The sequence below is a fragment of the Sorex fumeus genome, unplaced genomic scaffold, assembly GCF_029834395.1.
Source record: "Sorex fumeus unplaced genomic scaffold, SorFum_2.1 ptg000128l, whole genome shotgun sequence".
Taxonomy (NCBI): Eukaryota; Metazoa; Chordata; class Mammalia; order Eulipotyphla; family Soricidae; genus Sorex; species Sorex fumeus.
The window spans coordinates 17718078-17980434 of record NW_026606185.1 but is presented as its reverse complement, the minus strand read 5'-3'; the positions used below and the strand labels follow the sequence as shown (position 1 = coordinate 17980434).

At 40.9% G+C, this 262357-nt stretch overlaps 1 protein-coding gene across 1 annotated transcript; it reads right to left on the bottom strand.

Annotated features, from left to right (window-relative positions):
• Positions 1–19301: 19301 nt before the first annotated feature.
• LAMA1 (laminin subunit alpha 1) lies at positions 19302–142480 on the bottom strand. Its single transcript, XM_056138436.1, has 63 exons — positions 142465–142480; positions 142227–142397; positions 141945–142057; positions 117670–117912; positions 116555–116734; positions 115390–115479; positions 114261–114378; positions 112090–112268; positions 111381–111486; positions 110398–110558; positions 109271–109411; positions 107082–107255; positions 105543–105644; positions 104442–104653; positions 103580–103691; positions 99324–99434; positions 96932–97059; positions 95161–95250; positions 94118–94329; positions 92278–92384; positions 91910–92090; positions 91063–91199; positions 90033–90269; positions 89114–89257; positions 87929–88108; positions 86503–86688; positions 85556–85683; positions 84905–85025; positions 83824–83961; positions 80993–81114; positions 78493–78579; positions 77788–77981; positions 76182–76324; positions 72185–72274; positions 70150–70261; positions 68315–68477; positions 65343–65553; positions 65040–65156; positions 64758–64921; positions 61539–61674; positions 60679–60772; positions 58195–58311; positions 55558–55740; positions 54229–54383; positions 52497–52640; positions 51044–51177; positions 50068–50218; positions 49216–49340; positions 44231–44381; positions 43484–43628; positions 42293–42434; positions 36585–36699; positions 36300–36458; positions 33395–33546; positions 30873–31058; positions 29198–29333; positions 28152–28264; positions 25682–25871; positions 24989–25147; positions 24334–24487; positions 22930–23063; positions 19676–19898; positions 19302–19523 (listed from the first exon to the last, which is right to left on the bottom strand). Exons 1-63 carry the CDS (start codon positions 142478–142480, stop codon positions 19363–19365), a joined length of 9180 nt encoding a protein of 3059 aa, XP_055994411.1. The 3' UTR covers positions 19302–19362.
• Between the last annotated feature and the right edge of the window lie 119877 nt (positions 142481–262357).

Below are 262357 nucleotides of genomic sequence, written 5' to 3'. Positions count from 1 at the left end.
GCCAGACCTTTCCATCCCAACGAGACCCCAAGTCGCTGCCCATAATGGCCTCTCTGGCTCCTGATCAAGCTGCTTAACGGCCATGTTTCCAGAGACTCAGAAACAAATCTCGGAACCCAGTGGCTTTTGACAGAAATGCATCCGGACCCACAGTATGTTACTGCCACCAGGCCACCCCAGGGGTGAAAGGGTACTGTCCCTCCACCCCTCCCCCTAGGTGGCTCAGTGGCCGCCATCCTCCAGAGGCCATTGGACAGTCAAGTTTGGGCCCTCAGTGACAAGACATGCTGGGCCTCACAGGAGCCGGCCCTTTCCTCCCCGTCCCAACGAGACCCTGAGTTGCTGCCCATGAATGGTCTTTCTGGCTCCTGATCAAGCTGCTTAACAGCCATGATCCCAGAGGCTCAGGAACAAATCTTGGAACCCAGCAGGTTTTGGCAGAAATCCCTCCAGATTTAATCGTTCAAACTTCGGAATTCCAAAATCTCACGGCCACTACTGCAGCCATGCCACACCATATGTTATCATAACCAGCAATAGAAAACAAATTGTCTACTGTTGACTTTTCAGCAGATCTAGTGCTGGAGTAAACTCCCAAATCATAATGGTGGGTCTGGTGTCAAAATATTGAATGTAATCAAAGTAGAGAGAGAGTAATGTGAAAATCATCTGCCCCACAGGTAGAGGGAGGGTGTGGGATGAGGGTATACTGGGGTTTTTGGTGGTAGAGAATGGGCACTGGTGAAGGTATGGGTGTTTCATTGTATGACCGAGACTTAAACCCAAAAGCTTTGTAACTGCCCTCACGGTGATTCAATAAATAAAATTATAAAAAATGAAAAGAAAAAGTAAGGTGGAGTTCATGCCCAATTCAATCAGCTAAGCTAGTGGCTGAATAAATAGCAGTACTCCTACAAAAAAAAATCACCAACAATTATCTTGTAGAAGGTGTGGTCTTCTTTGTAGAACTTCTCCAGCTCCATGTAGAACTTCCCAATTTCTCCTTCATCATAATTGGATGTTGATACGTAGACAACAAAGATAGAAACTGCCGGCAGTGAGCCACATCTATTCAAGTGTAATCGTCTGATTCGGGTTGTTAGGCATTCAAATGAATCAATACTCATGGCCAAGTTCATGTTGACAAGAACACTGACACTTCTGACACCTCTTTTGTCGCATGTTTCGAGGAACCGTTCATCTCCAGTGTCGAAAATGACGTGATGTGATTGATACCTTCTTGTCTTGGTCAGATCAAAGACGTCGTACTTGATCTTTCTTGCTTGTACCATCAGGTCCTCGATGGATGCATCCAATGCCAGAGTACATGCATTGAACGTACAGTCATTTTTGTCTTTCTTTGTTTTGGTAGCCTAGTTCAGCCTTGAGATTTTATCAGCCTCTCCTTCCTCATCCTTCTTAACGCTGCTGTATTGGTGGCTCTTTCAGGGTCAGGGGAATGAGACCCATTGTATTTACTGGTTTTGGCATATCAAACATGCCACGGATAGCTTGTCAGGCTCTGCCCTGTAGGCGGGATACTCTCAGTAGCTTGCCAGGCTCTTCAGGGATAGAGACTTAATTTAGGGCGGCCTCTAATTGCCCTTGCAGGTGTTCCCATATTTGAACCCTATCAGATATGGTGCAGCAATCCTGGAAGATGGTATTAAGTGTTTTACAATGTGTCAATGGACCTGAAACAGAGATCCTTTTCCTGCTCCCACCAACCATAGGTGACCAAGGGATTAAAACCAGGAGCCACACCCTACCCTGCCCTGTCTGCTTCCACCAACTGCCAGTGACCCAGGGATTACACATAGAAGTCCCACCCTACTGAAACCAGATAAAACCTCACTGGCAGATCTCTACTACCTCCACTACCTCCAGTACTCAGCCACCGACACACTCCAGGATGCTTTCCGGACACTCAGGCCGAGACTCACGCATGAATGAAGCACCACAGAACCAGGTAAGCAGAACTCTGAGACCTTGAACTCCAGGCTCAGCAGTACCTATAGTTCTTCATTTTCTTTTGTTTGTAAATGCTTCCTTTCTAGAGTGACCTTCTATACGTGTGGTCCCCAAAACATAACAGGAAACTGGATTCAGAGATCATGGCTGAGTAAACAGGTAGACCAGGCCCAAGACAACCAAATATTTTAGGAGATATTCTGTGCAAAGGAATCACACCAGGGAGGAGCAGAGACCAAGGCTGCTTCATTTGTTGAGTGTGGGCTACTTAGCATCTGTGCTGGAGAAGAGAAAGCACTCAGAAGAGCCACTAGTGCTTGCCATAGAATCCTGTAGACATGACCTTTGTGGAAAAGGGAGAGAATCTCTTAGGTAAACAACTGATTCTACTGAGTGGTATGACCATTAGACTCATGTCATGGCCTACTCTAATACCCTAGTACAATTTATTGGCTCTGAGGAGGTGGAAACTTATTGGATACAGGAAGGTGGGCAAGTGCAGGCAGCCACCAGAAAAGCCTTGTACTTTCATTACATGATATTTCATGCTTCTCTACCCCTCACCAGTGATAGAGCCATAAGGAGTTGTTAGGTTTGCTAGGCTGAAGAAGTACCTCAGGCCTCACCACATCCAACTGCCTATTACTCTCAATGGCCTTCATGTAACAATTCTCAAAGTTTTAATTCACATTGAAATAGTTACTGTGTTCACTAGAGAACACTTGAAAGTATCAGAACATATTTTAAATACATGATAAAAATTACCTATAATGTCACCAGCTCAGTAGTATCCAGCCCAGAAATATAACATTATATTTGTAATAGAAACCATTATAAATAATAGTAAACCATTACTTGCATTTTAATCTAAATTTTTAGATAACAAAATTGATTTTGACCCTGAAATAGACATGCCATATCCAATGAACACATGAAATTAACCATGATAAATGTTAAATTTTGTCAAAACTTTATCAACTGAGATATTTGTGTGTGTGTTTTCCTTCTCTATTCTATTATGTAATATGGTATATTGACTTACTTTTCATATTGAACCATCCTTATATTACATGCATAAACCTCTTTTGGTCATGTTGAATACACCTTTTAATATGCAAGCAAATTCAGTTTATTAGTATATTGTTAAGGAGTTTTACTTCAGTAGTATAAGTATTTTTGGACATTAGATTGCTGATAAGAGTTTTCAATCTAGATTTTATATTAAGGTAATGTTGGCCCCAGATAATGATTTAAGAAATGTTCTCTCATCTTCTATTTTTATTACTATGTGGATGGTTAAAGGAACAGCAGAAACACAAAGAACATAACAACCAGAGCTAATAAGTTCTCAGAGGAGTCATTTCAAAATTTTACAATCAGATAAATTGCATGGGCTCTTGTTAACTAAGACATTCTGCTTAAAACTTGGGAAATAAACACATTTAAAGATATATCATGTAATCTCTATGGAATACTTTGAAAACTAAGAGATGCTCAGTAGTAACCTACGATTAATTGTGATGTGTATGTGATAAAACTTCAGAAGTGGAGCAGATGATTGTTAGTAGATGATTATTAGCTGGGGAGATTTACAGAAGAGCGCTTTGGAATTTCACACATAGGAAGTTGAGAAGTAAAAATTACGGAGGTAAAATTAGAATAACCTAGAGTAATAGAGTAAAAATGGGTCAAGACATATTCACGGACAGCAATTGTCCATTTTGACTGGGAGATTGGGTAAAGTTGCCAAAAGGAGGTCCTTTACAGGCTCTTAGAAGCTAATACTCCAAGGGGTGAAATTTTGAGGATTTTGGAAGGTATGCATTTAGGAAGAATAATAAAATAAACTTGACTAATTATGTGGGCACTTTTCTAGAGGAAAATAAAATATAGTTCCTGATTCAGGTTATATATTTTCTCTCTTATCAGTTTGATCTTAAATCATCAAAAATTATTTAAAGGCCCTCGGGTTACTAGAGATACCCAGATACCTCCAAAGATTATTGTAGTTGTACAAGCTGGACACATTGACCTGACAACCTTCAAGCTGAAAGAGACAAAGTCCAAGGTTGCAAATAGACCAGAAGAAATTAGAAGGGCATGATTTGCTTGGTTTGTTCACTTCCCTGTCTCTAAGGAAAATAGTAGTATCTGTCTTATAAAATTTATATTTGGGTATGGAGGGGGAAACCTGGTGGGCTCAGGGTTTACTCCTGACTCTACTCTCATTAATTCCTCCTGGTAGGTTCGGGGGATCTTGTGGGATTCCTGGAATGGAACCCAAGTGGGCCACATGCAAGCCCCAGCTGCTACACTATCTCTCTGGCCCTATTTTTAATTTTTAGTGGAGCAAAACCATTTTCATTATACAAAAATTTTAATTTGAATGATGTAAAGTAAAAGAGAGGAATAACACATGCTCAAGAGAGAATATGAGCTTCCCCAGAGTGGAAATAAGTAGAAAGAGGGATACATGATCAAGAAGAATATTGGTTTGAAAGAGCAAGTTTAGGAAGGTATTGCTTGATTCAATGAGCTTATATTTATACTAGCAAATGGAAATAAGTTTGGGTATGCAAAAAAACCTCCACCATTCTTTAAGAACAAGGCATCATATTAACTGATTGATGGATGAGTATCAAGATTAATATTTCTAAAGGCAAATTTGTAGACCTGTTGAGAGAAAGATAATTCACCAATGAAAATAGGACAATCTAAAGGTAAACTCAATTGTGTGGCCCACAGAAAAAGGTACAGGATGTTTATATGGGGAGGTTTGATGGATGAACTACAGTTCCAAGTACAGTTCCTAATAATTAACAGGAATGAGGGATTGAAAGGCAGGAATATTTTAGTTTTGATTTTTAAAATTTATTTGTTATATCAGGATATTACTGAAGTAATCAGATAATGACTCTAGTAACATCCCAACACAAAAATTTTCATACATAGAATTTTTTATAATTCTATGATCCATTTTTTGTAACAAGGTATATAAAGTAAAAAAATAATTGTGCTTGCTCAGGGGGCAGGTTTGGAGTCTAGTTGAGAAACTGGGGACATTGGAGGGGAGGTCATACAGTTGGTGGGATTGGTGTTGGAACAGTAAATCCTGAAACAACTGTATTATGAATAACTTTTTGTAAATCAGAGTTTAAATAAAGTAAAAAATGTTTTAAAAAGTCATTTTAAAAAGTCAGTTATAGGTTGTTACTAAGTTACAATTTAAAACTTAGGCATAAATGGAATCTAAATTAAAGGCAAGAAAAATGAAAGCAAAAAATTCTGAAACTCTGGAAACACCCATATTAGAAATGAAATACACTGAAATACACCACGTTAGAAATGAAATACACTGAAATTTAGCACACATTGAACATCTTCAGAGTGTTGTCACAGTAAAGGCTGGATTTTAGAATTTGTAAACTATTCTATACATCATTAAAGGCATACTTTAATGATATGGATTGATAACTGGAAGCTGTGACAGGAAAATAGAGGAGGCCCCTGTTTGTTCTCAGTCCTTTGTCTTTGTAAGAGAAAGAATTCAAGGACATGATAATGTAAATACAAGTAGAAATATTTATTGAAGAGATAGTCACACCTGCTATATGGGCTTCCATGCTCTCAAAGGAAGAATGTAGAGTAGAATTGGACAAGAGGTTTTGACAAAGGTTCAGAGAGATAATGCAGCTTTCAGGGGTCTTGACTTGCAGGATGTGGCAGACATAGGTTCAATTTCCATCACCCTGTATGGTCGCCTGAAACCCATTAGGAGTGATCCCTAAGTGTAGAGCCATGAGTAAACCCAAACATCACCAGGATTGGCCCAAAACAAAATAAAACAAAAACAATTTAAAGAATAAGCTAAAGGAGAAGATCTTTCTAACATGTGACCACAGTTGAACAACTAAATGCCTGACTAAGTAGTACTGCACTACACTGTCCTCCCGTTGTTCATCGATTTGCTCGAGCAGGCCCAGTAATGTCTCCATTGTGAGACTTGTTACTGTGACTAAATATTTCACAAAAAGAATTTTGATTTTTATGGACAAAACCTGAGTGCCCGAGAACAGATGACTGGTTAAAGAAACTTTGGTACATCTACAAGTATCATGCTAAGCGAAATGAGTCAGAAAGAGAGGGACAGACATAGAAAGATTGCATTCATCTGGGGAACATAAAGTAACAAAATAGGAGACTAACCCCCAAGAATACCCGAGATAAATACCAGGAGGTTTGCTCCATGGCTTGGAGGCCAGCCGCACACTCTAGAGGTAAAGGCAGCTCAGATAGAGAAGGGAGCACCAAATAAAGGGTGTTGGGAAGATCTGCCCAGGGTAGGAGATGCATGCTGAAAGTAGACTATAGACCGAACATGATTGCCACTCAATGCCTCTTTTGCAAACCACAGCACCCAAAAGGAGAGAGAGAACAAAAGGGAATGCCCTACCACAGAGGCAGGGTGGGATGAGGGAATGAGGAGTTGGGAGGGATACTGGGATCAGTGGTGGTGGAGAATGGGCACTGGTGGAGGGATGAGCACTAGATCATTGTATAACTGAAACCCAAGCACAAAAATTTGTAAGTCTACAACTGTCACTTATGGTGTTTCACTAATAAAAATTAAAAAGAAAAGAATTTTGATTTTTTATACTTATTCTCTCTTCTCCTCTCACTCATTCTTCCTTTTTCTCCATGGCTCCCATCTAACTAACTGCCCATAACAAGGTGACTAAAATGATTTTTCAATGATTTAAGGTCAAACTTGTAAGAGAGAAATATATAAATAGAATTTAAAAAATATTACTTTTTGTGGATAGTTCCCATATAACTCTAAACCTTTGCTCACCAAGGCTTAGATGCAATTCCTTCCCCAAACCACAACTTCCAAAATTCTTGAGATCCTTTTTCTGGCATAATCTCCTGGTTTCAGCTGTGCCTGTTAGACAGGTCCAGGAAGAATTATTTATTTTTGAAAATTTTTTCAGACTGTTTTTAGTCAAATTGCACATAAGTTTTTTCTATGTGTCCTTACTTGCCAGTTTAATGGGCTTAAAATAACTATCCTAAGGCCTCTCCAAGTCCTCAAACAATTAAACCTTCATTTCTCATCACTTCATAGACAGTAAATTAATTGGAGAAATTTGAAACACACAGAAAGTTCAACTTAATACTGACATAAATAGAAATTTTAATTTTCTTAGCAATACCAGTCACAGAATATTCCAATTAATGGGAAACTACAAAGGTCGGTCATATCATGTGATAACAAAAACAATCCCTTCCCTGAAAGAAAACCCATACATTGCTCTGCACTGGTATTAACATGCTTTGAGGTAGCATATTCAAATGCCCTTGTGGGGTTTAAACTGCTTAATAGTTAAAAAGCAAAATACCAAGAACAAAGTAACTGGGATTCTCCTGACAGAGCTCAGGGCGCCATATGGGATATCAGAGATCAAATCAAATTTGGCCACGTGCACGGCCAGCACCCTATGCACTGTACCATTACTTCAGTACACTAATTCTGTAAGAAATTACCAAACTATTTTCTAAAGTCATTGTATCATTTTATCTTCTCACCAACAATGCAAAGAATTTCAGTTGCTTGGCAACCTGCCAATGCTTTAGTCATCGGAGAGGGTGTGTAGCTGGATCTCTTGTGGTTTTATTTTATTAATTTATTTTTTTAAATTTTATTTTATTTATTTTTTAGTTTTGGGGCCACACTTGATGATGCTCAAGGATTACTCCTGGCTCTGCATTCAGGAATCACTCCTGGAGGGCTTGGGGGACCATATGTGGTGCCAGGGATCAAACCTGGGTTGACTGCATGTAAGATAAGTGCCCTAACCAGCTGTGCTATCGTCCAGCCCCTCTCTTGTGATTTTAAATTGCATTCCCTAATGGTTAATGTCATTGAACAACTTTTATTTGATTTGATCACTTTTATTACTATTGGACATTTCTAAGACCCCAATATGCCTCCATGACTGTGTGTAGGATACTGCCTTTCCACTACCACTACTCTCACCCCTTAGTTCTCCATTCTGTAGTCAGAGTTCTAAAGTTTTTTCCCCACTGAACACTCTCTTCCCTTGCTTTGTACCATTGTAGACCCTCTATGGTGACACCACCCTGTGTCTGTCATTCACTTAGCATGAAACTCTTCAGTTCCTTATTGTAGCAAAAAGCAAAATTTCATGTTCTTTTTCATTTTGGGGTGGGGCACACCCAGCTGTGCTCAGTGCTTATTCCTGGCTCTGAGCTCAGGGATCATTCCTTGCAGGATTTATAGGATGCTGAGATTGAACCTGGGTAGGCCATATGCAAGTCTAGGGCCCTACCAGCTTGCTGTACTATCTCTCCAGCCTCCAGGATTTCATGTTTTCTTGTATGATCTAAGTAGTAATCCTATTTTGTGTGTGTATACTACAAGTCCTTTATCCACTCACTTGTCATTGACCACTGGGTTATTTTCATCATGTTATTGCAAAAATGACACAATTAACATAGATGTGTACACATTTTCTCAAGTTAGTGTTCTAATATTCTTCAAATAGATACCTAGAGGTGGTTCTGCTAGGTCACTATTTTTATTTCTTTGTGAAATTCCAAACTCTCTTCCATCAAGGCTAAACCAGTTTAGATTCCTACTAAGAGTGAATGAGGGTTCCTTTTCCCACAGTCTCACCATCACTTGTTTCTGAGAGTTTAATATTTACTATTGTTTAGTCTCACTGGTATGAGGTAATTCCTCCTTGTGGTTTGATTTGCATTTCTGTGATCAGTGATACCAAGAATTTTTTCCATGTATCTGTTGTCTATTTGTATATTTTCTTTGCGAAAGGGACTCTCCAGTCATTCTCACCAGTTTTTGTTTGTTTATTTTGGGGCACACGCAGCAGTGCTTAGAGGTAACTCCTGGATGGATGCTCTGGGCTGGCAGTGCCCAGAGATGGAGCCCAGGCCTTTTACATACAAAGCATGTGCTCTTGGGCAGGAGTGATATGACAGTGGGGAGGGTGTTTGTTTTTCACAGGCCAACCTGGATTTGATCCCTGGCATCCCATATGGTTCCCTGAGCACCTGCAGAAGTGACTTCTGAGTGCAGAGCCAGAAGTAATACTAAGCATCCCTGGGTGTGACCCAAAAAGTCAAAACAAAATAAAACAATGCCCCCAAAAAACAAAAACAAAAAAAGCATGTGTTCTAGCCCTTTGAACTGTCTCACCAGTCTCTCTTCCAAGTTTTTCGTTTGTTTTGGGGTCACACCCAGTGATCCTTGGGGGTAATTCCTGGCTCTGCACCCAGAAATCACTCTGTCAGTGCTCCAGAGACAGTATGGGATATCAGGGATCTAACTCAGAGTTGGCCATGTGCAAGGTAAACACTACTCACTGTACTATCACTCTGACCCTCATTTTCCCAAATTTTCATGATTTCGTTGTTTTATCTTGAAGAGATGTTTGATGTGTGAGTATTTTCTCCCATTCAATAGTACAAATAGTACACCTTTCTAGTCCTTTCTAGTCTGATTGCAGTTTCACATGCAGTGGACTCCGGTTCTTCACAAGCTTCCAACTACATCCTTAACCAAGATTTCCCCTCAGCTGTTCGTTTCTTATAAGGATATGTAAAACCATTCTTTAATTTTATCTAGCTTGTACTATTTTTTTCCTAACAATCATATTTGTATTTGAACTCATGCTAAAAAATTAAATGATTGTTGCAATGCTTGATGCACAGAATGGAAACTGCCATAAACGGTTCTGACTAAATCAAGCTACTATAGACTTTATTCATTCATGTTTATGGCATCTCACCCATTATATAAGCAGAGACCATAGTTTTTTTCAATAGTCATGCTGAAGTCTGTGATTTAATACCTATATAATAAAGTATGATGCACTACAAATCCCATGAAAAAATACTTTTAAGTTGGGTTACTCCAAGAGATGAAAAAAAAAATCCTAAAACTGACTCACAATTTCTATTATCTTTCATGCAAGTCCTTGCTTTAGACACCTGCTGCGGATCCCAATGTTAGACACCAGGATTGTGGGGGAAATATGTACTGTGTCTTTATCTCCCCATGAAAACATACTTGTAGTTTGTATGAATGTATCTGTGTGTGTATGTATGTGTGTGTGTATGTGAGAGAGAGAGCAAGAGAGAGAGAGATGGGGAGAAGGAGGGTGGGAGGGAGGGAGATTTGGGAGCAACATCCAGGGGTGCCCAGGGGTTACTCCTAGCTCTGTCCTCAAGGATCATTTTGGGTGGTTCTTAAGGGATCATAAGTGGTGCTTGGGATCAAACCTAGGTCAGCTGCATGCAAGATAAGTGCCCTATTAGCTGTGCTATGTCTTGGTACCATCCTTATAGTCTTAACATTTCTGAATGTATAAAGCTGAAAATTCCACTACATATTAAGAAAATCGTTTAACTTTTGGAACCTCTTTGAGAAATACCTTGCCAAAGAGGCTTATTCTGTCATTTTAAATGCTTATTGGTTGTTCCACTGACTTCCATTTGCAATGCAATTGGGCAATTTATAGGAATACCCTAATTGCTAAAGAATTTTAGAAAAAGTTATGATAACCTAATGTTCAACAGTTATTTACTAATAATCCTCCACAGATCCTAACTATATTAGCTCTGGGAGAAATATCCAAGAAAAATCCAACACAATATAGACCTGAAGGAGCTTTAAAGCAATTTGGGGCATCTCAAAGGAATAAATATGATCTGAGGGGTCATGCAAGCATAGCTAAAACTCGCCAAGTGTAGAGGCAACTCCTAAGGAGTGCTCTCAGTGCTCGGGTAAGTCTAAGGAGGTATATGAGTCTGGGCAGGCAGTCTAATTGCACACGACAGAATAGAGACACGACATGATCTACACAGGCTTAAAACTTTTGTGATTTTTTGGGTAACTTTCAAATGATGTGAGATATTAATCTGACAACAGTTATAACAAATGAATGGGTAACCTTAGGGCAAACTTTTATCTTCATTTAGACCAGGGGTGGGGATTCTTTTTCCTGCCAAGGGCCATGGAACATTTATAACATCATTCACGGGCCATATGATGCAGAAAGATGGTTGTGAGCAGTGGAAGAGATGCATGAGTGTCTACCCTGTGATGTGCTAGGGCCAGATCATGTGATTTTGCAGGACCTTCATGGATAGTGAGCCAGATGATCTCCATTTGTTTAAGATTTTTGTAACTGCCCTGGGGATACTGAGTCATTAGGACAAGTGATCCTAAGATTGATATACAAATAAAATCGTATGTTGTGAGGAGTCTTGAGTCAGTAGAAAGGCTGAATTGTCTCTAATCAGAGTTCAGACAAGAGAGAAAAGCAAGTAATGGTGTGGGGTTGAAGAGGAACCAGACAGGCTATCATGATATTTTAATATGTATAATTAGTCACCAGTTTCTGCTACTCATAAGATAAGTCAATTTTACTGCCACCAAGTAGTACTACAAATCATAAGAAATCTAGTGCATTTTCTTTACCACTCTACCACTAATTTCTTTGTCTTAAAAACTTACCACACTCAAAATTAAAACATACAGTAGTAAGAAAAATGATTCATAGACTCCAAAAGGCTCTGGAAATCCACTGGGATTTTGAAAAGCTACTTTATGGATAAACCCCATGAACACATCAGCAACAAATGAATGTATACACAAATTAATGTCCAAAAGAACTTTCTTGATTGGTTGTCCTTTGTTGACGTTTTAACATCCTCCTTGGTATTTCTTCAATCAGCAGTCACAGGTGATCTTGACAGGTTTGGGAAGCAGCAATGCCTAAAATCTCTGCCCATTAACCATTCACTTGCTTATCTGGTCCCCATTCCTCTCTACCCAAGTCAAAGTATTTCCCTTCAGATAATCTTATTCTCAGATTCATAGCATTCAAATTTAGCTAGCAATTTTCCTCCTGTGATCATAATACCTTGCTGCTTAAAGCTAACATATTATTGGAGCCTCTATTATTCCTATATATTTCTCGTCTGTTATCATTGCTGTGGTTTTCAATCAATTCTTAATTATTTGTTTAACCAGATGATACAGGCTATAAACTTCAACAAAGTTATAATTTCAAATGCATTTTCTTCACAATAGTGCCCTGGATGAAAATACTGATGCTTCACAAGCCATCACACTCAGTCTTCTTTTATCTCTTTGATTTGGGGACTGACTCTCCATGGTCAGTTCCATACATTTTTTCCCCTCTAACTGCACTCCCTAACACCCCATATCTCCCCAATGCATTACCTTTCCTTCAGCTGAGTGACTAAGACCCACATTTTTCTTCAACCAAACCACTTTGCACACCACCAGTAATATGATTGTGCTTTGCAGATTGTAGATTCACACCACAAGTGTGATTGCACAAGCTGCAAAATTTAGTTTCTAGGTTACTTAATAATACCTTTATAAGCCTGCCCAGAATTGCTTATCATGGTACCACAATTTATTATTATTATTTTTAAATGCCATGCCTCAATTTCCCTTTATTTTATTTTTTGGTTTTTGGTGACACTCAGGGGTTAATTCCAGCTCTGTACTCAGGGGTTACTCATGTTGGTGCTTGAGGGACCATTTGGGATGCCAAGTATCAAACTCAGATTATCCATGTGCAAGACAAACACATTACCTGCTGTACTATTGTTCCCACCCAGCACTACAATTTAATCCTTTATTTATCATGCCTGGCAAGCCACCGAGAGTATATGCCAAACACAGTAACAACAAGTCTCAAAATGGAGATGTTACTGGGCCCGCTTGAGCAAACTGATGAACAACGGGAGGACAGTGCTACATTTATCATGTTCTAAGGTGAAAATAAACATGTAAATGTTCTCCACAATTCTAGCAGAACATTTAACACTTTTTTAGCTCAGTATCTGGTCCAGACACTAAATTAGCACTTAATTTATAAACACAAGCTAATATATGGTTGTTCTATAATACATCACTATGTATCATCTCTAATTATGATGCATCATTTCAGAAATGATTGTATAGGCAATATAGAAAATCAATAATTATATAAATAGGGTTATATAATGGGTACACAGGAATCACTGTGTTGGTTAATTCTATTTTTCTTTCTGATATGCAATAAAGTTTGCATTAGTCTTTTATTTTTTTATGCATCTATGATGAGATTAAATTTACTAAGGTCAACATTGCTGACTTATTTAGCTGTTCTTTCTCTTTAAGTTTAATAATATTTCCTAAAACATACCTCTTTGACCCAATTTTAAAGATGATAAAATAAAGATTTAAAACAGATCTGTATACTATGGGAAAAGACTATGGGGGTTCCTCAAATATTAAAAATACATTTTCTAAACGATCTATTATTTTTCCCTCCTAGGTATGTGCTTAAAAGTATTGGTGTCAGGGACGAAAAGAAATACTTTTATACTCATGTTTATAGTACAATGATATTCTTCACACTAAACAAAAGGTGGAAACCACTCTCAAGTCTACCCATGAATGCAGGAGACATGCAAGGGGATGCAATTTAACTTTACATAAAAATAAGCCAGTCACAGAAGACCAAATGCTACATGATTCCATGTAAGTGAGGTATCTTTAACAGCACTCACATACTGTATATATAGATATTTGAGTAGTCAAACTTATACAAAGAAATTGTAGCACTGTAGCACTGTCCTCCAATTGTTCATTGATTTGCTTGAGCAGGCACCAGTTAATGTCTCCATTGTGAGACTTGTTACTGTTTTTGGCATATCAAATACGCTATGGGGAGATTACCAGGCTCTGCCATGTGGGTGGGATACTCTCTGTAACTTGCCGGGCTCTCCAAGAGGGATGAAGGAATCGAACCCAGGTCAGCCACATTCAAGACAAACGCCCTACCCACTGTGCTATCACTCCAGCCAGCAGAGAAATTAGAATGGTATTTTCCAGGGATTGAGCAGAAGGGGGAATGGAGAGTTAGTGTTTGAGTAACAGAGTTTTAATTTTTTTAAGATCAAAAAGAGTACAGGAGGATCCTCCCAATGCCCTGCTTAAAGTAGACTATAGACCAAACATGTTAGTCACCCATTGCCTCTTTTGCAAACCACAACACCCAATAAGAGAGAGAGAGAACAAAAGGAAATGCTCTGCCACAGAGGCAGGGTGAGATGCGGGGGAGGGGGGTGAGAGGGATACTGGGATCCGGGGTGTTGGGAAATGGGCACTGGTGAAGGGATGGGTATTTGATCATTGTATAATTGAGGCCGAAAAATAAATAAATAAATAGAGTACAGGAGCTGGATGAGGGTGGATATTGCTCATGGTATAAATGTATTTAATGTCACTAACTTCTCCCCCAGCTCTACTGTCCTTGGGTGTTAGTCTCATGTTATTTTATATTCCACAAATGAGTGCAGTCATTCTATGTCTGTCCCTCTCTTACTTGACTCCATTTCACTTAGCATGATATTCTCCATGTCCATTCAGTTATAAGCAAATTTTATGACTTCATCTTTTCTAACAGTTGCATAGCATTCCATTGTGTAGATATACCATGTTTTCTTTAACCAGTCATATGTTCTCGGGCACTTGGAAGGCAGCTGGGATAGGAAAGGGATCACTATGTCAATGATGGTTGGAGGGATTACTCAGGATGGGAGATGTGTGCTGAAAGTTGATAAAGGACAAAATATGATGACCTCTCAGTATCTGTATTGCAAACCATAATGCCCCAAAGTAGAGAGATAGTAAGAAGGAAATTGTCTGCCATTGAGGCAGAGGATGAGGTCCAGTGGGGGTGGCGAGAGGGATATTGGGGACACTGGTTGTAGAAAATGTTCACTGGTAGAAGGATGGATGTTCGATCATTTTATGACTGAAACTCAATCATGAAAGTTTTGTAACTGTATCTCATGGTGATTCAATTTAAAAAAATGTACTTAATGTCACAGAATTACATTTAAGGTGATTAAAATGGTAAATTTTCTCTCTTACCAGAAATAAAAGATTATATTAGTAAGTTCAAAAGTGCTGGATTAATAAACAGACTAATATTGGATCATACAAATTAGGTTTTGAAAAATAATATATCAATAACAATATCACAGGAAAAATATGATTTCAAAGCAAATTTTTGTGCATGATTTAAGATGCAACTGTTTAAAAGTTGGAATTGATGGGGGGTCATTGGGAAAGATGGTTGGGGCTCTTGGGTGAGGGAAGAGAATACTCTGGTGATGGTATGGTGTTGAAATTACGTGCATGAAAAACCATTATTAATAGTATTGTAAAATACAATATCAATCAGCGCATATGCTGCCCGATCCCATGTGCTGCTTGTGTCCACATGGCTGAGCACATGTGGTGCCCAAGTACATTGTCACCCGCATCTCCCCTCTTGAGATGTCTACTTTCATGCTTTTGTGTCTAATGCTAGGGTGTGTGTAGGAGCTCTCTCCACCTGTGGAGAAGCCCGTGTTCTCTCTTGAGTACGTGACTCTCTCTCTCACTCCTCTCACCCCTCCACACCTTAAAAACCCTCCAAATAAAAACAATTTAGTTTTTTAAAAAATATAATATCAATCAATAAAAAAATGATGGAATCATTTGGTAATTAGGAAAAGGAATCAAAAACTTTTTTAGGCCTGTGATACTTAGAGAGCGGGATTGTCAAGTTTGTTGAATAAGTGTAGGATATTTATGCAAATGAGAGCTATAACCTAACAATGTGTTCATTGTTTATCAGAAATTCAAATTTAGGGGCTGGAGCACAGCGGCAGGAGCAGGACATTTGCCTTGCACATGGCTGTCCAGGGTTCGATTCTCAGCATCCCATATGATTCCCTGAGCAGGAGGAGTAATTCCTGAGGACAGAGCCAGGAGTAACCCCTATGCATCAAATTTAGCTGTGTGTCTGTATTTTCTTTGCTCTGAAAGCTGAATCCATCCTGACTGAGAGTTTAAAACCAGCATTGGCCCTTGGGGTGTGTCGACTCAGGATGCGTGACCTGGAGCCCCGCTCTTGGCTTTCCTGGGGAGATGTCCATCCAGAGTTCTCCTCACTGTGAAAGGCCAAAGGGGAAGGACAAGGATGTTCCCTGAGGAGATTTTATGGAGTTTTCAGGAGTAGCTGGAAACATATTTCCACTCTGTCACAACATGGTGAGAGGGAATAGGAAGGAGAGAGGGGAGGGGCAGTGGGGGGAGGGATGGGGGCACCAAGTCTGCGACCATGACCATTTTGCAACCTGTGCTTGGCCTCACTGGGTCACTGCCTCACCCGAAGTTGGGGGACCAGGTCTAGAATGTTGTAGCCGTCATTTCCCTGTGTCTGTTTCCATAGGAACAGGAGTAGCAAGGCCGCCTCTGGCACACTGAGGGGTTTTTTGTGCGTTTTCTCTGCTGAGATGGCAAATGCTCCCACGCGACTCCCGCTGCCTTCAGACAGCAGGAGGCTGCCTTCCTGCAACTGCCTCATTCTGTGCACACTGTCAGCACTTCTGCCACGGCTGCCACCTCTGCCCACTGGCTTCATCAAGGTATTTTCTTGGGAAGGAACCAGACACTTCAGAGGCATCAGCACAAAGTTCGGGACATGAGAGGGACCAAGACCATTGCTTGCCTTGTTTAACCCGAGTCTTGCCACACACAAAGAAATGAAACCTGTCCCCTTCCATATTGGAAAAAGTAGGTCACTGCTAGAGAGAGACAGAGCCCTCTCTCTCAGGAAGCGCTGGAAAACGCAATTGTTTCTTTGAAGCTCATGAAATAGCAGTACTCTGCTTGTACACATTGGGAGGGACCAAAAAAGCCTTCAGACAGTTAAAACTGCTCAGTTCAGGAAAGCAATAGTTAGACAGAACTTTCCAGAAACAGAAATGTAACTGGTCAGGGAAAACTGTTTTTCAGGGTGGGGTGGGGATTTGGGTCTGCCTGGTGGGGTCCAGTGAGACCATAAGCAGTGGCATGGACTGACATGGGGTTAAACACTCTCAAGACAACTGCCTTACTTCCTGTATTTTCTCTCCTGTCTGCAAACTCTTGTTCAAGGTGAAAATAAAATTAACAATAAAAGAAGAGCTATCTAGTTGTGATGCTCCCTTTCTCTCCTTTTCCGTGCAAAATGCTCTGTTAGGTCAGGTCCTGGTGGAAAAGATTTCTTTAAAGGAGTTTTCACCCCCACTATATCTCCCCCTCTGCTCCTCTTATTCCTCAGATTCCTTGGAATATTTCTGAAGGCTAGTTTTGCAAAGAGTGGGTGCCCTCTGCTGGAATATAACCAAAAGCATTGTTTGCCTGTGAAGGACCTAGAATTTTTTAAAAAAATTTTGAATCACTGTGAGACAGACCCTTACAAAGCTGTTCATGATCAGATTGCAGGCACACATATTCCAACACCCATCCCTCCACCAGTGTACATTTCCCAGCACCAGTGTCCCCAGGTTCCCTCCCATCACTCCCCAAGCCCCAGCCTTCCTCTATGGCAGGGATTTTTCTTCTCTCTCTCTCTGTCTCTGTCTCTAGCTCTGTCTCTCCTTCTGCATATTGTGGCTTGCAATATTGACACTGAAAGGTTATCAAGAATATCCCTTTAGGGTTGATATCAAGGATATACAAAGTACTGGTTGAACTCCACAAGAAGAAAACATCCAACCCCATCAAAAAATGGGGCAATGAAATGAACAGAAATTTTCTCAAAGAAGAAATCCGAATGGCAAAAAAGCACATGAGAAAATGCTCTACATCATTAATCATCAGGGAGATGCAGATCAAAACCACAATGAGATACCATCTCACACCTCAGAGACTGGCCCACATTCAAAAGAACAAAAGCAACCAATGCTGGCGCGGATGTGGCGAGAAAGGAACACTCCTTCACTGTTGGTGGGAATGCAGACTGGTTCAGCCCTTCTGGAAAACAGTATGGACGATTCTCCAACAATTAGAATTTGACCCAGCTATAGCACTCCTGGGAATATATCCCAGAGAGGCAAAAATGTATAGTCAAAGTGACATCTGTACTTGTTTGTTCATTGCAGCACTCTTTACAATAGCCAGAAACTGGAAGAAACCTGAATGCCCAAGAACAGATGACTGATTAAAGAAACTTTGGTACATCTACACAATGGAGTACTATGTAGCTGTTAGAAAAGATGAAGTCATGAAATTTACATACAAGTGGTACAACATGGAAAGTATCATGCTAAGCGAAATGAGTCAGGAAGAGAGTGATAGACATAGAAAGATTACATTTATCTGGGAATATAAAGTAACAAAATATGAGATTAATACCCAAGAATAACTGAGATCAGCACCAGGAGGATTACTCCATAGCTTAGAGGCCAGCCGGGCATTCTAGGGGAAAGGGCAGCTCAGATAGAGAAGGGAGCACCAAATAAAGGGTGTTTGGAGGATCCTCCCAGGAGGGGAGATGTATGTCGAAAGTAGACTATGGACTGAACATGTTTGCCACTCAATGCCTCTTTTGCAGACCACAACACCCAAAAGGAGAGAGAGAACAAAAGGGAATGCCCCACCACAGAGTCAGGGTGGGATGGGGGGGTGGGGTTGGGAGGGATATTATCCATGGTGGTGGAAAGTGGGCACTGGCAGAGGGATGGGTATTTGATCATTGTATAATCGAAACCCAAGCACAAAAAATTGTAAATCTACAACTGTACTTCATGGTGTTTCACTAATAAAAAGGAAAAAAAAAGAATATCCCTTTACCTACTGTTAACTCTCAGATCTTGAAGGACTTAGAATTTTGGTAAAGAAAGCTACTCATACTCTGCTCTAATCTATAACCACCTGCAGAGATATTTTATTTCTTAGGAGCTCAAACAAAGTGCTATCAAATTATCAATACATAAAGTGATATGCATGGTAGGCTTTCAGTAACAGTATTGCAAACCACAGTGCCTTAAAAGAAAAAAGAAAAAGGGAAAGGTGTCTGCCAGACAAGCAGACCGGGGGAACAGTCTGCCATAGAGAAACTGGGGACATTGGTGAAGGGTAGGGACACTGGTGAAGTGACTGGAGTTGGAACATTGTACACTTGAAACACAATCATGTATAACTTTGTAACTTAGTAAGTCACTGTGATTTAATTTTTTAAAAACGTTACCAATAGAATATTCGATTAACAAAGGTTTATTTAAAAAAAACATTGAAAGGCAATGAACTCAATTTACCTTTTAAACTATTTAATAGAGGTATTTGTTGTACATAAGCTTTTTCTTTTTTAAGTCTATCATCAACACAAAATTTTCCCCTAGAAACAACCTGAGTTGGAAAGAAAATCTTGATTGAAGACATTTTAATTTACAAAAACAATTCTCAAAATATATGCAATGTTCCCCAACCAGAAGTTATCCAGAATTTCAGGGCTCTGTCCCAGGACAGGAATGAGGGAAAACTCCTTGGAGCTCGAAGGCTCTGCTGAAGTCATAGGATTGAACTTGTGGGCCTCTTGTCAGCGTGAGCTTCCTCAAACACCCACGGAAGGCAGTCCGGGTGCTCAGGCAGTTTTGCTTTACATCAGCTGTTTAGGAAACAGAAGAGAACTATTGCTTAAATAGGGAAAATTAAACAAGTAGCACAGGAACAAGAATAATCTCAAATTGTGTGCATTAAAAGTTGTCTGTGGATTCCCCACTAGTCACTGAAGCCAGAGTTGTGGACGTCCATACATACCAGGATAGCCACCGACATAGATGGGATTGTTGGTGTCTGCAGAGGTGGACTGGCTGTGTGGACTCTCAGCACGAACTGCAGTTCCATCCACGATCAGAGCCAAGCGGTGCTTGCGTTTGTGAGCCTGAAGTGTGTGCCATTTCCCATCGCAGAGAGTATGGGTAGCTGGGGGCTCATATGTGGCTGTTATCCTCCCAGCCCCATTGTTAACATGGAACAAGAGCTAGACAAACAGTAGACACAAGTAACTAGAGCTGTGATTTTATTTTTCCACTTTAAAGGAATGTGATATATTCATAGAGTGCTTTTTTGGATACCTAGACACCCATCATTCTGCTAAAAAGAAAAGCTAACAGTGTGTGTGTGTGTGTGTGTGTATGTGTGTATGAATAATGCTTTTGAAAGAAACCTCTTAAAAGACCCTATTCCAGAAATTTCAGAAAAGGCAAAAAGACCACCTTGGTGGGAAGAAACCTAGTGTTCTCTGCCCACACGGTGCCTTTATAGGGATTGATGAGTCTGTGGGTTGGGATCCCTTCCTAGACAGTGGGCTAGCTCCTCTGAATGAAGGTTTATCCACTCCTTTCTGATGAAATATAAATGTTCTATCACTATCCATGCAAAAGCCCCAAATCTAAAATTTGCCAAAGATGGGAGAAAAGAAGTCTGAATATATTGATGTAAAGCTCTTAGATTACATGAGCAGGTAAAGCTGCTTATATTATTTTATGGAAACTCTGATATTAAAATGCATAGTACAAACTCCTAGGCAACCACTAAAAAATGTTTAAGAGAACAGTAAATAATAAGCTTCCATTGGTAGTGGTGAAAATGCAGTAACTTTTGATATCAAAAACATAAATGTTAATACTATTATTATCATGTCATCTGAACTATAATAAAATAATATACTACTATAAAGGTATTTGTATGCTTAATATATGAAATCAACTAATAGCAATATAATTATAGTGAAGATAGTAACTATATGAAATAAATAAAAATAAGCCAATAGAGGTAAAATATACAGTACACTCGACATTTTTATCCACCCATTATACTTCTGATAAGATTTTTTAGAGTTATATAAGAATATAAATTAGATACAAAAGTTTTAAGAATTATTTTTAAGGACAGGTGAGGAAATACATTGGCTAAAAGGCCAGTATATTTATTGTTTAATATGCTAAAGAGGCAATTTTGCCACAACCTGAAGATGAAAAGAGGGGGGATTTAGGTGAAGGGAAAGAACAAGATGTCAGGTTAATTTCTTATGTTCTCAGCAGCCCCGATTCTAGTATTCTAGGAGAAATCTGGAGGGTAGGGATGTAGCAGGACCATCTGAGAAACAAACAAATCAACTCAGAACAATGTAGAGCATTCAAATTGCCCCTTGCCCTTCTAGAAGTCAGGAGGTCAGGGAGATGGAAGGTCTTTGTCACAACAAGAGAGGAAAGGGTGGGAGCCCAGCAGAAATGGTGGCTGAGTGCAGTAAGGTAGACAGAAGGATCAGAACACCACCCTGATTCCTCAGGACCTTTGAGTAGATCTCAAATGACTAGGAGATGAAGGAGCAGGAGCGTCCCTGACAGTTGCAGTGGGAAGGCTGATCTGCAGGGGACACCGGATCAAACCTGGAAATACTAAGGTCTCATTCCCACTGTACAGACTCCCTTTGCTGCCCACTATGAAAAAGACAGAACTTTGTCTGAAGACCAGGACTGAGAGTTTCCCAAAGTGCAGAAGGATGCTCCCTGAAATGATGGTGGAAGAAATAGTAGCCTCAGGTGCAACGGGGAGGAAAGCACTTTCTCTCTGCTTAGTAAAGTGGTTGAGAGATTTATTTTTCTGGAAAGGGGGAGTAGCCTAGGTACTGACGGGTGTGCCTCAAATCCCATCTCCACCCCACAAATAGCAGAGAGAGGGAGGCAGAGCTCTGGGGAAACTTGGAATATGTTTTAAAGCAGAAGAGACTAAGGCACCGTTAATTATTGAGTTCATTTTGTTCCAACATGAGAAGGACTGGAGGCTGAAAAGCAGGAGCAGAACAGTTCTGGAAAAAATTAATTCTTCTGTCAAATAGATTAGGCTGTGCTACATCAATCCCATGGACTCTTTGCAATAAAAAGAAGTGAACTGTTGCTACTCAGAACAACCCAGTTGAGCCGCCAGGAAATGAGGCTAAGTATAAAAAGCCACTCTCAAGAGGATTCATACTGCATCATTTCATTTATATAACACTCATGAAATAACAATTAGAGACCCGAAGAAGAGATTAGTGGCTGCCAGGAGGTAGAGATGTGGGTGAAGGAGATGAATGGGAAACTGGAGAGCCTGGGAGAAATGGTACAATTAAGTGACCTTGATTGTGTTGGTGAATACACAAAACTACACTTGATAAAACTATATACAAGTACACACACACGTACATGCAAAACTAGTACAATTAAATAAGGCACAGATTGTGCCCAAGTCAGTTTCATAGATTTGGTGATGTCCTATAGTCCTGTGAGAAGCTAACTTTCAGAAGGCTAGTGATGGGGACCCCCCCAACTCCAGTGCATTTCACAGCAAGTTCATTAGTCCATGATTATTTTCATACAACAAGTTAACAGGTATTATGAAAAGGGGCACCATCTCAGCAACTATCCAATGGTTCAGGAAACAAAGGTCTATATAAACAAAGGTCTATTTCATTCTGCTTTAAGTATCACCTTAAAGTTATAAAAGAAGAGATTAAAAAATCACTTTAGAATTATCTGGGTTGTTTTGTTTTAGGGCCACACCTTGTGGTACTCAGGGTCTATTCCTGGCTAAGTGCTCACATTGGCTCTTATCCTTGCTTAGAGGTCTCTGCTGGTGACCAACCCTGGGCCATATTGCAGGCAATGCTTATCCATTAGCCTGCTGAACTAGCTCCTTGGTCCCAGAACTACCTAATTTTCAAAAGTATTAGTTGAGGGCTGGAGAGATCACTCAATGAGTGGAGCACAGGCTTTGCTTGCAGAAGGCCTGGATTCAGTCCTGGATACGGCATGATTCCCCTGAGCTCTGATTGGACTGACCTCCAAGCACAGAGCTGGGAGTAGCCACTGAGCACTACTGGGTATGGTTCCCACCCCCACAATATGTATTCATCATTTTTCTCTAATTAAAATGAATAATCAAAAATGTCAATCTTGCTGTTCCTACTGTTTCTCAAGTGTTCTATCCCTGACCCTGGAGTGGGGCGCCCATTGCAGTTAAGCACCTACCTTGCCATTTACGATTTCTAGTCCAATGGCGTCCACTTTGGCGCTGCTGATGCCCAGGAGCACCCCGTTGTCAGAGGCGGTGCGGAACTCCAGAGTGATGCTGATATCTGAGCGCACTTTGTAACCCTCTTTCACTGAGAGACACAAGGATGTTTTGAGTGAGGGGTGAGCCCTGCTGGCCCTCCAGAAAGTTCAGGTCATAGAGGTCATGACCTGGGCTGGGGGCTGTGCTTCCAAACTCCTAAGTGAGGAGAACTGCTCTAGCTCATTCGTGTTTTTTTTTAATTTAATGTACAAGTACTGTTATTTATTCAGCCATTGATTAGGCTGATTGAATTGGACATGAACTCCAGTGCTCGAGATCATTCTGTGATACAGCAACATCCCAAGCTGTGAGTGAGCCCTGGAGCCTTACCTTATGCAGCTGTAGAAGGAAGGGACACAGGCTACACCAAACAAGGTTGGGAGTATTGGCTCGTCTAAATTCATGCAGGGAAAACTCAAAGTGGTGCTATCTAATATAATTCCTTCATTATCCACTCTCTACTGCAGGCTGGGTAGGTCATTATATAATGACCTAGATTTAATAGCCAAGAGCCCACACTTGTCTTTTTTTTAAAATATAAGTAGGCATTTAATTGAATGATTTTTTTTCAGGTGATAGAATAGGTGAGACACCAATTAGGGATATTAGCAAAAGCAGGTGTCACCATCCCACTGTTGAAGGGAAAATAGGAGTCAGTGTTCCTACCAGAACTTGGATACATAGAGTTCTACAGAGAAGCCAGCCCTTCCTTCCCTCTCAGAAGCCAAAGGAAGTGGAGAAGCGGAGTTCCCCTTGATGGTGAGCAGAAAGGAACTAGGGGGGTGGGTTCCCATAAAGGGGCCACTTAAAGATGGGAACGAATGTTGCATAGCTTACAAAAGCTAGTCTTAAGCTTTGAGGAATTTATATTCAAAAGCATTTTTAGAGATTTATATTCCTCTACCTATAATTGATTAATATTTTCACAACCTAAATGGAGTTAATCTCTTCATTAAATTTGAGTGGCATGTTAGACTAGGCTACTTTAGGCCACCAATTTGAAATTCAAAGATCATTATTAACTTGGATGATGAGAGCAGGGCTGAAAATCTGGGGAAGCTTCAGAGGAAACCAGCTGCCCTGGGCTAGAAGTTGTACCACTTTCTGGCCTGCATCACGCCAGGTGCTGAACACAGGTCATGAGAAAGCTTTAAAAGAACAAACACTGAGAAATCAGAACAAACTGGAAACTCAACCAAACCTGGTTCTCCTACAGCCTGCCTCAATGAGCTTACTCTGTCATATGATTTGGGGGTACAGGTGAATTAGGGTGCAGGTGAATCCCAAAGCTCTCTTCTGAGATTGCCAATGATACATACCAAGAGCAGCGTATCCACTTCCGTCAAAGAAGGTCCCTTCCTGGGCTGCTGCATAGCACCTGCTCACTGCAAACTCAGACACTGGCGTGCTCCTGTCAAGCTGTCTGCCATTCAGTGTCACCTCTCCAATACAAGCAGGAATGCTGTGAGTGATCTAACCAAATGATGGGAGAGGAGACAGTGTTGAGTATAATGAGAGGGACAAGAGAATATAACGTTTCCCCCATTTTCCAATAAAACACATTATAATGTGATGTTTCAATCTGAAAAATCTAACTGCCACTATACACTGTCTCATTCTAGTGAGCTCCCACTAGTATCCCTGATAATACTGCAGAAAGAGTGTTCTATTGATGAAATGTCATAGAAATCACAGTATTGCCAAGAAGGTGGAGCTGAGTAATTGGTGAATATAAATTCTTTGGACTTTTCTGAATTGTACTGGGCAAAGTGGCTTTGTTCAGGGAAATGTGTATTAACAAGGAGATGAGATCAGTGGGTCTTCACAGAAAAGCCCCCAAAGTATCTAGGGGAAATTTGAAAGGTTTACATCATACAGTCCAGCCCAAGGTAAGTAAAACAAATAACACTTCCTCTACAAAATAAACTCAATCACGTAACAGTAAGGCAGGCCCCTGCAGAAAATGCTGCTTACGTTGCCGATATTCCTGGCTCTGTACTCAGAAGGGAGCCCTCCAAGATACAACTTTCCTTCCACATCCAATGTGGTACCATCTCCAACTACGGTCACTGTGGCAGATTCCTGGTCGTCAACCGTCATAAAGCCCTTTCTCTTAAAGTACTCTGTTTTGACCTAAACAAAATGGAAACATGATTTTTTAAGGAATAAGGGAAAACTTTAACAGATGTTCGTTTGCAACATCTGTTCATGAGAGCTGTAACAGCCTGAGTGAAATGCTAAAGGATGCTGGTTTTTTTTTTTTTAACATCGTTGGTGTAGAAAAAATACTGGAAAAAGAACATGCATGCAGACAGAATGTGCCTCAGAGTTCCAGATAGAAGGAAGCAAAAACCATTGTATTAGGAGGCAAAAACCTTGGCATGAATACTGGACCCATTTATGCCATTATGGTCTTGGTTTATTTGTCACTGGGCCAGGATATTCCTGTTAGCTTTTATTCATCCCACCAAGATTTGTGAACAGGAACTGTGTTGGGCCCTGGGGATAGATAAGAAGCAGAAAAAGTCTCTTCCTACAGTTCTCATTCGTTGGGACAGATACCAGAGGTGAAGGAGGTGATTTTAACCACACTGAAATGAGGTGAACAAAGGAGAGACATGAAACCAGCAACCTGGAATGAGATAGCGCCACTTCCTGAGCACCTACCGTGTGCCACTTGCCATCACTGAGCAGGGCGGGGTGGGTGACCTTAGTTCTGCTCTTCCCCAGATCAAACATGAAGTGGAGGCGGCCCCCCTGCAGCTGCAGTGTGGCATAGTCAACCTGGTTCTGATGAGCCATATAGTAAATCAGACCACTGGAGGCAAAAGTTCGGATGTGGAGCTGAACTGACAGCCTGCAGGGAAGCAAGTTGACAAGAGTAAGACTTCACTTTCACTTTCACTCATGGAGAACCCCCGAATGGCTTCAATGTAGATGCTTAACATTTTCAGGGTATTTATTCCGTCATTCACTTTTCCATCCATTCATTCAACTGGTGCTTCCTGGATCTCGATATCCATCAGTGGTGAAGACAGCAGGGCACAGAAGGAAGTGCCTTTCTCCCAAAGAACCAATACTAGAAAACTTGAAATTAGGTCACATGGAGGCTCACTGGAGCTACTGGAGCGCCATTATGCTCAGGGCAGGAAACTCCAAAATGACAGAATGTCAGCTGGGAGGCAGCTGATGTGACTGAGATAGGAGTCAGCTCCACAAAGTAGAGAGGTGGGGTCTGTCTTGCATTCAGCCCTGTTTCTGTGGAACAAGGGACATGGTGATGATAGAAAATCAAGAATCCCTACCTGGAGACACCAGGAAAATGTAAGTACAGAGATGCTGGGGGCATTGTTCTGAGTCTCCTTCCACGAAAGGAAACTCTGTGTCACTGAAGCATGGTGGGGGTGAGAGGTTCTGTAGCTTTAACGTGTAGTGAATGTTTAAATACCACATGTGAGGGAGAAATCATTTTGTATCTATCCCTTTCCTACTGACTGGCTTCACTCAGCATATCCTCTAGGTCCAACCAATTCGCTGCAAATTGCATGATTTTGTCCTGAGCCTTTGACAGAAGAAGAGTCAGCGAAGGAGACAGAGCAAAAGTGTGTAGAAGGAACTGGAGCGACAGCACAGTGGGTAGGGCATTTGCCTTGCACGCGACCGAACTGGCTTAGATTCCCAGCATCCCCTATGGTCCCCTGAACACCGCCAAGGATAATTCCAGAGTGCAGAGCCAGGAGTAAGCCCTGTGGATTGCCAGCTGTGACACAAAAAGAAAAAAAATGTGGGTAGAACAGGAGCAAGAAATCAGCATCAGGAGGCTCCAATGATCAAAGAAGCCAAGTGGGCAAGTATGCAGAATGTGCTGAGAGCCCAGGAGTGAGGTTCGCAGGAGGAGGGCCCCTCCACCACCCACCCCCTGACCAACATGTTTTAATTACTCTGGCCAGAGCTGCTGTGGAGTGAGGGGTGCTGACTAGGTGCAGAGGTGGCGGGAGACGAGGCAGACTACTGTGAAAACCAAGGCTGGCTGCGAAGCTTAGCAGGGTGGTGTGTGCATTTGGGGGCCCTGAAGAGCTTTATAAGTTAGAAGCCACAAGAGAGAGTAAAGACTCTAGGACCAGGGGCTGAAGCGATAGCACAGCAGGTAGGGCATTTGCCTTGCACATGGCTGACCCAGGTTTGTTTCCCAGCAACCCATATGGTTCCCAGAGCACTGCCAGGGGTAATTCCTGAGTGCATGAGCCAGGAGTAAGCCCTGTGCATCGCTGGGTGTGACCTAAAAAGTAAAAAAAAAAAAAAAAAAAAAAAAAAAAAAGACTCCAGGACCAGAGTGCCTAGGGCGCTGGATCCCAATTGCTAGGGTGACTCAGGTGAAATCACTTCCCTGGGCCTCCACTTCCAAATGAAGACAAGGCCTCCCTCCAGAAACCATCAGAGCAATCACAGGGTCCCCATGAGGAAGACGGGGAGGGTGTCTGGCACTGCTATTTGCTGCTTTCTCCCTCACAGACAGCAATGTGGTGATGTTTCTGTGTTCTGTCAGATGGGAATAGTCTAAAAAGCGAGAGAAAAGAAAGTGCCAATGTCCTCGAGGGCAAAGTGATCAAAGTAAGAGGAAAGATGTGGTGTTTGGAGGAGCCTCAGTCAGCCTCAGGTCCTAACATCTAGGGAATGTGAGCAAAGGTCTCATCCAAAGGTCCTTGAGGAGTCAGGGGGTGTGAATGCCTGATGTGGCCCCAGGAATTTGGGGTGGGTGCAGTGAAACAACCTAAATAGGCATCAGTTTAGTAAATGCTGACAGGAGTATGGCATGTAAAGATGAGATGACTGAGACCAGGGAGTACAGAATTTGGAACAGAGGGTAACTTATTTACCTTTCCTATATCACACAGAGAAGTAGCAATGTGCTTCCAGAAGGGGTAGGGACAAATGACAGGAATGCCACTTTTCCATTCAGTTAAAGCATTCAGTTTGCACAAAAGATTCACACTCCTATTTTGTCACCTTCCCATGGCTACCACTTGGCTGCAAGTTGTTTCCAGAAATAAGAAGTTTCTGGAAAGAGCTCATCATTGAAAGTTCAATGAGAATCTTGTTGTGAGACCCTCCCCTAGGCTTTATGACAAGTACAGACCTCTTCCGGACAGATGACTGATTAAAAGGCAACACAAAATGGCTGTCTTGTGCAAGGCCAAACTGGTGAGCACCAAGGACGTACTCTGGGATGGTTTCCACAGCACACTGCTCCTGTCAGAGACACACAGGGACCTGCAGTCAGGAAGGATTTCAGGATCCCAAAAACGCAGGCAGGTTTTTCCATGAAGAAAACATTATGGAATTAATATTACCAGAACATCAACAACCCCAACTACATGTCTGCCCTGGTTTACTCTTCGTTGTTTCAAAGAATTTATTCATGAGTGTTTTAGCTCTCCAGAACAGGCATGGAGAGCTTTTGTCTTTCACATCAGAGTCATTAAAGTTCCCTTAATTCCCATGAACATAGTCAGGCCTAAGGAGCACAGGTTCCACTACTCTTCACTCCTCCTCCCCTGGCTGGGCACCTGTGGGCTCTGAAAAGTCCCCCCAGGAGACAGGCCACACACCTCCCCAGGCCTGAGACTTGGTCACCATCTTACGTTCACTCAGAGAATCATCCACACACTGTCTCTGCTCTAATTTGGCATCAGGGCGATGGACCAGCCCTGTGACCACTTTTTTCAGGCCCCCTTAATAAAGGGTTTCCAGAGAGCTCTGCCAATGGGGTCCCTGCAAGGCCACTGGAAAGCCTGCACAGAAGCAAGAATGCTTCTCTCCCCCTCCCCCCACCCCGCTCTGTCCTGCTCTTGTGGCCTCCCCCCAGGGCTGTCTTCTCTATGTTCCCCCACAGGGCCATCTTCTCTATGTTCCTCCCAGGGCTGTCTCCCCTATGGTTCCCCCTCAGGGCTGTCTCCCCTGTATTCCCCCCCACAGGGCCGTCTCTCCTATGGCCTCAGCATCCACAGGCGCTGCTCTCTGCTCAGACTCCTGGGCCAGAAGCACTTCCCCACCGGCATGTTGGCTCTAGTCTGTTCTGTCAGCTTTCCTGACAGCTCTGTAATGATTTCTCTAGTTCTTCGAGGCTGTTTTTCCTTTCTCTGAATAGACTTGACTGGTCCCAAGAGAGAAAGCCCCTGTTACCGGGCTTGGCAAAGGATGGGGCTCCTGCAGGAGCTGGCTGTCCTCTTCAGGAAACGCCACTTCAGACCTTGCTGAGAGCAAGCAGGTGTCCAACTCCACTTGCTCGTAGCCAACGGAACTGGTGAAATCCAACAGCCTAGATACAAACAGTGCATTTCCAATATTATTTAGCTGTCGCAAGTCCAAATATGAGCCCAGGCCATTTGAGTCTGACACCTTTAAAAGCCAGTAAAAATCATACTCCACATTATTCTTCAAACAGTCGAACTGACCATTGTTTACAGTGACTAGAAATCCATATATCCCAGTTAATTCTGTAGCCGTGAGTCATAGTCATTCCCAGTCACCTCGTCCAGCTGGCCATTGTCAAGCTTTCCTTAAGAACTGGCTCAAATACTGTCACCTGACATCTGCAGACTGCACTGAGCAGCCTCAGGGATGGATTCCCACAGTACAGTCCCCTATCTCACAGCAAGTTACAGTCAGTCAATGGCAAACTGGTTTGTGTTTTCCATGTTTTCCTTTGCCAGAGCCTGGCAAGCTACTTGTGACATATTCAATATGCCAAAAACAGTAACAATAACGGGTCTCCTTCCCCTGACCCTGAAAGAGCCTCCAATATGGCACCGTTGAGAAGGACGAGAAAGGAAAGGCTGCTAAAATCTCAGGGCTGGGATGAATGGAGACGTTACTGGCTCCCGCTCAAGTAAAACAATGGAAAGACAGTGAGACAGTGATACCTTTCTATGGCCCTTTATTCTGTAAGCCTTGTGACTTGTTCTTGCTGAAACTTTGAGCACATGGCTGTGAAAAGTCCAGAAATGTTTCTGCCCTAAGTAAGTTCCCAGATTAGTATTTGCAGAAGACTAATAAATCAATTAATGAAGAAACAGATATTTGAGTGAATGTATCTTTAAAATGAAACCAAGTCTCTGACACTATGTGTTGGAACGTAATGAAATAAATGTTTTTTACTTAAATGTCAATGACTTTTAAGAGTTTTTTTTTTGTGTTGGATACTGTAACCAAGAGAGATTCAAGTCCTTGTTCAAGGTCACCTGACCAGTCAGTAGCTCAGTTGTCAGAGCTGAGGTCTATTGACACTTGGTGTAGAATTAGTTTCTTTTATACAGAATCTCATCTTCCAGATCAGAGCAAAGCTCTGTTCCAGCAGCATGCTGAGGGGGTGTGAGGAGAAATGAAATGCCTTATGCACATGCTACTCCTTTCATACGGAACCTCTACATGGGACGAGGAGGTGACTTTTTAATAATTATTTTAGGAGATGCCATTAATTATCTCAAGTTGCAAGTAGCCAGGTTGTAAAGATTCTTTTAAGAATCACTTCAAGATAGGAAGGGACAGGCATCGCAAAATTTCTACACTGTCTTTAACTATATGCCAAAAATATATTTTTGACCTCTTTATCAATAGTACTGTGGATGTAATATTCAATATTTTTTTTAAAAAATACAATGAGTAGATTTATTAATCATCTAAATTCAGTAAAGCCCATTTGGGAAATTTTCATGATAGAATAATGGGGTTCACTGATTCAAGAACTTGCAGAACTTTAGGCCATTTTACAGAGCAAAATTAGATAGTAAATCAGTGTTGGCACTCAGTACTATCAATCAGGAGGGAATAAAACCACGTGAAGAGAAGTGACACTTACTCCATGTTGAAGATCAGGTTTTTGATACAACCACGGAATGATTGTCTCAACTTGAGCTGGGGTGTCCCCTCACCCTCAGGAATGCCACCTACATACAGGCTGGACACATTTATGCTTTTTCTTTCTACTGATGAACTCAGCTTCATCTCGACAGGATGTGTTTCATCCAACTGGACAGTGATAGTCCTAAAATGCCAAAGGAGAATTAGAGAAAATCTTTAAATATAATGAAACAACAGCTGTTATAATACAGACCTCCACAATTTCTTCATGATAAAGTCCCCTAAGCCAGAGAGATAATACAAAGGGCAGGGACTTGGCCGAGCTGGGTTTGATCCTCTGCTCCCCTTGTGGCCCCCTAGTAGTAAGCCCTTAGCATAGCCAGGCAAGACACCAAAACCAATAAATAAAATTAAAATTCCCTGTAGAAATATTTTATAATATTCCATGAAAATAAAAGTATCAATCTTAAAAAATAGAATTTATGCTAAATACTTTATTTTTATTTATTTATTTATTTATTAACCATGTATCTCAGTGATTCATATTTCATTTTTTTTCACCATGAAGTACATTTATAGACTTATAAATTTTTGTGCTTGGGTTTCAGTTATACAATGATCAAGTACCCATCCCTCCACCAGTGCCCATCCTCCCCCGCCACGGGTCCTAGCATCCCTCCCACCCCCTATCCCTCCCCCCACCCCCCCCACCCTGCCGCTGTGGCAGGGCATTCCTCCCTGTTCTCTCTCTCTTCTTTTGAGTACTGTGTTTTGTCAGAGAGGCATTGAGTGGCAATCATGTTTGGTCTATAGACTACTTTTAGCATGTCTCTCCCACCCTGGGAGGGTCTTCACAACACCCTTTATTTGGTGCTCTCTTCTCTATCTGAGCTTCCTTTTCACCTAGCACATGTGGCTGGCCTTCAAGTCATGGAGCAAAATTCCTGGTACTAATCTGAGCCATTCCTGGGTGTTAGTCTCCCGTTTTGTTGCGTTATGTTCCCCAGATGAATGCAATCTTTCTGTGTCTATCCCGCTCTTTCTGACTCATTTCGCTTAACATGATACTTTCCATGTAGTACCACTTGTATGTAAATTTCATAACTTCATCTTTTCTAACAGCTACATAGTACTCCATTTGTAAATACTTTAAAAAATAAATAGAATGTTATTAAATATTATTGAGTTAACTGCTTTTGGAAAAAATTCCTTTTCTCCTTTCTCTTTTCTTTTCCCTTCCTTCCTTTCTTCCCTCCTCTCCTCCCTCCTCTGCCTCCCTCCTCTTTCTCCTTCCATTCCTCCCTCCCTTCCTTTCCCCACAATGCAGTGCAATGAATAAAACAGGAGTTCACTGCATACAAGAAAACTACCTTAAGCACTATAACCTCTCTTCAGTCCCTGTAAAGTATTTTTCTTCTACTTCCATACCTCTAACAAAACATGCCATATTCTTTAAAGCACCTAGTCCTATGTTTGGAGGAAAACAAATAGGAATGTTGATATAACCCTATTTCTATTTTACTATTTTACTGTTTAGTATTGATGCATTACTGTATACTAATACTATATTATTTTTTGACAAAGCATTAATCCAATGTTAAACCAATTTCTGCTAGACCACAGGAAAGGTTCTCCTAAGTATTGCTTATTCTTTTTTTTTTTTTTAATTTTATTGAATCACCGTGAGATAGTTACAAGCTTTCATGTTTGGGTTACAATCACACAATGATCAAACACCCATCCCTCCACCAGTGCACATTCCCTGCCACCAATATCACCAAGTACCCCCCCACCCAATCTTCCCCCTACTTCCATGGCGGACATGATTCCCCATAATCTCTCTCTACTTTAGGGCATTATGGTTTGCAATACAGACCCTGAAAGGTTATGTTTGTTCCTTTATCTACTTTCTGCACACATCTCCCATCCGGACCGATTCCTCCAGCCATCTTTTTCTTAGTGATCCCTTCTCTATTCCAACGGCCTTCTCCCCTTTGCTCATGAGGCAGGCTTCCAGCTATGGAGCAATCTACCTCTCCCATGTATCTACTATCCTTAGGTATCAGCCTCATGTTATGTTGTTTTATCCTCCACAAATGAGTGCAGTTCTTCTATGTCTGTCCCTCTCTTTCTGACTCATATCACTTAGCATGATACTCTCCCTTCTATCCATAGTATCGCTTATTCTTAAGCACCTGAAATTACAGTATAGAAAAGGTCTACATTTTAAAACTATGAAAAAACATTGGTTAATCTTCCCAATGAAGTTAACTGCAAAGAGTACTATGACAAAGGCTTGAGAGATAGTTCAACAGGCTGCAGCACGTGCATTGCACGCAGAAGGCCTGGGTTTAATCCCCAGCTCCACATGATCACCACCAGCAATGACGGAATGACCCCAGAGCACCAACCTCAGCACCAATTAGTGAGCACCACCAAAAGAAAAGACAAATCTAAGAGTTATCAACACTACAGAAAGGTTCCCTTTGTGAAACCACCATGCCCTTGTTACCCAAATACCTTCCATTTCTTGTCAGAGAGATGGAATGTTCTTGTCCATCGCTGTACGTGCCCGTGGGAGAGTGCAGGAGAGCTTTTCTCAGGCTTGCTCCATCCCCAGAATCAATATGCACTTCCACATGACCATCAGTCAGCACAATGGCAAAGAAAGGCTGGGAGTGGACAGAGCATCACAGAAACATCATTCCATGGCATGAACATTACTACATGATTCCAAAAATACTGTATTATAAAGTTAATGTGGAAATATTACACCATGTAAGCAATTTCTTAGCAATATTACCAGCTAACAAAGTGCTTCCCAAAGTGGGCAATATTAGCCCCTAGGGCTTTAGACCCATGGTGGGAGTACAAGATAGTCTCAGTGTACCTGGGGGCACTACTTGGTTTGTGATTAAAGAAGAGGTGCTAGATATTTTTTGCTGTTATTTGTTTCAATAATGGGTCTCATTCCCCTGACCCTGAAAGAGCCTCCAATACAACAGCGTTGGGAAGGATGAGTAAGGAGAGGCTGCTAAAATCCCAGGGATGAATGGGACATTACTGGTGCCTGCTCAAGCAAATCGATGAACAACGGGACAACAGTGATACAGTGACACAGAGATTTGTTTCTCTGTTTTGTCTTTTTGTTTTCTTTGAAAAGGATATGGTAAGCCAAGTAAGCTTGGAAATCTCTGATATAACTCAATTATTTTAAATTTGGTAGGCTGCTTTCCAATATCTAGTCATATAATTAAGATTTTACATTATGTTATATTATGTTATTATTACTAAATATATCTAAGGTTTCCATTTCTACATAGATGTTATACTTTTTATTGCTGAAAATATCCCAACATAAATATATTGCAGGCCATGGATCTATCTGCTTGTTGTTTAAAAGTTAAGCCATTAGTAATATTCCATTACCACATGTAATAAACATTTTTTAGTCTATGAAATTTTTTAGTCTATAACATTTTTTAGTCTATGAAATTGTTTTCTAACATTTCCAAAAGTGGGATTAAAAGACAGTAGCTTGGGTTCAGAGAGATAGTACAAGGCTGGGTGCTTGCAGGCTACTAATCCAGTTTGATTCCTGGCACTGCACCATGGGCCCCTAAGAACTACCAGTGGTCAGACTTGAGCACAAATGCAGGTGTAGCCCAAGCACTACTGATGTGGTCCAACCCTTCCTGCTCCCCAAAGAGAATGAACACTTTGAAAGTGTTTAAAGCTCTTGTGCTATTTTACCACCCCAAAAGAGGCCCATGAGCAGAATATGATTGGTTTAAAACATTCTTTTTTTTCAATTAAAAAAATTTTTTTTATTGATTGAGATATCACAACTTACAGCAGCACAGAGGTGGTTATTACCATGTCCATCCCTCCCCCAATGTTTCAAGATTCTTCCACCACTATCCCATGGACTCTGTCCCCTCCATTCCCCCCGCCTACTCAGTTCACAACACTCTATGAGCATTGGGGCATTCCTTTTTTTTTTTTTTTTTTTTTTTGCTAACTTAAGTAGAACATTTTCAATTTTCAGTAGTCCTAATAAGATCAGTGGAGGAAAAGAGTTTGGTGGTGCCTCAAAAAATTTCCCCAGAGAGGTACTAAATGATAAATGAATGTTTATAATAACAGTATTTATAATAGCCAAAAGGCAGAAACAACCCAAATGCCCACCAATGAATTAAGAGATAAATCAATGATATTGTGAACTATTTATGACACATTATTCACTCACAGAAAAGGAGTAGTGTCACATGCCACAGTGTCGATAAACCCAGAAAACATGCTAAGTGAAAGATACAAGCAACTACATGCTGCAAGGATCCACTTATATAAAATATACAGATAAAAGGCATTTATATGTACAGAAAATAAATTGGTGGTTTCCAGGGAGGAGGGGAGGTGATGAGGGGCTGCTTAATGGCACAGGTTTTTTATTTTCACTGACATAAATGTTTTGAAGTAGAGAGAGGATGTGCCCTCCCAACATTGTAAAAACACTAAATTGTTCTGAATTTTTCACTTTAAATAGGTTAATTTTTACATTGTATAAATTCTACTCCAACTTAAGAAATAATTGATGAGGTCCACAAACCTATCTGTCATTGTAAAACCTTTATCAAGTGACTCTGGATCAGGGAATCTCTGGATTGCTTTAACATGTCACAGCTAAGTGACCTGGGGAAGGTTAACCAAAGCTCTCTGAATCCACTTCTCCCTCAGTGAAACACATGAAGCACCAATCGCAGAGTATGCAGTATGATTGTGACTATACAGCAATGACTGTAATGCATCCTGAATACTTTTAAAATATCCTGCACAGATTGCAGTTGCATAGCTTCTACCTTATTAGCAGTCTATAAAACCTCTTCAAAGTCCATGTTACAAACAAATTTGCACAGAGGAGAGGAAAAACAATCACCTATGCTACTGAAAAGGAATATAAAGATGGAAAACCATTAACTTTTCTCTCTTCTATGGGTCCACTGTCTTGGCACAAGCCACATTTCTCTTTCTGCTCCATTTAGTCCCTATAATGTATAAAGAAAATCTTTCTTTATGGAGCAGTATGCTAAGCAACTCAACAGAATTTAATGGTTTGCTGTCTTTCCTTTTATTACAAAAACAAAGGCCAGGGTATGTGGAAGAAAATTCAAAGAGCTTGAAAGCAATGAGAAGCAGTTAGCAGGTATCTTTCTCCTCTATAGCTACAAAAGAAAAATGGGATAGTCAATAGAAAATTACTTATTTACAAAGGAAAATATTCAGCAACACTAATTTTAGCTTATTAAAATGCATACCCATAAATAACAGGGCATGCATACAACTGCAATAACCACTCCTGGTTTAGTTGTTTTTATTGGAAGTGATATTCTTTCTGAACTGGCATGAAAGTGTTTGACCTACTCACCACATGATCTTGCTTCTTCCCACGCTTATCCAGGGCAGCCAGAATGATGCCACTACTGTTCTGAGTAACAAATGTTGCCAACAATTCCGATTCTGGTGTCAAAGACTTGGGTGGCAGTTCAACATAGCCACCTTTCAAGAAGCTAACACTTCGGATAGGCTAGTCACAGAGAGAAGAAAAAGCAATATCAAGTCCCCAGGGTGGTTTTGGATACCATTGCCTTACAGTGGTAAATCAGTGGGCATGTACAAAAACTTATCCCAGGACTGACAGAAAGCGTCTCACCTCCAGTACACAGCCTTTTCTCACTCCATAGGAATTTCTGAGTAAATCAAACGTTGATCTGGATATTTCCAGGTTTCTGATACAGCCCACATAATTCTTGCTGATAACACCACTTCTGTAGGGAAGACCATGAGGACAAAATTAAAAAAAAATAAATTTTGTCCTCATAAAAATTTTCTTTATTTTTGGGACAAAAAAGGACTAAGAAAATTAATTTTTCTTTTTTTGAAAAATAAAAAGGACTGGAAATAAAGAAGATTCATTTCCAAGTGTCATTCTACAAAATTCTCCATCTTCCAATAGGCTGGGGGCACACCCACCAACTGCCCCAGGAGCCAGGTAATCCCATCAAGACCAAGACCCAGAGACTATAAAACCCAGCTCCCGGGAAGAAAATAGTGCAAAGTGGAAAAGAATAGCGCAGAGTCTCCTGCCCCTGCGCCTGGCTGTCCTTGCCAGGGTCCCTTGCAGGGGGGCGGGTTGAGTTCCCTCCCCATCTAGAGCAGAGTCCCAGCAGCTGACGACCTCTAGAACCAGCCACAACCATGCCGAGACCACTCTCCACACGCATGAAGGAACCGGCAGAGGAACACAGGCATGCGGGTCCTGGGGCTGAGATCTCCAAGGCTGCTCGGATGGGGGCTGAGCATCCTCCACCCAGATCCTCCATCTTCTAATAGGCAGGGGTCACACCCACCAACTGCCCCCGGCCGCCAGGTAATCCCATCCAATGGCCAAGACCCAGAGACCATAAAACCCAGCTCCCGGAAGTGTGCGGCCGCATTTGCAGCTGTGCAACATCTTATTATATTGTTCTTACTTTGGACAACCTGGCAGGCTACCTAATGTAACCTGCCCACATGGCAGAGTCTGGCAAACTCCCCGTGGCATACCCAATATGCCAAATACCAGTAACAATGATGGGTCTCATTCTCCTAACCCTGAAAGAGCCTTGAATATGGCACTTTTTAAAATTTCAGGGCTAGGACAAAGGAGACGTTACTGGTGCCTGCTCGAGGCAATCGACAAACAACAGGATGATTGTGATCGTGATTCTACAGAAATATTAGACAGGATCTCTAGAGGACAGTGATGAGAACTTCCAGTCAAAGGCATAATCTTTGACAAAGGAAGGGACTGGAGAGATAATACAGGGGTCAAGGCGCTTGCCTTGCACATAGCTGAACCCTGTTTAATCCATAGTATGACATAAGTTTCCCTGAGCACCACCAAGTATTCTTGAGTACAAGGCTAGGAGTAAGCCCTGAGCACTGCCAGGTGGGTGTGACTACAATCCCCACCTCTGCCAAATAAAATAAAAGGCCTGAATTTAGTGACCTTAACTACTTACATGACCACCGAGACAATTGTTTACTGTTTTAAGAGAAATCTTAGTTATTACAATTTAAGTATACTCATTAAAACACAGGCCAATGATAGGTGAGATAATAGACAGATTAGGAGATTATTGGTGTAAGGAGAATTTAGATAGTAACCTAGACTCCTTGGAGAATAGAACATTTGGCTGGGGTGCGGGGAGGGAGCGGTAATGCTATTTCCTGGGATCACATATCCTAGAGAAAACAGTGGTTCTTGCTCCTGCTGCATTTTCATGAGCTCTGTCCTAAGGAAGTAATTGCATGTGGTAAAGGCTGGGATTTCCACAAATCCAATTTTCTTCTATTTATTTACATGGTCCTCTTCGTCCTTAACAAAATGCTCAGGAACCCCAGGGGTTACTCCTTGTGATCTCAGCCCTACAGTGCTCACATGGAACAGGGGACATGGAGCTCAGAACCAGAAATGGGGCCACCAGCATCACCCCTGCTCGTGCTCAGGGGATCCTAGAGAGTTAAAAATTGAACTGAGAGCTGGAGCAATAGCACAGCGGGTAGGGTGTTTGCCTTACACGCGGCTGACCCGGGTTCGATTCCCAGCATCCCATATGATCCCCTGAGCACTGCCGGGGGTAATTTCTGAGTGCATGAGCCAGAAATAACCCCTATGCATCACCAGGTGTGATCCCCCCAAAAAAACTGAACTCAAAGTCTCCTGCTTGTACTCAACACTTTTGAACAACCTCCCTGCCCCTCAAAACCCATTTTTTATATGGATCCAAGTGGATACCATATTTTTCTTTCTTTTTTGCCCAATATTGTCCCTCTATTCCCTCATCTCCTGGTTGCTGTGTTAAGGTGGGGGAAATGCACCAGGCATTGCATTATGTTGATGTGGGGACCCCCATGGCAGTGCTGAGGATAACATTCAGCAGTAAGGGGTAATGCTGAGGACTGAACTCATGGGCTCAAGCATCACTAAACCACAATCCTGAGCCCTAATATGATACTTTTGTTATTAAGAGTTGCCATACTGCTAGCCAGGATGAGGTGGTAAGATGGTCAGGCTCTCATTTCCAAAATGTAGAGACTATCAATGTCTCCAAGTTACGTTTTCAGGCATCATCCAGTTGATCAGCAGGAGAACTTGGCAGTGACATGAGCATCTATATGCTAAGAACAAGCTGTGCACCACTAAGTAACTATGGAATTTCCGTCAAATTTCAACCTTTCTAGTTCTCAGTTTCTTCCATTGTACGTGAAAAAGCTGATCTTGATGATAGCCAGGAATCTTCCAGCATGAAAGGAAGGTTTGGGTTGCCATCTTAGAATAGAGGTTCTCTTCTGTCTCCTATGCCCTACTATGTGTCATTTAGAAAAATGTACAGATGAACTAAAGATCATGCTCAAGAAAAATCTTGTGGCCACCACATCAAGGAATAATAAATAAAACTGGAAATTAGGAGACAGGTTTCGAGTCCTGGTTTTGCTTTGGTAATGGGTTAAATCCTGGGGTAAGTGATTAATTACAAGGATGTTTAAGTGTAATTTTTTCCTAACACCAAGTGGGGTTGGTAGGGAGGGCAGTGGCTATAAGCTATGTTCCTTGAAACATACAGAAACTTTTGGTTTAAAAAAAAAACAGGGCAAAGAGGAGAAATGCACTTTGGATTGCTCAACCCATAGTAATCAGGGTGGCAGAGAACAATGACTGACACCAATAGAATGTTTAAATAAATTATTAAAGCCACAATGATAAACATGAACCAATGTTATGTGTTTCACTACCTATCTCTTCTCTTCCATCCAACTTCCTGATACTGGCTTTTTAATGTTCACATACATTATTCATTCTATCATGCAAAAATGGGATCCATATACATATATTTCTGTATAAAGCATCCTCTCTCTTTTTTTTTTTTTGGCTCTAGAGACACTCTACTACATTAAAATGTCTAGAGAGGAAGATGAAGTATAATGAAAATATTTTGAGTAGAACCTCAAAATACTGCGCAATAATAATTTCTAGATGTTTTCTAAAGGCAATAGAAAATGAGAAATTTGATTCAGCCGAAGAGAAGGACAACATGGAGGGCAGGATCCACAGATCCCGAAGGGAAAAAAAAAAAAACAGGTTCCAAAAAGAGCCGAGATCATCGGGAAGCCCCAGATGGGGTAGGTACCGCATCCCGCCTCCCCCAGATGGAACCCCGGTGACCAGAAGCCTCTACAAACACAGCTCGAGTATGCGGGAACTAGGACTTTTCCTGAAAACCGCACGGCCGCTCATGCGGCCGCGCGACATCTCTCTATATACAAAGTGATCCATGGGAAGTAAACCACCCAACGTTTCTCTCTGAAAATCATAGTTAAGTTTGGAGCACAGCCACAGCCCCAGAAACACAAGGACTTAATGCATAACCCAGCAGCTTGGAGCAGAAAAGTGAACGGGCTATGCGTTAATCCAGGCCATCATGACTGTCCGGAGGGGAAAGGGTGTTGCCCCATTCACCCTCTCCTCTCTGGAAAGAAAGATGGCGGCCACATGGGAGCCTTGTGGACAGCAGGTATGAGCCGGGGGTGTGGGGCCGACTAAAACCTCATGGGAAAGGGGGCGTTCTGGTCCGTCCTTCACGCCCTACCGAGGTCACCAGTTGCCCCCCGCGAGCGGCTCTCCAGCACGGCCACAGCCCCAGAAGCACAAGGACTTAATGCAGAACCCGGCAGCTTGGAGCAGAAAAGTGAACGGACTATGCGTTAATCCAGGCCATCAGGTCTGTCCGGAGGGGAAAGGGTGTTGCCCCAGTCGCCTTCTCCTCTCTGGAAAGAAAGATGGCGGCCGCATGGGAGCCTTGTGGACAGCAGGTATGAGCCGGGGGACTGGGGGTGACTAAAACCTCATGGGAAGGGGGGCGTTTCGGTCCACCCTTCATGCCCTACCGAGACCACCAGTTGCCCCCCACTAGTGGCTCTCCAGCACGGCCACGACTCCAGAGCACAGAAACCAATTTCTTAACTATCTGACTTTCAGTAGAAATACTTCCAGGGTCAATAAGTAAAATAGCAGAAATCCAAAACCAACATATAATTCTTGAACCCAGCTGTAGAAAGCAAATCACTTCACAATGCTTTGTCAGCATGTCTGATTTGGGGGTGGGGGGGTAAACTCTAAATAATAGTGGTGAATCTTTTATTGAAACAATGAATCTAATCAAAGCAGATAGAGTGTTAACTAGAATTCATCTGCTCCACAGGGACTGGGAGGGGTGGGGGGTGGGGTTTTATTGGGGTTCTTCATGGTAAAAAATAAGTTTTGGTAAAGGGAAATGTGCTTGATATTTGCATGACTGAGACCTAAACCTGAAAGCTTTGTAACCTTTCCCATGGTGATTCAATAAATAAATAAATTTTTTAAAAAATGAGAAATTTTACTTAAGAAGGTTTTTTTCTCAGTAAATATGGAATATAGTGGCTATGGGTTAACCCCCAAAGATGCTGGAATCTCAAGTGCCTGTGAAAGTGACTTTAAATGGATATGAAGGCTTTTCAAACAAAATCAAGGTAAGATGAGGTTATTAGGCTAGGACCGAATTCAATATGACTGATGTCCTTGTTAAAGTGGCACTTTCGATCCAGAAATGTTCACAAAGGGAAGAATTGTAGGGGAGGATGACACCCACAAGATGGGGGATGTCTTAATCTAACAGACCCAAAGAGAGACATAAAACATTCTCACAACTCTCACAAGACGTGACTCTGTGGACACCCTAGTTTCTGAGGACACTCTGGTCTCTGACCTATAGTTGTAGCACTTTGACAGGACACAGTTCTACTGTGAAAGCTGACCAGTTTGGGAATTGGCTGTAGCTGCCCTAAGAAATTAATGATAGTGGTAATTAGGGATCTGAACATTTTTCAATGTGGTATCATATCTTAAATTTCATTTTTAAAAATGGAATCAGTGTGAGATACACAATTACAAAGTTATTCATGATAGAGTTTCAGTCATAAAATATTTCAACACCTGTCCTTTCACCAGTGCCTATTTCCCACCACCAATATCTCCAGTTTCCCTCCCGCCACTTCCACGACCAGCTTGCCACTAGAAAAGACACTTTTCTTCTCACTCTTTCTCTCTTTCCTTTTGGACATTATGTTTTGCAAGAGAGGTACCAGTAGAACTTTACAAGAAAAAAATCCAACCCCATCAAAAAAATGGGGAGAAGAAATGAATAGAAACTTCTTCAAAGAAGAAATACAAATAGCTAAAAGCACATGAAAAAATGCTTTACATCACTAATCATGAGGGAGATGCAATTCAAAACAACAATGAAATATCATGCCAAAGACTGGAACACACTGGAAACATACCTTAATATTTTTGATCTAGGTAATCCACCCACATAAATGGGATCCTTATCGAGACGATTGAGGTCAGAAGAGGCTCCGGGAGTTTCTCCTTGCTTTATCTCTTTGTGACTGGTGTTGTGGGGATCAACAACTGCGAGGTGACCTGAAAGTAATCAATAAGGAAATGAAAATCAGTTTCTACATTGACATAAAACACAAAGTTTATTTACAAAGATATGTTATTATTTATTTGTTGGTTTATTTGGGGGCCACATTCACACAGTACTCAGGGATTATTCCTGGCCTTACACTCAGGGATCACTCCTGATGGTGTTATGGAATTATATGGGGTGTCAGGGATTGGACCCAGTTTGTTTGCAAACAGTGCAAGCACCCTTTTTGCTGTACTATGTCTCCAGCCCTGAGATCTGTTCTTTTATATTCTGCAATTTTGAACAGTAAATGAGCTTGACTATTAAATGGCAAATGAAAATCCTTCATATGAAAGTCACTGCCTCCAGAATACATATTTCTAAATGACTGCAGTATGTTTATAGAAGAAAATATATTTTATTTCTTATTCCTATTTAGGGCTGAAGCGATAGCACAGTGGGTAGGGCGTTTGCCTTGCACGCAGCCGACCCAGGTTTGATTCCTTGGTCCCTCTCGGAGAGCCCAGCAAGCTACCGAGAGTATCCCACCTGCATGCCATAGCTGGCAAGCTCCCTGTGGCATATTCTATATGCAAAAAACAGTAACAAGTCTCACAATGGAGACATTACTGGTGCCTGCTGGAGCAAATCAATGAACAATGGGAGGACAGTACTACAGACAGTGCTATTTAGCATTTATTTATAAATAAATAATTTGGAGGCCACACCCAGCTGTGTTCAGGGCTTACTCTCTTATCTCTGTACTTAGGGACTACTCTTGGTGGTACTCAGAGGCCCATATATGGTGCTGGGGATTAAGCTTGAGTGGATTATGCAAGGCAAGCACCTTACCTACTGTACCATCTCCCCAGTTCCCCTAATTAGCATTTAATGGCAAAAACATACTTGGATATCTGAGACAAATGTAGCTATGCCTCCACAAAATATTACTCTTGGAGCTTATTTCAGAAAAAAACAATGGCTTTCAGTGCTAAACTTGAATACGATTTTGAAAAGATCTGAAAGATCTGAGAATCCCCAGCATCCTGTGCGCACTTACCTTGCTTTCGATTTCTCTGGAAAGCTATTTTGAACCAGGATCCATTATTGTATCGTCTGTCTGTGATAAGAGTAAGAGGCCCTGATCCCAAGTCAACTGTGACTTTAACTCTGCCATGGACCATCTCAACAGACAGAAAGTCTTTCTGTAGAGAAGAGAAAACAGTTACCCATGGGCTAATGGTTGTCACAAGGTCTCTTTCCTTCCAAGTCCAGGATGACATACATCTTCAAAATTCAAACTAAGATAATTAGGGCTGGATCAACAGCCAGAGACCCATACTAGGAATAGTGTGTCCACAAAGGCTTTCCAGAACACTACTTGGGTTACATAGGAGAGCTACTCACTACTGTCAAAATCTACAACACACAAGGAAAAAAGGAATCTCCATATCTCCTTTAACAAGACTGACAAACAGTCCAGTTCAAAAATAAAACCTGAAGTCCCCAAGTACAGTGACAGCATGAACACAGAGCAAGACACACTCCTTGTGTTCAAATAACAAATGTTTAATTGGTACCTATAGTGACCAAAAGGCTAATTTCTAATGGGCACTCTTCCATATTTTCCAAAGGACCTTCAGTGGAATTTCTACTAATAAGCTATTTTCAATAGGGAATTTTATACTCTGGAATTGACACATAAGATTAGTATATGCTCCTAAAACATCTATTGAATACCAATATCCACCCCCCTGCAATCTAATCATATAAATATACACATAGAAGTACTTATATAGATTCTTACAGTGTCATTTGAAGTGAGGTAGAGGAGAAGCCCATTAGGAGAATAGGTATTAAAAAGCATGATTATGTGAGTCATGGTAGTCCGAAGTGCCTTCTCCACAACAGAATATCCACTTCCATCAAAATAGAAGGAAGAGTCTTCATTCTGCGGACTGCAATGCAGAGTAGGTGAGATCACCCATTCTCAGGTAGGTGAACAGTGAGCAACAATACAGTCAGTACAGCACAAAAATGGTGGCAGCGCTATTATTGATTCAATTTTGTTGACTTGATAACAAGTGATTTTACCAAAGAATCATGACAAAAAATAAAATTTCAAAAATCTCAGGATGTGCTTACAACCGAATTATATAACATGGACCACACTTCTGTCAGACAAGGATTTTCTCTTGTTTTCTTCCCTTCATAACTCAAAAGTTTGACTTGATTCACTATTTAACTACAAAGTAAGTTGATCTAGAACATATCACTATAATATCTTTTAAAAGATGTCTCTGGAATATCAGAAGGGTTGAGAGTGAAGCTTGGATTGGGGTGTATGAGTTTTAGTACTTTTTTATTTGAAGGCATAACAATCAAATTTGGTGCCACATTTCTAAGCAATATAGAATCTCAGTAAAACAGTTTCCACAGTGCTTTGTGAAAATTGAGCTTTTGGAAAACATCCAACCCCATCCAAAAATGGGGCAATGAAATGAACAGAAACTTTCTCAAAGAAGAAATCCGAATGGCAAAAAAGCACATGAGAAAATGCTCTACATCATTAATCATCAGGGAGATGCAGATCAAAACCACAATGAGATACCATCTCACACCTCAGAGACTGGCCCACATTCAAAAGAACAAAAGCAACCAATGCTGGCGTGGATGTGGCGAGAAAGGGACACTCCTTCACTGTTGGTGGGAATGTCCACTGGTTCAGCCCTTCTGGAAAACAGTATGGACGATTCTCAAAAAATTAGAAATTGAGCTCCCATTTGACCCAGCAATACCACTCCTGGGAATATATCCCAGAGAGGCAAAAATGTATAGTCGAAGTGACATCTGCACTTGTTTGTTCATTGCAGCACTCTTTACAATAGCCAGAAACTGCAAGAAACCTGAATGCCCAAGAACAGATGACTGGTTAAAGAAACTTTGGTACATCTACACAATGGAGTACTATGTAGCTCTTAGAAAAGATGAAGTCATGAAATTTACATACAAGTGGTACAATATGGAAAGTATCATGCTAAGCGAAATGAATCAGAAAGAGAGGGATAGACATAGAAAGATTGCATTCATCTGGGGGATATAAAGTAACAAAGTATGAGATTAATACCCAAGAATAGCTGAGATCAGCACCAGGAGGATTACTCCATAACTTAGAGGCCAGCCGGGTATCCTAGAGGAAAGGGCAGTTCAGATAGAGAAGGGAGCACCAAATAAAGGATGTTTGGAGGATCCTCCCAGGAGGGGAGATGCATGTCGAAAGTAGACTATGGACTGAACATGTTTGCCACTCAATGCCTCTTTTGCAGACCACAACACCCAAAAGGAGAGAGAGAACACAGGGGATTGCCCTGCCACAGAGACAGGGGGGATGGGGGGATGGGGGTGGGAGGGATATTATCCATGGTGGTGGAAAATGGGCACTGGTGGAGGGATAGGTATCTGATCATTGTATAATTGAAACCAAAGTACAAAAAATTGTAAATCTACAACTTTAAAAAAATAAAATAAAATAAAGGGAAAAAAAAGAAAATTGAGCTTTTGAATTCATATCTTTGTATAATATACTTTTCCTAAAATCTTTCTTTGCAATATTTTTTTAGGCAGTTTAACTTAAAAGACATGAATGCTGGAAAAGTTCTGAAACTATTATTAACTCCTTCATTCTTAAAACAACGGCTTTTTGGAAGTATATTGTTCTGCTCTACCTCTTGGCTGACCACAGTTTCATGGGGCAAAGCACTCTAGAATAAATTGTAGTTTCCCAATTTACCAGCTGTGGAAAAGTTATATAACCTCTCTATTAGGTTTTATCTCTTCATCTATAAAATAGGGCTAACAGGAATCTGCCTGACGCAGATACAGTGCAACTGACAGGGTGCTTGTCTTGCACACGACAGACCTGGGTTTGATCCTTGACATCTGTCTGGTCACCTGAGGACTTCCAGGACTGATACCTGAGCATAGAGTCAGGAATAAGTCCTGAACACAACCAGGTTCAGGACTGGTTCAGGACTTATTCCTGACTCTATGCTCAAAAATCCGTTAAAAAATAGAGCTAATAATAGTATCTCTCTGGGAGTCAATCCATAATTTCATCCAAGAAAGTTCTTAGAACAGTAACTATCACACAGTAAGACTGTGCTCTACTTCTGTTTTAATATTATACTCAGTCCAGAGGTCCCTATTATCCCTATTAAAAGATAAACCTCGGGGCTGGAGTTATAGCACAGCGGGTAGGGCATTTGCCTTGCACGCGGCTGACCTGGGTTTGATTCCCAGCATCCTATATGGTCCCCTGAGCACCGCCAGGAGTAATTCCTGAGTGCAGAGCCAGGAGTAACCCCTGTGCATCGCCAGGTGTGACCCAAAAAGGAAAAAAAGAAAAAGATAAACCTCAAAGATTAAGAGCCTTACCCAAGAATACTTCAAGGGAATGGAAAAATGAGTTTCCAACAAAACTCAAGGAAGCTCTAATTTTTCACTGAGCATCCTCTCCCTCCCAGAATACATGTGCTCTCTGCTCCCTAGATGTGGGGTCTGGGACTTTGGGGTCCCTTTTCCAGTAGGGCCTAAGTGAGTTGACTATGAAGAAGGCTGGAGGCAAGAGAAATCTCGGTCAACACAATTCATCCCTGGGGTCAACACCGTGTTCTTCCTTTATGGGGCTTGTTTCTGTTCTGGAATCTCTGGTCAGTCCAAAAATCAGTTTTCTAGGTGGGCCCCAGAAAGAAGGCTCTGGGCGCCACCTGAGGCACCACAACACAGCCACAGGTGACCACCTTTTATGGACAGGTTTGTTTGAGCACCCAGATGTTATGGAGGTTCTCTAAGTGTATTTTTGTGTTATCTGGCTTATACCCATCGTTTATGGAGGAAAGATAAGTATAATTGCCATTTTCTTCCATGCACTGACGTGGCTTTAGTAGCCATGTCACCAAAAGCTATTTGGAGATAGGAGAACTATGTCAGGACCCGTGAGACACCTGCATTCAATACCCAAGTTTCTTGTCATGACCTCTTAAGCTAGCAGAGGGAGGGAAAGCTGCAAATAAAAGACTTAGAATTCCAGTACAGAGCCTGGGATAGAACAAACCCAACAATGACCAAATGGGAACTCATCCACAAGTTTCTAAATGTAATGGAGTTGCTCCCAACTGATCTTGTCACAGCTCACTGTTAATTATAGATATCTGTGCAGAGCAGCCTATTAAATGGAGAAATTATATTAGATGTTACAGCTCTCTAATGGAAAAGGCAATACTGTCTTAATTGCTAAAGTGCTAGAAAATGGGACTTAAATACTTGTGGGGTTGCAGATATTTTATTAGAAAATAATGCAAAAGGTGTTGAGCTTGGTGAAATTAAGTTCTTTTGGTAGTGAACTTAATGTAGGATGTCAGATGCTTATTTATAATAGTGCACACCTGAAATTAATGTAATGTGTTATATATATAACATTATTTCAATGAAACATTATTAAAAATTATAAAACTATAATTTAAAAATGTCTTCTACTATTTCAGTGTGCAAAATTTTACAAAAATGCTCTAAATACATTTTATTTCTATAATTATAGAATTTTGGGGGGAAAGTACCTATTTATAAAAATTGATAAGACAGGGGCTGGAGCAATAGTACAGCAGATGGGGCATTTGCCTTGCATGCAGTTGATCTGGGTTCGATTCCCAGCATCCCATATGGTCCCCTGAGCACTGCCAGGAGTAATCCCTGAGTGCATAGCCTGAGCATTTCCAGGTGTGACCCAAAAAGAAAAAAAATTGAGACAGGGCCTGGGAAATGGCTGATAGTGACGTGCACACCTCACATATGTGAAGCTCTGGTTTCAATTCCCAGTTCTGGAAAAATAAAATTGACAATTAAGACAAACAAAATTCTCATCTTTGGAGATATTTAAAAACAAAAACAAAAACAAAAAAAAAGTAACCTACCTAAGATTTGATTATAGCTCTTTGAGATAAAAGTTTGTTTGATGGCCTGTTCCCCCTGGAGGCTCGGGGTCTGCCATCTTCCAGAGGCCAATGGACAGCCTGGTGGGGGCCCACAGTGAGGAGATATGCGGGGCCTCACGGGATGGGGGCGGGGCCGGCCCTTTCCTCCCCTGCCCTAAGGAGACCCCAAGTCACTACCCACGAACGAGCCCTCTGCCTACTCAACAACGGCTTAAACCATGATCCCAGAGACTCAGAAACAAATCTCTGAACCTAGTGGCTTTTGGCAGAAATCCCTCCAGATTTAATTAAAAGATTTCAGAATATTCATTATCAGCAACAGAAAACAAATTGTCTAATGTTGCCTTTTCGGCAGATGTGAGTGTTGGGGTAAAATCCCAAATAATAATGGTGGATCTGGTGTCGAAATATTTAATGTAATCAAAGTAGAGAGAGAGTAATGTGGAAACCATCTGCCACAAAGGGAGGGGAGGTATACTGGGGTTTTTGGTTGTGGGAAATGTGCACAGGTGAAGGGGCAGGTGTTTCATCATGTATGACTGAGACTTAAACCCGAAAACTTTGTAACTGCTCTCACAGTGATTCAATAAATAAATTTATATATATAAAAGTTTATTTGAATATGTATATAATGCTTCTTGATTTTATTATACATGACTTTAGCCAATAGGTTCAGAAAAAAGAGCACTTCTATTTTAAGGGTTGAAATCTATGCAGAGGGCCAGAACAATAACTACTGTTTAGCACAGCTTCCAGATCTGAACAGAACGCATGTTATGTGTTAAACAGAGGCACATATTACCTTCCAAAACAGCCATGGCACTTCCCCTCTCTTTCCACATAGTTCCAGAGGCCGATTGGCTGTCCATTCAAGAAGGCCTCACTCATGCAGCCTTTAAAATGAGTAACCTTTATGGCAGGGGACTTCTAATGTAAACAAAGAAATGTTACACATATATACATGGCAAAGAGCAACAAACTCTGAGTGCATGAAATGTGTGGACTTGAAAGATCGAATTAATGGACTTGAATTTTGAAAAAACAACATCCAGGTAAGTGGTCCACTGGAAATGACTCGATTGCCTTCCAAGTATGAAGTGGGGTTCTAAAAGGAGTGATGATCAGAAATAATCTTAATGATCACCTCAGTTCTTAGAGCCACGACAAAAGAATCCCATTTTACAGAAGAAAGAAGACTGAGAATGTAGTGGATGCAGCCTTGTTGGTACTAAGACCCTTTCTCTCATTTTAGAGCATTGATCCATTCCAAGGGACTCAAATTCGTTTTGTGAGAGGAAACAGATATAATAAAATTAATGTGTTGGGCTCTTGTTTAAACATTACTCACTATTAGTCTAATATGAATCAGAACATTACAAAAATGAATGTGGAATAATTAATTATTATTTTATCACTATGAAAGAAACTCAAATTGAAAACAAATTATTATCTTTCTTTTTCAATGATACAGCTTAAGATTCCTTACTCTAAAAAAATGAATCCAATGCTGTAGATGAACTGTCATTAACTAAAATAATAAAAGCAAAAAAGTCTATATCTTCCTAGGATGTATTCAAGAATTTAAACATATTAATATTAGAGAGATAAAACCAGCCAATCACATGAACATGCAAATTAATATGCATGATGTTACCTTGATCTGTCCTCCAAGTCCTCCAATGAACATCAGTGTGGAGTTGTTTATGTCCAGAATATTAGATGCTCCTGGAGATTTGCTTATTTTTGCTGGTGGCTTTTGAGATGCACTTGTTTCCTTTACACTCAATGAACCAATATTTCCAAACCTAAAGGCCACAAAAAATTATTAAAAGGATACCTTCAGAGTTTCAGTTTGGTGCTAGTTAAACATATATGTCTCACACAAAGCTGCCATCTGCATGTCCCCTACCTGTCCACCTGGACAGTCTTATCTGATCTTCCCACTTCCAATGTTGCTCACCCCACTCTTAATTTACTCTCCCAAGTCTTAAAGAGTAGTTCTTAAGACATACATTTCATAATGTTATTTTCCTGCTTACAACAGTTAAGAATAATGGACTAAATTATATCCAAAACAGACTTGCTGTCAATATTGCCCCATTTTATAAGTAACAAAACATTCGGACTCCCAACATATCAACAACACAAACTACACAAATTATAGAAAAGTAAACAAGAAACATACTCAAATCTGCTTAAATCTCTTGGGAGAGGCTTTGAAAGGATGAACTTTGTATGTGAATATTCAGACCTGCTCCCTATTTATAGCTTTGTCTTCTTCACACTGGTCTGTGCTCTATTACTAGTCACATGGGTCTCTACCATGCTGTGTTCTACTCCCTCTTTTTGGGAACAAAACAGTTTATTGCATTGGTTGTCTCTGATTTAGATCTATGGATTTAAAAGTAACAAAATTTCACTTTTTTCTTCACTAATTTGTTAAATTTTGTTACAATGCTTATTCTTCTGAAGCAGGAGGCAAATACCTTATTTCTATAGTTGAACCATGGAATCATTCAATAAAATTTGACTTCCAAAATATTTCAAAGTTTGTTAGATTATATTACACACAGGTAATTATTAAACTAGTTCTAAGAAGAGAGATGCCAAGAGAGAACTTTCTCTGTTACCTGGTTACATAAATACTGTGCCATTGGTTGTCGTCTATCCGGAAGTCAGGAAATTCCACCCGTGCCGACCCTGAGCCCACATCCCAGAGGAAGGCCACGATTCCTCGTCGCATCTCCACTGCCAGGAAATCAGACTAGGACACAGGACAGGAGCTGGGATGAGTTTTCATGCGAGTTTGATGACTACCAACACTTTAAGGAATAAGCTCATTTGTGGGGGTGGGGAGGCGTTAGGGACTCCTACAGGCTGTAATTCTCAGCTGGCTGAGCCTTTGACTTGAGGCTGCAGTGCTGCTCAGGCACTGATGCATCGGGGATTGCCTAGGCCGCCCCATGGTGCTTAGAAGCCTCCAGGGCTGCTTCAAATTATGCTTAAGAAACGCATGGTTGCAGGGGATCAAACCAGGTGATTGCATGCCAGGCATGTCCTTGATCCCCATCCTCTCTCTCCAGTCCCTGAAGAACAAATTCTTACAGTATTTTCTTTATTCTTTTAAAAAAAAAAAACCAAAATCACCACCTCCTCAACCACTTTTCTTTTGTCTTAACAATGCTCCCCTCCCTGAGCAAGATCTGCAATATTGGGGACAGATGCCAGCACAAGACATCAGTGTCCACTGCTTCCTGCCTGCTCTTACACAATGCCATACACGAAGCTCCCCAGGAGAGCAAAAGAGACAGTACAGCAACGCAGGGGGTTTACCTTGCAAGCAGCTGATCTGGGTTTGATACCTAGCATCCCCTATCGTTCCCTGAGTAGTGTCAGGAGTAATTTCTATGTGCGAGCCACGAGTAAGCCCTGTGGCCCCCAAACAAATACACAAAACACAAAAGCTCCCCCAGGATAATATCGGGAGATGACCAGGAGTGTACAGGGAACAGGAGGGAAGGAGTTTTCCCACACAAACTTGTCTGTTCTCCCAGACCAAGAAAACATTAAGTGGATGTGTGATGTATAATGTGCAATGACAGAAGCCTTAAATCCTCGGATTGACTGGTCCTCTGGGAACCACTGAAATCTTGCTGGGTAGAAGAGATGGCGTAAAGCTTGGAAATCCTGCTATGTCCCTTAGGGTTCATACCTCCACTCTTGGAAACAAGCACCAAGATGTACAGGCAGTACAAAGTTAAACTCAATGGCTTCAACGGTCCCAGGGATAATAAGAAAAGTTGTAATGACACAGCTTGCAGAGGGCCGAAGGCAGCACCTGCCACAAGTATTGCATTATTTGCAGGCCTTCAACTTTGTAGCTTATTTTTAATCTAACACTATCAGTTTAACAAAGAAAAAAACAAGTTCTCTTGAATGAATTAGTGATTTTACTAAAGCCTAATGTGTGTATGTATGTATGTATATATATATATATATGAATATATATGTAATAGTCCCATCAAGAAAGCATCTATATACACATTTTAAGAGACTCGTTGCTTTCTGCATTCCCACACTCACACTGATGCTGCTTCCAAGGTAAAAGAGAAGGTTGTCAGGTTCACTTGTCTTAACAGTTAGTGTTATGGAATTGTAGTTAGTAGAGGATATATGAGGCTGGTAGGCCCGGATGCAATCTCTGTCTGCAGACACAGCGACTTTAATCTGTAAGAGGAAAAAGGAAATGTTCCAGTCATTTAGTGACACACACTGGTAGCAAGCCAGGAGTTCCAGAGTGCTTTTCCATAATGGATTTTCACTGCTAGGAGGGCTTCCTCTCTTGATAATACACAATGCCTTGTGTTTCATAAAGTGGTCCTTATTTGGTGGAATATTTAAATATGGAAAAGTCAGTCAGGGTTTTAAGAGCATTTTATATAGAAGATTGTCTCTTTCACTTGAGATGTAACCTCCATATGAAAAGAAGCTTATCCAATTACCTTGAAGTTTTCACACCTGACACAGAGGGTATCTGATCATTCCTTAAACAAATAAAGCTATAACTTTTTTTTTATTCAACAACTGCTTATACAGACATTAATGAACTCACTACATAATGATTTGATAATTATGTGTAAATATTTCGTATATTAAACTTAAAGATAGTTAATTTTATACTAACTAGAACAAGTGGAACCATTTCCAGGGTTTGGGTTTATTTAGTGACTGTAACGAAAGTGGACAGAAGCCAGAGCACATGTTCAACTTGAGTCTTTTCCAACGGGAGGTGACTGTGAACTGGGAAGGCAAAATACCCAGAAATCTTTTTCCTTGGCTAGAAAGTTTCAAGTGGATAAATATATATCTGAAGTGACCTTTATCCTCTTCAGATCCACAGAAGCATAGTAGTTGCATAGCATTGCAAAAGCCTTATTTCCTGACATTCCTTTTTTCAAACACAAGCCATGCGCTACAGGGGATCTCAGGACATGTTCTCAAGTTTGAGAGCTTCTCTGGACGGCATTTATTTCATGCGCTTAGAGACATGGATTTGCACATAGAAAAACTGTCTTCTCAGACTCTAAGGAAGAGGGACATGATATTTGAATATTCTGAAAAACACTGGGTTATTAAAATTAAGTTGGTAAAATGATGTGAATAATTTACTAAAGTAAATTAATTTTATTGTTACTTATTTCATTCCCATATGCAACCAATAAAACTTAAGGTGCCACTTTAATATTTAATATGATCTTAAACTATCTAATGATCATGAATCTATGCTAAATTATAAATCTCCATAAAGATATTGAGATACTTTGCTGACTGTTTGTTCAACAGGGGCCTCCAGCAGTGTTTGGGGGCCCAGAGGACATTTCTCAATGACATGGGGTCCAGTGGTGCAGATATGACAGTGCAGTTCGGGGTGGTACTTGAGGACACCTCTGGGGGCCTATGAGGTGCTGGGGATTGAACCTAGGGTCTTGAGAATGTAAGGCATGTGCTCCATGCCTTTGAGCTATCTCCTAGGATCCTAGTGACATTTTGAAACAGATTGAATAAAGGCAGAAATCAAAGAAAGTGAGATTAATTAAACAGAATTAAGCATACGTATATTTTAAAACAGTACAAGTCTATATAGAGACATGAGCAAAGGTGCAAATAATGTGAGATTACTGAGATCGGGGTCAGGACTCAGGATTCTGGGCCTTTGGTGTGACAGAAAGCTATTTCTGATATGGCTAGGACTGGAACGGCCCACCTTTAGTTATGGAAGTGCTAGTTGTTACTGAGAGACCAGGGCCCAACTCACAGAAGCGGCTTGTTTCCTGGCCTGGCTGATCAGCAGTTTGATTTCTGATAGGTTTCTGCTCAGGTTCTCTTCTAAGATCTTCAAGGGCTTCAACCGGTCAAATAACAAGTTGGCTTGTGTTTCGGCGTCTTTGACTTTTCTTCCAGCTAACAAAGCTAACAGGAGGGAAGGAGCACAGGGTGGTGGCAGAGTCAGGAGTCACGGGAAGAAACACTGAATTGCTTGTGACTGAGTAAAGTAGAGCATATAATATCCAAACCCTTGAGATTTAGGCAAATCTATGAAAATATATTTACATGCATTGCCCACGGTCCTTCTCTTTCTGTTTAAGATCAAGTAAATCCAGATATCAGTTCAGTCGTATTTGGAAGGAAGCCCGGCAAGCTACCAAGAGTATCTCGCCCACACGGCAAAGCCTGGCGAGCTACCCATGATGTATTCTATATGCCAAACACAGTAACAAGTCTCACAATGTTACTGGGCCCACTCAAGCAAATCGATGAACAACGGGAGAATAGTGGGAGTGACAGTTTCTTATAAACAAGGAACCATCACACACTTGAGAAGCTTAAGAGTATCATATTGAGTGAAATCAGTCAGAGGGAGACTCTTTCATATGTGGGATATAAAGAAAATTCCAAGGAGGATAGCAAATGTCCAAAATTAATAGAATTTAAGAGCAGGAGAACTGATCCTCTATGAAGATTTGGCACTAGGGCGAGGGCATAGCGGTGGGAGAACTATAACTATCACTATCACTATCACCCTTTTGTTCATCAATTTGTTCGAGCGGGCGCCAGTAACGTCTCCATTCATCCCTGTCACGTGCTAGTGTAGTCCGATGGCATATTGGGGGCTCTTTCAGGGTCAGGGGAATGAGGACCATCATTTTACTGTTTTTGGCATATTGAGTATGCCACGGGTACCTTGCCAGGCTCTGCTGTGCGGGCGAGATACTTTGGGTAGCTTGCCGGGCTCTCTGAGAGAGATGGAGGCTTTGGGGGCAGCCTCTAATCACCTGTACAGTTGTTCCCAGTCAAGAATATATGTGGGAAGGACAGGGTCCAACTAAAGAAGGAAATACTGGGGTAATGTGGAGGGGAAATATGCCTGCCACAAAGGCAGGCTGGGGTGCTGGAGGGAAACTGGGACCTTGGCAGAGTGTATTGGACACTGGTGAAGAGGCTGGTGTTGGAGTACTTTAAGTCTGAAACTCAGTCACAAATATTGTTGTAACTTTGTAAATCACAGTGATTCAATAAGAAATAAATATATTTTCTCAAAATCACAAAATCCCACTTTCTTATGAGAAGGGAGACCCCGACGCACTGGTCTCAGAGGAGTCCTGCAGAAGCTGCCTGGCGACTTGTAAGCTGGCGTTGAGCCCAGACAGGCCAGTCGACGTGTTCAGCAGCTTCTGGCTCAGTCCCACGACGCCCTTCAGCGTGTTCTTCGCACTCCGATTTGCAGATGTGGCCATTTCTCTGACTTTGCTTCCCCTGGTCCAGGCACCTGAAATACATGCAAATACAGGTGTGCTTCTGGCATTACACACACAGAAAGCCATTAAACCACCATAACTCAGCTATGCACAGAAAAATGAAACAGTATTTCTTATAGATGCTTGAACTCAAAAGGGGGCTGTTTATTGATTGATTGATTGATTGATTGATGGCAGAGCCCTGGAGACTTGTTCTGCCTCTTCTCATAATTTTAATTTTTTTTAGTTTTTGGCTTTTTGGGTCACACCTGGTTGTAATTACCTCTGGCTCTGCACTCAGGAATTACTCCTGGTGATGCTCAGTGGACCATATGGGATGCCAGAGATTGAACCCGGGTCAGTATGTGCAAGGCAAACACCCTCCCCACTCTACTATCACTCTAGCTCCGCCTTTTATTTTTAATGGCAATATGAAGGAGCTTAAGTTACGCATCATGGTTCCCCTTTAGGGATGACTGCAGTAATTTTGGAAGCACTAATTAGCACTGAAATATGATTTCAATACATAATGAGATCACAAAGGCAACTACTAATCACGAAGTGCTCTGCATCCTCTATGTGAACGAACTAAATTTCTTTATTCACTCTCATCTCATCACTCTCAGTTTCATTAAGTGCCTTCTACAAATCATTTCATGTTTGGATAAGAAGGTTTGAAAATCAAATTTGTATTTGAGATAGATGTGTCCTATGCTAAATTTTCAACCACATTAACTGACTATGAGAAATAACAGCAAAATAAAGACTCAATATTCATGAGAGTTTAAGATGGAATTCAGATATTTGAGAAAATTGGAGTGATAACTTTTAATTAATTTTTATTTATTCTTGTTTTTAGGGAGCTATACCCAGTAGTGCTTAGGGCTAACTCCTGGCTGTGTTCAAGGCTCACTCCCGGCAGTGCTCAGGAAACAGTACGTGGTGCTGGGGATCAAACCTGGGTTGGCCATGTGAATGACAAGTGCTAAACCCTGTTCTAGCTCTACAGGGTGATGGCGTTCAAAAAGCGCTACTATTAATTTTTAGAATGTTTAATCATAATGGGAAAAGTATTTACACTAGAAAAGAACTATACTGATTAAGAGAGAATATGTATTCTTTTTACCCCTCTGGAAAACTTGATGTAAATCTGATGAAAAACAATACATTATGTGTCCATTATAATAAAAGAAATGGGGACAGGAAGATGGCTTAAAAGGCTGAAGTGCCTGGTTTGGATGAGGGAGCCCTGGGTTCATTTCCTGGCACCACACAGTCCCTCAAGCATCACTGAGGAAGGCATTCCTCATCAAAAAAAAATGCTCCAATGATTTAAGGTAAGAATGTGTTTAATGTCCAGCTCCCTAAAATGATCATTTTGATGCTGACACAGTGAAGCAGCAGACAGACTTTGGAGATGAGTTTGTGCTTCTTGTAAACCTTGTTTTTAAATAATAGGAGAAAAAACATAAAAATTAAAATAGCAGGAGAAAAAGAAGGATGTGAGAATGTAAATAAAGGATTGCATCACAATTCCTTCCTATTACCCTTTAAAATTCCTATCCTACTTATAATCATAAATAATATACAATTCCAAAACATCAATATTAAAATGATCCATGAGTCCATTTTTGGAGACATTTGGTGGTGCCCAGGGTTTGTGAGAGGCCAGGGATCAACCTCAGGGCCTCACACATGTCAGGTATCACTTGAGCCATATCCTCGGCTCCCATGAATCTCTTTTAGACTGCATTACTACCTCATGAAGCAAGATTACAAAACAAGAATTGCTTAATTCTCCACATGTTCGATGAATCTAGCATTTCCCATTCAAGTGGAAATGGGTTTCTCATTCAGCTTTTCACTAACTTCTTTGAATTCTTCCTTCCTTCCTTGCTTCCTTCCTTCCTTCCTTCCTTCCTTCCTTCTTTCCTTCCTTTCTCCCTCCCTCCCTCCCTCCCTCCCTCCCTCCCTAGTTCCCTCCCTCGTTCCCTCCTTCTCTTCCTTCTTTTCTTCCTATTTACTTTTCTTCTTTTTTTCTTTTATCTAAGGAATATGTCAAGCCCATGTGAAGAGAAAGCAATTAATGTGGCATCATAAGGCTTTTTTGGGGGGGAGCACACTGAGTGGCTCTCAGGGCTTATTTCTAGCTCTGCAATCAGGGATCACTCCTGGTAGGACTCAGGAGACCACATGGGGTACTAAAGACTGAATCTGGAATCTCTGTGTACAGGCAAGCACCCTACCTGCTGTACTGCTCAAGGCTTTTGTTTTTGAAGGCATAATTCTAGCATTATTAAGTTCTTTAAAAAATAGTGAAGTTCACTTTCAAGTTATACTCCTCTGCAAGTTCAAAACTATCCATCTTTATCTCATTTCGAATGAGGGCTCTTTATCTGGCGCCAGGCAGGGCTTTCTTCTTCTCATGTGTAATAGTTCTGCAGTAAGAAGACATTAATTAAATCAAGAATTCCCTTTCCACTTACCTTCAGGAATTGCTCTGAGCATCAAGAGTGATTCATTGGTCTGCCTAGTAACTTGATCAGCATTCTCTTGAAATCTGTTTGCCGTATTTTTCAATTCATTCAGTTTCAATGTGATACCTATTTGGGGTAGTGGGGGGAAGCATTCGTTGCTATTAGTTGCAACCTAAGCAATGGCTCTCAATTATTCATGAACCCATCAATAGAATTAATAGCTATAGATATACCCTGTGCACGCGAGTGCAAGCGAACATGCATACACACACACACACACACACACACACACACACACACACACACACACACATACACTGCCCCATCACTCCCTGCCCAGTACTGAAAGTTGCCCAGTACTGAAAGTTTTCCCTGGATGACCTTAGTAGCACTCACTAGGAATTTTATGCTTTAAACATGCTTGATTGTTTACCTACTTTTATTACTTTTCCACTAACATTTTTCTTTCAGTTGTATGTCCAGTGTGATTGAAATTTAAAGATGAAATTATAAATTGTATTTAAATCATTCAGGAGAGATAGCACAGCGGGTAGGGTGTTTGCCTTACACGTGGCCCACATGGCCAACCCAAGTTCGATTCCTCCACCCCTCTCAGAGAGCTGGCAAGCTACCAAGAGTATCTCGCCCGCATGGCAAAGCCTGGCAAGCTATAAACCGAAAAATCATTCAGGCTGACTAGACATACTTTCCTATTTACACCTAAGTCTGAGCCCTCTTTCTCCTCTGGCTTTCAAAACCCCACACGTGTCCTTCTGTCTGGGAATCTCCCCTGCAGTTTCCCACCTGCTTCCCTAGAAAGATTGCCTTCCCTTCTGAGGCCCAAGAGTCACAAACTTAATCTCCGTTAAGTATGATCCAAGCTGCTGGATCAAAGCTCTCACCCATAAATTTGTGTTCCTAATACACACTCACTTTTGGATTCTGAACACACAGCTAAAAATAAATTAGTGATAAAATTCTTGATGGACACAGTGATTCTGCCAAAATGTATAATTGCTAGGAAGTTTAGTATTTCATGGTTTGTGAAACATCATTAGTTGTGTAAAGTGAAACCACAACTCATCAATACTGATGCTAAGGTTTTTTGTTTAGTGCTTTATGGTTGTGCATTATGCATTTTCTACACTGTGAGATGACAACATAAATTTTAAATTGTGTCATTCACAGAGAAACAAAAAAAATGTTTGGTTCTGGCTTCTGTGGAAGGATCTAGTCTTGAATATATCTGAAGTAGTGTGAAAGGAGTATGAGGGTTTTTTTATGGGCCACAATTTACTCCTCAGGAAAGGTAAAGGCCTAAAGGTAAAGGCCCTCCCGTTGATCGTCGATTTGCTCGAGCGGGCCCAGTAACGTCTCCATTGGAGACTTTGTTGTTACTGTGTCTGGCATATCGAATACTCTCGGTAGCTTGCCGGGCTCTCCGAGAGGGGCGGAGGAATCGAACTCGGGTCGGCTATGTTGGCCGCTTGTAAGGCGAACGCCCTACCTCTGTGATATGACAGAATATATTAGGGAGATTTTAAAAAAAATCTGACTAACCATGAGATACAGAGTTACAAAGCTGATCATGATCAGGTTTCAGTCACACAGTGTTCCAATACCCATTCCATGCATATTTCCCATCACCAATTCCACAGCTTCCTTCCCACTGCCCCCCCCCCCCCCCCAAGCCTGCCTCTATTGCAGGCACTTTCCTTCTTTCTCTGACAGAAGATATTAGGGTATACAACATACTATACATCTGAGCGATAGCACAGCGGTAGGGCGTTCGCCTTACAAGCGGCCAACATGGCCGACTCGAGTTCGATTCCTCCGCCCCTCTCGGAGAGCCCGGCAAGCTACCGAGAGTATTCGATATGCCAAACACAGTAACAACACAGTCTCCAATGGAGACGTTACTGGGCCCGCTTGAGCAAATCGACGATCAACGGGAGGGCCTTTACCTTTATACATCTGAGAGCCTTTATGCCTATATGGCTTCTCCTATACATCACATTTCTATCCCGATGCCATTTTGTGCTAGACTCATTGGGTAACAATTACATTGCCAAATAATTGTTCACTGAAACCTTAAGAAAAAATTACATAGGGATTTTTTGAAAAAAAAAAAAACTAATAACCATCTATGACCTAATTCAATAAACATTTCATGAGAACATAATATTAGCCCAATAAAAAGGGCTAAGTAACATAAAGAATGCAAATGTTCAAAAGACTTTGAAACAATGGGTGGTGGTTAGAGAAGAAACTGATGAATAATCAAAGTATTCTAATAAACACTCAAGATTTATGGGAACTCATGAACTTCTACAGATCTTCAAAGTGTTTATTAGGAAATTAGAATAAATAATAGAATTAGAAAGACATAGTAAGCTTCCAATTGTCCAATGAAGGGAGGGCATTCTTGCAAGAGGTCCAGCAATATGTTCAGTTCTATCAGCTGATCAATTACAGCCAAAGTTTGAAACTGACCTTGATGCTTCTTACTCAAGCTGTTGCCTTCTCTGAGAAATGTGGAACTGTGCTGGAGAGCCGCTTTCCCTTTAGAAGCAAAGGATTCTGAGAACTGAAAAACAGAAGAATTCGAACCTTTGACTGAAAGGCAGGATAAAACCATGCCAGAGGTGGAGGAAGTTGCTCCATTGGAAAAACCCCTAGTCAACCACCAAACCAGGAAGACCCTGAAGGACAACAAGCCATCTTAGATGGTCCTAACTTAGTATCTAAATGCCCAATGTAAATGCGCAAATTTATGGCTGAGGAAACAAAACATAAACCATTTTTAAATATGCAAAGACAAAATCAGCCATTAGGTAACGATTTTCACTATGAATTCAAAAAGAGGTTTCACCTAGAGATTAAGTAGCATAATCATTTTGTTAAATGTGTTTGTGTGCTCAGATAATTAAAAATGAGGATAATAGTTCAGATTATACCAGTATAATTTTTTCAGTTTCAAAATTAAGTTGAACAAAATAAACATAATCATTTTGTTTGTTGTTCTTTGGGATTTCAAACCACACCTGGCTGAGCTTACTCTGGATCTCTGCTCAAGAATCACTCCTGGTAGTGCTTAGGGGACCATTTGTAATGGTGGGGATATAGAAGGTGGGTTGACCACGTTTACGACAAGTGCCAGACCCACTCTACTATCTCTTTGGCCATAACAGGATTATTTTTGTCTAGTAAATTGTGAGTGCTTCTTCTTTACATAACTAGTTCCGAGTTTTTAAAATGAAGTTTTTATGACTTTAAGAGATGAAAAATTATCTGATAAGTTTTATAAACTTTGAAAAGGAAGGTAATAAAAACAGCCACAGGTCATTTCTTACCAGGTTTGCCTGAGTCACACTCCTGAGTGCATCTTTGGCCAATTGCTCTGATTCTTCAACCATCCTCCGAATATTGGAATGAATATTGGTTGCACTAGTCGCATTCAGGGACACATGCCTGACATTTCTGAGGCCACTACAAAATCAACATATTTAAAGAAGTTACTAAACTAAATTTGTCCATGACAATTTTCCCCTGCTATATATTATTATTATTATTATTATTATTATTATTAAAGGTTTGGGGGCACATCTATTGGCATTCAGGGGTACTCCTAGTTCTGTTCTCAGAGTTCCCTCCTATCAGTGGTGGAGAACTACATCTGGGTCCAGGGTAAAAACAGGGTGGGTGACTGCAAGGCAAGCTCCTTAACTCCTGTGCAATCTCTATGTCTTTAAAAAAATAAAATACTGAGAGACAGTTTGTATGTCTCACTATACTTCTATGACTCCGTGCTTCTATTTCTGTCAACAAGAAATAACAACATATGATTTCCCTCTGATTCCAAAACTATCCTCTAATTTCAAAACAACCAGTAGCCATAATTTCAAAACAACACTAGCCATTGTGATGATAACACTTAAAAGAACTAATTAAAACCCATAGATTGTTGCTTTTTCATATCCTTAATCCATTCACCAGTTTCTACCAGATATCCTTAACATTCTCTGATGTATCCAACTTCGATCTGCCTAGGTGCCACCACAGAGATTATAATCTCTCCTGCAAGACACTTGATAATTTCTGAAAAGCTTTCCTAAGCATGTATGAGGATGCTCTATCTTATTTCGCCAGTGGTGTACGCCAGTGTGATGAAATTCACTGGAGGTTTTAGAGAAATATCAGATAATATTTCAGCCATCTGAACTTCATTCTTAGAAATGGGCAACTCATTTATGAACTTGCCAACTGGCAATAGTACAATTCCATTGGGTTCACTCTATCTTAAAAATGAAATCTGACAATTGAGACATCTTTGAATGCTGAGTAACTCACTTCATTTCCTTCCCAAGGTATTGATTTGGGTGATACCCAAACTAATCAGCAGTAGTTATTACTTGTTATTACTTGATTGGGAAAATCTGGCGATTTATAAATAAAATATAACATTATTTAACTCTGTGCATCATAGCAAATTGCCTTTTTTACTCCCACTAACTAATAAAAATGTTCTTACTCCATATGCAGTACATATTTTTCTCTTTGGGGAAATGATGAAAGATGATAAAAAGAAAAAAGCTGAGTAACTAGTTCTGTTTTCCATTACTAATTCCTGTGGTATTATATAGATGATAGCACTCGAGGCGGCAGACAATGTATTATTTATGCAGCACTTTATCATATCATTTTAATTGCCTTAACTCTGATAACATTCTATGGTATCATTAATCAAACTGGAAAAATATTTGTTTTCCCCCTTCCACAAAATATACACTGTCACTGTCCTCCCGTTGTTCATCAATTTGCTCGAGCGGGCCCAGTAACATCTCCATTGTAAGACTTGTTGTTACTGTGTTTGGCATATCGAATACGTCACAGGTAGCTTGCCAGGGTTTGCTGTGCGGGCACGATACTCTCGGTATCTTGCTGGGCTCTCTGAGAGGGGCGGAAGAATCAAACCCAGCTGGGCCAGGCTGGCTGCGTGCAAGGCAAACGCCCTATCGCTGTGCTATCACTCCAGCATACACAGAAGCACACAAATTCTTTTTTTTTAATTAATTAATTAATTAATTAATTTATTTTTTAATAGTGAGGCACCATGAGGTACAGTTGTAGACTTACACATTTTTGTGCTTGGGTTTCGATTATACAATGATCAAACACCCATCCCTCCACCAGTGCGCATTTCCCACCACCTCGGATCCCAGCATTCCCTCCCCCCCAGCCCCTATCCCACCCTGCCTCTGTGGCAGGGCATTTCCCTCTCTCTCCTTTTGAGTGCCATGGTCAGCAAAAGAGGCATTGAGTGGCAATCATGCTTGGTCGACAGTCTACCCTCAGCAGAAGCACACAAATTCTTATGAGTTCAGAGTTCATCCACTTACAATTTCAAACGAAAGTTAACTAAGTAAATTACTCCTAAGTTCAATAATGTGAAAATCTCTCAGAAGATCTAAATTTGCATTATATATTAGATGATCTGGGTAACTTTTAAAAACTTCTGATATTCAAAGCAAATTTCAGACCAATTTTGAGGTTGTGGGGTTCATGGGAAGGAGACAAAAGCCTCAGGATTTCCGAAGTTCCCCTAGCTTGTTCCAATATGCGGATGCTTGGGAACCACTGGCATAAAGTTGATTCTTGTTTAGAGCATTTAACTTTTATCAGCTGAGGACATATTTACAGATATCTAAAAACTAAAGTTAAAACAATCACAATACAATAATAGATTTTCTGTAGCAAATGATGTAGATGTAATCTCATCATGATAAATTTTTGCTCAAGGTAAAGGCCCTCCCGTTGATCGTCGATTTGCTCGAGCAGGCCCAGTAACGTCTCCATTGGAGACTTTGTTGTTACTGTGTTTGGCATATCGAATACTCTCGGTAGCTTGCCGGGCTCTCCGAGAGGGGTGGAGGAATCGAACTCGGGTCGGCCATGTTGGCCGCTTGTAAGGCGAACGCCCTACCCGCTGTGCTATCGCTCCAGCCCTTCATGATAAATACTTTTCAATATTTATATAGTTTTAGTCCTATGTATAAAGTACTCATTTATGATAAGGCAAGTTAAATCATAAGCTATACAAAGTCAAGGTATGATAAAATTCATATCCTTAGTCCAATGCAAAGCCCAAAACACTGAGTAGATATTAACAAGGTTTGATATTATTGCTTTTATTTTTTTCAATTCCTTTCCAACTCAGTTTATATATTTTACATTATTTATTTTTCAGTTTATTGATTTTTAGGGGACCATACTCAGCAGTGCTCAGGGCTTATTCTTGATGGCTTTGTGCTCAGCGATCACTCATGGCAGCCTCAGGGGGCCATATGGGATCAAATCCAGGTTTACCTCATGCAAGGCAAATGCCCTACCCACTGTACTATCACTCCATCCCCACCATTATTTATTTATGCTAATGTTCAATTATGTTACCAGACATTATATGAAATCCTTGTAATGCAAATAAAATATATGTCTTTATACTTTGATGAAAAGAGGATGAGTGGAATTTAGTATCTCTGAATAGTCGGAATCCCGGCAAGGTGTGTGCTCACCTGTCCAGAGCACCAGCTAGACTCTGGAGCTCAGCAGCATGGTCCTCAGCTCCATAGACAAGGTGCAGTACTTTTCTTTTGGACATCTGCATGACGAGATCATCCACATGGTGCCTGAGCTTGGCAGTCCACAAAAGTAGCTCATCCCGGTGACTCTCCAGCTGCTATATCAAAAAATGAATATTGTGAACAGATGGATCTATTTAGCAATGTGTGCATATGTCTCAGATGTGTGGCAATTCTTTGGAAACTGTATTGTGGGTGTGCTAAGCTGTAACTTACGGTTAGGGTATTTTGCACGGCAATTGCAAGTGTAGAGGCAGTATCTAGCAATCCCTTCCCTTTGGTGATTAGTGTTGAAGTCAAGTTTTGCTCTTCTTTAACAAGCAACCTTTTATCCTATGGCCCCAAAAAGAAAAAAAACACCATCAATGATATTTCATAAAAGCAAGTCAGTTTCCTAACATTACAGCCTGACGGTGTGTGCAAAAGTTAATAATCAGGGTCACTCTTTAGAAGCTACAGATGGTGTGTCATCCACTGGAGATCAGGGCACCAGCTCTGAGAGGAGAAAGTGTGACTCACACTGAATGCTCCAAGGTTGGCACTGACGATGCGCAGCAGGTGGCGGCTTTCCTGACTCCGAGCTTCTGCTACCCTCACTAGCTCTGCAGCCACCTGCAGGTCATGGCTGTGTTTTGAAAGGAAGCTGCGTGTAGATTCTTTTAATGTTTCCAACTCTTCCTGTGGCTTCTGGTATTGTTTCTGAACTTGTGACAGTAAGTCTTCAGCATCCCTGTTAAATAAACATAGTTCCCATAGTAAGTAAATGAATACAAAGTTCATGGCATTGGAACAAGAGCAAAAAACTAATTTACATCACATGACTAAACCCAATCATGAACAACTCGGTAACTGTGTATATTTTATGGTGATTCAATAAGAAAATTTTAATTTTACATATCCAGAGTTTCTTTTTGCAATTATGAGATAGGGGCATCTTGTGGGGCTGAAGCGATAGTATAGCAGGTAGGGTGTTTGCTTTGCACATGGCCAACCCAGGTTCAATTCCCAGCATCCCATATGGTCCCCCAAGCACCACCAGGAGTAATTCCTGAGTACAAATCCAGGAGTAACCCCTGTGCATCACCAGGTGTGACCCAAAAAGTCAAAAAAAAAAGAAGAGAGAGAGACAGGCATCTTAACTCCTTTTAAAGGACCACTATAGTATGACATTTATATGTTATCCTAAACAAGTAGTATTTATTCACAAACTTCCTAATGTAATTTTGTAATTGAGTTAAAAGAAATCCTTTCAGTGAATCTGGATGCAGAGAATTGAGGCCAGTGTCTGTGAATGATGATAATTAATACAATAAAAGATTGTAATCTTTTATTATAATATGGCAAGAAACTGAAAGGAGGACACTGTTCAGTGATTTTCTGTAAAGTCACCAATGTATTATATGATAAAGCTTTATCTACAGCCAGTTAACAAATTAACTTTATCATAACATTCAAATCCAAATTGCCGCAAACATTTTTACCACTGAAAAAATCATGCTTTTGAAATCAGAATAATTTCCTTATTCTTTAATACAATGCTATTAAATTGATATTAAATTTAAAGCTCTATAGAATAGACAAAATCTCACACTACAAATCTTTTCAGTGGTTGAATATGTCTCAATAACTTCTTGCTTCAATTTATCAGGGAACGTTTCACAAAAAATACCTTATGAATCACCTTTAACTTTGACAGTGATCAGACCACTGGGTTAAGAGACACAGAAAATATTTTTCAATGATAAACACACACACGTAAACACACATATCTGACCTATCACGCTTGGTGGTTCTTGGGAATTATCTGACGCTGAGGATCAAACCCAGGTCAGCTTCATGTAAGGCATGTAAGGCAAGCACCTGCTGTGGTCCTCCACTATCTCTCTGGTCCTCCACTCTCAGAATATTCTTGTGGGGTTTTTTCTTTTTTAGTGTGGGGCAGTGAGGTGGGGGCTTTGGAGAAGTGATAGGAATGGAACCCAGGACCTCATACATGTAAAGCATGTTTACCTCTGAGCTACATCCCTGGCCCTCTTACAATTCTTAATCAGAGCAAAGAGCTGTTTGTGGGCAATAGGGTTGCCCACATAGTCTCTGGGTCTGAGTTTCCCAATTGGCATGTCTCCTGCCTCACAAATTAGCCCAGAAGATGTCTCTGCTTGGCAGTCCTGTAAGCCCAGAGCCTCCTCTAACCTATTGCCTCTCGTTAGTTACCATACTGCCAGGGTCACTTTTAGTCTGAATGTTCTAGTAATTGGATAACTAGTAACAGGGGGCAGGAAGCAGGAGCCGCATGGCAGCAGTGGTTTAGAGGTGTGACAGATTTCGAATTCAGACCACAAAGTCAGATCTCACTGTAAGCATGAGATCCAATCAACAACAACCAAACTTAAAAATGAACCTGACAAGAAGGCAGGTTTGGGGGTAAAAGAGAATCTGGGGACACTGGTGGAGGGAGTTGACAACTGAGTTGACACTAAAAACATTTAACATTTTTTTAAATTAAAGAAAAACCAGGAAAACAGGGGACCTCTTTTAAGAAAAACTACATTACTATCCCTCTTTCTAAATCCCACCCAACAGAAAATGCCTTCCCTTATTTTTCACATAGTTTATCAGCAAAACAAAGAGTCAGTGGTTAAAAAGACTAAGGCACTAGAGAATTGCTGATGGAAGAATATATTGTTAAAATTATAAAACAAAATTTTAGAAAGTAATTGGAAATGGCAAGTCAAGAATCAAAAAAAAAGCAAATTGTTTGACTATATCGTTTCCCTTCTTAACATCTGCCCCAATAAGATAACAACATGAAATACAGGAAATACATTTTTTCTAAAATTTTCAAAACAATATAATGGGCCCGCTCGAGCACTGAAATATAATTTAAACAATTTAGCTATCTTGCTACAGAATATGGCATTCTGATGAAATATTGTTGAACTATAACACTCATGACATTTATCACCAGGTGGCAGAAGTGCAGCTTGTGGCTATATTACACCATAAATAATAATGTTTGTGAAAATACTGGATAAAAAGTCAAAAAGAAATTATAAGTGCCTAGTGGCCATGTCAACAATTCTTTGAGACCTGTCATCTCATGTCATGGATTTCAATGGGGGTTTGTATAACTGTGTTAAATTATTCTGGCACAATGTCAATTTTTCCTAAGGGTTTAAAACATCAGTAGTAGCCTGTAGCTATATTTTCTCTCATGACAGCTTATTACATTATACTTGATCTTCAATAAAGACCACATCCTGAGCTTCTTTGGTTCATGCTAGATGCAAAGTTTCCACTGTCGCAGAGAAAACCTAAGGTACAAGATAGAGATGCTGGCTTTGATAACACCCTTGTCTGCTGGGAAAATGACCATAACATTTGCATGGGAGGAACAATATGGCACCTTTCTTCCCACTGACCCCTGTCCCCATCTAGCATTCAATACCACCTCTAACTGGCTGTGTCATGAATGGTATCTAATAACTTACTGAAGTTCAAGGTTGGCCTTTTGGAGCAACTGCTCAAAATGTTTCTTCTGTAAGATTTCCACCAAAGCTGTAATGTTCTTTTGCATGTTTTTAAGAGTAGAACTGGGTAGCTGGATATCTTTATCCAAGGTCTGATTTAGAGTTGCTGCTTTTTCAATAAGTTCTATGGAGAAAAGTCATTAGTCATTTAGTCAATGTCTCAAAAGTAGATAGAATGAAATGCAACAACTCAGAATATTCTTTAATGAACCCTTCTCTGTTTAGCCCAACTGAACTGACCCTCCATGTCCGATTAGCCTGCTGAACTGCGTGTCCCTACACTCCAGACATCTCCTATCAAAATGCTCAAACCCTTGATGACTGGTTTATCTACTGTTGGTCTTCCCAGGAACCACAGACTGTGTGGGCAGGACTGTGGCTGCTATATGTTTGTCTCTGCACAAAGCACAGGCATCATGTGGCAGAAGCAGTTCAGTAAATACTGACTTCATAAGTCAATCACCAGCATTTGTTATTAAACTTTTTACTAAGCATATTATTTCTTCTTATATAGTTCCTTACCTTTTGATCTATATAAGTTGCATTTGTATTGAGTTCTGTGTGTTTTGTTAATGCCCTTACACTACATGGTACTCAAAACTGAAAACAGCATTCAAAAAGTCATCCCACTAGAATAATGATTCAATTATTCTAACACTGTTGTTATGCTTTGGGATCACCTTCAAGTCCCAAATCCCCTCAGCTCTAATCCTGGGAGAAGCAACGGTGTTGAGAGTTTAGCTAAGCAATATCAGCTCCATGGATGCTACCCTAGCGTCATTTACCCCTGGTTAAATGAGTGAACTGACACTAGTACCTCATGTACAAGCTGCCCAAATAGAGCTGGCAGACTCACAAACCAGTATAAGCTTCTGATTAGACTTCCTATATCCCTTGTGATCAAGTCTTCTCTATCTCCCAGCCACCACAGCTTCTGTAGATAAGACCCCGTGGGGATTTTATTGAAAATTTAAACATTTTAGGTTTGGATTGATCAATACCATTGTTTTTTCAAAATTTAGTCACCATAAATTATGATGAAAATGCAAGTTTTTCATGATTGGACTACAGATATACAATATTCCCAAACCAATCCCTCCACCAGTGTCCACTTCCCTTCACCAGTGCCCCGAGTTTCCTTCCCATCCACCACCAATACTACATTAGCTCAGAAATCCCAAAGCACTCCACCACTAGATCCAACTAAAAGGGTGTGTGTGCAGGCCTTGCCTCTCTCTGAGCAATGGCCTTCTTCTATATATGTGTGGCCTTCTTCTATGTATTTGTGGCATTTCTCTCCTGGTTGGTTGAGCCATGGCTCACCCTCTTATGCTGCTGATCATATGAAATACTCACCCGTGTTCCTCTTAATAAGTGTTTATTTGAAAAGTTCCTAATGGATGTTGCTCAAGCATCATATCTACTTGAGATACTTGAAATATAAAGTAAGCCATAATTTTTTTAAATGGAAGCAAGTAACTTTTTAAAGTTAAATTTGGGGGAGGGTAGGAAGTCACACCCAGTTGCTCTCAGGGCTCATTCCTGGTTCTGCACTCAGGTATCACTCCTTTGTGGGCGGCACACAAGACAAGTGCCCTACCCACTATTCATTCCTCTGACCCCAAAGGATTAAAATCTTAATGAAAGATACAGCTGGATCCCCATACAATTAAGGAATATTCTATTCATTTGGTTCTGGAAGTCCATTGTGAGATCTACATCTCTACCCATATGTTTAATGTGGGACTTGTCTCACCAAATGAGCAGATTCCCCCACCAGACACTGAACACATTACCTTGTATACATATTTGGAACTTCTCAGTAAATACCATGAGGTTGTGACTCTTATTGAAGATTTTCTCAGTTGTTCTGGCTACATGTTGGCTATTTGTTAATAGTTTAGTGAGCTGATAGGGAATAAAGGAATAAGATTAGTTTGACTTTAAAATATCATCTGAGCCAGGGATAGTCATTTGGTGCTAGAAATAGGTAAGGGGTCAATGAAATAATTTACTGCATTCTCAGTATGAGGCAAGATGGAGCATGTTTTAATTTTTTTAACTTTTAACTGTTTTTTACTTTTTACAGTATCAAGATTTTAGTTTCACAACTCTATAATGTACATGTAACTATCACTATTCTTGCCACAAAATTTCAGAGAGATGACTTTTTTTATTAGAATGCCATAATTTATAAAGGGGGAAATTGTGTATAACTGATTGGAACATAAAGTAACTCAGGGTTGAACTAAAGTGCTTTCTAGTCAAAATGAAAAATAGTCTTTTTTTAATGGGTAGAGAGAATTGATCAATTTATCACTGCCTACCACATATTTCATCACAAAGGCACTGAAGAACTACATTTAAACCCTTAAGCTCTTCCCAGATCATCATTAGTTTAAATTAGCAGGAGACACACTAAGACATTTGCAGACATACTCGAGTGTATGTGTGCAAATGTTGAGCAGTAGAAACCACCAAGAAGAATGAAAATTGGGGAGATGACCAAGAATTAGACTGTATAGTCACACTTTCATGTAGATATCTATGTGAACACGCACAAACATGTTGTGTATGTAAGTGTCTCACAAATAAAAATCAGACATTTGGCAATCATGCCCTTTATATGTGAAAGGGGAGTTCCTTTGGGGGCTCTAGAAATCACACATCTGGCATGACTAAAACAGAATGTACCTGCTGGCATCAAAAGGAGTCACTTGACTTTCAAAGTCCCCAAGTCAGAAACCCGAAGCCCAAGTTGTACGGATGCCACACAGTGTTGGAGAAGCTGTCCACACTGCCGGTCAGCTGCAGTGAGTGGTTCTGGGGTCCAGCAGTATCCCAGAGTGTTGGCGTTCACCAGCCCTCAGTTTTGAACGTATGAGAAGGAAGAAACCTCCATTATCTTCACTCCCACCCACCACTGGAACAGTGAAAGGCAAAGTGATGCTCAACAATGCCAGCAGCAGAGACAATGACAGAAACTAAGTGAGCAACCTGCAGGACAGGTGCACCCAGGATGTCTGGAAGAGAGCTACCTGTAATTGTCGCTTTGGCATGGGAAATTATTTTGAGCTAAGTCAATAGAGACATTCTAGGCTCACGGTTAACATTCTCTGAGCTACGGAGAAGAACGGAAATTGGGGAGATTACACAAAATTAGGATTATTTTTCCACAAATTTGACCTTCTCTTAGAGCAGGTACTCCCAAACTTATTGGGCCTACCATTTCCTTGTCAAAGAAGTGATCACTCACCCTGCCCTGCTCCTGAACATCTACCCCCTTTAAGTAAATTAACAGAAAGGACCCCGACTGCAATTTTACCTGTGGTTCCTATTGCCTTTCTGGAGATGTCCCTGTGCTTTCAGGACCCAGCATCCCTCTCTTTGGGATACACTATATTAGCAATCTCTAAGTATAAATAATAATTATAAGTATGATAATTCAATTAAATAATTGAATTACAGAGCAGTCAGGCTTCCTCTGAGGACACACCTCTCCTCTGTCTCCCTCTTCTCGCTCCTTGAAACTCTAGATCCTGACTCATCCCTGAGCTCAGGCACAGATCCTCTTCCTGTGTAATGAAACTCTTTTTTTTCCTCTTTCATCCATCGGATGTTAATCTGAAAGTCAGATCAGGCCAAGGAAAAACCAAGGGGGCTAACGGAATATCCTTCTGCCCCTATATTTTTGTGATCCCAGAGTACTTGGAATGAACAGCTCCTGGGAAGAAGCCATTGCTGAAGGAATCAGAACCTTCCAGGGAGCCCCATTGAACAGCTCACACACAGCACTGGAGGAGAAATAGGCTTTTCATGGAAAAGATTTACCTCTCTTTGCAGGTTGTCTGTTTCTTCTGAAATGCCTTTAAGTTGACTTTCTGTCAGTTCCTTTTGTGCATTTTCTTTTAATAAGGATTTCTTTTAAAGAAAGAAGAAAAGAACAAAGAAATGATTATGCTTAAAAATAAAACTTCTGTTTTTGGATTCATTTATTACCCTTTTGGTCCACAAAAATTCTTTAATTGAAATTGCATTTAAAAATAATAAAAATGGGATAGAGAAATAGTATAGGGGTTAAGATGCTTGACTTTAATGTACTTGATCCTAATTCTATCTATGCATTACGTATGGACTTTTAAGCCCCTTTAGGAGTGATCCCTGAGCACAAAGCCAGAGGTAAGCTCTGAGCACTTATGGGTCTGGCCTGCCCAAAGTGGTGGGTGCAGAGAAACTCCTCATGCAGGAAAAAGGCTATGCTTTTGTTTAAACAGATGACAACTCCACTAAGAAACTTTGGGATCCGTCGCATTTCGTCAGGAGTCGAACTCATTCACCTGACTCTGTCCTCAAACTGCCAGCGATTTCTAAACCCTCCAAACTCCAGCCCACCAAATAAATTTCAGCATCAGAGGACTTGTGGAAGAAGTTCTCTAGCTCTTTTACAAGACTGCTCCGCTATTTCTGACAATTGGTTAAACTTTTGATTGAACCTCTCCAGAGACTCATTGCTGTGACCACTACCGCTGCTATTGCAGGAACAGCCCTTCAAACCTCATCGAAACTGATGATTTCATCAAAATGTGGCAACATGACTTTGACCACCTTTGGACAGTGCAGGCTACTGTCAACCATGATATTGAGCAACAATTGGACATTTTCTAACAAACACTGTTCTGGGTTCAGGGGAGAGTTGAAATTTCAATCTTTTGTGTTTTCCAAACAGAAAAGGGGGAGATGTTGGATAACATTGGGTTGTCCTTGATCCTCCCTCAGGGAGCTAAGGTTTATTGAGTTACTCCCACAACAGTGCTCCTGATGCACCCCCCCCCCCAGTTCTAGTAAGCACTAATAATCCTATATTGTTTTTCTCTTTCCTTTATGTCATTTGCATGGTTTAGCAATGTTCTTTTTGTGTAGACATAGGAAGACAGTGCATGCTATGCTTTGTAACATGGGAGTTAATTGACTCCAAAATAATACTTACTCCTGGGCATCCATATTGAGACTTAAGCCTCAATTACCCCCTAGCACTCCAAATGCAGGGTCCCAAAAAGGGACAGGATGGACCCAGTGCAAGCTGTAAGATACCCTGGATTCAAAAGGGGACAAGCTAAGCACCATAAGTATAATATCTTAAGAGCACAGTCATGGGACAAACTCTGTCATTACTCAAAATGGAGTAACTGAATAAGGACCCTGCTGGAATTAGGAACAAGTAACTTGGCCTGAGGATGTCCCCAGGCAAAGCCAACCTCTAAGCTTAATATTATCTCTTACTGTGTTCTTAGAAAATGCCTAGAAATATTATAAGAAGTAAATTTATATGATTTTTTTAAATGGATTACTAGGAGAAAGCAATACACCCTAGATGGAACCACACCATTGAGCAGATCTCCTAATAATCTGGAGTGCTGAACTCTCAGATGAGATTTTATCTTTGAGTTAGTCTCCTAGAACTTCCCCTGAAGGAGTGGCTTTACCACTGTTTGTTTTTATGAGAATGTTCAACCCCGCCTATGTGTACCCCCACTCCTCATGATTTCTATATAAACTATGCTGTAAAGGGTAAGAGGGGATAGGACTTTGAGGTCTATGAGGAGACTAGGATGATAGAAGTATGATGACTAGGACTATGACCAAACCTACGACTACAATTGTGCAGTAAAGGGTGAGATCAGACTACCCTGGGGAGAAGAGATAAATAAACTGACTACTGACCAGCCTGGGGCCCTCCTTCTCTGTTTCCTAGGTCCTTCGGCCAGAGGAATGGTTCTCAGCCATCAAATGCTTGGGTCCCTCATGCCCGCCCCCACTTTCTTTTGAAACTCACAAAGGATCAGCAACAAAATGAAATCAGAAACATTAAGTTTTTATTTTAGCAACATATTTCTGCATAAAGCATGAATTTAGAGTCTACTTATGCAGAAAATGATACTGCTGCAAATCTTGAATAAATACAGCTCAATTTCAATATTAGAGCCATTTTAATTTTAAATGTAATTGCTAAGACTTAAAAAAATATCAAGAACCAAGGAGATGGCTCAAAGGGCTTGAGCATACGCTGTGATGAAGGAGTGTAGGGCGTGGTTCCCAGGACTACATGGTTCCCAAGCACTGTGCTGGGAGTCCTCTCTGAGCACTGTCAGGTGTGGCCCACAGCCCAAAAAACTTACTTAAAAAGCTGAAAGTCTAAAATATAAATGTATTGAATGGTGAAAAGTACATATAATTACTGACAAGACCTTTTTAATGTGACCACATTACAAATTCCTTTATTTCTATAATTGTATTTAAATCAAAGAGCAACTATAAAATGACTGTACTACAGCTTAGGGTCAGGAAAGCTAAGTAATTTGTCAAAGTATAATTAAATAATAAAAACAATGAACAGTTATAGGGGTTGACAAGTGAATGAAGTGAGAATAGTGATTCAAAATTAGTTAAAATTTATTTAAATCAAGACTTTTTTCACTTGACAAATATAGAAACATATAGTTATAACCTTGGGACTCACGCTGATAGAAAAAGAGTGTCAGTAGATAGTATTAATAGTGCGTGTCATAGAAATAAATTTTCTTTATAATTGTTTGCATCTCTTAAGATTAAATTTTTTTTTCATGTGAGGGAGATAAAATAAATACGTATTTTAGAATTCCCTGTGGGGTTTTTTTTCTTGTCATTCTGTTTATAAATGGGAAAAAGGCCCCAAATAGCAAGAATGAATCACTGATGCAAAAGAATTCCAACACACAAGAGTGCACACACACACACACACACACACACACACACACACACACACACATCGCACACAGTACTGATGAATATTAAGTTTAATAAAAGCTGTCATATTTTTTTAAAAAATCATCAGGAATGAGTCTCCTTTTTATTTTTACATGACACAGTAGGTTATTTCAAATTCAAATGCAAAGATTTTGTCACATTTATGACATTTTTTTCCAGATAGAATTTAAAATACTAGAATAGAATACCCTCTAAGTCTGTATTGGGGGTAGGAGGGCAAAGGGCAATCAATATCTGGTCGCTGCTATCAGGGATCAAACCTGGGCCTCCTGCATAAAAAGGATCTGCTTAGCTACAGAGCTAAGCTATTAAGCCAATTCTTAATCTCGAAACCTTTTAGAGGACTCTAATCCTGTTTACTAAACACAAAACTGATATACCTGCAAAGCTTTCTGTGTAGTTTTCCAGAGAGGAGCAATGTCTGTGCACAGAAATTCCAGTTAAAAATAGTACATTCAGAGAAATTATTTCTTCTTCAGCATATGCCAGCAATAAAGAAGATGTTATGGGACTAGAGAGACAGTTCAATGGGATAAGTGCACAGTAAGGAGGAGGTGTGGGTGCCATCACTGGACCCACACAGATGAATCCTGAGTAGAGCTGGGAATAGGCCTTGCCTACCTCTGGTGTGGCCCAACCCCTGCCATGCCCTCCAAGGAAGACAATGCTTCTAAATATTTTCTATATTTATATTCTGACCACTGTTTTCAGTGAACCAAAGGCCTATAATAAAGAGGAGCAAAAGGACTTTTCTTCACCAAAAAGGCAAAAGGCTGGTGGTTGATCTTGTAAGGTGGCATCTGTGGAACAACTCTTACTCAAAGAATTCCTGTAGTGAGACAAGTGAGCAGCAGAGGGTGAAGTTCTAGAACAAGTTTTAGGGCAAGATGAATGCCTATCAAAGGTGCTCATTGGGAGGGAGATGCCTGCAGGCAGAGGATGAACAGAATGAATTCAACTGTCTTGACAGATGCCAGTCTCCCAGTGGCACATATCTTTGCATGTCTATATCCCAAGCACCCACCTGGAGACATATGGTTGTATTTTCCATAGTTGACAAAATTCCATATGGGACTGGGATACTGCCAGTGAGGTTCAGGGAAGTGAGGGCATCGCCGATACTATCCAAGTCATTCAGCAGCACACCTACACATTCATCATCACAAGCTACGAGAAAAAGATTTCAAGTGAATGCAAAGAGGTCTGCACATTTGCTTCTGCGCCTGCCTCGTTTTTAGACAGGCAGGGGCATTACAAGCCTTCCAAGAACTGGACCCACTGTGCTCTCTCACACCAACCGAGCAAATGGAGAGGAACAGGATGTATGAGGACTCGACATTCAGACACCAATGCTGAGATTCTTATGGGATCAGGGGCCTCCCTGGGACCACACAGAAGAAAACACATTTCCAGCATGGATCTCAGGTCATTAGTTACACAGATGTGACCGTCATGGAGCACTTGCTCATCTTTAACTTGAACTCACTGCAGTGGACTCTAAATGCATTTCCTTTCAGATCTTGGTTTGCCATTTTCTCAGATCATTTGCATACTTCAACAAGTATAGCTAGGGCTGGAGCGATAGCACAAGCGGTAGGGCGTTTGCCTTGCATGCAGCCAACATGGCCAACCCGAGTTCGAGTCCTCCGCCCCTCTCGGAGAGCCCGGCAAGCTACCGAGAGTATCTCGCCCGCACGGCAGAGCCTGGCAAGCCACCCATGACGTATTTGAAATGCCAAACACAGTAACAACAAAATCTCCAATGGAGATGTTACTGGGCCCGCTCAAGCAAATCGATGAACAATGGGAGGGCCTTTAACAAGTATAGCCAAAGAAGACCAGAGCAAAGATTTGATATGCTTTGGTCCATAACACCAAAAGCACAAAGCTCTCTCACTCCATGCATGATACCAGCACAACTTTCCATATTCACCAAGAGCCATGGACAGGAAAGACATCCCAAGAGAACAATCTCAAAAACTTGCCCTCAAAAAAGTCTGAAATGGGGCAAAATCCAGAGCCAGAACTGACACATGACTGTAATTAGCACTGTAGCACTGTCCTCCTATTTGTTCATCTATTTGCTCCAGCAGGCACCAGTAACATCTCCATTGTGAGACTTGTTGTTATTGTTTTTGGCATATCGAATATGCTACGGGTAGTTTGCTAGGCTCTGCTGTGCGGGCAAGATACTTTCGATAGCTTGCTGGGCTCTCTGAGAGGGACAGAGGAATCAAACCCGGGTTGACCATATGCAAGGCCATGTGCAAGGCCATGTGCTATCACTCCAGTCAGACTGTAATTAGGATAGTACAAATGACAACCCTACACAAGTGTCCTATCTTTACTATAATAGTCTCTTGGCTCCACAAAACTAAAGGGATCATGCAACTAAACTATGAGGATGCCGTCACTGTGCCCCTCGGGGTGCTGGAGAGATAAATGCAGTTATTCTAGAAAACCCTGTTTCTGCTCCAAATGCACTGCAAAAAGTTCAGCCGAGGCAAGGGTGATGTATGCAAAGTGAAGTAAAATAGGAAGTTCCTATGCTGCTGACACCACAGGACACTGTCAGAGGGACACATCTGACAGGAAAACCATCTTTCATTATTTGACAGAAGAATACCCACACACGCAATTGCTTTCCATTCGAATATGCCTGGGTTCACAATCTTCACATCTGAGCCCTGAGGCTCCTGGTCTGCAGACGCACTGCCCGGACGCGCGGTCACAGTCCCTGGTAAGTGAGCCTGTGGGACTGCAGTCACAGCGCTGACAGGTGCCTCCGGGGGCTTGAGGGTTCCCGTAATAGCCTGAAGAGCACCTGCAGAAAGGGAGAAACACAAGCATAGAGTCACGATAGTAGTGTTGAAATAAAGCCACTAGTTGCTGCGAGGGCACTAATTTATTTTCTGCCAAAGGATATGCAAAGTTCTTTTTCACCTTTTTACTTCTATTTCCTAAAAGGAGAAATGAGATGGTCCTAGAAGGCTCATGTGCCTACCTTATATAGGAAATTTTGTTTCAGAACAAAACAAAACAGGTTGTTTTGCCTCAGCAACCTTTCTCCCTCTCCCTCTCTCTCTCCCTCCCTCTCTCTCTCTTTCTCTCTCTCTCTCTCTCTCTCTCACACACACACACACACACTCGCACACACACACATACACACAAACCTCAGAGAGAGGGAGAGAGATGAAGAGAGAGGAAGAGAGAGAGAGAAAGAAATAAATAATGAACCTTTGTCATTCACTAAGTCACTAGGCATTAGTATGTCCCACTCATATAACAGGAGCAGCTGTGTCTAGAAAATTCCCTGTCATGTTCCCACCACGTACCTTTCACAATATCGTCCTTCATAACCTGGAGAACAGGCATCACAGTAGAAATTGTGAGCATCTTCCAATACACAAGTGGGACTGAAGCTGGAAGAAAATCATAGAAAAAAATTTTAGATATGCCATTTCAGATTTTCCTTGGGAAGTTATTCATTATTCTCTATATGCACAAAAATGTTCAAGAACATTTGACAACTAAACAAGCTCTTTAGGGATGAAAAGGTATTGGGTGAAAGGATAAAAATAAGCACATGACCTTTGTGTGTCATCACTTGTTTCCAAAGGCACTCATCAGACACTTGTTAAGGACCAGGAGGCGGACCTTAAAATCATAACTAGTGAATCACCAAACAAGAAGTTCCCAGGTAAAAAGTCCTGATTCTGGGATCTGATGAAGAATTACCTGATTTCTTAGGGGTCATGGTGATTAGAGAGAGCTGTTCACAAATATGAGTCAGATGGAGAGAAAGCAATGAGAGGCTGAGCTCATGGACTGATGAGAAAAGCAGGGAAGAGAAGCAAGGGCAATCAGAACAGAGTAGGTGACTCCTGAAAACAGGAAGTCATACCAAGCAAAGTGGTAGAAGTTTAATAACTGATGAAGAGGAACACCCTCTCATCATGGATTTCAGTTCTTGACTTGTACCTCTTTTTCCAATGTATTCCACATCTTAAATTACCAAGGCACCATGTAGGGGAAACAGCTGGGCACCTGCAAACTACTGAAAGAACCCTTAAAAAAACCCTGAGAGCTATCTGAGTTTGTGGGGGGGGGAGGGGAGGAAGAGTTTAGCACCAGTTTACAGGGTTCTCTGTCTTCTGTCATTCCTGACTTCTTTCCTCCTTACATACAGAAGGAATTTACTACAGTAGAAATATAAAATATACAAACAATAAAGCATGCCTTTTAAAAATCTCATAGGTGTATAATACATATGCCTTCATAATTTCTGGCTAATAGTGTAAAACTTTAATTCATTAATATGGGTTTGGGAGATGGTTAGAACATCTCTTGACTGAGAAGCAAAATATCCCATCAGTATAGAAATGTGCAAAGTAGAAGGAAGACATATTCTTTCCAAACTTTCTCTGGCAGTTAGTCATAAAGAGTTAAGGAAATGGGGCCTAGAGCAATAGCACAGCGGGTAGGACATTTGCCTTCCACGCGGTTGACCTGGGTTCGATTCCCCGCATCCCATATGGTCCCCTGAACACCACCGGGGTGATTCCTGAATGTAGAGCCAGGAATAAACCCTGTGCATCGCCAAATATGACCCAAAAAGCAAAAAAAAAAAAAAAAGAGTTAAGGATATGGAGGGTATATGAATGAATAATGTTTTCTAGTGTGGAAGTATATTATATATTCAATTATGTAATTCAATTGGCTATACCATACAGTTCCATAATAAAATTAACTTGGTTCTTCTCTTAGTGTTTGTACAATATTTAATTCTACTTACGTACCTCAATGAACACAAAAACTATCAAGCATAGATTATAGGAGTATAATTGTCAAGTCAAATTATATATACATGTATATTTTATTGTTTAAGATTAAACAATAGCAACAATGAATTGTTGATGCTTGAAAGTCTACAGGAGAAATTTGAACATTACCTTTCATTTTGGTGCTCATGATCAAGGCCACTTATTTATAGGCAATAAAAATGGAAGATTCAAACAAAATTTTTTAGCTTATTTTAGTATATGAAAAGTTGATATTTGGGGTTAGAAAGTTGTCTCAATTCAAATAGCCTGGGTTCTGTCCCCCGACCTTATGTGCCTCTCCACCCCAGCAACTTACAAGAACTTCCCTCCCCCACAATGAGCCAGTGGGAGAACCTGAGCATGATAATATGTAGCCCCCAAAACAAATAAACAATAAAGTCTAGATATTTTTAAAATGGGATTTTATCTATGCAAGTTTAACAACCCATCAAATGTTACCAGCAATATGAAACATTATTTATAAGCTATAATTTTCACTTCAATCAGAAAGAGCCCAGAGATATTTCTGTTCTCACTTAAAATTTCTAGTTCTTTTCTGCATTCAGATAAATCTGTATAATCCTCAAGAGTATATGGTAGAACGCAGTCACAATTTCATTACCATGCCACATATTTTCCTTCACCTCTCATTAGCCTATAAAATTCTAACACCGTTCCCTTAAATTAAATGCAAACTTATTCCCCTGGATCATTATTCATAAAACTAATAACAGTTCATCTCTAGGCATACAGGGTACCACAGGTTAGAGGCCAAATCAGTCTTCAAAAAATAAAACCTGAGAGACTTTAATTGGTTCTGTTCTAACAGCAATGTCAGCACACATACACTACCTTTCAAAGGATTCTCATCAAATACTTGCAAGAATTTACCACTTTTTCTTAAAACCAGCCTTTCTGAGCACATGATGAATAGCAATTAAAGTAGACTCCCGAGAGACCGTAGGCAATGAGGCTGGGATGGGAGAAACCCCAGCACACCTGCTCCTCTCACCTGGCAGGGGGGCGGTGAGGACAGGTGCAGAGGGAGCAGTCACCAGGGGAACCAGTCACCTGCCCGTAGTACCCGGGAGCACACACATCGCAGTGGTCACCAGCAGTGTTGTCCCTGCAGTTCTGGAGACCGGAGTTGCAAAAGGAGAAGGAAACAAAGGGGAAGTGTTAGAAATCCTCTTGACTCCTATCAGCATTTGTTCTTATTGTTGTTATTGCAAAGGCACTCAGCTTGGACATAATAGCTTAAGACACAGTGACATTTACACCTCAGGGTGCTGAAGACACACACAGCTATCCCATACAATCACATAGGATATGAACTGACCAGGAGGCTGTAGATTTGGGGCTTTGGGATACACAGAGCAAAGTTGTATCGAGTGGCTTAGCAAGGTCCTAAGAAACTGCCACTTTTTGTGGACATATTTAAGAGTTTGTCTCAGATGATTCCCAAGAAAGCTGCACTGACAATGGATGATCCCTGGACCACAGTTGCAGGAATAAGTAAGGCTGCTCAGAGCTGAGTTGCGCTGTGTGGGGGTGAGCTCTCCATTGTCAGAGGCAAGCAAGTACATTTAAATGACAGACAGACAGGTATGTTACAGAGTAGGCTTAAGATCTGATGGAACTCTGATGAGAACAGATGCTCTTATTATAACCCCGAAAGCCCCAGCTCTGAGCCCACACTCTCAGGTAGAGTCGGTTTCAGGTGCAAGTGCTAGACCCGAAAGAAGTCACAAGGGAGAAGATCTTTCAAAGAGGGAAAGAGCTGAAGCAAAGTGTGTTTTGCCAATTCCCAGGCAATTCTGTATTAGATTCATTGCCCGGTTGCTCGGCAGTGTGTGAATCCAATGTCATGGAATGTGGCATCTCATTAACAGACCCAGGAGAAGTTTCTCTTGGGTTCCAGGTAATACCTAGAATGTGCACTCACCTAGAAGCAAGGGGCTGCCTGAAGGCATAGATCGTTACTATACTAGGGGGTCTTCCGTCCATGATCTCTGTGAACTGGGTTAAGCAGCCTGTGCTGTCCCCCAGGAACAACTCAGCAGGTTTTGTCTGATGGTGAACTCAGAGCTTTTGTCTGATGGATTTTTGACCATGAAAGGTACCGTAATAATTTAATGTCGCAGGAGCACTTAATCTTGTTCCAATAATTATCTGCACTGAGGGAAGATGGATGTAGCACAAAGAATGACCAACTGCTCTTACCTCTCCCTGTGATCAAAGTACCCACGATTGACCAAGGGACCTTACAGCTAATTGCAGCTCACTTAAAGTTCCCTGAAATCAATTCTTTTAAAATTTCTTAATAAAGTGTTCTTATTCTCAATTTTTCCAGGAGGACTTTACTTTTGTCTGGAGCATGAGCTGATTTGAGTAGATAAAATAATTTTTATAGCATTGTAGCAATTTGCATCTTCATTAAGTCTATTCATCTTGTATGGTTGAAATTATTTTTACTTCTCATATATAATGAAGTCAGCAATATGTTTCTTAATTGAGGAAGACCAGTGCTTCAGTTTCACCTGTGTACTACTCTAATTTAGAAGTTTTTCCAGTGAAAATGTCTTTACACTATATAACTGAAAGATACTTCTGAAGGGAAAGGAGGAAGACGGATGCAGGGTGTCTGGGGGTCAGCTGGGAGTCCATTGTCCTAATTCTTTGACTCTTTAATTCTTTTTAAGCAACACCCTGACTCTGGAAGCCTCCAAGTATGTCTTTCTCAGTGGATCACTCTGTTTCCTTCAGATATATTTCACCTGAGCTAGTGGCATAATGTATACAAGCAGCCAATGTTACCATGTTGCCTATACAAAGAGTAAAACTTCAGTAGCAAAAGATTCTGGAGTATCTCCTATTAGAAGTATGGTAGGGGCAAGTCTTGTGTCTAATGCAGAGCACAAACCTATCTGGTCACTTGGTCCTTTTTAGACAAGAGTTTAACAATGTCCCCAGTGCCTGCCTTAGTCTAGCTCTAGGGCTTCCAAACTTATTTACCCTGAAGCTTCCTCTCCAGGAAAAAAAATCACATAGTGCCCCCTGGCTATCTATCTTCTTTAAGAGAACAAACAAAAAGTGACCCATTTGCACCTGTGGCTAACAAGTCTTTCTGGATGATTCCACTGGCCCTCAGAGTGGAGGCCTTTTGCACATTTTGGAAAACACTTGGCATAGGAGAAATATTGCCAAGAAGCAAATCCTTGCTGAGATATCCAGAGGGATTAGCATTCTTCTTCTTTTTATTGTCCAAAGGAGAAGGCAATACTTAACACGGGGAAATGCATTTTCAACAGTGATCTTAACTTATTTTCTCTCATTTTTGGAGGGGGGTGGTTTTTGAGCCATAACTTGCAGTGTTCAGGGATGACTCCTGACCAGTGCATGTGAGTTGCTCCCTGAGGTACTCAGGGAAACAAGCAGTGCCAGCAATCAAACCTGGGCCTCTTGCAAGCAATGTAAGTGCTCTAACTCTTTGAGGTATCTATCCAGCTATGGTATTTGTTTACTGTAAATTACTACAGGTGACTTTTTAAGTGATATGACACATGGTCATAGAATCTATATTGCCTACAACCACCAGTACCACTTGTATATGAAATTAAGATGCATTTAACTAATTCCCAAATTTATGTCCACAAACAATTCAAGGAAGTAAATTTGCAACATTTAGTGCATGATCTGCTAAGTTTGGACATTCATAGAGGAAATATATGTGTACCTCACCTTTGGTGCCTTTCTCAAAGCTAAGGCACTAGTGTGACTGTGAACCATAACCTGGTGTCTATTTTTACTCTGACCTGTATACAATCACCACCCTATGCATACCAGACACTTTCCAGTCTCGGAGTCACAAATGTCACTGTGGTTGTTGCAACTGCAGGGCACACAAGGAGCAAGCAGGGGGAGGGGTCCTCTGTGGTCACTGCCAGGAAGTTTTCCTCGGTAGTAACCAGGCGCACAGTCCTGAAGGGATGAAAAATGAAAGACATGAACTAAGAAACCTGGCAAGAAGAAGCCGAAGGATGGGAGTAGCTGTTTCTGCAAAGAAGAGATGCGAGTGATTAACAAGCATATGAAAAGATGTTCATCATTGCTAATCATGGGGCAAATATTCATCAAAAAGCACAGTGAGGTATCATCACATGCCCATTAGAATTGCTGCTGTGGAAACTAAAATAGCCAAGGTCTATTAAGTATTCGTGGGGACCTGGAGAGACTGGAATCCTGCGCACTTGTGGTGAGATGTAGAATGAGCAATAGGGCAGGTCCTTACATAGCGACCAGCAGAATCACCATATTATCCCCAGCAATTCTACTTCTGGGTATATGCTACAAACAACTCCTAAAACCATATAAGTTCTCAAGAGCAGGGTCTTGGAGAGATGTTGGACACACATGCTTATCATAGCTAAAACCACCCAAATGTCTATTGGAGGAAGAATGGATAAACATTATGTGGGCTCACATACAATACCTATTCAGTCTTTAAACTGTTTGATAGATGCAACAACAAGGATGAGCCTTGAAGACGTTATGCTAGTAAAATAACCCAGTCTGAGAATACATATAAATGTTATCTGATTGCACTTATATGAGGTCCCTAGAGTCGTTAGGCTCAGAGATAGAAAGTAGAACATGGTTGCTCGAGTCCTAGGTGGGAAGCAGTTGAGAGAATAATAGTTCAATGAGGACAGAGGTTGAGTTTAGCAAAGTAAAGCATCTGGGAACTTAACATTATTAAACTACACAGTTAAAAATTGTTGAGATGGTAAAATTTATACATGTTTTAGCGCACTTTAAAAAAACTTTAATAGAAAACTTATATAAATAAAATATGTATATTTTGTTTATTGTTTGAGTTGTTGTAACAAGGATATTTAAACCCAGGAAGTGAATTTTGATTGACCTGACAGGATAGTCCAGCAGAGCCCGGTGGACAGAGACACTTCTCTATCATCGATGCTGCCTCCTTCCCCTGGTGCAGTGCTTCTGCTTTCTCGCCAACCTCCATGGAAATATTCGCGATTCTGTGGAGCCATTGAACAGAAAAATGAGAGGAAATACCATTACTCAGAAAGATAATTCCTATCTAAAGCAAATATTACATAACCATATTAGCACATACTTTGAATCAGCACTTTCTGGCAGTTTGGGGGTAGTTCCTACTCATGACTGTAATGGAAACAGGTGAAGGTACACTGATCCTGTCACTGAATTTTAGAACTTACAAAAGATATGACAGAAAATATTATGAACTAGAAATTTTGTCCTAACTCAGGCTCTCTCATAAAACAGAAGGCATTGCCATGGAAGGGCAGATATAAAACTTATCTTTCACATTCATTCTCAACTAAGATATAGCCATTATGAATACTATATCTACATTAGTACAAAAGATGAATATTTTCCACACATTTCATAATAATATTAAATAAGTTTTAGCAAGGAATGGAAAAACATATGGTGGTGAAGTTAGGAACCCAAGATAAAGTGAATCAAATCTCTTCGGTTCAGTTTCAAAGAAGATATTTTTTAAATTCTGTAAAGTTCCAAGTACCTGCTTTGCTGTAATCCTTGTCCATAGGATGCTTTGATGAGGATGTACTCAATATTACTAAGAACAGACATAAAGTCTGAGCGTGTGACAGCTTCCTCAGACACAGAGTTAAAGTATTTCCAAAAATTCTGTGGATAGAAGTTTAACACATTGTGTGAAATTGAGAGAAAAATCTCAGTGGCATATGAACTTGGCTTTCATAAATTATAATTTTTTTATTTTATTTAATGATCAATTGGTTAAATTGATTAAATTATTTAATGATTATACATGTTTCTAGACATGACGCCAGTTCTATGCATGATGCTACATTTAACTGACATGAAGGTAACTGGAGCTTCTGAGGGGCAGAAGCAGAGTAGGATTCATTTATCAATAGACAAACATCATTCACAGCAGTCCTGCCATGCTGGAATTGTCACTAGACAATTATCAGATGAATGAACACATGCAACCCAGATTCAAGTTGTTATAACCATACAGGTTAGGATTTGGGCACCAATATAAAAGATTTAAGAAGCAATTCCCACTAAATTAACATGAGGTAAATAGTGTATATGTGTGTGTGCATATATATATATAAATCTCATAAGAATATTAAATGTGAATTCTTTTTAGAAATTTTACTAAAATTCCCTTGAATTTTGTTACCAAGACTTGCTGGTCTAGGTCTGTCTCCGAGTTAATAGCACTGTGAATTTATGGTAATATTCACATTTTTTTGTTTTGATTTGGTATTTTGGGGAAGTGGGCCACACTTGGTGGTGCTCAGAACTTACTCTTGGCTCTGTGCTCAGAGACCACTACTGGCTGGGCTCAGGGAACTATATGTACCGGGTATTGAACCCAGATCAACTGTGTGCAAGCACCCTACCTGCTATACTACCGTTCCAGACCTCGGAAGCTCACACATTAAAAGGGCTTTCATGAAAAGAGTACAACATCACCTCTTTCATTCCTATTACATGCTCTTGTCTCACTCCATTCTCCGGGGCAGGTAAATCCACATAAATGACTTGCTTCCTGGTCCGGCCACCTTTAATGAGCACTTGAGGCTCGAGGTTGAAGGTGCCGACACCATGGGAAGAGTAGAAGGCCACGCTGTACCTCAGTTTGCCACCATAGGCCAGGAGCTGTCAAAGAGTAAATTGTTTATTCTTTTGAGTACTGGTCTTAAAGTACAAGTGAAAAATCTTTTTCTTTCTTTATTTTTTTTGCTTTTTGGGTCACACCCAGTGATGCACAGGGGCTACTCCTTGCTCATGCACTCAGAAATTACTCCTGGCAGTGCTCGGGGAACCATATGGGATGCCTGGAATCGAACCCGGGTCGCTGCGTGCAAGGTAAACTATACTATCGCTCCAGTCCAGGTCATGACAATCTTATGCTAGAGAAAGAAATCTAAAAACAAATAATCCCCTGAGTGAAACATGTCACTGCAATTTGTTTCCTTCTACTTTACTTCTATTGAATTGACCCCAACTATATAGCTTATTTCATAATAAATAGTTGTATACAGGAATTATTTCATAATACTTAGTTCATATACAGGAACTAACTCTGGGTGTTTGGAGGTCACTCCTGACAGCGTTTGGCAATTCAATGCAAGTCTGTTATTAGGTACTCAGGCCTTCAAGTGCCCTAGGGTTACCAGGGATACCCTGAGGATGCTGAGTTGGTTGGCCCTGCAGTGCCAGGGATGGAACTCAGGGCTTTGCATATGCCAGACCAAGGTTCTACAATTAAAGTGTGATTGATGGCAAAAAGCTCCCCATACTTGATGCCTACAAGTCAGTGAGTTTAGGAGTAAGTATACACCTGGAAGTCAATCAGCACCATCTGAGACACAGCCGTTACCTTCCAATATTTTCTCCTAACAATACCATCAAGGTATCAAATTGATACAGTAACAAGTTGCAAATCAATATAGTACTTATTTGATGATTTTCAAGATCTTTTGGAATGAAAATATCTGCTATATTTCTATGAAAACATTGAATGCATCTTTGCAAATTTTAGGAATCTGACCTATTCTGATGTTCACACAGATTGTAAGGAATCTGACTATTCCGATGTTCATATAAACAAAATGCAAAAAATGCTTTCAAGACTCTAACAAGGAGTTTTTCTTTTCCTTCCTGTTTTGCTTGACAATTTCTCTCTCTTTTCTCTCTCTCCCTCTCTCTCTCTCTCTCTCCTGATAATTTCTTGAGAAGAACCTCCCCAGTCTGATAAGTGTTAAAACTTCCCTATCCCTACTTAAGAACAGAAAACAAATGCCCACTTCAGTGCAAGATAGACCAACACTATCCTGATAAGCAAAAAAGCGCCCATGCACCCCAGGAACCTCTCTGGGACAGGTGAGGGCTTTACCTGGTCTCCCTGGAACAAGCTTGGAAGCCGCCAGTAAAATGGCTCTTCTTGTACATGCTGCCGGACTCTCTCAGCATCCAGGAGGATGTCTGGGGCCTGCAGATACACCCCCTCAGTCGTGCCCTTCAGGTTACTTTGAGAAACCACATGAAGAAGAGGCTGAGCTAAGTCCAATGTCACCTAGATGGGGAAGGAGAAAAGTCACACGTGTGTGATTCTAGACCTTTCATTTGTAAGAGCCAACCACTATTTCATGAATTGAAAACTAGAACAAGGAAGACTTCCCCATAAATTTAAACATCTGGATTAAAATGAACTGACCATGAGTTCAGTGACAGTCTACCGGTCAAAATATTGCACCACTGGGGCAATGTTCAATTATACAAAAGATATGGCTTTGGATACCACAGGAGTTTTTTGTTTGTTTCTTCTGTTTTAGTTTTTGGACCACACTGCGCTGTGTTCAGGGACTCTGCCCAGCATGGTGCTTGGTAGACCACATGGGCTTAGGGATGGCTCCCAGGGCACTGTGCTCCGGTTCTTCAGCTCTCTTCCCCCATCAGCGGTTCTAATAGGTGCTGAGGCCACTCCTGGTGAATCTCTTCTTGGCGGTGCAAATCTAATAGCTCAGTGTTTGGGTCTGGCACTGTGGAGTTCAGGGTTCAAAGGTGCTCAGAAGCCAGTAGGGCCACATACACATCAGTGCTTGGAGTCCACCTGGTGCTAAGGATCAAACTCAGGGACCCAGAGTGCTGGGCTCTCCTCTGTTGGAGCATAACTTTTTTTGGTTTTGGGCCACACTGGTGATGCTCAGGGCTTACTCCTAGTTCTGTACTCAGGGATCACTCCTGCAAAGATCAGGGGACCAAATGGGATGCCAGCGATTGAATCGGACCTGCTGCATGTAAGACAAGCATTCTACCTGCTGTACTATCTCCTCCTTTGGACCATATCTTGCACATAGTTTTAATTTCTTAACAACTAAAAGTTATGTTATACAAGTTATAGAGTAATGTCAAATTCCTTAAGTTTCAGGCCTATTTACTTTCTTGGGTCAAAGACCTCTGATTTATAACTAACCCAAATGAGCTTAGTCTAGATTTTCTAAGGCCATAAAAGCAAAATTTTATTAAGCACTGACCGTCTCCTCACCCCCTTTCATCCCCAAGGGAGGTTCAAACTCACAGGTGTCCTCATGTAACCCTCAGCCTCTGAGCACAGCTGTGAGAGTCCAAAGCAGAAGCACGGGATGCAGCCCAGGGGCTCGTCAGCATGGAGGGCATAGGTGCCAGCCCGGCACTCAGTGCATTGAAGACCAATGACGTTTTCCTTAAGAAGGAAAGATAAGAATTATTTTTTTCAACCTGGAATAAGGGACATGATTTTTCCAGTAGAAATGAGCAAGATACAAAGATAATATTGGACCAGTGCAAAATTTTTGTCGCCTGGTCACCATATACAAGAAAATAATTATCAGTTATTAAAAAAATCACAACCTGACACCCCATGTTATCTATTTAACCTGTATATTAAGATAGTTTGGCTACTCAGTCGTATGGAACACAAGCTAAAACACTCAGCATGATTTTGAAATTGGTGCCATCTTCCACCATCTGTAGTGAATAGTATGGATCCTATTTAATGGATCATTCATTGGAAGACCATATGCAGAAGTTAACCCACACTCTTCTTTGATAATTTCATTTGCCATTCTATTGTTACAAACAATATGGATTCAATTTGTTTGTACCTGTTCAGGGAGCAGGCTTGAGAAGATGGAAAGTTAGGGACATTGGTGGAGGAAAGATAACACTGGTGGTGGGATTGGTTATTGGAGCATTGTATGCCTGAAACAACTGTACTAAAACAACTTCAATACAGTTAAATAAATACAGTAAATACCATAAATCATTGTGTTTAAATTTTTTAAAAAGTCTTCTCACCACACCAAAAAATTGAACCTAGACCAAGAAGACAGTATGAACTTTTATTCTAAAAGGAGACAAAAATCTAGCTGCTTAATTTAAGTTATTAAAAGTTGTCCCCGCCCCCCAACCTATTCCCCCCCCCCCCCCCCAGAATAAGTGGATTCAGGAGCTGATACCTTGCAGGAGCAGGCTCCAGTTTCCTCTGCACAGCTGCAGAGACCTTGTTCTTGACCGCAAGTGTCTGGCAATGTCCCTCTGGGGTCACAGGCACAGGCCACACAATCTGGGAAGTCCCTGTAGCCCGGAGAGCACTGATCACAGCTTGCTCCCCCAAAGGTGGGCTGACATTGGCAATGGCCGGTGAGCACATCACACTGCTGGCTGGCTGAGCCAGTGTGGCTGCAATTGCAGGCCTGAAAGAAAGGAAGGAAGGAAACGGAAGTAACACAGAGGCTGCGTGGAAGCTTTCAGAGCAATGCTCCCCAGGCTTCATGACATAGTGGACTTCGGGCAGGTACACTGGCTCTCTCGCTCTTGCTGGATGGACTCACCCTGCCCTGAGCCAACAGGAGGAGGCAGGAATGTGCTGCATGATGTTTTTCCATGTTACACACACACACACACACACACACACACACACACACACCAGCAGCAGCAGCAAAACTGTTGCCTGAAACTCGATCTGGTTCATAGGCCCAGTTTAGCAACATCATCTTAAAATTACAGAACTTTTTCACCTATTTTCAAAATATAAGCCAAGCCTAAGTTTAACTAAAAGAAATTACATGAAAAAAACTAGACTCCCCCTGCCCCCAAACTGTGTATAATTCTCAATAAAACTATAATCCCCAATAAAGTGATCTATATGCAGCACATATGGCAAAGTACATTTATAGTCAACTTTTGTTGTTCTAAACATTCCACAGCTGAAAGGGAGCTAAGAAAATGTATTTTTATTTCATTTGTTTTGGGGAATGGTGATCAGGAGTCTTGGGGTTCCCACCTAAGGCCCCTGGCCAATGAAGGGGTGGTTCAATGTAGGGGCTCTAGGATATGATGTTGCTTGGGCCCTAAAGTGGCCCTAATGAGCTTTAAATATAAATCATATGAGATTCTAACAGGTTAAAATCAAACCGAATCCACTGAGCAATGGAATCTGTGAGGATAAAGCTCCCCTTTAGGAAAAGCCCATCTGAGAACACCCACCTGGCACCCGAATTCCAGGTCATGGCCCCAGTAGCCTTCCTCACATTCTTCACAGGCCTCACCCCGTGTGTGCGGAGGGCAGAGACACTCCCCCGACTTGGGGTCGCAGCTGTTCTGAGTGTGAGCACAGTCGCAGGCTACAACAGAGAAAGAAGTGTTCGGTTAGGATTGCAAATAGTACAATCTGTACTAAAGGGAAATGGGCAACACAAGACAGGTCTTTTCAATCTGGAATGTTTCATTTTCAAGTATTCTTAGCTCTTTTAGGAGACTCCCTGATTTCCAAGATTCCTTCATGTCTCACCCTCCGGATTGACTTCTCCACGTGAAGAGATGGTGCTGGGAGAAAGGATATATAGTAAGGGAGAGACAGACAAGACAGAAAAAGAGCCCCTCTTAGGAAGAAGAGGTAGTTCATGTTTATTGAGCATTTACTGTGTGCCAAATGTTATATAAAATTTATGGAGATTAGAAATTTCTTCTCCACTTTACAGATAAGGGAGCTCAAACTCAGTGACATTCATTGACAAACCTAAGCGCCGACAATTAGAGCAGCCATAGCCAAAGCTTGTGTATGGACCCTGAATAGGAATCAGGGAAAGGATGAAAAATATCCTTAATTGTACATGATAAGAAGAGAAAGAGGAAAGTTGTATCACTAAAACTTACAGTTAACTGAGCTTATATAGTTACATTGGTTATAAACCATGTGACCCCACCCACTTGTGCCCTCCCAACACACACATAATAATAAAAAAAACTAAAGTAACTTAACATAATTAGAAGGAGAATGGAAAGTTAAGTCAAGATTACCATAAAATCTCAACTAATAAATTACGGAGCTTACGTGTACAGCCACCATCCTGGAATGCGTAGAAGCCACGTGCACATCTGTCGCACCTGCTCCCAGCCACTCCTGGTAGACAGTGACACTGACCTTCATCCATGCAGTCCTCTGACACGGAGCCTGAGGTGCTGCAGTTACAGGGCAGGCAGCCGAGCCCCGAGTCCAGCCCATAATATCCGAACTGTTGCACAGGAAGGGCAGGTCAAGGGAGCCAAAACACATTTTACCACACAACTAATCTGCACTAAAATGCTTTCCAAATCAAATAAGTCTCTCATTGGATCAAAGTTGTCTTGACCCATAAGGTGGCAATTACAGGCATCACTGACAAGGTCATTTATCACATGTAATGACAGCGAGTGTCTTACCGCACACTGGTCACACTGTTGTCCTGTCACATGTGGCTTGCAGGCACAGAGTCCAGTCTCATGATGGCACACGCTGGAAAGGGAGCCTTGCCAATGGCATTCACAGGCTAACACACACATACACACAGACACACACACACAACAGGCATATTAGAGTTCATTTCTAATATGATTATAATAAGACGATAATTCTCAAAAGAAAGAAATCGAATATTTATGTTTCAAATAACAAATATAAAAAAATAAGCTTTTCAAAAACTTGAACTTCAATTTTTTTCTGAGGACCAAGCCTTGACAAGGTTGGGGAAGACCTGAGTACCAGTATTTTTAAGTGTGCTTGGGTGATTCCAGTACGGATAAAACCAACCTTGAGAACCGCGGCTCTGAACCACATTAGCCAGCCTCAAACTCCCACAGCCTGGGGTCCAACTATGTGTTTCCCCTCTCTACACCCTCACATGCTACTCCCTAATTGACACGGGTCATAACTTCCTAAATTTGATCACAGTGCTAAGTAGAATGCCTGGAAAGAAAGACTCAGTAACACCCGAAGGAATGAATCAACAGCTACTGCAAAGATAAAAAGAAACAAAAGCTGTGAAAGCAGTCTGTAATCTCGGAAGCATTGCACAGATACCAGTCATCACAAGGATCCTCCGGTGACAACCAAGGTGGCTGGTTGTCCCCATCAACATACCAATCAACTGACCCAGGACCCTAAAATGTCATCTCTTGCTGGGTGGCAGTGAAAATCTTTCCTGTGCTTTTAGCCCCCTCTTGTGTCTACACACTGTACTAGCATATTCGGACCCTTTAGAGGAAGTTACCAAATAATTTCAAATTGTCGTTTTTAACACTTGTAGGGGAAAAAGTTTTGAGAGTTGGTGGAAATCTATATACTAGTCATCTTTGGAATATGAAAATTCAACCTTTCTCAGCACCAGGTTCTTTGGCATCTGTAATTTAAGGATCGGAATGTCCAGAGTGACACAGTGAGTGGGTGCTAATTCTGACACAAGCTGCTAAAAGGTGTAGGTCTGATTCAGTGGTAAAAGTCCCCCTGTACAGGAGGATTGTTCCATAGCTGGAAGCCTGCCTCATGAGCAAAGGGGAGAAGGCAGCTGGATTAGAGAAGGGATCACTAAGAAAATGATGGCTTGAGCAACAGGTCAGGATGGGAGATGTGTGCAGAAAGTAGATAAAGGACCAAACGTGATAACCTCTCAGTGTTTGTATTGCAAACCATAATGCCCCAAAGTAGAGAGTATGGAGAATATTTTCTGCCATGGAGGCAGGGTGAGGGTGGGAATGGGGCATATACCAGGGATATTGGTCATGGGAAATGTGCACTGGTGGTGGGATGGTGTTTGATCATTGTGTGATTGTAACCCAAACATGAAAGCTTGTAATTATCTCATGGTGATTCAATAAAAAAAATTTTTTTTAAAAAAGAGTCTCCTCCCCTGTAACCTATATGCTTCTGACTACTATTGGGCCTGCCATCCCTGGGACAATCAGAAAAGAATCGGGTCTGAGTCTCCAGCTGGCATTAGCACTGCAGCCCCTGAAGCTACAGGTACACCTTGGAGGAGCCATGACACATTCAGCAGCACCTGCACCAAGACTTTTGTGCCCGGGGTCCAATGGAAGCCTCACAGCCACCGCTGGATCCAACCTCACGGCCCCTGTTTGACCAGACCTCACATCCCAGTCCTGGACCAGAACTCAGAGTTCAGCCCTAGACTTTACCTCACAGTCCAGACTTAGACCGGACCTCACAATCCCCCAACTAGACTAGACCTCACGGCCCACCACTGACTAGGCCTCCCAGGCCACTCACCACGGCAGTTCTTGGCAGTCACAGCGTCCCCGTAGAAGCCCTCAGCACACCTCTCGCAGTGGGCACCCTCGGTGTTCCCCAGGCACCGCAGACATTCTCCAGTGACAGAGTCACAGTGCCCGGCCTCTGAGGGGTCCACGTTGCCACTACAGTTACACGGAATGCAGGATTCCCCAGGCACAGTTGGGTTTCCATAGTAACCGTCTGCACATCTGCATACAAGATTGAAATGGGATGCAAATAAGTGCAAGGACTGGGGTCCTTAACCCCCATACACATACCCCAGGGATCCTGGGAGTGGTCCACAATGGGGCTCCGAACACTTTACCCAGGAGGCCGGCTGAGAAGGAGCCATGACGCCAGTCTCTGGCAGCCCCGAATCCGACTCATTGTGGAGACAGGGGAATCCCATCCAAGAAGATCCATAAATCCAAGTGGATGTTGTTGCCCTGGGCCCCAGGCCAACTGGGACTTACAGCCGCCACTCGGGTCTCCTAGCAACTTCAGTCAGAGCTAGGCACAGAGATTCACCCATGGGAAAAGCAAGGGCTGCCAGGCTCTTTATTAAAAGACAGCCATTCATCAAACTAGCCCACCCCTGATGTCTCGGAGCAACTAGCACTCAGGGCTGGGCATTGTTAAGGAGAATGACGGCCATCAAGATCTCCTTTCCAAAACATTCCTGGGGGAGGGGGGGTCACTTTCTTTTTTAAACCCCCCAGCTGCTTTTCTCCTATGTTTATGTGAAATCACAATTACATACCAAAATTGTTAAAACAGCAATGTCACCACATATTGAAAAATGAACGTATGGAATTTATAGCTATTGAAAAAATAGTGTGAATTCAAGACTGGAGTGATAATGCAATGGGGAGAGTGCTGTTGCATGTGCCACAAATGGTCCCTTGATCTCTGCCAGCAGTGATCTCTGAGTGCAGAAGCAGGAGTGGGCCCTCAGTACTGAAGAGAGTAGCCCCAAAAAAACAAAACAAAAAAAATTGATGTGAATTCAAATTCTAGAAGGTGAATGAGCTGCATGGTACCTCTCACACCAAGTTCCCGAGTACCCCGGGGCGCACTGGTCACAGATCATTTCCTCTCCATCAATGTCAAGGTGGCAGGTAGGGCTGAAACTGTCAAGAAGAAAAAGAAACATAATTTTCTAATGGGTGATGCTGAATATTTAAACAAGCACTGGATTTCTGTACTCCTGTCCTCACAAGTTCTCAGTGTGTCCTTTCTGCATGCCTGAGGCCCACTGTGCTCCTGAGGACTGGACACTGTGCCTTGCTCATCCTTCAGTCCAGGGTGCATGGCCCTCTTTCTGCCTGGCTTATCCCCTAAGGTTGTCACCTCCTCCAGGAGGCTTGCCCTGGCGCTCCTGGTGGGACAGTGTCTCTTTCTGGGGCCAGGGTGCTGGTCTTTCTACCTCCCAGTCACTCTCTCACTGACCAAGAGTGACCCCCGTGGGTACTGTGATCAAGAGCCTTCTGAGGTCAATAGTCAAACTCCCACAAAGCGCCCTTGCTGCTGACATGGGTCCCTCCAAACACTAAGATCTCATCAGAGGCACCCTGGCTGTAATAATCATATATAATGAAATCGATAGCACAGCGGTAGGGCGTTTGCCTTGCACGCAGCCAGCATGGCCGATTCAAGTTCGATTCCTCTGCCCCTCTCGGAGAGCCCGGCAAGCTACCGAGAGTATCTCGCCTGCACGGCAGAGGCTGGCAAGCTCCCCGTGATGTATTCGATATGCCAGACACAGTAACAACAAAGTCTCCAATGGAGATGTTACTGGGCTCGCTCGAGCAAACCGATGATCAACGGGAAGGCCTTTACTTTGCTTACTTTACTTAATGAAATGTCAAATTATAATTGTTACATGGGGATTCTTAGGTACAGGTGGCAGGAAAGTGCTGAAGGGGGTGTTCACGCGAGCCACACGTGCCCCAGCCTGATGGGCTGGCCATGTCATACTGTCTCCCCAGAATCATGCCCTGGAGGCATAAGCTTCTCTGGGACATCCCCAGACTGGGCACGCGCCGTGTCTCTCTGTCCAGCATGCCCTTCCCTGCTGCTTTCACATTCCTTCTCAACCTTCAACTCTCACACCAAGAGCCTTTGAGTCCTGCCCGGCAGAATCCCACTGGCCAGAGGCCACATCTCCTGCAGTCCACACCTCACAGACTACACGAGCTGGCAGTGACAGTTGCACAGCTTCAGACTCAGAGCACCTCCCATGATACTCCGCCCATTCTCACTGAGCTTGGTGTTCCCATACCTTGGCCATTACATTAAACAATAGCAATGACAATGACAAAACCAATTCCTTACGCCAGTAGCAGTCTTCCATTCCTCTCAGGATCCCCATCCCTCCACACCCAGTGATAGACACACATTGTATACTTGTGAAAGGGCTGAAACTAACACTAGACCACAATCAAACATGCATGCAGATACATTTACCATCACTAGATCACAGGGAAACTTGCATGCAGATACACTTACCATCACTAGACCACAGGGAAACATGCATGCAGATACATTTACCACCACAGGGGAAACTTGCATGCAGATACATTTACCATCATGCAACTTTTCTTGCAACATTCAAAAATACCATTTTTTCTCTTTTTTTAAAAAACAAAATGAACATCAGCTTTTTGGCTTTTGTTTTTATTAACCACAGCTGGCTAAAACATACTCTTATTAAGCAGGAACCTTCCTCTGAAGATCTCTGTACACCTCTCAATGGCATCTGGGTCCCAGGGCGAGAGATGGGGCAAGGGTTGGGGTCGGGGGAGAACTTACTTGTTGGAAGCAGTGGCGAGAGGGCAGGCACAGGGCTGGCAGTCCCCTGGGGTCCCCTGCGACGGCCGTCCATAGAAGCCGGGCACACACTGCTCACAGTGTCTCCCCATGGTGTTGTGCTGGCAAGCCTGAAAGATATGCAGGGAAGCACACTGGGTTCAACTCCATCCCTACACACAGCCAAGTCCCACTTACACCGGAAGGCAAAATGCTCAAACAAGGCACTGGATTCTGTTAGGTAGGGAAGGGTGGCCTGTGCCCAAGTGAGCAGAAGTGTTTCAATTGCATCCATGGAAAGTGGAAGTGCTTCAAACCAAGGCAAGGATAAGGCACCAGACCACAGGGCTGGTAGAAGAACCAACCAGAAAACAGAATCAAAACACCAAACAGCACTTTCCATTATCAATGGTGGGTGCAGCTCTGAGACCCTGGGGGAAAGGGTACAGGGAGAAGAGTCCACACCACCTGTCTTTATTGACAGGCAGAATGTGCATGTGTGTATATGAATGTGTGTATGTGTACACTGGTCTAACTGTGAGTGTGCGTGTGTGCGACAGCGTGGTGGTCCTGCTGGTTTGAGGAGATGGGATCTGGATGGAGGGATGGGAAGCCAGAACTGCTGATATGGGGCAGAGGAATGGACTGCCACAGAATGAGAGCTGAGGAAACCTTCCCAGGAGAGCTTTCAGCTTGCTCCTGAGCAGTCAGAGCTCACACAGAGCACAGTTCCATGAAGACAGATAAAGAAATAGGGCTGAGCTGTAACAGACATACTCAAAGTTCACAGAGCTCAGAGACATCAGCCTGTTGACCATCCTGTGTGAGGGGCACCCTGTTAGTACCCAGTACAGACCCTGGTAAATTGCCATGAGACACTCCAGGGCAGACTTCATTAATAAGAGTGCTAAGTCTACCCAGGATTAAATGCAATTCTATAACTGCACAAACAAAGCTTAGAAACAATTCTTGAAACAAAAGAGTGAATCTGAAATTGTCTACCTGCTTGCCAAAATAAATCTCAGATGCCATAAAGGAAGCCACAGAATTCAGACACTCAACAGTGTAACAATCGTAATCCAACAATATTTATTACATAATCAAAAACCACTGGATTTGCTCCCACTAGCCAAACCTGGAAAATAAGTGCTCAGGGACTGCTGCTCAGTCATGTGGAAAATCATCTTATGTTTTGGGACAAGATGGATGGAAATAGTGGGGGTCATGATAAGTTGGGTAAATCTGATGGGAGAAAGACAAATAATGAGTGACCTCACTCATAAGTGGGCCATCGATAAATCAAGCAAGGGGAAAGACCAAACAAAATCTCAAAGCTGAGGTTACTGGAGGAGGTGCTGCAGGAGGGGGCTGGAAGGTGGAGGGGCCCCCGAGGCGGTGGCAGAAGAAGTCAGTACTTGACAGTGGGCAGAATGCACTAACAGATATTTTGAAGTGTGAAATTGGACTTCTAAAATACATACAGTTGTCCAGCTCAATGATAGCTCAGAAAAAAGTTTTAGCTTTAAAAAAAATTCGAAAGCAACCACCTCATCAAGCTGTGGGAAGCTGCGTGCCAGAGAAACCGATACGAGAGGGACCAAGTGTGTGAAAATCATTATTTCATGCAATTTCTACAGACGCTTCACTTGGAGAACAAAAAAATGAACAAAGAACAAAATGAAAGTTTTACATACAGAATAAAGAAAAAATTAAGACTGTAGAGAGAATAAGCAACCCATGGCACTGCGCCAAGATCTTCTCTCTGGGTCTGGGTAATTCATCTCCTCTAGGTCTATGCCTCAATCAAGTTCTTGTAGAAAGAGTCTGAACATTTCTCTGCACATTGAATAGAGTTCAGCTGATTAACACACACTTTTCATTCCATATATGAGCAGTGAGTCTATTAGAACCCAGGAGTGAGGCCTGGCTTCAAGGCATAAGATTCTGAAAAGAATTCCTGACTGAAGTGAAAAGACAAGTCCTGCCCTGTATCTGCCCCAAAGATCATTCTCAAGACTAGCTACATATTTGTTAAGCCCTGTTTCAACTCGGACTGCATGAAAGAAGCACTTGTTTGAGGAGTGTAACCAACCACACAGCTATAAAACACTGTATGTTGTATAAACGGAGTGATTATTAGAAGTTTCTTCAATTTTCTACTATCACCTAAGTAGCTTTTTTTTTTTCTCAAAAGAAGAGGAATGGAGAAACATTTTATGGCTTAATTTTTTTTTTCACGTAAGACTCAGACAGTACTAACTTAAATTTGCACATTTCCTTTTTGGTCTCCAGATCAGGGAGTCTCCTTTGGAGGAAGCATTAAAAGAAAAATGACTTGTGCAGAAGCTTTGGGGAAGGGAGGAAGGGTTGGGCAGGGTTTCAACCACAAACTCACAATGCAAACGCCATGAATATTGCACTCTGCGGCATGTCCATGACATTCACAGGGCTGACAAATCCCTCCAAAGAGTATTCCATCCACTCGGTAATATCCAGGAAGACAGGACTGCAAAAGAAAGATGAATGACCTATGTTAGTCCACGCAGAAAACCATCTTCTTTCCAATACATTAGAAACGTGAACTGGTCAATTTTCCACAAGTAGAGAAACATTTCTTTTTCAAATGTCTTTATTGAGGTATCACTGATATGCCATATAATACGCTCATTTCAAGCTTACAGTTCCTTGATTTTTTTTTCCGATTACCAAGTTGTAGAGTCACCACTGTAATCTAGTCCCTCATTTCTTTTTACAGGGATAACCATACACATGGAAAAGTAATGTCATGCTGTGAGTTAGACACCTCAGGGGGAGTCGAAATGATCTTCAACTAGCAACAGGTCAACAGGCACCATTTAATCTGTGTTTCAATCAAGAGAATTTTTTTCTTTCAATAATTTTTTTCCTTTTTATTAAAACTCCCACATATTGCCATTGAAATGCTGAAGCACAGGTGTGAATCAACTGCATCAGGTTAATTGAGCAAATATTACTTTTGTGCTTCCAACGTGTTAAGCATTGGAAAGGTAGAGTAGCTGCTTCTGGGCTCCCTTTCCCTGCAGAAGTGGGAGTCACCTGGATTCAGTCATTCATTTAGTCCTCATGACAACCATGAGCAAAGTTATTTCTGTTCTCTAGACATGGAACCTGCAGCCCAGAGCTTGCTTTACACACTGTGCTCATGGTGCCTAAGGGCTGATTCAAAGTTAGCTGACTCAAAGTTAGCTGAGCACAAGGGCAAGGCAAGAGCCTCCAAGAGCTCCCTGGGACACTGCAGACACAAATGTCCTCAGCCTACAGACCAGGCAGTGATTAACTGGGAGGTCGGCAAGCTCCCAAGGGGGCACTGGAACTGGGGCCATGGGTTTGTTTTCATTCTAATGAGAATTCTTGGAGAGCATTTCCATTATACAAATCCTATCTAAATGGCCTCATTCATATTGACCTTGGGAAAGTCCTCTCCACCTACAAGAAACCACACTCAGGGCCAGTGAGCCTGTCCAAGATGGACATTGAGCAGGTCAGCTGCCTGTGTGTCTGTACGCAGCTACAGTGTGACCAAGAATTCCATTTGAGACCAACAAATTCTTGAAGTTCGTTTCTGAGTAAGAGGTTGATAAAAGTCTAAATTCTTGTGGAAACAAGCGACCAGATATGAAACAGCAACAAACCACTAATTCCATCCAAGAACTCTTGGGTCTTATCAGGCTCAGCTTAGATGCAAAGGAGAAATTACAGAGGAAGATTACATGGATCTGATCAATATTTTAAGGTGATCTGGAAGAAACTGTGACTACTCCTATGGAAATTGTTAAGAAACCTATGAAGAGATGCACAAATCATTAAAGTGGGATATTCTGATGATTTTTGTCTGGGGAGATAATGGCACACGCTGAAAATTGACTGTAACAAAGAATTCGTCCTGTACAAGAAATGGATTTTATATAATTGCCTCATTAAATGTAGAAGACATCCAAAAGCCTGTGCAAATGTTCTTATTAAGAATGACCGAGATTTCTGCTCCTGAAATGAGATGATTTTCTGATAACTCAGAAATTCTTAGGCTATATGGCAATTTTCTTTTTATCTAGCTCTTTCAATAAACACAATCTCCAAGGTGGTGAACTTTTTTTTTCAGGAATTGATATACTGATTGTTTCTCATTTTTGAATTTTTCTTAAATTAAATGTTTCCTTTAAAAATTATAAATTAATGTGCTTGGCAAAAGCACTGAAAAATGTATTAAGTTTCATGTCATGTGCTCTTGAGCCATCATTCCAGGTACAACTGTACGTTTTCCTAATCCTGATGAACTTCTCAGCAGCAACTTTTCACTGCTGCCCCTCCCCAGTCTCCCTTTCTCCCAATGCTAAGAAAAATTCCTCTGGGGGAAGTGCTCGGTGATAGATCATCTGCAGGCACAAGGCCACAAGTTTGATCCAAATGCCAAGCGCAATCCAGCATCACTGCCATTAATGGTCCCTGGCGTCATGATACAGTGGATGCCCCAATCCAGCACCACTGCCATTAGTGATGGAACCATGATAAAGTGGATGCACACAACCAAGTATGTGCAATCTCCTGCCATAGCAACGACAAAACCAACAAAGAGAAGGGAAGGAGGGAAACTGCTCTTTAAAAAAAAAGAAATGTTCCTATAACTTACATTTGAAAGTGAAAAAGTGGAAGCCTATAACAGAGAGGGGGAAAAAACAAGCCACAGATATCTGGTTTCTGATGATATCTCATAGATGAGGGTATTTTAAATTTTGCCCACTTGTGACCACTCTCATTTTTTATTTTTAGGAGGAATCACAACCAGCAGTACTCAGAAAACCATGCAGTCCATGCAGTGCTTAAATGGAATCTGGGCAGCTTCACACAAGCAACTGCCTTTAGCCCTGTGCTCTCACTCTTTCTCCAGCCCCTGGTGACCCCTTTTTGCTTGAGAAATGCAATACTAAAAACAGGTCCCATTCCGTTATACATGCTATTTTGAATTCAGTTTTGGTTGTTGCATGTTCAAAACCTTTTACTGTTGCCAAATGTTCAGTTCTGACACGTTCAGTTCTGTGACACCCAGTTCTGTGGTCCCAAATGGGGTTGCAGCCCAGAGTTTAAGAAGCTTAGGCACTGACCACTATGGATAGGCATTGTTTGGTGGGTTACCTTGAATTTTACAAAAACCTGCCCGTGCTCCAGTGAGTTCCTCAAACTAAGACAGACCCTTTCCTCAACAGCACACTTTTCTGTTTTTGTTTACTTCTTCCATCAGTTAATGAGTTGACTCAAGTCTCACCTGAAACTCAGTTGGTATTTGGGGACAAGAGCAGTCTCTTCAGGTGACTAGCATCTGAACTAACCTGTTTGTCTGTTTTTCTCTCACAAACCCTTGCCTCACATGTAATGATCTTTGCTTGTCAGGCAACTGGACCTTGGATTCAGTAAAACCCTACATCCATGTGTCAAGACGGGGCATTAGGATTGTTTATCCATTAGGCACTGTGTACTGTATGTTTAAGACCTGTATTCACTAGGCCTAAAAACAAATTAAAGTTTTAAAAAAAGTCATCGGTTCACTCTACCTCAAAAACTGCAGAACTAAGTCATTAAATATTCATTTCGTTAAGGATTGGGTCAAATTCATTAATGGCCAAGTTTATAACTGATAAAGATTCATAAAAACAAATTGTAGGTTAAATGTTTCTACTTTGTAAAAATAAATGCCAAGAAATCACAGGCAATGACAAATGTTCATAATCATTGTCATTTATGAATCTGTGGACAAGTTGGATCATGTTAGCATTGGGGGTGAAGTTTAAATCCTGATGATACCATTTTCTGGCTGAGTGACTAATGGACTTCCTTAATCTCTCTAAGCCCCCATTTCTTAATGTGCAGAAAATAAAGTGCATGGTTCCTGACCAGTATAGTTGCCACAGAGATTTAATAAGTAAAATAAACTACAGTGCCAAATGTACAAAAAGTTTGTGGCAATAAATATATTTCATAGGTGGTTTGATTTTTAATGTTTTGATTTGGGGGCCAGACCCAGGCCTACTCAGGATTTGCTCCTGGCTCTGAGCTCTGGGATCACATCTGGCAGGGCTCAGGGCGCCATTTGGGGTACTGGGAACCGAAGCCAAGTCGGCACATGCAAGTCCAGTATCTTATCCGCTGTACTTTTTGCAGTTCCTAATTGTTTAAACAGATAGTGTCTACAACTGTTTGCACAAGCATCTCCATCCTTTTCATGTGTGAGGCGGCAGCCATCTAAGCAAGTGAGCCAGAGCCACAAGGCCTCAAAGGGACCAGGCTTGTCTGAGGCTTGGTAGGACACACTGTTAAATTATCAGGCATCAAGACCGTAAATCCAAGTTTTGTGAAGGCAGGTGATGGGCCGCCTTAGTAGATGGAATTTCCTGTTGACTAAGAGGGGAGTTTAGCAATAAAAGTATTTCCAGAGTTGCCCAGGCCCATGTTGGGCAGAGAACTCAGATTCCTTTGAAGAGTGTAATTTCAATCACTGGTCTAGTCCCTATAGTCTGAAGCTTAGAAACATTGTATTTCCTAAAGTTAACATCCACATGCTCATCATCACACCACATTCTCCTTGGAAAAGAGAAGAGAAGGAGTGAGGAGAATTGTTACCTCACAGGAGATTCCCGTGTAGCCTTGGGGACATTCACAGTGTTCCACCTCGGTGGCAAGTGATAGGTCTATAGTATTAGGGCTGGCTGTATCCAGAGAGACTGAGTCCAACCTGCAAACAGATGGGGTCCACAAGTGATGTACCCACTCACAGACTTCTCAGTAAAGGCAGATCCTTAAAACACATTGAATTCAGACAAAGTGGTGATGAGACTGTAAGTCAATGGCTGTCATGATAATGTGCATTCTGGGGATCGTCATTGTTCCCTAGAAATACGTCACTGGGTCTAAATATCTGTTGCCTAGAGACAGCAGTGGAGAAGGATCTAGATAGCCTGTGTGGAGCTGAAGCACTTCAGAAAAGTCATCAGTTGCTCCAACTTCGCTCCATTTTCATAGAGAGTGTCTTTACATGCACATTGCTGTGCTGCTGTAGCTGCTCCTAAATTTATGGTCACCTTGGCATTGCCAGAAAACAATCTTCTCAGAATCATAAAATGGACACATTACCTTAAGCGGAGTGTGAAATCTAAGACATTAAGTGCCAAGAGGATGAAAATCAGATGCATCATGGTCCCACACTACTTTTAGCACCGCAGATGTGCTCCAGAAAACCACACTGAAAGTTTCTAATCCTGATACTTTGTCACATTCACAATTATAACAACTTTCAGAACATTATAAAGACAATTCTTTAAGATCACAATTGTGTGGTACACAATATACACATATGCACTTTCTATTGATATACCATATATATATACACATAATACATAGGAAATGTGAAATCTATTAAGAGTGAAAAGCATGGGATAAAAATGACAAGACTCCTCCTTAGGCTTGCTTGCTTTCCAATACATACCTGTAAAGAGCTGTTTTTGCAGAATTGTAGTTGGCTCTGATCAAAAGATGTGTCATGTTGGCAAGGACGGTCATGAGCTGGTCGCGATCTATCCCCCTTTTGGTATGAAAATCTCGGAAGTTCTCAGGGAGAAGCCTGACCACATTGAAGTATTCCTCATAGGGCTGAAGAGACAGGCCCTCGGCCTGGGTGCTTAAGGTGATTCCATTTCCCTGACATTTAAATGCAAGAGGACATATATTTGTGATTAGTTTCAAGATTTAGCTTCCACAAATAAAAAGAAATTCCATATTCAGCAACAATGGGTTTCACTTGTGCCTGGCTTTTGGGGACGAACATGAATGCTGCCTGTAACTCTTGGTTTAGAACAATCAGAGAAAAAAGAGAGAAATTCTTGAATGTCAGAAGGATTCAGATCATCAGTCTAACCTGATGTTTATCTGGGATGTACAAAAAGAAGAGTCATGCATTGGTGCAGTTTTCTTCAAGGCAATCAATCTAACACCCCTAAACTTCCACCAAAGACTAAAGCAGAATGTGAATACACAGAATGTAAATAAATATGCAAATATACCTCCAGCTTGTGGTAAGCTTCCTGTCATCAATGATGACTTTTCTGACACAACTGGAGATTGTAGAAGGGGGAACAAGGCAATAAAGAAAATAGGAGAAGGAGGCAGAGGCTCAGGATATGAAACTCAAGCATTTTCTTGTTATTCTGGGAATCTTTCTGCATGAGACTAAGCTGAACCTTTGGGTTCACAGAAGGTTAAGTGAAGATACAAAGAGAGACAAGGGTTGAGAAGGAAAATGTTCTCAAATGGCCCAGGAATATTCCCTGAAGGAGGGACTCACAGGGATGAAAGGAAAAGATAGTTCCAAGCATCAGAGCAAAAGGTCATCTTGTTTGCAAATGTGAGAAGACAGAGCCACTGTAGCTCAGGAGCAGGGAGTTTAATAAGAGACCCAGCAACAAAATTCTCATCCTCAGACTTTACAGCATCTAGCCTAAAGACTGTGGAACAGACTCCCTTTGATGTTGAATCACTGTACCTGGCTAAGCCCCATTACTCCACTGAAAAGAAATGGGAAAGTAATCACCTTGATAATGACATCATCATGAGACATGAGGTCACTGTCCACCGTCTCCACAGGAATAGCATATGACACAGTGTACTTCAGAAAACCACCAAAAGCTGTCAACTGAAAGGGATAAGAAAGAGTGAAAACTGCAGGAAGCAAGGATCCCAGCCCCCAAGAAGTGATCTCTTGATCTGGGAACAGTAGGCTCAAGGATGTCTAAGTTGCCATGATACTTAAGGAGGCAGGGAAAGGAAACATACGAGCAACCTGTTAAATCAATGTTACCAAAATGCAGGGTATTGCTGAAATGCACAGAAAATACATGTCCTCTTTCTTTAAGATTCCAAGAAAGATGACCATAAAGTTCTATTAACCAACCACTCAATAGATACTTATTTCACTTAAACTGTGCAGGAGGTGGGGAATTTGAGCCACACTATAATCTGAATATTTTAATCCCCTTCCCTGCTTGTAAAAGAGCAATAAGGAAAATGTTGGATCAACTGAAGAAGTAGCTAAAATGTTTCCTTCCTAATAAAATCTTCTTTGTTATAAAAGTTTCCTCCCTAACAATTATGTTAATGTTCAGAACCCTATCTTGGCAAAATAAAGTTGGAGAAGTGAACTCTAGAAATATTTTTTTTAAATCATTGACCTTTAGTAATAAGAACACATTACAAATAAAACACATCTTTCAGGATTCTAATTTGATGAGGAAATGTTCATTTTCAGAAATAAACTTAAACATACACAAATGATAAACTTACATTATAACCACTAAGTTAACTAGCAACAACTGAATTATAAGACCTACACCTACATATGCCATTACTTTAGATCAAGTGCAAGTTTGAGGCAAGCAGGGAGCTAGAGTTATTGAGAGAGATTCTGCTGTTTCAATTGTGTACTTGGAAAAAGACCTGGACGAAGTGATGTCATTAAGGAGGAGGAAGTGGGCTTCCAATGTAGGGAAGGTTAAATCACATGAACCCACATTCCTAAACCAGGCTCCCTATGGCTATGCCAAGAAGCACAAGCATAATATATGTGCACATACATATACACATACACACATATGCACACACGCACATAGATATTTGTGTGCATGCTTTACACAGATGATAAATATATGTTTATATATTATAGATGCAAACCCTAATGATGTTCAGAGAGTTCCAGCAATTCTTGTACTGGTAGTTCTTAGGGGCCTCCAATGCCATGCCTGGTGGTGGTAGGACTAGGGTATATGGTGCCAGAGATCAAACTCAAGGCCTTGAACTTGCTAGGCACATACTCTTAATACTTGCACTATCTTCCCCTACTCCAGCCCTGAAATTGTTATTCAATGATATAAAAATAAGCTAAATTAATAAACAAAACAAAACCCACCACCCCTTCCACTTACAATGAGACAGCAGTAAGCAAATGTTGAATCACGTTCTGGCACATTCAAGGAACTGAAAAGTCTACTTTAAATAATGCTAACAGGAGAAGTTCTTTATTAATGGATGTGGAGATCTCTCTCCAAGATGCACTAACTTCCAGTGCTGACTGTACCTTGTTTCCCAGGTAGGCCCCTGGGGCTGACCAGTAATATTTAGATGTCAGATGCTTCATGACCGCCGTGTGGTTGATGCTGATCTGGTGCTGCCCACCCAGAGCATCCTGCTGAGATGGGATCTTATTTGAACTAATCAAGTCAGTGACCAGCCACCCGGACATATCTTTCACCTTAAAAAACAAAATATCCAAGATTTTATTTTATTATACATATAAGTACATATGCACATATACACATATATATGAATGTATTTGGTATGGGGCCACACTTGGCAGTGTCTCCTTGCTCTGTGCTCAGGGTTCACTTCTGGCACTGCTCAGGGGACCATATGCAGTACCAGAAACTGAAGAAACTCAACCATGCACAAAGCAAGCACCTTACTTTCTGTACTAGCTCTCTGGCTCAAGATTCAAGATTTTAAATTATGAAATAAAAGTCACCTTAAATTTCGCCCAATCTAGGACTAATAGTTTTACAACAAAAGGGATAGACTCATAATTATTAAGTATTATGCTTAGCTAGGAACGGGTCAACACACCATGAATATGGAATCTCTCCCAACCCTTCCACTATAAAAGGACCAAAAAGCCTGAGGATGGTACATAAATTTCAAACCAATATGCAAGCAAAAACATAAAGGCCACCATTACATGTTTAGATTTTTTTAAATTAGCACAGAACTTAATGCATTGAATAAATTTTCTTTTGCTAACTCTGACTCTCCTTCATTGCTGCCATATGTTTTTTACCCAAATGCCTGAAGGTCTATAAAAATAGACTCTAAGTCCTATTTTTACAAATTGTCACCTACACAGAGGTGACAAGGGATCAAACCAGCATGGAGGGCATAGGAACACACTTTCATCTTCACATATGAGCTGGAATCTCCTATCTTTTTGTTTTTATTTTTGGGCCACATCCAGCAATAATTGGGGGTTATTCCTGGCTCTGCACTCAGGGATCACTCCTGGCTGTGTTCAGGGAACAATATGTGAGCTGGGGATTGAACTTGGGTCAGCCCTGCATGCAAGCAAACTCTCTATTCATTTTACTCTCTCTCTCTCTAGACTTGGAATAGTCCTGAAGGCACGGGAAGAAAAGAAGCAGAGGACACAGACCTCAACCCTGCCCCACCAGCAGGACTGACCGAGGGTCTGCTGAGAAAAGGCAGAGAGGACAGAGACAATCCTCCTTTACCTTCATGGTCATGTTGAGTCCTCCTTCTTAAACCTGTCTCCCCATAATGCCCTGCTCCCCAAGCAACTGAAGCCACACTGCCTGCTCTCATGGTCCCTGAGCCACCTACTGTAATTCCCACTTATGTCAACTTCTTTGAGTCAGAATATTCTTCATGACTTCACATCCAGATATGTTTTGAAGCTTGAATCTAGTGAGATATGATGTCATAGCTCCATTATGTCTCTTTACAGGAGAAATCAAAACACATTTCATACATGTTCCCTATGGCTCTACCTTTTCCATAGGGAAATGTCTTTTTTTTCTTTTTGGGTCACACCCAGCAATGCTCAGGGGTTAGTCCTGGCTCTGTACTCGGAAATTACTCCTGGTGGTGCTGGGGGTACCATACGGGATGCTACAGATAGAACCCAGTCTGCAACGTACAAGGCAATTGCCCTACCCGCTGTACTAATAGCTCCAGCCCCTCCATAGGGAAATTTCTATGGAACAAAAAACCTGATCTAGAGAGAAACTTCAGTGATGCTTCAGTAGAGGGCTACCTCTATTCTTTACCTATGGGTTATAAATGTATGAGTTTACTGGGTTTTTTTTTTTTGAGGGGGGGTGGGGAGGTTGGAAGGCCAAGAGGCCCGACTGTTAATTCTAAGCCAAATGGACCAGTTCTGTCGAGGGACCAAGGATATGATGCTGCTTAGATCTTGCAGTGCTGGGGATTTACAGGTCGCCAGGGGTCCTGTAGTGCTCTGGGGTCTCCTGGATTACACCAGGAAACCTCCAGAGTGCTCTATTGCCCACACCCTGCAATGCTGGAGAACCTAGTGGTGCATCAAACCAAGATTAGCTGCATGCAAGACATACATCAGAGCCCCTGCACTCGATCTCAGCCCTGAGAGCATTATTTACAGGATGTTCAGTAGCGCCGTTTCAGAACTGAGGGACTAGAGAGCTCATTTTTACACCCTGGCTGGATGAGGGTGCCACCCACCTGGCTGATGGGCCAAGAAAGGCTGTCACAGACATTCGAGACACCAAAGCAGAAGCACTCAGAGCAGCCCTGGGGGTTTCTTTCGTTCAGATTATAGAATCCGGGCTTGCAGCGGTCACATTCCTTCCCCTCCACATTCGCCTGCAAGTCAGAGGGAAAGTTTAGCTTCTGAGGAGAACATGACTAGGCGAGCGGAGTGAAAGGACATTCACAAGAAAGAGAGCTGGCCAGCTGGAGCAATAGGGCTATCAATAGTGCTCAAGCAGGAGGTCTCACAAAGTCTGTATTTGCAAATCATACATTTCGAAATTGTTGTCATTTGGTTTCATAGTCAAGACTGAGGCTATACATCTGAGAGCTTGGTCATTGTGTCTAACGAACCTAAAATATTCCCTTTTTTGCTGATCTTTCACGATCACGATCACGACCATCCTGTTGTTCGTCAATTGCCTCGAGCAGGCCCCAGTAACGTCTCCTTTGTCCTAGCCCTGAGATTTTTTTTAAAAAGTGCCATATTCAAGGCTCTTTCAGAGTTAGGAGAATGAGACCCATCATTGGTACTGGTATTTTGCATATTGGGTACTTTATTGCTGATCTTTCAAGCATTTTAAAATAGGAAGGGGCATATACTCAAGATTTTTTTTTCAGTCACTTGTACCATCTGCCTAGGACTCCACTTATTGGGGAATAAGCTCATCAGACGCAATAGAAAGTTCCACAAATTATAGGGAAAATGGTTGTTAATATTGTCAAATAAATCATCTCCTTGGTACTTAATTATGCATTTCTTCTCACTGTTCAACGCCTTGAGCAAGGGAGAGATCCAAAATTGCATATGCCTTTAATTAATTATCATACAAATTCTATGTATCTGGCTCTGTGTAAACATGGAACTGGACAAGAATGTCACAGAACAGGTAATAAGGCAAATCTGAAGAAATGTGGTATGAAATTCCCAGAAACTACTCTGGAATCTATGGCCATTGCTCTTAGAAGAAATAAAATCTGGTACCCAGCTATGTCCAAGGATGCTTGCTGAGAAGGCCTCTGCTTTAGCCAGGCTGCTTTCTCCAGGAACCCAGATCTTTTACAGAAAAGTCAAAGAAGCTCATGGGCATAGTGAGTACCTTACAGAGACATGGTTCAGAGCAGGGGTCCTCGTTCACACTGCCAGCCAGATTGCAGTCACAGGGAACACAGGCTGGGTAACCCTTATAGCCAAACTGGCAGCGATCACATTTTTCTCCCGCATAGCCTTCCTTGCAGGGACACTGTCCTGGCCATTTCCCTGAAGAAAAAGACACATTGATGACTTTGACCCAAATGGAATTAAAAACAGGTTTAAAATAGAGGTTAGCAAATGTGAGTAAAGGACCAAGAAATAAATGCCTTAGACTTTGGGGCCATAGAAACTCTGGTAGACTTTCCTTTGTTTTCGGGGGGAGGAGTCTTTCATCAAATGCCAGATTCCTTGCTCAACTGTCATTTCCTCACCCCAGCACTGCTGTCGCCAGACTGTGTTCAAAAACAGGCAGTGCAGCAATTATTCCCTATGACTCTATCTCCCTCTAACCATGACTTTATGCCCATGGCATCCATCCCTGGCATTCTATTGAACATATTCTTGTTTATTCAGTACCTCCTGTCAGCAGAGACCTTGATCATCTTTTTCAAGTGGATATTCCTGAGTCCTGACACATATTTGAGTATTCAACAAATATTTGCCCCCCCCCAAATCAATAAAGAATCGGTAGCACTGTAATACTGTCCCCCCGTTGTTCATCAATTTGCTCGAGCAGGCACCAGTAACATCTCCATTGTGAGACTTGTTGTTACTGTTTTTGGCATATCTAATACACCACAGGGAGCTTGCCAGGCTCTGGCATGCGGGCGGGATACTCTTGGGAGCTTGCCGGGCTCTCTGAGAGGGATGGAGGAATCGAACCCAGGTCAGCAGCATACAAGGCAAACACCTTACCTGCTGTGCTAAATTGCTACATAGTGGCAACATTACTTCCACTAAAAAGTGTTAAGTGCTAACACTTCCACTTAAAGGGGTTGGGAGTCAACTGCAAGTACTCACTGGTTTAGAAATGAATCCAGCACTAACCTTCATGTAAGTTAGAATGAAGATCATCCTTAATACAGACAGAACTGTGGGACCCCAAGGGGTCACAGTCACAGGGAAGGCATGGATTGTCTTCATAAGGAGATACCTAAAAGGTAGAGGTTGTCCTGAGTTGTCTTTCTTAAAATCACGAAAATGTTAGAAATAATATTTGAAGTATCGACAAATTACTTCTTGCCCAAAATTATTTTGCACACCCAAGGACTATAAATCTCTGAAGAATAAAGTGAGTTTAAGCCAGGAAGCCCCAGACATCTTCTTAATGGTGATAGAGGCTGGAACCATTAGCAAAATGCCATTCTTTCCCATTATCGCTGTTCCCCAAACATCACCAAACCACCAGAGGACCATGTGGAAACTACATAATAATTCAGCCAAAGATTTACTCAGCTTGTTGTATGGACAAGATAGAGCTGGTCCAGTCACTAGCTGATTATGTGTCAATAGTATTACAAAACCCTAAAACCATACAATCAATCAATCCTGGAATTCAAACTGTGTATGAGTGAACATCCAACTCTGAGCAAGTAAAGAGGATAGAGCAGAAAATCCATATCTGAGGAACACTAATAGCAAAACAAGAATATGAAATGTTTTAGAAGGAAATGAATCTCTAATATTGAGACTCATTCTTGGACCAGCTGCTTCTTCATCCTGTAAACACAGGCTCAGCTAATGGAGAACTTCTTACCTTGTGTGGTCTATAATATCCATCAATGCACATTTCACAGTTGATTCCCATGGTGTTTTGCTGGCAATTAATGCAAACTCCCCCTCCTCTGAACTCTCCAGCAATATTCAAACTTCTCTTTTGAGTTGCAACATTTTCATCATAGTAGCAGTCTTTGGTTTTATTGTGACAATTACATTCTAGAAGAATATTTTAACATCTCAACATGTATCTATATATAAACACACAATATATATGTATATACATATATATATCCTACTTAAAAACGATTTCTAAGCATTGTCTTCTCAATAGTTACAAAGTGCAAATTGATTTGTGTGTGTGTCTGTGTGTGTGTATGCCATGCATTTTTTTCTCAGTACTTTAGTAAGTACTGCTCAATGGACCCAGAGCAGAGATCCTCTGCCTGCCTCCCCCAGTCTCCAGCAACCCAGGGGTCACATCCATAAGCCACTCCCTGCCAGCACCAGGTAGTCTTCTCATCGGCTACCCTCCAGAACTCACAGCTGCTTTTCCTGGAAGGGAGCATAAAATGAGGCTCCCGTAGCCATGCTACCGGACTCCAGGCCAGGCTGTTTTAACCCAGAGGTGCCCTGGGCGGGGGGCGGGGGGCGGGGGGCGGTGAGAGCCCTCCACACCCCAAAGGACCCTGCCCTGGCAGTCAACCTCCACTACCCAACAGCCACCATGCTCCAACTGCTCTCCGAACATTATAAGACACTTCCTACCCATTTTTCAAAATTACCACACCATATTTGATGGGTTTCAGACAGTAGGCAACAAATCATAGAGAGAAATATATAAATATATGCCTCTTGGAGAGCCTGGCAAGCTACCTAGATTATCCCACCTGCACGGGCTAGCTCCCGGTGGCGTATTTGATATGCCAAAAACAGTAACTATAAAAGGCCTCATTCCCCTGACCCTGAAAGATTCTCCAATCATTGGGAAAGATGAGTAAGGAGAAGCTGCTAAAATCTCAGGGCCGGAAGGAATACAGACATTACTGGCACCTGCTTGAGTAAATCAATGAACAATGGGATGACAGTGACAGTGATATAAATAAAGCCCCTCCCACATGTTTCTATAACTGTAAATTAAGTTAAAATTCTAGAATGAGTAATTTTAATAGGTGAAATGTAATTAAATGGAGGACAGTGGGAAATGGCTACCAAAATTATAAATGTGCTTACCAATCAAACCCATCAATCTATTGGTATTGTTTCCTGCAAAAGTACTCGCATATTTATGAATTACGTGCATAGGGTTAACCATTAAATAATTGCTTATAAGACTGCCAACAACAAAGATTTCCATAAATAGGTGGCTATTTAAATTAGCTTATATTCATAACTAAAAGTTAGTGTTTTATTGGCTTTTTAATTTTTTTGACACACCCAGCAGTGCTCAGGGCTTACTCCTGGCTCTGTGCATGGAGATTACTACCAGCAGGACTCAGGGGACCATATAAGATACCAGGGATCGAACCCAGGTCAGCTGCATGCAAGGCAAACATTCTGCTTTGCTATACTCGCTCTCCAGTCCCAAATATTAGTGTTTTTAAAACAACATTTTCTATTACTGATATAAAAAGGTTCGGAGAGCCCGGCAAGCTACCGAGAGTATTCGATATGCCAAACACAGTAACAACAAAGTCTCCAATGGAGACATTACTGGGCCCGCTCGAGCAAATCGACGATCAACGGGAGGGGGCCTTTTCTTTCACTATACATTACTAATACAAATGAAATTAAGTTAGTTCTATGTAAGAAATTCATCGGAGGGAAGAACTCTGTTCCTATTATAATCTGTATTGGCAACAAATTTCAGGGGGAACAAAATGGGAAATAGTTTTTAAAATAGGAAGGATGGGAAGAGAGAAAAATATATACTTTTCACGCAGTAGTTAAACTTTGGGAGGTTTCACAGTTTTATATACTAAGGGTATTGGAGTATAACAATTTTTGCAATTAGTGTAGAACTTTTTTCCTGAGATAGCCAAACAGCTCCCAAAGCTGCGTGTTACTGTACTACAATTTAAATATTGAGACCTAGATGTATATTTTTGAATTTACTACTCAATCCCTATATAGTCATTATTTATTAATTTGTATTTAATTTAATACAGATTTATTAACTTAATCAATGCATTAATTTCTCAGAGAACTTACCTTCACATGTGTTCCCAGATGAAAGGGTCCCAGGTCTCCAGGGCTGCTGGTGGAATCCAGGGCAACAGAGATTGCAGTTCTCCCCACAGGTGTTATGCTCACACAGACACTGCAGTTTCTACACAATGAGGAAAGCAACATTTTACCCCAAATTTTTTCTGTATATTTTTTAAAATTTTATTTTAAAAAGAAATATTTGACAGCCAAATGCATACTAGGACTTTACAGGTGAGAATATAGGGTGTGCAGTTTTTAGAGAAAAATGTATACATATGACCTCTTTAAAAAGTTAATTGAGAAAACCTAAAATATGAATTAATTAACAAGAACATTTTAAAAAACATACATAAACTTTAAGTACTCAGATGACCCTATTAAAAAAATTTCTTGATATTCATCTATATATTTCTCAGCATCAATAGGACAACATTCCTGTTTGAGGTAAAATTGAGGAAAATATAATAAATAACTTCACATGAATTATATAAAAATATATTATTCGCTTATTATGCTATAACAGATTTTATTTTATCTTGATTTAGTATTGCAAAAATGAGAGAAAAAGTGAGAGTTGGTGAACTGTTCTTTTAAAAAACAAAATAATTATGACATATATTAAAATATTTGTTTGGATCCCCATACAAGAGCTTCAAAGTGCCCATGGCCATTGAATTATATATTTTTAAATGGCAAAGTTTATATCACATCTCTTTTTTCAAAGAAATCCAGAATAAGAAATTTAACTTGAAAGAAATTCTTAAACAAAGAAAAATAAAATTGTTTATAAAATGAAGCTAGTTAGGGGGCTAGAGCGATAGCCCAGCAGGGGCTAAAGCAATAGCCCAGCAGGTAGGGCATTTATTTGCCTTGCAAGTGGCCAACATGGGTTCAATTCCCAGTATCCCATATTATGGCCCCTTGAGCACCACCAGGAGTAATTCCTGAGTGCAGACCCAGGAGTAACCCCTGTGTGTTGCCAGGTATGACCCAAAAAAAAAAAAATGAAACTAGTTAATTATGTGAAAATCTTCTTAAAACATACCTTCCAATGAAGAAGTAATGCAAACATTAAAGTTATACCTGCTATTCCGAAGTTGTAGTAATACATGAAAGAAATACAAGAACTCACCTTTGTTGTTTCATCCCAAGGACAGCTACTTGCATGACCATAGCAAATACACATCCCTCCAACGGAAATGTCTTTGATTGAATAGTAATACTAAAGAAAGAGTATATAAACACAAATTAAAAATCTTTTCTATTTCAATGAGCAGAAGTTGGTACAATAATGAATATGCTATTATTATTGACAATTGGAAAAACAACTAGACACGTTTATTTTATATGAAAGAATCTTTGTGTTCAATCAAAATAAATAGTGTTCAAATCAATTCATCAACAGAAACAGAGGAGTCTAAAAGAATTTCACACTGGTATGAACTTCAAACCAAGGTGGCATGATCAAAATCATGTTACTAAAAACCCTAAGGAATAGTGCTAACTTAAATAAAGCACTACATAAAAAGGATGATCATGACAAAATAAGATCTGTTTTTCAAGGAAGCAAACTTAGTTTAACATACAAAAGTCAACAAATATAAATCACTCTATTAACAGAACAAAGGAGAAAAATCATTTGATCTTATTTGCGTAAAGCATTTTGCCAAATACAACACCATTTTAGCAAACCAGAAGTAAAGGAGAACTTCTTAAGCCCAATAAAGGCAACCTATGAAGAACCTAACAACGAAAGATTAATTAACAGCCATCCTAGCTCAACTGGAAAATATTACACTACTTCCAATAAAGATTAGCAAATTTTTAAAAAGAAGCATTCAGCTATCCTATAATTCAGTAATTAAACCCCAGTTTACCCAAAGAATTTGAAAATGTAAATACAAGCCTTGAATAGTAACTATTTACTTAAAATTTGTACATATTCATAAAGGTAACTTATATCTCAAATACCATTCCTTTTTTAAGTGAAACAAGACAAAATACTATAAAAACCAACCCTTACTTGTGAAAGATCAGAACTGAAGCCAGATCAATAAATTAAAAATTCATGTTCTTTATGTTCACTACATAACAGCACTTCAGTATGTGCTGGGAGTGAGGGCTCTTATGATGCCAGACCATCAATTAGCTCACAAGGAGCATTTCTTTCAAAGTATATATGACAATCTTTAATAAAGTAAGGAAAGGGGCATAAACAAAAGGAAAAGTCTATTTCCCTCTAACTAAAGTAAACTTCTCACAAGTCATAAACAGGTTGGGCATTGTTATAAACATACTCGTCTTGTGACAATCGGGTCCAGCTCTTTAGGGTCATGGTGGCTGAGGGTCATGAGATCTGCATTTAGGGTTCGAATGCGTTGTAAGCGAAGGCGGATATATCGTGCAGAAGTAAATTCCAACAACTTGGGTGAAAGATCATCAGCACTTGGTCTGCCATTGATTAGAGATGTATGAATCTATGGAATGAAGACATTGAAATAAACAAATGTCCATTTTATGCATGCACAAAATCCTAGTTGTTCAGGACATAATCTTTATATAATCTATTAAAAAAACAAACCTAGCAACTAGGTTCTTGCAGAATCTGCACAAATGTTTGTTACTACTTGAGAACATCATGCTCAGAGTACAGCTTCAATGTATTGAAGGTACCCATTCCAGTGTCTTAGATGTGCCTGTAAATCTTTCAACAGGACCTCTTCTCTGTGTGGTAAGGGCATTTTCAAAGGTATCATTAGGCTACAACTTCTCTGAAATACATTCTAAATGCCAAAAAGAGACCAGGAAGAGTGATTAAGGAGTGCCAAGAAGACTTGTAATACTTGGCCACTTTATAATCTCTGCTCTTAAAACAAATGGCAGGATTTGGTACAGAATTCCTGCTGTGAAGAGAACTTTGGGGAGTTTATCTCATTGAGAACAGCTGTGAGTCACACTCCGACTTTGACCAAGTCTGTACAGTCTCCGAAAACTGAGCACTGAGCTGAGATACTTCAGCCATCATCCCTCAACAACGTAAAGAGAAGGAAAACTTCAAAGAGTAGATTAGGAATGTATTTCTAGAGACATGTTAGCTCTCTTAAATATTTCAATGATTGTTCTTGGTCTAGGGTCCAAGAAAGAGTCTCCCAGGAAACCCTGATGGAATTATTAAATCACCGCAGTGTGAGACAAAGAGACCTTGCAGTGAAGAAGTCAAAAAAGCAAAATACATTGATGATGACATTGAACCTCAATAGACAATTCTCAACGATGCCTTAAATATAGCCACATGGTTATTCGTGAGCCCTGCAGTCTAAAAGGACTGATTTTTCCCTTCTCTAGGTTGGCTCTGATGATGTTATCTGAACATGTGAAATGGAAGCTGAGGGGAAACAGCACTGCATGGTACCTCTCCATGCTCCAGGGGCACCAGTTTGGAGTAATAGGAAGTGCAGATCACTTCATCATCAGCTTTGTAGGTAGGTGGTCCCTGTCGTGGAGGAATATTGTAGCGGGTCAAACACTCAGTGTCACTGATTGCATAATACTGCCAGGGGCTGAAGTTGATGCCATCCAGAGAACGCTCCAAAATCCAGTTCCCAGGTCGGGGTGCATTAGCAGCTTTGATGATGACATAGGCCACTCGAAAGACCTAAATGAAACAAACCCCCCACAAATGTTAACTGGGAATCAAAAGAACTACTCAAAATCCAAGTGCCTCTTTCAGAGAATTGTTGTACCGTGATTGCCAACATCTCTTACTGCTTTTGAATATAACTACTTATACATGTTAATCAGAAATATGCCTTGTTAAAGTATCCTGCTGATACTTGTTTTCAAAACAAACTCAGAAAGTATACACAAAGAAATCTGTTACAATTATTAATTGGATTGATATTCGCATAATGTGTTCTCTGATTTTCAGTGTCTTTCTCCATCTGGAGTCTGAATGATAATAGCCACATTATTTTACATTAATAACAGTGTTAACTGTATTTCTCATGGTGATTTTGAGACAAATATGAGAATAAAAATCAGTCCCCTTCAATGCTTACCATTGTGAATAAAAATCACAAACAACAACACTACCACAATCTGGTGAGAATAGGGAGCAATAGAGTCTCATAAATTTGTCAGAATGATTTGGGCACAACTTTTTTTTATTTAAAAATCTGGGGGCCAGAAAGATGGTACAGGAGGCAAGGTGCTTGCCTTGCATGCAGCTGACCCAGGAAGTTCGCCCAAATCCCATATAGTCCCCGAGCACTGCCAGGAGTGACTGCTGACAGCAGAGCCAGAAGTAAGCACTGAGCATCATGGGTATGGCCCCTCCCCCCCAAAGAAACCAAAATAAAATTATTATTTTTGGAAGGGCCCTACTTGCCAGAGACTACACCAAGCAAAATGGTACAGCAGCATTTCTAAGTAATATTTCAAAGTTATTAATTTGCATTTCAGTAATTATTTCCATTTCACAAAATAAATTTCTCCAATATTTTGAGAAAGTGTCTCCAAGGGGGTAATTAAGATTAGATGAAGTCACTCGAATATGATTTGTGACTCTGTAAGAAGAGATTAACACAGAAACACACACACACACACACACACACAGAGTTCAGGGCACAAAGATGTGGCACTGCACGGCTCAGTAGTGCTGGGAGTCACCTGGGCCATCCCACTGGGGCTCGGGGGATCATCTGGTGCTGGAATGTTAACCCCCTAAATTGCGTAAACCTCACACAAACAAAGCATGCAATACAGCTTTTTGCACTAGCTCCCCACTCACACAACCTTATATTAAAATATAGTTCTTGTGAGATAAATACAAGACCTCAAATGTTTTCCGAATTGTTAAGACTATAGTAAAACTGTTATCGCCTTCTTTTATTCATCATCCTGAGCAAGTGTTTTTTTTCTAATTGTAAACTTAGATTTCTCACTCAGATCGGGTTGCAAGCAACAAGAAGATGAAGATACTTTTTCTATGTCAACTGCTATTCAAATTGACATAGATAAATTTTTTTTAAATCAAAGTCCCTTTTATTTTTAACATATAATGACATATATAATGCATGTATATAAGTGTTTATGCACATTAGATTTATGTGTGTATGTTTGTATGCATGAACACATGTGCCAGTACTGAAGAGGGTCTTAATTCCCTCGGCGTTTTGGGGGGAGGTCACACCTGGCGATGCTCAGGGGTTACTCCTGGCTCTGCGCTCAGAAATTACTCCTGGTGCTGCTCAGGGGACCATATGGGATGCCAGGGATTGAACCCAGTTTGGCCACATGCAAGGCAAACGCCATACCCACTCCGCATTTTTAAGGTTTTGGTTTTAGCTTTTCTTATTCAAGGAACACAATATTACCTTAAAATCAACCCACCATAAAACAAATAATTTACATTCAGCTATTGAATTATTCCCAGAAAATGAAATTGCATCTCATTAGAACAACTCTGTCACCTATAAGAAATGTTCCCCAGCTAGATTTAACTTGTCCTAACTATACTGATAGAGTGGTATTTTGACTACCCATGTTTGTGTGCTATTTTCCTTTCTTCAACCTACAAAGAAAAGTAGCATTCTCAGTTTTAGTAGTGAGAAAGATTAGAAAACTGTGATCTCTTATTCAATCTTGGATCTGAAATGAAGTATTCATGTTTAAAAATATAGAACCAGCTTATCAATTAAATCCACATCTGAAAATGAAAGGAATAGTTTTTGTTTGTTTGTGTTTTTGGTGGTTTTATTTTGGGGCCATATGCAGAGGTTCTCAGGGCTCAGTGCTTAGGGCTTACTCTTAGCAGGGTCTGAGTGACCATTTGTGGTGCCCGGGATTGAATTCAGGTAAGACACATGCTGTATCTTCTCTGCTGTTGCTCTGGTCTGGAACAAATAGGGTTTTACTTTATTCATATTCAGGCTTATGTATATATAATTTTCTTTTATTAAAAACAACCCCATGGGTTTCAAGTTATTGTTTCCATTTCACACATTTAGAGACTGATGCCAAAAGAAATTAAAAGACAAAATACTGAGGGCTAAGTAAGTGAAGAGTCTCACTTTAGAGTCCTTAACTTTCAAGAATGTCCACACACACACCCCCCTAATGTCTCTAATTTTTTCTTTCTGAAATACTAAAAGAATTTCCTACCTTGACTTGGACACCAGGTTCCTACCAAAGCCAGAGTATTGCCAATGGTTGCAATAATCAGTATCTATCCTAACAACTTAGGATGAGCAGGAGCAAAGGGATGAAAGTATGCAAGAGACAAGAATTATTGAGGGCTGGAGCGATAGCACAGTGGTAGGGCGTTCGCCTTACAAAGCGGCCAAGACGGCCGAACCCGAGTTCGATTCCTCTGCCCCTCTCGGAGAGCCCGGCAAGCTACCAAGAGTATCTCGCCCGCACAGCAGAGCCTGGCAAGCTCCCCGTGACGTATTTGATATGCCAGACACAGTAACAACAAAGTCTCCAATGGAGACGTTACTGGGCCCGCTCAAGCAAATCGACGATCAACGGGAGGGCCTTTACCTTTAATGTTGATGTAACATTGTCAGGGGTAATGCAAGATGTTTGACTGGAGTGATTACAGCTCTACAGAATAATTACCTCTTCCATTTCTTACAGTCATGTTGTTCTTATGCGGGAGTTACTGTTAACGTTCATCATAGGGCCTGTGAACACAAGCAAATGTGTTTCCCTAACCTCTATCTATGACAACTTTTTTTTATGTTGGGTTTTTATTTTTCATGTTTTGCCCAAACCATCTCCCAAACAAGAATTGACTCATGTTTGCCAATTAGTGTAACTACACTCTCTCTAATACAGGAATTAGACTCACTTTCTCCCTTTCTCCTAGGAGCCTATTTCATTCTTTTTTTTTCTTTTTTATTAATTCACTGTGAAATACAGTAACAAAAATTTCATGTTTGAACTTCGATCATACGGTCATAAAACAACCATCCCTTCACCAGTGCATTTTCCACCACCAAACTCCCCAGTATCCCCCATCCCCAGATAATCTATATCTCCCCCTGCCTTGTGTCAGACAATTTTCAAAGTTATTCTTTCTCTACTTTAGTTACCTTCAATATTTTGAGACCAGTCCTACCACCCCTCATACCTGCCAAAAATACAATTGCTAGACAATGTGTTTTGTATTGCTTGTTACGGATATACTATAATGTTGTACAGCTGCAAAAGCAGCCACACGCTCTAGGAATTCTAAGATTTTAATAATTAGGGTCTGAAGAAATCGCTGCCACAAGTTGCTCGGGTCCAAGATTTCTGTGTGTGTCTCTGGATCGTGGCCATGTGGGAGCTTAAGTGGACGGTGGGCAGATGTGGTGTCATCTCTGTGTCCCATTGGGAAGGGGGGAAGGAAGGCCCACTTCTCCCCTGTCCACGAGACTTGGGATTTACCAGTGATTTGTACCTGGTGCTTCCTGCTGGCTTCTAGAAAATGGCGACTGCTGGAGCTCTTAGAGGGCAGGCACAGAGACCGCACCTGCCCTGTCTGGAGTGGCCCAGTGAAAAAGGCCTATTGCAAAGTTCTGGGCCATCTCTGCTGCAAATTGCTCAGGATCAAGATTTCTGTGTGTGTGCTAACCTCTATGTCAACTTATATAGAATACAAGGAAAAAGAAAGGCAAATTCCCAAGCAAAGGAAAACTAGTAATAATCCAGTTTTGCCAACTACTTACCTCAACAAGTAGTAATTATTTCAACATCATGCTCATCAAATTCAGGTCAACTTTCACACTGAGAATTTAGTCTTTTTTTTTTTCTTTAATGACACCAAGTGGAAGGACAATCACAGTGGGAAAAAAAAAATTTCACAACAGTCCCTCAAAGAGGAATGTTAAGCTCCGATTTTGATCCTGGTTTATTCTGAACTTGGACACCATTCTTACACTCAATAGTCCTCTTGGTCTCCAAATTAGAAGCCAAGAATGGGTGAGACACCACCCCTCCCCAAGGGACTCAGCCCTGGCAGCTGAAAACCTCCAAAACTCAACCGCGGCCATGCTTGGGCTGAGCTTCACCCATGAGTGAACCTTTCCTTGGATCATGCAGCCTCAGATACACCCTACCCATAGTCCAAGGGTACCGCACCACATTTGATGGAATTCAAAGTAGAAGGCAACCAACCTTAAAGGGAAATATTATATTATTTTGGTTCTGCTTTGGGGCAGGGAATGAAAACACCCAAAATACGTTGGTGGGAAGGTGTAATGGTGGTGGGATTGTTGTTTGAATATTAAATGTAGTCAAATATTGTGAACTACTTTATAAGATTTTAAAAGTTTTAAAAAATTGAGGCCAGGAAACATCCAGGAAAGGGACTTCGAACTGAAAGTATGTGAAAGAAGAGGATGTACTGAAGCATCCAAATACAAGTTGTCTTGACTTATGCCACATTATAGACTGAATTGTGCCTGCCCCAAATTCAAATGTTGAAATATTAACTACTGGTACCTAAGACAATATGTGGAGAAAGTCTCTCTAAGAGGCAATTACGATTAGATGAAGTCACTGGAATATCCCAATCTAATATGACTTGTGACCTTGTGAGAAGAATACACACACACACACACACACACACACACACACACACACACACACAGTGTGAAAAAAGCATGAAGAAGATAGACATTTGCACACAAATGATCAGAGTTGCAGATGAAATCAACACCTTGACCTTGAACTTCTAACCTCCATAAGTGTGAATAAATAGATTTGTTGTTTAATACCCATTCTTTATACCAGTCTTTGGTAGTGACTAGCAACTACTAGTTTTGGGTTAACAAACAGAAAAAAGTATAATATAAAGCAGGTTCTCTTTTACTTATTTCTATTTTATTTTTCTTCCTTTTGTTTGATTTGGATTCTATGCCAGCAGTGTTCAGGCACACTCCTGGCTCTGCACACAGGGATCACTCCTGGAGGGCTCACGGGACCATAAGGAATGCTGGGGAATGAACCCCAGCCGGCAGTGCACAAGGCAAGTGACCTATCAACTGTACTTTATCTCTGCTCCTGGGTTCCTTTTAATATATAAAATTTTAAGCCTTGGACTGATGAAATAAATGTCTATTTATGTCACTCTTTTATGGCATGGTTAATTAAGCTGCCTTTTTCCTCCACATTAGTTTCACTGAACACAAATTAATGACACAAGGGTTTTCACCAGATACAAAGTCATCGTGCTACAAAAGCAGCAGCTGATGCAGTCATTTAAAACATCCACTTTTATCACATTTCTTTAACCAAGTGGCCTTTGTTCATGATCTCTGGAATGCACATAAACAGTGTCACAAATGTAAAGTAAGCATACATCAAACACCACCTTCCATAAAGGAATTTAGTTAGGAAAATTCATGAGGGCCTCTGTCCTAATTAAAACCGCTCCAATCCACCTTAGGCACAGAGAGATCTGTAAAAGATAGAGCCTAATTCTCTACTACCAGAGGTCAACTTTGATGCACACAGGAAAGTGAAATGCCTCCTTTCCACAATAAGTTCTGCTTTGCTCTGCGGGACCTCTGAAGGTAAACTTCAAGTGGTCCAAAATCCCACCAGGGACTGAGCCTGGGAAATACTCTATCAAATACTTCCCTGCCTCAGTGCCAGCAATCAAAGAGTGAATGGAGGAACATTCTTTTATGTGGTAGAAAGAATCTTAGATATACAAAGAGCAGTTAGGAATCAAATTATATTATCTGATTAGTAAAATTGCTCACATTCTCTATGGATGTGATGAATCTGTGCTTTGGAAGCTTATTTCTTATGAGATAGAAAGTAAAATTTTCTTTTTTTCTTTCTTTTTTTTGGTCTCAGAATGACACTCAGCAGTGCTCAGTGGTTACTCCTGGTTTTGTACTCAGGGATCACTCATGGTGGGCTTAAGGGATAGTGTGTGTTGCCACTGATTGAAACTGGTTTTGTCATGTGCAGCAAGCGCCCTGCATTCTCCAACCCCAGAAATCAACATTTTAAAAGATCATTTTAATTGATATTTGGTACAAGAATGAGGAAGTGGTTGTTTATTAGAAGACTAACTACTAGTGCAGATGCCAAATTCCTTCTGGTTTTAAAAAGTATTGAACATGAAAGTTACTACTCGATTCATAAGCATGTAAAGTAGCAATAAAAAGGAAAATAAGAAATCAAGGGGCTAAGAAATGAGAATATAAAATCCTCATTTTATATGTAATACACATTTTCGATTAGCCTCTTTTAGGTAATTACCTTAAAATGTCATTTCTATTATATTTTAGCTCATTGTTTTATTGTCTCATTTGAGGACTAGTATATAAAATAAACAGAGAAGAAAGGCTGACCTCTGTGAAGCCATTTTTTAAAGTATAGCCAGGGGGCCCTTTCAAAGAGTTGCATTATCAGTATCCCTGAACTGGGTCTAGGACCTTTGGACTAGCTAAGAGCAAGCAATTGTTTGCAAAGTCTTCCAGATACAACTGATTACTACGGAATTTTAGCTGAAGGATAGAATAAGTTAAATTTTTGTTCTTTCCTTTCTAGAGAATCAAGACCAATTATGTACTAATGAGAAGAATTTTGCCTATTAACAGGAATCTGTTTGGGGCTGGGGGGAGGGGGAGTACTTTTCAAGCAATGCTCGGCATTATTCCTGGAGATCCATGCTGAACCAGGTTGGACAGTTCAATGCCAGGGTCTATGGAACAGCCCTGCTTCAGCTGTTTGGTGCCACCTCCAAGGCCACACCCCATAATGCCTGGGGAGCCATGCAGTGTCAGGATTGGAAGCAAGGCTCCTCTTCCCCAGGAAGTGTAGAAGGCTAGAGAGAAGCAGATACATAACTATCATAGAAGTACTCCTCTGGGATACACTGTGGGAGCAAGACTCACCCCCTCAACAATTTCCATTCAATTAACACTATTTGAACTCCTATGTTAGTTGCAACAAAGAAAGTCAGAGGTTGACCAAGTTCCCTTGAGAAGGACAGAAGGCATGATGGTGCATAGATATGATGAGGAGACAATGTATCACCTGAAGATGGCGATGCAGGCATTTGGGTGAGGCTTCCTTAAAGGATCTCTGAAAGGAGACAAAGACTCAGCAGAAGATTTCTGGGTAAAGGGAGTGAAGGTCAACACCCAATAAGAGAGAGAGAACAAAAGGGAATGCCCTGCCACAGAGGTAGGGTGGGTGAGGGGGATGGGGGGTGGGAGGGATACTGGGATCCGTGGTGGTGGGAAATGGGCACTGGTGGAGGGATGGGTATTTGATCATTGTATAATTGAAACCCAAGCACAAAAATGTGTAAGTCTGTAACTGTACCTCATGATGTCTCACTACTAAAAATTTTTTTAAAAATTAAAAAAAAAAAGAGAGTGAAGGTGACCAAGGGTAGGGAACAATAACCAGAGAGCGAACTGCTTTAGAATGTCCTAATTGACTTGATGCAGATATCTAGAGGGCCACTGGACAGGGCAAAAGTCTTTGTCTGTGTTTAAAACCTTTACATCATTTAAGAAACTTAAACCAGGGAGTGACATGGCCAGCAGGAATGAAAAGCTGACAATATCCGGGGTCAGTGCTGGGAAATCATGGAAGATGGTAGTGTTTACAGAGTAAAGATCTAGGTAATTTACCTCCATGAAACAAAAACATTCTGTCAAAAGGATAGATGCACATCATTACTTATTGCTGTACTTAGCACAATAGCTAGGATATAGAATAAACTCAGATGTCCAGCAACAGATGAGTGAATAATGAAGGTGTAGTATATATAAATAATGAAATACAATGAAGCTGCAAAGAATAATAAAATGATGTAACTCACTGCAAGTTGGATAAAAATGGAAGACAGTTTGTTAAGTGAAATAAGTGAGAAGGACAAACACTGGATGATCTCACTTATCTGGGTATATAAAAAAAAAACAGGATAAAAGAGGGAAAGGTAGAAAATGGGTGGGCTACCTAAATTACCTTGGGCCCTAGATTATACAAATGATAAAGGCAAGGAAGGAGAGTAATAAAAGGGGTAATACACCTATTAAGGGCTAAGGGGTGGGAGGGAACCTAGGGAAACTGGTGGAGGAGAATTGACACTGGTGGTGGGTTGAAAGATTGCATGCCTCATATTCTATTAGGAATAGTTTTGTAAATCCAGGTACCTAACTAAAGACAAAAAACTTAAATTAAAAAATAAAGCTCAAGAGGAAAATAAAAGCGAGCCTTAAAGATTTTTTTTGAAGATCTGAAACAGTTCAGCATGCAGTTCTACATTGGCCACACCCTCTACTCAATGCAAATAGGAGCAGTTTTTCTCAGCACACTTCAATGCTCAGGCTTTCCCCAGTATCCAAGAATTTATAGTTGAAAACATCTGAAAACTCTAACGGATTAAAAAGGAGATACTCAGGGACCACTCCTGCTCTGTGCTCAGAGGCTATGCCGGTTTCTAGGTTTAGGGGACTATATGCATATTCAGGAGTCAAACCAGGGCTATGAGCACAGTTGCATGCTAGGCAAGTGTCTTAAACTTACCTTCATACTATGTCTCCAATCCCAATATACATCTTAGTTCTCATATTGACTTGTAGTGGGCCAAAAGGTCAGTAATGGTTCACATATTTCACATCCTTGCCTCTCACTCCTGACCATGAGATAACACATCATCATTATCATCCCTGAAAGCAAAAGGGGTCCCTAATCATTTAATCTTGCAAACCCAACTGTCAATACTGCCTGGAAAAGCTGTGGAAATCTCTACTTCATTAACTCCATTAAACATTAATCTACTAGTTATATATTTACAATACCTAGAAACAATAATTATAGTTTTCTTTCCTTTGGTCACTAAATTGTTTATAGTTTTAGCACTGGAGAGACTTGAAGGCACTTTCTTGCTTTTGCTAGATTTTATTTTTCACATGAAACCTTAACCTATATCATTTAATTCTTTTTTTCTCTATAATTTGTGCATCTACCAGTCATTCTGACATGCAGGGAACTGAAGTTATATTTAAAGCTTATTTTAAAAGATAATCTCTGAATAAGGTGCATATGTTGAAAGTTTTTATTTAAAAAGATGAAGTGGGAAAGAAAGAGGGTACAGTCACTGTGAATAACTATATGGTGGTTCATCTCTCAAAGGAATCTCAATGAACGTATCACCATAGGCTCCTGCCACCTAAAAGCACCAATAAGTCACCTAAAAGGCAATCATGTAGTAAACTATCCCCCATCACTAGGCTTCCTGTCCTCATCACTACTTTAACATCACAGACATCTCACTGAGACTAGTGGTTGCAGAGTTAGATCTATAGAAGTGTTCCTTTGTCCCCTGCAAAGATGATTAATAAGTGTTTCTGCCTCAAAAGTTCTATAAGAATTAAAAACTATGTTTAATATTTTTCCTGATTCAGCGTTCACATTAGTGCAGAAGATGATTTCTCTCCATCGCACTGCATTATTTCACAATGAATAATGTGTGTATAAACTGACATGTTATTTAGATTTTTCTCACTCTATGTATGATATGAAAAGAAAAATAGGAAAACACTTTGTGAAATGTATAATTCAGATGCCAGGTGAGATTTTCAACCATTTTCCACGAAGTTTATACTCACTTTTCTGACAACTGCACTGCACTGTAGCACTGTCCTTCGTTGTTCATCGATTTGCTTGAGCAAGCACCAGTAACATCTCCATTGTGAGACTTGTTGTTACTGTTTTTAGCATATTGAATACGCCACGAGGAGCTTGCCAGGCTCAGCTTTGCGGGTAGGGTACTCTCAGTAACTTGCCAGGCTCTCTGAGAGCTGGCACTTCTTAATAGTGTCTTCAATATTTTCCTCTTATGATATGTCTTAAAAATTCTGTCCCGCCTTTTACACTGCTATTAAAATATCTGAAAATATCTCCATGACACAAGACAACTTGAGAAACCAAGTAGAGTATGTGTAAATGTTTAAATCCTGCGACACACATATGAGTATAGTAAAGAACAAAAATTCAGGCCAAACATGAACCCCAGCACACCCAAATATATATTCAACAGAGTGACAAAATATAAATAAGCAGGTGGTGTTTCTGAAATGAATAAATTACAAATTACTGAATTACAGAAAATAAATTCCCTGCTATTCAGAGAGCTTTCAGTCACTGTGTGGGACAATATAAATATACTACTGAAGAAATAAGATTATGTTTGAAAAAGGTTTAAGCTCTTTGATCCAGTAATTCCATTTCTTGAAATCTACAATTTAAAAAATCAGTTTACAGTCATATAAATATTCAAATGTTTGTTGCAGCCTTAATTTGTAAAATTAGAAAAACCTTAAATATTCAATGAGGGGGACAGATTAAATAAAAAATTTACATGCCTAGATGATAATATACTTTGTTCTGCCACTTTACATTACTATTAGAATTTAGAAGCTAGCTATCAAGATGAAATTGGTGGGATGGAGAGAAACACAGAAAGCAGGACACTTGCTTTGTACCAGACTGACCTGGGTTCCATCCCCAGCCTCCTGAGCCCCATCAGGAGTGATTATTGAGCAGGGTCAGAAGTAAGCCCTGAGCATCAATGGATGGTACTGCATGACAATATTAAGATAAAGGAAGAAATGTGGACAAAGAGGATAAAATATTTCAAAGCTATTGCATAGAAAGACAACGCAAGGCAAATATTTACCAGGAGAAAAAACTTCTTGCCCGGAAGTACTTTATGAACTGAGGTTTTTGAATCTTATAAAGTTAAATAAACACATATCTTTGGCCAACCAAATTCATTCCTAGAGAAATAAAAACAGGTCCAGAAAAAAAAGACTTTTATAGAAATGTTCATGGTAGTTTTATTTATAATAGCTCAAAACTGTTGCAACTATAATATAAATTCTGGAGCTTTGTGCATAATATAGTGATTAAAGCATACAGCACTATATAAGAAATTAAACTTTTCGTTTTTCTCACCACAGGAAAAAAATAATAATTATGCAAAGTGTTAAGTGATATTAGGTAATGCTACTGAAGTAATAATAGCACTATCCTTCCATTGTTCATTGATTTTCTCTAGCAGGCACTAGTAACATCTCCATTGTTAGACTTGTTGTTACTGTTTTTGGCATATCGAATATATCACAGGTAGCTTGCCAGGCTTTGTGGTGCAGGCAGAATACTCTCGGTAGCTTGCCAGGCTCTCCAAGAGGGGCGGAGGAACTGAACCCAGGTTGGCCATGTGCAAGGCAAATGTCCTACCCACTATGCTATCACTCTGGCCAGTAGTAATCATATGGTAATAAATAAATTTAATCAACAAGCTGCATGCCTCAAACGTACAATGCAATGGCAATAATCTTTCAATAAAAAAGTGGGTGCATAAAATAAAACTGTAATAACCAAAAATAACCTAACAAGAGAATGAATAAACAAACTGCCAATACAGCAAGAGTAGATGACTCTTACATGGAGAGAAAGAAGCCAGTCAAACGCTCACAAAGTACACATTGCCTGATTTAATGTTGATGATGGTACAGAATGGGCACAAGTGACCTATATATACAACCTCAAAACAGGGTTTCTCTCATGGCAAGTCAGATGGGAGCTGGTGCAGAATTGACTGGAAAGGTACCTGATTTTCTGGGGCACAATTGTGAATGGGATTTTTTTTTCAAGCCACTTTCTTTTCTCTCATTATTTGTGCATAGGAAGGCCATGGACTTTTGGGTACTGTGGTTTTATAGTCTTCAACTTTACTATACAAGTCTATTGTTTCTAAGAGTTTCTTGGTAGAGGTTTTAGGGTTCTCTAAGTATAATATCATATCATTTGCGAATAGTGAGAGCTTGATTTCTTCCTTCCCTACCTGAATTCCTTAATATCTTTTTCTTGCCTAACCGCTATTGCAAGTACTTCCAGTACTATGTTGAACAATAGTGGAGAGAGTGGTCATCCTTGTCTCGTCCCTGATTTTAGACGGAAGGCTCTCAGTTTTTCCTCATTGAGGATGATGCTTGCTGTAGGCTTATGGTAGATGGCTTTAACTATATTGAGGAAAGTCCCTTCCATACCCATTTTGCCGAGGGTTTTCATCATAAAGGGATGCTGGATCTTGTCAAATGCTTTCTCTGCATCTATTGATATAATCATATGGTTTTTATCTTTTTTTGTTGATATGATGGATTATATTGATTGATTTCCAAATGTAAACCATCCTTGCATCCCCCAGATGAATCCCACTTGGTGGTAGTGTATGCTCTTTTTGATGAGTTCTGAATTCTATTTGCTAGTAATTTGTTGAGAATCTTCACATCAGTGTTCATCAGGGATATCAGACTGTAGTTTTCTTTTCTTGTGGTGTCTTTGTTTACTTTTGATATTAGAGAGATATGGGCTTCATAGAAACTGTTTGGGAGAGTTTCTGTTTCTTCAATTTCCTGGAAAATCTTGAGAAGAACTGGCAAAATGTCCTCTTTAAATGTTTGGAAAAATTCGCTAGTGAATCCATCTGTACCTGGGCGTTTGTTTTTGGGAAGACTTTTGACTACAGTTTCAATTTTCTTGATGTTAATAGGTCTATTCAGATACTCTAGATCTTCTTGATTCAGCTTTGGGAGATCATAGGAATCCAGGAATTTATCCCTTTCTTCCAGGTTCTCTTGTTTCGTGGCATACAGACTTTCAAAGTAATCTCGGATGATCTTTTGAATTTCTTTGGTTTCTGTTGTGATATCCCCCTTCTCATTTCTGATTCAGTTTATTAGGGTTCTCTCTCTATATTTCTTTGTGAGTATTGCTAGTGGTTTATCTATCTTGCTTATTTTTTCGAAGAGCCAGCTCTTGGTTTCATTAATCTTTCGGATTGTTTCTTTGGTTTCCATGTCATTGATTTCTGCTCTAAGTTTTATGATCTTTCTTTCTGCCTACTTTGGGCTCTCGGAGAGCCTCTCGGAGAGCCTCTCGGAGAGCCTGGAAAGCTACCGAGAGTATCTTGCCTGCACGGCAAAGCCTGGCAAACTACCTGTGATGTATTCGATATGCCAAACACAGTAACAAGTCTCACAATGTTACTGGGCCCGCTTGAGCAAGTCAATGAACAACAGGAGGACAGTGACAGTGACAGTGACAAAGTACTAGTTGAACTCCACAAGAAGAAAACATCCAACCCCATCAAAAAATGGGGCAACGAAATGAACAGAAACTTTCTCAAAGAAGAAATCCAAATGGCAAAAGGCACATGAGAAAATGCTCTACATCACTTATCATCATGGAGATGCAGATCAAAACAACAATGAGATATCATCTCACACTACAGAGACTGGCCCACATCAAAAAGAACAAAAGCAACTGGTGTTGGTTTGATGTGGGAAGAAAGGGGCCCTCCTTCACTGCTGGTGGGAATGCCGACTGGTCCAGTCCTTTTGGAAAACAGTATAGATGTTTTTCAAAAAATTAGAAATTGACCCCCCATTTGACCCAGCAATATCACTACTGGGAATATATCCCGGAGAGGCAAAAAAGTACACTCGAAATGACATCTACACTTCTATGTTCATTGCTGCACCATTCACAATAGCCAAAATTTGGGAAAAAATCGAGTGCCTGAGAACAGATGACTGGTTAAAGAAACTTGGTACATCTACACAGTGGAAAACTATGCAGCTGTTAGAAAAGACAAAGTCATGATATTTACATACAAGTGGTCCTACATGGAAAGTATCATGCTAAGTGAAATGAACCAGAAAGAGAGGGACAGTCATAGAAAGACTGCACTCATCTGGGGAATATAATGTAACAGAATGGGAGTTGAACACCCAAGAATAATTGAGATAAGTACCAGGAGGTCTGCTCCAGGGCTTGGAAATCAGCCTCACATGCTGGGGGGAAGAAGCAGTTCAGGTAGAGAAGGGAACACCAAATAAAGGATGTTTGGAGGACTCACTTGGGAAGAGATGCATGCTGAAAGTAAACTATAGACTGAACATGATGGCCACTCAAAACCTCTATTACAAACTACAACACCCTAAAGAAAAGAGTGAGCAAAAGGGAATGCCCTGCTACAGATGCAGGGTGGGGTGAGGGGTGGGGGATGGGGTGGGAGGGCTACTAGGATCATTGGTGGTGGAGAATGGGCACTGGTGGAGGGGTGGGTACTCAATCATTGTATAACTGAAACCCAAGCACAAAAGTTTGTAAGTCTACAACTGTACCTCATGGTGTTTCACTAAAAAAAAAAAAAAAAAAAAAAAAAGAATTGACTGGAATGTGCTTAGGGGAAAATTCTAGGGAAACAGAGAAATTCTGACTCTTGCTAAGGGTGTGGCTTTCACATGTGATATATTTGTTAAAACATATTCAACTATAGCCTAAGAATTTTTCATTTCACTGTATGTAAATTGTGACTCAACCCAGAGGAAAATTGGAAGCACACATTTAACATAGACTAGATGCACTATTTTAGCACTACAAATACATTCTCCTCCTACTGGGGTATCCAGTGTATCTTTCCTCATTCCCTGTTCCCCTCCTTCATGGATTCTTCCTCCAAGTTGATTTCCAGACCTGCACATCCCACACTCCCAGGGAGGAGCAGTCCTCTTACTTGTTTGTTGCTCTTCTGATGGCAAGGTCAGCCTTAAATAACAATTTAAGACACAATGAAAATAAACTGAAAGAGAACCTAGTTTGTTGTGTCTTTTTTGTCAATGAATCCTTAGACCACCCAGCTCTCAATAAGCAGAGATCGTGAATTGTCGAATAGGTGCAGAGTTCTAAGGTAGAATACAACTTATTTGTTAGAATCATAGGTTCTAAAATACTTCTCTTATATTTTCCTCCATTTTAAAAATTTAATGATTCTGTCAGAATAAAGAAAATATCTGGAGAAGAAATTATTAAAAACACAAGAGTTTTAGGTGTGGGGCTCCCAGCAGTTCTTAGGGCCCTGTGGTCACTGGGTTGTACAAGCCTAATGGGTCAATGATCAGGTCCATATCAGGGAGTATCCAGGCAGGTATATCTGGGAGCCCCCTGGGTCACACCAGTCCTGTGGGAGCAGTATGCAGTGATGGGGCTCAAATAGATATCCTCATATGTAAAGAATGTGCTCTAACCCTCTGAGTTGTCTCCCAGACTCAAAGAAGTTTTATGACTTGATTTTTTTTATTTTTTACTTTTTTTGGAAGTATAGATGAGATATTCACAAGCTATTTTGTTTAATATGTTACAGATCTATTTCTCTATTTTTTTGAAATGAAAATGTCACAATTTGAGTTGAAGATATGCATAGAAAGCAAAAGAAAAGAAAGGAAGAAGGGAGAAAGGGAAAGCAAGGAGGAATCTCTTTAGAAATTAAAACATCTTTCTTTTTTAGTTTCAATAAAACAGGAAGAAGTAATACTCTCAAAATGGACCATTCTTTCTTTCCATAAATATACAAAACTCTTTATTTTGAAGCCAAAACTACCAGGAATGTGGAAAATATCTGTTTTGACAGAGTCCTAAAAACTCTCTTCACTGGTTTCTCAGAATCCTCAGAAAGCCCATTGGAAGAAGCCTTGTTGAGTAAGACACGCTGTCTAGTAAGGCTGAAACTCTGCCATTCAAAACAAATGAACAAACAAAAAAAAAATAAAGCAAAGGAGAGAAGATCATTTCAACTGAAATGTGCTAAACGGAAGCAGTTATGTTTGATTGGCTGGCAAACCACCACTGATAATTTACAAATGTAAAATTTACAAATAAACCTAGTCAAGAAACAAAAATAAAAAAAGAAAGAAAAAGAAAAAAAACCAAAAAAATCATAACTGTCTGCCACAAATGTCTTCATTCGTTCATCTCCCTTGCCATTAACATTAAACAACTCTTGTACTGTAAACTTTTTGTTCCTTTGTTTGTTGGTGGGGGCTGGGGGGAGGGCACATTTAGGGGTGCTGAAGGTTTACTTTGGACTCTGAGGTCAGGGATTACTCCTGGCAGAGGGTCAAGGGATCATTTGGGGTGTGGGAGCTCAAGCCCAGGTCAACAGCATGCAAGCCAAATGCCCTACCCCCTCTGTACTATCTCTGGCCCAGAACCTTTTAATTTTTTCTTTTGAGGTGAAAGAGGGCTGCCAAACAACTCTCAGAGTGGCAGGGTATCATTTCGTGTAGTACCAGGCATTCAACTTGGATCCTACACCCCTGATCTCTAGCTCTCTCTTGCCCTATATCTAACTGCAGTTTCAATTCTAAAGCTCGTTACTTCACCAAGAGACAATGGCCTGGCACCAACAGATGAGCAATGGAAACCGGCAGAAGGAGAGTCTCTGGAAAGCACAGCGTCTTTGAGAACTGCTCTCAAATTCTTTATTCATCTCTCCATCACAGTCTGGGGTCACTTAATGCTTCCTGAATTGGAGACAGGTGGTCCCGAAGGCACAGGCAAGTAACACTGTCATGCTGGAGACCAGGTCTACAATCCAGGGGTACCAGGCCTCTTTTTTCTCTGGAACACTAGTACTGGACCCTGACGTGCTGTATGAATAATGAACCTCAAGGCTGCCATACAGAGGTGCCCTGAGATGACAAGAAAAGAGAAACCAATCTTCCACAGCTGCTCAGACTCCCCCAAAGTTGCGAGACCCCACACCTCAGCTGCCTGGCCTCCAGTCTCCAAGAACGACATGCCTCAGCATACCCACTCAACCTGAAAGTTTGACCAAAGACCTTGCAAAGGTACCAAATGAATCTTGCTCTAAACCAAAAGTGTTTTAGTAATTTCTTACACATCAAGGGCCAGCCAGAAAAGGAGCTGTGTATGAAAAATAAAATGATAGAACAAATATATAGAAGTAAAAAAAAGATATAATATAGAAGTTTTATTGACAGTGAGGTAAAAATGACACCGGGTCAGGCAGAGAACACAGATGGCTGGAGCACATTCCGTGTAAGTGCAGTGCCCAGGTTTGATTTCCCACAATGCACAGCTCACAGAGCCCTAGCTATAACACTGGGGGTCCCCCAGGGTCTAGTATTAAACTTTTAGGCCCACACCACTGGGACACTAGGCTGAGTGTCACTAAGAATGTACCAGAGGACTGGAAGTTTAAAAAAAAATTAAAATGTCTGGAATCAAAAATTCAGGGTGCTTAATTCCAAATTATAATGAAAAATTTATTCATTTTTTACATCCAAAGCAAAAAAAAAATCAGATTTGAAATTGTCAAGCCAATATAAAGCAACAAAAAAATCGAAAGAGAATCATTTTGAATAAATACACACGCACAATACTAGTAATTTCTACCTCTAAGTTTCCAGGAAGGATCTGTGCCTGATTTATTTAACAAACAACTAAGTCTGACTTCTAATGAGAAGCTCCAATGTTCAAGCTCTTCTATTCTAAAATTTCTTCAAGAGTAACAGTCTTTAGAATATGAAATTTCCCTACTTAAATAATTTCTTTACCCTGTCAATGTTCTTAGCAAACAATTTCTATTTAGATTCTACAGTAATAAATTTCAATCTAGTTCTAGTTCAATCTAGTTCTTCAGAAATTTTAGAAGAAAAAACCAGCAGATATCCAAACTAATGAGGTTTTATAAAATCTAACAAACAAGCAGCTCTTGTCTAAAGGTTTTCGTAAAACAAAGGCCCTTCTGTGATTATGTTCCCACAACAAAGTGTTACTTCCTAATTAAACCTACACAGAAAATTAAGCACTGCTTCAAAAGACAGCTTTATTTTCAATGCCATAGGAAACGTTTCCTTTCTTACTAAATTTATCTTCTAAAGGAACTTTACACATTTCTACTAAAAAAACCTGACCACTCTTAAGTTTAAGGTTTTTGGTTTTGTTTTGTTTTTTTTTTTAAGAATACAAAACATTGATTCATTTTCCTGCTTCATAGACAAAAAGGCAAGTTACACAGAATCTGATTCTAACCAGAGGCTGCAAAAGCATGAAAAAAGTGCTAATAGTCTCCAAAATCACAGGGGAGAGGATCCCTTTGAATGGCAACATATAAAGAGAACAAAGGGGAGGAATTTAGGAAGAATCTGCACACTTCAAAACCAAGGCAAATTGTAAGAGCTCCTTCCAGTCACCCCATAAAATCATAATGGGAAGGAAAACAATGATGGAATTCCAGGAACAAATGAAGTGAGACCAGGCAGCAGGGTACAGAATGAACCAGAAACCTCAGTTTCCAGCCCACGCTGCAGCACAGAGGCACATGATTCCCCGCAAGAGGAACGTTTCCTCAGCTGCAATTTTATTCCCTTCAAAGAGAAGAACATCTATATTCTAGGATTATTGGGCAGAGCTGCAGATAATATGGACAAGAGGAGAAATCATGTATAGCCTATACCTGTGGATTCGAACAGCTATAGAAGTAGGGCCACTCAAACTCACACCAAGAAACTTAAAGATCACTTGTACACACAGCATTTCTCTACAAGCTAATGCATGAGATTTATTCTCTTTTTTTTTTGTCAGAAATACAAGTTACTATATCACAGAGCAAAAAAAAAAAAATGTTGGGCATGGCAACTGTTATGCAAATTATGGAACTGCCTTATGGAGGCAGCTTTAAAGTGATTAATAATGAGTTTACATAGATTGGGAACTGCTCAAGTTATAAAGCTATGTATAGGGCACAAACACCAGGGCACTAACACTCATGTCCTAAACCTCAGCTGGAGGGACATGGCGTCCAGTGACATACACAAGGCCGGGGAGTTCCCAATTGACAATTTTCCTAAACTCAGTGTCAGTGGTGCCCTTTGATAAACACACCAAACTCATCCAGTGATCATGAGAATTCAATGGCATGACCCAGATCAAGTGCTTCACAAAGGTCTAGCCCAGAGCACCTATGTCAAAAATGGGAGCACTATTACAACAGTATTAAATAGACAGAAATGCAGTGATATCAGTGGTTGTTACAGAGGGACATTTTCCTGATAAATAAGGCTTAGATGTCCCTTCTAATTTTTTGTCTTACCATGAACCTATATTACTTTTCTAATGAAAGCACTTTTGACTTATGAACCTATTTTCTCAACATCTGTATAACTGCATTAACTAAGTGTTATTAGGTTACATCAAGGTCTTGTCTAACATTTCCATTGCTGATATATGAAGATCTATAGGACTTTTGAATATATATATTTATTTTTAATTGATTTACTCACAGTGAGATACACAGTTATAAAGTTGTTTATGATGAGTTTCAGTCATATAATTTTCCAACACCCATCCCTTCATTAGTGTACATTTTCACCAATGTCCCCTATTTCCCTCCCATAACCCGCTCCCCACTCCTCTCACCTCCTGCTTCTATGGCAGGCACTTTCTTCTATTTCTCTCTCTCTCTCTTCTCTCTCTCTCTCTCTCTCTCTCTCTCTCTCTTTTCTCTCTTTCTTTTTGGGCATTATGGTATATAATACAGATACTGAAAGGTTATCAAGTATATATCTGTATACCATCTTTCAACACTCAATTCCTGTCCAAAGTGATCATTTCCAACTATTATTGCCATACTGGTTCATATTCTCTATATGACTTTTAAATCAACTGCAAATTAAGAATATGAAAGATATACAGATATATGACAAATATATACAAATATAACATTTATTAAATGTAAGGAATTAGGTGTTCACCAAGAAACAATTCTTCCTAATGCTATGGCATCCTATTTCATATGTTGTATCAAAGTATAACACCCTACTACACTTACAGAACCCCATTATACCACACAACTGAAAGTAATAACACATAAGCAAATGGACTAGTTCTTTCTTCCATCATGATGCTGCTTCATGGAAGTCTCTTCATTGAAAGACAAACTAGGACAGTAAGTCTGCTGAAGTAGCCAAAGGCAGTTCAGGGTATTGCCGTAAGATTCTCAGTTTTGTATTTTCATCCATTTTAAAACTTAATATAGGGCTGGAGCGCATTTGTCTTGCACGTGGCAACCTGGGTTCGATTCCCAGCATCCCATATGGTCCCCTGAGCACCACCAGGAGTAATTTCTGAGTGCAAAGCCAGAAGAAACCCCTGTGCATCTCCGGGTATAACCCAAAAAGAAAAAAAAACCTTAATATAAGATCATTCATGATCTGACTGGCCAAAATTCTGCCCCAAGGTTTTAAAACTGTATCTGTTGTTTAAGCCACGTGCAAGTGATCACCTATTGAGAAGGCTATGCTGGTTTGCAAAACGACCGTAAACTCACCTTTCTATAGCGAACTTCAGATACTGTATGCTTCTGGCAGAGGCTCTGGAAAAGTCATGTCTTTCTCCTTTGCTAATTTTTTTCTGTTAAGTTATTAAAGTGGGAACACTAGCAAGAGGCTAGAAGGTTGGAGGAGGAAGCCGTGAAGCTGGAGAGTGGGTGGATTGCTGCTGCCTACCTGCTATTCCTGTCTGTGCCAGTCCACCTTCCGGCTGCAGTACTGGGCTTCCAGAATCCCCTCAAGGAGCCCCCTCTCCTCCACTCGCTCAGGCCTGTAGGTGCTAAGCTCTCCAGTTGTAATTTTGGCTCCCCATCACCATGATTACCACCTGGGTTCTCCCTTTTCATTCTCAGCTCATTTTAATCAGTTCCTCAATATGCCAAAACACGGTAACAACAAGTCTCACAATGGAGATGTTACTGGGCCCGCTCGAGCAAATCGATGAACAACGGGAGCACAGTGCTACAGTGCAAACTAGATAAGCACCTCCATACTGGTGTGGTTTCTACTGCTCTGGTTGGCACTGGCTCATAAAATAATCCATGTTCTCACAGTCAGCACATTAACTGCAAGTGTAGAAGACATATATGACATTGTGTATTGCGTATACTGTTGCTATAAACATAAAGGACAAGTATCTGTGTTACAACTTGAATTTCTTGGGTAATATACCTGAGTCATAAGGTTATTATATATGTATAGATATAATATATGTGTATATATGTATACTCATATACACACGCACATGTATTGGGTTTTGGGCCATACCTGATGATGATGCTCAGGGATTTAGCCCTGGCTCTGTGCTCAGGAATTACTCCTGGTGGTGTTCAGGGGACCTAATGGGATACTGCAGATCAAATCTGGGTCATCCACATGCAAGTAAAATGTCCTACCCTCTGGACTATCTCTCCAGCCCTACCTTTCTATTTTTGAGAAACCATGCACTTTTCTCCAAAGTCTTGTACAATTTTCCAGTCCCACCAAAAAAAGAACCAAGATTTTAATTTCTCTCCAGACTCACCAACACTCTTTATTTTATGGTTTCTAAATGGTTACTACTCTAATGAGGGTAAAGTGGTTTTGATTCACATGGCAGTGTTGTTATCGCCTCTAAATTGATTGGCATTGAGCATCCATTCAACTACCCAATATATTAACTTCAAGCCAATGTTGTAAAACTGGACATCCTTGAGTTCCATGAAGAATGTATTTCAGTTTAATTACCAGGGCATTGAAAAATGTTGACAAACATAAGTTTTAAGACACCATCACATGTGCATGCTCTTCTCTCTAAAAGTTTTCTTTTAAATTTTCAATTGTCACAAAAGATATTTCCTTCCTTTCAGTGGTGCAGAGCTAAAAGATTACTTGACACAGATCAGCAGTTAAAGAATGCACATATATGTTAGTTTAATATGTGTCTGGTTGATTTGAGGCTACTTATGACTGTTCAGGGGTACTCCTGTCTCTGTGCTCCAGCATCGCTCCTGAGGATTCTCAGGGGAACGTAGTTGATGCTGGAAATCCAACAAGGGTCAGTTTCATATAAGGCATCTGGCTCCACTCTTACATTTGTCAAAAAAGTGACTTTTCAGCTTTCTCTTTTCTCTTATTTTTGGCTTTTCAGCTACACCTGGTGATGCTCAGGTGTTATTCCTGGCTCTGTGCTCAGGAAGTACTCCTGGCAGTGCAAGGAACCATATGGAATGCCGGAGATGGAATCCGGGCTGAATCTCAGGTACTCACTGTAACATGATTTCTGCATATTAAAATATTCTTATAATAAAAGGACTAAAAAATAAATTTAAGGAAGGTTTTCTTAGCTATAAACATAATAGACTTTTAAAAACCAAAAGCATGGTAGAAATTTTATACAATGTGAAAGTTAAGATATAAATTTTATACAATAGTAAATATAAACACTATTTATTATTTTAAATAATATTAATTTGGAAGTTTCTCTAGAAGCACTAAGAATTACCAAGTGCTCTATAACATGTGTACACACCTGTTTTTGAAATATGCCTTTGAAGTAAGACCTAATACCGATACCTCCAACCCCCTCCAGGAATTCCTCAAGTGACTCGGCTCTGTTTAAAGCGAAAGGTTTCCCTGCAGGATGAAGTCAGGCATGACACATTCTAAGATAGAGGATAGTCTATGATGAGTTTAGAGTCATGACTTATTAAAATGTCCAAATGTTAATTTGACCAAGTTCACATATTACATTACTAATGATGAAAAATTGTTAAACTCTTTTCCCTCAGAAAAATGAAAATAAATTAAAAAAGGGATAAGAAAATTCAAATCTCTTGAAGAAGATTCTTTAGCATATAAAAGCAAAAGCTACATTGAAAAAAGGGGTCTTTTTTTCTTTCCTTGTGGTGGATTTAAGATTATTAAGACTTGGTATGCTAATTGAAAATGTCTGCCTAAAAATTATTGGACACAGTATTTTACTTGCATAATTGAGTGTAATTACAGAATTAATTAAGCTAGCTGTGGGAAAAATGTCTTCTGAGTTTTATATTTTGCCATATTGTCAACTGTGAGTAAGAATTAAACATTTTTTGTACTCAAATATACAGAGTATTGCCTTGTCTTGAATCTGTCACAAAATCTCCAAAACTCTTATTTCTATCATACAAAGCACATTTCAACTACAACAACCTTTCAACTGATTTTTTACATGCTATTGACAAGTTCTACAAGGGAAGTCTAACAAGAGCATTGTGCTGCAAATCATAAATTGTGATGTTCGCTGCCATAGTGTCTCATCCCTTCCATTTGAATTTCTTGGCTTCCTTTCCTTTTACCAGACTACTGGGTCAACGATATCCATATCCTTTTTATCTTATTTCTCCTATGTGGTCTTAATGCCAAACAAGAGGATATAGGTAGAACTGGAGTCAGATTATACCATATGTTTCCCACCACAACTGAAGATTTGCTGATGAAACACTGAAAGGTCAGGCTTACCGAGGGCCTCACCCACAGCATGGGAGTTGAAAAATGATCTAGAGAATGACACCATTCCCTTTTGCTTCCTAGTCATATCATCTACACAGAACTTATGCAAAAAGTCTGCATAGTAAGGACAGTAAGACACTGAGCTTGAGAAGCTGAAATGCATGTGTTTTCTCTCCACCATCAACCGATGTGTCTATGGACATCTAGCACAGAGTCTGGCATAAAATCATTATGCTTGAATATGTTCTGTGGAGCAGCATTTATGTTTATGAAGCCACTTGAATGCAATTTCATTCACCTCTGAAAGAAACTTTGGAATCACAAATGTGACAAGAAATGGCACCACAGACTACTTCTGCACATCACATAAATCCATTACATGCTGGGAAAACAAGAGAGGGATGGAAAACATGTTAAGAAACAAAGCCAATTTTCTCCCAAGATCGTTAGAAGTCACCAGACCTTCTTCAACATCTCTGGTCTTACTCACCTGTCTCAAATCCAGAGTGATCGTAACCCAGTGATATTCTCTCCCGTTCTGAATACTGGGACTTTGCCACCAGTTATTGGTGCCGTCAATTGCATTTGATATTGGGTGGCGTTCTGTTAAAAGAAAGTAGAAACATGCATTCTGCTTAGTTCTTGCTTCAGATTTTTTTCACTTAAAATTGCAAGGCTAGTGGAAATGAGCAACAATGACGATGCAGTATCCACATCATCCTGGAGAAGGCTGCAGGCATCATTTCCCAAGAGGAGGAGGGACATCACTTGCCTTTGGGGTTTGTGCTGCTGCTGTCACAGATCCGGCACTGAGCATTCCGCACCGGGCGACCTGGCACGTGCTCCACAAGTTTGCAGAACATCTCCGGCCCCTTCTCACCACAGGTTGCATTGGTGCTGATGTAAGCATTGCTAGCAAGATTGAAAATTGCAGGAAACAGACCTGAAAGCAAACACACCAGCTCAATCACAACCACTTGAAATCAAAACGAAGTTTCACTTTAACTCACTTTGCAGGTGAATCATCATACACCTATGTGCTGAGTGAAGTAACCTTTACACAAAGGCCATAAACAGTGATTCCATTTATATGAAATTCTGGGAGAAGCAAAACTTATCTATGGAAAAACAAAACTGTCAGTAGCAGTTGCGGAAAGTGAGGATTATGAAGGATACCAGGGGACATTTGGGGGCAATGTTATGTTCTGCATCTTGATAAAAAGATGCCTTGTCTGGACATATGCAGTTGTGGAAAAAAACACATTATATGAATGTTAACTTTGAAATAGTAGGTGAGAATATTCCACAACATAAAGTTTACTCCCCAATATTTTTAAAACCAAAAATAAATGCCCCAAAGCTTAGGAGCAAAGTGCACTTCGGTCTTCAACCCACTTTGAAATGCATTAAAAAATAAGTTGGATTGGAGAAGAGCTAAAAATAGATAACTGTGGAGTGAGATAATCAGAAATTAGAGTAAAATGTTCATTGTAGAACTCGGTGGAAATAAAGATGTTCAATATACAATTTCTGATGAAAATGCTCATGAGAAAACAAACATTTCCCCAACATTTTATATAAACACTGTAAGACAAATTTCAAATGATTTAATGTATATGTTCGTCAATGAAAGAAATCCCTTTTATGCCCACTTCATTTCAGTTGCTTCTGGTAGTGTATATGGATCTTTAATTCTCTCTCTGTCCCTCTCTCTCTCCTCTTTCTCTCTTCCCCTGTCTTTCTTTCTCTTCCACCCTCTTTCCTTCCTTTACTGCTTATTTTCGTTATTCAATGTTTGTGAATAAAACCTCTGAATACAAAGATTTAGTTTTTAGAATTCTTTTCAATCATGATAAATCATTGCCTTTGTGCAGTCCTTTGTCTCAAATGATTTTCATCTTTAAGAAGTTGGTCCAAACTCCTCGGAAAATAATTTTTCGATGACTATAAGAAAAGCAACCCCATGGGGAATCTTTGATACTCAGCTTTCACTTAGTAAGGGAGTATAATAGCAAGAAGATTCTGAAAGGTCTAGAAATGATGCTGAAGAGGCTTTCTCCATGCATATACACCAAAAACTGAGAGTCTGGATAGAGAGGAGCCATGTTTTAGCTAAGTGAAGCTTCTCTAGTTTACCAGAACTGGATTTTCAAAGTTCATAAGATAATTTTTTCTTTATAAAGAACAGATTTTCTGGAATTCTTATTTTCCACTGAAATTTGAAATACAACCTCACATACAATCTTAGTGATATAGAAAAAAATGGGGTCTTTAGTGTTTTACATACATTTTCAATAACCTTTTCTATTGTAGATGTTTAAATAATTTTAATAATTTACTCATGCTTTTCATATAAAACAAACCATTGTTTAGAAGTTCTAGCTTAGTACAGTGACTCTCTTCAAGTTAGTAACTGGTCATTAGACTCTCAATTAAAAAGTTATTGAATACTTTGATTCTAGAACATTATTCTTAATTTGTAAACATAACATATTTGCCTCATACTCTACATTTATTTTCAATTAAATATTAGTTTTATCATAACATACATAGAATTAAAATTATTTGTTTTTGCTTTTTGGGTCACACCCAGCGATGTTCAGGGGTTACTCCTGGCTCTGCACTCAGAAATTACTCCTGGAAGTGCTTGGGGGACCATATGGGATCCCAGAGATTGAACCCAGGTCAGCCTCATGCAAGGCAAACACTCTTCCCGCTGTATGATCACTCCGGCCCCAATTAAAATTATTCTTGAGAGGCCACACCTGACCTGCAAAAGGCTCCTGGTCTTGGCCTTCATAATCACTCTTTGGTACTCAGAGGCCACGAAGTACAAATTCCAACTTAAGGTTCCAGCCTCATGCATTCTGGCCCTTTGAGCCATCTTTCCAGCCCCTAACCAAATATTCCTTGAGTACCCAATACCAATATTCATGGTACCCAAGGCCTCTCTGACACAAGGCAGATGATCTATCACTGGAACAAATCCTCATCCTAGAAGATTTAAAGCTTTGTTTATTAATTTGAGAGAATGTGGGGGAGAAGTTTTCTCCCAAGCAGAGCCCAGGAAGGCCAGTGCCATGGTCATTGTTAGCTATCCAGGCCATAGTTTCACTGTAAAAGTCTGAAGATGTGATGCTGCAAGAGCCCTGAAGTGCCAGTGATTACCCAGGGACCCTGGCAGATCTAGCGGTATGTAGGATGCCAGATATAGAAGCTGGTCAGCTGCACACAAGGCAAGTGCCCCAAGCCCTGTACTATCTCGACAGTTGAAAAAGAAAATGTCTAGTAGACACCCCAGTGGTTAGGGGCGGGAGTGTCTGGCTACAACACAGGTCTTCATCATGCTAGGCCTATGCTCTACCAACTGAACCCTTTCCAGCTCTTAAAAAGTCTTTTATATTAAAAGGGGTTTTATGATAACAAACAAGTCATGATGTTTCATTATGCATCCCCCAAGTTATTTTTATCAATCAATAGTTAGACACATATTTTCTGTCACAATTCAGTTCCTAAAGAGACATATCTTGGAGAGGTATTTCCATGGAGGTGGAGTTAGTATTATTTTCTGTGGTTCTGAGTTAAATATTAATTTTCTGCATTCTTTATGACCATTGTATTGTAATATGATTCAAATGTAGCTTACAAGCTAACGATTAAAGTATAATATGGTTTTAAACTGTTGTATTTTATCCCAAGAGCAAAACTGCTATTTTCTGGCTCTGTCTCAGTTTATCTACATTTAGATTCGTAGTATGATCCACTCAACACATTCTTTTTTCATAGTCTAGTCAAGCAAGGAAAAAAAAACAGGGTCACAGGGACTGATTTAACAGTGTATAATCTCTATCAACAAATACTTTACCAGTTAACTTCACAAATGCTCTCGTTTTTCTCTTCATTCTCCCCTCCAGATGCTCAACATCAATAAAATTCCCCATTTCCTGTCCAACTTTATCCCATTCTGAACCTCTGTACTGACCTCGGGATATTGCAGGAATCCAAAGGGTTGGAGCTGTGGAAATCAAAGCACCAGGCTCTGGGTACCTATTACACTCACAGAGCTATACCCCAATTCACAGAGGAAAAAGATGCCCAATAACAAACTTAATGTAGTTTTGGTAACAAGCATCTCAACTGTAGTTATTGGCATCAGATGGTTTTTGTAGCAAGTAGATTTTAAATCACATTCTTATTTCCTAACCATGCAGGTATATCAACACACTTCTAATAAAATGGAGATAAAGTCCTTTGTTAGAATAGCTTAGTAGAAAAGTCTTCAGTTAGTGTCATAAAATTATCCTAGTGGTATTTCATTAGAATCAATTCTTCTTTGAAAAGTTATTCACTAAAAATATATCCTTACTTAGATATCACGTTCACTCTTACTTTACAGCAATAAAGTACAGCAACAAAGTGTGTTTTAGAAAATCCTTTTTAGCTTTTTAGCTTTCTCAGATTGTTGAATCATTTCAAAGACTACAGAAATATTACAATAAGGGGAAAGGGCCCAGGCTTTGAGTGGGAGGCGGGAAGAGGTAATCAAAGGGTGAGAAAGGGCAATGGGATCAGGAACTTAACAAGAACAAAAATTTTACACACGAGAATCAAAGGCAGAATGAGGACCATGGCAGTATCATATGCGAAGTTTTCCCATTAAAAAACCATTACTCTTAATAAATCAGAGAGAAATTACTTTAGAGTTAAATTGCCGTAAGTCTTATTTTTACTCCCGCCCCTTGATGACACGCAATGGAATCATTTCTCATGAAAAGTAATTTAACTAGTTTGTAAAGACTTTATAATGCCAAGCTCCACAGAACATAAAACACTAGTGAGAAACTAGATTAAAAAACTAAAACTGAAAAAAAAAACCTATTTTTTTTTCAAAATCTATCACAGCCTCAATAATTTGGTCTTCTTAAATGTATTTCAGAACCACATTAATCTGAGAAATTCCCTTCTTATATTTAGGTAAAAAACTGCCACAAATCTGATGTACAACAAAGCTACCTCAAGTAATTTCCAAAGTTTTTAACTGTGGGATGTCCAGATGTTTTAATAATTCATTTCCAGAGGTCTCTGTGTGTTTCCTAGCAAAAACATTTTAAAAGTGAAGTATTTTAAGGGATCTTAAAAATACCTTAAAAGTGGAGTATCTGAAATGCTGACTAACTCTGAGGCTTACTGCAACATCTCCAGCATTTCTCAAATGATAGTTCAGGTTTTTGTGTAAGAGAATTACAAATTATTTACCAAAAAAATTACCATGTAATGCTACATTACACCATACTAAAAATCAATATGATACTCTAAAAATGGGTTTTTAATCTTAGTTACATATGACAATTCTTTCAGATCTTTTTCCCCCAAAATAAAACAAAAATTATAAATATTTCATGACTGAAAATATTTTTGAATAGTTTTTGCTGTCAAAAAACATTGTTTGGTTTGGTTTTTTATTTTTTGGATCATACCTGGCAGTGCTCAGAGCTTACTTTTGGACCTTCGCTCAGAATTCACTCCTATTAGGGTTTAGGGGACCATGTGGGGTGTCTCCGATAGAAGCTGGGTAGGCTACACTCACGGCAAGCATCCTATCCACTGTGCTATTGCTGTGGTCCCTGCTGTCAGGAGTTTTCATTCTTAAAAACAAAGCTATAGTCTCAAATCATGCTACAAATTCAAAGCAATCTGGAAAAATAAAAATTTAAGTTTCTGAATTGAGAAAATTTTCCATTTTTAAATATTTGAATCTACACTGTTCTCCTTTTTACCTAATCTCACTCATTCACCTAACTAAATTTCTATAAACTGATTAGGAATATTTAACATAATACTACCCTGTTTTCCAGCACTCTCCTTAAAGAACCATAGTCACCTAACGGAACAATAAAACACCACTTCTACCAACTACAATTGGTATTACTAAGTGAAAAGGTCTGGAAACATTAATATTATTCCAGAATAGAATTACTGAAATATTATAATAACATAATATTATACATTAAGGTATGACATAGATTTTAGGAGAATGTGTGCATTCATATTTAGTAACATCTGTATGAGTCATAAAAAAGCAGAAGAAAATGCATAAGTTCATGACATTTTTCATGAGAACCTTGCAGGTATAAAATTCTTTGCCCAAAACCATCCTGTGATGCCAAAGTGAGTGAGGTGGGCTATTTCTGACCCACAGTTCTCATAATCAGGAGGCCAGTTAGACACTCATAGATTCTAATATAAATAACATTTAAGATGGAGACTTAATTTTAAACAGAGAAGAAGTTTAAAACAAGAAATTCAGCGAGGCATTGTCCTGGAAGAAGTGTGAGGGCACGTCTTCAGGCAAGGACTAAAATTCATCCATGGCACTTCAAATGCTCTTCAAATCAATCATACTTCCAGTATCCCATCATGAGCTCCTCATCCTCAGGCTGAGTCAGATCTTTCTGGAGCCCCAGGTGAATACAAATGTGGTGTTTGGTTTTCTTCTATCCTTAAGTGAGTGTGCTTTATCATTACATTTGTCATTTCTAAGAGATTACTCATTTGCTGAGTAGTTTCTTCTCTTACTACCCTTCTGCAAATAATAAAAACAACTCTTGATTAACCTATGCATTCCCTCAGGCCAAAAGCGGAACCACGTCCTATTGATGTTCTACTTGCCCTCAGCCGGTGAACACCACCTATGTGAATACTAAAGAAAGCCTGAAAGAAAAGATTAAGTGCTCTCTCTCTCTCTCTCTCTCTCTCTCTCTCTCTCTCTCTGGAAACTGAGGTAAGAAAAGGATTTTCTATTTAATGTACTGTAGTACTGTCCTCCCATTGTTCATCTCTTTGCTCAAGCAGGCACCAGTAACATCTCCATTGTGAGATTTGTTATTACTGTTTTTGGCATATCTAATATGCCACGGGGAGCTTGCTAGGCTCTGGCGTGCCGGCAGGATACTCTGGGTAGTTTGCCGGGCTCTCTAAGACAGACGGAGGAATCGAACCCGGGTCAGCCCTGACAAATGCCCTACCCACTTGGCTATCACTCTAGCCTGTACAATTCACTACAAAGAGCTAATTAGGTAATCCTCTGAACTTTTTGATAAAAAAAAACCAAACAGATATATATGGTGGATTATTCTGTCTGCTTCTTTAGAAATCACTCTTCAAAACTTCCACTTGAAAGGGAGTGAAAGAAAAATCAGTGATGTTTCGAGCAAGTTCATTCATCAGCCCAGGAGCTTTGCTTCAGATCTGCAGGCCCACAGACCTATTGGGTTTCTTTGACTCCTGACTGTTCTGAAGGAAATGTATAAAATGTACATCACCTGGAATTCTTCCTTACCAGTCAACTTAAATATACTATTTAAGTTGGTATATTTAATATCAAGTCTGCATTTGTCCAGGATTTTGATGACAATGTTCTTTCTAATCATGTGTTTTACAAGAACTCTATTGAATCAATAGCATCTATGAAAAATGGCATTGGGTAAAGAGCAAGAACACAGGTTTAGAGAGAGTAGGGGGGAAATTGTGTGCTATAGAAGCAGGTGGAGGGTTGGAAAGGGCGGTAGTATACTGGGGACATTGATGGTGGAGAATGTGCACTGGTGGAGGGTTGGGTGTTTGATCATTGTATGACTGAAACTCAAACATGAAAGCTTTGTAACTGTACCTCACGGTGATTCAATTAAAAAAAATAAAGAAAGAACACAGGTTTATAATCCAGACCTACCAGGTGTGATCTGTGTATTTTTGACTAAGGGACTTTATCTCAGTCTCCTGAGCACTGCAATGTAAGAGGATATTTGGATTTTTTTGCTTATTTTAGGGGACATATCTGGTAGCAATCAGGGGTAAGTCCCAGCTTGTTGCTGAGGGGAGTTACTCCTGCAGTGCTTAAGGGACCATATATAGTGCTGGAGCTTTGACCTGCGACTCCCGCATCTAAAGAGTGGGGCAGTGATTTGCTGACTTGCATCTCCTGTAGGCCCTGAATCTTAATTCTGAACAGTAGCATGTATGAGACAAAGGCTCCCTCCCCAGCACACAAAAGCAAATACTTGGTTTTTGGACAAAGCCAATTCAGTTTTTGAATTCTGTTAGTAAAAGGAACGTGAAAATCCAAGGCTCTTTCTAGCAGTGAAAAAAAAAAAAAAAAAAAGAGGGCAGGGGTGGATACCGCGGGGCAAAGGAAAAGCAGGAGGGGGCAGGGAAGAAACAGTAAGGAAAACATCAAATTCCTGGGAGTTTGGCATTAAAAACAGTTGACTTCTTTTTTCTCACGGTGGGAAGATGAAGAGACGTTTAATCTCAGAAAAACCAGAGGCGGTGGTGAGCAGGCCTGAGCAGGATTTTGCCTGAGTGCCATTTCCATAGCAATGGGTTCAAGGTGGCCTTGACAAAGACAGAGGTTTTCAGAGGAAGATAAATAAGCCCGTAAGAACAAAACAGAACAAGGGAGGCACAGAGATTGTCTGTAGAAAATAGAGCCTTATCAGGATCCGCCTACCCCTCCCACGAAGACTTGTTTAATATTTATAATCTCTGACCCTGTGTTTTTTGGGTTTTTATTCAGCATGCAAGTTCAGTTGCAAAGGAAGCAGGGGCAGTCAGAAGCCTCGAGGCAGACACTATAATGCAGTTTCCTCAATGGTTGCTACAAATGTGAATTATTGCTAACAGGCAACAATTTAAATATTTTACCTAATGCAATCATTATTGTACTTAGACAAAACACAAAATCACCTGTACAAAGACAAGTCATTTTAAATTTACTCTCCCTCTCCACTGCACTGAAAATATCTTTCTCTTCTGGCCTTCTAAATACTCATAGAAGTGAACGCAGTTTAAAGCACCATCAAAAGGCAAGTGCAACCTTAAAGCTGAAAGTTGACAGCCCTCTTGTAGAACAGTACAATCATACTACATTTTTACCTATACACTTGTAATGGGGTTGGAGCGATAGCACAGCGGGTAAGGCGTTTGCCTTGCACGTGGCCAACCTGGGTTTGATTCTTCTGTCCCTCTCAGAGAGCCCCGGCAAACTACACAGAGTATCCCACCCGCACACCAGAGCCTGGCAAGCTCCCCATGGCATATTAAATTGCCAAAAACAGTAACAAATCTCACAATGGAAACGTTACTGGTGCCCGCTCGAGCAAATCGATGAACAACAGGAGGACTGTGTTACAGTGCTATACTTAATGACTATAGTACTTATATCATTTTTAAAAGTACTTTAAAAATATAAATTACTTCAACATCCTTTAGTCAGAAAAAAACTTCCCCAAACCTTTCAAGATCTTAGTTATTCTTCTGCCACCTCCGTCTATAGATGTTATTTGGTTAAGCCATAAAATAGATACATCCCTGTTTAGGAATGTGCCCAGGGTCAGTCACATGGGTTTAATGTTCTGTTAAAACTCTCCTGAAAGATGTTATAATTTAAACAAGGGACTACATATTTGAATTTTAAAGTAGCTCTTCAAGCTATGTATGTCACTGATCCTGGATTTGCCAGCTATGATGTCCACTGAACACTGTCCTCACAAATGTATGAGCCTCTAATAAAGTCATGCTGGCATTAAGGCTGCCAGTGCTCTATTACTTTTTGCCAGATATCAGAACAGTGACCCCACACCAGGTCACAATCTATTCTATTTCATTATGTATTCAAAGGGATATCTTACAAAGAAATCATTTTAACTATCTTTCATCATAGACAGTAATAATAACAAATATACTTAGCAACTAGAGTGAAACTCCAATTAGAGGTACACAAAGTTAAAAGATATTGAGATCATTTTCACTGGGATTAATAATACTTAGCACTTGTCTTAGTCAAAAGGTCAAGAAGTGATGCTTATACTTTAATTTTAGTATTTTCTCAGGTCCAGTACCACTATTTCTTTTTTTTTATTCCAATACTGAGATGCCCCCTTATATAAATACCCATTGAGTATACTACTATTATTGTTTTTTTAAATGTTGATAGGTCAAAGAGGGGCTGGAGCGATACCACAGTGGTAGGACGTTTGCCTTACACGCAGCCGGCCCGGCCGAGTGGGGTTTGATTCCTCTGCCCCTCTCGGAGAGCTCGGCAAGCTACCCGAGAGTATCTCACCCACACGGCAAAACCTGGCAAGCTACCCATGACGTATTCAATATACCAAACACAGTAACAACAAGTCTTACGATGGAGATGTCACTGGGCCCACTCGAGCAAATCGATGAACAACGGGAGGACAGTGCAGTGCAGACAGTGCAGGTCAAAGAGGTATACAAGAACTGAATTCACTGCCCGCAGTTCTTTTCCTCACGTTGGCTCAGTACTCAATTTTCAGTGGGATTCTGTTCCTTTGAATCACTAAAAATGCACTTTTCAAGATCTACATCAAAATCCTCCTTGTCAGCCCCACTAATTAATTCACCTTCAGGTTTCTTGACATGGCGGTAGCTTTCATTAAAAACAGTATTTCTCTCTTTTTATACCCTATGTTCTTTGACCCTCCGTTAGAGGCTCTAGTTTTCGCATCTGCCACAGAAACTTGTCAGTCCTCTTGTTATCCTATGGGTCTCCTCAGAAATTTCTCTCCCTGGAAAAGAGAAGGCCTCTAAACTCACACCCTTTCTTGTCGGAGAAAATGAGAGCAAATGTAGTTTCTCAAAAATCTATTTCTAAAACAATAGAAGCATTATAAAGTATACTGGATTGAAGGCAGAGAGGGATTCGATGAGCTTGGTGCTCACCACTTCCTTCTTCAATTCGATGGATCTTGATTTAGACAATGAGATCAAAAGGTATCACATATGTGGTAATTGAATACAGTAGGCCATGGAAGGTGACCAAAAATAAAATCATCCTAAATTTAAGAGGGATAAATAAATGCAAGACCCTCCACTTTCCCCACTAAACTTATCTGCAAGTATAAGCATTGTTTTGGCAAAGGGAGATGAAGTAGTATGGTCCTTGTGAGCATTATGTTCTATGTGAGAATGGTGCTATAAAAAGGTTAGTATTGGGGGACAGAGCTATAGTACAGTGAATAGGGCACTTGTCTTGCATATGGCTAACCTGAGTTCCATCTCCAGCATACTAAATAGTCCCTGAGCCCACCAGAAGAAACCCCTGAGTAAGATCCAGAGTAAAATTTGAGCACTGTTGATTGTGGACCTCAAACAAACTAATTTAAAAAACCAAAGGTCGGGGGGGGGGGACACATTCCTTAGCATCCACAAATTTGATAGCTATAACTTATCAAAGGCAAAGGAATATGAATGTCATTCTCTGCTCATCTGTGCTAGGGAGAGTTGATATTTACAACAATACTTTCAACTTTCATACATTCAAATCACTTGGGGAGCTGGCTAAAATGCAGCTTCTGGTTCTGTAGGTCTGGGGTAGGGTTGATAAGTTGCATGGCTATGCCTTTCCCAGTACTGCTGTGCTGAGATGGAGATGTTACATGAGCTCTTGGGCTTTTTCCAGTTGAAGTTGAGCAATTCAGCTAAGCCTTAGCACAAAGACCATTAGACAGTTTGGTGAGACTGTATGCTTCCCCCAGCAGCTTTCTGTTACTATTTAACAGAACTCTAGGCTCTCCATACTGCTTTTAAACTTTGGAGATCTTCAGTAATTTTCTTTAGATAGAATGTAGGTCTTCAGATAAAACAAAGGTTTTTGACTTACTGTACAGTGGTCATTTTTTAAGGACTCCAAAATTAAGGACATAGCATACAAACAAGGCAACCTTAGTATCAGCCAAGAAAACTTATTCAAGCAAACTAGAATCTCAGATTCCATTCAAACAAGGCAAGTTCACAGACTTCTCAGCATGTGCTTCAGCAAAGAAGTTGCCACTGGCCTGATTCATTATATAGCACCATATAATCCTTGAAAACGATGCTGCTAAGTGTATAGGAAAACACTTACCAGGGAATGCTAAAATGTAATGGTAACTAAGCATAATTTCTGACAGAGGGCCACCCTTTAAGGGAAAGCCTCACTGATTGCCGGTATTCTGCTCAGGCGATTCCAATGGGACTGATGTCCTTTCCCCAGCTGCCTTGAGGCCACACATTGGAGCTTACAAGTGAAGATTTAAAGGTGAAGGTAAAGGCCCTCCCATTGATCATCGATTTGCTCGAGCGGGCCCAGTAACATCTCCATTGGAGACTTTGTTGTTACTGTGTCTGGCATATCGAATACGTCACGGGGAGCTTGCCAGGCTCTGCCATGCGGGCAAGAAGCCAGGAAATAAAAGGTAGGAGAGAGTTTTAAGGAGACTCTCTCAGGGCAAAACTAAGAGCTCCCTCACTTCCATCCCAGCTCCCTACCACCACAATCACCACCACCACCACCACCACCACCACCACCACCACACACACACACACACACACCACACACACACACACACACACACACACACGATAGGGTTGCCTTTCTAGAGACAAAAACAGCTAGAGAGAAGTTCAGGTGCCACAACCCTATTTCCCTCCTAAAGTATATTTTTCCTCGTATTTTATTTTTGTTTTAATACAAGGAGGGAAACTTTACTTTACTCCCACATATTAGCAATGAAGAAGTCAGAGCCCTGGGCTACATTAGTGAGTACTTTCATATAAATCATACGTATCCTTAAATCCATTTTCTTTGAGAACAAGCCAGTAAAAACCAAAGGGCCCATTTTCACTCCACATTCCTCTATAATTTACATATCAATTCCCCATTTCAGTAAAGGCAAGGCTTTCATGGACATGCTGTCCAATGCAGCTGCCTTTCCCATCTTAGTCCCTTCCTCCTTCCCATGCTCTCTCTCCCTTCCCACCTGAGCACAGACCTCTTCCACTGTTTTCTCTCATCCTCTGGCTTCATCTTAAAGAGGTTACAGGGGCCCAATTTGTTTACAGATAAAGTCTTTGTTTCTTCTAGACCAAGACTAGGAAAATGAAGCGATGAGCTTTCTACTGAGGGGCTGGAGGAAGAGAAAATATAGGGTGAAGATCTTTTGTCTTACTTGCAGCTGGCCCCAGCTCAGAGTCCTGGTACCACAAAGGATCTCCTGGGCACTGCCAGGAATGATCTCTGAGCACAGAACCAGGAATAAGCCCTCTGGGTGGTATGGCCCAGGGGTGTCTACTTTACAATAATAATGAATTTACTGGGGCTGGGGAGGATGGAGAGGTTGAGAGAGGAAACTGAGTCAGCCCTGACTGAGAAGGGAAAAAAAACAATGGTATTAGATCATTGATGGTGATATTTAGAAGTGCCTTAAACTTTTTTACTGAAGAATCCTCAAAATCTTTAGTATAGTCAGAAGAGAATGGAGATTAGACCTTTTCCATTTCTGCTCCCCCACTGCCAACATAGCACTTTTCTTTGTGTGTGTGTGTGGGGGGGGCATGCCTGGCAGTGTTCAGGTCTCGTTTCTCGCTCTGTGCTCAGGAATCACTCTTGGAAGGGTTTGGGGGAGGATCATATGTGTTGCCAGGGATTATACCCAAATAGGCTGCATGCAAGACAAGTACTCTACCCATTGCACTATTGCTCTGGCCCATCAACATAATACTTTTTGGGAGAAAGACATTCATCTCCTTCTAGGAAATACCATTTCCACAGCATTCTCCTTCACTTGAATGCGCTGATTCAGAAAACAGGTCTAAACTGGATTTTGACTCACCGACATCTATTTAAATAGAAATGGCTAGGAGTACAATATTCAAGATTTACTTAAGAGACCTCAATATAAAGGCTGTGGTATGGTCCATGTAATGTTGTATGTGTATCCATCTCTCTCTCTCTCTTTCTCCCTCTCTATCTCTTTCTCCTCTCTCTCTCTTTCTTTCTTTCTTTCTTTCTTTCTTTCTTTCTTTCCTTCTTTCTCTCTCTCTCTTTCTCCCTCTCTATATCTCTCTCTCTCGCTCTCTCCTCCTCTTTCTCTCTATACATACATGAATACTTCTGTGTATCAGTGCATGTGTTACCAAGGGTGAACTATCCTGATAGGGACTGGAGCAATAAGCACAGAGGGTAGGGCATTTGCCTTGCACGCGGCTGACTGAGGTTCGATTCCCAGCATCCCATATGGTCCCCCAAGTACCGCCATGAGTGATTCCTGAGTGCAGAGCCAGGAGTAACCCCTGAGCATCGCCGGGTGTGACCCAAAAAGAAAAGAAAATATAAAACATGTGCTGTTATTTTTACAAATGGCATGTTGTGGCACGATGGATAAGAGAAATGGATTTTCATTAGCAACATGGTAGTCATGTTAGTTGTGGTAATCAAGAAATCTATATAAATTATTTTGGAGAGAAGCTGGAAAGATATTATTGGAGATGAGGCACTTGCCTTACATGTGGCTGACCCTGATTAGAAACCCTGGCACTACATATAGTCCCTGAGTATTGTGGGCCATTATGAAAGAATGAACAATAGAAAGTGAACAGGGGAATATCCCAGCACATTGGTCTGTTTTGTCCTGATGGGGCAACAACAACCAACTAGACCTCCAAACACTTGCCAGATAGATAATAGAAATGTGAGCACCAAAGAAGATGAAGTAAATTCTGCTAACACTCCAGGCTTCTTTATTTTTAAATTTTTTAATTTATTTTTAAAATTCTATCTTTTTAAAAGTGAAACATTCAAGAAAACAATAAAGGTTTTAACAGAAAAAGCTGAAAGACAGTAAACTGAAAACCAAAAAATTCTAAGAGAAATGAATTTATATCAGAATGATTGAATAGAATATTTACAAATGGGAAGACTCAATATTGTTCAAGAGTTAATTTAACCCCAAAGGATCTATAGATTCAGTCTAATTCCTATCAAAATCTTGGTTGTCTTTTGTCAGGAACTGACAAACTCATATGAATGAAAATACAAAGGACAAGAATCATTAAAAGAATTTAAATAAATGCAATACAAATTAATTAATTATATTACCTACTTCAACATTTATTCACAAAATTAAAGGAAACTCGGCTGTGCTTAAGAACAAACATTTCACTCAAAGGAACAAAACAGACTCCAGAAACATACACTTCAATTTTCTCTTTTCAACAAATATCGCTGAGAACATTGAATGTTCACAGATAAATTTATATATGCTTATTTACATATAAACTTAGACCCTACTCCTTACCAGGTACTAAACACTAAAACAAAACACCCTACAATAACAAAGACAAAGAATTGTTAACTATGGCATTAAAAGATAATTCCAGAAAAAAATAAATGAAATGAAATTTTAAAAATCTTAGGTATTTCAAGATGCACTATTAACAAAAACAAAACCTAACTATGTCAGGTTGGGAGAAAATATTCATGTACAGACTGGGAGAAAATACTCTCCAGTGACATTTCTGATAAATGACTTTATCTAGAAAATACAAAAAAAAAATCTTAAAATTCAATACTCAAGAAACAATAATGCCACAAAAATTTTGCAAATATTTGTACAGATATTTCAGTATATAACATAGACAAATGGTTAATGAGAAGATTTAATTAATTAGACATAAATAATAAGAAAATTGAAATTAAGTCACAACATAGCACTTGATAGCACTTCACATCCACTCAATGTCTAGAATTATAAATACACTCAATGCTAGCAAGGAAGAGAAAAGAATGTTCATACATTCTTGTAGGAATACTATCTGATGGAATCAACTTTGGAAAACAATTTAACAATTGGTTAAAAAAAAAGTAAATATTAATTTGCCATGTAACCCATACTCTATTTCTAGGAATTTCACTCAAGGAAAATTAAAACCTGACTAAAGAATCTTTGTAGGTGTAATGTTTATAGCTAATTCCAAATAACCTCCACATGAAAGCAATCAAATGACAGTGAACTGTGGGATAAATAAAATGTTCATAACTACATAATGGAATCCTATGCTCCAAGAAAGCAGAAAAAGCACCATAAACAGCCCACACCATGCATTCAACTAGAGAATACCATGTAAAGGGAAAGAGACACAAAACACTGTGCATCCTCTATGACTCCTAGCATATAAATTTTCTGTCACTGCCACTGTCCTCCCGTTGTTCATCGATTTGCTCGAGCAGACACCAGACTGGGAGACAGGTAACATCTCCATTGTGAAATCTGTTACTGTTTCTGGCATATCAAATACATCAAGGGTAGCTTGCCAGGCTTTGCCGTACAGGCAGAATACTCTCGGTAGCTGGCCAGACTCTCTGAGAGAGATAAGTTTTCTAGAGAATACAAATCTAAAAATACAGAACATGGGGCTGGAGTGAAAACACAGCGGATAGGGCATTTGCTTGCACGTAGCTGAACCAGGTTCAATTCCCAGCATCCCATATGGTCCCTGAGCACTGCCAGGAGTGATTCCTGAGTGCAGAGCCAGGAGTAACCCCTCTGTATTACCGGGTGTGACCCAAAAAGTAAATAAAATAAAATAAAATAAATGAAAATAAAAATACAAAATATAGAATGCTGTGGCTGGCATGGAGATGAGGGTGGGGCTGAGTGCAGATGCGCATGAGGAAACTTTTCAGTCTTGTAACTATTCTACAGCAGCTTATAGAGATGATTTCCCAGTGTTATATTTATTGAAAAACCAGAGTCGCATACTTGCAATCATAAATTTTATGGCATGTCAATTGACCCCAACTATTAAAACATGTTGCTGATCCCATAACCAATTATAGGTTGGTGGGGCCACTTTAGACTTGCATGTAAAGTGTTTCTATCCAGCCAGTGCTTAGCATGGTTGATAATTACATGATGTTGATTCAACCCAAAGGACAGGAGCTTGACTCTATCAAAGGTATAAGACAGGACCTGTGACCTATTTTGACCTACTTACTAATAAAATTATGTTAACATGTATAATAGGAAAGCTGGTGTTTAGACCAGGTTATGCTCTTGTCATCACTTAGGCTTTAGGGAAGAACCAATCTCCCTCTATCTCTCAACTCTGCAGTAGATATTATTTTCTACCAGAAAGACCCGAAGAATTATAAAGACATAAGTTGGCTTAAGTCACTTGGCAGCAGAAAGCAAAATTATGTTTATTTTCATCAGTTGTTGATTCCTAAAATGCTATTTTGTTATTGTTTTAAATATTACTTTTGAAATTACTTCATTTACAGAAAACTGTACTATTCATACATTTTCATGGAACATTTGATTACATGAAATGAGGCATATCTTATTTTCATCAATTATAATAATTAAATCTATATCAACAATTAGAAACCACTACAGACACAAGAGATGTTATACTCACATTCCTAGAGAGAATAGGCTATTCTTTCATTCAGTAATAAGTGATTTTTATCAGACAAAAATCCATCTGTGACATAACTCTGTATGCCTTTGTTCTGCTCCTAAGAAGACAAGGCAGGCTCAGCCCAGAGTGCCTGGAGGAGAACAGCTGTCGCCCCACCTAAACAAAATCCTTCAGGGACCAGCAGGTAAGGTTCCTTTGAAACAAACTCCACTTTATATTAAAATACAACTACAAGAGCTAGTCAACAAATGCCACAGTCTAAAATATCACTCAATAGAGCATTCTGAAGTCAGAATCTTGAGACTGAAAAACAGAATTCAGTGTTTCATCAGAGCACTCTCTCTGTTTAGAGAGTTACTGTTCTTCAGCAAGAAGCAGAATTATAGTGAAGTCCATGGCATTCAGAAGCAAAGAAGCAAAACCTTTCCTGAATGGACATACTCAGTAGCATTCTTTGGGTGCTTTTCATTCTTGCTTGATTGTTAGCATCACCAATTTGTGGAACATTCTAGAAAGTGAACCAACACTTGTTGGATGTCTGAGTCAATGAATGGTGAGTTTGAGAAACCTAAAAATAAGCATCTCAAAATCTACAATATGACTTTGTTAAACAAAACCTGAATTTTAAGCCCCTATTGAATACTTATCATAAATAAATGTTTAAGTAACATCAATCTTTTCATTTAACTGTCCCCATCCAGCTATCAGATTCTGTGGCTGTTTCTCCTCCTATTTAGATCCACCTTAAAGTACAGAAAGTACCTAGACTTCCTGCTTCTATTGCTGGGTCTTCTCTGATCACACATTCTAGTTAAGAATACTAGCTAAGGACTTGGTCCCCGAACTGTTTCTCTGTCTTCTACCTTTATTCAGTTACCTGGTTCTTCCTTATTTCCTATTCACAAATCCTATTGAGTGACTTGCTGTTATTTCCCAGACTTCTTGAACTGGTACCCTGTCTCTTCTCTGCACACTGCACCCTAGAGAGTTTTCACTCTGCTCTTCACTAGTGGTTTTCCTAATCCAGTGGCCTATCTGGATCATGCTTTATAGGCTCTATTATTGATCTGCATTGGGGATTTGATTCATTTTCCAACTCATATTTACAGAACCAATAATAAATGTTAGGTACTGGAGGGATGCTGGGAGCATTGGAAGTGGGGAATGGGCACTGGTGGAAGGATGGGTACTCAATCATTGTATAACTGAAACCCAAGCACAAAAATTTGTAAGTCTACAACTGTACTTCATGGTGTTTCACTAATAAAAATTTTTAAAAATTAAAAAATTAAAAAATAAATGTTAGGTACTGTGCTAATTATTACAAATAAGAATGAAACTCTCGGTCTCAAATATAGACAGGCAAGTTAACAAAGAGCTTCAAGATGATGTGTCAAGCAAACTACTATGGTGACAGAAATAAAGTCTAAATGACTGGGTTGATGAGACAAAGAATATCTCAAGTGAAATCAAGGGATTCCCATAGGTCAGGGCACAATTCAAAGTTTACATGTGAGCCATGGATGATCGTGGGAACTACAATTCAGAGTCCACATAAGCCTACCAGTGCGAAAAGCTGTGAATATTGAGAAGGGTCAGACCACAGGGCCTCTTGTTAGTCCTGCTCAGCCAAGAATGAGAAATCATTGGAGTAATTCAACAGGAACAGGATAACAGGATCAACTTCACAGTCCACTGATTGATTCATGGGTAAATTCGAAGACAGGTTTGTTATCCTAGGAAATTGTCTTAGTGGCCACGTTAAACTTCATGTCAGCCATGAAGTCCTCATCCCTTGCTCTTTTAGCAGAACTTTCCCCAAACATCTAAGGGTTCAGGACCAGTTCAAGCTCTGGGGCTGGTTAATACAATACATCTATAAATATTTGTAGCTGGAAGCTGGTTTGAAAGGTCAATAGTGTGTGTGGTGGGGAGGGGGAGGGTTTAATATTATATATATATTGTGGTATGAGGTATGCTTGTGTGGTGTGTCTGCCCTAGCTGGAAGCTTGTTTGCAAGGTGAACTGTGTGTGTACATTGGGTGTGTGGTGTACATTAGGTATTATGTATACTGATGATGTGTGTGTATATGGTGTCTATGTGATTAGGGGTGGGGATGTGTGTTGTGAGTGTCCAGGGTATGTGTCTGGAGCTTATGTGAGGGGTGCTAGGGTTGTAGAAGAAAGAATGTTTCTTATTTTGGTGGGTGGAGCTAAATGGGAAACAATAAACCAAACGCTGAAGACATTTTAAAAAACCTTCTGAAAGAGTCCAGAAAGAGTACACAATTGATGGGCAATTAAAAACAAGAGTGGAAAAGGAGAGAAGGTGAAAAAGTACTGCGAAACTTTGGAGTCACTGGACCTGAGATGTTGCAGATTGAATCCAGAGAAGTGGTCTAGAGAAAAGGTTCCTTGGCTTATTCACTCTAAAAAGTTGGGAGATAAAAGGAGTCACATCAAATAATCCCTCCAAATGGGACACATTTAATAAAATATAATGATTAACTACAGAATGAAAAATAATTCAATTAATCCAAATCACACAACTATGTCTTATTTCAAAATGCACGGGAGTCTGTCATATTTAATCAGGAGAATCCTTAAAAGAAAGAACCTTTGTGAGGGATTAAGTCAGCAAAGTCAGAAGTGTGTTCTAATAAGTGTGCGACAATAAATAACAGGCAATGACCACCTGCAGGGACAAAGACAAGACAAGAGGCTTCGAGGCCATGAGGAAGGAACTTTCCACTCGCAACTTCACTACTGCATGCCCCACATGCAGGAGGCTCTCACATACTGAGGCGTGCATTACCACCTTGATGTCACAAGGTAACCAGGAGAGCATGAGTTGAGAGGGTAACCAATAGATTGAGTGGTATAAAATCTGGGCAATGGAAAAATCTCATGCACAGTGTAGGGCCAGGGTTCAGGACTAGATTTGCAAGATAGACAATGGGTGTTTTCTGGTTGCTAAGGCAACCCCGAAGCCTCTGCAGTGTCTAAGGGCTTTACTATCCCACAGCCAACAGTTTACTAGACTCACGTTACCTCTGTGTTGAAGGAAATGGTAAGAGCTAAGAGTATGCTCTTTGAAATAAAAATGCCCTTTTTGATGGGACCAGAGCAGCAGTATAGCAGGTAGGGAGCTTGCCTTGCATGTACGCAACCGGGGTCCAATCCCCAGCACCACATATGATTTGCCTGAGCTCCACCAGGAGTGATCTCTGAGCTCAGAGGCAGGAGTAAGCCCTGAGCACTGCAGGGTGTGCTCCCACAGAAAAGGCCCTTTATTGTACAAAGGGCCCCACTCAGAGGTACTGGAGAGTCTAAGGTCACCCCTGGTGATGCTAGTGCTGCAATACAGTGCTCAGGGATCTGTGTGGTACAGGGACCAAACACAGGGCCTCACACATGCTAAACTTGTGCTCTACCACTGAGAGATCTTCCTGACCCCAAATGCCCCTCTTCTTCTTTCTTTTTTTCCCTTGACTGGGGTTAAGCTGGGGGGAAAAGGGTAGATGGCAACTCTGCTGGATGAAAGCCCCCATTTATCACAAAATAAATCGCAAATTCAGAGGAAGGAAAGTTGATTAAGGTCCTTCATTGCAAAGCTGCCCTAGGACCATAGGTTGCAGACTGTGCCTGAGTTATTGGGATAGATTTTAGGTGGAAACAGGGGTGCAATTTAGGTGAGCGAATAACGTGGGGGAAAATGTGCAGTTGAATATCAATATGCTGCTTGCAACTAGAGAGGAAGAAGTCCAGAATAAAGAAAGGTGTAGATAAGGGCTACTTAGTTTGGGATTTGGAGAGATTACAAAGGGTAGTAGCAGTGGGAAGGTTCTGGGATCCCACGGAGCATAGGTTCACATTAGGAAGATAATATTTCAGCAATACAAGTCTGTGGCATGGGACTATATTAAATGAGAGGATGCTAACACCAGAGGCAGATTAAAAGTGGTTGGCTATGGTCACTTAGATGGTGAATGTTTGCTATGTTAATAAGGTAAAACAAATACTTTCTTATTCTTGCATGCTCTCTCTCTCTCTGTCTCTCTCTCTCTCTCTCACACACACACACACACACACACATACATGCACAAAACCATTTTTTTAAAAAAAGGAAGAAACAAAAATCTAGAGCATCTGTCTCACAAACTTGGTTTGATCCCCAAGCACCACCAGTAACAATTCCTGAGCAAAGAGCCAGGAATAAACCCTGAGTACATCTGGCTTATGACCTAACTCCCACCAACCCCCTCCCAAAACTCTAGATTATCAGTTTGCATAAGGGTCACCAAAAAAAGGCAAAGAAAAGGAAGATAAAGCCAAGTTAACTGAAGGAATGTCATGAAAAGAAAGAAACAGGGAAGCAAGTAATGGACATATAGAATTCATGTTCTGGTCATCACCAGAGAATGACCTTTCCTGGATTCATCAAGAAAAGGTAGGAAGACACTTAGACCTGTGCTAATATAATCACTAATAATCATCACTATGGTGTGAGGTTTTTGTCTATATTTTTCTTCATGTTCTCTTGAAACTAAAAATGATCTGCTAAAAAGCATCTTCTTTCTTAGAGGGGATTTCCTGGGGTTCTGGCAGGAAATTATGAAGCAATGAAACAAAATGCAGGAAATACTTTGGGGATGGGAAAAGATGGCACTTTCCATAAATACACATTGATCTAAATTTGACGTTCCCACCAGCAATCGCAGGAGGTTCTCTGGCACAAGAATGTAAGTCCTACTGCCTGCTGAGCCAACAGATCAGACTTCAAAGATATCTTCAGAATGAAGAGATTCAAACTTCAAATGGTTGATTCAAAAAGAAAAAAAAATTTTTTTTTTTAATGCACACACATGCTGAAATCACAATCCCACAAATCTTGTGTTTTTCTACCCTCAGTTTCTGGATGAATACTGAAAGGTAACTGCTTATCTAGCAAGAATGTTATCCACTGAACTGATTTGGAATCTCACTGACTCCATTGTCTGTCTCCTGGCCCCAAGCAATCCTCAGACTCACTGGGAACTAGTTAACCCAAAGAAAGCTCCCCAGATCAGGCTTTGGGAAAACAAAGGCTCCAGGAGGATTCTGAGCTACTATATAAATGGTTACTCTGGACACTAACTATTGCTCTCCATAGAAAGGACATGAAAATGCAATGAACCCCACTACAGTCTGGGCTTTGCTGCTGAACCTGCTCCCTGCCAGGCATGTGCTTACAGAGCCTCAGTTCATGACCTTAACTACATTCCTTCTATCGAAGATGTTTTTTTCTTATTTTTTCAAAATGCATTTATTTATTCAGCTGCACACAAATATATATGAATGTTCAGAAATATATTTAGAAGTAATCTTTTAATTGACAACTAGTATATAAATGATATATTTTTCTTAGGAGACTGGTTTATCTTGCTCATCCAAATGTTTCTGAGAACTATAAGAAAAACTTTAATGAAATTCTAAGATCAAGAGTTCTCTCTGGATTTTCTTTTTTCTTTTTTTTGCCTTAATGGTGCAGGGTTAACATTATCCGAAATTATTTTTTTAATTAGGTCTTTCTTTGTCTACCCTAGCTGCTCAAAAAATAAATCAAGCTTATTGGTAAAGTTAATAATGCATTATTTTTAACTGCTAGAATCATCTTTAACCTGATTTATCTACATCTTCTCCTGATGGATACCTATTTTTTAATTCTTCAAAACTTAAAAGTAGCATATTGATGTTATGGTAAGTAATACTTAAAGGAGGTGTGCAATGTAATGAAATCAGTCCATGGTCTCGAAATTCCCTCAAATCTAAGAAACTAATACCTTTCTTTCAGGGACCATGTGGAGGAGACAAGTTTGAAAAGTGAAAAAGTTGCAAGTAGAAACATTCAGTCAGTGACAGGTTAATACCCTGCAGTAGGTTAGTGTGGTGGGAGAGCAGTGAAGTGAGAAACAATGTTTCATGTCTATGACTCCCTGTACTATTTGGAGAGAAGCAGGCTTCATGAAGGAGTTGTTTAAATGTTGCATGAGGGGCCAGAGAAGTAGTACAGAGGGGAAGTCATTTTCTTTGCATGCATCTGACCCAGGTTTGATTGCCAGCACCCCATACGGTTCCCCAAGCACTGCCAGGAGTGATCCCTGAGTAAGCCCTGAGCACACTGGGTATGGTACCCAAATCAAAATCAATCAATCAATAAATCAATAAAATGTTATATGAAATAGTGTCCAGGCCTGGAGTGAAAGCACAGCGGGTAGGGCATTTGCCTTGTTCGAAGCCAACCCGGATTTGATTCCCAGCATCCCACATGGTCCCTCGAGCACTGCCAGGAGTAATTCCTGAGTGCATAAAGCCAGTAGTAATCCCTGTGCATTGCTGGGTGTGACCAAAAAGCAACAGAAAAAAGGGTGGGGGGAGGCTAGAGCAATAGCACAGCAGGTAGGGTGTTTGCCTTGCACGCGGCTGACCCAAGTTTGATTCCCAGCATCCCATATGGTCTCCTGAGAACCGCCAGGAGTAATTCCTGAGTGCAAAGCCAGGAGTAACCCCTGTGCATTGCCAGGTATGACCCAAAAAGCAAAAAAAAAAAAAAAAAAGTACCGTCCATTGAAAGACACTCAGAAAATTGAAATATGGATTTATGGATTCCCTCAAAGGAAGATGGCAGGAGCTAAAGCAATAGCACAGTGGGTAGGGCATTTGCCTTGCACATACCACCACCCCCCGGTTTGATTCCCAGCATCCCATATGGTCCCCTGAGCCACCCCCCGGAGTAATTCCTGAGTTCAGAGCCAGGAGTAACCCCTGTGCATCACCAGGTGTGACTCAAAAAGCAAAAACAAAACGAAACAAAAAACGAAGATGGCAAAGCCAAAACACTCTTTTATCTGGAGATCTTTTGGTACTTTTTGAATTTGGGGACCACATGGATGGATTATCTACTCAATGATATTTTATGCAGATATATGACCCAGAAAGAAAGACATTGATTTCAATCTGGCTCAACCAAGGTAGGTGGTTCTTACTACCAGGAATACTGCAAAGCAATGAAAAGGAGATGGAAAGCCGACCTGCCCGACAAAAACATAAGCCAGTAGATGAGACAGACCATTGAGCTCACTGTTCACTCAGAGTTCACCAGAATAAGTTCAACAAGAGCATTAGAAAGGCAAAGTTTCTGAAGTTCATGGAAGAACACCTAATAAATACATTAGCATTAAGGGGACCAGGAAAATGTTCCAGAGGCTCAGTGAAATATTTGTCTGCACAAAATAGTCCTACACCTGGAAATGCTGGTAGCTATGAAGAGGTGCAGGTGGTATGAGAGAGAAGTCACGGCATGATGCAGTATCATTTGGTGCAGGCATATTGTGAACTGAAGGGTTTGGAAGGTGTTAGACCAAGCCTACTAGGTTACCATCAGGAGAAGAAAGGCCTGTTCACATATTAGACAGGGAGGAAAAAATTCTGAGTTTCATCCTTAATGGGGACAAAAATACAGGTGACAGCCTGCATAGATTTTTAGAAGGTAAAATCAGTAAGTCTTAACTAAATGAATTGGGCGATGTAGGGGGTGGGGTGACTGATAGTGGACAGTGATCAGACATGACAAAGCAAACAGCAACAGTCATCATGATGGAGCATACAATTCCAACGCTATAACATGGCATGCCCAATGTATAACCAGTATTTTTCATGTATTGTTTAATCACATCAATCTTATCCATTTTATAGAAAGAAAAACTGACATTCAAAAATGTTAAGAAACTTATGCAGCATTGAGGCTCATCAAAGTGAAAGGTTTGGCCTCTGAGCCCAAGGCTATTTGACATCAATCCTGACTCCAATTTTCTAGAGGATTCCAGAGACTATAGCTAGCAGAGAGTTTCCTTAAAGTTCAGTGTAAAAAAAATGATAATGACGTTTGTAGAAAATATTTACAGCAGGAGAACTCTGTACAAGGATCTACAGGAAGCACTTCTTACACTGTTTCACTTCATCATTATTAGTCTTCCCCAGGAAATACTGTTATTATTTCCACTTTACAGATGACAAAAATAACGTGGAGAGGTTAAGCAATTTTTCCAATTCCCCACAGCTAATAAATTCAATGTAAATTAAGTACCCAAATTAAATTTAATAAATTTAAGACCCAAAGCTTGAACATATATAATCCTTTTCTCCTTGAGGTTACTGTAGATGACAGTGAATTATCTAAGAGCTTTATGAATTGTTATAAAAGTATAGGTTGTCTCAAGGTTAATTACTTTGAATGTTTATATAAGTCATTATATAAACATGTCCTGATATTGGTTTATGAAACAATACAATTCTAAGATAGCACAAGAACTCAGAGCAACTTACATCATTCATATTTACATATTTCACATTTATATTGCATTTGAATTCTCTATCATGCTAGATTAACTACAGATGTAGATTTTATATGCAATGTCTGGAAAGGGGAAAGGGAAAAAAGGAGTGAGCCAAATGCTAGGCTGTATAGGAGGCGGGCACTGATGTTTTTATTACACATATCCTTGTTTCCAAATGCCAAAATCCATAATCTTTATTAGCCTTTACTTGGGGGGATACATCTAGAGGAAAGAAAAATGCTTCTTTGAAATCCACTCAGGCACACACACTTAATAATGGATATATATATTCTAATTTTAATGCTATGTCATTCATTTATATGAAAAAATTAATTTTCTTCTGTTCATAAATATTTTTTCCTATACTTGAAATTATCTAGAAGTAAAACAAAGGACTGTTTAAAACAATGATTGATGAGTCAACCTGTAAAGCAACAATAAATCTATGTATTTCAGAGCTGTAGATTAATACATCATTTTTATCAGAACGTAGGTAGCACTTGCTTTAAATAGGTTATATGTCAAAGGAACTGAGACATTGGGTTATGTAGATTGAGAGTTTGATACAACCAACGAAGTTGGGAAATGATAAGGAACTTAAAGGAAATGATACTAAATAATAAGCACTTTCAAATACATAAGCACCAAACTCATCCATGATGCACGTCAGGATTATTTAATAACCAAACTGTTCCATTTCACTAATCATCTGTGCTCTGCACAAAGGGCACACACATATTCTTTTTCTTTTAAATGTCAAAACTCCCTCAAGATGCAGGAAGGTGATGGTTAACGGGGCGGGACTGGCAAATATGGAACCGTGCGAAAGATTTAAGGTTCGCACTGCAAGTGGCTTCCCGCCGCATGGTGAAGCAGGAAAGCCCCACGCGGTCCCACTGTCTCCAGACCCCAATCAGAGCGCCGGGCTCTGGAAGGCACGGGAACGTTCAAGGCATCGCCCGGGTCTAGGACTTTGCATTTCTCCCCAAAATAACGGAAGTCAAGGTCTATCTCGCCTCAATCTAGGGATAGTGGGGTTTACTCCGCTTGAGCACCCCGAAAGGAGGCGCGGCCAGCTGGGGTCCAGGAACTGGGGTGGCGGGGGACTCTTCAGGCTGCACTGCCCACGGAGTGCAGGACGGAGCCTGTGCACGGAGCCCCGGGATGCACTTTTCCCACGAGGGTATTTTGCCTTCCCGCTACTGAATTTTAACCTGCACTTTTGCTTTTAAAAATAAACTATTTGCCATACGATGCGTAATTGAAGGGTGCATTCAACAAATGACCGTGACTGCCCAGACAGAAAAGGGAGGAAACAGTTCAAAAGAGAAGACGAGAGAAAGAGCAGAGACTGCAGGAAGGCAGTCCTCGGGTCCCCGGCGGGGAGCAGGGCTTTCCCTTCTCCGCAGGGACCCGCAGCGTGGAGAATCCGCTTTGCATCTCTAGACCGGTGCAGCGAGGCCGCGCTCCGCGGGCGCCTTCTTTGCCCGGGAGTGACCAGCGCAGGGCAAGGACCCGGGGTGGCCACAGAGGCAGTGCACAAAGAGCGCGGCTAGGCGGGGAGGTTGGCCCGCCTCGGGAAGGCGCGTCCGTGCCCCGGACGCCCGTGAGCAGGGCCCCGGGACCAGGTGGACACGGTCCCTGCACACCCGCCCCCGCCCCGCCCGTTGGACCCGGGCCCCCCAGTTCCTAGTCGCGCCCCGCTCCCCGCGCGTCACTCCCGGGCAGCCGCGCAGCCCACCTCGTCCGAGTGGACAGAGTCGGAGCGGGGTAGGGGGCTGGGGGCCGGGGAGTTCGGAGCCCGGGCTCGGCCACACGGTTGGGCTGGAACCCGCAGGCCGGCTTTGTCCCGCAGCTCCCGCGCTCACCTCTGTGCTGGCACCGTGCAGAGACCCAAAGCAGGGAGGCCAGGAGCGCGAGCCCCGCGCCGCCGACGCCGTGCATGCCGCCGCCTCTCCCGGGGACTCTGGCCGCGGCCCGCCAAGTGCGGCCGGACACACCCCCGCCGCGAAGACCCCTCCCCGGGACGCCCGGCCCACCGAGCGCGAGCTGGAGGCGGGGGCACTGGGAAGGGTCCGGGAACGGAGGGGAAATGCCCAAGTGGGCCCAGGAGGCGGGCTGCCGAGAAGGTATTTGCCCTGCTTGACCCTTCCGGCCCGCACCCCCCGCCAGGCCGCCAGCCGGGTCCTGGAGTGCGACCCGGGCTTCGGGGAGCGCGTCCTGGCCCCGCCAGGTGGCCACGGCCTGGTCTTGACCCTTCCCGCCCCTGATGGGACTCCGGGAGGACCAGCCACCTTCACAACTCTTGGCAAAGAATTCTGTAAAGATTGTTCTATAAATGCGTCGTAGCATGTTTCCCACTTGGGGTAAGAAAGGCCAAAAGAATCACAGTACTTTATTTATTGGCATACCTTCTCTGCTGGAGAAAGAGGGCTCACGTGTATTTTGAAAGTTTAGTCTTAACATTTCAACTGCTTTTTACTTTTTTTTTTTTCCCAATTAGATCTGGTCCCGGTTAAAGAATTTCTAATGAATTTCTGATTTTCATATATTTTCTTTTTATTGCAAGTACTCGCAACGCCTTGATAAAGATGGGATTTGGTCCTTTAAAAAACCTTATTGCAGTTGAGGGAAAGGTTCTTATCATTGTAGAAACGTTTAAAGGCATTCTTATTGTTAAAATATTGGAGTTTTAAGTATTTATCAAACTAAATTCTATTTTGTGTTCATAATCAAGGATTAAGTACAGATCATATCATGTATGTACTGAATTGACTGTGTGCATACATTTATATACATATACCTATTTCTATGCATTTATTTTTTAAGGTGTTGTAAATACCTAAGTTATCATTTAGATAATCTCACGGAATCTTCACAATTCTATGGGATGGATGAATCTTTCTGTGAGAGGATAAGCCTAAATCAGCAAATGCATGGAATCAATATCTGATTTCTGGTCCAGTGTTTTCCAGATCACTGCATTGAGCACAAAGAAAGATCAAAGGCAAACAGAAGGAACCATACCAGGTCATCTGTCTCTCTGCATCCTGGGTGCCTAGAAATTCCGTCCACACTCAGTCAGAACTAATCTTTGAACTGCAGACAGAGAAGTAACTCTAGTGACTTCAAGGGAAGCAGATCAGAGGTCGGCACTTTTGGGGAGTGACTGACTAAGTCGCTAGGAAATGAGTAGGAAAAAGTTGCAAGTTGGCACAATTTGTTCCTGCTCAAATAAAAAGAAAAACTTTTCAGTGAAAGGAATTTCAGCATCTGATTGAACAAACCTGGGTAAGATAGGAGCGTAAAAGTGTCACACGTCATGTCTTACACAAACGTGCAGTACAAACTTTCCAGTTCTTTAACATGCATGGAAATTTCTCAATTACCCAAAGATAGCAGAAAGCTCAGGGGTAGCCTTTTGAAGGTGAAAATGAGGTAAGAATGTTCATGCTTTGTGAGAAAATAGAACTTTAACTCACTTACGCATGCATAGATGCTTGCTTAGTCACTAATGAATAATGGGCAATGGAAATACCTAAATGTCAAACAGTGGTCAAACATTTAAACCATTTATAGTAAATATATGTGAGAATCTAATCTTGCCATTTTTGAAGGAAGAGGCTTTAAAATTCGCAAAACAAAAAAGCAAAGCACTATGATATGTTAAGCGAGGAAGAAAATTTCCAGGAAATGCATGCATTCTGAATGCAATGATATCAAATAAGCACAAGTGCAAATGAGAAGCAAAGAGGCAGTATCGGGAGGAAAACAATTGTGCTGGCCTAACTGAGGAGGGCTGGGCAGAGTGATTGTAGCAGGAAGTGATAAGAACAGAGTTACGGCAGAGATTGCTCCCATTTCCCCCTGCACTTGCCAGAGGGCACATCTTGGGAAAGGTTCTTCATCTATCAGTAGAAATTTTCATCTAAATAAAGTAAATTCTTTCATTTATAAAACAAATTCTTCCTCTATCTATAAAGTAGAGGTGATAGTTTTTATGTCATTCAACCAACACTTTTGGTCAGTACTAAATATCAGGTACTAAGGAATTACCATTAAAGGAAAGACATATTTGTGGAACAGTCAGTCTGGAAGTAAAGGCAGAAAAAGAAATAACAAAATGTATAAAACTTAATAAGCATTCCAAAGGCAATAAAGTGTTAACTTAAAAATAGGGAACTAACCATTAATTAGTTTAGAAGTTTTGCTGAAAAGGTTTGTGTAAGAGATAAGGGTAAAAGATAAAGGAATCTCTCTCTATATATATATATTTTTTACATTACATATATGTATGTTATGTCTTCTGCTTATACAAAGTGTTAAATGAAGATGAATTTCAAATTATTTTAATTTTTCATAGTATTGGGTTTTTTGTTTTTTTGTTTTTTGGTTTTTTTTTGCTTTTTGGGTCACACCTGGCAATGCACAGGGGTTACTCCTGGCTCTGTACTCAGGAATTACTCCTGGCAGTGCTCAGGGGAATATGTGGGATACTGGGAATCGAATCTGGGTTGGCCGCGTGCAAGGCAAATGCCCTACCCACTGTGCTATCTCTCCAGCCCCCTAGTATTGTATTTTTCGATAGAAAATTTTTATGATTATACTTATTGGATAAACTTGTCAGAACAAGTTCTTAGGAGTGGGATGGCTAGATCAGAGGTTTTCAAAACCATTTAGCAGAATGTTTTTGTTTTTAAACCACACATGGCTGTACTCAGGGCTTACTACTGACTCTGTGCTTAGGAATCACTTCTGGTGGGGCTTGAGTGACCATAAACAGTGGAGGGGATAGAACCCAGGTCAGCCTGTGCAAAGCAAAAACCCTGCCCCTTGTACTTTGGGTTCTGACCCAAAGAGAATTTTTTTTTTCCACATCCAGTATCCAGTGGTGCTCAGGGCTAACTTCTGGCTCTATGCTCAGGAATCACTCCTGGCAGGCTTAGGTGACGGTATAGGGTGCTGGGAATTGATCCTGGGTCAGCCTCCCCAGCAGAATTCAGGAGCGTTTGGGATCATATCTAGAGGAGCTTGAAGGCCTCCAGGGATGCTTGGGGAGTCTGTGATGCCAGGAATTGAACCTGAGTTGGGCGCATGCTAGGCAAGATTCCCAACCACTGTGCTCTCTTCTGGTCCCAGATAAACATTATTTGGAGAGGGCACACACCCAGCGGTCCTCAGGGCTTTCTTCCAGCTCTGCACCCAGGGATCTCTCCTGGTGGTCTCAGGGACTATATGGGGTGCCTGAATCAAACCCCTGGTCAACCATGTGCAAGACAAAGAGCCTACATACTGTACAATCTCTTCAGCCCCAGAAGAATCTTGTTGGAAAGCATAATCCAGTGAAAAGACAGTGGCTGGAGGCCAGAGTCTGCATTCCTGACAGACCATCGGGTGGTTCTGAGGCGGCATAGTACACTTTCTCTAGCAGTTTTCTGGTATACTTTTTTTATCTTGCCTACAAATTGGAAACAATGAAGGAGTTTTTAAAAATACAGACAATGGTTTTCCCTCCTTCTCTTTCTTTCCTTCCCTCTCTTTTTTTTCCCTTTCCTTTTTTTTTTTCCTTTTTGGTCCACATCCAGCAGTGCTCAGGGAGATCATATATGATGCTCGAGATCAAGCCAGGGTTGGGGTCATGTAAGGTGAGCACCTCAAGCCCTGCACCTCTTTCTAATTCTTCCCTCGCCCCCCATGATGGTTTCGATCTGCCCTCCCAAAAGATTCAGTATCAATTAGCATTGAGTGCAGTCTGAATACTTAAATGTGTTTGTTTTGTTTGGGGGGAGGGTACCCACCTGTGCACAGGGATTACTCCTGGCTCTGAACATAGGAATCACTCCTAGTGGCACACAGGGAACCCTATGTGATACTAGGGACCAAGGCTTGTGGCTGGCAAATATTGCTCCAGATTCCAAATAGGACAAAATGTGAAGTCTCTCTCAGGTAATCCTAAAGTGAAACAGATTTGGGGAAACACCACATCCTCCCCCCACTCTCCGAACACCCCACCCAGCTACTGCAGGGAAGGCAATTCACATCTGTACTTGGTAGCTTAGCAGGCAGGTGAAACCAATCTCACAGGAGTATATCGTAAGCAAGAAGAGAACACTCGGTCACAGCTTCCTCTGACCTGGCCTGATTCCTACCGAGCAGGAGACTAGCCAGGCTGCCCGAGTCAGGGACAGACTGCTTTCTCTGGAGTCTTGGCCAACCTTTATGATAGAATTGAGATCCCAGAAAGATATTTGGGAATAGGACCATCATACTAGGATCCAAGGACTGAGCCTGAAGTCTAACTGGGTGCTTGATGACAAGAAAAGAGGCAAGAGGTCAGCTGTTAAAACTGGGTAACACAAAAGGAGAGATAGAACAAAAGGGAGTGCCCTGACACAGAGGCAGGGTGGGATGGGGGTTGGGGGGTGGGAGGGATACTGGGATTGGTGGGGGTGGAGAATGGGCACCGGTGGTGGGATGGGTACTCGATCATTGCATAACTGAAACCCAAGCACAACAACTTGTAAGTCTACAACTGTACCTCATGGTGTTTCACTAATAAAAATAAATAAATAAATAAATAAAAATATCTAAGAGGAGGGTTCTCTGAATAATAACAATTAAGGATTTTAATGAATTTTAGAAGATTTAAACATTCTTCATGCTTCTTTTCTCTTGAGTGACCGATATATAATTTAGGAGGAAAACTAAGAAGATGTGTTTTTTGATGTGCAATAAGCTAAACTTTTACTCCACTAAAAAAAAAAGAAAAACTGGGTAACAGTTTCAGAGACTGATCCCGGCCAGAGCGAGAGACTGAGTGGAGGCTAAGCTTCTTAAGGTCCCAAATTGGAAGTAAGGTGATTACGATATTAAGCCTTAGGCATGGGTGAAGGTAGCAGGAACAGGAATTTTAGAAAAGGGAAAATTAAGGTGATAGTCACAATAATGGCACCCCAAAAGATCCATAGAGACTAAGGAATACAACTCAGAATATATTACGTTATCTGAGGAAATGAACTTTACTGAAGTGATTAAATGAAGATCTTGCGATAAAGTGATTTCCCTGGGATATCTAGATGGCCCCTGCTATTACCAAGATCCTCATACTGAAGTAGGCAGACTGGGGACTCGGGATTTAGACTCAACCTATTGTTCCTGGCTCTGAAGAAGGAAGAAGGGACCTGTGTGTCAAGGAACGCAGATGCTGGAAAGGGGAAGAATCATATTCTCCCCCAGCTCCAGAGACTCCAGAAAAAAAGCAACTTAGGACACTTTGATCTCAGCCACGTGAAAGTCTGTTTGGGATTCTTGACTTCTGGGATTATAGGATAATACATTTTTGTCATTTGTTACAGCAACAATAGTGAGTCAAAACATTGGGCAGAAATCATCTTCCATAAATAAAAAGGAGATGACACTGGGGCTAAATAATAAAAATCTAAGAATATAATGGAGATTGTATTTGCTTCCTGATAAAGATAACATCAGAAGAATAATATGAAGAAAATATGTGAATTATTAGGGAAAAGAGGTTCTGGTCCATTTGATTCCTGGTGAGAGTTCTACTTCGGTCTTGGATCCTCTTTGGTATGTGCTTTTTTTTTGGTTTTGGTTTTGGGGTCACATCCAGTGATGCACAGGGGTTACTCCTGGCTCTGCACTCAGGAATTACTCCTGGCGGTGTTCGGGGGACCATATGGGATGCTGGGAAATGTGTCTGGTCCCTGCAGTAGGTTACCAGCGATGGGCCACCTCAGGTGGGAATAGGTTTCATGCCATAGCCTATTACCCCTGGCGGCCCGGTGGCTGCTGTCCTCCAGAGGCCACTGGACAGTCAGGTTTGGGCCTGCAGTGACAAGACACGCAGGGCCTCATGGGATGGGGTGGAGCTGGCCCTTTCCTCCCCACCACAACGAGACCCCGAGTAGCCGCCCATGTATGGCCTCTCTGGCTCCTGATCAAGCTGCTTAATGGCTATGATCCCAGAGACTCAGAAACAAATCTCAAAACCCAGCGGCTTTTGGCAGAAATGCACCTAGACCCCGCAGTAGGTTACTGTCACCGGGCCACCCAAGGGGGAAAAGGGTGCTGTCCTTCCGCCTGATCCACCTTGGTGGTTCGGTGGCTTCCATCCTCCAGAGGCCATTGGACAGTCAGGTTTGGGCCTGCAGTGATGAGACACATGGGATGGGGGTGGAGTCAGCCCTTTCCTCCCTGTCCCAACAAGACCTTGAGTCACTGTCCACGAAACGCCTGTCTGGCTCCTGATCAAGCTGCTTAACAGCCATGACCTCAGACACTCAGGAACAAATCTCAGAACCCAGCAGGTTTTGGCAAGAAATCCCTCCAGATTTAATTGTTAAAATTTCAGAATTTCAAAAAAACCTCAACCATCAGGTTGGTATATTTCCCTGTGCAAAACAGCATAGATCTTAGAATATCACATGACCACTACTGCAGCTGTGCGATATCTTATGTTATTCATAACCAGCAACAGAAAACATTGTCTACTGTTGCCTTTTTGGCAGATCTGAGTGTTGGGGTAAAATCTCAAATAAAAATAATGGTGGGTCTGGTGTCAAAATATTGAATGTAATCAAAGTAGAGAGAGAGTAATGTGGAAATTATCTGCCCCACAGGTAGGGGGAGGGAGTGGGATGGGGTTTTCTAGGGTTTTTGGTGGTAGAGAATGGGCACTGGTGAAGGTACGGGTGTTTCATTGTATGACCGAGACTTATACCCAAAAGCTTTGTAACTACTCTCAGGGTGATTCAATAAACAAAATTATAAACAATGGGAAAAAAAGTAAGTGGAGTTCATTCCCAATTCAATCAGCCTAATCAGTGGCTGAATAAATAGCAGTACTCCAAAATAAAAATAAAAAGTAAGAGCTGTATCAAGTTATAATAATCATAGCACAGTGGATAGGGTGCTTGCCTTACACACGGCCAACCCAGCTTCGATTCCTCTGTCCCTCTCGGAGAGCTTGGCAAGCTACGGAAAGTATCCCACCGCACAGCAGAGCCTGGCAAGAGCCCCATGGTGTATTCGATACTGCCAAAAGCAGTAACAAGTCTCACAATGGAGATGTTATTGGTGCCCGGCAGAGCAAATCACTGAACAATGGGAGGACATTGTTACTGCCATAATCATCATCATGACTGGATTAGGAAACCATGTATCCAATAGAGTAATGGAGTATTTCCATGTAACAAAGTAAATTATTCCTTGTGGGAGTTGTCCCCCTAAAAAAACCTCAACCATCAGGTTGGTATATTTCCCTGTGCAAAACAGCATAGGTCTTAGAATATAAACACGTGTTGTAGAAAATAAATAGGCAGCAAAATTGTGCTTAGGAAAGAGTAGAATAGATCATAGGGTAAGGAAAAATGTACCTAGAGAAGAATATAATAAAATAGCTTAGGATCTTCTAGATGTAGAGGGTAACATAGGTAAAAATAGAATAGGAAACTGTCAGAACTTTATCCTTTTAGGATGTCAACTGATTGGCCGAGTGAATATCTCAGTCTCTCCTCCACTGAATTTTGATGTACTTACTGACCCTTCTTACTGTCTCTGTAAATTCAAACAGTAACTCACGTGCTGAGAACCAGCATGGGTGAATGATTCCGTACTGAATAGATGTGCAGCCTATGTGCTCACTTGCGGCTGCCCAAGTGACCTGAAAGCTTGGACAGTCCTTGTGTGTTTGCTTGTGACCTTATGCATTTGTCTCATGCTCTGTGAACAACCCCCACTGGACTGAAGTTAAAGGTACCAATCCAATAGGCTTTAGGCAATTCATCTTTTTATACAGATGCAAGAATCAGAGGAATCAGTCCTAAGGAGAAGGACAAGTTAGCAAAGTATATCTTTCTATAACTTAGAGTAAATTAAAGGAAATAGCAGTAAATTATAGTAAAATCATCTAAGATGAAACTTGCAGGCAAGTGGGGCAGGGAATTGGTCATCAAGGAATTTGGCAAGTGTGGGTTTCTCTCATCAAGGAAGAGGAAGCCAAATTGGGGGGAGTGTGGAAGACAGCTGTTCACAAGGATGTGTAAACAGCATTTGTCTCTGAATCCTGCAGGATATCCCTGCCTGCTGGGTATCAGCAATAAAAACTTTCAACAGGAAAGTTGGGCCTCAAAATCTAAGTTTGTGATAGTAGCAGCACACATAAAATTTAGAACTACATACATTATCTGAAAAGTAAGAAAGAGTTTATAAAGACATTGTCATTATCTCATTTTTATTTTTCCTGGGACAGATGCTTACAAACCATCATTATCATTGGTGTTGCCTTCTTTTCTTTTTTGATGTCAATTTTTAAAATTTTCTCCTCCTAGAAGAAACATCTGTGTGAGCTTTCATTTCCTTTATGTTTTCCTCAAGATCCCCATCTATTGTCATTTTGTGACACTTCCAGACTTTCAGAAGAAAAACTATGTAAACTTGCTGATTTTTAGTTCCAAGTCTACATTCAAATTTTAGGAAGAAGACATTATTAACATTAGGAATTTTTTTTTTTGCAGAAACAGATTTCTTTCACCAAAATTTTTTTACAGGACACATAGTTTGGTAGTTATGTTTTTTTTCCCATTTGTTTCTGTTTTTGTTTTGGGGCCACATCCAGCAGGGTTTATACATCTGTCTCTGCACTCAGAGATCACTCCTGTCTGGCTCAGGAATGCCGGTAATGAAACCCAGGTCAGCCATGTGCAAGGCAAATACGCTAGTATCACTCGGCCTTAAAAGTACCCTCTTAAGGGGCTGGAGTGATAGTACAGCGGGTAGGGCGTTTGCCTTGCATGCGACCGACCCAGGTTCGATTCCCAGCATTCCCTATGGTCCCCTGAGCACTGCCAGGAGTAATTCCTGAGTGCATGAGCCAGGAGTAACCCTGTGCATTGCCGGGTGTGACCCCAAAAAAGCAGAAAAAAAAAGTACTCTCTTAAAAGGATATGTGGATATTGGAAAACTAAAGATTTAAGATGGAAACTCTATTTATAGTTTCTATCTTAAATCTTGTAGTTTCTACCTGACAGTCACATGACCTGCTCTAAAACTCTTGGCATTACACTGGATAACCCTGTCCTTCTACAGGCCACTCATCTTTTCTTTGGATTGGAATCCTCATCAATTTATTTTTCCACTTGTCATTGTCAAATTCCAGTCATTTTTCAAGACCCAATTCAATATCTGCTCTAGGTATTCTTCTGATTGTTTTAGAATTTATGAACTGTTTGCTTTTCTGTACCACCAACACACTTGGTAATAAAATCTTTTGCAACTATTGTGTTTATTTTATTAATATATTTTGCATTAAAAATGAAGGCATGCCCTGTTTCATTTTATTTTATCTAATGCTTCCTATAGTGTCTTGAAGCTTGACAAATAATGGTGTTGCATTTACCAATATTTAATAATGTTGTAGTTCATGTGTATATGTTATGTTTCAAACATTAAGTTAAAAATGTTACATAAATAGGGGCTGGAGCAATAGCACAGCTGGTAGGGCATTTGCCTTGCATGTGACTGATCCGGGTTCGATTTCCAGCATCCCATATGGTCCCCTGAGCACTGCCAGGAGTAATTCCCGAGTTCATGAGCCAGGAGTAACCCCTGTGCCTTGCCGGGTGTGACCCAGAAAGAAAAAAAAAAGGCGTTACATAAATAATCCCAAAGAATTATAAATGTTCTAAGGTAGTATGAAGTAATCTATGTATAAATTAAGTATAATTCTCAGAAGCAACAAAAGTTGACTCTTTGACTTTAGAAAGAGGTAAGATTATTGGAAATATGGGTATGGAGCTAAAAGAATTGAATTCACATTATCCTTGGGAACTCTAAATAGGAGACTTGAAGAAAACATAGGAGCTAAGAGAATTCTAGATGTTTAGCACCAAGGCTGTGGCCAAGGTCACCAATATCATTCTACTCAAGCCTACTCCAGCTCAGTGAGTCATCTGACCTTCAAACATTTGCTTCATCTTTCGTTCATTATTAGCTCAAGGTTAAAAGCCTGGGGAGTCAGTGGTCAATTGGCGGAGTTTAAATTGTTTGCCCAACCTAGGGCAAAAGAGCCACTGGCTGCTTCTCTGCCATACTAGTAAATGAAAGTGAAAAAATGAGAAGGTTTTAAGCAGCAGGCCGCTCTCTGCCCCATCCCATCGGAGAGAATGGACTGCTCAGAGGAAGACACCTCAAGCAAAACAGAAAACATCTTTTAAAAGCAGCTTGAGGAGCTGGAGAGATAGCACAGTGGGTAGGGCATTTGCCTTGCACATGGCCGTCCTGAGTTCGATTCCCAGCATCCCATATGGTCCCCTGAGCACCGCAAGGAGTAACACCTGAGTACAGAGCCAGGAGTAACCCCTGTGCATCGCCAGGTGTGACCCAAAAAGCAAAAAAAATTAAAAAATAAATAAATAAATAAATAAATAAAAGCAGCTTGGAAGAGTTCTACAGAGAATAAAACTTGAAAAATCACCAAGGAGTGGAGCTCATGCCCAATTCAATCAGCTAATCAGTGGCTGAATAAATAGCAGTACTCCTACATAAAAAAGAGAAAAAAAAGAAAAATCACTGAGGAACATGTCATTTGAAAGGCAGGGAAAAAAAAGAATGTTGGGGCAAACAGCCTAGGCTACTTGGGGAGGGCTCCCACAAGGAAAGGGTAAGCTCACACTTTGCTACTGCTTGGATCTAGAGACACCTTCTGCAGGATGTTGAATCCTCTATTCTGGCCTTTACTGACAGTTGCTGAACTTTTACCTTCTTATACTCCTGACCTTGACTGAAAGAAACAATGTGGAGTCCTGTATAAGATCTGGCCCTAGAGCAGCTCCTGAAAGAAACAGATGATGAAATCCAGAAGTGGGGGACAGTTTCCTTTCCCTGGGAGAAAATTTGACCAATAGAAACATAAAAGGATCAGACTGATCCTGTCCTCCTTCTTACTAGAAACAGCCTTGCTTAAAGCTCTCTCCTTGCAGCCCATGCAAAGAGGTCCAGTGCTTGGACAGGTGTTCCAAGCAGCCTGTGGATTCCTTCTGACACCACCTAAAGTGGAACCAGCACCTAAGACCTCATTGTATATTGTTTCCCGTTTCTCCTGCCTTTACTTTGCACTCTGTTGCCATAGATTTGTATTTTAAAATGGAGCATCTTAAACTTTGTCTTGGCCTATTCATAAAGAAGTCTGGAGTAAGGACAGAGTCTCCTAAATGGAGACTATAGCACTATAGCACTGTCCTCCTGTTGTTCATCGATTTGCTTGAGCGAGCCCAGTAATGTCTCCATTGTGAGACTTGTTACTGTGTTTGGGATGAATACGTCACAGGGAGCTTGCCAGGCTTCGCTTTGCCGGATACCTTGCTGGGGTCTTCCAGAGGGATGGAGGAATCGAACTCAGGTTGGCCGGGTCAGCCTCGTGCAAGGCAAACGCCTTACCCACTGTGCTATTGCTCCACCCCTAAATGGAGTAATTTATGAAAAATCAAATTTTGATACTGAAGTGAGGCCTCAATGTGCAAAAAAAAAATCTTAGGGTGAGGAAATTTGAGCTGGACACAAAGGCAACATGAAAAGATTATGGATTTTGAAGCAGAGAACTAGTCAGATAAAATGTTATTAGAAAAATCTACCTGGTAGAAGTAAAGAGAAAGAGCAGAATCCAGAACAATGGCATGCATGTGACGTAGAGTACTGAAGGCAGGCTGGAGGAAGGAGGGGTGGTGGGATTGGAGAAGAGAGAGAATAAACTGATATTTCAAAAGAAAAACTATGAAGTAGCAACTAATTGGATACAGATGATAAAGGAAATTGGGGATTTAATTTATTTTTTTCTTTCTAAGAATGAAAAAAAGTTTAAATGTGGAGGTGAGCCAAGGGGAGAGGAAATAACAGTTGCTGAAGTTCAGATGTTACCAGATAGTCAAATAGAGATGTTAGGAAAACAGCTATATATTCAAGACAGATGGAGAGGTCTGTTTAGAGGTCTCTGAAGACCATAAAGACAGGCCCAAGTACGGGAAGGGATGAGATTAACTGAAGTGAAAAGTAAGCAAAGAGAGAGATTTTTTAGCTAGGGTCAAAGACTTCCATCTCAAGGAGGTAGAAAACTAGTATGAGAGTTGGAGTCAAAGAAACTGGGGGAAGGAGAAAAGACAAAGATTGAAATAGTGATTGCTTTGAGTACCTTTGGAAGCTATAGAAAGAGTGACACTTTACTGAGTTTAATCTGATTATGCAAAATAAGTGTTATTTCCATCTCACTGATAAAACGATAGTAGCTGAAAGAGACTAAATACTTGCACAAAGCCACACAGCAGAAAAGAATATTAGTTTTCCTTGTGACACAAATTCTGAAATAGCTTCAAACATCTTTCCCTCAAGATGATTCTGTGAGCTGACTTGGCTGGAGGCTTTCCTTAGGCTTTCTTTAGACTTCACTTATCACCACAAATTTAAGGAACTAGTATTTGGGGGAAGCCTTAGCTGAGATGAATGAATCTAAAACATGAATTTACCAAAGCCATAGGATACTAATTGATTCAGTAGGTTAAAAATGAGAACAAATTGGCATTAGAATGAAATATCCAAAATAATCAGAACAGAGTTTGTATAGATAATGAGTGTGACGGAAGGTAATTGCCAACAGCAAATAAATTGGCAACAGTGGGCGCTGGAGAATAGTGTAGAGGATAAGACACTTGTCTTGTATGTTGATGATCTACGTTTGAATCCCTGGAACCACATGATATTCCTGTGAGCAAGATGCCAGGAATAATCCTTATGCAACACTGTGTGACCCAAATACCCACTCCCTTAAAAAAATACCAGACAATAATTATTAGAGAAAAGAGCCGTTGGGCATTTGTAATGGGCCTGGTATTACTCTAAGGACTTGGCACACTATCTCATTTAATTCCCACAATAACCTTGTGAAAAAGGTCCAGTTGTTGGCTTTAATTTTCATTGAAAAAATGGACACAAAGGGGAAAGTAGTTTATCCAATATGAATCCAATTAAAGAGTAAGGAATTTTGGAATTTAGAAGAAGTTTGTGATTTCAGTATTGATGTAGATTTCTTCTATTAATTAGCTCTAGGACATAATACTTCTGAATACTGACTGTGATATTAAAAATATTCTCAAGAATGGAAGCAGAAAATGTGGATCCAAGATGTCAGCCACATGATATCAAAATTTTAGGAATAATGGTGGCTAATAGGCATAAAGTAAAATAAGATGTAAATCAAATCTTAGAATCCAAATAAGAAACAAACAATAATAAAAACACACACAAACCTTTGAGTTTTAAAAGAAGATTCTTGAACAGTGGATTCTGCTGTAACAGGATTAAAAATGATGAAGCATCAGCATGCTTCCCTAACATTGAGGTAACACAAAATGTTAATCACAGACAAACTTTGAAAGTTTCTGCTTACAGGGCCAGGAAAATAACACAAATAGCTGAAAGCATGTCAGTCGTGCAGAGGCCCTGAGTCTGATTCTGAGCACCACATGGGTTGAACCTGGGTCAACCATGTGCAAGGCAAATGCCCTACTCACTGTACTATCACTTTGATCCCTATATAATGATTTTAAAGTTTCCATTTATACTCCAGGGCGCTGAAGTCATAGCACAGTGGGTAGGGTGTTTGCCTTGCAGGCCGACCTGGGTTCCATTCCCGCATCCCATATGGTTCCCTGAGCACCGCCAGGAGTAATTCCTGAGTGCAGAGCCAGGAGTAACTCCTATGCATCACCAGGTGTGACTCAAAAAAAAAAGTTTTCATTTATACTCCATAAAAGGCAAGTCAACCAGCTATACCTAACCTCAGCCGAGTCCTAATCACTCTAAGTAGAGAAAAAATGTATTTGGAGAGAAGGCATTAAAGACAACCACAGAGAAATCCTTGTGGGCTAGTCAAAGACAAAATAGGCAGGCACAAAAGAATAAGAACACCATGATATGCGCATCTATTTCCCATCTGAGTATGAAGAAAATGAAATGGAAAGCAAGAGAGACAAGCTGGCTTGGAGATCAGGCTAAGCTAGAATCCAAAGCTCATCAATCTCACTCTCCAAAACATTAGTGCAGGAAATGCAGGAACAAATAGTGACTTTTAATATCTCATCCTAGGGGAGTCTCAAAAGACTATTTATTAGGATAAAATAAAATTCTCTGTTTGTTTGGGATTTGGGGAGGTGCCACACCCAGCTTCTCTCAGCGTCTACTCTTCCTCCTTGGCTCTGTCTTCCTGATAGTGCTCAAGGGACCATCTGTGGTCCTGGGGATCACACTGGAGCTGGCTGTGTGCAAGGCAAGTGCCTAACGCCTGTGATAGCTCTGGTCCTGAAACAAAGTTCTTTTCCTTCTGAAATAAACATTCTCCAAGTCTGCCGGGATCCAGAAAAACACCAATTCAATGGGTGAAATCAGAATATTCCTAAAGGCAAGAAAAGGCCGTCAGTGATAAAACCAGAACCCAAGTTTCTAAAACTGATCATTTTCCAGGAGTTCTGATTAAGAACATTTTAAAAAGCAATATGTTTAGGGCTGGAGCGATAGCACAGCAGGTAGCGCGTTTGCCTTGTACGCGGCCAACCGGGGTTCGATTCCCAGCATCCCATATGGTCCGCTGAGCACCGTCAGGAGTGATTCCTGAGTGCAGAGCCACTCCTGCCTGTGCAACGCTGGGTGTGACCCCTCCCCCCCAAAAAAGAGCAATATGTTTGCTGACAAACGCTATCTAACACCTAGGATTATCATCAACAGTTCCTCAGAGTTGAATTTTTGCATCTCCTAATAATTTAAATACAAAAGAATTGCCAATGACTACATGATCTTCAATTTCTAACAGAAGAAAATGACTGAGAAACACTTAAATGTAAATAAATTCCAGAATAAACTTAACTGTTTGTGAGTCATGCAACACAGGACAATATTTTTAATTAGATGTTTCCAAGAGACTGTGCTATTCAAACATATTCTTATGTTATCCTTCCTGAGTGGGGGTGTTGGAGGTGGGGGGCGGCTTGAGAGTGGGCATGACTCTCCATCTGTAACTTGGAAATGCTTTTATGAAGGAAAGGAGCTGAGATAATGAGGCCAGGTTTGTTTGTTTTTTGATTACCTACATTCCCAAGGTATTTAGGATTCAAAGAATCTAGAAGAATGCACTGATTGTTTTCTTACTAGATTTGTCTTACTTAAATATCAGATGTTTCGAAGTCTCTACCAGATCTTTATTGGTACCTGAATTCTTGCACAATTACCAGTAACGGATCGGCCACAAGGAACAGGACATAAGTCATGCGGGCTCTGTAAGTTACCCATAAAAAGTAAAGATCCTGAAGCCTAGAGAGCAGCAGGGCCCAACCAGCCCAGGCTATGTTAATGAGAACCATCAGAGCAAAACAGACTTCTTAGATTTCAGCACAGACATCAGAGAAGGAAGCAAAACATATGTAGTGAGGAAAAATAAACAGATTTCAAGAGCAAAGCAGCATATGTCTTTCCTCTCAGAGAGTTAGGCCAAAAATGTCTTCCCTTCAAAGTCAGGAGGACAATCTAAGCAGCCAAGGACTGAAAACAAAATAACCCATATGAAGGGAAGGAAAGAAAAGTTGAAAGAAGGTCACATACCACATGTGCTAGTCACAGTGTCGCCACTTGTGCAAAGGGGAGCTGAAACCCCTCTTCTTTAAATGACAACTCTGAACTGGAGGGCTGTCTTGACAGGCATCTTTAATTAGACCACTACATTTCACGAAGGCTCTGAAAATGCCTGGCTACCAGGATTTGGTCAATCACAATCACACAGGACTGGATTTTAACTGCAAGGTTACATGCTACGTGATTTATTTTACTAAAAATATTCGTGTTCTCTAAAGTCTGCATCTAGGACCCAGGGCAGGAGTCAGTACTGCTTGTCATCCCATCAGCCTCTGTGCAGGCAAACCCCCACTTTACACAGATTTAGGAACTTCGGTGCCTGAGGGAAAGTTGGCCCCTGACTACTCCTGAGTAGAATGTGTCTCCATAAAATCCAATTTATTGGGGAAGCTCTGTTCTCTTTGTCAGAAACTGCTGTGGATAAAGGTTCAACACTCACTTACTTTCTGTTGTTTTGTTTGCTGGTAAGGGTAGAGCTCCGGACACCCCGGGCACTTCCCAGTGTTTGTCCACCTACTGGGCAAGTGAATCAATGCAAGGCTGCTCAGACCCTGCAGATCAGGGCTACTTGTCACCTGGGCAGTGCTCAGGGGCCCCAGTGCTCTGCCGGGTAATTCTCTGGGACCCTGTGCTGCTGGGGATCAAACTGGGGTTGGCCACTCACATAAAGCACGTGCTGTACTCTCTGTCCAGCCCCTCCTTTTCCCACCAATTTTTATTTAGGCACCATGATTTGCAATACTACAAATAAAAAAGTTTCAGGTATACATTATTCCTGAATTATTCCAACATTAAACTCATGCCCAGAGTGACAGGCTTCCTCTAGTACTGGCACAAGATCCCCTCATATCCTTTTTACCTCCTTCATTCCCCTTGAGAAAATTCATTTATTCTCCATCTTCTTATTTGGGGGGGGGAGCGGGGTGGCCACACCCATAGGTGTTGAGGGTTTACTCCCGGCTCTGCACTCAGGAATAGCTCTTGGTGGGCTGGGGTGGAGGAGGTGGGGAGTCATATGATGCCAGATATCGAGACCAGATGAGCCCTGTTCAATGCAAGTGCCCTACCTGCTGTACTATAGCTCTGGACCCCTCATTTATTTTCTCAATCAGTGTTACAAGGTTGTATTTTTAGAGATGATAAAATATAGTAATGTTCACGATCATGATCATCCTGTTGTGCATCGATTGCCTCGAGCAGGCCCCAGTAATGTCTCCATCGTCCTAGCCCTGAGATTTTAAAAAGTGCCATATTCAAGGCTCTTTCAGGGTTAGGAGAATGAGACCCATCATTATTACTGGTATTTGGCATATTGGGTATACCACGGGGAGTTTGCCAGAGACTCTGCCTTGTGGGCAGGTTACATTCGGTAGCCTGCCAGATTGTCCAAAGTAAGAATGAGGTAATAAGATGTCTCTTCCGGGAGCTGGGTTTTATAGTCTCTGGGTCTTGGCCGTTGATGGGATTACACAGCGCCAGAGGGCCAGTTGGTGGGTGTGACCCCTGTCTACTGGAAGATGGAGGATCTGGGTGGAGGATGCTCAGCCCCAATCCGAGCAGGCTTGGCGATCTCAGCCCCGGGACCCGCATGCCTTTGTTCCTCTGCTGGTACCTTCATACATGTGGAGAGTGGTCTCAGCATGGTTGTGGCTGCTTCTGGAGGTCTTCGGCTGCCGGAGCTCTGCTCGGGGCGGGGAGGGAAACTCAACCTGCCACCCTGCAAGGGGCCCCTGTGAGGACAGCCAGGTGCAGGTATACATAGTAATGTTAAGTGTATAATTTTAAAAGATAGAAAATGGTAAACAGTTGACTTACTTGTCAATTAAATAAGGAAATTATTTCTTTTTAAATTGACAATGGTGCCATCGTCAATATGTGCCATGGTCACATTTAGGATAAAAAATGTAATTTTCTCATCCCAAAAGTGTCTTTCTATAATCAGTTCACCCCTCCACTTTCTACAAACTAACATTCTGCTTCATTTCGTTGTAAGCTTGTTCTTTTCTAAATTTTTACAGAAATGGAATTATACAGTATACAGTGTTGGTGTTTATCTGTTGTCATTTATGATACTGGATTTGGGATTTATCTGTGTTGTGTGATTCAGCTGCCTGTTCCCTATACAGCTAAGTAATTTTATTCTATGGCAATATACAGTAAAATTTGTTTATCAACTGGCGACTTTTCCTTGTAGCATAAAGTTGTTGTGAACATCTAGGTACAATCTTTGGGTGGGCACAAATCTTCGTTTACCTTAAGTAGATACTGGGAGTGAGAAGTGATGTTAAATCTAAGTATATTTGAACTCTTGAAGAAGGTGCAAAAGTGAGCTGGAGAGAGAGCTCAGAAACCTGGAGCACAGGCTTTCATTGCAGATGGCTTAGGCTCAATTCCTGGTGCCACCTGTCCCCTGAGCACCAACTGGGAGCAACTTCCGAGCAATGAACTGGGAGCATCCCCTGAGCAAAGTGAAAAAGCAACTCTAGCTCTGCTTTTCAAAGTGTTGTCCACAGCAACAGTACATGAGAGTGCCACTATGTCCAGTTGCTACAAATCTTCACACGCCTTTACTATTCTTTCCTTTGTTTGTTTCTGAAAATGTCTTTATTGACATTTTATTTATCGCTAGGAAAAATCTCCAATTGTCCATGGTAAGGACAATGGTTAAATTTTTTTCTAACATGAGCTGATCTGACCCAGGCGAGGAGGAGCAGAGGGGGAACACTCTGAGTGGCTGTTGTGGTGCAGGGAACCCACTGACACCTGCTCTTGGTCTTTTTAAATCTTTATTCTTTTTAAATTTTTTAATTTTTTTAGTTGAATCACCGTGAGATAGACCATTACAAATCTGTTCATAATTGGATTTCAGTTGCACCAGCATCCACTCCCACAGACCAACTCTAGTGCAGCCATGTAAGCTCTTCTACTGACCTCTCTTCAGAGACCCATAAACTAATCTCGGACCCACACAAGGCTGAATAGATCTCGGTAGACCAGATGGCATTGGGTTTGCCTGGTGCCAGCCCAGAGTCCCAGCATCCATTTGCCTTCACAAGCTTTTGGTATGCTTATTCTTTGTAATGCAAAATGGTGGTGATTACTAGTAGAGGTAATTTAATTTGCATTTACTAGTGGTTACAGACAATATGACTTTTTTTTTAATTTTTAAAAACTTCAGCTGATTTTCTTAGTACTGAGTTATAATAGTCCTTTATAGATTCTGGATATAAATTATTTGCCAAATATATTTTATTTTTATTTTATTTATTTATTTATTTTGCTTTTTGGGTCACATCTGGCGATGCACAGGGGTTACTCCTGGCTCTGTACTCAGGAGTTACTCCTGGAGGTGCTCAGGGGACCATATGGGGTGCTGGGAATCGAACCCGGGTCGGCTGCATGCAAGGCAAACGTCCTACCCGCTGTGCTATCTCTCCAGCCCCTGCCATATATATATATATATATTTTTTTTTTTTATTAGTGAGACATCATGAGGTACAGTTGCAGACTTACAAATTTTTGTGCTTGGGTTTCAATTATACAATGATCAAATACCCATCCCTCCACCAGTGCCCATTTCCCACCACCACGGATCCCAGTATCCCTCCCACCCCCCATCTCCCCATCCCACTCTGCCTCTGTGGCAGGGCATTCCCTCTTGTTCTCTCTCTCTTATTGGGTGTTGTGGTTTGCAAAAGAGGCAATGGGTGACAATCATGTTTGGTCTATAGTCTACTTTCAGCATGTTTCTCCCATCCTGAGAGGATCCTCCCAACACCTTTATTTGGTGTTCCCTTCTCTATATGAGCTCCCTTTTCCCCTAGCATGTGTGGTTGGCCTCCAAGCCATGGAGTAAAATTCCTGGTACTAATCTCAGCCATTCTTGGCTGTTAGTCTCCTATTTTGTTACTTTATGTTCCCCAGATGAATGCAATCTTTCTATGTCTATCCCTTTCTTTCTGAGTCATTTTGCTTAACCTGATACTTTCCATGTAGTACCACTTGTATGTAAATTTCATGACTTTGTCCTTTCTAAGAGCTACATAGTACTTCATTGTGTAAATGTACCAGTTTCTTTAACCAGTCATCTGTTCTCGGGCACTCAGGTTTTTTCCAGATTCTCCTGCAAGATATATTTTTAAATATTTTCTGTAAGTAGTGTCTTTTCTTATTTTATTTCTCCTTCCTTCCTTTCTGGGGATGGAGGGAGGGACAGCTGAGTAGTTTTAGTATTCTTGTTTTGCTTCTCTCTCTCTCTCTCTCTCTCTCTCTCTTTCTCCGTGTGTGTGTGTGTGTGTGTGTGTGTGTGTGTGTGTGTGTGTGTGTTACCAGAGACTGAACCCTGGTTCTTACACATATGATGTATGTGCTCAATCATTGAGCCATATCACTAACATCACTACCCCCCTTTCATGCTCTTCATAGTAATCTTTTGTTTGCTTGTTCGTTTGGGGGTTACACCCAGGAGTGCTTAGCATTTACTCCTGCCTCTTCATTCAGGAGTCACTCTTGGGGAGGTTTAGGGAACTGTATGGGGTGCAGAGGATTGAACCCAGGTCAACCACATGCAAGGCAAATGCCTACCCGCTGTCCTATCTCTCCAGCCACTAACAGTAATCTTTTATTTAAAAAATATTAATAATTTAATCTTAGAACATTTTTGGCTTTAAAGAATAAGTAAGCATATATACAGTGGTCCCATGTGACACTCTCTCTGCCCCATCATTTCACCTATCATTAATGTCTTATATTAGTACAGTGTATTTGTTGTAGCTAATTAACTCTCATCATTAATTATTAACTAAAGTTTCTGTGAGCTGTGATCATTACTCTTTCCTTGGTTTTGCTGACCATGGCATTTGGGGGAGTGGGGCTGGGGTATGGTCACACCCTGCCATCTTCAGGACTTACTACTTCAGGACTGTAGGTTAGCCAACATATATATCTATAGATATAGTCATCACTATAGATACAAATACCTGCATCTACAAATACTTTTGGTGTAACCATGATATATTCTTTGTATTTATCAAGTTCCAAAATGAGTTTTTCTAGTGTCTAAATTCCAACAATCTATATTGCCTGGATTACTCTGGATCTACCCTCCACCCCATTCGATTATTTGTAAGTTCAAATGTGAACAATTAGAAACTTGGCTCCCACCTTTTTCTACTCATTTGCTTATTGCTCAATTTCAGTATAAATGCAAATATCTATCAACAGTATCAGACGTTTTGTTGCTAGTTTTGAGGTCACTCCTGAAGTGCTTGGGGTTTGCTCCTGGCTCTGTACTCAGAGACCACTCCTGTTGGTACTGGGGCACCATGTGTGATGCTGGGAAATGAACCCAAGACAGCTCTGCACAAAACTAGCACCACAGCTGACCGTACTAACTCTTAGTCCTACTACCAGAATTGTTAACTTCTTCAATCATTAATAACTTGATCAACTAGAGTGTGTATGAAGTTCTTTTTGCCTGTAGTCTTATAAACTGCATTCATTCCCAAGGTTTCTTAGGTTAACCTCCCCAAACACATCCGGGCCCCACTCCCCCTAGCTAAAGTTCTTTCATACATGTGTATAATACATTTGATTCTCTGTTGTTTTAAGCATGATGCATAATAGTTTCATCTTTAATGTAACTTATGATAAATTTCAGATTGTCAAGTTTTCTTTTATAGGTTGTACTTTTGTTTCCTATGTAAAATATTCACAATTCAAGATTATAAAACTTTTCCTATATTTCTCTTCAAGAGCTCTATATAATCTATCTGTATTTGGATTTATGAGCCATTTCAAATTACACCTTGGGTGTTTTGTGAAAGGTAGGATATATATATATATGTATATGTATATATTCTTTCAGTATATAATGCTCTAGTTCTGTTTGCTGAATAGCATATTATTTCTTCAAAGGATTACCTTTGGAAACATTTAAAAATAAATTGGATGTGTGTGCATAAGTTATACATACATGTTTATCAATTTTTGTCTTCTTTCATTGGTTCCTATCTCCAATCTTTTGGGGGGGCACCCAAAGGGTGCTGACAAAGCCTGGAATCTCTGTCATTTTCAGTCATTCTGGCTGGTGGTTTAACACAAGTATCTAATGCAGTGCTTCTTGGGCCCTCTGGTGCTGGGGATTACCCAGACCACACTGGCAATGTTCAGGGGCTTCCAAGGCTGCACCAAGTGGATGATGTTTTCAGGAGCATGAGGCCTCCAGGGATTGAAGTGGTGGTCACTTGTGTGCAAGATATGTGCCTTACCCCTCTACCATCTCTCCTGCTCCCTTATTTCCATCTCATGCAGATACCACACTGTCTAAATAGTTAAAGCTTTATATTAAATATTGTAATCAGATATACTGTTCCATATTTTCAATTTTCTGAGTATTTTTAGTCCTTTGCATTTCTTATATTTTAGAAAATATTGATTAATTATATCTCTCCTATTCCCTCTCTCCAGTTTCCTCTCTCCTGCTCTCTCTAACATACACACACAAACACACACATAGAATTTTAATCGGAATGCATGAATCTATAGACCTTTGAAGAATATCAGCATCAAGACAAGTAACAACCCCAAAGCACTCTATATCTTCTTACTTATATAAAGTCTTTGTACATATAATTTCTTGTCCAATTTATCTCCATGACATGATTTTTCAATCGCATTCTTTTTTAAAATTACCTTCTGTTTATTGCTGGGCTGGAGCAATAGCACAGCAGTAGGGCGTTTGCCTTGCATGCAGCCAACGTGGCCAACCCGAGTTCGATTCCTCCGCCCCTCTCGGAGAGCCCGGCAAGCTACCGAGAGTATCTCGCCCGCATGGCAGAGCCTGGCAAGCTCCCCGTGACGTATTCGATATGCCAAACACAGTAACAACAAAGTCTCCAATGGAGACGTTACTGTTTATTGCTAAATTTAGAAATATAGCTGATTCTTTTGTATGGTGATTTGGTATCTCGTGACTTTAACAAACTCAAACTTATGAATTCCTATATATTGTTATGAATTTAATAGGTTTTTCTGTGTAAGTAATGATGCTACCTAAATAAAGTTCTACTTTTTTGTTTGTTTTCATGAAAAATTCTCTTCTTGGGCTGGAGCGATAGCACAGCAGGTTGGGCATTTGCCTTGCACTCGGCTGGTCTGGGTTCGATTTCCAGCATCCCATATGGTTTCCTGAGCACTGCCGGGGTAATTTCTGAGTGCAGAGCCAGGAGTAACCCCTGTGCATGGCCAGGTATGACCCAAAAAAAGCAGAAAAAAAAAAACCTCTTTTTCTTGTCTTATTGTTCCAGCCAGAGTCTCTGCTACTATGTTGAAACAATTAGGGAAAGTAGATGTCTTTGCTCTCATCTCAACTAAATAGGGAAACCATCCAGCCTTCAGCAGCAAGTATTTTGTTAACTATCTAGGTTTTATACAGTAAACTTTTCAAGTTGAGAAAGTTCTCTATTCCTAGTTAGTTGAGAGATTTTTATTAGTTAAATATTAACTAATATTAGTCATAAATAGATTTAGATAAATCTATTGAGGTGATCATACAGATTTTCTCTGGTTTTCCAATGTATTAAATGAAATTTCCACTCACTGAAGAAACTCCATTTCCCTCCTCTTATAGCTCCCAGTTTTATTCTGTTTCTTGTCAATGTCTGAAAATGGTTGTTTTACCTACCTGAACAGTTTTCTAGTTGGCAAATGTGGAGCATAATTGAGTTTCTGTCATTATGTCATGACCAGAAATAGAAATTCTGTGACCCAATTCTACCTAATGAAATGCAAGAAGAACTCTGCTGTGAGATTAGATCTAATTTCTCTCTTAAAAAGGGAACAGAAATGGAATTAGAAAGACAGTTTAGGAGTTAAGGTGAGTGTTTATATGCAGTCAAACCAAGTTTAGGAGTTAAGGTGAGTGTTTGTATGCAGTCAAACCAAGTTTGATCCCAGGCATCACGTATAGTGAATGTGTGATTCAGAAGTGACCCCTGCACACAGAACCAGGAATAGCCCTTGAGCACTGCTGTGTCAAGCCCAGAAACTGAAAGGAAGAAACAAAGAGGGGGGGAAGGGTTTGCTGCTTGTATTCAGATCTTTAGATATCATTGTGTAACAATAAGATAGCGATAGTGATAGCTAGCCTTTTGTAGCCCACAGGGTGGTGTACAGGCAGAGAATCAGGCTCCTGGAGATAGTGCTGGGCTGGGTGGCAAAGGTCAAGTCAGATACTTCCAGGCATCCTAATATTGAGATAATTTTTTTAAAAAATCAAACAAATTTTAGGTGTTTTTTTTTTTTGCATGCAGCCCAAACCATCTTAGACATTTATATATATGGTTTTTGTAAAAATTAGTATCTCGCCATATTTTTGCCTGATTCATTCTTCTAGTATGTGTGTGGTCATTTTAACTAAATAAGAAATGAGACTTTAAATAAAAAGTGACTGAGACTCAGTGATAAAACTTGTAGGAGAAGCAAGTTATTATGAGGTATTTGTCTTTGAGGCACTCATGTTCTTATGAAAAAGTGAAGTAATAAATTAAAACTGACACTAAGGGATAACAAAAGACATTCTATGAAAGAAAAAGAAAGTGGTTCGTAAATCTTCTGAGTGAGTAATTGAATTAATTCAGCAAGTCTTCAAGAATGTCTGATCAAAATATTAGGTAAAGAGAGTTGACTCCTAACAAAAAGCCCTACTGTATTATCTGGCACATTCTACTAAATATTGTGCATTTTTAAATAAGGGTTAAAATAAAACAAAATAGCAATAACCTCCACAAACAATATTGTTACTATTTATTTTCACTTTAAACATTGATTTTATAATAGATTAAGCTATCAGGATACTAATTAGTAGAGAGGCATAGTTTCCTATACTTTGTAAAAAAATTAAAAAAAAAACAAAATATCTAGATTAGAAATATATGTCTACAATACAAATAAAGATACATATATGTACTTGTCGATATACATATAATACATAAATTAGCATATAATCTTTATACATTTAATATGTATTATATAAATATATGACATACATTTATGTTTGTATCATTATGTATATAAATTAAATTTTCTTTTTTATTACTACCTGCTTTTTTTAAATCGATGGAAAAATTCTAAAAAGTCTATTTGGAAACTACTATGCATATTTTTCTTTCAGAAGTTAGTACTATTTCACTAATATTTTCCAAATTAAGCATATGATTACGATTAAGGTTAAGAGTATGATTAATTCCTTTTTTGGAAAAATATCTGCTTGACAAAATATGAAGGAGTTGGACTTTGCTTGCTCTAAGAATCTAACAATGCTACTATTTTCCTCTTTATGTGTTTAACTGGTTGAGACGTGTCTACAGAGAAGCTTCAGATGATGTGAAAAAGCACCAGAGTTCTAAGTGAGGTCTATCTCTTAAGACCAAAAGGCAAGGAAAAAGAGGCACCAAAAGCCAAGAAATTTAGGCAGCCTTGGACTGAGACCTGGAAAGCTCTAAGGATAGTTTATGAGGATAGTTTATCTGCATAACAAAGGAGACACAGGAAAAGTAAAAGGCTGTGAAGGATCATCCCAGATACAATTACAGCACGAGGCCTAGGACAATCTCCTGTTACGATTTTTAGAAGCAGAAAACAGTTAAACATTTCACAACTGTGTACTTCCCGAAGATGCTCTAACCCTCAGACATGAGTCACAGTCTCAAATATCCTGAGAAATCTTTGCCTTTGGGCACAGAAATTATAAAAGAAAGCAGGAGGACTGGTTCTGTAGGCTTCTGTGAAGCAGTACAGTTTCCGGCATGGATTATGAAGAGCACTAGCCTGGCCACTGTCCTTCGCATCCCTTCCTCATTTGCTGTCTTCTCTACACTGCCTTCCTCTTACTTGGGAAAGGTGTTGATACCAGATTGACTGGACCCAGTTCCAGCAGATGCTCAATAATAACAACAAAAATACTTTGCATTTTTTTTCAGCTCTCTGCAGTTTGTAAACCGTCCTCCACATTCATTGGACTGGAGCAATAGCACAGCGGGTAGGGCGCTTGCCTTGCATGCAGCCAACCAAGGTTTGATTCCTGCATCCCTCTCAGAGAGCCGGGCAGGCTAGCAAGAATATCCCGCCCGCATGGCAGAGCCTGGCAAGCTTCCCATGGCGTATTAGATATGCCAGAAACATTAACAAGTCTCACACTGGAGATGTTACTGGTGCCCGCTTGAGCAAATTGATGAACAATGGGACAACAGTGCTACAGTGCCCACACATTCATTAGCTTATTTAAATTTCACAACCTGTCCTAATTTTATAGATACGCAATCTGAAACTCACTGGAATCCTACCAGGGTGTGTTCTTTGATGCTAAATTGTTACATTAGTTCTCCATTACAGCATGAGTTTCATCCACTGAACAGTTTAAAACAATTATCATTTAATAAGTAAGTCAGTTTTATAGATGAAAAGTCTGTATGAACTCAATTAAGTTCTCTGTTTAAGGTCTCAAAGACTAAAATTAAACTATTGGCAAGGTTGAGTTTGTACTTGAAAAATATAAGGAAATGCATCCATCAACAGTGCATGGAAATAGCCATTTCCTTCCATCTCTGCCAAAAAGGAATATTATTATTCTTTTTATATCTTTGGAACACAATAATAAAACGTATATAACATTATCATTTAAGTTTGCATTTTGATAGTATAAAGTTGACCTTTTTGTCAATAAGTATATTGCACGGATGCATTTCTATTTTTAGAATCTGGTAATTTTCCATCAGTATATTATTAATAGCAATAGTTTTTTATATTAATAACATAAAGCTTTGTCATTTTATATTAGGAAAAACAATAGTAATAAAGCCCCTTTGATCTGGTTGTGATCAGATGATAAGCCACAATGTTTCTCTGATCTTATCCACTTATTCACTTAGGGTTTATTTTTTGTTTTGTTTTCAGTTTGGGGTCATACCTGGAGAGCTCGGGGCTTACTCCTGGCTCTGTGCTCAGGGATTCCCTCCTAATGGGACTCGGGGGACCATATGTGAAGCCAGGGATCAAACACTGATGGGCCAGGTGCACGAAAGCACTCGAACTGCCGTGCTATTGCTCATGTGCTGATTTCTTTATTTAGAGATAAAAAGAAAATGTTCATTATGTGATCTGACCTGAAGTCAAGGAGAGCTTTAATTTCAAACCTGTTACGATTTCTTTATGTTGCTGCTAGATATTTGTGGAATGTAAGTCCGTTTTAAGGCAAAGCTTTCCTGACCACAAAAATAATTTTGAAAACTGATAAATCCAAGTTGTACGTCTTCCTCTAACTGAAAGCCTGAGAAGAAAAGGGTTTGAGATATCCATGACCTACTGGATGAAAAACTCCAGAGGGAAAGCTAAAGTCTTGGTAGGGTGTGGGTTTCAAAGTGTGAGCATGCAGGACAAGAGCTTTGGGTAGCCGAGAACCATTCCCCTAGCTGACCCACAGCGGCAGATGGATGAAGGACAGGAGGAATGGAGGAATAGGGCCCCAGGCTGGTTGGTAACCAGGGACCATTTATTTCATTCTCATCCTCAGAGTAGTCGATCTTTCCCAGGGCATAGTAATTTCTCTTTTCTCCATCATCGCCATAGTCACTTCTCTTCCCTTTTCCCTAGCCTCCTCCTTTTCTCCTCTTGTCCTTAGTCTCCTCTTTCTCTTCCCCTTACAGCATAGTTATATAGAAATCATGAATGGTGGGGTACACATAGATGGGGTTGAACATCGTCATAAACAGGCAGATGTAAAGCCACTCCTTCAGGGGAAGTTCTGGGAGACTAACTCAAGGACAAAACTCATCTGAGGGTTCAGCACTCTAGATTACTAGGAGATGTGCTCAAGGGTGAAATTCCATCCAGGGTATATTCTTTCTCCTTTTTCCATTTAACCAATCATAGCAAATTTACTTCTTACTAATATTTCTAGTCATTTTGTATGAACACAGTAAGAGCTATATTAAACTTAAAGGTTGGCTCTTCCTGGTGACATCTTGCTATATATCCCGTAATCCAGTCCTCAGATCAAGTTACTCTTTCCTAACCCCTTTTCTGATTTAGTTACTTCTTTTTGGGTCATGACAGAGTTTGTTTCATGATCATGCTCTTAATTTATTATACTTATGGTGCTTTGTTTGTTCCCTTTCAATGCCAGAGTTGCTTACAATTTGCCCTGGGTCTGTCCAGTTCCTTTGTCAGGACCCTGATTTTGGGGTGCTAGGAACTAAGGGAAATTGAGGCTTAAATCAAATCAATATAATCGGTGCCCAGGAGTAAAAGTAATTTGGAGTCAATTTACTCCCATGTTACAAAAGCATAGCATCAACTGTCTTCCTGTGTCTATACAAAAAGGACATTGCTTGGGGGTTGGAGTGATAGCACAGTAGATAGGGTGTTTGCCTTGCATGTGTTCAACCCGGGTTCGATTTCCAGCATCCCATATGGTCCCTCAAGCACCACCAGGAGTAATTCCTTAGTGCAGAGCCAGGAGTAACCCTTGTGCATCGCTGGGTGTGACCCAAAAAGCAAAAAAAAAAAACACCCAAAAAACAAACAAAATAACAAAAAGGACACTGCTAAATAAACCATAGAAATGACATAAATGGAAGAGAAAAGCAATATAGAATTATTAGTGCTTGATGGAATTGGGTGTGCCTCAGGAGCACTGTCGTGGGAGTAACTCAATAAACTTAAAGTTTTCTGCAAGAAGAGCAAGGACAACCCAATGTTATCCAACAGTAGGGAGAAGAAACTTGAAGAAAAATAAAAGCAGGTAGAGCCATCAAATCTATTATAAGTTAAATATTAAGAAATTATTCAAACTGAAGTGCTATATATATTAAGTTTGAACATAGTACTCTACTGAAATAGTCTTCTAAGAAAAAGTTCTGCTTCATTCTGGCCTTGTGCTGTGTGTTGGAAATACCTTGTTGTAAAGGAAAGAGAGGTGGGATCCAGGAGGGCAGGAGTATGAAGGCAGAGGGGCAATCTGATCCATGGGAAGGACAATCCCTCTAAAAATGCCATTAAGAATTCATCAGGAGATGCTTCAGAAGTGGCAGGGAACAGATTTCAATAGATAGGTGGGTCTGACCCCCTTTGGCAATCTTTTACAGAAACAGTTTCAAAAAGAGAAATTTGAAGTTATCTGTATAACAGACACTTGATAAAATACACAAGAAAGGAGGCTGGAACTATAGTACAGTGGGTAGGGCATTTCCCGTGGATGTGGCTGACCCAGGTTCGAGTGCAGAGCCAAGAGTAACCCATGTGAATCGCTGGGTGTGACCCAAAAAACAAACAAACAAAAAAAGATAAATAAACAAAAAATAAACAAAACACAATAGATAGTTGAATCATGTCACTTAACAGGATGAAGTTAATGAAAACAAGGTCACTTTCTGGCTGGAGTTGACATCTTTTTCCTGTATCTGCACGGGTTTTCTCTCAGGACTCCAATTTATACCAACATTTCAAAGAAGTGCAAGTTCAGTTCCTTCATAAGTGTCAATTGTCCAGATGGGAGTGAGTTGGTGTGCGTGGAAGTATGCCTTGTGTTGGAGGGACAGGCTGTCTTGATCCTGAGCCAAAGGACAGACTATTGAGAGTCATGACCATGACTCACTCTTGATCCTGAACTGGAAAAGCCAGCACACTGGAGAATGACTGGAAACAGAACATTACTTAATATTGGGAGTGTTTGGGTCCTTTACTCAAACATCACTGCTGTTTTGTCATCAAAACTATGTAGTAGAAATGTTAACTCTTTCAAACATTTATTCATTTGGGGGTCATACCAGGCTCTAATTAGGTTTATTCCTAACTCTGTGCTCAGAGATCACTCCTTAAAGTGTTTGAGGGATCTTGTGTGCTCAGGAGCACTCTGGAGCCCTCCCACTTGTGATTCTTGGCTAAACTGGGTGAGGGGTTCGATGGAAGGACACTTTGGTGCCAGGGATTACCCTGCCACTGATGGTAGAGTTCAGTGGCCTCCAGGATTGCACCTAGAGAAACTTGGGGGACCATATGGTGCTGGGATTAACAGATGGGGCACGTGCTAGGCATGAATGCATGCATTCCAATTGCTGTATTATTTTCCCAGTCCTTGTGGTATGAATTTAATATTTATTTTATGAATTAGCCTATGATAAAAAGTTTTATTCTTGTAATTTGTAACTTGTCCCAGACCAGCAAGGTATTCCAGAGAGTTTAGAATGAATGTCTCTACTCCAACCTTCCTGCTACCAACAAAGCTGAGTGCACAGAAAGACAAACACTGAAAACAAGGAGCTTTTCACAGAGAAAGCTTTTATTTCAGGAGGTGTCAACATGGTAGAAAGGCAGAACATACAGCTAAAAGACAAAATAAAACAAAACACCACACCATCACTCAGTGCAAGGCATAGGGGTGGTTAAGGGATATTGAGGTCATGGAGGAAGAGGCCCAGGTGTTCCTCATAAAATTTCTTTCATGTCAGCTTGATTGATAGACTCAATCTGCCTTGCTTCATCCACTTGTGTATTCCTAGATCCCTGATGTTATCACCTCTGGATTCTAGGGAAAAGTCCTAAAAGAAGATCGCATGTCAGACCACTGGTGCCTGTAAATTTATTAAATCAGAGAGTCTTGATCAGTGAAAAGTCAACTAGTTCACAGAACAGAATGTGACTGTAGGTTAAGTGAAGGATAATAAGATGGTGTTGTTAGTATCAAGGCCTACCAGTGAATTAAGGGAACTTCTAATTCTTTTATATTTTGTTTTTTTGTTTTTTGTTTTTTGTTTTGGAGCAATGCCTGGCAGTACTAAGGGCTTGCTCATGGCACTGTGCTCTGGGATCATACCTGGTGTGGCTCAGGGGACTATATGGGGTGCCCAGAATTAAACCTGGCTCAGCCAAATGCAAGGCAGATACCCTACCCTCTGTACCCTCTGCAGTACACTCCAGGCCCCTTCAATTTTTTTTAATAAATGGTGCTAATTAAAATTATCTTCAACTAATTTTTAAAAAGGAGGAAAGAATAAAGCTGCAGTAAAAACTTTCATACTTAATGAGTCCATGATATTTCTAAAATACTGATGTTTTGCGTCTGTCCTAAAACACTTAACAATTTTTGTTCCCTTTTATGCAGTTCTACTGTAGAAGTTTTAAGAAACACTCTAAGATATATAAATAAAATTATGATGTCACTTCTTATGTGAAGTTTCTAATATCTAGAATCCTGGAACATTATGTTTTCCTCGTTTAATCATTGGTATCTCCTTATTCTTGTTCCACTCAGACTTCTTAAGTTTGCTTCCTGGCCCGATACCACCACTGAAGTTTCAACCAATATGTTTGCACTCTTGGCTGCAGCAGTAGTAGAAGAGCAAAAACGACAGCCCAACTAAAAGCTCTAGCGTGTGAGAAGTGTGAGAAATAAGCTTTCTTAGAAGTCCCATACACTGTCATTGATGTCATATTGGTCAGACCCGGCAAGAACTGATGGCAAATATTGTTGAAAACTATTATTTTTTTTTTAAATAAAGACAGTTTCACTCCCGGTAAAGTTAAAATCTCTTACCCATAGTTTCATTTGAATAATTACAAGGTATAAAAGGCGGTATTTGCCGTAGCTATCTCATTGTACCCTATATAAATATAGAGCTTATCCAAGGGTCTTCCTTCAGCCTTCCTCATCCCTGTCTCAGTACCCTGTTCTCAACATTTTTGTATCAGCCTCAGAATTCATTCTTTTTGTCTGCTTGTCTGTGCTATCGCTCTCAACCTGTCCTTGTAAACTATCACCAGGTTTATCTCACTCCAATTCTTCTTCCCCGAATGCCAGCCCGCCCCCCTCTCCCGCCACTCCCAACCCCTCCACCACTATCTTGACTGCCTTCAATATAATATCTCAGTGTCCTTCTGTATTCATGATACTTTCTGGCCAAAATGAACTGCTTTTTCCTGTCCCACTTAGTTTTCCTCCGATTAATCCCATATGCTGGAACCCTATCCATATTTTGAAATGATGTGTAGTCTTGGGAAGATGGAACTAAGTCCAGAGACAAGTGTCAAAGGAGGAAGAAATCGAAAGGAGAAACATCCTGACGGGCCTGCTCGACCTCCACTCACTGCTGCCTCTGAACATCCAAGTACACGGATAGACCCAGAGAAGTCAGAGGGGGGTCAGGGGTGTTCCTCTGGATCTCAGGCATAGAGCTGATCAGAAAGGGCAGGGATCAGAGTTGAGAGCATAAGGGAACATAACCAGCTTAGCATGCAATAATGATATATTGATTAAAACATTTAAGCATGTAACTATTTGCTATATTTTCTCTCTAGCACTGTCCTCCCATTCATCAATTTGCTGAGCGGGTACCAGTGACGTCTCCATTGTGAGACTTGTTACTGTTTTTGGCATAGCGAATATGTGATGGGGATCTTGCTGGCTCTGCCATGCGAATGGGATACTCTCGGTAGCTTGCCAGGCTCTCCGAGAGGAACAGAGGAATCAAACCCAGGTTGGCCGCATGCAAGGCAAATGCCTTATCTGCTGTGCTATCGCTCCAGCCCATATTTTCTCTATAATGTTAAATACAGAGAGAATGTAATTTGACTGTTCCACAGGAGTATAGAGATTGAGCTCATTGTAACCAACTTTGTAAGAGCTGTGTAAAAGAAATCAACCTATTGATGAAACATTATTTATACTTCCTGTTTCTAAGACTTAGTTTTAGAATAAGTGTCAGGTTCTTGTTTACAAAGTAGAAGAAGGTCACAGGAAATATTGACCAAGCTATTTGGTTGCTTGATATGAGCTATCAATATACTCTGGAAATTAAAAGCGTTTCATCTACTGATGTCTAAGAATGACATTTAATGCTAGTTTATTTAGTGCATATTGAGAAAAAAAGGGACAATGAAACTATAAACAAGATATACAACTACTTTAATTATTGTTATTTCCTGGGTAATTGGGGCACTTAGTCTCTTTGAAAAGAAGCAATTAATTGATTCCATCTCCATCACTGCCTGGGATTTAATTAAATTAATTCATCTGATTATCAAATGGGTACCTTGGAGGAGAACAAATCATGAAGACAAGTGACGGGACAAATAAAGCAAATTCCACGGGAGGAGTAAGTTCAGATGCTTGAAGACAAAAATGTGTTACCATCTCACAGATGGGTGATGAGGCAAAGAAGCATGCCCAGAGGTGCTGAATGTGTTAGGCAGAGCTAATTCAAACCCAAGCATAGGAAGCTTCTGTCTTCACTTCTGCGGGTTACTGCAGACCCAGTTCAGTTCAGAAAACAAGAAATGGAGAGTGAATGAGGAAGACAAACTTTTTTAACGGATGTGTCAATAAACTCACGTGCCCCTTTGATCACTAGTGGAAGGGGCACTCATGAGAGAAAGTAAGCTGACTGTGAATCTAGAAATATTAGCATTGCTGGTCGTATCTTATTGTTTCTTTTGATGATGGTGGGGCTTTTTCAGAGGTGATGGGAGTTCACCAGGACTGTACCCTGCACTATGAACTTTGAACAATCTCCCTAGTCCTCAGTTACATAGATAAATAGGTAGATAGATAGATACATAGATAGGTAGATGGATCGATATGTGATCTGGAGCTACACTTGGTGGTACTCAGGGTTTATTCAACTCTACCCTTTGATAAGACTAACAAAGCAAACCAAAGTCTCTTTTAAGACAACCAGACTTTATTAAGATTCAAAACACTCCCTGCCTGGTTGTTCTATCCATTGTTGGAAGCAGAATATTGAAGTCTCTTATTCTTATTGGGGGGAGGAGGAAGAGTTATGGTGCTCAATGCATACAAATTTATAATTGTTATACCTTTTTAGTAAATTAACTCTTTCATCATTATATTTTGGGTCTCATAGTAGGTTCTAACTTAAGCTCTATAAATTCTTCTGGTTCTATTTTCTTTTCTTCATTCACTTATTCTTTGTTTTGTTCCTCAGACTTGATGATTTCAAATGATCTGTATTCAAATTTTTATTATTTTTTTGTTCTGCTTATTTGAGTCTGACATAAAACCTCCCTAGTAAATTTTTCATTTCAGTACACTTTCGCATTTATTTTTTTCATTTTGTCATTATTCTCATTGAGATCATATATAACATTTTTCTGATTTTCTTCCATATTTTACCATGTTATCCATTAGCTCTGAGAATGTACTTAAGAGAGTTGTTTTTAAATTTTGCCTAAAATGCCAAATGAACACTCTCACAGGAGGTATATAAAGAACCAAATCAAGGGAAGAGAAAATTTCCCATGAAAATCCACCCTTTGTATCTGACAACAGCAGGAAGATACCAGCCAAGTGTGAAAGAGAAGTGTTGTATGGACAGTGGTGCAGAGTTATTGGCACTTTGGTGGTGAATGTGCTGTGGTAACATAATATCCCCTCAATATTTAAAATTTAAATTATTATAAGATGATGTAAACTCAATAAATCATAAGTCAATGAAAATGTCTTTTTCTACTGTCTGAAATTGGTGTTTTTTAGGTTAGTTTCTGGAGATTTTTATTTCCCTGTTTGATGCACCAGGTTTTCCTGTTTCCTTGAATATCTTATAATCTTTTATTGAGAACTGTGCCTTTGAAATAATAGTTATATCTTCCAAACTTTGTGGCCTGGGTTCATGAAGGAAAATCTTTCAAATCTGCTTTGCATTAAACACTATGTAGTCTGACATCTTTTCTGGGCAAGCTTCTTCCCAGGACTCTGCATGTTTCCCCCTTACTTGGTATACACAGCTGATTCTGAATGTTTTAATTTTACATGGGTCAAATTTCTGCCTCATTTTAAGATCTTTGGCACGTCATTTGTCTTCTCTGCCCTGGCCCCCTCATTTCCATGTACTTGGGCATTCATGACTGTCCTCAGTAGCCTCAACTTGGTCTAAACTTTGCATCTGTTCCTGTTTCCTTTCTGAGTCAGTAAAGATAGACATAAACTCCTCAAGCAACTTCCTGAGAGAATACAGAGGAGGAAAGAAGTGGATTCTTTTCTTTTTTTCCTGAGGAAGGAGTCAGATACTGGAATGCTTTCTTCAGAACGCATAGCTCTGTGCTGGGGTGGGGCCACCTTAAGACTCCACCACATTTCTTATTATTTTGAACATGACTTCTCAATTTGGTATTTGATTCAAGTGTTTGTATGACTATACATTTTTAAATGAGTTCCGTAATTGCTTAGGAGTATAATTACCAAATTGCAGGGTAAGGTCAAGTCTTGTCATTTTTAAAGAAAATTCCAAACTGTCTTCTGTAATGTTTGCACTATTTGCTTCCCACTATCAACAAATTAGAGTTTTTGTCACTCTGCACCGTCATTAGAACTTGGTGTTGGACGAGTTTTAAATTTTAACTATTCTAGTAGTTACATCGTGGTATCTTATTGCTGTTTTATTACATTATCTTAACAGTGAGTAATTTTGACTATGTTTTTATCTTTATTTTTGTTCTTTTGTGTCCATACCTGGTAGTACTCAGGGATTATTCCTGGATCTGTGTTTAGGGGGTCACTTCTGGAAGTGCTCAGGCACTTCCATTATGGGATGGCAGGAGATATATGGTCCGACCAGGTTGATTCCATGCAAGGCACCTTACCATTATACTATCTCTCCACACCTGTGTATGTTTTCAAATGTTTACTTGTTATATGTATAACTTCTTTCTTTGCATTGTGTTCCACTGAGTTACCCAAATTCATGTTGATATTTTTCTCAGGCATCATCTTTTCTAATATTTCTCTATCCCAATCTTTTCCTCTAGAAGTATAATTGCATTTATTTTAGGCCAGTTGCTAGCTCCCACATGTCTCGCATACTTCTTTCTCTCATGCAGAGTCTCTTTTCTCTTATGCTTCAGTTGATGTTTTTCCCACACAAGACCTTTTTCAAGGTCACTTTTCCTACGTTTTGTAATATCCAGCTCCTCATTAATCACAATAAGTTATTATTTGCAGAGTTATTATAGCCATAAATGTTCACATGATTTTTTTTTTTACAATCCAGATTCTCTTTTGAGGATTCCCCCACTCCAATCATAATTTTCTTGATTCAAAAATACTTATTGTGTATGTTAAGCTTGTACATTTCTGATTGGTAACATCCTTGAGCTGAGATCTGTGGTCAGTTTCTTGTAGGACCTCTCTAGTTACAGTTGGTGTCCCTAGAAAAGGGAGGTGATCAGAAGTTTCATTCTGCCTTCCTAGGTTAGCTCTTTCTTCACACTCCAGCCTAAGGCACAGAAAACAGAAGCCCTGCCAATAGTTTTGTTTTCTGTAGGTTTAGACCAACATGAAAGAAGTTCTGCTTCTTCTCTTTACACCCAGCAAACGGCCTTGTGGAGGGCAATGGCAGTCCTGAGCCGGTGCCCAGAGTGCACAAACATGCCCCAGTGGGAAATGTTGGCCAATTTGAGCTTACATAGACAGGAATCTTTGCTCTTTGTAATTTACTGCCACTTGGGGCTTTTTTTGGTTTGAGTCTTTGGTTTCTTAAATTCTAAAAAATTTCTTCAAACTTTCCAAAGTCTGGAATCAGTCAGGACTGTCATCTTCCACTTATCACCCATCTGACCTTGCAGATAATTTCATATTGATGGTCTTCATTTATAAAATGAATTAAAAAATAAATAAAAATGCATCCTTCAATAAGATAATTTTTCCCAGCCTTATAAAGCATTCATGACTCTGTAAATCTTCATATATATTAATAATAACATGATAATTATTGGATAGCCTTTATGCTGTTTTGAGAGGCCAAGGCGAAGACATTTCATGAAAATTCTGCCCCACAGAAAAACCTCTGAAAGCCTTACCACTGCTGTAGAGTTACAGCAGTTTCAGTTCTCTCACAAAACTGCTGTCCAATTGAACTCTGGACCCTGAACAGCTCTCCCCACCCCAGTCATGACCATGTCAATTGGTGACTCAAAATTCTCTCTTGGAACCCCATGTCCTTTTCTCAACTTAGATACTGTCAAAAAATACCTCAAATCCATCCAATTTACTTATGTTTGAGCTCCTATGATGGAGAAACACCAGCTGTTTGAATAGGTGGCTCCATAACCACTGTGCAAATCAATAAATCACAAATGTTTGTCCTGGGAACAGGATGCTGGCTCTAGCCCTAGCTCTAGCCTCCAACTCTCTCGAAGTTATATTGCATAGTTGGAAATTGGAGCAAGAATCATCACTTCTAGTTTACAGTTGACTAAGACACCTTGTCACAAAAAAATGTGGTGGGGCCAGGTTGCTAGCTCCAATGGGAAGAGCATGCTTCGTTCTTAGTTTAATTGCTGGGACCACATGGCTCCTACAACCCTGCTGGGTGTGACTCCTGAGCATTGTTGGGCAGAAGGGGCAGCATTGTACTTTCCAGTCCACTTGGCCAAGTAATACCAGGAGTGGCTCTGGAGCCCCCCAGCATTGATTGGAAAGCCAATAATTAAAGAAAGAATGTGCTTACTCTGTGTATGAATTTTGCTGGAGGAGTTAGAATTGTAGGAACTTGCACAATATCCTGGCAACTTGCTTAAGAGATAAAGAGACTCACAGTCTTCTACTGAGATGTATGCAGCTCTCCAAGTATTAAGGTCAGGCCCGAGGGCTCTGTACTCTGGGCAATGAGATATACACAGAAAGAACTATGGACATTCCTGTTGCTGCCGTGTCCACGCTCACAGCCGTCAGGAATGCAGGCCAATTCCACCACAGCTTCCTCTTTCTCCTCTCAGGTTTATGTCACAGGTCCCACAGGTTCAGGAAACAGACTCTCAGTTCCCTTCTCCATGCCAGTCACGAAGGGTGATTTGCTAGGATTGCGACTTTTCCCTTCTGTGGGGATTAAGTATGGTAAAATTACAATCTTCACCTCCCAGATGTTACATGTGTACAATGAAACTTGACAAGGTACTTGTCTCACTTCCAAGTGCATGCTTTAAGAGGTCAGGGTCTGAATGACCATCAGTTATGATCCAGTGGGCTTGCAGGGGCCAGGTGGGAGGATTGAAACCAAACTTTTACTGTGTAATATTACTAAGATGCAGGGATTCTTTGAACTGCAACAAAATGAACGGGTCTAAATGACACCCTCCTCCAAGCTTGAGTAAATACCCTAACACTCCCTCATACACCTGGGATGGAGGATGGGAAACACTCCGGCTTAGACTCATGATTCAAATGTCAACCAAGTGGCATTGTCACATCGTCTCTTCTCTGAACGAGATGAGGTCATGTTCTCATCCAACTGTCCTAGCACCTCCAGTCTAGGCTCCCACATTTGTCATTCTCTGTGGGCTTGCCTGTCCTCCACAGCCCTTGAGTTCTCAAAAAAGGAGAATGACAACGTACTTTTATCTGATCATCCAGTAGACATCTTTGTGCATCAGTTTCCTTATCTATAAAATGGGAGTAATCATTCTATCTCATAGTTAAAGTATTAATTTGATGAAAAGAATCACTATTTGTAAAGCACATGAGAAAATGCTCTACATCATTAATCATCAGGGAGATGCAGATCAAAACCACAATGAGATACCATCTCACACCTCAGAGACTGGCCCACATTCAGAAGAACAAAAGCAACCAATGCTGGCGCGGATGTGGCGAGAAAGGGACACTCCTTCACTGTTGGTGGGAATGTCGACTGGTTCAGTCTTTCTGGAAAACAGTATGGATGATTCTCAAAAAGTTAGAAATTGAGCTCCCATTTGACCCAGCAATACCACTCCTGGGAATATATCCCAGAGAGGCAAAAATGTATAGTCGAAGTGACATCTGCACTTGTTTGTTCATTGCAGCACTCTTTACAATAGCCAGAAACTGGAAGAAACCTGGATGCCCAAGAACAGATGACTGGTTAAAGAAACTTTGGTACATCTACACAATGGAGTACTATGTAGCTCTTAGAAAAGATGAAGTCATGAAATTTACATACAAGTGGTACAACATGGAAAGTATCATGCTAAGCGAAATGAGTCAGAAAGAGAGGGATAGACATAGAAAGATTGCATTCATCTGGGGGATATAAAGTAACAAAATATGAGATTAATACCCAAGAATAACTGAGATCAGCACCAGGAGGATTACTCCATAGCTTAGAGGCCAGCCGGGCATTCTAGGGGAAAGGGCAGCTCAGATAGAGAAGGGAGCACCAAATAAAGGGTGTTTGGAGGATCCTCCCAGGAGGGGAGATGCATGTTGAAAGTAGGCTATGGACTGAACATGTTTGCCACTCAATGCCTCTTTTGCAGACCACAACACTCAAAAGGAGAGAGAGAACACAAGGGATTGCCCTGCCACAGAGGCAGGGGGGGATGGGGGATGGGGGTGGGAGGGATATTATCCATGGTGGTGGAAAATGGGCACTGGTGGAGGGATGGGTATTTGATCATTGTATAATCGAAACCCAAGCACAAAAAATTGTAAATCTACAACTGTACCTCATGGTGTTTCACTAATAAAAAAAAAGAAATCATTTAAACATTTGCCTTTATTTTATGGACTGCCTTTAAAGTATAAAATGTGCTTTTCTCATGAGAGCACTTTATGTTCCCAAGTGGCAATTTTAAAATAAAGTGGTTTTTTTTTCTTTAAAAAAAAAAAAGAATCACTATTTGTGTCAAGTGGTTAAACTGCCATTGAAAAGTTCACTATCCCTTGGAACACATTAGTGTTAGCTCTGGTTTTATTATACTTTTATTATATGTAATTTTTCTTTGATAACTTATTGTTATAAATATTAGTAATGGCATTAGTATTTTTCAGGTTTCCCAGTGGTGCTTAGGATCCATACCCAATGATAGTAAACCAACTAGGTTCTGACAGGTGAATGTTAGGGACTAAGGATGCAGCGCTGCTCAGGCCTCACAGTGCTGCGGGCCACACATATCATGCCTGGTGATGCTGAGGAGGCCATGTGATGCAGGAACACACCCATACTGGACACAGGCCTTGCTGTGCTGCCCCTGTCCTATCTCCCCAGTCCTGTATGCTTTTGTTCTTGACTCTGGCAATGGGTTTCTGAAATTATTCTTCTGCCTAAGAATGATGCATATGGTTACTGTGACAAACACTGTGATGTGCTGTTAAACATTTAGCAACTGGGTCTCTAAAGAAATGAGAATACTCATAGTGTTTTTTAGTTTTCAAGGAGCAATACTCCAACTGTGGCCAACTTTCAACTGCCACTTAATGTCAGACATTGCAGAACTGAACCGTCAACTGCACGTTACACCACACTGATGTAGTAGACAAAGGCATAGATAACACAGCAGGAAATGATGTGTTGGATATTCATTCATTCCCTTTGTAAATGAAATTTATCTGTTTTTGTGTGTGCGTGCATGCATGTGTGTGTGTATGTGTGTGTGTGTTTTGGGGCCACATCCAGTGGTGCTCAGGGCTTACTCCTGGCTCTGTGCTCAGGGGTCACTTCTAGCTAGACTCAGGGAACCATATCAAGTGTGGTAGGTTAACCAGGTCCACCACATGCAAGGCAAGTGCTGGCCTGTTGTACTATCTCTCGAGCCCCTATCTTCATAGTGATTATATTTATCAACTAGCTTGCAAAATGTCAGGTTGGGCCCTTCTTCAGCATATCACTAAGTATACTGCCTAAATCTCTCCTTCACAACATGGGCAAAGTAACTCATGAGATGCAGCTGTAGTTACTAACCGATTGCTACATCAGCCTCAGAATCTTTACTAAAAGCAAAGGCTATAGACCAGTTACTGGAGCCAGTCACCTAGTTGGAACCTGTCTCTTTTTCTTAATTTCCTAATTTTTCTAAATATATTATATGTTTTTCAGCTGTAAAAAATGTAGGAAAAGTATTTTATCATTTATCAAACGTTATTTGGCAATAATTTATTCATTTTATTTGTGATTGGCCATGATTTCTCAGAAATCATGACCCATACTTAGGGATTTTTACAAAGAAAATGCTAAAAAGAACTAACCTATAATTTGAAGTAATCAAATATTTATGAGCACTAAATATAGCAGTTTCTGAGGCCAATGTTATCTAAGTTTGGTGATCATTTGCACATTTATCCATTTCTATTTTGAAAGAGCTTTGATTTATTTCACCAGCTACTCTGAATAAAGCCCTGAATTATCAGTGCAATTATTTGCTTACATGGTCCCAGCACTATGCCTACAGGATGAAACAACCATGGATGTGGGAGGCAAGAGTCAAAGATAACCAGCACCAGGGTCTCTGGCTCATGGACCTGGTGGCTGCTTTGACATCAGCCAAGGAAGATGAAATTGGGAGAGGGACAGATTTAAGGGAAAGGTAGAATATTAGATTTGGACACACAGAGTTTTAGGTGCCTGCATGCCCTCTTTGGGGGCGCTGGGAAATGGGGATTTGCAACTAAAATGAGAGATGAGGAAGAGACAGAGGTGTGGCAGTTAATGAGGGACCAGAGCATCACCTGGAGTCAAGGAGGCAGCCAAGAAAAGAAGGAACTGCTGTGGATGCAGCCCAGTGCCAATAATAGACAAGTGGATAAAGAAAACGTAGAGTGTATATATAAATATATACAGAGACACAGACAATGGAATATCACTCAGTCATGGAATCTTGCATAAAACATGGAAAAAACAGAAACTGATGAACAATGGGAGGACAGTGCTACAGTGCTCACTTATGCATGGTATATAAATTAACAACAGGAGTGGACAATAAACAACAGAAACAAACCTGTAGACTGTTAACGGCAGAACTAAGGTTACCTGAGCAAGAAGTGTGAGGGAAGGATCTTACATACTGCAGAGACTTATGAGCACTTTGGAGGTGGGTATAGTAATATTGTTTGTACCCCTCATACATGCAGTTGTTTGCACTTGACTTGCACGTTTGATCCCCAGCATTTCATATGGTTCCCTGAGCACTGCCAAGATTAATTCCTGAGTGCAGAGCCAAAAGTAATCCCTGAGCACTGCAGAGTGTGGTCCCAAAGCACTAGCACTAGCACTATCCTTCCATTGTTTATCCTTGTTTATCGATTTGCTCGAGCGGGTCCAGTAACGTCTCCATCGTGAGACTTGTTGTTACTGTGTTTGGTATATCGAATATGTCACGGGTAGCTTGCCAGGCTTTGCTGTGAGGGCGAGATACTTTCAGTAGCTTGCCGGGCTCTCCAAGAGGGGTGGAGGAATCGAACTCCGGTTGGCCAGGTTGGCCGCATGCAAGGGAAATACCCTACCCTCTGTGCTATCACTCCAGCCTGTAGCCCAAAAACAAAAACAAAAAAAAAAGAAAAGTAACTTTAAAGGGAGAAGAAATGACCTAACATTGTATTGGCAGATAAAATATCATACGACTCTCTCCAAATAGCACTGTAGCACTGCACTCTAGCACTGCTGTTTGGTTGTTCATTGATCTGCCTCAGCGGGCACCAGTAATGTCTCCATTCTGAAACTTGTTGTTACTGTTTTTGGCATATCAAATACACCACGGGGAACTTGCCAGGCTTTGCCATGTGGGCGGGATACTCTTGGTAACTTGCTGGGCTCTCTGAGAAGGATGGAGGAATCGAACCCGGATCGGCCACATGCAAGGCAAACAAACTACCTGCTATGCTATCACAAATAGAAACGTCAAAAATGAGGAATTTTCTCACAAAACAGAGTCCTGGAGTTTTGAGTGGCCTTAGGAAATGCTAAAACACTTCCCTCCCCTTGATCCCTTAGACAACAGTGTGTGGAGCAGAAGTCCTGCAATGTGAGAGTGTGCATATGGCTGTGCCCTGGGGCAAGTCCCACTGAGAACCCAGGGCCTCCTGCATAGGGGTCACCCATTTACACTGTGGAATGGTACAATGTTGGTCTTAAAGACCATACTCTCCTCCTCTTTTCTCCCAGCTTTAAATGAAAGGAATTTTAGAAATGCAAACAATCACTTTCCATTAAAGTTTTATCCTAATGTGAGATGACTTATATTGACCACATACCAATGGAGAGGCTCCCCCCACTCCACTTTTATGGAGGCACCATGATTTATAAGGTGAATTATGGTTTCATACAAACACCGTTCCAACCCTACACCCACCACCAGAGTGCCTTCTTCCCCGTCACTGTCCCCAGGTCCCGTGCCCATGAATAACTCAGCTCGCTTTCCAGTTTCGTTGCCTTTGACCTGTTGTTGCTCCCTTACTATGCATCTTTATGTTTGACAAAGGAGAGACCATCCTATATCCGTCCCTCTCCTCCGGCTTCACTAAGCACTAACACCCTCTCGTTCTATCCACGTAGTGGAAAACACATCTCTTCTTAGAGCTGTGTGATTTTGATGTTGGCCAGGAGGAAGACATGGTTATTCAGATCTTTCAGATCAAGAACAGTTTGTTCCGAGCGCCACTAGATGGTGCTACTGATCCATGCAGCCTATAACCCTGTGCTTTCCAACTGTGGATCCTGTGAACCCTATTGTATGAAATGACCGTTTACTTTGCCCTGGGTAATAGTCTATCACCAAGAATCACTACTTCCTGATAACTTCCTGGTAGCACTTTTAGAACTTTCACGGCTCCCAAGACTGAGTCTGAGATTGAGTCGTAACACAGCTCCTTCCCCCTCTCAGGGGGGAGGTGCTTCTAGCACTTCTTTCAGATGCAAAGTATTCTTTCAGATGCAAATTGGTCAATTGTTAAATGAAGGATTTAACTTCCTAGAGGCTGGGATAAAAAGGGACTGGCTAAAGACTTGTTGAGTCCTCCCCACCAATCCATACAATCCCACCTTATCAGAAGGTAAAATGCCTGGGGCTGAAGTGATAGTAGAGCTGGTCAGGTGCCTGCTTTCCCTTGGGTGACCCAGGTTTACTCCCTGGTACCCCATAAGATCCCCCTAAGCTCAAAGCCTGTTGTAAACTCTGAGCACTGAAGGGTGCGGCCCTGAACAAAACAAAGAGAAGGTACAACCCAAAGGGAGTGATTGGCAGAGTTAGGAAGGATTCTGATGAGTTACTAGTTACACATTGAGTGCCATAACAGTGCTCTAAAGAAACCAGGGTGGAGTGGGGAATTCGTTCCTCCAGATGAAGTAAGGCATGATAGAGGAAATGCTAATGAGCTGGAAATGTGACGTTTATTACATGGAAAGAGTTGAGGGGGCATGAGGAAGCTCCTGGGCCTTGCATGCTGCTGGACTAAAATGTATTCTCGAGACTCAAACGTGGTAGAAGTCGGTGGGCCGCTGAAGAGACCAGAAGGGAGTGTTGAGGATGCAAGGAGGGAATGGAAGTGTCTTTTGATATTTAGATGTGAAACACTAGGCTACACATCATTGCCAAGGTGCCCTACATCTGTCTGGAGGTTGGTTGGGCACTGGTTGGTATGTAATCTTTCCTTGAAAGGGTTGCTCCCAGGGGTGCTAGGGCCCCCAAGGCCCCATCTGGGACTCCTAGCTAGAAGGTCTCTAGCAGTTCAGTGCAAGGCCTGAAGGCGAGACACTGTTGGGCCCTGAGATGCTGGGGATCACTTGGCCACCCCAGCAGGATAGGGCATATCCACTGGAGCCTGAAGGCCTCCAGCACTGCATCCAGATACGCTCGGGGGAGCATGTGATGCTAGGGGTTGAACCTGGTTGGATGCATGCTAGGCGAGGGCTCTAACCACTGTACTCTCCTCTGGTCCCAGATAGAAATTACTTGGGGAAGGGGCCACACACAGAGCGCTACTCAGAGCTTACTTCAGGCTCTGTGCCCAGGGATCTCTCATGGGCTCAGTGCCCAGAGGACCATGTACAAGGCTAGTGCCCTACCCACTGTGCCATCACCCTGGCCCTCTCCTCACGTGCTTTTTCAGTCCATGCTTTAAGGACTCAAAGTCCTCCAGGTCCTTGCTCCAGGCAGACAGCAGCAGCGCAAGCCCTCTCCAGGTGTTATGTGCCTGTACTAGAAGAACCCGCAGGCAGATTTCCAGCTACTCCGACAGGAGGAGCTGTGGATGCACAAAGGTGATTTCCTAAAGGAAGCACCTGATCCTGCCAGACCCAGGGCAGGCCTCAGTGTGGGGTGTTCTGACACAGATTTTCAGTTCTAAAAATTTTTTTAAAACTAAAAAGAAGAATATTCTAATCCTTGGAAATGCTAGGAAGAGCTTCCGGGCTTCTTTGGGGCTTTGGAAATAAGAGGCCAGACCTTGTGAAGACTGTGTTGCTCGGGGCAGGAGCTCTGCTTCACTCGTCTCACCAAGGTCAATTCATTCAATAAACCAGTTGAACATATAGAAATGTTTTCTCCCTACTGACTTTATTATCTCCAGTTTCTGAAGCGTTGGCATTTTAAATGAACTAATGACACAGAATCTATCTTAATTATAACCTTTCCTCTCAGGGCACAGAGTTGTCTATGGAAGAAATTTCTAAATTTCTTAATTAACCTGCAGTGACTTTATTTTGCCAATGATTGTGCTCTGAAACCATTATGAGATATTTTCTACATGCTGCCCGAGAGTAGTTTAAAAAAAAAAACTACATCATAAAGCAAAAAAACCTATAGCAATAAACTGCTCAGCAATGAAAGGTCAGAATGACTAAAGAAAATAGGCAGCAGTTAGATTAAAAATTTAAATCTCCAAGGTACAGAGATTAATGTTTATATTCTGCATGCCTCATTTCCAAAGGAATGTTTGAGAATAAATAGTATTTTCTTAATCTGCCACAAATCTAATTTTTGATGATGAGGGTTTTATAAGCAATCTTAATTCATTAATATGAGGCTTTTTACTATCTACTTTATCTTTCAAAGAAGGTAGTTAATCCTTCTCTAAACAGAAACCATATCTTGAGTTTAATATAACTGAGCAGAGATGTAATTGGGAGGAAAAATTCAGCATTTGCCCTGTTTCCTGCTCTACTTTAAACCCTTCCAGAAGGGAAAGTTTTACTGAAGACTGATGGAATCTCAGGTTCTTTGCCCAGGACTCTCGTAAAGCTTGACAGTGATGTCGGGTGGGCCCCAAAGGTGACTTATGTGAAACAGGGAGGAGAAAGATGGTCACTTTCTCCCCAACTGCCTCTGCCACCTGGGAACCAGGGTTACTGGGTTCTTGTCTTGCCTTGCAGAAAGGAATTTCAGGAGTAGACAAGCAGTGAAGTAAATAGATTTTATTTGGAGGGTTTTTTAAGGTGTGGAGGGGCAGAGAGAGAGAGAGAGAGAGAGAGAGAGAGAGAGTGTGTGTGTGTGTGTGTGTGTGAGAGAGAGAGAGAGAGAGAGAGAAACACACTGAAGAGAGAACATGGGCTTCTCCAAGGGCAGAGAGAGCCCCTACATACATCCTAGCATTAGACAAAAAAGCACGAAAGCGGGGATATGCGGGCGACACAAGTGCTCAGGCACCACATGTGCTCAGCCGTGTGGGCACAAGCAGAACAAGAACATGGACTCGGGCAGCATGTGTTCGCACTTCCTTTGTTCAAGGTGGCCTTTATAGTTTCTCCAACCTGCCCCCATGCGTAGTCTTCTACCTAGGTAGAAGTCTATTGCTAAGGAGGTTACCAGGGGGGTTGGGAGTGGTGATGGTCTTCTTTGGGCTGAGTCACTAAAGTTAGGGTATTCGAGGAATTTTCTTCCTGGGGAGATCCAATCTGTCTGTTGCTCCTCAAGGTCTTATCAGGCCTTATTTCCTGCTTTTCCTGTTTTCTTCAAGTTCAATGCTTTTGCCATTGCCTTGGGAGGGGGCCTTCTCTATCCTCCAACATCAAGAGGACCGACCAATATTTGCATGGGGAAAGTGAAGAGGCTTTCACTCCCATGCACATGGCCCCCTGCACCCCAGCTCGCCCTTCCAAAGACTTTCTTGCAGTGGTGGCATTGGGGCTTTAGTGTCTGTGGGGCTTGAACAACTCAACTGAGGCAAAGCTGGGCTAGCTTGGGTCTGAAGGTCTGAATTGGTGGAGAGGAGAGGGGGGACTTGGCTTGGGTTTATATTCTTTTATTTTATATTTCTTTATTTTGGGGTGGTTGGGGGATGGGCCACATCTGGCAATGTCTCAGAGTGTCTTCCTGACCCTGTGCTCAGAAGCTTAGGGACTGCTCCTGGTTCTGTGCTCAGTACCCTGCTGGTGCTTGGGCTCCCATATGTGCTGTTAGGGATCAAACCAAGGTCAGCTGCATGCAACCCCTTCACTACCTCCCTGATCCCGGTTCATGCAGTGAGCGTGAGTTACCTTTGGAGTCCGCAGACTTCGCTTGTGGGCTGCAGAGCTCTGGCCTTGCAATCTCTTTAATGCCCCACACCCGACCTCTCTCTGCAGCCTGCCTCCCAGCACTTTCTCCTGAACCTTACGTGGCATGGGTAGGGGTGGGCCACTCAGAATGCTCCCAGGGTCTCCTGCACCAAATGCCCAGATTGTTGTCCAGATATGCCACTAGAGCCCTGCCCGCCCAGAGATGCCCATTCTTACTGTCCCTAAATTGTCCCCCCGAGGACAGTGGAAGGAATAGAAGGTCCTGAATGCCTTTGCTTTCTGAGCCTCCCCAGGAGAGGAAATCAGGAGATTTGCTCTTCTATTTGCTTCTTTCTAGATGCCTTTACTTGACGCCCCTACAGATGAAGTATAGCCGTCCCCCTTTCTCATGGAATGAGACTGGCATTAATTAAATGATCCCTGTGTGCTGGAGCAGGGAAGCAATATTCTCGTCACTTGACATGCATTACTTATCTAATCTCCAGAAATATTTTATGAAGGGAACTAATACCATCTCCTTTCCCTGGATAAAGAAACCAGGTGCAGTAGCCCCTGGGCCAAGATCACCCCACCTGGCCCCCAGCATCCCGCTGGCTAGCAGGGCTAGGGATTCATGGTAAGTCAAACCAGCCAAACAGCTCTGCTAAGAAAGAAATTGGGAAATTCCTTTCCCCAAACAATAGCCCACGGTTCAGGGTTCCAATTTGGTAGAAGGGAATGAGAGCACGCTGGGCGGAGGCCCTGATTAGTGCAGAGGGGAGACACAGAGCGTGGGGATGGGAATTTAGACATTCCTTTAACATTTCCCTGATACAGAGAGCTTGGGCGTGAAGGTCATTCCACACTGCAGTTGGGACTATGGAATTATTATTATTATTATTATTATTATTATATTATTATTATTATTATTACTGGAGCGATAGCACAGCGGGTAGGGCCTTGTACACAGCCAACCCAAGTTCAATTCCTCCGTCCCTCTCAGAGAGCCTGGAAAGCTATTGAGAGTATCCCGCCCGCAAGGCAGAGCCTGGCAAGCTCCCCGTGGCGTATTCAATACGCAAAACACAGTAACAAGTCTCACAATGGAGACATTACTGGTGCCTGCTTAAGCAAATCGATGAACAATGGAAGGATGGTGCTACAGTGCTACGGTGCTACTATTTGGTTTGGGGGCCACATCCAGCAGTGCTCAGGGCTTATTCCAGGCTCTAGGCTCAGGAATCACTCCTGGTGGTCTTAGGGGACCATATGGGAGGCTGGGATCAAACCCCAGTGGTGCATGCAGCAAACGCCATACTTGAGTTTAGGATCAGGCTGCAAGTCAGTGGTTGGATGGCAGGATGGAGGGTTTGGTGTGGGGAGTGGCTGGTGTGCATCACTAGAGAGTCACTGTTCATTTAAAATGAAAACAATGACATGATAGAACCATTGGGTGCCTCTGCACCTTGAATCTGGAGAGGGGACACTGCAGGGGACTGTGCCAGGTAACTGGGTCTGGGGAATGACCACAGGTGAAGGGACAGTGGGTGCGGTGGGAAGGGAGGCTGGGCTCCCAACAGTCAGCAGACAGAGTCCAGGGAGAGCAATCCTCCTATTTTTTTCTTTAGGAAAAGAGTTTTATTTCTTTCAGAAAACGTAATAGGTTGACTTGTTAACAAAGTACATGGACTTAGAAACACAGACATGTAAACAGAAACATGCACACATTTCTAATTCGTGTGTTAGAACACAGGGAAGCAGGAATAAGAAAACAGAAGACTGGGCTGGGGTGACAGGACAGTGGGAAGGCATTGGCCCTGCACCTGGCCCACCCGATAGATCCCAAGTAGCCCACAGGGTCCCCCCACAGCCCTGAGCACAGAGCTAGGGGCAGGCCTTGAGCATGGCCGGGTGTGGCCCAAAAACAAAAAGAGAAAAAAACCTAAAAGAAGGAGGAGCAGAAGCGCCCGGTTCACGGTGCACGGGAGACCTGCGGGCGGAGATGCTGGTCCCGCGACCCGCCTCCTGCAGCGGCCGGGCCCGGGCTCCCCGTGGGGTCAGGACGCGGCCCCTTCCGCGCTCGGATGTTCCCAGGAGGCACCCCAGCGACCTTACATCCTGTGCGGGGCCTTGGCACTGCCACTCACCCGGTCAGAGCCCCTGGTTTCTCTCACCCCTGCAGTCCAGGTCGATCATTGTCCAGCCCAGCGCCTTCCTCCAGGCTGAGCCGGAGGGGTTGGAAACAGCGCCCTCTGCCGGGAGACTTGCACATTAGTTTTGCAAGGTCGGCCTTCGTTTGAATATTTAATGTTATTTTTAATTATTTGGAGCCACACAGCGGTGCTCAGGCCTTGCTCCTAGCTCTGTTCTCCGGTGATCTGGTGGTTTTCAGAGAGCCACATGTGGTGTGCGGTACTTGAGGATCAAACCAGGCTTGACGCCTTAGCCCTGTACTCTCTGGTCCCTAAATGTTCATTTAAAGTTCTGTCGCTGGCATTCCATATTCCAACACCAATCCCACCATCAGTGTGACCTTCCCTCCACTACTGTTCCCATTTTCCCTACCGCCTCCCCAAGCCTGCACTCTTTTTTTTTTTTTTTATCATTTTTTTATTAGTGAAGGGGCTGGAGCGATAGCACAGCGGGTAGGGCGTTTGCCTTGCACGCAGCCAACATGGCGGACTCGAGTTCGATTCCTCCGCCCCTCTCGGAGAGCCCGGCAAGCTACCGAGAGTATTCGATATGCCAGACACAGTAACAACAAAGTCTCCAATGGAGACGTTACTGGGCCCACTTGAGCAAATCGATGATCAACGGGAGGGCCTTTACCTTTATCTTTTATTAGTGAAACACCATGAGGTACAGTTATAGACTTATAAATTTTTGTGCTTGAGTTTCAGTTATACAATGATCAAGCACCCATCCATCCACCAGTGCCCATCCTCCCCCACCACGGGTCCTAGCATCCCTCCCACCCCCCATCCCCCCTGTCTCACCCTGCAGCTGTGGCAGGGCATTCCCCCTTGTTCTCTCTGTCTTCTTTTGGGTACTGTGTTTTGCAAGAGAGGCATTGAGTGGCAATCATGTTTGGTCTATAGACTACTTTTAGCATGTCTCTCCCACCCTGGGAGGGTCTTCACAACACCCTTTATTTGGTGCTCTCTTCTCTATCTGAGCTTCCTTTTCACCTAGCACATGTGGCTGGCCTTCAAGTCATGGAGCAAAATTCCTGGTACTAATCTCAGCCATTCCTGGGTGTTAGTCTCCCATTTTGTTGCTTTATGTTCCCCAGATGAATGCAATCTTTCTGTGTCTATCCCGCTCTTTCTGACTCATTTCGCTTAACATGATACTTTCCATGTAGTACCACTTGTATATAAATTTCATAACTTTATCTTTTCTAACAGCTACATAATATTCCATTGTGTAAATGTACCAAAGTTTCTTTAACCAGTCATCTGCTCTTGGGCACTCAGGTTTTTTCCAGATTCTGGCTATTGTAAAGAGTGCTGCGATGAACAAACAATTGCAGATGTCACTTCGACTATACCTTTTTGCCTCTCTGGGATATATTCCCAGGAGTGCTATAGCTGGGTCAAATGGGAGATCAAATTCTAATTTTTTGAGAATCGTCCATACTGTTTTCCAAAAGGATTGGAACAGCCAGCATTCCCACCAGCAGTGAAGGAGTGTCCCTTTCTTGCCACATCCGCGCCAGCACCTGTTGTTTTTGTTCTTGTGGATGTGGGTCAGTCTCTGTGGTGTGAAATGATATCTCATTGTTGTTTTGATCTGCATCTCTCTGATGATTAGTGATGTAGAGCATTTTCTCAGGTGCCTTTTTGCCATTCGGATTTCTTCTTTGTGAAAGTTTCTGTTCATTTCCTCGCCCCATTTTTTGATGGGGTTGGGTGATTTCTTCTTGTGTAGTTTAACCAGTACCTTGTATATCCTTGATATCAACCCCTTGTCGGATGTGTATTTGGTGAATATTCTTTCCCATTCTGTAGGCTGTCTTTGTATTTTGGTCACTGTTTCTTTTGAGGTGCAGAAGCTTCTTAGTTTAAGATAGTCCCATTTGTCTATCTCTGTTTTCACTTGCTCGGCCAGTGGCGTGACATCTTTGAAAATACCATTAACTTCAATATCATGGAGAGTTTTGCCAACTTTGTCTTCAATAAACATTATGGATTCCGGTCTGATGTTGAGGTCATAAATCCATTTCGATTTTACTTTTGTGCATGGCGTTAGGCAGAGATCTGAGCCCACTTTTTTGCATGTAGCCGTCCAGTTTTGCCAGCACAATTTATTAAAGAGGCTTTCCCTGCTCCATTTCACTTTTCTTGCCCCCTTATCGAAGATTAGATGATTATGTGTTTGGGAGGAGATGTCAGTATATTCAACTCTGTTCCATTGGTCTGCAGTTCTGCCTTTTTTTCCAGTACCATGCTGTTTTGATTATTACTGCTTTGTAGTAGACAAGCCTGCACTCTTACCAGACCCAAAATAATTTATTTTATAATGTTTATTACAATTAAATGTCTAATGCAATTATCAAAAAAAAAAAGACTTCAGCAAAAGACAATTTGTGAAAATGTTGTATCTCACCATGAGGACATTAAGTCTTTCTCTGATGGTTTACTAAGCTGTTGTTTCTAGTTGAACCTTCTGTATTAATATTTTTGATTACTGAGCTTAATTGGGGACTATGTTACTTTCCCATCTAATTTGCTGTGCTCCTATTGGGATGTCAACATTGTAGAATTTGGGGGTGTCGCTCCAGAAACTCCAGAATATTTAACTGGGCAGTGAGTTTACATGGTAGGAGTTGTGGGATATGGGTGTGGCTGCTGGGCTTCGGGAAGTCTGGGAGGTTGGGGGAGGGGAAGGCTGCTCAAGAGGACCCCCTGAAGACCAACACCACTCTTCCTTTTTTTTTTGGTCACACCCAGCGATGCTTAGGGGTTACTCCTGGCTCTGCACTCAGGAATTACTCCTGGCAGTGCTCGGGGGACCATATGGGATGCTGGGAATAGAACCCTGGTCGGCCTCATGCAAGCCAAATGCCCTACACGCTGTGCTAACACTCCAGCCCCTCAATACCACTCTTTTTACCCACTTACCTGTTGTTGGATTACTTGAGTTGATGCCAGATCTTAGCTACTGTAAGATCGGCAATAAACATAAGTGTGCAATTAAAAAAAATCTGTTACTATATATTAATGCCATATTAGTGCATCCTTTGGTCTCTCTGATGAGTGTCATGCTTATCAGAGTATCCAGGCACATACCAAACCAGAAAGGTCTCAAATCAATTCATTTCCTTTGAGTGAAGCAGGGCTGGAGCTATAGCACAGCAGTTAGGGCATTTGCCTTGCACCGGGCCGACCCGAGTTCGATCCCTCCGTCCCTCTTGGAGAGCCTGGCAAGCTACCGAGAATATCTCACCTGCACAACAGAGCCTGGCAAGCTACCCGTGACGTATTTGATATGCCAAAAACAGTAACAACAAGTCTCACAATGGAGATGTTACTGGTGCCTGCTCGAGCCAATCGACCAACAATGGGAGGACAGTGGACAGTGCTACAGTGCTTCAAAACCTGTATTGCAAACATTAATGCCCAAAAGGAGAGAGAGAGAGAGAGAGAGAGAGAGAGAGAGAGAGGAGAGAGAGAGAGAGAGGAAAAGTGCCTGTCATAGAGGCAGGTTGGGGGTTAGAAGGAGGGAAATTGGGCACATTGAAGGTGGGAAATGTGCACTGGTGAAAACAAGGGTGTTGGAACACCGTATGAAAACCCAATCATGGGCAGCTTTGTAACTGAGTATCTCATAGTGATTCAATAAATTCTTTTTTTTAAGAAATGAAGAAAGAAATTAAAACAAAACAAAGACAGCCAGCCGAGAGGATAGCTCTGGCAGGGAAAGGTTTTCTGAGCTCTGTCCTTAGCAGGGCCAGACTGTGTCCTTCGTCTCCTCTTGAAGAAACACTGTGGGCCCAGAGTCTCACACAGACAGGAACTTGGGGAGAAACTGATGATACCCATCACGAAGGGGGAAATGCTGAGCAAAGGATTCTTCAACTTGTTTAAAAAATCCTTTCTTAAATGCTTTGACTAGCACACTTTCAGATTATGAAAATCCACATGGGAATCAGATTTCTCACTGAAGCAGGGACTGCTGATCAGTGCCTTCTCCTGGCACAGAATGCTAATTTGGGTCAGATCAGGCTTCCTGTCTCTTGGAAAGCTCCACGGCCTTTAGGCCTGATAATTTAGTGCCTTGGTGAGGGAAGGTCTCTGGTGAAATTGTGGGAATGGATAGCAGTGATAGACTGGGAAATGGGGCCCTTGAGTAGGAGAAGATTTTGGGAAATGCCTGCCTTCCAGAATAAGAAGGATTTAGAGAAGAGTCTACCTCACTAACAACACACACACACACACACACACACACACACACACACACACACACACACAGAAATACACTTACTCTCTCACACACACATACAAATACACACATACTCTCTCTCTCTCTCTCTCTCTCTCACACACACACACACACATGCCACACTTGTTTCCACAAGTACATAATATGCAACACATAAAATGCACACGCACAACATTCCTTTATGCAACACAGGAAACATGAGTCGACACAGAACACACAAAAACATAGTACATAAAATTCAAACCACTCAGAATGCACACCACACGTAAGACACACACACACACACACATACACACACGACATACAGATACACCCCTCCCCCACCACCATCCACACACACATAACATTTAGATACACCCCTTCCCACCACATACACACTACCCACTGTGAGGCTGAGTTTTAGTGTAGCCAGGGAGGGGTGGGGGTAGTCAGAGCACAGAGAATTCATATCCCAGCCCTGATGCTACTGACCGAACAATAGGGCCGGAACACTCTGGCCCCCACTGACACAAGTGTTCCCCTTGAGGAAATAAAGCTGCTTCCAAATAAAATTTTTGGTCATCTATTCTGCTATTTGCACCTGGAATTAGCCTAACATAGTTTCTGGGACAGATTTGAAATCAAACTATGTTTTAGTAGGCATTCTTCAGTACTGTACTGACCTAAAGAGCTGTCTGCTTTTATTTATTTTTTATTTTTTGGTGGGAGGTTTTTTTTTTTCTTCTCTTTTTGGACCACACCTGGCAATGCTCAGGGCTTACTACTCTTGGTTCTGTACTCAGGAATTACTCCTGATGGTGCTTGGGGGCCATCTAGGGTGTCAGGACTTGAACCTAGGTTGGCTGCATACAAGTACCCTACTTGATGTACTATTACTCTTTCCCCATAGACCAGATTTTTTTTTTTAATAATGTAGAAGTATTGCTATTTGTTCAGCCATTGATTAAGCTGATTGAATTGGGCAGGAACTCCACATTAGTTTTTTTTTTAATTGTATCATTGTGAGATAGAGTTACAAAGCTTTCATGTTTGAGATTCAGCCATACAATGAAGGAACACCCATACCTCCACCAGTGCACGTTTTCCACCACCCACATCCCAGTCCTCACCTGCCTTTCTGGCAGACAATTTTCCTAATACTCTCTCTCTAATTTTGGGCATTATGTTTTGCCCAAATTTTCCCACCACCATTCAAGCCTACCAGCCAGGGGCAGATGCTAGATAATTTATTTTCCATAACTCATTTTGAATATCATGAGCGCTTGCATGGCCGTGATTATGAACGTAAGTTTGTAGGTTCCAGAGACATCTCTGTATGGCACTAATACATTTTCGGATTCAATTGGGAATCTCTGGGGCAGGGCTGTTGGTGCACTAAGATGGTATCTGGAAGCAAATTGTGGGCATGACAGCCAGTCTACTGGGTGGGCAGGGACCAAGGGAGGGGCAGCCCAGGTCCTCTGTCACCGTGTGGCCTGGAGATTCAGTCCTGGAACCCACATAGACAGATTTAAAATAAAACAGTAACTTAAGAGCTATTTTCAGTCCTTGAAAGATTGAAAAATAGCTATTTTTATTTTTTGAATAAAAATAACTCTTATTGAATTTTTTCTCTATTAGCTTCTTTTAAAAGACTTACAAGGATCGTATTTATTTATTTTTGAACATACCCAGTGATGCTCAAGACTTACTCCTGGCTCTGCACTCAGGAATTACTCCTTGGTAGTGCTCAGGTAACTATATGGGATGCTGGGGATCAAACCGGGGCCAGCTGCATGCAAAGTGCCTTACCACTATATTGTCACTCCTGCCTCCAAAGAATTGTCTTTGCTGATCAGATGCTAATGAAACGCTGGTTGAGCCTGTGCATGGGAGAGGGACAGACACTAGGAATCCAAGCAAGGGAGTGGGGAGAGGCCGTGTCAGGGGCGTGGCGTCCCTGGAAGAAAATCAGCAGCAGCACCACAAAGAAATGGATCAGTCACTGATGGATAATGAACAATCCTTTACACTGATTGATTGACATCCCACAACTCTCTTAGGTCAGTTACTTCAAATCCCCTTTTATCCAGAAGAAAACAGTCAGTGTGACAATGATGGCAACGGCCACTCTGCCAGGCCCGTGGAGGCAGGGGGAGGCAGGTGAGACTCGCTCAGCGAGAAATGAAAGGGAATGTAGAAACCAGCAAAGAGAGTCTATTTTTTGGTTTGGCTTTTTAGGTTACACCCAGTGATGCACAGTGGTTATTCCTGGATTTGCACTCAGGAATTACTCCTGGTGGTGCTCAGGGGACCATATGAGATGTTGGGATTGAACTCGGGTTGGCCACGTGCAAGGCAAATGCCCTACCCTCTGTACTATCGCTCCAGCCCCTGAAAAGAATTGTAAAGTTGCATCTTTTTCAAAATTCAAGGCATAAAGAATTCATAGGGAGCAAAATATTAACGATTTTGGGAAATGTGGGATTCGAGCCTGTACCCCATGGGACAGACTTCCTGGCTCCTCTGGTCTTAGGCCCAACTGAGAGAAAACATACAATTTAGAAAAGCAGCCGGCCAGCCTGGGGCACCGTTTGCTAGTATGAATTTTTAAAGGATTGCATTCAGGCATCATCTCACAGGCTTAGTGACATTCTTGGTCTCCTCTTAACTGTTTAGTCCAAGGAGAGGGCCCAGCCAGGCCTGGATGTACGTGGACAGTCAGGCCCTGATGCTGTCTGTCCACTGAGGCAGAGAAAAGGCTTTCCTTTAGAGGGAGTAGAGGGGAGAAAACGCTATATGAGAAAACACTATTCTGAGCTGGTTCCCTTCCTCGGAGAAGCCCTGGGAGGTGAGGGACGCAATATTCCCTGAGTTCATCCACTCCCCTGGGCTGCTGACTTGGAGACACTTTTCCACAGGGCCTACATTATCCTCTTTTCTGAGTTTTGAGAACAAATCCAGTGACTTTAAGCAATGTGCCCCAATTTATACAAATAGTAAGTGGATAAGCTGGAGTGTGACCTTAGGATTCTGCCTTCCAGGTCAAGCTCTTCCCATGGCCCCTTGGAATTTTCCTTCTCTGGTCAGCATACTCAGTAGTCAACAGAACTATCTGAGGAGAGGTCTGAAATCAGGATCTTTGAAAGAGAATCAGTTTCTACCCAATCCCCAACCTCTTTGAACCGAACAGAGAAGGGAAAATCGAGGCAGAGGATAGGACTGGTTCGTGGATACTGGTGGAGAGGAGAGTGAGAGAGACATGCAGGGTGGCAGACAAGTGTGCTTCTAACAGCAGAGCACTTCCGATTCCTTCACGATGTTCTGTGCTCTCTCAGGAAGGCTCTGTGAAGGGCGCAAGAGTGGCTGCAGGAAAGACATGCTCCGGGCCTAATGTCAGGGGACTCATTGTGTTCTGAGTTGGGACTCCAGGACTGGGAGGCAGTGAGCCTAGGATACTCAGTCACAGTGGCTGCTAGGGAAGGGCAGGGCTGGGGGTCCATGCTCACTGCCACGACAGTAGGGCAGACATGGTCAGTTACGAATTCCAGTTTCCCTCAGAGATGAAGACTAGCCTCCTAGGCCCTCCAGCCCACCTTCCTGAAAACTCAGCTCATAATCGTGTCTTCTGGAACTTTCCAGAAATGACCCCTGTTCCCCACCCTGGTGTATCTATTAGGCTTTTATCACACACTCAGTGATATACTTGAGTGTGTGTGTGTGTGTGTGTGTGTGTGTGTGTGTGTGTGTGTATATCTGCCGCAGTTCTTTGAGAACTGGAGAGTCTGATAACCTGAATAACAAGCATCTGCTGTCTCTCAGGCCTTGAGTTTAGGTAACTTTTCCCAATATCAGGCATTGATAATGGCAGAATTTGGGTATGCTTGGAACCACATTAATTGGTTTGTCCCAGGGCCACTTCAGGTGACCTAGAAGCCAAAACAAATCTTTATCTGCCCAGCTCTCTGTCTCCAACAATGACTCCATTATTCCATTGTCTTTCTCAGCATAGGTTTACTATTCCAAAACCCTCTTGCTCAGAAAGTTATAAATTCTCTTCTCAGAATCCTCCTAAAAGACTTACCAGCTTTTCAAAAGAAAGCATCACACTTTCTACCCAATCCCCAACCTCTTTGAACCACATCTCAGAGCCATTGACTGGCTGAGTCCAGCAATCCCGCTCTTACCCAGTTCTAAGCAAGGGGTTGGAAAAGCCCTTTCAGACCAGATTTCAAGATCTCCCTGAAGAGCAGGCCTTGCCTTTATCCTTCCGCAAAGAGAACAAAGAGCAGAATGCTTAGCATTCTTAGAATAGGCATAGTTCTGTTGGCTTATCAGAGATTGCTAATCTCTTCAGAGAGCTAGAATTTGATAACAAAAGAAAAAAAGATAAAGAAAAAGGGCAATTATCTTCATGTTTAACATTTTAAAAATTTCTCCAGGACCTGGCACCCACACAGTGCTTGTGTAGTTGGGGGGGGGGGCAAGGGTACAGCAGGGACCTATTCTGAGCAATTCTGGGGTACCATCTGCCATCCTTAGATGGTTTGTGTTTGCAAACTGGGTTGGGTTCAAAGATGTGACCTGATATGCATTCAGGTGTGACCCCCCCAAACCCCCCAAAATACATAATGAGTTTAACAAACTTTCAGGCCTGCTGCCCTCTTGTCTATTCTTGGGCTGTGAAAACTCAGAATATTCAGCTTCTTTGAATGGGATGGAAATAAAGAGAAAAGTCTTGATTAGTTGATGGCATTTTCATAGGCCTTAAAATGGAATATTTAGTCTGAACACCTGATGTGAGTCCCCTCTATTGGACGAAGGCCCGTGAAACAGTTTTGCCCCCAAATGCCTAGGACAAAAGTTTGCTTTAGAATCCCTTCCCAGGTCACCTCCTACAAAGCTCCAGCCAGGAGAGGGAAATTGAGGCCCATATTCTAGACTGGGGTGGCTCTGCCCATGAAGATGCATGACTCCATGCTGAGAGCTGAGACTTGATGCTGAAGCTCGCGACAGGGCTGGTTGTTCTGAGGCCTCCCTCCTGGACTGGCAGGGGCCAGCTGTTCCAAGGGTATGTTCATGTCTGTGTTCTGATCTGTGTCCCTCTTGTTTCAGGGACACCAGTCATATACATCAAGACCCCACTCTCCCTTAGTCACTTCGCCCAGGCCTGCCTCCATATCCAGTCACACTCGGAGGTCTGGGGGTGGCCAGAACTTCAGCATGTGAAATTCAGTGTGGAGGGTGAAGATAGGAGCATGACAGTCTCTGCCCAGAACAGGGTTCTTCAGAGGCCAGAAGCCTTGATGACCACCTCTGGTCCCTTTCAGAATGTGACTTTCTTGATGATGCCCTTTCCGATTTACCTTGCCCTTTTCAAAAACACACACAATGCTGTCAGGGGACAGGACTTAGTGTGGAAGTTATGAGAAATCTGTTTATTGAATACCTTACATTGAGGAGGAGCAGGAGGAGGAGGAAGAGAAGGAGCCAAACCCCAGGACAGGCCCCACAAACCAGATGCACAGCAGAGTAATGAGGGTGAACTCCCTGAGGATTCCTGAGGCCCTGTGCAGAACAGCTTGCCAGGGCTCCAGAAGCTTCCTCAGTCTTTTCTCCTACTACCTGTAGCCGGCTCACGTGCTGGGGTATGCTCAGAGCCATCCCAGGAATCTGCCCCTTGATTATACACTGGAACCCAAAGGAAGGGAAGACTCTAGCAGAGACACCCCGAGGGGCGCCCAGACCTGGAATAAAGGGAAGCTTTCTAAATGGGCCATTTTCCTGCGATTACAAAGTGAGTTGAACATGGGACCTGAGTCATAGGACAGCGGAGAGGTTGTTTCCCTTGCAGTGGCCCACCCAGGTTTGATCCCCAGCACCCCATATGGTCCCCTGAGCACTGTCAGGCATGAGTGCAGAGCCAGGAGTCAGCTCTGACTAAGCATTGCTGGATGTGACCCCCAGCCCAAAATAAATATATAATGAGTTTAACAATTTTTCAGGTCTGCTGACCTCTTTTGTATTCTTGGGCTGTGAGAACTCGGGATATTCAGCTTCTTTGAATGGGATGGAAATAAAGAGAAAAGGCCTGATTAGTTGATGGCATTTTTATAGTCCTTAATATGGAATTTTTAGCTTGCGCCACATAACTTCTGTCCTACTCTCCTCTTCAACTTTAATGAAATGTGCTTCTTGAATGTTTTTTTTTTCCTGACTTTATTTTCTCTGTTAAAGTACTTATTTGTGTTTGATGATGAGTTTGATGCTGGCTGAACATTCTTTAGAAGTTTTCAAGGTAACTGATTTGAGTTTATCAGCTTCCTGTTATTAACTTCTTTATTTTACCTCTCTGGATAATTAGATAGTTCTTTCAAAATCGTGCCAAATACGAAGTGATAATGAAACACAGCAAATCAGAAAGTAGCTGCAGACAGAGGGGCAGGTGTGAGGATACCCAGTGATGAAGGACCCACAGCGCCGCCTAGCGAAAGAGCGAGGGTACTGGCTGTGGGTGCTCTCTAGTTAGAGGCCCCGTGAATCCGCACAAATCCAGGGCTGAACCTCACTCATAAGTAGAATAAAAGGACAATAAGTTAAAGTTCTAGTTATCCGGAATAAGGTGAGAAAATATCAATTACTCCTTTTGCACTCGGAAGACCTTAAAATGCCTTCCTTTAAAAGCCAGAGTCCTGGTGCAGAAGGTGGGGCGTTTGCCTGTACATGGCCGCCCCGGCTTGGTCCCCTAAGTTCATGGGGTCCCTTGAGCCCCGCTTGGAGGGATCCCAGCTCAGAGCTAGGGGTCAGCCGGGAGCACCGCCCGCGTGGCTCCCCAAAATGAAGTAGAGTAGTTAATTAAGTAGCATGCATTTATTTAGTCTTAAATCAGAAAAAACAGTGATTTTTATTATCTGTGAAAGATCATTCATCGTAGCTTGTCAAAATATAATACCAAATCTATTAAAAGAATAGCAGAAAGTGATATGTTATTGGTAAGTCTAAAATATTGTGATCTCATTTTTTGGAAAAAAATTTAAATACGGTTGTTACTAGTACATTTGGGGAAAATTGTAAAATCCCAAGAAAGAACACATATACAATTTATCAGTTAATACTTTTTAATTTAACTTTTAAAAATTGAATCACAGTGAGATAAGCAGTTACAAAGTTGTTCATGATTGGGTTTTAGTCATACACTATTCCACCAGTCCATTCTCCACTGTATATTTCCCACCACAAATGTCCCCAGCTTCCCTCATCTCCGCTTCCAACCTGCCTCTATGGCAGGCACTTTCCCTCTCCTCTCCCTCTCTCTCTCTCTCTCTCTCTCTCTAAGTCTGAAATGATGCCTATTCAAGTTTTGTGACATTCAGTACTGTCTTTCCTAGAAGCTTCATTGATTTAAATGGAAAATTATTCTGCATAATTCTAAGTTAATATATGGCAAGAGAAAAAAAAAACCTTCCCAGATGACTTTAAAAATTGAACTGAGAAAGACTCAAAGATCAAAATTACATGGAGTACCAAATTGCACAGAGAAATCAAATAAATAAAATTTCATAATCTAATGAAAAGACTTGACAGAAAAGAAATCACTTCTTTCAGACTCTTCTAGCCATTGGATATTAACATGTGCTAATAATATTCATTCACAATCTAATTGCATTCACTTAGCACATTAGATGCAAGCTATGATCAAATTAAATTTTAAGATGTAAGCCATATAGTTAGTTAATATTTAATAATGACACGCCATATTTTTGCACTCAATACAATGAACAAAGAGAAAATCAAATTTCCAAGAAGGATGTGAGACATTCAAAGTTGTTTGAATTTATTGAAGAAATAATAAGTCCTATAATATAGGGTTAGCAACATCATTTCTGGTAAAAGCACTTTTATAAGCAAGGAATTTTCATTAGTAGAATTTGATTGATCAAAAATACATTTTAGTGTACTTAAATGTATACGTGATAGTGTACATAATTTATTGCATCTGTTGTGCCCAAACCTCTTTCAATCCACTTGTCCTGAGCATAGATATGTGTGGAAATGCAAGGATTCTGCTTCTGGAGAGAGAGTTAATTTAGCCATTTCCCACTTGTGTGTTCCTGAAACTGTACTGTCTCCGTGGTTCTTCCTTGAAAACCTTGGTTCTTTGATTCTGTTTTTCCTTTTTCTTTTTTTTTCCCCTTACATTTATACTCTTAGAAGCTTGGCATATGAAAGCAGGAAAAGAAAGGATATTTTTCAAAAGCTGCACTTTTCCCATCACAGTCAACCTTATTTATTGTTAAGTTTTTGAGAACATAAATGTAATATTATGTTGACAACATATGATAATCAGAGTTTTAATTTTTTTGTTTGTTTTTGCTTTTGATTTTGGCTAGTTGGCAGTACTCAGGTCTATTCTTGACTCTAAGCACAGGGGTCACTCCTGGTGGTGTTTGGGGTACCATAGGTGGTGCTGGAAATGAAACAGGTTGAGGGTTTTTTTTTTGGGGGGGGGTTATACCCAGAGGTGCTCAGGACTTAATTCTGGTTCTGTGCTCAGGGATCACTCTTGTAGACTCAGGGGACCATATAGGGTACAAGGGGTTGAACTCAGCTTGGCCAAGCAAGCACCCTACCTGCTGTACTATCGTTCTGGCCCAGGTTGACTGCATACAAGGCAAGAACATTAACTTCTGTACTATCCCTCCAGTCCTTAATTATAACTTTTTAGGGGTTTGCAGGCTTTGATATTATACCCAGAATTTCTCAAGGTGCTTGATACTATTCAGAGGGGACCATAAGTGGCACTGAACCTGGGTCAGCTGCTTGTAAAGCAAGCACCTTAACTTCTGTATTATCTCTCTGACCCCAATATGACAATTGTAAATATGAAAATGAAAAGACAAAAAAGGTTTATGATTCCAAATCTCAGTAATTGATACTCTGACTAATTCTTCCACCTGCAGAGAAGAAATAAGCTAGGCTGTGGAATAATTAAAATGCAACAATAAGAAAGTAAGGCCTTACATAAAGCCCCAAACCTAAGTGACAGTAGAACTTGGAACAGAAAGCAGTAGGAGGCAAATTTTAGCCCCAAGTACATTTGCTGCAAGGGGCCTATTGGCTTTTGGTTTGCATGACTGGTCCAAGAAAGGAGAATCTACAGGACCAGAGAGATACTAACAGGGCTTAATGTGTCGGCCCTGCACTGACCAGTATAGCAATACATAAATGTAGAAGTAAAAGAGGAGTGTCTAATAGGACATCCCTTTGTATTAAATCTGAAACCTCAAATGAGTCACCATTTAGTGTCAGGGTGGAATGACAAGAATGCTCCTTGCCCCAGCAGGGGACTCAGGGCTAATTGTCAGCTGAAATCCTTGGGAGGAAAGAGGGGGATTAATCTTCCTTGAAAAGTTATCACTATCTGGTCAGGTGGCTTTACGTAGACTTGTACCTTGAATTCATTCCATCTAGAACTTTTTTGAGCTGTCGCTTGGTTGATAGTAGTCTGGGTTATTGTAATCTGATATAACTGAGAAAGGCAGGCCAGAGCTTGCAAGGGCAGTGTTAAGAGTGAGGCTCAGAGAATTCCCATATTTAAGATTTCAAGGACTAGGACACCAACATTAAAAATATCTAAACAAAGTGCATTGAGCTACCAATATTGAGAGCTGCCAGAAACCGAGACAGAAGAGCTGAATTCACAAAGACTGCAGGGATTAGCATCATCAGGCATAGAATTTAAAATAAGAATATTTAATAGATTTTAAACATAATAGTTGAACATAATACCTTAAAATAATTTTAAAAAACTGGACAGACTTTTGTTGGAATACTGTATGACTGAGATCCAATCAGGAACAACTTTCTAAGGGTCTATTTCACAGTGATTCAATTAAAAAGTTTTAAAAAATAATAAAAAAATTAAAAACTTCAGTTTATCCTTTTGGAAAAAAAAACTGAACATGTTTAAAAGTAACCAGATAGTTCCTAGATGAAATACTGCAATATTTGGCATTAAAACAATTTAAAGGTTTAGTAACAATAAATGTATCTCTAAAGAGAGAATTAGCAAAATTAAAGCTAATTCCAAAGAAATTATCCAGAGTCCACCTCCTGAGACCAAATAAAACCAAGATAGAAAAATAAAACCAAGGGGTTAATATTTTTTTTAATGTAGTAGTACTGCTATTTATTCAGCCACTGATTAGCTGATTGAATTGTGCATGAACTCCACCTTACTTTTTTTTTTCAATTTTTATAATTTTATTTATTGAATCACTGTGAGAGCAGTTACAAAGCTTTCGGGTCTGAGACTCGGTCATACAATGGAACACCCATACTTTTACCAGTGCCCATTCTCCACCCCCAACAACCCCAGTATACCCCCATCCTACACCCTCCCCCTACCTGTGGGGCAGATGATTTCCACATTACTCTCTCTACACTTTGATGACATTCAATATTTTGACACCAGACCCACCATTATTATTTGAGACTTTTACCCCAACATTCAGATGTGCTGAAAAGGCAACAGTAGACAATTTGTTTTCTATTGCTGGTTATGAATAACATATGATGTCGCATGACTGCAGTAGTGGCTGCGCGATTTTGAAATTCCGAAATTTTAACACACATCTGGAGGGATTTCTGCCCAAACCTGCTGGGTTCCAAGATTTGCTCCATCCCCATCCCGTGAGGCCCAAAATGACTAGTCACTGCAGGCCCAAACCTGACTGTCCAATGGCCTCTGGCGGACGGTGGCCACCTAACCGCCAAGGGGGAGCAGGCAGAGCAACGGGACAACACCCTTTCCCCCACGGGGTGGCCCGGTGACAGTAACCTACTGCGTGGTCTGGACGCATTTCTGCCAAAAGCCCCTAGGTTTCGAGATTTGTTTCTGAGTCTCTGGGATCATGGCCGTTAAGCAGCTTGATCAGGAGCCAGAGAGGCCATTCGTGGGCGATGACTTGGGGTCTCGTTGGGGTGGGGAGGACAGGACTGGCTCCACCCCCATCCCTTGAGGCCCAACAAGTCTTGTCACTGTGGGCCCAAACCTGACTGTCCAATGGCCTCGGGAGGATGGTGGCCACCGATCCGCCAAGGGGGAGCAGGCAGAGTGACATCACCCAAGGGGTTAATATTTAAAGGAATAAGGTCTAATAAAGCAATTATCTGAAAAGATAACGGTTGTTGATCTCTCAGAACTGATAAAAATGTTTCAATTCTCAGCTTAAGCTCACCAATTTCTGAACACACACACACACACACACACACACACACACACACACACACAGGGAGAATCTACTTCTTGTCATATTTTTGTGAGACAACAGATCTTTTAAAGAAGCTAAAAGAAAATATAGATTAAATATGTCACTGAATTTTAGACATGTAGTCTAAAATCTAATTTTTTGCTGAAGACAGTGGGGGGAGTCAGAAGTGAAGCAGTGTTCTCATTGTGTGTAGAGAAAATAGATGTCAACTTAGTATTGTATTTTAAGCTATGAAAACATATTTTTCAGAAATGAATGTAAAGTGGAATCATTTCAGATCCATAAAATCATTTTTACTTGCAAACCTTTACTAAGAAAATTCTAAAGGACATATTTCATGAAAAAGAAATGACCCTAAATTTATACCTGAGATTCAGGATGACTCCTCAGAGGGGATAAATCTGTAGCACTGACTGTGTATAAAGCACCTACAACATCCTACAGGGTAAAATAAAACCAAGGAAGAAAAAAGCAGTACAAAAGGAGAAGTTGGAATGTTCCATATGCTTGTACCAGAAAAGTTGTAGACATATCTATTGACACAAATAAATTAATTAATGTAATGGAGCAGGTCTGGAGACATAGTATAGCAGAAAAGGCACTTGTCTTCACACACCTGACCTAGTTTCAATACACGGCATCACTGACAGGAGTGATCCCTTAGCATAACTGGGTATAGCCCAAAACCCCAAAAAAGTATTCATTGACTAGTCAGTCAATAAAAAGATAGGTTTATATACGTAGCAAAATACTGAATACCTACAAAGAAAAAAAAAGAAATTTTACCATTTGACATAACATGGATAGACATAAAGGGTGTTAGGCTTAGTGAAATAAGTCAGACCAAAAAAGACCTGCACCAAATTATTTCACTCCTATGTAGAGAAAATCAACAAACAGATGGGCTTAAAAAACAATAATATTTGGATCCTAATATCAATTCATGGTTACCAGAAAGTAAGGGGAGGGTGCTCCGTAGAAGGGTGGGAAAATCTGGACATAGGGGTTACACACGTCGATTTTCATTGATCTATATTGATTTTCATCACTTCAGTATATAGTTTTTGTTTAGAGCATGTAGTAAAACTTTATTAGATTTGTACAAAACAATTTAGAAATGTGAAGATAAATATTAAAATTATGTAGAAAATCAGCTAAAATGTCTAAGAGGGAAGGCAGTGATTTGCAAGGCCGCAGAAGAAACTTCCAAGGTCATCAAAAAGTTCATATGTTAGTCTCTTCTGTTTGCCCACCACTGTGTGTTGTATCCATGTTCTTTCCCCTTACACATATTGGTATTTGCTCGATTTTATTGAATACCCAGGTGAGAGATTTTATATAATATAGAAAATTGAATAAAATACAATCCTGTTTTAAAGTGTTTAGTGTCAAAAAAATAAAGTGTTTAGTGTCTAGAGAAGGAAATGCACATGTCCTTAAATTATTTTATTTCAAGGTAGATACTGATATGCAAATAAGACTCTTACATGTCAATGATGGGAGAAGAGAGAAGAGAGATAAACAGGGTTCATTAAATGCAGATGAATCTGTAAAACTGTGGTTCTGGAAACAGCTCAGAGGCAGAGTTGAAACAAGAGCTGATGAATCCAGGTCAGCCTTGTGCATTGGGCCTGTAGGGTTTCCCTAAAATGTTAGGGGCTCCCTAATATAATGTGGTAAGATGCGGAGAACTAGACAATCCCTTTAGATAGATAGGATAATAGCTAAAAGCAGAGAGAAAAGAGATGGAATAAATATTTTGTCAAGTTTATGAATTGAATATAAAAGTTTAGGGTGTAAGTAAAAATAAAAACACTAATTGTGGGTGATAATTTGGTTTTTATTTTTTAAAATTGGTTTTAATGTTTTATGGTTTTGGTTTTTATGTTTTAAAAAAGTACAGCAAAGTACCATTATTTTATTTTTTATTATTTTTGGTCTCTTTATTGAGCCATTAAAAATCCAATATATTCTATTTATTTCCCCTCCTTTTTAAATTGAATCACCATGAGATATACAGTTACAAAGCTGCTCATGATCAGGTTTCAGCCATACAATGTTTCAATACCCATCCCTCCACCAGTGTACATTTCCTACCACCCATGACCCCTTCTGCCCCCACCCTCCCAGGCTGCCTCTATGCAGGCACTTTCCTTCTCTCTCTCTCTCTCTCTCTCTCTCTCTCTCTCTACATTATGGTTTGCAATACAAATATTAAATATTGAGAGGTTATCATGTTTGCTCCTTTACCTACTTTCAGCAAGCAGCTCTTATCCAAAGTGATTATTTGCAACTATCATTATCATTTTTAATCTTTGTTTTGCTTTATTTTTTCAAATTTTGAGCCACTTCTAGCTGGGCTCCTACCTCTTGCAAAGGGATCACTCCTAGTGGATATCCAGGGACCATAAGAGGCGTCAGGCATCAAAATATGGTCAGTTGCATGTAAGACAAGTGTCTTAAGGGCTGTACTACCTCTCTGATCCTTGCAGTTTCATTCTTAACATCACTGTGCTCTGTCTTTACAGATAGCTTGAAAACTGGCATACAGGTGAAATTTGTGACCAAGATGTTGACTGGTGAGGGATTAAGGAGGATGAGTAATTGTATATTTTCCATATATTTTCAAATTAAAGTGAACTCCAGGACCTTCAGGGACCATTGCATATTTGTTAGATAAAAGAATATATATATGTATATTCGTATACATATATGGGAGATCATATCTTTAGTAACAAAAAATAGTAACTATGAATTTGAGAGTTATAAAGAGTATATAATTCACAAATGTTCTCTTATGACTTTAAAAAAAACGAGATTTACTTGCCTTCATTCATAGTTCTCAGTCCTAGAACTTCTAAGGATTTACAGTGATTACCCAACACGATCAATACACTGGTCACTAATTCATTCAGGTGACTGCAGAGCCGCGTACGTTGTAATCTGTGGTTGGAAAATTCTCTCAAACTGTCGCTTGTTGATTTTATTCCAGATCTAGTAAAATATTAAAGTACAATGATGTTGTTTACTTATTGGTTGCATTTGGAACTTACAGAAACTATCTCCAATAGATCAACTGCAATATTTTTAGAGCCCTGTAAGGTAAGCAGAACAGGTATTATGACCAACCCTAGCAGCTAGGAAACTTGAATTCAGGTTTGGTTCTACCACTACCTGGCCGTGGAACATAAACAAAAAACTCACATTTCTAAGATCAGACTCATTTTCTGAATAATTGGAAGAACATCAACATGGAACTACATCGGATTTTTGTGAAATATGAAAAAACAAATGTAGCATGTGTTGGAAGAGTAAGAGGTTCCACAGAAAAATATAATTAGTATTTTTCTCTAAAAATTTAGGAAGTTACTATTTTTTCTATTACTGAGTGAAGTTTTAATTTAACATACAATTTTCCATCATATCAATATACCATAAGGTGCTTCTCTTTTCATTCAGGATGCATCCTTTATTGTTTATATCTTGAAACTATTAAGAAGAAATCTGTTTTCAATATTAATGTATGTCATATATAGACTTCTGCTTTTATTTATCTTGAATTATTACTCAGCCATGTAACTGCACGGTAAATACATATTGTTTTGTTTTATCTATTTTACTATTAAGTTTTTCAGAACTGTTCAACTATTTTCTCAAGTGGTTATATCATATTATACTACCACAAGCAGTGAAAAAGAATTAAAATTGACCCAAGTCTATGCTACCCCTGGTAATGGTTAGTCTTCTTAAATTTTTCTGTGTTTGTTTTAGGGAGATGTTAGGGTTTAATATCTTTCTTGTTGGGGTCTTCTCCTGGGCTCTATTCAGCGAACTCCCTTGTTCAACATGGGGTCGCCCGTTCAGAGTCCTGAGGAGAGGGCCGAGTTTCCCTCCTGCAGAGAGAGGGGTCCGAGGGAAAAGAGCAATCCTATGCCACCGCCTCCACAACAACCGAAAAATGAGAAAAGAGCACACGAGCACGGTGGGGGGCACATTAAGCGGTTCCGATTTATTGAGCAAACAGGAAGCTTTATATAGGCTGCGCAAACCGGGAAGACATGCAAATGATCACGTACAGATATGTGCTTTTTCACAGTTCTATAGATCAGATTACATTGTGTCATTCTAGTTCTATAGATAGGGTTACATTGTTTCATTATAGTTCTATAGATAGTGTTATATTCTTCCTTTGATCATAATGGATAGGCTGTCACCTGCACATCTGCTGGACACATCCTGTCCCAGGGTCCTGTTCCATGGCAGCATTGACCTGTGGTCGTAAATATACATTGCAACAGGCTTCTGAATGCTCTGGGAGCATCCGCCCAGGCCAAGCCCAGGGATTAGTGTGGCACCTTAAAGCAGATCAGAAGGGGCTTGTCTCCCAACAATTTCTAGTTCAATTATGAGGGGTTCCCCCCAGAGTTCTCAAGGGATCACGTGGTGCCAGGAGTAGAAGGGGGGGTCTCTGCATACAGAACAAATGCTCAGACCATTGAACTATTACTCCTGCCTCAAATATTCTTAATGATATCGGTAGTTGTGCAGTGATCTTAATTTGCATCTCTCTAAATATCAATTAATGTCGAATATATTTTCAGCATTCATTGCTCAATTATTAGATTATAAAACTTAGCTTTCGGTGAAATGTTCAGATTATTTTCCCATCATTAGCTGCATTAATTTAGCTTTGAAATAACTTCTGAGCCTTGTTTTTTCTTCCATAGTGGGACTTTTCTTCCAGAGATGTGATTGGGTTCCCCAATGAGCTTTCCTGCCTCATGCAAGATTCTGTGTTCATTTCTTTGGTTTATTTTTTAGAAATTTATTCACCATTTATTTTTACATTTTATTTCCCCCCTTATACTTTATATAAACACTGTGGTTTACAAAGTTGTTCATGATGATTTGTTACAGATATTCAATATAACAGCACCAATCCCACACCATAATACATTCCAACTACCATTATTTCCAATTTCCCCAATCACCCCTTAAGCCTGCCCCCATAGGAGACCTTCAGTAAATTATTTTCTATTGCTTGTAATAATTTGCTAAAAGGATGATCAAAAAATGTGTTCTCAGAAGAAAGTTAGTGAAGATCATGTATCTCACCATGGAGCTATTAAATCCTTATACAAGAGATCACTAAGATGTTGTTATAAGACTTCTGTGTTGATATCTTGTTAATTGAGATTGGTTGTCTTCTACGTTACATCCCATCCAATGTGGTGTGCTACTCCTGGTTTATCAGTGTTGTAGAATTTGAGGTGTCACTCCAGGAAATCCAACATTTTTCACAGGTTTATAGAGCTGGAATTAAATTTTTAACTGTGCAGCAGCTTTAGAGCATGTGTGTGACTTTCAGGGCTCCTGAAACTACAGGGAGATGGGAGAAGGTAGCCCAAGCTGACCTTGTGAAAGCTGGATATTTCAGTCACAAAAGATGCATACCTGAGTTTTTCCAACAGATTATTTCTGGATGAGGCTCATCCAGGCAGTGGAGCCTGGCCAGGAGCATGGCAGCAATTGTGGAGTGTGGAGGTTTTTTGGCTGCTGGCGCTGTTTGGGCGGATGATGGGCTCAATCACCCCCTTGTGGGGTAACCTGCACCTTAATCCATTTTTTAATATTTTTGTTGTGGCAGTGGTGGTCCTCCACTAATGTTCTCAGACCATCTTTTTAACCATCTTTTGACCATCATGGCTTGCCTCCTCCCTGTTTTTAGTATGAAATACTGTTTTCTTTGATTTTTATCATCAATCTGATTCAGTAGCATGTTGTTTAGTCCCTACATATTGGATGTTTATTTCAGCTTTTTATGTTTTTTTTTTTTTGCGAATTTTATACCATATGATCAAAAAGTTATTTGATAAGATTTAAATCTTTAAGAATTATGTATTACGCTTTGTGTATCAACAGGTGATACATTCTAGAACATGTTTCATGTGAAGGAACATGCCTTGGAGATTTTTTTTCTTTTTCTTTTTGTAAACATCTATTCAGCTCAACATATCTAATTTGTAGAAAGCTATTGTTTCCTTGTCTGGTTAATATGTTTCTTATCTGTTTAATTTTTCCATTGAAGAGAGTGTGGTGCTAAAGTCCCCTACTACTATGGTGTTGCTCTCCAAGTTTTTTTAAGCTCTATTAATAATTGTTTTATATAATTTATGCTCCTTGGTGTAGTGTTTATTGAGTTTTAAGTTTCATTAATGGACTAATTTTTAATTATTCTATGATGTCTATGATTGTCTCTTATTAATTGTTTTTTGTTGTTTCTTATTAATTGGCCACACTAGATTGTTCTCCTGGCTCTGCACTCAGGGATAACTCCTGGCATTATTCCGAGGACCATATGGGTTTCCAGTGATTAAACTCTAGTCAGCCTTGTGCAAGGAGTGTTCTGCTCATTGCACTACCTTTTACTTTCTCTCCAGATCCATATTATTAACATTTTTTAATTAAAGTAAACAAAGTTTACATTGCCCTGTTGTATTAGGAATTTCCCTCCCAGGGTTTGTCATTGTCTACTTTTATGCCTTCCCCTTGCTTTTGGTGCTCTGTGTTTGTATTTATGGCTTGCACCGATTGGCAAATCTTCAGAGTTTTATGTAATTTTGACCTCTCTGGTTTTTATTCCTAAAGACTCCATCCCCTTGGGTCTTCCAATGCGCCCTGTGTCACCTGGTAGATGCAGGGAGACTGCCAGCATTCTTGCTTGTCCTCACCAGAGAGTAAACCAGATAAGGGTACCACTCATCTTGTTCATTTCTCTTAACTCAGGAATCATTGTTCTGTGCTCATAGGCATATTCTGAAAAACATATATGCATTTCCCCTATTTTTTTAAACATTCCATATTGGCTAGAAGTGAAAGTGTTAAACTTACTATTCATACTATTTTTTGTTTATATGATTTCTTCCTTTTTGTATATCTTTCCATTGATAATAAGATGTTAGATTAAACTAAGACATATTAAATGATTTGTCTGGAAGAAAAGATAGAAAATTAATAAAGTTAAAGATGAAAGTTGCTCAACATACACTGAATACTAAATATTTACATAAACCATAGTCACTTAAAGGGTCTTGGAGACTAATACAGTTGTAGGCAAGAGCTTTTTTTTAAGACTTCAGGATTCCTCTGTTTAACAGAGGATACCCTTGTACATTTTTTCTTTGCTTCTAACCCCATTTATTTCCCAAGTCTCCTTACCCACAAAGGTATTTCCCCAACAATATAGCCTGTGTTTGTTGATCGAAAATTTTATGTATCTGTAGCCTTTCCTTGCTGCTACAGGCTTTCTAAAGCTGCTCACTCAACCATTAAGCCCGATTTGAGAAGGAGTGATAAAGCCATTAGCTGCTTCCACTTAGGGATGATCTTACAAAACCTGACTCTTGTCCTCATCTCAATTCAATTATGCATTCTGATTTCCTGAATTTGCTGATGCTTTATTTATGTTAGGCAAGGACTGCTGTGCTGGCCTTGTAAAAATACTATGTGCCCTCAAAAGAGCATTCTGTTTTGCCACATTTATGTCACACATTTGCTCTACAACAGAAAGTTGAAACTAGGAGGTTTAAGTAAATGTCAGCCTATGATAGGTGTGAATCTGGAATGTGCATTTCTGTCTTCTGAAAGAAACATTACTTAAGATTGTTTTGTCACTTGCAAAACCACAATTCTAATAAATATTGTATTAAGAGAGTATTGCTAGCTTTTACTAGGACACTGACACTCTGCGAAGACTCCAAGTATGATCTGAGTTCATTCCAAGACTGTCTGTTATTTCTTGTACTGACACCGAATCAAAGAGTAACTCCTTTTTGCTCTTATTTGTTTTTAGGCCACACCCAGCAGGACTCAAGACTTACTCCTGGTTCTGTGGTCAGAGATCACCCTTGATGGTTCTTGGGGTACTATATGAGGATTAGGCAAGAAACCCAGGTCAGTCTCACACAAGGCAAGAAACCTACCCATGGTACTATCTCTCCAGTGAAATAATAATTTATTTACAGAAATCTAGGAATAGGAATGGCCCAACCATGCTTATGCATGTCGAAGAGGAACAGGAAGTTGTTTAGAGGAAGCATAGATAACTATGAGTCACTTTAATTAGTCAGAACCTGCTAAGTACGTGGGCCAAGGAGACAAATAGGAAAATGGCCCTTCTTTTTCTTCCTACTACACTACAATTAGAGCTCATTTTTGACTTGTGCTCCTCATGCTTATGCATCTTGGCTATCTCCTGTTTGAGGAGGAGATCAGCCAATGCAACTTTAATAGTGCAGTGGTTGACTTACAGATCTCAACTCAAGAGTGATGCAGCTGGTACTCAGATTCTAGGCTCAGTATGCACATGCTGTCGTCTCTGTCCTGTAGAGCCAGATCCGTTGTCCCTCCCAGCTTCTCTTTGCCTATGTAGGTAGTATTGTCAACTTTAGTGAATGTGGGGACGTGGATCAGATCACATGATCTTTAGTAAATAACTTAAAAACCCCACCTACATAGTCAAAGTGGTTTCTCAACTGAAGAAGTGGCCATGGGGTTGTCTCTCATCATGCTAATAATCCATGTCAGCTTACAATTTCTTCTTAATGGGAACTTCAGATGCTTCTTTCTTCTTTGTTAGAGAAAGTTTTTCAGCACTGTAGCAGGAAGTTTAGAAGTGTTGCTCAATAAAAATCTGAGGTTTAGAAGTGTACTTGCAGTGGGACTTGATCACTCAGTATCTGTGCCAACGCATGGCCCCTCCTCCCCAGGCTGGGGGAATGGCTTCCAGGGGATAGAGGCCATTCATGCCACCACCAGTTAATTTCTCCTTTTGTAGTGCATTGGACCCATATCTCAGTCTCCTATACAAAAATCTTATGAGGGAAGCCTGGCTACTCCAACCAAATTAAGCCAATAGTCTAATACCCAATCCTAATCAAAATGCGCCCCCCCCCCAAACTCACAGAAGTATTGGTGGACACAAAAATCAGTACAAAACCAATATAAAAGAACATGTCTCCTGAATCAGCATTATAGTTCCCACATAAGTCAACAGGCGCACCAAAGAGAAAGGTAATATCCTTGAAGGGGAAAGAGGAGACCACCATCTACTGAGCTCTGAAAAGTCCTTTGTGGCAGTGAGAGGGGGACACTGATAGTGAACTGGAAGGATCCACCTCCAGACTACCACAGCATCATGGGGAAACAGTGCAGATGGATGAAGAAAAGAGCCCTGAAGCCTCAACAAGGAATACCCACATACGTAAATTCTCTGATAAAGAATTCAGAGATGAAATGGTGAGGATGCTTAATGAGCTCAAAGAAACAGTGAAAAGGACAGTCAATAAAATACAGGAGGATATGAAATAAACAGTGGAATGCACAGCCAATAAAATACAGGAGGAAATGAGAGTAGAAATAAGAAAACTACAAACAGAAGTGTCACTAATAAAAATTCAGTAGATGAAATAAAAAAACCCAGTGGGTGTCCTCAATAGTAGAATAACAACAGTTGAAGACAGAATCAGAGATCTTGAAAATGAGCTGCAGAAAGCATCCAGGCAACAACAGAAACTGAAGAAAGACTTCAAAATAGCTTACAGGTGGATAAGAGACCTATGGAATGAATTCAAAGGAAGAGCATAAGAGTCAGTGAAAGTACCAGAGAGACAGGGATGCAACCCTAATGAGGTAGTAACAGTTAAAGAGAACGCTGCTGAAAAGTTTCCAGAGCTGGTGAGTGCAGGCATCCCGATCAAGAAGACTGAAGGATACCAGCTAAAAAAGATCTTAATAAAAAGACTCCAAGACATATCATTATATGATGTGTATATGAATGTTGAATACCAGAGACAGAGATACAATACTGCAAGCAGCAGGATCAAAAAAGGAAATCACAAAGGAGCATTCCTTAGATTTAGAACTGACTTATCAGATGAAACCTCTGGGCCTAGAGACAGTTTGGGATATAAAGAAAAACTCAGTAAAATGAATGCCTCACCATGAATACTGGATAGACTGTCATTCATATTTGAAGGAAAGGTACACAACTCCACTGATAAATAACAGCTCAGGAACTTCATAGACTCAAATCAACTTTAAAAGGAAGACTCAAGGGGCTACTGTAAGACAAGACAAACCCCACAAACACAACAAACTTCTACATAAAGATGGCACAAAACCCCATTACAATAATTTCTCTCAATATCAATGGTCTAAACACACTGATTAAGAGACACAGAGTAGCAAAATGGATTAAAAAACTGAATCCAACATTCTGTTGCCTAGAAGAAACACATCAGTCAGAGCAAACACAGACTCAAAGTCAAAGGCTGCTGAACAATCCTTTAAGCAAACAACTCCTTCCAAAAAGCTGAGGTGGCCATATTAGTATCCTACAACATAGATTTCAGGCTGAAAAATATTAGAAGGGACAGAAAAGGCCATTTCCTTTTTTAAAAAATTTTTATTAGTGAAACACCATGAGGTACAGTTGTAGATTTACAAATTTTTGTGCTTGGGTTTCAATTATACAATGATAAAGTACCCATCCCTCCACCAATGCCCATTTTCCACCACCATGGATCCCAGTATCCCTCCCACACCCATCCCCGCATCCCACCCAGTCTCTGTGGCAGGGCATTCCAAAAAGGCCATTTCTTAATAATAAAGGGAAGAAATGACAGTCCTAAATATAAACGCATTCAATGAGGGTCCAGGAAAATACTTACAACTACTGCTAATAGACTTTAAGGAGACATTGGTAGCAACACATTAGTAGTCAGAGATTTCAACACTACCTTGTCACCTCTTTTTTTTTTTCCCTTTATTTTATTTTATTTTTTTTTAAAGTTGTAGATTTACAATTTTTTGTGCTTTGGTTTCAATTATACAATGATCAGATACCCATCCCTCCACCAGTGCCCATTTTCCACCACCATGGATAATATCCCTCCCACCCCCATCCCCCCATCCCCCTGTCTCTGTGGCAGGGCAATCCCCTGTGTTCTCTCTCTCCTTTTGGGTGTTGTGGTCTGCAAAAGAGGCATTGAGTGGCAAACATGTTCAGTCCATAGTCTACTTTTGACATGCATCTCCCCTCCTGGGAGGATCCTCCAAACATCCTTTATTTGGTGCTCCCTCCCATTTGACCCAGCAATACCACTCCTGGGAATATATCCCAGAGAGGCAAAAATGTATAGTCGAAGTGACATCTGCACTTGTTTGTTCATTGCAGCACTCTTTACAATAGCCAGAAACTGGAAGAAACCTGAATGCCCAAGAACAGATGACTGGTTAAAGAAACTTTGGTACATCTACACAATGGAGTACTATGTAGCTCTTAGAAAAGATGAAGTCATGAAATTTACATACAAGTGGTACAATATGGAAAGTATCATGCTAAGCGAAATGAGTCAGAAAGAGAGGGATAGACATAGAAAGATTGCATTCATCTGGGGGATATAAAGTAACAAAGTATGAGATTAATACCCAAGAATAGCTGAGATCAGCACCAGGAGGATTACTCCATAACTTAGAGGCCAGCCGGGTATCCTAGAGGAAAGGGCAGTTCAGATAGAGAAGGGAGTACCTTGTCACCTCTTGACAGATAAATGAGACTAAAATTCAGCAAGGAAATACTGGCTCTGAAGGAAGAAATAGAAGAGAGAGTACTAATAGGGCTTTTCATCTCCAAAAAGCCGAATACAAATTCTTCTTCAATGCACATGGAAAATTTTCCAAGATAGATCACCTGCTGGGCTATAAAACATATATCAATAAAAAAATAAGAAAGATATTGTATCAACTATCTTTTCAGACCATGATGCACTTAAAATAGAAGTTAAACGCACACAAAAATGGAGAATCAAATCAAACACCTCAAAATTAAACAACTCATTGCTGAACAATCAGTGGGCTAGAAAAAAAATCAAAGAGGAATCAAAAGATTCCTGGAAATAAATGAGAATGAAGACATGAGCTACCAGAACCTGTGGGACATGGCTAAAGCAGTGTTAAGAGGAAAGTTTATAGCTCTGCAAGCATTCATCAGCTATAAATTTAACTTTATAGCTTAAGACCTTAGAAAATGATCAACAAAAAGGAACCCAAATCAGGCAGGAGGAAATAAATAATAGAACATAGAGTAGAAATCAGTGAACTGGAATCCCCAAAAACAATGCAAAAGATCAATGACACCAAGAGTTGGTTCTTTGAAAAAATAAACAAAGTTGACAAGCCACTAGCAAGACTCACAAAGAGAGAGATACCCATAAACTGAATCAGAAATGTAAAGAGAGACATCACAACAGAAACCACAGAAATACAAAAGGTCATCAGAGATTACTTTTAGTGTCTAAATACCACAAAATAAGATAACTTAGAAGAAAAGGATAAATTCCTTGATTCCTATAATCTCCCAAGGCTGAACCAAGAAGACTTGGAATACCTGAATAGACTGATCACTATTGAGGAAATTGAAATGATAATCAAAAGTTTTCCCCACTGAGACTAGAACGAGAGTACAGTGGGTAGGATGTTTGCCTTGCATGCAGCGGACCCTGGTTCAATCCCTGGCATCCCATATAGTCCCCAAAGCATTGCTGGGAGTAATTCCTGAGTGGAGAGTCAGGAGTAACCCCTGAGTTAAAGCAATCCTTGTGAGAGAGATGATGAGAGGCGTTACCTTACCTGACTTCAAAATGTTCTACAAAGCAGTAGTAATTAAAACATCATGGTATTGTAATAAAGACCCATACACCGAGTTGAATATCCTGACACACACTCTCAAAATATGATCATTTACTCTTTGATACGGAACTAAGAAATGTAAGTGGAGCAAGAAAAACCTCTTTAACAAGTGTTGCTGTGAAAACTAGACAGCTACATGCAAAAATATGAAGTCAGACCTCTAATGCTATGCACAAAAGTCAGATCAAAATGGACTAAAGACCTCAGCATTAGACCCAAATCCATAAGGTGCATGAAATAAAATGTAGGCAAAACCCTTTACTATATTGAAGCTAAAGGTATCTTTAAAGATGAGTCACTGCTGACTAAGCAAGTGGAAGCAAAGATAAACAAATGGGACTACATGAAACTAGGAAGCTTCTGAACCTCAAAAGAAACAGAGACCAAGATACAAAGACAGTCTCTAGAATGGGAAAATTATTCACTGAAACACCTTCTGAAAAAGGGTTAATATCAAAGATATGCAAGGCACCAGTTGGACTTTACAAGGAAAAAAACCTATCCAACCTCATAAAAAAATGGGGAGAAGAAAAGAACAGAAACTTTCTCTAAAAAGGGATTTGAATGGCCAAAAGGCACATGAAAAAATGCTCTTCATCACTGATCATCAGGGAGATGCAAATCAAAACAACAATGGGATATCATCTCACATCACAGAGAATGGAACACATCCAAAAGAACAAGAGAAAACAGTGCTGGCGTGGATGTGGGGAGAAAGGAACTCTCCTTCATTGTTGGTGGGAATGCTGACTGGTACAGCCTTTTTGGAAAACAATATAGGAATTTCTCTAAAAGCTAGAAATTGGGCTCCCACTTGACCAACCAATACCACTTCTGGAAATATAACTGGAGGACCCCCAAACACACAGCAGAAACACCATCTGCACTCCTATGTTCATTGCAGCACTATTCACAATAGACAGAATCTGAAAACAACCTGAGTGCCTGAGAACAGATGTCACTTGATCACTTTATCACTTGACATCCTGTTACTCAACAATTTGCTCGAGTAGGCACCAGTAATGTCTCCATTCATCCCTGTTGCATGCTAGTGTAGCCCAGTGGTATCTGCTCATTCTGGGAACATGAAGATCCTCAAACCAATTGTTCAGGGTCTTGACAAAGAAGTCTGACCATCTCGTAGGTGGGAGCCCATGCAATCTTTTGACGTCCCGTGGAATCTAGTCAGTAATGTCTCTAGTCCAGCAGTCATCTCCAAATCTCATTACATGTCCAGCCCATTGATTTTTGATGCCTTGGCAAACAAGACAGCATCTCTGATTCTTGACCATCGAAGGAGGTCAGAACTCCAGATTCTTTCTCTCATTTGAGTGAAGCGTGATACTCCAAGCATAGCTCTTTCGATTCCTCTTTGGGAGACCCAAATAGTGTTCTCATCCTGTTTTTGTAGGGCCCAAGTCTCTGAGGTATATGTTAATGCAGGAAGAACAGTGGAATCAAAGAGATGTGCCTGGAGCCAGAGGTTCTTCATCCTCTGAGCTATTTCTTCAATGTTCTTGAAGGCATTCCAAGCCACTCTCTTCCTCCTGCGCAACTCAGGTACCAGGTCATTCGTCATATTGACTTCTCGACGTAGGTACACATAACTGTTGCATTCAGAAATATTTGTTCCATTGAGAGCGAATGGGACATCAGGAACAAGACTGTTTCTCATAAACATTGTCTTCATGAGATTCAGCTGGAGTTCGACTTTTCCACACTCACGGTCGAAGTCGGCCAGCATTTTTGCTGCTTGGCTAATGTTTGGTGTTATTAGAACAATGTCATCAGCAAAGTGGAGGAAGTGTAGTTGCCAACTGTCTATCTTAACTCCCATTCCTTCCCATTCCAGTCATCACATGACATTCTCGAGGATGGCACTGAAGAGTTTCGGTGAAATGGTGTCACCCTGCCTAGCCCCTCTATTGACATGGATGATCACTTCTTTGTAGAATAGTAAGATCCTGGTAGTAAATCTGTAATATAGCTCATGGATAATCCTGATGTATTGATTTTGAATGCCCAGTTTCTCTAGCATTTCGATGACCTCTTCCATCTCAACAGAATCAAAGGCCTTCTTTAAATCAATGAACGTTAGACAGAGCGGCATCTTGAACTTCCGAGAAACCCCAATGAGCTTGGTTATCATGTGGATATGATCGATCATGCTGAATCCTTTGGAGTACCTGGCTTGCTTGCATGGTTGTCCTTCATCTAGTGTTCTGCCAATCCTATTCAGGATGACTCGAGTGAACAGCTTGTAGATGACAGACAACAGGCATATCGGGTGATAGTTGCCAATGTTGTGGATGTCTCCCTTTTTGTACGGTAGTACAGTCCTGCTGATTTTCCATTGGGACGGAACCTTGCATTCAGACAGGTAGCGTGTGAAGAGCCGAGCCAGCATGTTGATGAGTACTGACGGCAGGTTCTTCAGGTGTTCGGGTCTGACCTTGTCTGGGCCAGGTGCTGTTCGCTTCTTTACTGATGAAATGGTGTGTCAGATTTCAGAAGGGAGAACGTTGAGAAAGACATATTCATTCCTGCGGAATTTGGTATGTGGGCAGGTGAACATGACTATCGAAGAGATCCAAGTAGAAGTCATGGGTAATCTTCTCTATTGCCCTTCTGTAAGATGTGATAGATCCATCAGGATGTTGGAGGGCAGTCATCTTGGTCCTGTAGTTGGTGAAGGACAGGCGGGAGTTACGAATGCTTTTCCCAGCTTCTGCCACATCTATCAGCACTTCTGCTCTTCTCTCTTTGAGGTCTTCCTTTATCGCATCTCTGCACTGCTTTGCAAGCTCCGAAGTTCACTTGTGGTTGCCTGAGGCGAGGCATGCACCAAACCACATTGGCGAATAAGCTCAAGAGTTTTTGAAGACAGACTTTTTTGGTGGCTATCTCTTGGAGTTTCTCGCACAATCATGGAGGTGCTGAACCAGTTCATCGTATTCCTCATCAATGTTGGCAACAATGGCATCTTCCCATGTTGCAGCAATCATGCCAAAGAGCTCCCAGTTGGTGGTAGTTCTGGCAGTTCTCTTCTTAAATGTTGCAGCCTTTTCTCCCCTCTTTGTGAAGTAGAATTTTGCACGAAGGAGACGTCTGATCCCGTTTGGAATTTTGGGACAACAGCAACATCAGTCAGGGAAAACTGTCGATTGAATATGATGTGGTCAATTTCATTGTGGAACCGTCCACCGGGAGACTCTCATATCCAACACTTAGATTCGGCCTTCTGGAACTGTGAGTTAACATGGATGGTCTTGGTTAACATGATGAACTCAGACAGTCTCTCACCCTGTTTTGTTCCATTCTGGGCCATGGGCCATGATGTCAAGTTCTTCGGCTGATCTTCTTGGTCCTATCTTGGCATAAAATCACCAACAATGATCTTGTAGAAGGTGTGGTCTTCTTTATAGAACTTTTCCAGCTCCATGTAGAACTTCTCAATTTCTCCTTCATCATAATTGAATGTTGGTGCATAGAAATGAAGATAGAAACTGCCAACAATGAGCCACATCTATTCAAGTGTAATTGTCTGATTTGGATTGTTAGGCATTCAAATGAATCAATGCTCATGCCAAGTTTGTGTTGACAAGTACACAGATACCACCGTTGCCTCTTTTGTTGCACATTCCAAGGAACAGTTCTTCTCCAGTGTCGAAAACGGTGTGATGTGATTGATGACTTTTCATCTTGGTCAGACCAATGATCTTTGATCTTTCATGCTTGTACCATCAGGTCCTAGATTGATGCATCCGATGCCAGCATATGTCCTTTGAAAGTACAGACAGTCATTTTTGTCTTTCTTCATTTTGGCAGCCTAGTTTGGCCTTAAGATTTTATCAGCCTATCCTTCCTCATCCTTCTTCATGTTGCCATATTGGTGGCTCTTTCAGGGTCAGGGGAATGAGACCCATTGTACTTACTGGTTTTGGCATATTGAATACACCATGGATAGCTTGCCATGCTCTGACGTTCGGGCGTAATATTCTCGGTAGCTTGCCAGGCTCTCCGAGAGGGATAGAAGCTTTTAGGGCAGCCTCTATTCGCCCTTGCAGGTATTTCCATGGTTCAACCCATATTTGAATCCTATCAAATATGATGCGGCAATCCTGGAAGATGTGTATTAAGTGCTTTATGATGTGTCGCACTGCTGCTTCATGGCTGTGCAGTTCGGAAAGCATCTTGGAGTATGACAGCACCTGGGTAGTGGAGGCAGTGGAGGTCTGCTGGTGAGGTATTTATCTGGTACCGGTAGGGTGGGGTGGGTCTTCTCTGTGTAATCCCTAGGTCACCGACGGTTGGTGGAAGCAGACATGGCGCAGTATGGTCGGTATCCTGGTTTTAATCCCTTGGTCACCAGAGATTGGTGGGAGCAGGCAGAGGGTCCCTTGAGCCTGGAGTCCAAGGTCTCAGAGTTCTGCTTACCTGGTTCTGTGGGGCTTCACTCATGCGTGAGTCTTGGCCCGAGCATCCGAAAAGCATCCTGGAGCATGGCGGCAGCTGGGTAGCAGAGGTAGTGGAGGACAGACGTATTGATAACAAAACTATGGCACACTATGGCACATTTACACAATGGAATACTATGCAACTGTTAAAAAATGAAAGTCATGAAATTTGCCTATAAATGGATGGACTTGGAAAGTGTCATGCTGAGTGAAATGAGTCAGAAATACGAGGAACAGATAAAGAATGCCTGCATTCACTTGTGGTATATAATATGTATATAATATATATTAGAAGACTAATATTCATGGCTAGGGAAAACATGGACTAAAAGGACAGGTAAATGTTTGGAATTAACCACAAGCATGTGTGGAGTAGAGAGTAGGTAAGACAGAGAAGGGACCAGCATAATTATAATAGCTGGAAATGACCACGTTGGACAAGAACTGAGTGTTAAAATTACATAAAGGGATATACCTGATAACCTTCAGTATCTGTATTGCAAACCACAATGTCCAAAATAGGGGGAAGGGGTAGAGGGAGAGGGAGAAGAAAAGAGAGAGAGAGAGAGAGAGAGAGAGAGAGAGAGAGAGAGAGAGAGAGAGAGAGGTGCCTGCCATAGAGGCAGGCTGGGGGTGGAGTGGAGAGTGATGGGAGGAAAACTTGGGACTCTAGTGCTAGGAAATGTACACTGGTGGAGGAATGGATGTTGGAACACTGTATGACAGAAACCTAATCATGAACGGTTTTGCAATGGTCTATCTCACAGTGATTCAATAAAAAAATCTTGGGGGAAAATCTGAATTTTCCAGGAAATAGACACTTCCTGGAAAAATAGGCAACTTCTTTACATGGCAATTTGTTCCCTTTGATTCTCAATTTTTAATACAAGAAAATATCTAAAATATTCTTTTCAGACACATTCAGTGGTTTTCCCAAATGGAATTCTGAGATAAATCTCTCTTATTTTACATCAGAGTTGAATATATGAGGCCAGGTCACTGGGAGATAGAATGAGCAGAGAAGGTTATTCGAAGTCAGAATGAAGTTGACCTTTGACACAGGCTTAATAGGTGGCAGGATAAGCTGTGATTACTTCAAGCTATTTCCTGAACTTTCAAGCTATTCCAGCCCATTCATACGCTAACTCTTCCTAAATTAAATATGACAGAAAAAACTGGGTATTTTCATATTTCAAATTGAATGTGAGTCTTAAATAATTTATGAATATGCCAAGTCCTTCATTCTAAACCGGAACTGTAGCGGAATGCATGAGAGAGAATACACAGGTGATGTTCGGTAGAGGTCACCGCAGTACAAATTGTGTTAAACATAACTTTTACTTTTTCCCTACTATATTGTAGGATCAAATTATGAACTTAGGTCAAAGAGTAAAAATTATATAGATAACCAAATAGCATATGAAATTGCACACTGACATACTCACAATAAACCTCACACATTCACATGCTTTCACTCATTCACACTAATTCACTCACACTAATTTAAACACAAATATACACATTTAAAAAGTTGTTCTCACTCTAACATGTTTAACTCTTTCTGCTCAATTGGGAAGAAATGCAGGAATACAACAAATTAAATGCAGTGACTTCAACACTTGGAAATCATGTAACTACTATATATTCTTCTTCTTTCTCCTGTAATGTGTCCTGAAATATACTCCAGATCTCTTCAATCCTATAAGACAAACATTTTCCACCCAACTCCACCCAAAAGCACTAACCAGACATATAAAAATGGGTGATCTGAAATTTTTGTATAAATGAACTACTCTTTTGTGGAGTACACCCAGATTACCTTGAATTAGGAAGAAAATAGTCCCTACTTAATAAATTGTATCAGAATAATCGGATATCTATTTGAGAAAAAAAGTAACGAATTGGTTTCTTATTTCACAATTAAGAAGTAAACAAATTGTAGATGGATGAATTTCAAAAAATTTCAAAGGTTAAAAAACTTTCAAATCACCCAGTTTCATATGTCTGATTCATGTTACTGGTTGAAATGGGGAGCAAGTTATATAAACTTTAAAAAACTAAAAATTAAACGGATCAAACTCTATTTAAGTGAAAATGAACACTTAAAAAATCCCTACAAAAAGAAAAAAATTATTTAAAAATATAATCCCAAACATAGAAGACAGGAAAGAATGATATAACTTCTACCTATCAAGAGAGATGTGCTTTTTTTTCCTTTTTTTTCTTTTTGGGCCACACCCGGCAATGCACAGGGGTTACTCCTGGCTCTGCGCTCAGGGATTACCCCTGGCAGTGCTCAGGGAACCATATGGGATGCTGGGAATTGAACCCAGGTCAGCCTCGTGCAAGGCAAATGCCCTACCCGCTGTGGTATTGTTCCAGCCCCTAGATGTGCTTTTAATTTCCTCTTGAACTACTTTTAATTTACATTTTTCTTATCACAAGTAGCTTTATATTAATTTACAGAAAGGGTTTGATTCACAGGTATTCTCCAGTACAAGGAGTCAAGATGGGGAGGAACCCAAGACCACACAGGCCTCATGGAAAATATCGATCTGATAAGCACCAGATAGTGCAAATAGGATAATTTTTGGAATGATGTAAGTTCTTCTATTTATCATAAGTGACACAAATGTGGTGGAGAATTGTGGGGATGCTGGTGGTTGAGAAGGTGCAGTTATTTTGTACATCAAAAACCATAAATGCCAGCTCTATCATAATCATATCCCTGAACTATAATAAAAATTGGTTTTGAAAGGATTTTATTTAGTGTCATGTTTTTTTCAAAGGGAGGTGAGGATTTTGGATCACAACTGGCAGTGCATAGGGGCTTATGGTCAGGAGTGACCCTTACAATGCTCATGGGACTATATATGGTGGGGAGGTATTAAATCTGGGTTAGTCACATGCAATCCAGTCATCTTACCTTTTGTACTAGCTTTCTAGTCTCAATAAAACTAAAAAGATTTCTCCACCATATTTATTGAGATATAAATTGCACAGTGGTTGGCCGTTTGCCTTGCGTGCAGCCAGCCCGGCTGAGCTGGGTTCGATTCCTCCACCCCTCTCAGAGAGTCTGTCAAACTACCCAGAGTATTCGATATGCCAAAGAGTAACAAGAAGTCTCCCAATGGAGATGTTACTGGGCCCGCTCGAGCAAATCGATGAACAACGGGAGGACATTGTTTGCTTGTTTGTTTATTTATTGAGACATAATTACCTTAAAGCAGCCTGTAAATTTGAGGTATATAATGTATTTGATACACTTAAATTATTAAAATTACCATTGTAACATGATCTAATGGTCACAGCAGATCAGCTTATTACTTCTTTTTTTCCTCAATTGTGGCAAGTATACTTGAGATTTATTCTTTTTTTTTAAGATTTTTTTTGAACATTGATCTTTTTATTCAATAAAACTTCAAATTTTATTTACATTCACTATCATTCTTAATACTCTTCCTTTCTAATTTTTTTTAAGATTTTTTTATTGAATCATTGTGAGATGGAACTTTACAAAGCTGTTCTTGAGATTTATTCTTATTTAAGATCTCCTAGTGATTTTTAAGAATGTTTTATAGCATTGTTGACTGTTATAACCATTTTACATAATAGTTAGAAAAGTTATTTATATTGTATATTGAATCTGAAAATTTACAACTGTTGATTAATATCTCCCCATTTTATCCAATCCCCAATGTCCTGGTGACCACTATTCTATCCTATTTCTGTTTTTTATTTTTATGTCCCATAAATAGATGATATCATACAATACTTGTCTTTTCCTGAATTATTTCATTTTGGTATATTGCATGTAAATTACGGTCACGGTCACGGTCCTCCCGTTGTTCATCAATTTGCTCAAGCGGGCCCAGTAATGTCTCCATCCTGTGACTTGTTGTTACTGTGTTTGACATATCGGATACATGACGGGTAGCTGGCCAGGCTCTGCTATGCAGGCGAGATACTTTCAGTAGCTTGCCGGGCTCTCCGAGAGGGGCGGAGGAATCAAACTCGAGTCGGCCATGTTGGCCGCTTGTAAGGCAAACGCCCTACCGCTGTGCTATTGCTCCAGCCTGCGCGTAAATTAAGCCCAAAATATTACAAACAGTAGGATATTTGTATTTCTCTTTGATTCATAATATTCCAATTTTTATATGTATGTTTTATTTTTGCTCGATTTGCTCGAGCAGGCCCAGTAACGTCTCCATTGGAGACTTTGTTGTTACTGTGTTTGGCATATCGAATACGTCGCGGGTAGCTTGCCAGGCTTTGCCGTGCGGGCGAGATACTCTCGGTAGCTTGCCGGGCTTTCCAAGAGGGGTGGAGGAATCGAACTCGGGTCGGCCATGTTGGCTGCGTGCAAGGCAAATGCCCTACCGCTGTGCTATCGCTCCATATAAAGTTTTATCTTTATTCACTCTTTGAGAAACAATTTGAACTGTTTCCATATCTTGACTATTATGAATAATGTATAATGATTATGGAGTTAAAATTCCACTTCCATGAGGAGTGTGACACTTTAAGGTATTTTTGGGAAAGGCAGCATGGCAGAATGGAGCACTGTTGTGCCTGGAGCTCGGATGATAGGATTCAAGTTTAGCATCAGTTCTGCCATCCACAGTGGTGATTTGGGTTCATCCCAACCATCCTGTAACTCAATTTGATTATTCAAACATACAAATGCATTAAACACAGGACTTGGGACTCCTTTCAGCTTAAAAGCATGCTAAATTTTTGTTCAATGTTACTGTATGTTCTTTGTTTATGCCTAGACCTTCCCAACTGTTTTGAATTATGAAATTAGATCAACAGTGGAAGAACCCAGACTTCTGTTTGATGAAATGCCTCAGAGAATTTTTAGTGTCTACTGGTTAAAAATAATTTGCTTGGCTCCAAAAAGGTAGTTGTGAAACCTTTTGGCAGCAATTTAAGTGGAAGGATTTAACAGGGGCTGGCCAATATGTCTGAGTTGCTGAAAACAAAATCTTTCTTGAACATTCTTTCAGGAAAAAATGATGTTGTGTCAACTTGATTCTGAGGGCTGTTATATTCCTGTAAAGACTTTCAGACTTGATAATCTTTCTATCCCCCTTCAAGCTACTATCTTCAGCCATCATTAAACATTATGCTCTGCTTATTTTCTTTCTTTCTTTCTTTCTTTCTTTCTTTCTTTCTTTCTTTCTTTCTTTCTCTCTTTATCTCTTTCTCTCCTTCCTTCCTTCCTTCCTTCCTTCCTTCCTTCCTTCCTTCCTTCCTTCTTTGGAAAAGTGCCAAGGTCTCAATTTCAGTAAACATAGGCATTTTATTGTGTCACTGGGGCTAATCTAGCTAGTTGATAGAACTGCTGAATCTGTTAAACCTGCAAAATGTCATTCTTGGGATTATGCTAAGCCTTGCAATTAGTTAATAAAAATCATTACACTGCAAAAAGTCTACTCAGCCCTTCAGTTGCATCTTCAGTTTTCCATTTGCCCTTCCCCATCACGCACTCTACCTCCTAGCTGCTACACAGTAAGGGCAACCCACCTATCTAGGTGCTTTCCTGACTAAGTATCGTGTATAGCAATAAAGCTGCATTGTTTAGAGTCAGGTAAGTAGAAACACTATGTATTTAGTGAAGAAACACACAAACATTGGACAGAGAAAAGAGAAGGTAAAATAAATTCAGTTCCTTTTATGCTGACTGCCCGATTTTTGTAGTGTGCCTCGTGAATTCCACGACAGCTGCCCTGATTTCATTTAGATGTCCCCTTTCTGGTAAGAGAGATGTAAGGCAGTGAAAATAAATGCAGCTTTTATTTATTTATTTACTTTAGCATATCCTAGAAGCCGGACTCTGTATGGAAGCAAATCAGGCCTTAAAATTCTCCAAATTTTAGGCAGAATTTTGAGGCTTCAGAAGTACATGATCAGTTAATTCATGGTTTAATGAATTTATTCTACTCCTTGACAAAAATATATAGATTTTAAACTTAGAAATAAATTTATAAGGAAGTAATTATCAAAGGTGACCTTAGAAAACATGAGCCCCAGAATTGTGATTTTCAAGTAATTGCAAGCCAGGATCTCCAGACTGAAAACATTTTAGTTACATGTAAAATACATTGTTCCATCTATCTTCCTTATCCTTTCTTTTCCCCCCTTTCCCACACTCTGTTCTATCAACAAGGCTTCTTTGTGGAATAAACATGCATCCAGAAATAGGAGGAAGATGAGAAAACAGAAGCTTGAACAGTAATGGCATGTCACTCCCGATAAAAGATGCGCTTGTCTCCTCACCGTTTCCTAAGAGGAATTTGTCCGAACCCAGAATCATGAAATAATGCAAGTTGTGGTCCCTGTGAACAAACCCTCAGCATGATCTCTTCAGCAGCTCCCCTGGGTGGTGGTGCTAGAACATCTTTCCATGGTTACTTACAGTCGGCTGCTAACAGCCTTGCCAGCCTTCCCCAATTTTTCCTGGAAACTTTTCTCCTAAGCCAGTTTCCCTCGTTTAGCAAATTAATCCTCTAAAATGACAAAAGCAAAGTGTGGTACACATTTTGAAGCTTATAAAACAGCTGTCCTCCTTTCCCTTTGCTTCCCCCAACTTTCTTTCTCCCCCTTTCTCCTGGCTTCTGGTTCTTCTGTGTGCCTTTTTTTCCCTTTTGGGTGACTTCTGGCATTGCACAGGGGTTATTCCTGGCTCATGCACTCAGGAATTACTGCTGGCCATGCTCACGGGACCATATGGGATGCTGGGAATCGAACCTGGGTTGGCCATGAATGCCTTACCCGCTGTGCCATCTCTCCAGCCCCCTTCTGTGTACTTTTTCTAATTTTTCTCTAGACTCTTATTTTCCTTCTTTCTCTCCCTTAAATTGTCCTACATAGAAAATGCTGCTTTTCATAAAGAAAATCACTCTCACTGTCACTGTCCTCCCGTTGTTCATTGATTTACTCAAGCGGGCCCAGTAACGTCTCCATTGTGACAATTGTTACTGTGTTTGGCATATCAAATATGTCATGGGGAGCTTGCCAGGCTCTGCCGTGCGGGCGAGATACTCTCGGTAGCTTGCCAGGCTCTCCGAGAGGGATGGAGGAACCAAATTCGGGTCAGCTGTGTTAGCAGCTTGCAAGGCAAATGCCTTACCTGCTGTGCTATCACTCCAGCCCTCTTCTGTGTGCTTTTTTCTAATCTTTCTCTAGACTCTTATTTTCCTTCTTTCTCTCCTTTAAATTGTCCTAGATAGAAAATGCTGCTTTTCTTAAAGAAAATAGTAAGAAAAAACCAGAAGAAACAAACTTGTATTCATTTTCTGAAACAAAAGTATGATTACGAACACACGATAGAACAGGGAGGGGGAGTCTGGTGGAGCAAAGACGGGCGTGCTCTGCTCTGGTTGCACGTCAGCTGCCTTGCTGCCCTCTCCTCCCAGCTTTGCCTCCCAGGCCTCTTTCCCAGCACACAGTTAAAGGTATCTCTTCTGAGACCTGTTTGATCAGGTGAAGAGTGCAGAGACAGGTTCTAGAGCCAGCTTTCCACCTCCACTGGCCTGTTTGACCTTGAGCAGGTCATTTAATGTCTCTACCCCCTCTGCCCTTTGGGTCTGAAATGGAAAACTTAGATGGGTTTGTCCACAGTTTTTGAACAGCCCTAAAGTTCTGATTTACTTCTTCTGAAATAAGGCAAACCAACATGTAACGGTCCTCCCGTTGTTCATCAATTTGCTCGAGCAGGCCCAGTAACGTCTCCATCATGAGACTTGTTGCTACTGTGTTTGGCATATCAAGTACGTCACGGGTAGCTTGCCAGGCTCTGCCGTGCGGGCGAGATACTCTCGGTAGCTTGCCGGGCTCTCCAAGAGGGGCGGAGGAATTGAACTCGGGTCGGCCATGTTTGCTGTGTGTAAGGCAAATGCCCTACCGCTGTGCTATCGCTCCAGCCCAAACCAACATGTATTTATTTATTTATTTATTTATTTCTGAGTGTTTGTTTGCTTGGTTCCATGCCTGGTTGTACTGAGGGCTTACTCCTGGCTCTGTGCCCAGGGATCACTTCTGGCAGGGGGCTCCAGGGACCATATGGCGTGCTGGGACTGCATGCAAGGCAAGCGCCCTACCCACTGTATTATCACTCTGGCCTCCAGCCAAGGTCTTTGTAAGAGCGGATAGGCCAAATCAAACAATGAATAAGATTGGAATTGGAATAGAATTTCCCTGAAACTGTGCATTTCCTATGAAAAGGGGGGTTTTAAGGCTCTAGAGATTTTTCAAAATGAAACAAAAAAAGGGCACCAGCAAAAGTCATCTAAGGAATGGAGAAGGCTGGATGGCGATGAGAAGACCATTTCAGTAGCTTCTTGCTGCACTCAGTCTGCTGCTCCACGTCTCCTGAGACTTCAGGCAAGGTCATAAGACTATCACAAAATCAGAGCTGGACTACAAAAGTGATGTTTTTCTGAAAAAATTTCTTGAATGGCTTTACTCAGCCATACTTCAACATTCCTTTTTCTTAAATATATCTTGTGTAAATTTCTCAGCTCTTTTGCTCACTGTAGGCATTAAAAATGTTGATTCCACTTAATCATTGAAATTTTAATCCTTTTGATTCCCACCACTGCATGATTCTTAGAATTTGCTTCTCACTGACAAAATAATGAAAATTTACACAATTATTTACATTTGTCACTTTCATTTCACATTTCCTTAGAAAAACTTTTGAGCATTTTAGTTTGAAATAGTTTTTTTAAATTAGTGAATCACCGTGAGGTACAGTTACAGACTTACAGACTTTCATACTTGCATTTCAGTCATATAATGATGGAGTACCCATCCCTCCACCAGTGCCCATTCTTTAGTTTGAAATAGTTTTAAATTTAGAAAAAAGTTAGAAAATGATCATACTCAAAATATACTTTTTTATTTTATTTTTAATTTTTTTAATGAATCACCATGAGATACAGTTACAATTAAAAAATTTCGTTTTTACGTTCCAGTCATACAATGATAGAGTACCCATCCCTATACCAGTGCCCATTCTCCACCACCAATGTTGCCAGTATCCCTCCCACCACTCCCACCCAATCTGGCCCCCCGCCCCCACCTTTGTGGCAGGCACATTGCCTTTTACTCTCTCTCCTTTTGGGTGTTATGGTTTATGATACAAGTATCAAGTATTAAGTGGCCATCGTGTTCAGCCTGTAGTCTACTTTTAGCAAGCATCTTCCGTCCTGAGCAAGCCCTCCAAGCATCCTTTACTTGGTGGTTCCTTCTCTATCTCAGCTGCTTTTTCCCTCAGCATGTGAGGCCAGCTTCCAAGCCATGGAGCAAACTTCCTGGTCCTTATCTCTCTATCCTTGGATGTTAGTCTCCCATTATGTTACTTTATATTCACAAATGAGTGCAGTCCTTCTATGTATATCTCTTTCTTTCCAACTCATTTCACTTAGCATGATACTCCCCATGTTGATCCACTTCATGTAAATTTCATGACTCCATCTTTAGCATAGCAGGTAGAGCGTTTGCCTTGCATGAGGCCGGACCGGGTTGGATTCCTCTGTCCCTCTCAGAGAGTCTGGCAAGTTACTGAGAGTATCCCAGCCACACAGCAGAGCCTGGAAAGTTCCCGTGTAGTATTCAATATGCCAAGAACAGTAACAACAAGTCTTACAATGGAGACGTTACTGGTGCCCACTTGAGCAAATCAATGAAAAATGGGAGGACAGTGCTAGAGTGCTACATCTTTTTAACAGCTGCATAGTAATCCATTGTGTAGATGTACCAGAGTTCCTTTAACCAGTCATCTGTTCTTGGGCACTTGGGTTTCAAAACTTACACTTAAGCCAGAATCCTCAAATAATAACATTTACCTCATTTTATTTTTATAAAGTTGTACACAATATTACACTAAATTTTTTTTCCCCAGCAGAGTCTCCTGCCCCTGCTCCTGGCTGTCCTCGCTGGGGCCCCTTGGAGGGGAGCGGGTTGAGTTTCCCTCCACGCCCCTGACCAGGGCTCTGGCAACCGAAGACCTCCAGAACCAGCCACCACCATGCTGAGACCACTCTCTGCACACATGAAGGTACCGGCAGAGGAACAAAGGCATGCGGGTCCCGGGACTGAGATCTCCAAAGCCTACTCAGATCGGGGCTGAGCATCCTCCACCCAGATCCTCCAAATTCCAGTAGGCAGGGGTCACACCCACCAACTGGCCCCCACTAATCCCATCAATGGCCAAGACTCAGAGACTATAAAACCCAGCTCCCGGAAGCGCACGGCCGCATTTGTGGCCGCGTGACATCTTATTATCTCATTCCTACTTTGGACAAACTGGCAGGCTACCAAATGTAACCTGCCCACATGGGAGAGTCTGGCAAACTCCCCGTGGTGTACCCAATATGCCAAATACCATTAACAATGATGGGTCTCATTCTCCTAACCCTGGAAGAGCTTTTAATATGGCACTTTTTAAAAATCTCAGGGCTAGTACGAAGGGGACATTAGTGGGGGCTGCTCGAGGCAATTGACGAATAACAGGATGGTCATGATCGTGATCGTGATTGGGTCACACCCGGCAATGCACAGGAGTTACACCTGGCTCTGCACTCAGGAGTTACTCCTGGTGGTGCTCAGGGGACCATATGGGATGCTGGGAATCAAACCCGGGTGGGCTGCGTGCAAAGCAAACACCCTACCCGCTGTGCTGTCTCTCCAGCCCCTAAAAATTTTTAAAAATTGCATTTTAATCAGTTTTTTTGAACTCAATCAGATATGTAATCTTTAAAAGAAAAATAATAATGAAGAAAGTCAAGTAAGAAAGAAGGAGAGCAATAAAGCAAAAGGTAACTCATTTATAATTTAATATGCTGCATTGAGTATTTTCCTATCAGAAAACTGTTATTATTGGGTCTAATGAGAAGCAAATATACTGCATTTAACTTTATACATGTATATCAGTTACCTATGTGAATAACAGCTATCGCAAAATGTAATGGCTTAAACAATGGCTATTCTGTTTGCTCATGCTTCTGTGGTTTAGAAAACTGGACTGTGGTGGGCTAGGTGGTTCTGTTGTTTTCGTGTATGAAATGAAATGAAGCTAATGAAGCTGAAGTCCCTGGGACTCAGATGACCTCATTCGCATATACTGGTAGCTGGTGATGGCTTTCTGCTGTGAATCTTTTTTTCTTGAGAATTACAATTAGTCAGCAGTGTTGGCTTGAGCTTCCTTGCATGGAATAAATATGCAGAGACCATTACAAAAAATTCTATCAGGATTGGAACAATTGTTACAAGAGAACTTTGCAAAAATGCAACAAAATGTCTGAGAGTTGAAAGAATTTTCCACACATTTGTTCCTGATGCCAGAAACTATACGACACTAATAACTCATCATGATGATGGTTCTGCATTTATGTCATGGAACCTCTTGAGACAGATAATAGACTATAAGAGTTGT

What these genes read in the sequence shown, in the direction of transcription:
- LAMA1 (XM_056138436.1), bottom strand. An exon ending in CAAGGATTACAGCAAAGCAG is followed by an intron (nt 85,026 to 85,555) that starts GTACTTGGAACT and finishes ATGGCTCCACAG; the next exon opens with AATCGCGAATATTTCCATGG. An exon ending in GAGCCAGGAATATCGGCAAC is followed by an intron (nt 24,488 to 24,988) that starts GTAAGCAGCATT and finishes TCATTTGGTTAG; the next exon opens with ATCACTCACAGCATTCCTGC.